This window comes from Phyllostomus discolor, chromosome 8 (genome assembly GCF_004126475.2).
Source record: "Phyllostomus discolor isolate MPI-MPIP mPhyDis1 chromosome 8, mPhyDis1.pri.v3, whole genome shotgun sequence".
NCBI classification, from domain to species: domain Eukaryota; kingdom Metazoa; phylum Chordata; class Mammalia; order Chiroptera; family Phyllostomidae; genus Phyllostomus; species Phyllostomus discolor.
Window position 1 is genome coordinate 20,057,035 of NC_040910.2, and position 286,881 is coordinate 20,343,915.

At 45.7% G+C, this 286,881-nt stretch overlaps 5 protein-coding genes and 1 long non-coding RNA gene across 7 annotated transcripts; 3 read left to right on the forward strand and 3 right to left on the reverse strand.

The window, feature by feature from the left end:
- The first annotated feature begins 36,973 nt into the window (after positions 1–36,973).
- Positions 36,974–176,600, forward strand: TMEM131L (transmembrane 131 like). The gene is made up of 35 exons (XM_028520060.1): positions 36,974–37,164; positions 37,869–37,939; positions 44,835–44,878; positions 104,696–104,764; positions 108,750–108,873; positions 110,166–110,282; positions 111,138–111,248; positions 129,276–129,353; positions 129,558–129,711; positions 130,974–131,032; positions 131,360–131,468; positions 133,283–133,376; positions 133,906–134,059; positions 134,595–134,765; positions 136,081–136,150; positions 137,115–137,232; positions 138,545–138,686; positions 139,964–140,073; positions 141,065–141,137; positions 143,842–143,969; positions 145,832–145,974; positions 147,707–147,893; positions 148,096–148,281; positions 148,846–148,995; positions 149,337–149,962; positions 155,932–156,080; positions 161,872–161,996; positions 164,773–164,939; positions 166,695–166,880; positions 168,056–168,134; positions 169,024–169,106; positions 172,446–172,566; positions 173,733–173,824; positions 175,335–175,474; positions 176,188–176,600. Exons 1-35 carry the CDS (start codon positions 37,041–37,043, stop codon positions 176,461–176,463), a joined length of 4,830 nt encoding a protein of 1,609 aa, XP_028375861.1. The 5' UTR covers positions 36,974–37,040; the 3' UTR covers positions 176,464–176,600.
- Positions 176,601–189,673: 13,073 nt separating this feature from the next.
- Positions 189,674–190,450, reverse strand: LOC114502907 (nascent polypeptide-associated complex subunit alpha-like). Its single transcript, XM_036031920.1, is given in 2 exon segments — positions 189,674–190,071; positions 190,073–190,450. Coding segments are annotated over 2 exon segments (648 nt in total). The 5' UTR covers positions 190,436–190,450; the 3' UTR covers positions 189,674–189,786.
- Positions 190,451–195,401: 4,951 nt separating this feature from the next.
- Positions 195,402–207,173, forward strand: TLR2 (toll like receptor 2). 2 transcript variants are annotated; one of them, XM_028520393.2, is made up of 2 exons: positions 195,402–195,614; positions 204,126–207,173. In XM_028520393.2, exon 2 carries the CDS (start codon positions 204,139–204,141, stop codon positions 206,497–206,499), a length of 2,361 nt encoding a protein of 786 aa, XP_028376194.2. In that variant the 5' UTR covers positions 195,402–195,614; positions 204,126–204,138; the 3' UTR covers positions 206,500–207,173. The 2 variants fall into 2 exon arrangements, with proteins under 2 accessions (XP_028376194.2, XP_035887814.1); XM_036031921.1 differs by lacking the exon at positions 195,402–195,614 and adding an exon at positions 201,248–201,896.
- A 2,861-nt stretch (positions 207,174–210,034) lies between these two features.
- RNF175 (ring finger protein 175) lies at positions 210,035–241,350 on the reverse strand. Its single transcript, XM_028522019.2, has 9 exons — positions 240,831–241,350; positions 238,953–238,990; positions 235,996–236,137; positions 225,478–225,632; positions 221,371–221,478; positions 217,866–217,986; positions 215,855–215,988; positions 212,698–212,799; positions 210,035–210,743 (listed from the first exon to the last, which is right to left on the reverse strand). The coding sequence occupies exons 1-9, from the start codon at positions 240,891–240,893 to the stop codon at positions 210,623–210,625; spliced, it is 984 nt and encodes a 327-aa protein (XP_028377820.1). The 5' UTR covers positions 240,894–241,350; the 3' UTR covers positions 210,035–210,622.
- LOC118501941 lies at positions 216,759–227,656 on the forward strand. Its single transcript, XR_004904594.1, has 3 exons — positions 216,759–216,993; positions 217,141–217,255; positions 225,895–227,656. It is a non-coding gene; the product is annotated as an uncharacterized LOC118501941 (long non-coding RNA).
- Positions 241,351–254,085: 12,735 nt separating the features above from the next.
- On the reverse strand, positions 254,086–262,279 carry SFRP2 (secreted frizzled related protein 2). The gene is made up of 3 exons (XM_028521688.2): positions 261,529–262,279; positions 259,126–259,206; positions 254,086–255,257 (listed from the first exon to the last, which is right to left on the reverse strand). The coding sequence occupies exons 1-3, from the start codon at positions 262,025–262,027 to the stop codon at positions 254,953–254,955; spliced, it is 885 nt and encodes a 294-aa protein (XP_028377489.1). The 5' UTR covers positions 262,028–262,279; the 3' UTR covers positions 254,086–254,952.
- Between the last annotated feature and the right edge of the window lie 24,602 nt (positions 262,280–286,881).

Consider the following 286,881-nt stretch of genomic DNA (forward strand, 5'->3'; position numbering starts at 1 on the left):
AACTTGAGTGAGATACTGCATATGTCTGAAATGACCCAAAAGGCATCCAACTGTTTGTTGGTGAATCCAGCCTTTGTTTTGCGGGCAGTAGCTCCCAGCCTGCTTAATCACTTCCTGGAGGTGCGGGAGCCGGCAGGCCCATCTTTGTTCTTGTGGCCAGTTTGGGTTGCCTCTAGGGCAACAGCTCTGCTCGCAGGAGACAGTACTTGATGTAAGAGATGAAGGGCAAGAAATAAAGATAACTCATCATAAGCCTTTCCGTCAGACAATTGTGGGAATTCCAAAATTTGTCAGAGCCACTTTGCCATTTATTAGAGAAGATGATTTCTTGTTTAGAGAGAAGGTATGTATGTTCAAAAAGGAAGCCATTTCTCACAATTCCTAAAAGATTCCATTTTCTAAATACTTAGGCATGTTTTAGATTGAGTCTGTTGTATGGAACTAGCCTGAGAATGGTCGAGATGGGACCAGCAAATGAGCTCCCGGAGGCTGCGGCACCTCCGAAGCCAGTCATGTTCTGGAAAACGTTTGACTAAACCGACTCCTTGCAAAGTAGGCACGTTGAGGCGGCCCCGTTGGTTAGACCGTAACCCTGATACACCACGGCTGCAGGTTCCATTCCCAGTCGGGCACATACACGGATCAACCGGTGCGTGTGTGAATAAGCGAAACAACCAATTCTCTCCTTGCCCCTCCCCCATCGCTCTCTCCACCACCCCCTCCCTCCCTCCCTCCCTCCCTCTCTAAAATCAATAATAAAAAAAAAGTGGGGACTGGGCCTTATTTAGAGTAGCACTGCCTTTTTGTGTGGTGTAAATGCTCCCAGCATGGCCGACTTCGGGTTATCGGTGTGGTGACGGAGCGGAGCGGGTAGAAGGTGCTCGGTGGCACACACCATTATGTGTTTTTCCCACCATACGGATGCTTTAGATGTAAATAGTCTCAAGAGCAAAGGTAAACGTAAGATGCAAAACAGAGAGTGGTAAGTTTACTGCCATTGTTTTTAATATAATATAGTTCCTCTTAGTTCATGTAATTTAAGCTGTATTGATGGCTGTGTTTAACAGCTGGCTTCACTCTGTTACTTCACAATTAGTTGTCTTGCCTACTCGAGCGCATCAATGATCTTAATCTCGTTTTAGAGTTTGCTCTTCCCTGAAATTAGAGATACCGATGATCAAGAAGTCCAGGGGCACTAGACCAGCCAAGCACTAGGTAATCCTTAGTCCTGGGTTGGTTTTGTTGTTGATCTGAATATTTAGTACAATTTGGGCAGACCTAGAATCAAATTACTGGCGACCCAGCCCTGGCTGCTGTGGCTCAGTGGGTTGAGCACCAGCCTGCAAACTGAAAAGTCATCCGTCCGACTCTGCGAGTCCAGGTCCGAGCACATGCCTGGGCTGCGGGCCAGGCCCCCAGTTGGGGGTGTGCAAGAGGCAACCAATTGAGGTTTCTCTGCCTGCTTCCCTCTCGTCCCCTCTAAAAAATAAAGAAAATCTTTTAAAAAACTACTAATGATCCAGGATCAAATGTGATTCAGTGAATAATATTATGATTGACTCCCTTGTATCTTTTCAATGAATTGTGAAGTTTAAAGAGCATTTGAGAGCAGAGATCCATCTTGTCAACCTTCACATGTAGTTATTTTTAAAATCTCCCAGTGCTATTTTTTAAGTGATTCTAGGAGAGATTGCACAGTCTCATCGCTAGTTTTACCATTGTTCCAGCCCAGATCAACTCACTGAAATGTCCCTTCTAAGGCTGGGCCAGCACCAAAGCAATTCCTAAGGATGAATTGGAATGACTTTTCCCTCTGCTGCTTGCCACCTCATTAGTCTAATGGGATTACAAGGTTCTTGGCCTGTCTCAGAAATAGATGCTATTATCCCCGCAACTTTATCAAACACGATTCTCTTTTAGGGATTAGACAAGGAAGTGAGTGTGTCTGGCAGCCAAGAACCCAGAAACACCATAATCTTGAGCAGACAAGTCTAAATTGTAAAGCTGATAATACTGTCTTTTGAAAATATGATTGGAGAGAAACGGAAAACAGTTTTCAGTGAAGATGGCATTATTTGGTAAGAGCAGTTGCAGATGGTGGGAAGGTATTTTAAAAGTATATGTCACCTCCCTTTCAGGATGTGCTTCTGATTATGTAGCAGGAGGAAAACTTACAGCTTTATGAAATGGCCAGTTGCTAGTGAGTTTATGTATATTAATTATACTTACCCCAGCTTGATTTTTTTTTAAGGAATTTATTTGTGAGAGATAGAGGTCAGGGAACACGGCTGTCTTTTGAGGCACGCATTGAATCTAAACGCTAATTTTTTTCCTGAACATTTTTCCTTTCCATTTATTGGAAAAGCTATAATGGAGCCCTGGCTGGCATAGCTCAATGGATTGAGTGCGGGCTGCGAACCAGGTATTACAGGTTCGATTCCTAGTCAGGGCATATGCCTGGATTGTAGGCCACGGCCCCCAGCAACCACACATTGATGTCTCTCTCTCTCTCTCTCTCTCTCCCTCTCTCTCTCTCTCTCTCTCTCTCTCCCCCCCCTCTCTTTCCCCTCTAAAAATAAATAAAATCTTAAAAAAAAAGAAAAGCTATAATGGGATGACTTTACATCTTAATTTCATAGCTAATTTCTATTTACCAAGATTATCAAGTTGCTAACTTAACAGCTAAATTCAAGGCCTGATTTTACAGCCCTTGAGCTAAGAATGTCTTTTTACTTTTTTTAATGTAAAAAGAGGCAGGAATATTGCAACATAGGCTTTAGGTGGCCCGCAAAGCCTAAAACATTACAGACCCTTTACAGAGAAAGTTTGTTAGACTCCAAAATATCAAAGCCTGACAGCTTGTGGGCCAGATGTGACCTGCAAGGTGTGTTTTTATTCCGCCTAAACTATTTTATTTTTAATTTAGTTGCAACATATCCACATGTAAAATGTCACATGCAAATTGGGATTTTCAGCTTCTGGTGGAAACTGGGTGATTTAATGAGCCGCAGTCCTCACTTTGCGTGCTGCAGGTTAGCTCGAGGTGCGTCGGCTGGCTCAGGGGTAGCGGGTTCGTTTCCTGGAGAAGTGCCAGCGGACAGCGTTCAGTCCAGTTCTGTTCCAAGTGGACAAACTGACTTGACAGCAAGCTTTGAGTTCAAGTTTTCATCGTCCAGAAAAAACCATCCTGGTGCGATTCATTTCATTGAGATTGTACTACACGTCTTAATTAACATAGGGACAACTGACAGCTTGATGCTGGAACGGCGTAGCCAAGAACAGGCGATGCCTTTCTATCTGCTCAAGCATACCTTGGGGTTTCCCAGGAGTTTTATAGTTTTCTTCACACAAACTTTTGCATTCCTTAAGCATTTTATCTTTTTTTTGTTGCCGTTGCAAATGGATTTTTCTCTTCCATTTTATTTTCTAACTGGTTATAATTTATCTTTTATAATTATTTTTGTTTAGAGTTTTATCATTTATTCTCTGAGAATTTTCAGGTAGTCTATCATCTTTAGATAGACATAGTTTTAATTCTTCTTTTCTAATTACTATGTTCATAATTGTTTCTCATTGAATTGCATTGGCTAAAATGCCACTTGTAAAATTGTATTAGAGATAGAGAACATCTTTGTCTTGTTCTGACCTCAGTGGGAATGCCTTTAGTATTACTGCATTAAGTGATATCCTGTCTTTTTATAATACAGGGTCCAGCAGAAATAATGCCATTGAGTGTGGTTGGTAGGGTATGTGAATGTCTCACACAAGATGGACAGCAATTTGAATATTTCACCTAAAATGTCATATGCTATGCCTGAGTGTGATATTGTTATGTTACAGAATGCTTATGATTTTGTAACAAAAGATTTGGTATAGAGCCCTGGCTGGCATAGCTCAGTGGATTGAGCACAGACTGTGAACCAAAGCATTGCAGGTTCGATTCCCAGTCAGAGCACATGCCTGGGTTGTGGGCCAGGTCCCCAGTAGGGGCCACATGAGAAGCAACCACACATTGATGTTTCTCTCTCTTTCTCCCTCCCTCCTCCTCTCTAAAAATAAATAAATAAAAATCTTTAAAAAAAGAATCAAGTTAATTTAAAAAAAAAGATTTGGTATAGATTACCTGTGCATAAAAAAGGGGTGTTATTTGTGTCAGACCCTTTATATAACTTACAATGTTGGTGAAGTATTCATCTAGTTCGATTTTCTCAAGTATTTGTATAAGGAATGGTTGAAATTTTCAAAGGCTTTTTTCAGCCATCTATGGACATAAGCATATGATCTTTCTCCTTAAATCTATTAATAAGATGAGTGTTATTAATGTATTTTCTCATAGTCAGCCACCCATACATTTCTGGCATAAAACCTCCTTATTCATGGTGAACTATTTTCTTAATGTGACATTAGAGTTTATTTGCTGACATTTTATTTATAATTTTCCCATCAGTATTCTAAGTGTTGCTGGCCTATAATTTTTTCTTTTCGTGCCATCTTTACAGACTTGGATATCAACCAATGTTATACTTCTTCTTTAAAAAGATATGAAAGTTTTCTTTGCTCTGAAACAATTTGTGTAAGGTTGGAACTATCTGCTCTCTAAATATACTCAAATAAAGTTTCAAACAATAACAAAACAAAGTAGATCATTTTGTGCATGTGGATCAGTCCTGTTGTGTTTTTAACAGTTTGAAAAGTTTGTTGAAAAAGATTGTTTTACTTGCTATGTACTATTTCTTTTTCTTTATAAGCGTAGTTTTTTTAAAGATTTTATTCATTTCTAGAGAGAAGGGAAGGAAGGGAGAAAGAGAGGGAGAGAACCTTCAATGTGCAAGAGACACATCTATCAGTTGCCTCTCGTACACCCCCAACTGGGGACCTGGCCTGCAACCCATGCATGTGCCCTGACTGGGAGTCAAACTGGTGACCTTTCAGTTCACAGGCCAGTGCTCAGTCCACTGAGCCACACGAGCCAGGGCACATTTCTTCATGAAGATGTACAAAGATGATGGACATTTGGTTTGTTTTTAGTTTCATGCTATTTCAGACAAAATTTTTAAAGAACATTTCCAAACACATTTGTTTGCACATTTGGGGGAGTTCTGAGGATGAATTCCTTGACACCACCCCCCAAAAAAGTCCCTATTTATGAAGAACTGACCCTCTAAAAAAATAAGAGAAGTATGACAGTTGAATTTTATAAAAAAGCAGATGAAGTATAGTAGCTTTGAGGTCTTTTTGAATTGCTTTTTCCATGGGTTTTTAGAAAGAACTGTAAGTAATTTTTTATTAAAAAGAGTTGTAAAAGATGAGCCAGAATCTATTTTCAAAAACAGATTTGAAAAAAATACTGCCTTTTAGCTGGAATTTATTAATGAAAAAAATTAAAATTAATGTTCAGTTCTTATTAGGTTAAAGACTGGCTTTGAAAAGTTAAAATCTAGCCCTGGCTGCTATGGCTCAGTGGATTGGTTGCTGGCCTGCAAACCAAAGGGTCACAGGCTTGATTCCCAGTCAGGGCACATGCCTGGGTTTCAGGCTAGGTCCCCAGTAGGGGATGTGTGAGAAGTAACCACATATTGATGTTTCTCTACCTCTCTCCCTTCCTTCAGCCCTTTTTCTAAAATAAATAAGTAAGATGTTTTTTTAAAAAAGAATAAGAACACTATCTTTTTAAAAAAAGATTTTATTTATTTTTTAGAGAAAGCGGAGGGAGGGAGAAAAAGAGGGGGACAAACATCAGTGTGTGGTTGCCTCTCATGTGGCCCCCACTGGGGACCTGGCCCTCAACCCAGACATGTTCCCTGACTGGGAATTGAACCTGTGACCCTTTGGTTCACAGCCCGTGCTCAATCCACTGAGCTACACCAGCCAGGGCTTATTTTTAAAAAGGGTAAAATCCAAATGCTTCCTGAGAAACTTCTCTAAAATATACCTTACCAGTGTGGAGACTGGATCTGTGGCAGAAAAGGTGGGTTATAGGTATGTTGCAAGCCCGAACTTGGAGGTGTAATATTTCTCATAACACTTTGAAAAGTAACAGAACTTTTTACACGTTTCAATTGAACAGATGTGTGACTTTTTTTCTGTCCAGCTGTGGTTGTTACCATGTTTCAGTAAACGTACTTTTTGCTTACATGTGTTTTCTGTGTTCCATGAGCTCGGGGACCCACACCTGACTGAATTGAACGTGCTTATTAGCAAGTTTCCATCTGAGCAGATTTGGTTTGATTCTCAGGGCAACTGGAACAAATAGTTTGCCTTTAGGTACCCTAATAAAGTCAATGTATGTCTACAGGAATTGAAATGGCCTGTTTATTGGTTATTTAACAGGTAAAAATATACTTGTAATAACAACAACAGTTCCCTTAATGGATCCTGAAAGATAACTCCCTTTCTGGGACGGTGTCAACACTTGATGTGGCGCAGCTTGAGGGGATAAAGTACCTGGATATCAAAATTGCTTTGCACGACCATAACTGAAAGTATCTAAGAAGCTGCTTAACTGTTCTTGTATGTGAATAGGACATTTAGAATCGGTGGCAGCCACGTTATATTGCAATGTTAACCGTGGTGTCACGAGACCATTTTAAGAGTAAGAGGTGAACATCAATACATTTCGAAAGGTCGGATGACTTTCTCCCTACCGGACAAAAGCTCCTTGTGAGGGGATGTTGATGTTTCATCTCTGTGGGCCCAGAGCACCTCACATAGTATTTGACACAAAAGAATTACAGCTTCATAATCTCTTGCCTCAAATAGACTCTGGGCATTGCTTATCAAGGCTTTTACTTAAAAGTTGTAGTTGGCCTTTTTCCAGAAAGGCTATAAGGCAGCCTTTACTTTCATCAGTTTTTCCTCTCGGTCTCTACCAGTGTTTCAAAGGTTGGCCACCCAGGCCCCTGTACTCAACTCCACTTTTCTCAATTTTCTGTTTAAAACAATTTCTTCGGTGTGTACATTTGAGCCCTTCAAGCATAACCTCAGCTCCCTGACCCCCTGCCACGGTGGTTTGCATTCCCACACTTCCTTCCCTTGAACCGGGTCTCCCTGTCGCCCGTGGTCCAGCTCCCTCCAGGGCCTTTGCTCCGTTGTTCTCCTCTTTCCCTTCCCCCAGTGTCTTCACTCTTCCTGTCTATTGCCGGATCTTAGCACATCCTTACAGCATTTCATCAAACTACGTTTACCAGAGGTAATAAAATAGCACTCCTTTTTGAAAAATATTCTGATGGCCTAGGGCTCAGCTAAGTTGTTCAAGTCATTCCTCAGAACATGCTATCCACATTCGTGCAACATACTTTGTCCTCCATTCGTTAAATCGTTTGAACTTTCATTGCATAATCTCGTATTTGCCGGGCAGTATGTTAGAAAGACAAATGAGTTCTATAGTCCTTGCCGGAAAGAATTTCAGTCAAGTCAGTGAGGCAGCCACACAATCCAGTGGTGACAGAGCTGTGAAGACAGCCCAGGGGAGGGTGTGACGGTGTGGTCACGCCGAAGGGCGGTCGGTGCCTCGTCAGCCCGCACGCGCACTTCATGGCGGTTCAATGCATAGGCGATACTGGGTGAATTCACCTCTGGGAATTAGTGTTTCTATTTTGGATTCCAATTTTTGATATTTGTTTAGTAAATCCATGCTAGGAAATACCATTATATTTTATAAGTAAACAATTATTTTAAATAGTAAAATATATATATATATACATACATGAATTATTACTATTCAAAATTTCTGTTATATGCTATCTTTTAATGAAGGGGAAAATAAGACTATATACATTTATAATTGTATACGCACACACAAAAAAACTGAAAAAAATGCATCAGAAACAGTGTGGGTACCGATGCAAGAGGGAGAGAATTTTCCGTTGTTCCTTCTGATAAATTTTATTTTTGAAAGAAGTTAAATTGTAACAAAACCGTAAAGGCCTCTGCACCATCTGGCCCTAACTGTTCCGATCCTATTTTCCATTTCTCTATAACGTGAAACAAATCAAGCTAGCCTTGTCTCTTGATTAGAGAATCATCAGTGCGCAAATTTGGCTCATCTGAGTCTTTCACCAGACATGTTCTTTAACTGAAATGATTTCTGCCAGGTCCGGCTCGAGCCCAGCCTCCCGCACGAGGCCCTCGGTGACAGAGCCAGCTCACCGTGACCTGCTGTGAGCGGATGCACCGCGCAACAGGGTATGTTAGGTCACCTGGCACTGGTCACCGCCTACTCTGTCAAATTACCCAAATGTTCGTGTTTGGATGTCTTGTTGTATCCACCAGATTTCCAGCGCATACCTCCTTGCATCTAACAGAAAGTACTTAATAGCTCTTGAATCAGTAATCCAGTCCATTTATGAAGGGGGAGAATGACTGCCTTGATTGCAACTCTTAAATGGAAGAGTAAACAGGAAGCCGCTGGAAGGTTTCCCTGCATCCCTGGACAATAGTGTGGAGCAGTGGGTTTGGAGTCAACGGAGCTTGAGTTCGAGTGCTGGCGCTCACCGTGAGTCTAGACAGGCTGCTCATATCCCCAATCCTTCATGCCCTCTTTCCTAAATGCTGGTGAAACAGCCTCATGAGAGCAGAGTTTGTCGGGAGAAGGCAGTGAAATAATGCAGACTCAGCGGTTAACGCGTGCCCTAGCTCAGAGTGTGTGCTCCACAGAAGGCGGTTCTACCGTTCGGAACTTGTAGCAGGTTCTTGCAGGAGAAAATGAAGGACTCCTCAGGGCAAACGCACTGACGGAGGTCACTGTCATGGGCGCTCTGCCTCCCAGGGCCGGGACTCAGCCCTCCCTCACTCTCACCTCGGGGTCCTTGCCGTTGCTACTGCTGGAGGCGCCTGCTTTTCCCTTGTGTCCCTCCTTCACCCCCACAGCCTCCCAGCAGCAGCAGCAGCAGCAGCATCTGTACTCGGGACTCTGTCTGCTCCTTCCAAGACAAGCGAAGGTGGGCTACAGGAATCCCAGCTTAGAAGTGGGGACACATTTTCTTCTAGGAAAATACTGTTACATAAGGTGGGTAGGGTCTTCAGTAGAACTGCTTACGTGTACTTGGGTTCTTTGGCCATATCTGGAAATCTGAACCACTACCTCCAAGATTGTTTCTCTGGGAAACTGCGTTCCAAGTGCCTAACCACTGACTTAGCAATGAACTATTGGAATGCAGCTTGTTTGGGGGCCCTGTAGGTCAGCCTTCATAACTCACGGTCAGTGAAAAAGGAAATGACACTTATTTTGTTATGACTGAAACCTACGACACACATTTCTGCAACTGTTCTGGAGGATGCCAGACTCTCTAGTTATTGGAAATAGCAGTCACATAAAGCCAGCAGATTGAACTGATATTCTGGGTCTAATTATATTTGAGCTAGTAACTCCAGTGACTTAGATGTGCTTGTTAGGTGTTTTTTAGACATTTTTAGAACCTGGTATTTCTAAGGCAGGGAGAAAGCCTTCCCTTCTGCAGCGCTCCCCCTGTGGTTATATAACTGCTGTGCCGAAGCAAAGCGCTCCCCCCTCTGCTCCTCGCAGGCTTCTCTGCCCATGTATGGTAACTGTTCCACGGCCGTTCTTGGTGCTGAAGTGAGCAAGTCGGACCCTTATTAGGATCCAAGCTTGAAAGTTCAACAGCTCAGGGGCTGAAGAGCCTCCTATTTGTAGAATCTGGTGGATACCATATGGATCAGCTAAACTGGGTTTGGGACAGTTATTCAGGGAGGAAGAGGGATGAATGTAAATGACCTGTATGAGGTTGGTGTCCTCACACACACAAAAAAACAACAAAACAAAAAATAGTTAATTGCCCTGTTTTAAATTCATCCCAAGGGATGACTGATAGGAGTCCCAAGAAAGTGTTATTAAATTCTCTTATGTTTCCATTTTGTGTAATTACCACAAAGAGCATCAGATCTGCCTTCTTTCCTTTCTCTCCTGTTTTTTATGTCTTTGTGTGTACGTGGACAAAAGCAATTTCCATTGTACTCTCTGCTATTTATTACATGTTTACGCTCAGTCCCTGAGTTACCCACCCTCTCTTTTAAAACAGTTTCCCTAAGACGGGGAAGAACAGAGCAGAACGAGGCAGACTGTTCATTCTCTCTCCACCCCCTTGATGAAGCCAGTTCTCAAGGAGAACAGGGCATCAGCACTTAATCTCAGTGAGGCTTACGAACACACATCACCCAGAGTGGTCGCCTTGTCCAAGGGGAGAGGTGTAGCTTTGTAAGAATAATGAAAGTTAAGCAAGCTGAAAGGTTATTTTCCTACCAAAAAAAAAAAAAATCTTGGGACACCAGAGATCTCTAGTCACTTATGAAACGGCTCCTTTACACCATTCACAAAGACGAATGACAAGGGCCACGCCCTGGGGGTAATCTCTGTGCACAGACAGGAATGGAAATGCATACTTACCCGTCAGTGAGTGCTGTGACAAAGTTGTTCAGGGGTGCCAGGCGTCCCGGTGAGCAACGGCCAGGGGTGGGTCTGAAGGCTGCATAGGGAAACAGCTGGTGAATCGGGGCTGAGCCTTAAAGGTAAGGGGCTCTGGAGCAGGGTGGATGAGTGCAAGACAGGCCAGTGATTCCATGAGGTGATCATCTGAGGGTCCCCCTGGGCTCCCGAGCTGTTAGCAAACAACTGAGGGGGGGAATGTTGGTGCCTTAATTCACTCTTGCGTTCGACAAATATTTATTGGGTGCGTATCCGGTGCAAAGGGTTACAGTGGTAATCAAGTTCTTATGAAGATTAAGGCTTAGTGTGGAAGAGATGGATCAAAATACTATATGTACATAGTGGCATTCGTACCGGGTGCCATGCCACAGAAGGCAGGGTGCTAAAGGAGAGTTTAACCAGGGGACCTTTGGGGTTGGAGTGGGGTGGTGTGCTGGTGTACAGGGGCAGGGGGAGAAGACAACATACAGAAGACTTCGCTCCAGCCTATGTGGCTTAGTTGGTTGGAGCATCGTCCGTAACTGAACGGTTGCCCTTTTGATTCCCAGTCAGGGCACACACACCTGGGTTGTAGGTTCAATCCCTGATCTGGGCATGTGCAATGCCCAGTCCAGACATGTACGGTCCCTGTTCTGTGTGTGTATGGGAGGCAACCCATTGAGGTTTTTTGCATTGATGTTCTTTCTCTATAAAGGCAATGGAAAAAAAATGCCCTTGGGTGAGGGAAGAAAAACTAAGTAAGACCTAAAGCTTAGTGGAGGCAGAGGGGATCATGGTGAAGATTTCTCATGGGAGAACACTTGGCTATGAATGATGAGGGGAGGGTCGGTGAGACAGAGCCCCAGGCCCAGGACAAGGAGTGGGTTGTAGGGGGACCAGAGAAGTAGATAGAGTACACTCAGGGTTCGTAGGAACTGCCACAGATCTGGGACGCTGTGGACAGTGAGGAGCCACTGGGTGGTGTAAGCAAAAGAATAACGTGATCAGATCTGTTTTAAAAAACCTGACCACTGTGTAGGGTAGTGACCGCAAAACTCTAAAAATCCTGTACGTCTCCCAAGAGAACATTTTGAACCTGCATGCCAATGTTTGTTATTCAATACTATTATATATTAATATTAACATTAAACAAAATATGGAAAAAATAACCATTTTGAAGGATGAGATAAATAGAAGTCCTGAGGTTTTCTTCCCACACCCATCGGCTTGTCCTGGGCGCTTGTGAGTGCAGGTTGCATTCGGGGGGCTACTGGTATGGGGTTTGGAGGGGCAGCAAGGTGGTGAGCGGGGAGTCGGCTATGTTTATGGCAACAATCCAGGTAAGACGTGGTGGGAGGCCTGGATTAGGGCAAGGAAAGGGAGAGGCAGACAGATTTTGAGGGTTTTCTAGGTTGAGTAGAGAAGGCTTGACCGATTGGTTGGGTGGGAGGGAGGTGGGGGCAGAGGCTGAGGGAGGAAGACAGTTCCGGTGTAATTTCTCAAACAATGGTGTCAACCTGCCCTTCAAATGCAGTTGAATAAAAACGTCTGCGATTTACATTTCGGAGGGAAAAAAAGAAAGAAAGAGCATACATGCGTGTGTGCATGTGTGTTTTATGTATATATAAATTATGCATCTTTTTCCCACTGATCCATTTTATGACAGCACACTTCCAGAACCTCTTGAGTGTGTTTCTCAGCGCACAGTACACTCAATGCAATGCTATTCACAGATCGCCACAAGAATGTAAAGAATGAAGGAGGCCTTCCCTCCTGGGAGCACATCCGTGCCTTTCTTCCCCCACAGGCCCGCATCCTGAACGCCGAGGGTTCCCACGAGACTTGCAACCAGGGGAGCAGGGGCAGCGGCAGCTCACACCAGGCTCACCCCCGAGCCCATCCCCCAGGCCCCTCTTCTCTGACTTCTCGGTGAGCCCAAGCAGCTCCATCTAGGCTCCCTCCTGCTGCTGCTTCTGTCTTAGCTTTTCCTTGTGTCACTGTCCTCAGCTCTGATAAAGGTACTCTCAAAATAAAATTAAATAAAAGATGGAGGCATCGTGGCTAATCTCACATGTAGATGGCAGGCAGCTCTCGCACGGCTCCGGAGAACGGGCAGGAAACCCCCTCGGGAAGGAAGCCCTTGGCGCAGCCCTTACCTGCAGACGATTGTCAGCAGCAGCTACTAGCAAAACCCACAACTACTTATGGTGATTATAGGATCCCAAAAGATAACAGATAGAGATCATCCTGTAAAATGTGAGTTCGTAGAGGAGTGTTCACTAATGCCTTTAACACCAAAAGAAGTGCTCCTGAAGTCGCACCTTGTGGAGAAAGGGAGTAAATCAGCAAACGAACTGTGGGCAGCTGCCACAGCCCAGCCCTCTGCTGTAGGGAAAAGTCTGCCCAAATGCCTTTGCGTTTGGAATGATATGTGGGTTGGAAGTGCAGTGACTCTCTTAGAGGCATAGTGAGTAAAAACAGGGTTTCTACAGCAAGGAGGTTCCTCGGAACATTAAAAGTGGAATTGCCATACGACCCAGCGATACCACTTCCAGGTGTATGTCTAAAGAAACCCGAAACACTAATTGGAAAAGATGTGTTCATTGCAGCATTATTTACAGTAGTCAAGATATGGAGGGAACCCATGTGCCCATTCATAGATGACTGGAAAAAAAGTTGTACAAAACTGACAGTTACAAAGTAGTCAGGGGGCTGTAAAGTACAGCGCAGGGAATATAGTCAATAATATTGTAATGATTATGTATGGGAATTGGAAATATCGGAGGAATACTTTGTATATTGTAGTCTAACCACGATGTTGGAAACCTGAAAATAATCCAAAATAATATTAAATATAAACAGTAATTTAAAAATTAAGAGAAACTAAATTTAAAAATCATAAAAATCTGGGGGGCATATATATGATGGAACATTACTGAGCCATAAAAAGAATTAAATCTGGCCCTGGCTGGCGTAGCTCAGTGGATTGAGCTCGGGCTGCAAACCAAAGTGTCGCAGGTTCGATCCCCAGTCAGGGCATATGCCTGGGTTGCAGGCCATGACCCCCAGCAACCGCACATTGATGTTTCTCTCTCTCTCTCTCTCTCTCTCTCTCTCTTTCTCTCTCCCTTCCCTCTCTAAAAATAAATAAATAAAATCTTAAAAAAAAAAAGAATTAAATCTCACCATTGGTGACAGTGTGGACGGGCATGGAGGGTATTATGCTAAGTGCAATAAGTCGGTCAGAGAAAGAGCCACCACACAGCTTCCCTGGCCACCATGCTGCGTATCTGAAACCAGCACAACACAGTGCTGCACAGAAATGGCGATCTAGAAATAAAATTAAAAAAATAGGGTTTTTTAGATGTTTGTAATTACTTTGCTTCACTTTCTTAGTTATAGAAGTTAGTAAGCAAGCCACGGAGAGGGGCCTGGTCGGTGGTCCTAAAGTAGAGAAGGGATATTATCTATAAACTCGGAATGGCCTTGCTAGTTTCCTCCGGAGAAGAGGGTCTGAATAACTCTTGAACTCATTTCAAACTTTATAGAGACTTGGTAACTGCTTTGGAGAGGGAGGGGTTTCCTTTCATCGGTTAGATATCTAAAAAGCATTTCTAACACTCACGTCCATTGTTTGGGAGGCACTGCTGCTGAGACCGTGGCCTGGCGTTGCGGCTGGGTCCTCTGCATCTTCCTCTCCAGGTGTGCCCTGTGCTCGCTGTCCGAAGAGTGGAAATCCCAGCTTCCCCTCCCTTCCCCTCTGTGCCCCCTCCCCCGCTCCCACCTGCCCCAACAGCCTGAGACTTAGAAAGGGAAGTCAGATCCTGGTTACAGGTCAACTGTGTGTGTAAAGGCAGAGAGATGCAGGGAGGATCATACAGTGGGCATAGTTGAAATGTCTCAGCCACAAACATGAATGGAAGATTTCCCTTCTATTCAAAAGAAATTCCTCCCTGCTGGGAGGAAGAGGAAATAGAGGGAAAGTTAGGGCCCTTGAGAGTTGAGGGGGCCTGACCACTGCTTCTTAGCTGTAGGGCTAAGGGAAAAGCAAGACCCCAGAAAGAAATGACTATGAAGTGTGCAGTTGGGCAAGGACCCCCCTGTCCCGAACATGGCCCTGAAGCGGGCAGAAAGTGCCAAACCTGAGCAGACACCTTTGCAGCAGGTGACTTCCATGAACAGAGGAGCAGACGCACATGTCCTTGGGACAGTGTGAGACCTCAGAGCTTTGGCGCGATCTTAGGACACCGGGAGGGGAGAGCCTCAGGGAGGGCTGCGGTCACACCTCCCGTCCTACAGGATGGGGGCTCGAAATGGAAAACACATTGACGTAGAAAATAAAATTCTGTTTCTTGCAAAAATGAGCTTGGGGGCTGAGATTTATAACCACTACAAAGGACAAACTCTTTTTTTGTGTCAAGTGCAGAAATGTACTTCCGTTCGGCATGTCCAGACAGTTGTGTACATTCCGGAACAGCGGGATATGCATGAGGGAGGGGTGGCCTGGCCAGCCCTCTACCAGCAGTGAGGAGACACAGAAAGGCTTCTCCGTGCCCAGTTGCAGTCACTTCCACAGCCAGCTGAGATGGGGTTTAAAAGCGTATACGGGGTTGGGATTTTTGACAGGTAACAAAGAGGCCTGATGAGATTTCAGGCTTCAGAGGCAGCTTAGGCAGCAAAACTCAATTTTATTTCTATTTTTCCCAAACCTTTCCTATGCAATTGCTCTTTGACTAGCCACAGAGCACCAAGAAGACTACTGTCCCCCAGGGGTCTGGTGGCAGCTACCAAAGGAAAGCAGGCAGAGGCAGACCTGACCTCCCTACCTGGTGTCCGCAGGGGTGCCAGGGGACAGCTGACCAGGATTGCAGATAGGAAGGGTACTCTTGCAACTCTTGAAAGTACAGAGTTGAGTTTGGTGATGGAAGCAGCCTGCCAACACCTTGGGGGAAACGGAACTGAAGATGTGAAGACAGAGCAAGTATCAGGAGCAGGAAGATGGGGACGAGCCCAGAGGAAGTGTCAGGGGAGAAATGAAACGGAAATGACAGGGAAGGGAGAGGAGAAAGCTCCGCCGCCACACGGGGATTTCTGATGGGAGAGGAAGTGAAAATGACAGAAATAGAAAGAGGAACTTGGGGACCAGCCGGCTTTATTTCCTAGGTGCTCCCCCACACCTCTCCCCCAGAGAAGCCACCTTGTTAGGGGACTAGATGCTGGAAAAGTCCCTTTGCACCTTAGGCCCCCGATTTTGTGGCTGGAGAAGGCGCCAGTTGTGTTACAGGCTACTGCCTGGGCTGGAATGCGATGAGGAGAGTGTTCCCAGGGTGGAATGTGGCCTGTTTGCATTTGGAAGAGGAATGAAGCTCCCATCCAACGCTGATGCTAATGCTTAAAAAAGAAGAAATTACAAACTGTCACTTTTTATGTGGTGTTCGTGGGGGAGGGAAAGAGGGTGGGAAAGCCGGGGGAAAGTACTATCTCCCAAGCTGTTACTTTATCAAGCGTTTAATCAATTCTTGCTCAGGGCTAATTGTCAGAAGACACTGTGCACTTCTACCCACAGCAGGCAGCTTGCAAACTGCAGGTGTGCTCCAGAAAGTCACTGTCGAGCTCCCAGTTGAGATGCAGAAGATATTTGCTACGAGCTAAGCCAAGTTTATGTCTTACCCTGTGTTTTGGGAACCAGACGTAGATGACACCATGTGAAAACGTCTAGAACAGAGCCAGCGTGGAGAACTGCCACGGGGCGAGGGCCTACACTTTAAAGGAAACATGTTTTAAATTGTGGTGAAATACACATACCATCAAGTTTACCGTTTTGACCATTTGTCACCGAAAGGTGACACAGATAGCATTAAGTGCATTCAGTTGTGTGGCCATCACTGCCTTCCATTTCCAGGACTTCAGACAGACTCCGTGTCCACCAAACCCCAGCTCCCGTCTGCCCCTCCCCGAGCCCCTGGCAACCACCCGCTCTCCTCTCTGTGTCCATGAGGGGACCATTCTGGGTACCTCACGTAAGTGTCCTTTTGTGACTGTCTTATTTAATTGAGTATAACGTTCATCTAGTAGCATGTGTGAGAATGTCCTTCCTTTTTAAAGCTGAATGGGTTCTATGCTTTTTAAGTGGGAGGCATGATCCAAAGAATCTCCTTTTTCTAAAAACGAAAATGTGTGTATATTCATGTCACTTTTTAAAAGCTGCCACAGAAGTGAGTACGTTTTTTTAGCATTTATTAAGTTGCAAAAGGAGGCTGGAACTGGACCTCTAGGTAGCGTTGTTCAAGGTCCTCTTAGTTTCTGGGAGGAGTTCTTTTTCATCACATAGACGAGAGACCAAATCCAGACCTTTCTCTCAGGGAGTGGAGTGGACAAGACTGACATTTAGCTCATCCTCAGTCCCTTTCATTCCTGCCTCCCTCCCCTTCTCCCTGCCCTGCCCCCCGGGGGACGGATTCCTGGGTAGAATACATGGGAGCAGAGTTCAGAGGAGGCTGCTTCTGCTGTCTCAAGTCAAACTCCTTATTCAGGAGTACCTTTCCTGGACCCAAATTTCAGATGCTTTAAATCTGAGTGTGGAGCTGGCTTCTGGTCTTTAGATAAAGTGACTTGAAGGAAACAACTTTTCTCCTCTCAGCTCTTACCATAATTTCACAAGTCTATGCCTTTTACCGAAATAAGATCTCTCTTTATCAGATGTAAAATTGCCACAAGGGTGGGCTGACCTTATTTCTCCAAAAGGAAAATGTCCTTTAAAAAAAAAATCCACTGCAGGGCGTCTGCTGTAATGGCGGACGGGAGGGCGAGATGGGTCTCACCTCACACATTGAAGTGACCAGCTGGCCCTGGAAATACTCTCCAAAACTCACTGGGCTCCGAGACTTCTGCTGTTGAACACACCACCGAGGCTGCCCCGGGAACTGTCAATCACCCATTGGCCCACCCAGTCACGCCCCGAGCAGAAGCCAAAGAAAACACGAGCCTTTACTTACAGCCAACACGCAGGTGATTCCCATGGAAATAACTCCAAAAAGGAAGTGGGAAGATGCTGTAGGTGTTAAGCTTTTTTAATTTCTTAAAGTTTTTTTTTTTTTTTGCTAAATTTTCTTTTGAGGGAATCCTTTCCTGTTTTTTACAAGTCATCATGAGTTGTTTTAATGAAACATTATTTTCTGGATGATTGAAACTAGTAAAGGCCTCCGTTTTCAAGCAAGGCAAGAAAAGCCAGTATTTCTTCCACTCCTCCAGCTCTCGGAAGGAAAGCATAGGGCATCCCGTAGTTTGACTTTGCAGATGAGTTGCCTGCGGATTGTCTCCAGAGTGAAGGGGGAAGGTCTGACTCCGGGAGTTAAGACAGGGAAGAGGACCTGGAAGGGGAAATTAGAATATAAATTCCTATGTTCAGGGACACGTTTGCCCAGCGTGAGAATGTCCCTCCTGACCGATTCCCCTGGCGTACCACTCCCCAGCCTTGATCAGAACTCTACGTAGAGGCCAGGTGACAATGGTCAGCCACTACATCCTGTCACTCGGTGTCTGGTTTCAAGTCCAAAGTCAATCTTTTAACAGTTTCCCTTTCCCCTTTTAAGAGCCCTTTGCTTCAAGAGTATACCGGAGTGTTAGAAAAATAGGCAAGTTCTTTTCAGTGCTGTGAAATAGGAATTTTCCTAAAAGTGACATTATTTAACAATTAGAAGCATGTTCTAGCATTATTTCATGGATTTGTGTATGTGTGTTTAAAATATAAATTACTACAAATTTGCCATTTTGGCCATTTTTAGGTGTCCAGTGGTGTTAAGTACATGTTATGTGTAAACTTTAAAGTCCTTGCCATTCTCAATACGGAGAGGCTCCTTCCTGCTTTTTGTATAAGCCACTATGGACAGTATTTAGAAACCTTTCATTTCTCTTCACTTTAAATTTTTAAAAGTGAGTGACTCTACCCCCTCTTTTTTAAAATAGAGATTCTAAAATGGAGTGGCTCAAAGACTGTGTCCTTTTTTCCACTGCTCCATTGCTCTTCCGTGACCTATGCCGTAAAGATCACTATTAGGTCCGACACTTTCCCTCCTGTAAGCTAAGTGATTTCAGTTTCTCTGTCTATTAATAGATGCCTTTGCCCACACTTCATAGTTGTTCTCACAGTGGTTCTTCTCTGAACCCTGTCCAAAGTTATTTATATCACGTTAGTTCTGAAATCTTGTAGTAGAGTGTCTGTAAACTCTAAGTGGTCACCAAGCGTGTGCAGCTCGTGCTCCTGGGTTGGAACCCCCTAGTGTGAGCAGGAGTTACTGCTGTGGTAGAGCTGTTGAGTTTTACCCTTTCTGTCCTGGGAACTTTCTCACTCTCCGCCCCTGTTCCTCTGCCACCTCAGGTCCAGTCATATGTTAACACCCCCAGACTAAGGAAAACACCCTTTAGTTCCTTTCTCTTGAAGCAGCAGGACAGTATGGCTTGAAAGTGGGGGTGTTGGACTTTATTTTCCAGAGCAGACTGATTTCCAATATCCTGAGACATGGTCATATCTCACGTCAGGTGGTTGGTTTGCTTCTTTTTCCAGCAAGTGTTGGTCAGACTATTAATGAAGGCTTAATGGAGGAAGAGGCACTGGGATGAGAACAAGGTCAGTGTCAAGGCCATTTTGGTGCCCACTGGTGCTTGTGCCCCATCCTGGCCTGGTCCTGTAAACGTGGGTTTTTACTGAGCAATTGTTGACTGGATAAATGGGTGAGAGGTGGGTAGGTTTTAGAGAGGTGACATTTTAGCTCCTAGTGAGCAGAGTACAAGGGGGCACTCCCCCCAAAAACCAGAATTATCTTCCGGAGGGCAGACCCCTTGTAGTGTATAGTCTTCCCCCACCAGGTGAGTGCTCTAAGAACCTACCTGTATCAGTGGACCAGCTGGCGTTGTTGTGAGAGGCTGTGTTTGGCTTTAGGGAATTTTTTTTGAAGACTCTTTCAGTGTGTTTGCCCATTTCATGATGGGTGATTTACGAGCATACCTGCCCACACCATGCTGAGTGTTCAGCAGTTTTTGACCAAAAAAAAAAAAAAAAAAAGGTTTGACTGTCATATTTACCCAATCTTGCCCTGAGCAACTTTTTTTTTGTTTCCCCAGGTGAAAAAAGCCCTCAAAGGGAAAGAGATGAAACAAAAAAATAGCAGAAGCACTAAAAGGCATCAGCATCAAAGAGTTCAAAAACTTCTGAGCAGTGGAAAAAGCATCTCTATAAGTGTATTGCTTCAAATGGAGAATACTTTAAAGGTGACTGAAGTTTAAACATGCAAGAATAAATACACAATGTCTTATACATAAATTCTGGTTTATTCTGGGGTTCCCCCTCATAATGCAAAAGTAGAAGCAAGAAGGTATGGTAAGTTAGAAGAGTAACTTTTGACCTAAGATGAGGGTATGGACCAAGCAGGGAAGATGCAGGCCTTTTTGGTTTTGAATGTGACTGTATTATCCAGGCTGTGACAACCTCAAATGATTAGCAGGTGGCTTGTAAGGATGGCATATCATCAGAATCCTAAACAAAAGTTAAGTAAAAGGAAAGAAAAAAAGAAAAATAATTTTCTTTGGTCTGCTCCTGCCTGCATTTCTGCATGCTTGTGACCCCAGTGGACATGACCCTAGTTGTTCAGTGTCTTCCTAATGCCCCCAGTCAGGCTGTACTCTGATTCACCCGCACCCAGAACAAGTCTGTCTTCCTTCGAAGTACACTTTGTCCTAAAAGTGTTCCTTTTAGCAAGGCACTTGACGTAAAGTTTCCAATTCCTCAGAACTGGAAAACCCTCAGATTACTTTGTCATATGCATATTTAAGCCACAGGCACAGACTACTTCCTAGTCAATACATGTTGCAACTTGGTTAAAATACTGTATTCTGAGTGTGAGTGACCACTAGGCGTCATTCTCCCAGGGAACATTTGTGTTTCAGGAGAGAGTCTCATTCATTTGAGTGAATCTGACTGATGCGCAGAGTTGGGACTCTTCTGGACTTCGGTCCATGTTCTCTCCCCGCCATCAGGCTGGAAACAGAGAAACAGCAACTTGGTTTCCCACTCGTGTTCCTGACACCATCTACAGGAAGCCACAGAAGATTCTGCAAGGGGAAAAGACATGCTAGAAATGTTCTAGAAAGTGTATCAGAGAAGTGATGTTTATTGTGGAGCTATGTGAGGACTCTAGGAAGTGAATGCTACTACTGCCCTTCCTGGTGCTCATTGCCATTTATGCTGAGCCCGGCGGGGACCCAGGTCGGCTCTGAGCTCGGGATTCCCGAGGAGCGCCACCTGGTTCTGAGACATGTGCCACGTGCTTAGGATGTACCAGGTGCTAGGGATACAAAAACCAGTAAATGGAAAAGGGATGATGACATCTACTTGAGGGTGACGCAGGTGAGGGGGTGACCAACTCTGCCTGGGGGGATATACACAGGAAGGTCGCCGACGCTGCCCGAGAGCGCGGGGCGAGGCTGCACTCACTGATGATGACTGCGGCTCACAGCGCTGGTCATCCGGCCGGGGTACCTAGAAAATCCACTGTGTATCAGCCTGCTTTTCCCACTCTAATGTTCCTTGAGGGCGGGGATTACCTGTGTCTGTTTTAGGGTAGCTTCCTATACTGCTTGGCATAGAGTGACCATTGCTATAATTATTTTTGAGAGAATAAATTTACCTTTTTTTTTGTCTTATAAGATGAGTAGCAATGCAAAGATAAGGGTGAGGGACTGCACATGAAGAGAGAACAGCAGGGCAGAAACACGGAACTGGGAAACTGAGTAGGACTTTCGAGGGATGTGGTTAGTTCATTCACGGAGTTTGGGGGGACTTGGGGCAAAGGATGGCAATAAAGGAGTGATGGAGGCGTGGCCAAAGATCAGAATGTGGAGGGCCTTGTGCGCGCCGCAGAGATTTTGGACTCAATTCCGTAGGCACTAGGAACACATTCAAAGTTTCAAAGGAGGGAACTAAGTCAGATTTGGAGGGATCACTGGCAGCAACACAGAGATCAACTGGGGTGAAGGGAGGTTAGAGGTAACCCTCGGTCCTTTTGTGAGCGGAGAATGCAGGGACAGACACTAAAGAGAAAATTCAGGGTCACTGTTATGAAGAGAGTAGGGTTGAAGATGACATCGAGGTTCTCGTTTGGTGTGAGCACTCTGCAGGGAACCAAGGCAGGAAATGCCAGAAGAGAACAGGGAAGGAGAGACGACTAATTCTATTTTGAGTATTTGGAGTCTGAGGAGCCTACGCATTCCCAGCGTGAGCCCGTGTGTGTGCAGTCAGTAATGTGGAGCCTGGGAGAGAAGCTGGGGCCAGAGGTATGGTGCGGGGTGTGGCGGCTGGAGTCACTTAATTGGATGAGAAACCCAGTTCACACGGAGAGAGAAGAGAAACAATGAGACCCAGGAGATGTGAAGGTTCCCTTCCCCCTTTTAGAAGTGTAACAACTTTCTCCCTTTTATAAAAATGTCTAAAAACCAACAACAGGCCTAAGTAAGTGGAAATGACACTCAATTTTTTCCCCCAAAAGTTCTTGAACTTCCAGCGCTGGAAGAGGTGAGCTGGCCCTTCCAGATTCAGAAGCGCTTCCCTGGGTTTTGACTGCTGTGCCCTCTGAGGTCATGCAAACGCTTTGTGCGGAGTCGGCTCGCCCAGGGGTTTACCAACAGCTCTTGAAGTGTCTGTACATGAAAGCCGGGTGCGGGAGCCAGCCCAACACAGCGCGAACAGCTTGAGTCAGAGCATCCAAACAATGGAGCTTTCAGAATCCTTTCATTGTGAACTGTCTTGAAACATCTGAAGACTTTGAGATGAGGAGAAGTCTGAACAGTTTCCAGGGGCGACCGGAGGAGGGGAACCCCAGGCGGGGAGAACAAGGTAGGGTCCAAAGGCCCAGGAGAGGCCCGGAACACGACAGCACTCATTCAGGTTGGGGTGTCGTTCTTGAGTGAATTCTTGACAAAGAAGATGAGTGAAAAGAATTAGAAGTTGAAGAATGTATAGAGAACAGATTGGTAGTTGGCCAGAGGTGGGGGGTGGGCAGGGGGTGACTTGGGTGATAGTGGGCCAAAGGCTACAACCCTCCAGTTATAAGATAAGTGCGTCCTGGGGCTGTAACATCCGGTACGGTGACTATAGTTAATGACACTGTATTGCACATTTGAAAGTTGCTAAGAGAGTAGCTCTTAAAAGTTCTCATCCCAAGAAAAGAATCTGTAACTACATGAGATGGTGGATGTTGACTAGACGTACCGTGGTGACATTTCACAGTACACACAAGCACTGAATTACGATGGTGTGCGACTGAAGTTCATATGTCATATGTCAATGACATCTCATTAAAACCAGAGAAGGATTGAGCAACAATCAAATAATTATTTAAAATAAAAAATATTTTATTCACAAGAAAAGTTAGAGAAGGAAGTTGAATATAAGCATTTTAGGAAAATAGTTTTTCAGGGAACACACTCGGCAGTGGTCCCATGAATAAGAGCATTTGATTAAAGTAAATCATTACAGGTAGCACCTTAAAGACACTAGCAGCAGTGTGTTGCCGGGGATGTGATTGGGGTGGACTTTCTGGGGCATATAAAACATGAACTAGCCTTTAGTGTTGGGCAGAGAGGAAAGGAAAGAGGTGGATTATTACCAGCAGGAGAATGATGTGAGCACGTAAGAACCAGCTTGTGTATAAACTGGAATGACAACTGGAATGACACAGTGGCTATTTTTGCAAGTTCATCATCTTTTTAAGACAAGGAAAAACAGATTTGTGCATGAGTTGGCAATTTCATTTTATGATCATCTCAGTCGATGGCAACTCCACGCTTCTGGTGGCTCAGGTCCAAAACATTGGAATCATTCTTGGCTCCTTTGTCTAATTTGTTTCACACCCCACATCTGATCTGTGTCAAGAAAGCATATCTTAGTCCCTCCACTGCTGACGCCTGCCCTAAGTTGCTGTGATTCCGGGCTAGATTACAACATTAGCCTCCGTTTGGTTCATCCTTTCCCTTGTGCAGTCTGCTCTCAACACTGCAGCCAAAGGTCTTTCCCGAAATGCACTCTGCTTAAAGCCCCTTGTGCCTCCCCATCTTTCTGTGAAGTACAAGCACCTTTCAAAGCTGGCCACTGCCCAGGAGACACGGTACAATCTGCCTCACATGCATTTCGCTCTTTGTCTCCGATCTCACCTTCCACACATCCCCTCTGGCACTGCTCCGGCCAGACCGGCCTGCCGTGGGCACACCCCTGCCTTGGGGCTCTGGCTGTACTCTGCCTGGAATGCTCTCCCCTGAGAAGACCTGCAAGGCGACTCCTGTTATCTCTCCAGTGAGGCCTACCTTCACTTCGCTATTTAAAATTGCATCCGTTCCCGTCTGCCACTTGCATGTCCCATCCCCTCCTCAAAGTTAGGCAGGGGAAACTTCTCCAGCCTGTCTGCCAGTGGTTCTTAAATATTTTCATCTCACAATGAAGTAGAGTAGACCTGCTTCCTTCCAGAGAGTTCCAATTTCCAGCCTGGGACTTAGGTCAATGAATCTGAGTGCTTGGGTCAGTGGCTTTTCCAGCAAAGTGCTGACCTGGGTATCTGTAGTCACAGAACAAGTAGAAACGAACACAGGAGAGCATTACTTAAGAGCGGTTTCGAATACATAGACTTAGGTCTGGATATTTAAGAAGAATCCACCATTATTGTTATAAAATTTAAATCCAATTTTAAAGCCATTATCCCTAGTTTGGCTTTTCAGGAAATGAAAACACCTATTATACTTAAACTTGAAGTCTTCTTACCTGTTATAATCCTATACCTTGCCTCCCCCAACCAGACACAATTATACCTTTTTAAAATTATATAAAGGCTAGAGTTCCTTTATTTTGATAACATGCTTTCTTCCTTCAAACATTATTTTTTTTCATCAAAGGTTTTAAATTAGCTAGATCAAGCAAATCAACTTACAAATGTATAGTAAAATCTTTCAGCGCAGACAAGAAAGGACCAATGAGGAAATGAGTCACAGGCCTGGAGGCCTCCGGGAGGTCTCCGGGGCTCCTCCCTTTGCGGTGGCAGGCCCGGAGCCCCAGAGGGTGTCAGTCGTGTCGCTGATGGACCGTGAGCTGGCCCTGGCAGCCAGCCCTCTGGAAGGCTCCTGGAATAAGGCCTTCATTATCCCAGATCGACTTGAAAATAACTGGAGTCATAATGCAATTTTATTTATTAGTTAGCCCTGGCTAATGCATCTGGGGAAAACCAGGCCACACCACCCCTTCGTTTTGCTAGCACTCTTCCATATATAATGAGATTTAATTAGAAAATATACAGAACCCTCTTCTATAAAACTTGAGTACTTGCTCTGGCAATTTACCTTCTGGCGTTCACCCACTTGTCACAGAGCAGTAACCCCCTGTTCCTGCGTGCGCATGTGGGGCTGTTTCTTCGGGTCTAATGAGGAAGTGTTGGATCAGAGAAGCATGGGCTGGGCTAATGTTCAAGAGCGAGGGGACAATAGAGACCTTGTCAGGTGTAATTATTGGAATGAAATGGTATCACCATGGTAACCAAGATGGGGCTCTTCAGGCACTTTGGGGCTGGGGACTTCCAAGGAGATTCAACCAACCCCCCTGTTTTTCTCCACAGTGTTCCCAGTGGCCAGTTGCTAGTGACACTCTTTTCTCCCCACTCTCACTCCCAGTCCTTAATAGTCACAAAAATAAACACCAGTTCGCTACTCTATACACTTGTTTCAAATGAGGAAAAAACTGATAGTGACTTGGGTCCTCAACACGCGATGGCACAGAACTGAAAATGCATGCCCATTGCTTGTATCGCCTTCTGTGCTGGGGGTCTATTTCTGGAGTAACTGCAGAGACCTTGCAACTGTTTTGATAGCATTTGAAATCCTAGACTTCTACCCCCATGAGACAATCATAGTCAGACTGCTTGTGTCTCTCACCAGTTGAATGAGACACACTTTATTATCTTAAAAGAGAGTTCCCTTCCATCGTACTCTATTTCCTGTTAACCGGCCTTCAACAAGAGATTGGAAGTGACATTCACAATGGAGGGGACTGGGGATCTTCAAGATAAGTCTATTGTCACCAAGGTATTGAGATTTTGTAGATGGTTCTATGTCTTCAGAACAAAACCCTTTCTAAGAATCAAAAATATTTAGCAAACGTATTCATGCATACACAAAACTAGAAGGGGAAGCATGGCATATTTCTTTTTTACAACCGAGGTCCCAGGCCTTGGATATTTGGAATGCAGCCTGTGCCCTCTTGGCAGGGAGCTGGAGTCAATTTACAGCGTGTGATATGATAACACATGTTCTGGATCCGAGGCAGGGGAATGTTTGGAGCCGTAATTCTGTCTGTCTCCCCATTAGCAGGAAGCCTTGCTAAACTCACAGCTGGAGAAGTGCCTAAAAACAACCAGGCGCTGTGTGTGTGTATGTGTGTGTGTGTGTGTGTGTTTGTGTGTGTGTGTTTAAAAAGGCAACCCAAAACCCAGCCCCAGGGAGAAATGCTAAATGAAGTACATGAAGGCCATCAAAAATGAACTGTCATCACACAGATCAACTGGTATCTAGTCAAGACGATGACCTTTCTGGGCTAGAAGTGCTGCTATCTGTCGGCATCTGGGGCTGCTGGTACAGGTGATGTTTAACGAGAGTGGAGAAAGAAAGCGATACTAGGCTCTTCGGCTGGGAGAAGAAAATCAAATGGAAAGTGATCATTTTAATAAGGCACGAGGTGGGGTGTACAAGACTCCCACAACGGGAGTTGAAACCTGATATCCCTGAGGCACCAGGGAGAAGCCGACTCTTGGCCCTGGTGAGCTGCGCAGTGAGGAAACATGTAAGTGCGTGTGAGTGCAAGCATGCAGCCAGCGTCGTTCTGTAGGCTTCATGAAGCCAAGTACTAAGCTTAGGCAAGAAAGATCAAATGCTGCTCTTTGAAAAGATGTAAATTATTTGCTCGCTGAGCTCAGCAGAAAGAACGATTTATGTAATGCAGCCCTACTTTTCTGTTTCTCTCGTCTTAAAGTCTGTGGTGCTCTGTAACCTTTCCCCCTCATCCTTCATAGATGGATACAGTGCTTGCACGTAGAATGAATGAATGAATGAATGGCCACGTGATTTAAAATATTCAGACTACTAAAATCACTGAGCCAATTGATTTGTTGTGGTTGTTTCGGTGTTTTTGGACTGTTTCACTGGTTCACAACATGATCATTTGATTATGGCTGGCTTGTAGATCACCAAAGGTCTACTGAAAAGAGCTGACCTGGTTAGGTGGTCCAGGTAAAATGATAGCTCCAAACAGGAAAGACATTATGGTTTTACCATCATTTGTTCCGAATCGGAATGATAAGAACTTATAAAACTGTTTCTTGATTTAGGGTCATAGTTAAAGAACACGCTGGCTAACTTTGCTTTCTAGAGCGAAGCTCTAGTGTCCAGGGCAAGTGTTTATAAAGCACCTCTCAACTGGCAGAGCGCTTCTACACACATCATTTTATCTAATCCTCCCGGCCTCTCACCTTTCTGTTTGAAGATACCATCTGGGCTCCTTCAGAGATGAGCTGAAGCTTTTGGTCTGAACAATTGAGCAACATTCTCCCGAAGTCTTGTCTTATTTCAACTTCCTCTGGCAACAAGAAAGACTGTCTTAGCCATTTCCTGCCCAGAGCCCTGCTCGGTTGGAGCCCCTGGCCTGCGCACCCGCTTCCTGCCTCATAGGTGTCTTTAGTTATCTGCGCACTTGAAAAGCACAGCCAGAAGTCCAGTCACCGATGCCTCCTCCCGTGCAGACAGCCACCTCCGCTCCCCTTCTGTCTGATGGCCCGCTCTGCGGTTGTCTAGTGAGGGCCCCATTAAAGTTAAACCGCTTGCGAGTTTTCCCCTTGGGATTGAAAATTTTAAGTCAACGTTTTTCTACTTGATAGAAAAATGCATGAAGTGCTATTTTAGAGAGTTTTCTATTTGATAGAAAAATTGTCAATGACTATGGCTTCCCAAGTGTTTTGGGTCTCAGTTCAACACACGTGTTCCGCGTTCATCCTGGCGCTCACACACCTGTCTCTTTCATGAACTCCATGGTCTACCCAAGGGCAACACTCTCCTCCACCCTTGGATTATCTTGATTTGCACTTCTAAGTGGGCTGATCTACCACCATGACATTTCAGGACTGAGACACTCTTTAACACACAGCCACAGTAGTTTCTAGGGGGTGTGGGATGGGTAGTTTCTTCAGATCTGTGGGGCTGATGCAGAAGAATTTACCTACCCGTGGTGGCTGGGGGGAGTGTGTCTTCATTGCTTCCAGCAAAGTTGCTGCTACTGCTCTTGTCTAGATGCGTCTTTCCTCACACACAGGTGGTTACCGGAGTCTCTAACCAATTTACCAAACTTCCACTCTCCAAGTCATTTACCCACAACTTCCAGTTTAATGTGCTCACAGTGGAAATGGGGCCCCAGGGAGGTGGCCTAGGCCACACAGCCGGCTAGGAGGCACCTAGGACTCCCGAGTATCACACAGTGCTCTTTCTCCCGCATCTTGCACCTCCCACTACTTGCTGGGAATCCAGACATCTCAGAAGAGCTCTGTTGGATGTTGGAGGCTTTCCTTACAGCTCCCTGGCTGCGGTAGCAGTGCCCTCTGCAGAAGGGTCACACACCCGCTGTCACTGTCTGTGATTCTGCCCCTTTGCACCATCCCCCCCCCCCCCCCCAACAGCACGGATCCTTGGGCCTCACAGCCCTGCTCCAGTTTGGGATGCTCCTGCTGTTATCTCCCTGCTGTTGTTGGCTGCTGCCTCGCCTCAGGTTGTGTTCCATGCCTTCTCTTTGCCTCCCGCGTGGTTTCTCTTCCTGAGCAATAGGACCGGCTGCCCTGTGTGGCTGCTGTGGCCAAGGGTCCAGGACCCTTGAAAGTTGCATGTAACTAATAGACTGCTGGTGGAGGCCCCCCTTGATCACGTGCCTGCTGCTTCCTTCCTGAGAGAGGTGTATAGCAGGCCAATGTTTTTTAGCGTGACAGAGTCAGATATCATGGTTTGTACTCTCTCTCTCTCTCTCTCTCTCTCTCTCACACACACACACACACACACACACACACACACACACACACAGCAGTCTGCGTTGCAGCAAAACACATCCCAGTAACCCACCCACAAGCACACCCTGTGGAGCCAGACTGCCCAGGGCTGAATTCTGGCTCCACCACTGAGTTCTGTGGCCTTGGAAAGTTACTTAGCCTCCATCTATAAAGTGTTTGCTCCTTTACGGCTCCTCCTAGAAGTGGCGGGGAGATGATAGGGGGAGAAAGAGATCAGATCTCCCCAGAGATGTGCCTTTCTCAATTGGTGGTCTGCTTTATTTTGCAGTTGGAGGAAAAGTACGGAAGCCCTACATGGCCCCAGGAGTCTGGAGTTTGAATGTGTCTAAATGGAAGAACGGAAATGGGGGCATTTTCACAAGGTGGGGACGTTAGTCTCACTTTGGCCTGGCATGACTCGACAGTGGAAGCACTGCGTGGGCCATCCCCTGTGTCGCGTCCCATCCCCTGTGTCTCGTCCCATCCCCTGTGCCGTGTGCCCACAGTGCCCCTACAAACTCAGTTACCTTCTTCGCCTCCTCATTTTGTTTTTCTTAATAGAGGAAACAACAACCATAACAAACACCATTATGAAGCATTTACTATGTGTCAGGCAGCATTTATAATTTGCCACAACTCATGAGGGAGACTACTATTACCTCCATTTACAGGTGAGAGACTTAGGCACAGAGAAGCTGAGTGACTTGCAGATTACTGATCAGACACGAGATTCTACCAACCTTGCACTTGGCCAGGGGGCCCCAGGCTGGCAGCCCAGGTCTCACCTGAGGAAAGAACATACTCCCCGTTATCACTTCTTCTCCATAACATCTGGCTCCCTGCTGCTGACCGGGCAGTTTTTTATTTGAACTTCAAGTGCCAAACTTAACACAGCTGTAATCTGAAAGCACGCCGGTTCAGGAAGCTGCAAAGTTGCTTTACTCAGTGGATTCTGAAGCAGTAAGAAATGAACAAAAAATGTTCAGGCTTCCTGCTTTCGAGCTATCAGGTCTGGACAGAAAATCATTCAACGTTAGACATGGCAAGGACCTTAGTGGTCATATCATTTTATGGTTTCATTTTATAGGCAAGAACAAAGGCCCAGGGAGGCGAAGTGCTTTGTTCAAGCTCATGAAACATATTTTCCAAAAACAGCATTTACCGTGTTTAGATGGGTAAGTTAGATACATGTCATCAAAATACTAGTATCAGGATCCTAATTATGGAAATTGACATATAGTATTAGTTTGGTGACTTAATTCATATCATAGAACACGGTTACCTCACTTAGATAAACCCATCTCTACCACGGGCCATTGTTTCTGGAACCAGGACACATTCCGGGACCAGGCACTGGTTATGCAGTAGTGACACCCTCTTAAAAACAACCAGCAATCTTGGTGTCACGATGGCGTTTATCCAAGTGTTTCCAGTTTCGGGGTGCTGTGCATGCATTTCTAATGGTCGCCGGCACAGCAGTGGCCAGCATCACTCTTCCAGGCATCTGAGGGTAAAGGCGGTATTGCCCTAGTGGTCAAAGCCTGGGTTTGAATTCCAGCTCTGAGCCTTACTGGCTTTTGACCTTGAGAATTTACAGCTTAGCTATCCGTGCCTCAACTTTTCCATCTGTAAAAGAGGGATACAAATAGTACCCATAGGTTTATTGCAAGGATTAAATGTCTGCTATATGCAGAGCACTTAGGACAGGGCTTAGCATGTCATAAGTGCTGGTAAGGGGGTTCTCTGTCACTGTTGGTGGAAGAGGAAGCTGAATTACAGTGGAATCACCTCAGACTATTTCATGGAGCTGAAAAAGTACTTAGGATTTCTGCTTCCCAGACTAAGGCCAGGCCTTGCTTTATAGCTTGAGTGGGACCTTAAAAAAACAGTTTTTCCAAGATCATTTACCAAGAAATTGACTTAATTTACAGAATTGCAATCCTTGCCAACCTTCTGAAGTCTACTTCTGTACCTTTTCCAAAAACAAGTAAGAAAGCAAGCCAGCGCGGAAGAGAAAAATAAATTCTACTCCGTAGTCTGCATTTTGCATTCCCAAGTAGGAAATTTTACTAAGTACAAACCAGTAAGTTAATGCAGTCACCACCTAAGAGGTTTGCACAGGTAGCTTCCCCAAGCAGACTATAAGCTAGGCTGTTCGATAGTCAGTACACGGGCAAGGCCTGCAGGTCCGAAAGTGTGGAAACTCAAAAGAAAAAATGAGACTTTACTAGATGTCACATTGACCTTAGTTTGTCACCTGGGAGCGTGTATGGGTAAGGTCTATTTTGCAGCTCCATATAATAGTAACTCATTTGTCATGACTATAGCTGGAGTTTTCATAGACGTTTTCCTAACCTTCCTGTGAGCATCCTAAAATAAGTAGAATTAAAACATGGAAAAGTGGAAGTTCCCAAGTGAATTCTTGCTTCTTCTTCTTCAGAGACGGTACAGGGCAGTGGAATTGCTGTCTAGCTTTAACTCAAGATTAATAATGGATCCCTCTCAATCTCAGTTTCTAACCTGTGAAGTAAGGATGACAAGACTAATCCTTCTGTGTTTTTACAGGAGCGGTGCATGGAAAGCAGGCGCCCAGTGACTGTTGGTTCCCCCTTCTCCTTACAACAACAGAAACAGCAGAAGGTGCCCCTCTGAGGGGACACAGTGCCCGGGTATGTGGTTTGGCCACTGGTCAGTGCGAGATCAATAGGAGGCCCTTCCTCCTCCAGGCATCCGCAAGCCGGGGCAGCTTAGTGAGGCAGCTGGACTGCTGTCTCTACGCCTTGGGAGCTCCATGCACAACCACCGGTGGCAGTTCTGTGTAAATGATAAGCAGGAGCTGGAGGTGACGCTCAGGACAAAGCTTTCCAGGTAGAGAAAACAGCAAGGCAGGCCCCGAGATGGGGGGCATGCCTGGTGGGCTTGGGGAATGTGAAGGACATTGGATTGAAGAACAGTTATCAAAGGGAAGGACTGCTAGAAGGTGTGTTTGGAGAGATTGGATTGTGTCCTAATTTTATGGAAATCCACTAAAGAGTTTTATACATAATCTGAATTCTATCTTTAAAAGGTCATTCTGCCATTATTCCAGCAGGATGTGAGGGGTGAGAGTGGAAGCAGGGAGACCAGGAAAAGATAGTTGTAGGAGGCTATGTCAGGGACGGGGCGCTTCCACGGGGCCGTGATGGAGAAGGGACCCGTCCGGGGAATGGTCTGGAGGTGAGCAGCACAGAACTTCTCAATAGATTTAAAGGGTGCAAAGAGAAGAGGGATTAAATGAGACTCTCTGGTTTTTGGCTTGAGCAGGTGGGTAGATGGTACTGCCACGGACTGGAAGTTAGGCATGTGCAGGTTTGGATAGGTGGAGTCAGGAGTTTTGGATAGCTGGGTTTGGGATTCTTATTAGATATTCAAGTGGAGGTGGAAAGTAGGCATTGGATCTAGGAGTGTGGGACTCCAGGTCAAGGCTACAGTTTTCACTTGGAACTCATCAGCTTATAGATATCATTACTGTTGGAAGCCACGGGTCTGGACGAGCTCATTCAGCGAGAAAGTGTAGAGCAGCCAGGACCAAGCCCTGCGATGCTCTTACTTTTCAAGGTTGGGCGTAGGAGGAAGAGGCTGCAAAGCAAATTGAGAAGATGGGGGAAAGCCCACAGATGGTACCCAGAGCTGTCCGTCACCTATGCCAGGAGCGCCACCACACAGCCTGAAGGTGATGGCCCTGGTGATAGCACCATCCTTTCAAGAATTAACTAATTTGCTAACTGACAAGCACTGTTTCTCTGCAGCTGCCTCTCTAGCATTTACTTTTGTTCCTTTTACCTATTTTTGCTAATTTTATATAACGTTGTGCATAATAGTTGTGGTTTGCACTTGTAAATAAGTCAAGTACTAGTTTGCCACTTTTCCCCTGTTATATGGCATCCTGTTAATGTCTTTGAGGCCGGCTATTGTTAAGCATGATTGTTTAATTTCATTGTTCTTTTGGTTGACTTTTTTCTTACTTTCCCTTGGGATTGTTTTTGGCTATATGGAACAGAAAACCTGACTGTGGTAAGGAGGGCTTGCTTTTGCTGACAAAACGAGATATCTCAAGTCAGATAATCTAGCGGTTCCCTAATTCTATCAGGAATCCAGACTCACTCTGCCATTTCAATCCACCACCCTCCATGCAGGGCCCTTTCCCTCAGACGTGCCTGGTGGCCGCAGGTCTCTGGGCGTCCGCCTGTATCCCAGCAGGAAGGAGGACACAGAGAAGACCCGTCCCAGCTGAATCTGTTCTTTTTCATTAGGAAAACAAGAGCTTTCTTTGAAGTCATGTTGGTTAAGGGCTGCTTATATCTCTTTGACCAGAACTAGGCCAAATAGCCATGCCAAGTTGCAAGGGAAAACGAGAAGGTGACTCTTCATTGTTTTATTCGTGTGTTGTTCATCCACTCATGTTTGGACAGTTAGCAGGACTCGAGGCATCCTGTGCATGTCACCTTCGAGCCTCCCTTTAAACAATTCTTGTCTTTAACTTTTTAAGAAGTTAGTTCTCAAAAACTGTTGAACAACTTAACTTTAATTGATACATGGTAACATTAACCCTTTGCAATGTACAGTTATTTGAATTTTGAAAAAAAAAAACAAAGTTGACTATTTTTAACTGTGAATACTGATGCTCCCCAAATTGCTTGATGTTTCCATAGTGGACAAGGACAATTATTTCTTAAAAAGATTTATTTATTTATTATTTTTTTAAACTTTCTTATTTATTTATTTTTAGACAGATGGGACAGGAGGGGGAAGAGATGGAGAGAAACATCACTGTGTGGTTGCCTCTCATGCGCCCCCTCCTGGGGACCTGGCCCACAACCCAGGCATGCGCCCTGACGGGCATGTGCCCTGCAGCACTCAATACACTGAGCTGCACCAGCCAGGGCAGAAAAGGACAATTGTTTCACACAATGGACTAGTTTGAGAAAGAAGAGAGTCCTTATCGAATGCACCTAATCGGGGCTTCCCGAGATGAGATGGAATGGAATAACGTTCTAAAAATAAGGGTCCCCTGAGTCAAGGGGGCAGTTTGCATCTCAAGAGTACCTGACCTTAACCATTAGGTTTCTATTGGGCTCGAAAACCATCTCCTCTGGGCAAGGATAAGGCTTGGATCCCAGCACGATGGTGGGGTGGTTTGACGAAAAACAAGGTTTTGTTGTCACGATTGGGGTGAGGCTCAAAAGGGAGGGATAGATAAGCCAGCAAACAGCTGTGACATGTACTTGTTCATTAATCATTTCCATTTCCAGCCTGTCTGAATGATAAATGACATGATAATAAATGACAACATGGAAATTCAAGTAATAATTATCAGCATAAAATTTACCATATTAATGCAAAGTCTGACATGGCCCCGCAATGTAAATATGTGATAATTTCATCACTAGCATTTACTGAGCACCTGCATCAGATGTTTACCATATATTATCTCATTTAATCAACCACTTGTGACCTGGTGTGTTGAATCTGCTCTGGGTTAGAGATAGGTGATGTGGGCTTGACACTTCACTGTCAATTTTATGCAGAATGTGTTAAGATGTAAGTCACTTTACAGACTTGCTTGGTTTTCATCTGTAAGAACAGATCTTGCTGGTGTGGCTCAATGGATTGAGTGCTGGCCTGTGAACCAAAGGGTGGCTGGTTCAATTCCCAGTCTGGGCACACATCTGGATTTCGGGCCAGGTCCCCCCCCAGTAGGTGAGAGGCAACCACACATTGATGTTTCTCTCTATCTTTTTCTTCCTCCCTCCCCCTCTCTCTAAAAATTAAATAAATAAACTCTTTAAAAGAAAAAAGAACAAGGGTAAAGTAAGTCACAAGCATGGTCAACATCTTTTATATTTCAAAATAAGTGTAGACGGTCAATTTTAGGTGTGTTTCTTTAAAACATTTAAACTTACATGGACCTACTTTAAAATTGATATACTCTTGTACTTCTTCCTTGCTTTACTCTTATGTATATAATTTAACTATAAAGGGCATTCATATTTACATTAATTTTTTTCAGTTACCATTATATCACATATACTTCTCCATAACTCTGCCACTATAACTTGGTGTTTCTCCTCTTTTCTGGGCTTTCCTTTCTTCTGTAAAGTGAGGCATCGGGGCCATTATTCAGTAGCCCACATTTTCCAGCTCTAGTATCTCAAGACAACAAAATATCGACTCTCTACAGGGGAACAATGGAAATATAGAACAAATGACATAGGAGTCTTCTCCGGAGAACAAGTTTACTTTAAAACAGGGATGCTGCTTAATGGGCCGTAACTTTCCTGTTGTTCATGAGTCAGCATGAATAATACCTCCAGAGAAGGCTCAGGAGGTCAGATTTATCTAAGAAGACAGCTGTGTAATCCTGTATCCCTCTCCAGCCCCTTGGCACTGCAGATACATGTTTCTGGCTTTTTGAACATCAGTCAAATAGCATTACCCACTTTGTAAAGTCCGCGAGACCACATCTTGAAAAATCAAGCTGGCTTTCTTAAAGCCTTTGGTAGAACAAAATAGAGCTGTATTGATACGTGATCCACAGCTATTTTTCTCTGTATTTAAGGCATTTCCATTGATTCTGTGATACTGGTTGGTGTGGGAAAGACTTGTACTAAAAAATTAAAGTTGTTTAAAACTTAGTAAAAAAAGTTTTGCGCCACGACTTTTTATACCTATTAGGCTATCACTCTTTTTTTTTGCTTGCTCTCCTCTCTAAATAGAATAGTCATAAGAGGACTTCAAAATACATAATGTAAATAAGGAGGCCAATGAGAGAACTTTCATTTAAAAACAAACTTTGAAGGTGCAGTTACTGCCTTATTGGGCTGTGCAAGTATTCTCATCATAAGGGGCCCCCCTAACACCATGGAGAACCTTCAGGGCCCAAGGGCAAATACAAACCTAGAGAAGTGACAGGAAGAGAAGAAAGGGCCTGGAGATCCTTGTTAAGAAAATAAACAGGCTGGCGGGGAATCTTGGAAAAAGGCAAGAAACAGAGAGAATACTCAAAGCGTGCAGGTTGGATAATGCAGTGACTTTTTTTTCACACCAAGGACTTACATTTCTGCTAATCTTCTTAAACATTAAGTTCTGGCCAAGCAATTAGGCAATTTAACCTTATTTAGAGTTTTGTTCAGACGCAGCATGAGACTGGGTGTGTAGTACTGTGTTATGTCCTGAGGAGAGAGAGGGTTCGTAATTGATTTAGTCCTCCGGCATCTGTCCTGCTATTCGACCACGGCTTTTCCATTGTCTAGACTGTAAGGCACCAGAGGCAATTAAGTAGAGGATCAATGTGAGCAGACAGGTGTGCCCCAGTCACTTCCCCTCTTTACACCGCTCATAGTCTCTGAGTTTCATACAAGCTGCTCTGGAAACAGCAAATTAATGAAAAACAAAACAAAAGTGAAGATTGCCAGCACTTTCCCCCTGGAAAGGTGATGCAAATCGATTCCTGAATAAACCCTTGCATGGTGGTATTAACTTTAAAGAGATCTCAGATCTGAGACGTAGTTTTCTGTTCTAAGCATCAAAAATGGGGCTAGGAAATAGATACCCAAGTATTGCTTCTATTATCCTGTTAATGTAAGAAACAATAAACTTACCACGTCCTCGACCCCCACCATGTTACAGAAGAGGCTGGCTGAATTTTGCAACAGGACTCCGAAGGGGAGAATTGGCAAGATCTTTGAAGCTAGAAATCCCCTAGGAAGAGGCTTCCCCACCTGTCACAACCTGGACCGTCTCCACCGAGGGCGCCGGGGACACCACCGCCACGCGGCGCTGAGGTCAGCCTCTCCGGTCTTGGGAGAGCTCTTTTTATTCTAAATTACAGACTTTGCAGCCACCGGATATCCTCGCTGCAGAACTGGCAGTAGCCATGTGGCTGCAGTCGCGTTTCCTGACAACCACTGCATTATTTCCACTAATATCCTGTCTCAGGCCTCTCGCTGGGCGACTCTTCACTCCCACCACCCACCGCCACTCCCCTGCGGATGGGTACCAACTCGACTGTGGCCCCTGTGCCCAAACAAAGCGGACCGCCATCCCCCTCCAAAAGTTGTTGAAATCACACTTGGCGACAGTGGCTTGGTTGTTCCTCTCGACAGCTCTAAGTCACAGCCGCATAAATTGCTTGCACCCGGTAGATTTCGGCAGACCGCAGCCCTGTGCTCCGTGCAGGGGTGGGGCGCCGGCAGCCGAGGCGTTCTCATTGTCCACGTTCCCCGCACCCCGCGGCGTTCCGTCCCCCCCCCAACCCCCCCGCCCGCCCCCCTATCTGTGGCACACACGCGCGCAGGGCGAGCGGCGCGCCCGGGGCTGGAGCTGCTGCAGCAGCTGCCGCGGCGGGGGCGGGGCGGGGGCAGCGGGGCGGGCCCCGGCGGGCGGCGGGGGCGGGCCCGGGGCGAGGCAGCCCGGGCGCCAGCGAGCGAGCGGCGAACGCGGCGAGCAGCAAGAGGAACAGGAGCAGCAGCATGGCGGGGCTCCGACGCCCGCAGCCCGGCTGCTACAGCCGCACCGCCGCGGCCGTGAACCTCCTGCTAGGCGTCTTCCAGGTCCTCCTGCCCTGCTGTCGCCCGGGAGGGGCGCAGGGACAAGGTCAGCCTCGCGCCGCTCTGCTAGCTTTCCCTCTTCACCCTGCCCCCCCCCCTCCCCTTTCTTTTAGGGAACTGCTGAAATCTATTACAGGGCAAGGGGAGGAAAGGGAAAGGGACAGGAGGAGGAAGGAAAGCGATTGCAATTCTTGGCTGATAACATTTTCTAACCGCAGCGTCCCCTCTCGCGCCCCCCGCCCCCATGCAAACAGAAAGCTGGGAAGTCGCGGGGCTCGGGGACCGCAGCACGGACCGCTAGCCGCGCGCGCCCCAGAGCCTTTGTGAGCGGCCCCCTGGCACCCCCGGCGCAGCCCCCGCTTTGTGTGGCGCGCGCTAGGGCTCCGCCGCGGCCCGGCTTCCTGCAGCTTTGTTCCCCGAGCCTGGCCGCCCAAGACCCATCCTGCAGATGCCCGCCCCAGATGCTGCGGGATGCGAGCGCAGAGTGGCCCACGGAGTGGTCTCTTCCAATCAGTCCTCCAGTACGAGACTCCCCGACCCTGCATGCTCTCGCCTCTCTGTCACAGGGGCTGCCGGCACACACCCCGTCCATTGTGTTCGTATCCTAGGCTGGCTTTTTGGGTGGCTTCGCTTCTAGAAGGAAAGGGGGACTTGTTTTGGTGAGGCGGGTGCATAGGGGACGATAGGGAAACAGGAAGCGTTTCTTTTCCGTGCATTAAAAACGCGGTGTATTTTTTGATGTTCGTGCAGCGATTGAGCCCTTGCCCAACGTGGTGGAGCTGTGGCAGGCTGAAGAAGGGGAACTCCTCTTGCCCACTCAGGTGAGGACGATAAGGTGACAGAGCAGGGGTGGGTGTGAGAACGTGAAGAGGCCGGGAGGCCACGAGGCCGCCGGCCCCCCAGTGGCACAGGCACTCGGGCCACTTTGCAAGGCAAATAAACGGTCGGGCCAAGCCCGAACACCTGGCAACGGTGGCCTCAGCCTCCTCCTGCGCCATGTGACAGGGCGTGAGTCACGCCTGCCCCAAGTTCAGAAGGTGGGACCTAGGCCACCTCAGCAGGGCCTTGGCCAGCGACTGCTGTGTGGAGAGGAAGGGCGGGCCCCTAGGCCAGCTGTGGTCTTGGGTGGGCGAGGGATACGTGCCCCGTTCTGTTAGTGAGCTGGCGCTGTGTCCTTGAGGACAGCAAGGATATTGATTTCAGAAGTGTTAGTGAGTGGTACTTGCCATTGGCGTTAAGTTGCTTTGGGTTGAAGATGTGACTTTAAAGAATTGTCATCTTGGATTTTTTCCAAGTGCCTTAAATTCGCGTTAGAATACACCCTCTAAGGAACTTCAATTTCCTGTTTGGGCTCCTGCCCCCAATATGATACAAAGATTACATTTGGAAAAACAATTACTAGCATTTTATTGGAATCTGTGGCATCATATAGGGTTTTCGGCTGCTAGAGACACAGTACTGCAAAGCTCTTGTGTTTAAGGGTTAACTTTTAGGAGAAATCCTCACTGACTGCAGTTGTACACATTTAAATATAATATTGTTGACTGTTTTTCAGTATTGACAGTCGTGAGCCCAAATGCATTTTTTCCCCTGGGGGAGAAGTGGTTTGAATTCTAAGGGAATATTCAGCTTGTGGGCCATAATTTTTAAGATGTTCATTACAGCCACATCGGTGGCAGCGCTTAATTCTATGCTGTCTCTTGTGGCTGTTTAGAAAAACAGGATGTCTAGCTGTAACTTCGCTGGAGAGGCTGTGCAGTTTTACATTTCAGTTTTCTCCTTCCTATGCGAAGCAGTTGGAGTGCTGGTTTTGAGATATTTGGAATATTCATTTTAACCAGGGCTAATGAATAACAGCTTCAAGGCGGAGAGGTGATTTTTTAGAGGAAAATTTTCCTGGACCTTCCCTCAGGCCAGCAGGCTGAATAAGACCAGTCCTTTGAGAAAAAGCCCCAGCAGGATGGGAAGCAAATAGTCTGCCCTTCTCTTAAAAGTTTAGTCCCAAGTGGAGTTGTTCCCTGATTATAAAGAACAGATGTGTATTGTTGAAGTTTTAGAACGTACAAAAAGATAAAATGAACAGAATAGACATTGTTCATAATCCTACTGAGAGAACCACACCTAACACTTGAAGTATTTACTGTTAAAAAATAAAGTTCTGTTTGTCTATGTTAGAGTTGTTCAGGAGCAGCCTTTGTGACTTTTCGGGCTGGAGAATTATGTGTTGGGGGCGCTGTCCTGGGCCCAGGATGATTTCAATCAGCCGGAGCGTCTCTGCCTCCACCCAGCAGATGCCAGTGGTGCTCACTTCTGTCTCTCTTTCTCTCAGCTGTGACAGCTACAGCTGGTCTCCAGACAGGGGCCAAAGGCCCCTGGGGAGCAGAGTCGCCCCAGTGGAGAAGCCCTGGTGCCTATCTCTACGTATGTGCATTTGTAGTCAATTGTAGCCTCTGTCTCCTACTGGTTAGGGTTAGAAGCCAACCCAAGCTGAAGGAAGGTAAACTACAGGCTCTGGTTTATTACAGCATTAGTGGAAGATGTATTCACTCTGCCCAGAGGTGGAGATGTCAGGCCTGTCATACGCTTTTATTATAGGGTCAGACATGATTTTATGAAATTCTTAACTTCTAGTTTTGTTTGTATATATAATATGGTTTGTTTGGGTAAAAATGTTAGACTTTAAAGCTGTTTTCTGGAATGTTCACTATAGAAGCATCTATAACTAAGCTATTTTAATCAACGCTGTAATGAAAGTGAAACTGATATTCAGAGTAATTTCCTAAACACTTTATCTCTACCTATATGAGTATCTTTTAGAGATGCTTACTCTGCCTATACCTGGGGTGGGGGTGAGGACAGGTGTAGCTTTATCTGTCTAAACTGCATACCATGTATATGCATATGCCTCTATCTAAACCACCTCTACACACATACAGTATAGGTATATATTGCATGTGTAAAAACTGCAGAGAGTTCTGAAGAAAGGTCTTTTTAGCGAATTCTTTTCAAAGCACTTTGAATATCTTTCAGAAAAGTTTTCCTCATGTGTGTGTCATGGAGTCTGTTGGAAAGAGAATATTTATGGGTATTATTTAAATTTGAGGGCTTTCTGCTTAGTTGACTTATAGGTTGTGTTCCTTTCATTTGGGAAGAATTAAAGGTGGCTTCAGAAACTAAGATTTTTCAATTAGAGTTGAAATAGGAGCACCAGAAGATGTGCCATTAAAAAATTGAATACTACCATTTGCCAACACTAATTATTTATTTTGGAAATGTTGACTGTTGATTGGACCTGCCCTGCCCCACCCCCCACCCCTGGGTCTCTCAGTGATCAAGCTTGAGTAACACATCATTAGTAAAACAAAATATAATGATTGAATGGCTTTAACCTGCCTGACCCTCTGCCCAGCTTCAGGATTTGACTTCCTGTCTCATCATCCCTTTTGACCTCCGACCTCAGTTTCTTCATCTGCAAAGTGAAGGTAATAATGGTGCTGATCTCAGAGAAATAAACACCTTGAACTTAGGAAGCACTTAATATACAAGGCCCACCCCTTTTTATTACAAAATCATAAGCATGTAATTCTGTAACATAACTATCACACTCAAGGATACCATATGACATTTTAGGTGAAGTGTTTTAAAATTGCTGTCCGTCTCGTGTGAGACATTCACGCACCCTAGCAACCACACTCTGGCAGGCGTTACTTCTGCTGGACCATCTCCGATACCTGTCACTGCAGCAGCAGCCAGCTGTCCCCCGGTGATTTGGTCACTGGAGAGCATGGGGCTGGAGAGCATCCTGCTTCGAAGGGGCTGAACCAGTCAGATAGCCCTGGATTATTATGTACCTTCCGATTGTGCAGATAAATAGTATTATTCTTATCTTTTTGTTATATGCTCTTTTATGTTGTTTAATAGCTTGGTGTAGGAACATAACTATCCATGGTGACAATGAGAAAGAAGAAAAAAACATGTGTTTTTTTACTTAGATTTACAGAATTTTTGCTTTCCTTTAACTTTGCTTCATGTGACCTCATTTCATCACACTGTGTCCAAAGTGATGATGGGTGTAGGAGCGAAACAACCGTTTTCATTAGCTTACTGTCCAGAAGTTATTGCGTGTGTGCAAGACCCCACCTTGTGCACCTTCTTACTTTGCCTTCAAGGTCAAAACCCTCCTGTGATTCCCTGCCATCCACTTGACCTGAGGGCCTTCCGTATTCTGACCTTGACTGCTGCTCTGGTCAGTGGTCAGTGTCTGGGACGCTGACTCTTGGCCGGGCAGGCCCGACACCCATCTGTTGAGTGAAAGAACTGACGCTGTTGCCTACAGGGATGGTGCTTCCTAACTTGGCAGTGGCACCCTCCTTTCCCCTCTTCGAGTTTCTTGAGTGTCTGAGTTTTTTGCTTCGTCTCCTGCCCTAACTTGGTTCCCCTAAAGAGGGTTTGGGCTTCTAAGCCTGGTGGCCCCTATGGCGGCCACAGTGTTCTGCAGGCAGTAGGCATGGAGTAATAGTCCGTGAGTTCTTCCTGGGGAGGGAGGAGAGGCAGTTGTCTGTGTTTCCAGGTCCCCTGTTCATAGGTCATTCAGTTCCGAAGATGGCAGGCCCGGGGCCTTCAGCATTGGTTTTCTATTATTGTTGAATAAATTACATTTTTGTTTCAGGGCTAGCAGCTGGAAGGGCCATGTAGAACTTGTTCTTTTAATCCCTTTAGTCTGTTCTGAGAGCGGAAGCCTCACTCGTGCTGCCCCAGGTTTGGCTGGGGACACACAAATGGGTGCCGTGGAGGAGCAGCTGGTGCCTGACGCAGCCGCCCAGGGCTGCGGGCTGGGAGGGCAGGCTCCCCGCCCTCCCGGTCTCACTGCTCCTCTACGAACACCTCGCAGAGGGGGCTGGCCCACTGAGCACCCCGGGATGCAGCGATGAATCGGGAGGTCTCGGCTTTAAAAATCCCACGTCTTGTTAAACTTACCCTAAACTTGACGCCCGAGCGTAGATGATGGAAATTGATAGAAAGTGAAACAGGAAATGGGCCACGGACTGTGAGAATTCTCTATGATCTCAGGTACCGGGTTATGTAATGGCATCTCGCTCCAGTCAGCAAATCATTAACAAGTGTTTGGAAATATTTTTGTCATAGAGATTTATTTTTGATTTAATCTACCTCCACTATCAACATAAAAACATAATAATTAACGTGGGTTGAACAATAACCGGAATTGTTTAAGCACTGTACGAGGATTATCTCCTGTTAACATGCTAACGACTATGAAATAAGAAGACCCGATTTTGCAGATGAGAAAACTGAGGCCCTGGCCCCAAGTCATCATATAACTAACTGCCCAAGGCTTTTAGAAAGTGGTCGTGGTGGGATTTGAACCCAGCAGGTATTGGATCCAGAGCCTATGCTTTTGGCCACCACACTATTGTAAGAATTTTCACACTGCCTGGCCAGAAAAATATATTGTGGGCATAAAATTTCTGGGCCTAAGGGAAATGATTTTCAGGTTCTGTTTTGATTTAGGAAAATTTGCCTAATGGAGTTTTCAAAAATGGTCATACCCACCAGTATTTAAAAAAATATCTTTATTAAAACATTTTTATTGAGGTATAACTAACATATAACATTATATTTTAGGTATAAAACAGAATGATTTGATATTTGTGTCTATTGCAAAATGATCACCATAATAAGTCTAGTTAACTTTTCTCATAGTACATAGTTACAAAAATGTTTGTTCTTTTGATAAGAAATTCGAAGATTCACTCTTAGCAACTTTCTAATATGCAGTACAGTATTTTTTAACTATAGTCACCATGCTGTACATGATATCCTCCTGATTTACTTCTTTTACAACTGAAGTTTGTACCTTTTGACTACTTCCACCCATTTAGCCTACCCCCACCCCTGCTGCTGGTGGAGGGGTCGGATTACAGGATTTGGTCCCTGCCTTTTCAGAGCTGGGCGGTGTTGGGGAGATAAAGCTGGTAATACCCTGAGATAACAATCAAGGGCTGAAATGCAGGCTCTGCAGGGAGAGTGGAGGGGCAGAGTGTACTGGGAAGGTCTGCATTAGCAGCCATGTGGGCACTGAGGGGAGAGTGGAGGGGTAGAGCGTATTGGGGAGATCTACATTAGCAGACATGTGACGGGGCGTAGCCTAGAGCCTTTTCACGGGGCTGAAGGTTCAGTGTTTTTATGCTGCTGTGTTAACCTGGGGCCCAGAGCCCCTGCTGGAGCCTGGTTGTGGAGATGGAGATGGGTGTGTCGAGGTGAATTGACATTGCTTGATTCCAGGTTAAAGAACTTGGAACATATCTGCCCAGCACTTGGAGAGCCATGGCAGGACCTTGAGCACAGAGTAACACAGGGACTCGGAACTCTGGGTCCATACCATGTGGGTGGTGAAGTGATTGGCAGTGGTGGCCTGGGCAGCTGACTGTGTGGGCTAGTTTGCTGACAGAAGGGATGGAGAAGAGAGGCCAGGTCCGAAGTGTATTTTGGGTGAGTGGGTGGGTCAGTATAGTTTGTGGTGAGGGGCAGAGAGCAGTGTAAGATGACCCTAAGGTTTGCCTGTGGGTCAAGGAGTGTCACGCTGTCTTTGACAGGAGAGGCCAGTTAGAACGGAAGCCACCTGGCAGGGACCCCTGATGTTGGTAAGCCTGATGCCGGTCCTAGTTGTTTCGGGAGAAAAGGCATACACATCCGGGGGGGGGGGGGGGGGGCGGATTCAGGGGTGGGGCTGGAGCTGCCAATAGTTCACGCTCCACCTGTGGTGGAGTGGCCACCATGTGCTGTGTTGACCAAAACCATGGGAGTCTTGGCTCCCGTGGAAAGATAGGCATTTACTATCTACGTGTGTGACTGAGTGAGAAGTTGGGGCTGGTGATGGGGATTGCACCCCATGGTTACACGTGTGGGTGAACAGTGGCGGGAATTTGCGCAGAGGAGGCCGGGCAGGGACGGGGAGGAAGAGGGCACTGAGGCAGCGTTACCTGGACAACGGGGTCTGGGAGAAGCTAGAGGAGCAGCAAGGGTCGGTGTGCCTGAAGAACAGTGAGGAGCTTCAAGAAAGGGTAGTCAAGGTCATGTCCGTCAGGCAGATTACAGTGTAGTATTCAACTGGATCTGCCCTTTTGTTTCTGTTTCCGGAGGCTTTTCTTTTTTACTTTCCCGGTGATGACACATGTGGTTGTATTTTTCAACGGGAAATCTGGGGGAAGATTTTGGAATCACTTTTGAGTGTGATTTTTATGCCATTCATAACATGTATCAGCCTTTTTACCTCGATGCCAAAATATATCAGGTGTTCATTTAGGGAATTCTGAGTGAAAGAGTACACTTTCTACACTTGGGAATTTGAATTATTATTAAACTTCATCTTGTGTGATTGACCTTAAACCACACTGGTTAAAAAATGCTCTTGGAGAGAAGTGATGTCAACTAATGTCAAGATCACGTTCAGGTTGGGGTTGTAAACAGACAGGACACTTACCATGAGTATCTAAGGGACACTTGGCAGCCTGGTAGTGTTGGCGGTACTGGTGTCACTCTTTCTCCATGAACACTCACTGGGTGCCGGCCGTGCATCAGGAACGATTTTAGATGCTCATTACGTGTTCGTCACTCCTGTGGGGTTTGAAGAACTCTTTGTTTTGGGGATTTTGTGTTCCTTTGAAACAACTGTTAAAGCGTGTTCTTTTTCAATAGGGTGATTCTGAAGAGGATATGGAGGAGCATTCTCAAGAACAGAGGTAAGGAAAGATATGGGAGCAAATACCTGCTAAATATCCCTGCCCACTTCGGATGCTGTCTGAAGTCTTGTATGAGTCTGTGTTTCGTATTTAATATTTTCTGTCATGTACCTTTCTCATTGGCATTTGGAATATCTGTGTTCTCTAATAATATGACTTTGTTTGGAAATAAGGTTGTACAGAAAGCTGTTAAAACACACACACACACCCACACCCACTCGCCAAGTTCATTTTTCCTGTGGCATGCTCACTCCCTCCACCTGGTTCACACACATCCATTGAGCATCAAGCACTGTCCCGGGTGCTGGACGTAAAACACAAAACAAGACCTGGGTTGCATGTAGTGGGGGAGTTGGGCATTACCGTAAACAAAACGAAAGAATGATGCTTTTAAAGAGAACTATCAAGAATTAGATTGCTGTGGTGGAGAATAATGAGGTAGATGGGGTGGTCAGGGGAGGCCCCTCTTAGAGAGGGGACATTGGAGCTGAGGTCTGGAGGGTGTGCAGGAGCAGCCACGCAGCAGGCAGGGGGAGCCTGCTGTGTGCAGAGTGGATGGCAGGTGCAAGGGCCCTGTGGTGGGAAGCCCTGGCGGCGGCCCAGGAACTCAGAGAAGGCCAGTGTGGTTTGTGTGATAGTGAGCTGTGATAGGACCTTCTCAGAAGTCACAGTAAGGAGCTTGAGTTTTATTTTTTTAATAAAATAAAATATAGTTTGTGGTATGAGTTGTTAAAGGACTTGAAGCAAGGGCTAGCAGATGGAAAGATGTAAACTACCATTTTAAAAGAATCCTCTTGTCCTGGGGCAGTCTCGGTCAGTTGTCAGACTGGAGTAGTTGGTCCTTAGGTAGTCGAAAACTCAGGGCTCCCTGGGCACAGGGATAACTCTCAGGGGATCGGGTTCTGGATCCTCAGCATCTACATCGTCTCGTAAGATTGATTCGTCTGTGGTTGCATGTTCTCCTTCTCCACTTTACCAAAGAAAAGAGGCAGACCTCTTACCCGGCCTGGATCCTGTGCTTCCTCTTGGGCAGTATCGGTTAGGAGCGGGTGATTCACGCTGGCTGGATGACAAATTCATTTCTAACTCTCTGCTGGTTTACAAATATTGACGTTCAACAAAATTAAAAGAGGACCCAATCAGACTGGCAGTTGCTAGGTCATCAAAAGCTATTTTTAACGATAGGTCTCTGTGATTTTTGGATAAAACACTAAGGGAGTTTAGAGTACATAGAGACCGTGCTATCACAGTGCTCCTTCCATTGTTTGTTTATGTAAACAGGCTTTTTCAGTGCTCATATTAAACAAGACAGACAAGGAAAATGGGCTGAAATTGGTGCTAACTGATGCATCTCATTCTTGCAGTAAGTAATATTCACATCAATTATTTGGGGTGAGGAGAGGAGACCGTTCCATCCATATTGGTAAAGGATGCATTTTTAATAAAATTTGACTTATCAAAAATAAAAAATAAATATTTTGTAACATAAATAATAAAATGGTAAAATATTTTGTAAAAAAATAAAAATTTGGTAAAATGCTGGTTTAATCAATTGCACGCTAATAAAAATCATAATTCAGGAAAAAAGATTTTAAAACATTTTAAATATTTTATATATTTATTTTTAGACGGAGGCGAAGGGAGGGAGAAAAGCGGGGAGAGAAACATCAGTGTGTGGTTGCCTCCTATGAGCCCCACACTGAGGACGTGACTGGCTACCCAGGCTTGTGTCCTGGCTGGGAATCAAACCGGCAACCCCTTTGGTTCACAGGCTGGCACTCAATGCACTGAACCACACCTGCCAGGACCAGAAGAAAAAATGCTAATGCTTCGATCTTATGGTCACAGAAAAAAATTTTAACCCCCCCAAATTTCAGTTTAAGCCCATAGGTTTGTTGCAAAAGTCTTTGACCACAAAGGTACAATAGGTTAAAATTCTTTGAGGGAATATCCAGCAATGTGGGAACGCCTATTTGCGTATTTGAAAAAAGTGAATGATGATGGATATTGTAGTGGTGGTATTTAGATGCCATTGAAGATATTTTAAAAAGTGATTGTTTTATTAAAAATGCCAATATTTACAATATCAATGTCCCAGCGACCATTTAAACTCAGCACGAAATTTAAAATGGGAGCTAACACCCGTACGTCGGGCAGCGTTCAGGGTTTGTCACAGTCCCGTTGGGGTAAACGGGAGCAAGGAAAGCCGAGGAGGGGTGAGGATTCTGTGTCGGGCTAGGCCGGCCACAGCGGGGATGGACGGGTGTGCCACGTCCTGAGATGAGTCTTGCGGGGTGGAGCTGATCCACCACTGACTCCGAGGCGGAGAGGGAGGAGAGGAGGAGTCACGGAGGGCTGCTGGCTTTTGGCTTGAGCGTTTGGGGAGAGGATGACTGGGATGGGAAAGGATTTGTGGGAGGGAGATCAGGAAGTGTGGCTGGTTGTCTCCCAGGCATCTCAGGCTTGACAGAACATGTCCCGGCGGAGCTGGCGGGAGGCAGGTGATGATGTGCGTGTGGAGCCAGCAGGGCCTGGGCTGCCTCTCCGGGGGTGGGTGTGCCGGTCCTGCGGCGAGCCCTGTGGCACATATTTTGGAGTTTGTTGGCCTTGTTTGCAAACGCAATTCTCTCCCTTCTCATTAATTAGAGCTTATTTCTTTTCTTTTCGCCAATTTTCTGTCCCACTTAAAAGTATTTGTAGACTTTATCCTCACTGGTCTCTTTTGACACAGTGTCAGATTCTCAGGGCAGAGGCGTGGGGTGAGGGGGAACTGTATCAGGGAATCTGCAGAGTGGCCTCCGCACTCGTTGTCAGTGGCTCATGGTAAGAGATGCATTTTGCATCGTGGTTACCTACTTACCTGTAGGCCTGTGTGTGGATGTCTGAATAAGTACATGCCTGCTGATATATTTATATCATAGTGCTTACCCTTACTAACTGTGATATGTTCTATTTTGTTTCATTTTTGGGGGTGGAAAAATATATAACATTTACCATGTTAATCATTTTTAGGTGTACAGTTCTGTGGCATTGAGTGCATTCGCACTGTTATGCGCCCATTATTACAACACCCTGTCCCTAGACATTTTCTGTTTTGTTAAAAAAAAAAATGCTGGTTGCTGCTACTGGGTTAATTTTAAAACTCCTTAATCGTGATTCATACTTTGATCAACTCTGATTTATACAGAATTTTAATCTTTCTGATATAAAACATTTTTAGTATGCTGCTATTATTTTATCCCTAGTTGCTTTCCTTTCAACTTAATTTCCAAGCCTCTTTGTTTTCTTTGGCTTTTTACTTGGTCGAGATTTGTCCGTCATGCGTCAAGACACAGGTTGGGTGCTGCTCCTGGAAAACCCTCTTTGTGTCCGTTTCCTGAAAATGTAGCGTCTGGAGTTCCGTCCAGGGAAGGATCTCTGTGAGTGTCCTGTCCCAGGCTGGGTAACTTCGGGAGTGCTTCCCAGGACTTGCTGTTTATTTACCTTCACCGTGCAGATGGGATTTTTTTTTTAAATGAAACGTTGAATACCCCCAAGGCTCATGTAATGTCTCGCTACTTTTAAAATAAACCTTTTGCGTTCGAGTAGATGTAGATTTACAGAAAACTGTGGAGATGGTTAAGAGAGTACCCCTCTACCCCACACACAGTTTACCCCGATGTTAATGTCTTAGTGACTGTGGTCCACCTGTCACGGCTCAGATACCGACCTTGACGCATGACTGTGGACCAAACCCCGCATTTCACTGGGTTTCCACGGTTTTTCCCCAATGTCCCTTTTCTGCCCCAGGAGCCTATCTTGGACGCCACCTTACTTTTTGTTATTATGTCCCCCGAGGATCCTCTGGGTTGTCACAGTTTGTCAGGCTTGTGCCATCCCGACAGTCTTGAGGAGGACTGGGCAGGTCTTTTGTAAAATGTCCCTCAGTCTGGGGCTGTGTCATGCTTTCCCTGGAGGTCAGTTGGGGTTCTAGGTTGGGGCAAGGAGGACCACGGGTGTACATTGCCATTCTCGTCACATATCCTATACCTACTGTCGGTGTGACATATCACCTTGCTGGTGACTTTGGTCACCTGGCCGATACTATTTGTCAGGTTTTCCTTCTGTCAAGTTACTGTTTCTCCACCTCTTTCCATGCTGCACTCTTTGGAGACAAGTTATTAAGTGGAATTAAGCTCTGCCCGCATAAACTGTTTAGATTCCGTTTGTGTGGGAGATTTGCCTATTCTCCTTCTCTTGTTTATTTATTTATTTGATCGTTTATTTATATTGCTATAGACTCGTGCATATTTATTTTATACTTTGGGTTACCCAATACTGGCTTTGCCCTGCTATTTTAATGTCATTTACCCTTAATCCTACATTTATGAAGTTATTAGCATGTCCTTACACAGTTTTCCAACACTTCATCTGTTGGAAAAATGTTCTGATGTTCATTTTAATTGCTACCCTATAATGCAACTCTTAATGATATTAAGATGGATTTGAAGTCGGTAGGGTGAACACTTATGAACTCTGCAAAACGAATGCATTGTCACTGAGAGAACCCACGCAGAGGAACAGCCACCCCCGGGGACTCGAGGAATAGATTTGACCGTAGAACAGAGACTCAGTATGTCCCAAGAAAAGCGTAGGTGGTAACGACGTCTGTCACTGGAGGGAATACGGGTGGCGAAGGAACTCTGTGTTTCACCCCCCAGGCTGGCCAAGACAGGGCCAGGAGCCGGCCGCCGTGCACCCTGGGGTGGAGGGTTCTAGACTGGCTAGCCTGCGAGCTCAGACACAAGTTTGGGAAAGCTTTCAAGGTAATTGGCCCCATTGAAGATTTTGTTTATAGTATCTTGATTTCATCTTCTGCTAATGCTGTGTAATTGTAGTTGGTCAAAAGCCAGAAGAGCAATATTTGAAAAACTGTCTTCCCCGTTTCCTCTCCATCCCCATTTTCCTCCTGGGTGTTCTCAGATATCAGCAGTGACTTACTGCTTTGCTGAGAAGGAAGGGCTGCTGCTGGGACCGGGCGACGGGAGCAGATGAAAGCTGACTTCAGCCCTTACTAGAACTGAGCCGTCTCTGGGAAGCTGGGCTGGCTCTCGGGTGCATCTCCAATGAGCCTTTTCGGGGTCTGTTTATTAGAATGTGCAAAGTGTAAGCACTGGCAATGGATGACTAATACATTATTTCAGCTTTTAAAAATGGCTATGGAAATACTAAATGATTAGGTACAGCGTCTGTGGAAAGTTTTTGTTTTTGTTTCTTTTCTGGTTTTTGATTTTTTTTTAAGCTGTGCCCTGGTCTGATTAGTAACAGCAGCAAAATGTGCCTTCCTAAAACCATTCATATCAGTTAAAGGCAGACCCTGAGAGTCAGAACATGAAGAAAATCCTGTTAACCTTTCAGCAACATACTGAAAGATGTAATTGCAGACAAAAGTGACTTAATCTTTAGGGAAACTTTCTTAGTCAGTGGAGGGGGTCTCAGAGTCCCCTCAGGGACTGGCACTGCTCTTGACTTCTCTTTGTTCCGCTTCAGAAGATAAAGCTGTGTTTTCAGCGTAACCCCAAGTTCTTGACCTGCTGATAGGATCCTCCACGTTGAACCTGAACGTGCCTCCCCAGGGTTCCACTGTGGACAGTTTTCTCTTCCCATCTGTCATTTCCCTAGGTGATCTCACCTACTCTCTTGGGATTTTGTATCCTCTGCAGGAGGAACTTGAACTAGGATTGTACCTTCTGCCCCTGCCCAGAGGTCTCGCCTGTTCCGGGTGCCCACAGAGGCCTTCCTTTAGCTTTCCCTGCTGCTAAATTAGTGTGCAGTGAGCTGAGCTGTTGGGCTCCTCCCCCTCCCCCTCTGAGCCCTCCCCCATCACAGCTCCTCCCCTCTCATCCTTCCCCTCTCAGCCCTTCCCCTGCTCCTCCTCTGGCTGAGCCCTCTTAGTGAATAGCAGCACCAAGCATTCATTTGCATGAGCCCAAAATCTGGATGCCCTCCCCCACTCCTTTCATACTCCCCATCCTCAGTGGACCATCGGGTATGGCTGGATCCTCTCCCCCTGACTCCATGTTATATAGTTCCCTCAGCCTGCTCTCCACATTCCTCTTTGAGTACTGTATACAATCTATACATCCTCTCCTGCCGGTCCTCCTACAAGCAGCCTTTTGTGGAGCTCCTTACCTGTGGTGGGGTGGAGGGCAGAGGCCTGAGTGTGGCACAGAAGACCTTTTGTGATGTGGGCCCTGCTCACCTCTTTCAGCCTGCCTTCTGCTTCTCACTTCCCTCCATTCACAGGGTCCTCTCTCCACCCACCCCCAATACACTCTTTTTCCCTGCCAACCCCCCCTCCCCCCCACCTGACCCCCTCCTGGGGCCTGCTCCACACCGCACCATGCACGCAGGGCTCCCTGCACAGGGCACTGAGCCTCTGTTTTGCAGTTGCCTTTGTCAGGATACCTAGGTTCCTGAGTCCCGATCACCTGATTCCCCAGCACCTAACCTAGTACCTGCCACCTAGGTAAAGAGCTGCTAATGGAAAGAATGCAAGCTTCTGTTTTTAAATTTAAGTCTTGTAAGTTGAGTCCTTGTCATGTTTCACATGGTCTTCATATCCAAGCTCACAAACCGTATTTGCCATTGAAACTGCAGTACTGATATTAGTATGAGGGTCTGTGGTTTTTCAATTGGGTTTTTGCAGTTGGTGTGCTTTGAAAGAGAATGGGTGGTTGCCCTCTCCACATGTGCCCCCCTCCTCCTTCTGCCAGTGCTGTGGGCCCCCAGGGGTTTGCCCAGTGAATGCATTCAGTCATGGGCTTCACGGCCGTAATGGGGAACGGGAACTTGCTTCAACTGTAACAGAGCTCATAATTTAGGAAAATGGAGACAACTGTACTCGAACAACAATAAAAGAAAGAATAAAAGCTTTGAAACAGGGTTCTTAGGATATATTAAAAATTGTTTTCAAACCACAAAAACCTTGTTGGGTTTTTTAGGTTGTTAAATTTTTAGTAAAGGTTTGTGTTTTCCCCTTTTAGATTTTATTTATTCATTTTTTAGAGAGAGGGAAGGGATGGAGAAACAGAGGGAGAGAAACATCAATCAGCTGTTGCTCGTGTGGACCCTGACTGGGGCCTGAACCCACAGCCCAGGCCTGTGCCCGGACCGGAATCAGACCAGCAACCCTTCGGTCTGTGGGACAATACCCCACCAACTGAGCCACCCGGTCAGGGCTTTAGCAAAGCTTTTGGTGTTTATGTAATCCTTCAGCCCTCCACTGGAGCTGATTAGAAAAAGAGCATAATAGGATCAGAATCCTAATTCTGATTTTTATTGAAACTTTTACAGAGTCTATAAGAAGATAAAGAAGATTTATCTTCTTATAGACTCTGGAGTGATTACGTTTATGCTGATTTGTGTCTTCCTGTTGAACAGGAGACTGGAACCACCTTTAGTAGTTCCAGGCGTGCTTTGGAGGGTTCATCTAGAACCCTGGCACACGAGCAGCAGCTGATTGATGTTTCTCTCCCTCTGTTTCTCAGTCCCTCCCCTCTCTCTAAAAATGAATGGGTGGCTATAAAAATAGGCAAAACACTTCATTCCTGTTGGCAGTCTAGAATCCAGACAGAGGGACTGAGGTCTGGAGAGGCGTGGTGTGCCCAGCGGCAGAACCTTGACGCTCGCTAGACCGGGACATGCCTTTGGGAGAAGGGGCCGATTAACTGGGCGCTGAAAGTGCGGCTGTCAGCGGGCTTCCTGCCCTCGGCTGCTCGGTGGCTTGACTGATTATTGCTCCTCATCACAGTCTGTGTGACAGTAAAGTGATCTGACTGGTCGCATTCGGTCAGATGCGCATCCTGAAGACAGAGCTTGGGCAGGTTCAACAGCCCGAGAGCCCTGCCCGTGGAAATGACAACATGGTTATTAAAAAGCACAGAAAAGGCTTGTGAGAAGCTTCTTTCCAACGGGTGCTGGTCCCGCCGTGAGCAAGAGAGGGTGGGTGGTTTGCGGTGGGGAACAACGCCGTCTTCAGGAAAACTTAGAGCTCTGTGGCCAGAGTCGAGCTGACATCCCGGCGCTCCTCTGATGCAGGGAGCACGGTGCTCTGGTTTGCTCTTGACTCGTCACGATGGGGTGATGGGAAATAAAAGTCCTTTTTGGATGGATCCCGGTACATGGGCAGCAACCCTGATTAGTTCCGTAAAGGGGTCTGGGCATGTGGTGACATCAGGTTTGTATTGCTCAGTAGTGGCAGGGCCTGGGGAGGTTTCAGGGTTCAGGGGAGAGATGTAATTCCCTGAGGCAGTATGCTGTCTAGGAACACCGGTATGAGGCTAGCGGGGCCTCCCGGGAGCTTGTTACTGTAGTTTTAAATGAATTGTCATCAGACTATTAGTGTGTTGTTACAGGGTTCCGCACATGAAATATGATTCAGGAGGGATGGTGAGGCCCCCCTGACCCCCCAGTAAATGTGAAAAGGAAGGCTGCCACTTCACAAGTACTTGCTGTGGTTGTCCAGACAGTGTCTCAGAGGTGTCGTGCTCAGCAGAGGTGTTTTTGCACCCTTTGTTTTAGGATTGCCTTTGTCACTAATTTATTTTATTTATTATTTTTCTTTTAAGATTTTATTTATTTATTTTTAGAGAGGGAAGGGAGGGAGATAGAGAGAGAAACATCAATGTGCAGTTGCTGGGGGTCATGGCCTGCAACCCAGGCATGTACCCTGGCTGGGAATCGAACCTGCGACACTTGGTTCGCAGCCCGAGCTCAATCCACTGAGCTACGCCAGCCAGGATGTCACTGATTTATAAATGATACGAGAAAAAGTCTCATTTGTTTATTGTATGACTTACCTATGTTTTCACCCCAAGTAGTAGGAATGTGGTATTGCAAAGTCTGTTATCAATATGAAAATTCTTTTTTTAAAGATTTTATTTATTTATCTTTAGTGAGAGGAGAAGGTGCAGGGTAAAGAGACATCAGTGTGAGAGAGAAACATTGATCAGTTGCCTCTTGTACGTGTCCCAGCTGAACCCAAAATCCAGCATGTGCCCTGACCAGGAATCAAACCTGCTACCTTTCATTTTGCAGGATGATGCTTAACCAACTGAGCCACAGCAGTTAGGGCAACATGAGCATTCTTTGGAATTAAAAAAAATTCAAAATTTATTGAGACATTTTCATCATTGAATTATTCCTCACTGGTTGTTCCTTTTTTCCCTCCTTTAAAAATCTTTTAGTAAAATTCATGTTTCCAGAAGATGGCCATGTTTACCTCATGGCATTGTTTTCTGTGCTAGACAGATACACACGCCAGTCTGAGCAACAGGGACTCTGTGCCACCCCTATTGTTTTTGTCCAGCTTGTTCAAATATTTCCTTTAGAAAACATGGCTCTGAAGGACATGTGACTGTTGGCCTAAAACTAAGCTTCCATAAACAGATGATGTCCCACCTGTGAATTTCCAGAGAAACCCACAGGTGCTTTTGGAGGTAGCTCCCAGCTTGTCAGGAAGAGCACAGACGTCGCACGTGGCCTCCCAGGTCGACCACTGTGCACGGGGCCGGGCAGTAATTGATGTGGAGGGCACACCTGGTCCAGTGTTGACTTGGGGGTTGGGCCACCTGGTGGATGTCAGTTCCTCTAGCTGCCACTAAGCGATTGCTGCCAGGCGGAGTCCACTGGGAATGACCACTGGACTGCATTCTAGCTAATAGTTATGGCAGGGGTGTGTGGTGCTTTGGTGCAGTCTGGCTTCTGGGATCCTGATTCATCTTTGTCTGTTACACTCGGGCTGTGCGAATCCGGTTAATCCATTACAGTTGGATTTCAGGACTTGATGTTGCATTGTACTTTATGGTTTACAAAGTACTTTTCCCATGCATTGTCCTCAGGTAGCCGGGTCTGCATTCCCCTTTTATAGATGTGGAAGCAAGTTCATAAGGGTAAAACAGTTTCAGATTGCAGAGCTGTGAGGTGGCAGGACGTCATCCGAGGTGTCTTCTCTCTGATACATTTGTCTACCTTGCATCTAAACTGGAGGAGGCTGGGGGACCGTTTTCCTAATCACAGGTGCTGATTGTTTGCTTTCTGTCACAGGAGACTCGGGCTAAGATTGATGTTGGAAGCAGGTGAACCCTTTAATGAGCCCTCGTATCACGTGGTTCCTAGCAGCCCCCTGAAGAACATGAGCAAGGCTCCTGTAGGAAAGACCCAGAGTTGGGTCTTCAGTAATCCTTTGTTGTGTGCTAGGTAGCTTTCTTTGGTTTTACACTATTTCTAAGTGTTGTTGCCCACTGATATGCAGTTGCATAGCTTTTGAGGGAATTTGGCCATTTTAAGTCTTTTTTTTTTAGAATTTCTTGAGGATCACATACTATTGTAATGTGTGGCGAGAGGCGGCCTTTAGTCCTGGGGCGGATGTGCGATCCTGTTCGCTTGATTTGCTTTGTGATTAGACAGTCAGCTCCAAGGAACAGAAAGCCCTGACTCAACCAGCTCAAACAATGAAGAATGCATTAGGTCACCCAACAAGAAGCCGGGAGGCCCGGGTGGTTCTGGGTTGGTTTACTCAGCAGGTGAGCGTCAGCAGCAGGCAGCCAGGTTCTTCCCACCTGTCCGCTCCACGGGCTCCCTGTGCAGCCCAGCTCCCTTCAGGGCACGGGGGGGGGGGGGGGGGGGGGGGGGGGGGGGGATGGAGGGCTCACAGCCCCGCAGCCTCCTGCTCAAACATGCAAAGGCAGGCTATGAGAACCTTTGTCACAGGTCAAGAAATGGGTCCATGCTCACCTTGAGCTACTTCCTGGCTTAGGGAGTGGTGGGACCCCTGGGATTCACTCTGTGGAAGAAGGGTTGACCCAGTTATTGGGCGGTGGTGCTCACTGAACACACCAGGACTGTGCCTACGTGGGAGAAGGGGTGGGCCGGAGCTGGGCGGTTGTGCTGAGTGAGGGGTGAGAAGTCTAGGGCAGTGTTTCTCCAAGCCCCAGAATCAGCAGAATCAGCTCCACCTGGGAACCTGCTAGGCCAGTTCTCAGGCCCCACCCAAGGGCCACTGAATCAGACGCTCTAGGGGAGGTGCCTGCGATCTGTTTTAACAAGCCCTCCAGGTGATCCTGATGCCTGCTCAGGTCCCAGGGTGAGGCAGCTAAGGCAGCTAAGGCAGCACGTTTCAGAATACACTTGGTCGAAGACTAAATAATGAGAGGCAGAAATGGCGTTGTGGGGAGAACAATGGAGTGGAACTGGGAGGTGGAGGTTGGTTTTCAGTACCGCTCGCCAGCCCCGGATTTTAGCAAACCTGGAATATGTAGGTGTTCTTTTCACGTTATCGTGTTTCAGCCAGCTGGTCCCATTTTTCTAAAGCGAGTTCTGGCACGGTTCTGGGGACGGGGGTGGGGTTCCAGGCCAAGCTTCAGTGGCCGCCCGCTGGCCCCCCCCCCCCCCCCCCCCCCCCCCCCCCCCGTGCCCTGGCATGCCTGGGGAACAGGTGGTGCAGGCCGATGCAGGTCGGCTTCCAGGGGGAGAACTGAGGCACTTTCTCGGGGATAATTCATTCATTATAAGGGAAGTGAGTCTGGTCGAAAACCTTGGCCCAGTAACAAAAAGTCTCAGTTACTGGATGGGAGTGGCTGCTCACAGTACAGGGTGGTGTGTGTACTGAGATCTGTCTCCTGGCCCAGCTCCCTCTGGGCACGTGGCTGTGTGTGTGTGTGTGTGTGTGTATGAGAGAGAGACACGCTGTAGGGGGGCTGTTTGGGCATGAGGAAGGATGTTACTTAAGTAAAACTGAAAGAAGTGTTCTAAAAATTTCTGTGAGAAACTAGGGTGGGCACTGCCCACACTGAAGGGAACTTCCACCTCCTGCCTGGCCCCCCACCTCCACCCCCACCCCCAGGAGCAGCAGCAGCGCTGCCCAGGGCAGGGCATGGGTGGGAGGGCAGGAATAAAACTGGGACAGGGGCCCAGGATAGCTGAGCCTGTCCTGTGACTCTCTGGGGAGGCAAGGCCTCCCCACCCAAACCACAGACTGGGGATTCCCTGCGGCTCTTTCTTGGTACAATGGGAACATTTGCCCATTGAGGGGGCAGGATGAAGGAGGGCAAGAGGCAGAAATGCGAGTTCAAGTGTGGGATAGTAGTTTCCTGGGGTTGCCGTAACAAAGCACCACAAACTGGGTGGCTTAACACAGAAGTTCATTCTGTCTCAGCTCTGCCGGCTGGAATCTGAAAGCGAAGTGTGGGTATGGCCATGCTCCCCCTGAATCCTGTGGGGGAGCCCTTCTCTGCCTCTTCCTGGCTTCTGCTTGTCACTCCAGTCTCCGCCTCTGTCATCACATCTCTGTGTGTCCCATGTCTGCACATGACCGTCTTCTCAGAAGGCCACCAGTCCTGTCAATGGACCACCCACACCCATGTGGTCTGATCTTAACTAATTATGTCTGCAATGACCCTATCTCCAAATAAGGCCACATTCTGAGATACTGGGGGTTAGGACTTCAACATGTCATTTTAAAGGGACACAACACAGACTACAACATACAGAGATTCATCTGTGAGCCCTTGTGAGGGTCCCCCCCCATGCCCTTTCCCTGCCTTCCCCCAACTCTGGGACCTGTAGGAAATAACTTTGGTGTTGGGCCTGTGCCCTGAGTGGCTGGCTGTGAATTTTCACTTAGAGCTGTGCTTGGCTGCTTCTTTAGATTGCCAGAGTTCAAGGGCAGCTACGAGCCCCACAGGTTTTCTTACCAACTCATTGAACCTGGCCTTTTGGTTGAATGGCTTTTGTCTCTGTGTTGTTTGTTTGCATGTCTGTAAGGGCATAGCCAAAGTTAGTTCTTCATTTTATTTATACAAAATTGTGAGCTCTGGGGACCATTGTTTTTTTTTCTGTTGTGATTTTTTTTTCTCGTGGGACATAAGTGGGAAGATGGAGGAATATATCGATGTATACCGAAGCCTTGCAAGTAGGCGAAGCCTTGGAATCAGACCACATCCCTTTGATTGGACTTCAGAGAAATCCAACCCCTGAGACGGGTGCCAGGCTCTGGTGCCATGTTGCGTCCACCTGAGGATCTCAGACTTGCTTCGTTCTCACTTGGAGCTCAGCCCACAGAGACCTGTGGGTTGACGCGCATGCTGAAGCAGATCCTGGGAGCCATTCATTGGTTTGGTGGGAGAATATTTTGGTGTTCCCTGGAAGTGCTCGAGTCGAGAGGAGTCTCTCTGTGCTTCCACACACAGCATTTGAACTGCAATTATCCGGGTGTGTAATAGTGCTAACCATAGGAATAGCTGCTGTGAATGTTAATACTTCACCCATAAGTCTACTTTCAGGTGGATAAATGTCACGTCCAAATTGCCTGTTACTTTGGCTTTCATGTAACTTAATTAGCAGATTCATGTTTTGGGAAAATCTGATCTGTGATCTTGAAATTGGTTACGGTTGGTGTAATTCATGGTAATTAGGCGCCTTCCCAGCGACTATTCTAGTCATTAGGGGGCGAAGGTAATTTGAGGTTGAAATGTGAGAGTGAGGTGGAGAGAACATTCACTCTCTGTTCCTTAATCTTTTAATCCATTTAACCTGGGCTGTAAATTCAGGCTTCGTTTTAATTTGGAAGGATGGTTAGGTAGTTGCGCAGGGGTTGCTTAATTCCCCTCATTCACCATAATGAAGGGAGGAAGGTTATCACGAGTCCACTAACCCTGTTAAAGTTATCGTGGGGTGCGATGAGGCTTCATTAAAGTTGTGTTGCTCCTCATTGGAAAATGAAATTCTAGATTGAAAAAATGAGCCTAAAACCAAATGAAACAAGCAGGACAAAAACAAAACCCATGCAGAGGTGTGTCGGGCGGATTGGCCTTGGGAATTCAGAAATGTGCTTGGTGATGGAATAAGGCTGGTGGACACACAGAAGTCCAGGCACCCGGCCAGCCCTTCGCTGAGTGGACGGCCTGTGTCATTTAAACACACACGATTGCCATTTTACTTGTGCTTTAGAATTGGGGCTAAAAGGGGACACTGGAGAAGGGGAGAGGTTCCCGGAGATGTGCCCACCTGTAACACTGTGGAATAAAAGGAGAGAAGGGGGAAAGAAAGTGGAGTGGGGAACTGGTAAAGAAAGGAAGAAGAGGAAAACACATTTCCTAGACAGTCTGGATTATAGGCTTTTTTTTTTTTTTTTGGTCTACATGCCCTTTTAGGGATTTTAATCCTTAGGGGATTAAAGCCCACAATCCCTAGGTAGATGACGATCGTGAGTGTTAACCATATGAAATCAAATCACCGGTCTTTTGTGTTACTGTTTTCTAAGTGATCCAGGTCAGTTTTCTGTTCAGGTGGTTAGTAAAAATCATTTTTATTCTTGTGTGTTTAGAGGCTGTTTTAAATATTTTGTACAGTGTGTGCATTTATTTCATAACATTATAGTAAAAGCCCGCCCTGCACACTCAGTACTGGGTGGGGCAAAAGTGGGTTTACAGTCAGGAGTACCGGAAACAGTTTATTTTTGTATTATCATTTATTCATTGCTGTATTATTTTTCCATATGAACAACTGTGAACCTACTTTTGCTCCACCTTGCATAGTTAAATCTCCAGGCTACTGTTTAGAAGTACTTTCGAGTGCTACTTTTTTTTTTGTAGAGTACTTTTTTTTTAAAAGGTTTCTTTTGGTTCTCCAAATAAAGACTTTTAGTATCCAAAAGTTATTTAGGCTATTCTGCTATGTTAGTTTTCTAAACTTGTATAGCTCTCAGAGTATTTTTCTGGTAATGTTTAGTTTGGGATATATTTGGCAGCGCTCAGCACATGTCATTTCTGCTATAAAATAGAAACCTGGTTACGAGGCTTTGGTATATACATCTTATTATACAAACTGAAGCCCTCACATTTTCATGGGAACTGAAGCCCTGAAAAGCTGAGTCTGTTCTGCCTTCAGGGTGGGGCCGGGCCAACTGGAGCATGTTGCTTTCTGGCCCCGCCCACAGGCTGGCCCCGCCCACAGGCTGCCCGGTGCCCTTGGCGCTCTGTGCCCCTCAGAGGGGCCTCTTGCGCAGACGTGTACAAAAGCACCATGCGGGCAAGCCCTGAACTTCACGCTGCTTGCTACAGTTTTTACTATGCTTCATATGTATTCCTTTTGTAGCCTAAAAAAATTGACTTAGAGATTAACTGAAAAATAATTTTAATTTTTAATTAATAATATTAATTTTTAAAACTCAAATGCTTTAGCCTACTGGCTTTTTTTTCTTGCACAGATGCTAGCCTAGCGCAGTTTTGAGGTTAAAGCACAGGGCTGTGTGTTCTCAGTGGAGCCACACAGCCTTGTGAAGCGGATCTGACCTGGCACACAGGGGTCGGGAAACCAAGGTTCTGAGTGTAGAGAACTAGCATTTATCAAACATTCAACATGACCGTGTTTTGTTTTTTTTTTAAATAAGTATTAGCTGATTCAATTCATAGAAACTCCCAAGAGAAAAGAGGCTCAGCCAGTCATTTACGTGACTGTTGAAACTCACGCTGTCGCATTTCAGTTCTTGTTCTAACCGAGCAGCGTTAGAGCCGGGGCTGGAGTCCAGGTATCAGGCCTGCAGACCCGAGTGCCTCACATTCACAGACATGGTGTCCATGGAAATGATTAGGAAATTCTCACTCGTTCTCATTTCTGTCTTTGGTATCCCTCTGTTCGAAGATGACTGGACCAAGAAAACAAGGCGGGATAGTGTTGTTTATCTGTGTATGCTGATATGTTGTTAATTCATGTAAGCTGGGGAAATGCAGTTTTGAGTTAGGTAAACTTTGACCTAAAGGTTATTGAAAAGAACAGTTTTTAAAAAAATGTTTGTTTTTACTTATTTTTAGAGAGAGGGGAAGGGAGAGGTAAAGAGAGGGAGAGAAACATCGAAGTGAGAGAGAAACACGGATCAGTCGTGTCTGTCCCGTGCCCTGACTGGGGCTTTGGCCTGCAGCCCGGCCATATGTCCTGACTGGGAATCAAACCAGTGAACTGTTGCTTTGCAGGGCGACTCCCAACCAACTGAGCCACACTGGTCAGGGCATTAAAGAAAAAAAAAACAGTTAAAAAAATACATATTTAGCTCAAGGGGTTTGATCAAAACACCCATGATGATGGTGACTTGCAATTAACATATTGGGTTGAGTGTAGTTTATTTTTATGATTAAATGCTTAGTATTAAAATATTTTCCTCTTGAGTTCACTCTGGATTAAAAATAGAGGGAGCTAGTTGAAATTTTGAGTTCTTGCTTACCCTTCTCCAAATCATTATATTTTCCAGATTAATGATGCTTCAGTTGGAGAGCTTTTCAGAGGCTATTTTGAATCTGTGTTACATTAATAAACAGGCACAAAACTTCGCTTAAATCACTGCCTGAGCCTCAAAATTGTGCATGTAATAATATCTCAACTGTACGAAATTGGACCTCGGAAAAACAAATATTGTGCTGTAATCAATGATTAAAAGACAGTATTCGGGTACCGGCAGACCGACATTGCATGGTTATGAGAAAGCCCAAAGCACGTTGGTTAAACTAGTAGCTTATAAACACAGGCCTGCTCTCAAGGAATGTATAGTTTGAAGAGAAGGAACACACGACTTTGGTGACCCCATGAAGTATTGTGTGTTTATGAGCATAGTTTTTAATTTAGTTCTTTTTTACTTATATTTTTTCTGGCTTCTTATAATGTTGGGTTAGGGCTAGGGGCGGGGTGGGAAGAACAGAGCAGAAAGTGGGATGAAGAGGAGGGGGTGGAGGGGTAGTGGTGGGAGGGAGAGGAGCAGGCAGAGTGGAGAGGAGATAGCAAGGAGGGGTAGGGGCAAGGAAGTTCATGAGCAAAAGGTCAGGGCTGTTTGCCTGGAACCTGAGGTGGATGGGAGCAGGCTGTGAATGAGGTGGTGAGACACAGGTGGGTGTGGGAATGATTATGTGAGGCAGGTTTTTTTTTTTTTTTCCAGTCTCAAGGTAGTAGCTCGGTGGTTCAGGGCTATGTGTGCCAACCCCTCGTCTGGGTTTGAATTTGACTTCCTACTTACTAGCCGGTGACTTTGGGCAAGTCTCCAAAACTTTCTGTGCTTGAGTTCCCCCTCTAAAATATGGGTATTATGTGTAGTACCACCCACCGAGTTTGTTGTAGGAATTAAATAAATACAGGTAAGGTGTTTAGAACACGTGTGTAAGTGCCCCAGCCCTACCTGCCGTGAGACTGAGAAGGTGGTTCTTTGTGTGGCTGCCAGTGACACCAAGGCACCCCGATCCAGTCTGGCCTGTGCCCTTTCTGGCTTGCAGCAGGGAATCCTTTTTCTTTCCTTTTTTTTTTTTTTTTTTTTGGAACTGTGCATCTGAGAAGCCAGAACTAGTGCAGGGAAGGCCCTGGGCTCAGGGTTTGAATCCTGTCTCTGTGGTTTACTGGCCATGTGATCTGGAGCCGCAGTACTCTCATCTGTAAAACTGGGACAGAGTCACACCTCTCTCCCCAGGCTGGGTGAGGATTAAAGCGGTTCATGTGAAAGAAATGCTTCAGAGCGGTGTATACAGTAGGCAGCACGTACCAAAACGTGTGGGTGCTTTAAAGACATTACTCCTTTAAGAGTTTCTTAAGGAAACAGTGGGATGAGTTTACAATGTCTATTTATATTGGGAAAAATAAGAAATACTATAAATGTTTATACAACACTACATCCATATAGGTAATATTGCAATAAAGTGTTTGAAAAAGAAAGATGTCCATGATACGAATTTTTTTATGGACAGGGGTTAACGAGGCTTACTGTGTTGATCACTCCACAATGTATACAAATACCGAGTCATGATGTTGTACACCTGGAACCAGTATGATATTCTAAGTCAATTATACCACCCTAAAATCATTTATCTTGAAGGACAGAATGAACGTTGACTGAGGTGGGGGGGTCCTGTGCCAGGTTCCCATATGTTGCTTTGTTTTGTCCGTAAAACAGCACCCAGGGCCGCTCTAGAAAACACAGATGACCTGTGTGACACTGTGAGAACGCACACGGTTGTGCCGTCTGAAGAAGACACTTAACAATGTGAAGTGTTTTCATTTGGTAGCAAAATATCCATTCCCTCCCTCCCTCCCTCCCTTCCTTCCTTCCTTCCTTCCTTCCTTCCTTCCTTCCTCTTTCTTTCTTGCTTATTATACCACAGGTGCATTAAAAAAATAAGACATTTGACTTAGGGAAATCGGGCAAGAACTCTTGATCATCCCTGCTGCAGTCTGAGTGCTGGGAGCCAGGCAGAGTCCCTTCTGCTAAGGTGCTTCTCACCCACTGGTCCGCCTTGCTTCTGGCTTCCGGCTGCCTCACGGGAAGAATGGGAGGTTGTCTTCTTGCAAATGAGGACTGATGATGAGGCTGTGGGAAAGGGAGAGTGAGAAGGGCTATTTCCTTCACTGTACTTGGGGATTGTTGAGCCATCAGAGGAGTTCTCATGGAGCGGACCCCAGAGGGCTGATTAGGGAGATGCTCTGAACCTGGCCCCAGGACGCGTGCTGTGGCCATGGGGGAGTCTGGCTCTGCCAGGTGATTCCCCTGTAGTGGCTCAGCCCTGGGGAGGTGTGAGGGATGCCTGGGGGAGGGGGAGTAGCTATTTACCAGAAGCTGTTTCAGCATGTTGACAAGGATGTGGCTGTGCCTGGGCCGGGAGAGTGGGTTGCAGCCCTGGCCAGAAGAGGAGTCTCGAGATGAATTCCTAGAGTGCCAGCACGGCCTTTGAATGCCCAGGCAGCCTCCGTCCCGGCTGGTGCAACCGAAAGTCGGAAAGGTGGTTGGTGGAAGAGAATCCCATTCAGACTCAGAGTATCAACACAGATTAGGCTGTGGACTTAATGGATAGGAATTCTTTAGAAAGGTGTCACATAGTCTTGCCTGGGCGTTACTCCAGAAGCCTGGCCTAAACAAAAGCTTCAGGAAACAAAACAAAACATTTTCAGTCACTGAGCGCTCTATTTAAACAGCATTTTCTGCCGCAGGCTGGCGGACAAAAGAGAAATGCAGGCTGCATTCTTACCCTGGTGGGGGGGAGGGCCGCCAAGGCAAATGGATGTTTATGCCCCCCCCCCCCCCCCCCCCCCGTCCTGTCCCTCAGCTGGGGTGGCATGGCCGTGCATGGCAGGGAAGACCAACCCCATTCTTCCCACCCCAGAAATGGATCTCAAGGCGTCTGAGTCACACTACCCTTCATACAGATGTGTGTGTGCTGTGACCACGACAATGTCATGGCGGTCCCCTCGATTTTGCCTGCAGATGAGTTAGACCTGGATGCTAATGAGGACAGTTGGGAAGGGAATGCAGTTTGAGGACTTCGGGGAAAGTTTTCCTTACCTCTAAAGGACACCAGCCAGGACATGATGCTAAGGCATTGGCAAGGTGGGAAGATTCCCCAGCTCAGGGCCTTGGACCTGTACCGGTCAGGGCCTGTTAGGAACCGGGCTGCACAGCGGGAGGTGAGCGTGAATGGGATGTGCTTGAATCACCCTGAAACCATCCTCCCCATCCCCCAGCCTGTGGAGAAATTATCTTCCACGAAAGTGGTCCCTGGAGCCAAAAAGCTTGGGGACCACTGCCCTGACTGGTTGAGCCGCTGCCTGCCCTGGAATGGTCTGCCCCAGGGCTCCAGGCCCTGCGAGTGGAGGCACGGAGATGCTCTCGCTGACCCCACTCTGAGCTAGGCCTCTCGCTGCTGCTGGAGGCTACGAACATCCGGTTACACCCCTGCGTTAGGCGCCTGTCCAACTGCCCCGGGGATAAACCCGCGGCTCTCTAACCTCGTTTCACACTTTTTGCTCCGTGGACTCATCTACCTGGAGAGTTAATTTGCTTAAATTGGGCCTTAGATTTTGTGTTCTTTATATTTTCCAAGGCATAGTTTTGAAGCGTGCACCTCAGGTACAGCGTGGCCCATGCCCGCTGGTACTTTGGTGCCGTAGTGCCCTGTCCTGCAAAGGGAAGTTGTCTGTGGGCCGAACTCGCAGGCTTGAAATTGGAAAGTGATGACGGACATGAGCGCCTGGCTCCTTCCCCACAGACTGCACTCTTTCCCCTCTGCACGCTCTCGCCTGTGTTCCCAGAGACACAACACGAAATACCGACGACATACTGAAATCCTTTTTTCTCCTGAAAATTTCAAAAAATAAGGACACCTTGAAGGAGCTCCACTGTGACCACCCAGGTTATACATCTCCTGGATTCGGCTTCTTTGGATATCCACGAGGCTTTCGAAAGCAGAGGCCAAGGTTGCAACCTTTGGAAGATTTTGGCTAACTGAAGAAGAATGTTGTGTTGCCGTCTCGGTCTCTGTATTTTGCCAGATTTAAGGCGCAGCCCCCTTTCTGTCTGCCTGCCATTCCCGGGGTTTCCGTGAGTTGCAGGAGGCGGGTGGGGGAAGACGGAGCGTGGAAAACCAGCATCTCGCTGATTCACAGACATTGCTGGGTGGGCCCTGGCCAGGGCCGGGGGTTCGGAGGCGCCCCGCACAGGCAGCAGCCCTGTCCCTGCAGGCCTTCCTTCGCATGCTCTTGCCCTCTGAGAGGATGAAGAGACGGGGAGGGGCCTTCCCGGCGCTGGGAACTTTTCCTAAAAGTCCACTTTGGGCTGCAAAGCCCGGAGGGAGCCGCCGAGCCAAGAAGGGCCGAGGCCAGCTTTGCCTGCTCTCCCACTCATTTCCGGTTCGCTGTTTAATTTGAAATCCTGGAACATGTGTTTTAGTGAATTGGTTCATAAAAATGTTTTTTGCAGGATTCTGGAATAGCGGCTGCACATTCTTTGGTACAGCCCTCACGGATCACTGCACTGGGCGAGTGTGAGAGGCAGTGAGTGTGTAGCGTAGTGTGTGTGTGTGTGGAGGTGGGTAGGAAGGTGGAGGGTGAATGCAGTTCTTTTTAAACGCTCCTCACACGCTGCTGTGTTTTCCCCCTTAGTATCTGTGCGGAGTGGAAACAGTGAGGAGTTGAGCTTAGGTGGCTCTCTGAGTTTTTAGGAGCTGCCCACTCAGCCCTTCTGGGCAAGGCTGTGCTTCCCAATTGCCCTCATCTTTTTCTGTTTCGGTCACTTTGGAAACTGGTTGCTGGAAGCTGGAAACGGAGAAGTTGCCATTTAGAAGTGTACGGGACATAATGCAGGACAGAGTCTGTTTCAAACGCTGCAGTTCTGTCGGCTTCCAGCGTTGGCCAACCTCTCTCGGAAAAACAACCTGCCAGCACTGAGAGGACCCCGACAGGGTGGCCCAGCGGGGCCGGTTCTGCATCTGCAGTGTGCGAGCGTGTGGTGTGCAAGCCCGGGTTGGTGACGTTGTCCCGTTCCCTGAATGCAGCCTTCCGTCGAGAACCGGGACTGCCCCTCCTTTTCCAAAACTGTCACCTGGCTTACTGTAGGCACAGCTCAGTTTTTCTTTTCTTTCCTCTCGTAGTGTGTGGGGGTGAGTCAGACCTGACCTCACTGTTTCATGGCCCCAGGACTGTGCTGTGCATCTTGTGAGCACAGGCCCTGGGCAGTCCCTTCACGACAATGAGTGATGCTCAGCGCTCAGGTGCTAGAGCTCAGAGTCGTCCTTGGGGTGTTTGGAAGTTGCCCCATGCTCACCTGCCGGTGGCTAGGCAAGGCCAGGGTACATCCTCCACTGGTGTATCAGTCTCGACAGGTATTGTCTGAGCCTGTACCAACAAAGAAATAAATCCTGGCACCTTGACTGATTATTCAGCGTCAGCTTGGACACTTCAGGTGATGGGGAGTTCACCACCTCTGAAACTGACCCTGTCGTGAGCCCCTGTCACTGTGAAGATGCTCTTGGAGTCGCATTTGCCATCTGGGGCCCTTCCACCAGTTGGTCCCAGCGGCCTTCTGAAGCCACATGGGACAAGTCTGCTCTCTGCCAGAGGACAGGCCGGCACAGATTTGGAGACACTTAGGAAATCCCAACTCCAGGTTGATTATACCTAATAAATTTTTAAAAACTTTTTCCAGGCTAAACTGTTCTTCACTTTTTTCCAATTCTAATGTTAACTTGGTTAGAACTCTTTTTTTTTTTAGCTTAAGTTTAGCCAAAACTGGATAAAATGATTTAGTTATCTGAATGGCACCATATGTGGTGATTTAATTTTTTTCTTTTCTTTCTCTCTCTTCTTTCTTTTCTTCCTTCCCCCTTTCTTCCTTCCCCTTCCTTCCTTCCTTCCTTCCTTCCTTCCTTCCCCTCCCTCCCTCCCTCTCTCTCTCTTTCTTTTCTTTTCTTTTCTTTTCTTTTCTTTTCTTTTCTTTTCTTTTCTTTTCTTTCTTTTTCCTCCCCCCTTTCTTCTCTGCTTATTTTAATGAAGACTAAGGTTTCATTAACAATTATATCAGCCACTTCCTGCTTGAACCATGTTGGTGTGATGGCTGAACAAAAACCAAAAAAAAAACCCTTATTCCACTCTTTTTCTCTTCTGCTTGTTGTCGTCGTCGTCTCCTTCTCTTTCTGCTGCTTTTTTTTTTTTTTTTAATCAGGACCCATTAGGTTCTTTTTCTCAATATACACTTAGGTGGTTAATTGCCTTCTTTTTTAAGAAAAAAAAACTTTAAGTATTTACATTTGGTCTTATTAAGGTTTCATCTTGCTGATTTGGACCTGCTTTAGCCTGTGGAGATCAAAGAAACGCACATATACGCACACGCACGCACACACACACACACACACACACACGAGCACTGCTTTCCTAATTGTGAAAATTGATTCCAGAATGGCCACATGACTTGGTCTCCGCTTTTTCCCAAGACCTCATTTATTAGGACAGACAGGAATTTCAAAGGTAGAAAAGGCTTATTATGAAGACATGTTTGGAGAAAGGAGCTATCGGTTGATGAGAAATTTGAAACAAATTCTGGGAGATTGAAAATGAATGAGATGGTTAAGTGATGGAGACAGAAAAGCTTACACCAGGAAAGATGAAGAGGGTCACTAAGCATACTTTGAAATTTCAGCATGACAAGGATGAAGGAAAGAGTCTCCAAGGTATTTGGGGGTGGGGTGGGGATGGTGGGCAGGGTTTGGTGGGGAATAGGCTGCTAATGAAGACATTACAATTGTGACCCTTACGATTTGACCACACTGGACGCCTCACTGAGGATGCGGGACTGAGAATGCCCACCCCACAAGGCTGGTGCAGGTATTCCATAATGTCTGTAAAGCCCCTACTGCGTTTTCGGGCACGTGGTAAGAACTCTCAGCGTGTGTTTGCAGGCATTACTGCTACTCTTACCGTCACTGCTACTAATGCGATGGTGAAGACCTATATCCGTTAGGATTTAGGATCACCGTCCAGAGACAGAAAACCTAGTGGCATCGGTAAGATGTAAGTGGAATGAACGGGACAGAAGTTTCCCTCTAGACTGCTTCCCTGGGGAGCAAGGGGCAGCCCCGGGCTGACGCGGCTGCTCTGGGATCATCGCCGTGCTGGCCCCTGGTCTAAGATGACTGCTCACCTGCTCACCCTTTCCGCTCACTTCCTTAAAGTGGGCCCTGAATGTCAGCGCACACCTCCTTTCTAGAACTTAGTCACATGGCTGCACCTCAGTCGCAAGGTTGGCTGGGAAAAGAAGTCTCTTCTGCAGCCATGTGCCGAGTTAAGAATCTCTTTGAAGGAGAAAGCGGAAAACAGCTGTTGGGGTAGGCAGCTAGCATCCTCTTTCTCACAGTCAGCCTGGACGTGTCAATCCATTCAGACCCTAACTTTCTGGAGTCTAGGATTTGTTTCACTCTTCAGGAATTAACACAAACGTCCATTATATATATATACTGATATTTTGGTTGACGTGGATTATTATGTGTTAAACGAGGTATTAAAACCACGGAAGCTTTTCATAGGGCTGAAATACGTGTAAGTGGCCACTGCTGGAAAGGTTCAGCTGAACATTACTTTTGAAGACACCATCAGATAAGGAGAAAACTGGAAGTGACGGAGACCATCTTGTGAGGCTGGTATTAGTCACACGTGATTTGGTAGGGAGACGGTTTGTACAGATTGCCGACGCTTTAGAGGGTGCTCACAGCAGTCGGTGTTCATGAGTTCTTGCTATTTGATCTCTCTGCCCTGGCGGTGCTGCAGTGCTCCATTGTCACTCCTGGGAAATCTGTATCTTTGATTTTTCACAGTATTCACTTCTGTTAGGAGCACAGTTGGGGGTGGGGAGGGCATGACTCTGTTCCTAGATATGAAATTTCTAGAAAGCCAGTTACTGCAAAGCCTCATCTTGCTGGATGACCCTCCCCGCCCCTCCCCCAATCTTCCTGACTATGTTTGTTTCTATTGACCCAAATACTTGAGATTTATTTTTAGCTGGAAAAATTCAGAGATGCCTAAAGATTAATGTTAAAGTCCATAAATTGTACACGAATACAAACAAAGGCATCATTTTAGTTTCTCACACTTTCAGAGTGCTTTCCCACGTAGGAAAATTCTCAAGAACCTCGATACTTAGCCAGTGTTCATGTGATGTGTTCCATTGCTATAACTTTCTTGTTTAATCCACTTTTTTCCTTATCCATTTCTAGAATGCAAAGGGGATCACTTCTCGGCCATTTGGCTAAGGTCAAGTGTAGAATGCAAAGGGATTTTCACATTTCAAGGATTCAGTTATTATTCTTCCATTTCCCTTCGGGGCATAACAGAGCTTTAAGCATAAACTAGGACAATATTAACCATGTTAAGCAAGATAGAAAGGGGTAAAGTTAAATGGCTCAAAAGGAAAGCTGTTTAAAATATAACAAAATGAGTAGACTTTATCTGAGTTACTGTTATTTTAAAATTTAAACATTATTTATACTCAGTTTTATTTACAGCAGCTACTAGGAGATAGCTTTGAAAAAATGCTAGGATATACTGTTAGATAAACTAAAATACTAACAGTTAAGAAAAATTTCGAGTATGTATTAAGTTAATGCTTATTTCAGTTTCATAGCCAAAGCCAAGACAAAGGGTCAGGGAACCTGGGTCCTACAGCTTTCTAGTGGTGTGACTGGGGGCAAGTCACGTGACTTCTGAGTTTATTTTACCACAAGCAAAATAAGGCTCGTGTCTGCCTTGCCAGCCTCATTGCGAGAATGTAGTAAGACGCTGGTTATGGAAGTGCTTTGAAAGTGATCAAGGGCCATGGAATGTAAGGGTGTGTTACAGTAGAGTCACAGCTGAGATTGGAAGCAAAACCTTTAATATGGAGAAAAAACAGAAAACTTGCATCCCTCAAGTCAAGGAAACCTATGACATATACATCATTACTCAGCTGGTGTTGGGGCTCTGTTTGGGGGGTGACGTTATCTACAACACAGGTGAGAGGACAGCATTAATGAGAAGACATTCAAGGGTTTTGGCACATTGCTCGGTGCACACCAGAAACTCAGTCATTATGCCTTTCAAGTTCTGAATTTAGGATACAGACGAACAGCTACGTAAGTTTCTAACTACAATGCCAGTCTTCCTAGCCTTTCTTCATTTGACTTACTGTGTAAAACAAAAACAAAACAAAACAAAACAAAAAATCCCCAGCCAGCCAACCAAACAAAAAATGTTCAAACACAGGTTTAAGATACATACCAAAATTTGCTATTTGGACATTCCAAGTTTTCTAATCATCCTGGCTCAAATCTTGGCTCTCTTTTTTGAAGTTATGAAAACACTCTAAGCATACAGTAAACAATATATGGGAGGGTATAAATCGAAAAGTATGTCCGCCTCCCTATTATTTACATATGTGCAGACACCCTGACATCACACCCAAATCCATTGCCCTGAGGCAATGCTGAATGTTGTCTGATTCCCAGCCCCCGTCATTTCCTTATTCTAACCATCGTTAAATGTGATTCATTTCCTCTCCTTATATCCATTCTTAATGTTCTCTTACATGCGTCCTCATTCAGGCTTCCCCAGGTCCCAGCCTGGACCGTGTGGTCCTTGAGGTGATGGTCTCCCTGTGTCCGAGCTGTTTCCCCCACATCCGTTCTCTGCGTGTGTCCTGTGCTTAGTCGCCAATCCCAGAATCTCCTCTGTGTGTTTGAAAGGCTCTTGTTGCAGCGGGGTACTGGGTTGTATACCCTGTCCCAGGGTCTAGTCTGAGTCACATCGTAGAACTGAGCTGGTTAAGGGAGCAGCCGCCACCCCAGCTCAGCTAGGGTCAGGAGGCCGCCTCTGAGGCCACCAGAGCCACCAGAATGCACACTGTAAGCCTTGTCTGCTTTGTCACACTCACTTCCCAACCCAAGTCTTGCTGGGAGACTTCAGAGAGGCAGAATTTCACTCTTATGTCTGTATCTGGACAACAAGAGCGGCTGAGTAATACAAGTTGGTAGGTTATGTTTTTGGTTTTTGTTGTGTATTCCCTCTTGGAAAGTCAGGATTCATAATACAGAGAACTCTCCAGATGTGGACAGTATGTTCAAAAGACTCTGGGGAATCACTAAATAACAGAGGTCTACAGCAAGGAGAAGAAATTCATCTCACTAAATTGTCGTTTTGACCATTGTCTTCTGAAGGAAGAGCAAGTGTGGCAGTCATGGAGGTGTGCTAAGCGGATAGCGTGGACAGCCAGCCAGCCATCCATCCACCCCAAAACATGTCCTTTGCAAGGCAGTCCACACCAGTGACTGAGGAAGACAAGGGTATAAAGCCCAGTCACTTCTGCCCAAGACTGGACAACCCTGATGGGCCAGAAGCACTCCCAGGCTCCGTGTGCTGCTGGCCAAGGCCTTGCAGACCTGTACTGCATCTTGACTTCTCTTCCTGCCCAGTCCTGCTTCTGCCCCCTCCCTTCCACAGGCGTTAATCCTGCACAAATATCCTGTAAACCAAACGCTGTCTCAGCGTCCACTTCTAAGAAGCCTCAGAAAACCACCTCTAAGACATTCCAGTTACAGTTACAGGGAAGGTTTTATTCCTCCCATCTTTGACCTTTCCTGGGTTTTAGTCTCAGATCTGCAAACAAAATGTGAAACGCTCAGGCCCGGTCCCTTTGCAGAAGTTTCCCTGGTCACTTCTCGGGTACAGGAAGTCCATTCTCTGAACAGATTCCATCACAAGATTTTTTTTTTTAATACAAAAACACTGCCGCTCCCAGCCTCACCCTATGGTGATGGATGAGAATATGGGCTGCCAGAGGCGAAACCGCTGCGTGGAGATTGCTTTGGGAATAGATCTGCCGCGGCGTTTACGGCGCCCTTGTTTTGCTCTCGCTGACTTTGGAATCCGATCTGTCGGGGAGGGATGGCGGAGCGCATGTTGAGGAAGGCTGCATTTTCATTTCGAAATGCAAGTCCGTCTGATGGTGTGAGCGAGGGATGAAAACACTCATCCTTAGGGGAAGGTTTTGATACCTGACTCTCCTTTGTCCAAGAATGTGTGTATGGAACAGCCCGGATGAGAATCAGACTTTGGATTAATTTTTTCTTGATCTTTGTACTGGGCTTCCTTTTCATCCCCACCTGCCTTTGAACTTGAGGTCTCTCCACGCCTGAGTCTTAGGGCAAGGACCTTTAGATCTAAGAGGAGGCACACACCCAGAAGTATACAGATGCCCATGATTTAAAAGAATCGATTTCAGATTCTTAGATCTTCAGTGTAGTTAGCCCTAAAATTGGCCTGCCTGACAAAATGCCTGGTGGCCCGGTGGCCTGCTGGTTCCCTTTCACACTTCCCCTTTCAGAATTACGGTTCTTTACAGAGAAGGCCCACCTCTCACTTACCCCTAACCATGGGGGTGCCAAGCAGAGGGGTAATTAAGATATTGATGTGGCTTCTGAGAAAATGACCTTACACACTGGGTAAAGGATTCTCTTGTGAATAATTTTCCCATTCTTTACTTTGAATAAAATTGAGAGAATACGGAATTGAGTGGTCAGCTGATAGATTATTGACTGTTATACCTATGGATGCATATTACTCTTCTTTGCTAGAAAACTTCATTTCCATTTTTTCCACCTATTTCTTGGAACACGTTTTCTTAGTGTTTACAGCTGTAAGAGCAAAACTTCATTCATAGATTTCATGTGAAGTCTTGTCTTACTTCAATAGTAACCTTCTACGGAGAATGAACTCATGGGAGGGGAAGTCCGGTGCATGCCGTTAAAATACACGTCGCCGGTACAATTTTGCTTACGGTGAATAAGTTATAATATCTCTTTCGGTCAGTTTTGTCTTTGCAACAATACCTGCATTTAACTCAGTTTAGGAGAAGCTTAACACTGATTTCTTTGGCTAAACACCTAAATCTCAGTACGCATGCGCACTTTTGCCGCAGAGGTGTGATGCATTTCTGTTTTGGAGTAGGTTTGGAGGCAAAGTGGAGTGGAAGGATGAGATCAAGGAGAAAGGGGAATGAGGTGCAATTTCCAACTCTTAAGGAGTTTATTCACTTTTTTTTAAAAATGGACGTTGGTATGTGGGAAATGGTGATGGAATTTAGACCAGAATAGCTACATTTAAAAGTGATGTAAGGGTTTTATTTAAAACGTAATGTTACAATATGCCAGAAATTATATTTTCTGCAACCATTTAAAATTACAATGTGAAAATTTGAATGTTAACTTAAAAATGTGTGGAGTACATCATCTTTTTTTCTCCCAAATCTTTTTTTGGGATTTTGCAAATAAAAATGTAAAGAACCCTAGGCAGGAAGGCCTGTATCAAGGATGATGAGGGCTGCAGGCACGTTTATTTATTTTTATTCGTTAAAGTACCTGGAGCGATGGTATGATTGGATGTTGTGAAGCCTCTCAGCAATGTTTTAACAACACAAGGGATAGTCGCCAACCTTTAATATGGCGTCAAAAAACACACACTCTTGCTTTCAAGATCATGTGACACTTCCAGGCCCACCTTCTTCTCTGAGCCTCGGTCAGTGTCGTTCCCCACGACTCTGAGCCCTCCGCCTTCCTCCCGCTCGAGAATCTCATCTTTTTTGCCATGTTATTTTGGTTATGCCAGCTGTCCGTGTTCTCAGTAGACGGGGTTTTCACGTGACAGTGTGTCACGGTCAGGTATGCCTTCATCTTTTTGCGAATTTTCACTTTTCGTCTGCTGGTTGCAGTTAGGAAGGCGCTTGGAGAGAAGGGGAGAGAAAGCACGCAGAAGGAGACGGAGTCCAGGTATTCTGTGGTCTCACTCGAGTGCGGTTGCCAGCGAGCCCTTTGAATTCACAGAGACTTTGCAGACTCTCATGGTAGCCCAAGTGGGGCGGCGGGGGGCGGGAGGGTGTTCATGCCTTTATTGTTGCCTTTCCCAGGGCACATTTTGTCCTTACTAGAGAGAACCGGGAGACTTGACTAGGAACGGCTTACTTCTGCTGGTTCCAGGTCCCTCCCGGGCAGGACAGGGTGCTTGCTGCTCTATCGTTGTGGAGCAGCCAGTTTGGAAGAGAGGATCATCTCACGAGTAACCTGAAGACTGAATTAGGACAGAAGGCATTCAGGTCGCTGTTCACATTTCATGGGCAGTTGGGGTATTAGGGAAACAGTATTCGACTTCTTGTTCTCTTATTCATTCTCTTGTTCTCTTATTCATTCCTATGTAACCAGGGTTACATAGGAATGCAGAAGCCGTCATAACAGACAAACAGGCACAAATCCATGTAGCACTGTCAAATTGGCCTTTATTCACACATGTCTTCTGCTACATACTGGCTTCTATTTCACCCTTTCCCATCAGGTTGTGTCTTTGTGGTGGCGGTTGAGAGAAAATTGACAAAAAATAATGTATTTGGTGCTTCAAAAGAGGGCGGTTCAAATGTCAAAGTACTAAGAGACACCTTTGTGCAAATGAATAGGGCCCTTCTGTATTTTAGCAAAAATTACCTTTCTGGGATCCCCTCTATGTCCTGTCATGCTAGTATTTGTCAACAATCAAGTTCAAAATTCTCAGCTCCTGACTCATTCTTTGTTCCCACAGAGACTTAGGGCATGGTTAGGATTATGACAAACTTTATTAAATGTGAAACACTTATTTTTATAAGTCAGTTTTATGTTTTAAGACGTCAAGTCTCAGATAACTTTCTCTTTTTTCTCTCGCTCACTATTATGGGTGTTAAGTGGATTCCTTTGAGCGGCTTTTTTTTTTCCAGGTACCAGTTTTTCCTTGGATGTGGCACAGCACAAGCTTGGGAAACTTAAGCCTGGGTTTGAGTCCTGGCTCAGCCCCTGGCCCTGGGCAACCTTGGCCAGATAAATCTGTGCACACTTCAGTTTCCTCCTCTGTAACGTGAGGCTAACGGTGCCCACCCCAGAGCGCCGTTGAAAAGGCTTAATGGCAGAGGGTGCTTAAGGCATGTGGTGGGGGTCCGGCACAGTAACCAGGGCTCCACCGCTGGACCAGAGGGCTAAGTTCACTATTTGTCGTGTTAATGCTCGCATCTCAGTTGCTTCGCACTTGGCATGTGTCTCAGCTGCGATGAGAATTGCTTCTTAAAAGATGACAAGCGAGTCAAGAATGTGCAGTGATGTAAGCAGGAGGTCATGTTTCCGTTTTCAAAATGGAACTGGTTTTGTTTATTTTAAAGCTTATAACCGTAATAGCTAATTTTTGAGGGCTTGCTTTTTGCTGGATGCTCTTTAAAGCCCTGGGCAAATGGAATCTCATTTAATCCTGCGAATAAAACTGTGCACTGGGTACTGCTAAGATGGGTCCCCTTCCTATCCCCATTTTATAAAGCTCGCCCAGTTGATAAGTGTAACCAATGCCTGTTGTGAAATGTTTTTTCCTAGAAAACACTATAAAATGCAAGGGAGAAAATTAAAGCCACTATAGGTACAGCGATAACTGCTGTATTTTTATTAATTAATTAATTTGTTGTTTGTGTCATCTGACCCTCCGACTTTGATGTCACCCACTGTGCTCCTGCCTGTCCCCTATTGTAAGAATGTTTCACGTCCAGGGTCCAACCCAAGATCACCTGCTGCGTTTCAGTTGTCACGTCTTGGTAGCCTTCCTTCGTTGGCTCAGCCGCAGTTTTTCTCTGTCCTCAGCGTTGACATTTTGAAAAGGTGGGGGTGGTTATTCTGTAGAATGTCCCTCGGCTTGGGTTTGTCTGGTGCTTCGTGAGAGGCAGGTTATGCACAGGGGGCAGGAATACCCCAGGAGTGACACAGTGCTCTTCCCACGGAGCCCGTCAGGTGGCATAACTGCTATTATTATTATTTTAAGTAGCAGCTTTATTGAGATAAAAGTCACACAAACCCACATAAATGCACCCTGTGAAAATGTATAATTTGTTGGTATTTAGCGTGCTAGCAGCTGTACACCCTTTGCCACCATCTAATTTTAGCACATTTTCGTCACCTCCAAAGGAAACCTCACACCCATGAGCAGTCCCCTCCCGGGCGCCTGGGTCAGCCCCTCGGCAACCACCGCTCCCCTTTCTCTCTCTGTCTCTCTGGATTTGCCTGCTCTGAATATGTTGTATAAACAGTCACACAACATGCAGTCTTTGTGACTGGTTTCCTTGTTTAGCACGATGTTTTAAGGTTTGCCCACGTGGTAGCAAACAACAGCACTTCATTTGTGTGCATCACCAAAAACGTGCCGGTGTGTGGCCCTTCCACGCTTTGTCTGCCCGTCCCTCGATTGATGTGCGTTTGGGTGTTTCCTGTTTTGGGCTACTTGCTGCTGTGAACACTGGTGTAGAGGTTTTTGTGTGGACCTCTGTTTTCAGTTCTCTTGGGCATATATCTAAGAGTGAAATTGCTGGTTCAGGAGGTAACTCTGTGTTGCACTGTGGGAAACTGCTGACGGCTATCTAAAGTGTCTGCACACTTTACATTCTCACCTCGCGATGGGCGAGGGCCCTAGGTCATCCGCATCATCACCAGCACTTACTAGCCAGCCCTTTGCTTGTACCCCTGCTTGTGGGTATGAAGTGGTACCTCATTGTGGTTTGCATTTGCCTTGCTCTAGTGCAGCGTTGAACCTCTTTCTATGTGCTTATTGGCCATTTGTACATAATCTTTGAAGAAGTGTGTATTCAATCTTTTGCCTAATTTTAAATTGAACTAATTGTATCTTTATTTTTGAGTTGTGTACTAGAAGGTTTTAATGCATTGCGCCAGGACTTCTTTCTATTAATAGCATAAAATATTTTTGCTATCTATTTTTAAATGGGATTTTTGACATATACTGTTTTATAACTTGATTATTCTTTTTTCTAGTTTAATTTAGATGTAATTGATATACATCGCTATATAAGTTTAAGGTGTACAGTATAGTAGTTGGAGTACATATGTTCTGAAATGATTACTGTAATAAGGTCAGTTAGCATTCATCCTCTCATATAGATATAATAAAAAATAAAGCAAAAGAAGAAAATAGTTTTTTTCTTGGGAGGAGAACTTTTAGGATCTCTCTCTTAAAAACTCTCCCGTACGTTACACAGCAGTGCTGGGAGCAGTCATCACACTGTATTTGACGTCGCTAGTACTTCTTTGTCTTGTCACTGGAAGGTCTCACCTTTTGATGACCTTGTGCTGGCTCTCCCTACCCCCCACCTGGGGTAACAGCAAGATCGCTTTTTCCGCTTTTTCCGTGAGTGTGGTTGGTTTCTTTGTGTTGTGTCCCACACGTAAGTGAGATTATACAGTGTTTGTCTTTCTCTGACTTACTTTACTTAGCATAAATGCCCACAAGGTCTATCCACGTTGTTGCAAGTGGCAGGATTTCCCCATTTTTAGTGGTTGAATCATACTCCATTGTGTATATGTATAACAACTCCTTTATCCATCGGTCTGTTGATGAACATTTAGGTTGTTTCCGTGTGTTGGCCGTTGCAAATAATTCTGCCATGAACATGGGGGTGCAGGTATCTTTTTGAGTTAGTGTAGCTTGATTTTTTTGGCTTTAATATAATTAATTATATACTTTCATTTTTTTATTTACTCATTGAATTTATTGGGTGACATTTGTTAATACAATGATAGGTTTCAGGTGTACAGTTCTATAATAATCCGTATCTTACAGTGTGTGTTCATTATCTCAAGTCATCTCCTTCCATCACTGTTTATCCCCCCGCACCCCCTTGCTCTCTGCCAATTGCCATTCTGTTTGTGTCTATGAGGGTTTTTTTGTCTTAATCTCCTGATCTTTTTCACCTAGTCCTTCCACCCCTCCCCTCTGACAGCTGTCAGTCTGTTCTCTGTCCTTGAGTCTGTTTCTATTTTGTTTGTTGGATTATTTTGTTCATTCGATTCCACGTAAGAGTGAAATCATATGGTATTTGTTTTTCTCTGCCTGGCTGATTTCACTTAGCATAATGCTCTCCAGGTTCATCCACGCTGTTGCAAAGGGTAAGATTTTCTTCACAGCCGAGAGTAGTATTCTGTTGTGAGTGCACCACCGCATTTTTATCTACTCATCTACTGGCGGGCAGGCACTTGCACTGCTTCCATAGCCCGGCGGCTATTGTAAATAATGCTGAAATGAACAGTAACTTGGTTTTTAACCTTGGTCCGAGGTCTGTCCAGGGAAAACAGTCCAGCCATTCTTAATTCGAGTATACCTCTTTTCTCGTGCATTCATTTACTAACGAAGTTGGCTGAAGTCTCTTCTTTGTTGCCCAACACTGGACTAGCTTCCGGAGCCTGGAGACTTCCTCCTGCACCTCCTCCAGGTGGATCTTTCCCTGGAGGGACATTCTTGAGCTGGGGAGCCTTTCCGACCCCACCCCCACCTGCACAGACTCAAACACAGTTTCCTTCTCACTTGCACGGGGCCCTTTCCAGGCCTGGGCGGGATTCTAGAAGTGTGTTCACGTGGTTATGTTTTCTATTATATCTCTGAAAGCAAGATTTATTATGTATGTCCCCCCCTTATCCACCCCCCTTCCCTCACAATAGGTTTCAGCCCCACGACAGCTGGATCTGCCCCGGCCCGGGACGTGCTAGGTGTTCAGTAAGAGTGGAATTGAATGGAACTCGTGAAGTGCACTGCTTTTTTTTAGCATTTAGGCAAGGAGCCTTTTTGTTCCTCTGAGGTTTCGTTCCTGGTAGGCTCATGAACAATGTGGCAGCAGTGAAAGAAAGGCTCTCGGAGGGTTTTTAGCGCGTAAGATAAATTTTGTGTGCAGCGAGTGTGTTTATGTGACCCTGTGTTCCCGCACCTTTTAACCAGAAGTCGAAAGCCCATTTAGGTGCAGTCCCGGTTTTCTGGGATAACCCAGTCAAGCTGCTCGGTGCCCAGAGAGCCTGTGGGCTGACTCACCGTGCGGCTCACGTCTTTTGGAGCCTCTGCACCGAGCAGGGGGTCTTCCGGAACCCTGTCTTCTCTGTCTTGAAAACTGGCCCAACTTGAGTGATGGGGTTTCAAGGTGACTGGTTTACTTCACCAGTTTTCCCTATTTCCTATGTTACTTTAATTGTATGTTTAATAATAGGGTGGGAAAAGAGTCCACTATGCTTTTGGCTGTACATGGAATGTTTCTGACTTGTTTTTAGCGAGAGCTGAGACCTGAGAATTCGGGGGGAACATGAGGGGCTTTAGTCTGACAGCCACGTTCTTGCTGAGAACCGAGGTTGGTCAGCAGGTGTCGCGTTCCCACGGGTCCCCTAGAGCGTGCTGTGCCCTGTTCCTGAAGGACTGAGCGCTTGAGCGTAAAAATGTCTGCTCATTTCCTGAGCACCTTGGGGTAGGGCTCTAGGATGCTGCTGAGTAGGTCAAAAGACAGTGTTTGGGTGTAACACAAAGCTGCGGCAGCCCGGGGTGAGGCCGGACCTCAAGAGCCAGCGCAAACAGAAAATAGAATCGTAAGAGGCTGAGCCCGCTGCCGAGTGAGGTCTGTGAAAGGAAGAAGCAGATGTCAGTAGCTGGGAAACTTGTTAATGGGCTATAGAAAAGCTTAAAAACATAGTGGAGAAATTCATTTTTGTCTCAGCAGTGGCTTTTCCTTGAGAGGAAAGGTCTGTAACCAATGCAAAGTGTGTGATGTTGCAGGGTGGGGAGACTGGCGGGACTCTGCTCCACCCCGTGGAAAGGGAAAATTGGGTGAGTTAATGAGAAAGTTACCACTGAGGAAAGTCGTGAATGACTGTTTCAAAAAAATAAAGACAGTCTTCGACACATGCTGGCACAGGTGTTATGTAAAAATCGATTAGCCTCCCTTGGTGCTCGGACACTATTTGCAACAGTCCCAGGGTGGATCAGTGCAAGCTCTCAGCTTTGCGCTGGAGCTGACGACTGCAAGGGATACACCGGGCTGTTTGCTGACGGGGCAGCTGCCCCGCAGGCCTGGCTGTGGCCACACAGACACCCAGAGACTTTAACTTGTGGTCTACTTGCGGCATTTTAAACTTCTGAACACCTTTCTTACATTTCCTGAGATCAGGGAGGGAAATTCTGCATGTCAAGGGCTCGTTAAATTGGCGATGTGACCAAGCGCCCTTAGGAAGAATGGGAAGCAGCCGTGAGCCAGGCAGGCGGCACGTGAGCTGGAGGGATGTGGCAGCTGTGTGGGGTACCTTGTGTTCTTGGCCTAGAGATTTGGGAGAAAAAAGTCCTCTGGGATTTCAACAGCAGCTGCCTGATGTCATGTGTAAATATTGTCTTTTGCAGTTGCTTGCTTGGGGCCAGGCTTTCAGTGAAAGTTGCTGAAGTGACAAAAGCTGTGATAGGAAATTATTTAGTGGCCTAGCACACGCAGTTTTGAAGCCGAAGACTGAGCACGGCAGGTCCTCGAATAACCTCATTTCATTCACTGTCCTTTCGTTGTAACGACACTGATGACTGGGTCGGCACTTCACTCTGTTTATATCGCTAGCCCGGGCGGAGCTGGTTTTGTTACACGTCATTGTGCTGGAAGTCACAGGAACCGTTGTGACCAGGGCTTCCACTTTTTTTTTTTTAAGATTTTATTTATTTATTTTTCAGAGAGGGGAATGGAGGGAGAAAGAGAGGGAGACAAACATCAGCGTGTGCCTGCCTCCCACGTGCCCACCAATGGAGGGCCAGGGCCCTTAACCCAGGGCATGTGACCTGACTGGGAATTGAACCAGCAGTCCTTTGATTCTCAGGCCGGCACTCAACCACTGAGCCACACCAGCCAGGGCTTAGGGTTCCCACTTTTTATTCTTGCTGCAGGGATGGTGAAGTTTTACTCTGACATCCGGTGATGTAAACACCTTAGAAGGAGAAAAACTGGAAGGAAAGTATGGAGAGATTTGAAATTGCTATGGAAGGAGTTTGAACATGTCTACCTGTCTGACTCTATTAGTCGACACATACAGAATATGGAGAATGAGCTACTCTATTTGTTAAAAATCCTCCCCAGAGGATATGTTTGTTGATTTTTTTTTTTTTTGAGAGAGAGGGAGAGAAACATTGATGTTAGAGAGAGACATTAATCAATCCTCCTTCCCCCCACCGTACGTGCCCTGAGGGGGAATCGAACCCACAACCTTTTGGTGTGTGGGATGGCACTCCAATCAACTTCGCCACCAGGCCAGGACAGAATGAGCAGTTTTAAACTTTAACACTTGGGTTTATCTAGGAAGGAAACAATGGGCATATGTAATTTTAAAGCAAATGCGTACATTTAGTACATATGTAATTTGGCCTATTTCCGTGGCAGGGACAAAGCAAACGTGGCCCCTGCAGGCCGGGGACGAGTCCCCGCTGTCCCCATCAGCTGGGAGGCAGAAAGTCACTGGGAGTCTGCAGGAAGGTGGCCGGGCGGCTCCGTCCACACTCAGTCTTTCGCACGGGGGTTTTTTGAAGAGCCTGCCCTACTGAGTGTAGGTTATGTGTAAGAAACAGGAATCAGTGTTGGGGACGAATAGGGAAGTGGGACCATCCTGGAGCACAGGGAGTTTACACATTTATTCACTTGAAAACAAAACCACCCGCGTAAAGCCCGGTGCCTAAATGCCAAGCAGTCATTTGCTCCCTGAAGACCTTGCCAGGAATTCGCCTGGGGGCCGGCCCTGAGGACCTCTGCCTTCTGGGACAGCCAGCCCTGCTTCCTCATTTGAGCGAACTTCGGGGTGGAAGGTTTCTGGAAGCTTTGGACGACCATGGCCCATGTTTCCTGATGCCATTTTTACTTAAGACTTTGGAAGGAAGATTTTCATATTGAAATAAACCTAACAGTAAAATGCTTAGTTTGCATCCATCTTAAAAATAGACAACTGGCCTTTAACTACTTTTCACACTTTAGGTAGGACATTGGGAAGGCCCTGGTTCCCTGAGAAGTGAATTCTCTCGTCAGAGGAGTTTTGGGGGGAAGTTGGAGAAGTCATGATGAGAGATCAGGAAAGGCCGGCCCCATGAGGCTCCTCTCCTTTCCCTAAATGACAGAGCAGGTTTAGAGGGGAGCCTCTCTCCCTGCGCGATGTGGGTGAGTGAGGTGCCAGGGTTTCACGACTGAGCTGGAGGAATCGTTTGGTGTAAACATTGGGAGCACCGCTTACAGCATTTTTGCTTTGGAGTTAGTTCCTGAGAAGCACTGTGGGACCTTTCGTGGGGGCGGGTAGTGGCTGCTTCTTTTTCAGTTGGGGTCTTTGGATCCAGTACGGAAAACAGTGTCCCGAGCCCTGGCCAGGTAGCTCACTTGGTTAGAGCATTGTCTTGATACACCAAGGCTGTGAGTTCGATCCCTGGTCAGGGCACATACAGGAATCAACCAGTGAATGCATAAATAAGTGGAACAATACATTGATGTCTGTATGTCTGTTTCTCTCCCACCCCCCTTCCCCCCCCTCTCAAATCAGTAAATAGATAAATTTTAAAAAGTGACAACAGTACCCTGAAGTCACAGAGCAGGTGTCCCAGGTGTGTGTGTGCTGAAGGAACCCGTGGCTGAAGAGTGACTTGACATTAATTCACCCTGGGAAGCCAGTCCTTCGTGGGTGTGGCTGTAGTCGTGGGTGTGGCTTTAGGGGGGAAGAGTCCGCAGTGGGAAGCAGCACTGCCCACAGGGTGGTGATGCACAGTCTTGAGCCACTGTCATCTGAGTAAACTGGGCTTTCTTTCGAGTCTAGAATGCGGATGATACCCGCTCTTCAAGGTGGTGGTCGTGAGGATGGAGATGATGAGTCCCGGCTGCATGTGTTAGGGACCAGTTCATGGTGGTGGCCGTGCTGAGCATAATGGTTCTAATACCCTCGGGAGGGAAGACAGTGGCTATTTCTGCAGGGAAAACCCTGGGCCCTGGCCTCCCAGGCAGGGCTCGCTCAGGCCACGTGCCCACCTGTGATGTTTAGTTCGGACTTGGGTAGTCTCCATTGTAACTGCCAGAGCCGTTGTGCGTTACTGAAGCGTTGTTAAATAGAGCTGGGCCCTAGTTTAGACACAATAAATTCCTGAAGACTGTTTTTTAAAAAATTTATTCATTTGAAACAATTTTTACTTATTGATTTGAGAGAGAGAGAGGAGAGAGATTTGTTATTCCTCTTATTCATGCATTCATTGGTTGATTCTGACTGGGGATGGAACCTGCAACCTGGGTGTGTTGGGATGATGCTCTAACCAGCAGGACAAAAGCTTTACTCATTTTAATTGGGATAAAATATGTGTGACATAAAATTCACCATTTTAATGAATTGTAAGTGTATAGGACAGCGGCATTGAGTACAGTCATGCTGTTGTGTGGCCACCGACACCGCGCCCATCCACAGAACTCTTCATCCGTGAAACTGCAACGGTGCTTTTTAAACAAGCACCCCCAACCCCCGACCCCCGGCGACCACCGTCCTGCTCTCTGTCCCTGTGAGTTTGACCGCCCTGGGCCCCCACAGAAGTGGAACCACGCAGTCGTGTGCGTTGGGGGCTGGCTCCTGACACGTAGCTTTGTATCTGCAAGGTTCACCCACATGACAGCACGTGTTCTTTTGTTTTGTTGTTGTTCTTTGTCTTCTGTTTCTCGGTCTTATTACAGAAGAAATGCATGTTCATTTAAGCCTTTCAACCATATAGAGAAGAATGAAAACGTCCCATAAATCTCCGACCCAGCATAATTCTTGCTCTTCCGGTGTGTGTGCCTCTCCTGGGGCTGGGGGCTTCTTAAATCGGACTGGCCTGGAGTAGACCCCCGTGTCCTGGGGCCGCCGGCCTTCTCTCTGAGCGCCAGGGAAGCCGAGAGCATCAGTTTTGAAGACGGTGAGAGCGAAGCGTGAGTGTGTGTGGGACTGTGGTGGAGGAGTGGGGGAGAATGTGGAGCAGCGAAGTGGGAACCCTCAACCGCCTTTTATGAAACGGGACATTCTCACCTTTGAAGCTCGAGCTTGTGGGTTTTGAGTTCCTGTTTTGTGCCCTTTAATTTCAACTTTCTAAGTTCATAAGTTTGTCATAAATAGGTGTCCTGGCTTTCATGATGTGCCCACACTGGGCGACCTCACAAGGATAGTCCCTCTCTTTCCAAGGTGGGTGGGCTGGGAGGGGAGCGTTGGGCTGAGCACCTGGGGGAGGGGGGGCCCAGGTGGAAGTGAAGGTATCTGTGGTCCCCGGGACTCAGACTCGGCACGGTGGGGAGAAGCTTCCAGGAAGCTGCCCCCTCCCCCAGTCACCCTGTTCCTTCTGCCAGAACATTCTGGGCTCTGTCTGCCCAATTCTTGAGTCTTTTGTCTGTCTCCACCCAGTGAGATGGAGTTCTTTCAGAGAAAGATCCTCATGTTATTTTGAAATGTTGCATCCCCAGCACTTAGCCGGGTGCTTTAGCTGTAAATATTCTTTTAAGAAATGTTTCCCTGAGGGATGGGAGAGCCCGCCCAGAAAGGAGCTGTTCCTGGGCCCCATTCTGGGCCATGCCCACGTGGACTCTGCCCCCAGTTCTCCTGTCCGTCTCTTCCCCTCTGTTCTTACCTGCCCTCCCCACCCTCCACCCCCACTTCCCCACCCTCCCACTCCACAGACCGCTTTCCACACTGGGTTTGCCCGAGGCCCTGCCTTGAAGTGCCTTCCGTGAGTTAGGGTGCAGGAAATCCCCCGCGGCCTCCGCCAGGGCTGCGCATCTCCTGGGCCTTCCCGGGGGCCCGCTCTGCTGACTGGGGGTTGGCCTGTGCGGGACTGCAGGGCTGAGTAGGTCTTCGCGGCTCCGTCTGTTCATTTGACTGTCATGTAATATTTCTATGGCACTGTGTTTTGTTTGGTCGAAAAAAACAAACAACAACAACAAACTCCAAAGCCTAAAGACCATGTGGCTGTAGGTTTACCTGGTTTTTTTTTTTTTTTTTTTGCTTTTAGCATTTCATGTCAAAGAAAGACCCAAAATAGAGTTTCCTGGGAATATCAATCCCAAATATTATGTCAGGCACTGGCAAACCATGTTTATTAAAACTGTCAGAATTATGTTGCTTTTGAACTAGAAGTGTTGGTGACATTGAGGAATTTCCCCTGTTGGTCTGCATTGCTGTCTGTTGAATGAAATTCCTTCTAGAAGACATGAAGTTGGGCAGTTTGCCTAAAGCTAGAGAAGGGGACAGTTGTCTCAGGAATGAAGTGAAGAGGGGAGAGAAACATAATAAACAAACAAACAACAAAAAAAAAACCCTAAAAATTTGAAGGGAAACAGCCCAGCCTTGTGTAGCAGGAAACCAAATCTGATGCAAGTCTGAAGGTAAGACATGAGGTAAAAAGAAGAGGAAGTCTTTGAGGAAGAGGAATTAAAGTTTTAGAGATGTGAAGGCTGAAATTTTCGGAGGTGGTTGGCCAACGGTTGTGCAGGGTGTGTGGAGGAGAGCCGTCACGGGGGGGGGGGGGGGGGGGGGGGGGGGGGGGCGGCCACTTCTGTACCTTAGCCCCGGTTTCCCAGTGGCTGAGAACGAACCTAACGTTATCATGGGACTGTGGGAAAAGGCCTGCAGCGAGCTAGTATTCCAAGAGAATGAAAACTTAAGCCCAGATCAGGGCCACGCCCTGACACGAAGCTTTCACCCTCCTCCCTGCAATCAGGCTTTATGGATTCTAGGGAATGTTTTCATTGTTTTCCAGGCCTCGCTCGGGGTGATACCCAGGGACCCACCCCCTCAGAAGAGGCCGTAGACAGTCAGTGGAGGGAGTCCCTTCTAGCCGAGGATCTGCCCTGCCCTTCGCTCAGGACACAGTTTTGTCCTTACATTCCTCCTTACAAAACTCCTGTCAGTTGCAGCCAGATTCGGTCATTCATAAAAGCACCAAGAGGGTGGAAGTCGTCATCCCATCCCTTCCCGTCCTGAGACTGTTTTACTAGCCCATCGCACCGTGGGTATGCCAGGCTGTCTTTCCGTCTCCCACCTGCCAAATCTGTTTGACTTTTGCTGTCTCTCCTGCAAAAAGATGGCGGGGAGTTTGGCCACTGGCTGCACTAGATGGTCCTTCTGAAAGCTTTGCACCCCGAGGATTCCTTTCTAGTGCTCATGGTACCTGGCAGGGGCCCAGGTGCACCTGCCTCGGTCTCACTCAGGTCCCAGCAACCAGGAGGAGGCTGTCCAAGTCTTCTCCCACAGTGCTTTGTGCATTTTTAAAAAGGCGCAAAAGAAAAAGGGTGGCTGATAACAAGCACCCATATAGAATTTTTAATGGCTGACCCTGTTTACAGGTAAAATGTGTTATATGGATGTTTTAAATTTGCTTTCTGTATGTCTTATTTTGGAGACAGCTTCTATAATAACAGAGTATGCTTGTTTGTTTGTTTTTTTGTCTGTTTCAAGGGACTTTTGTCTAATAAGTCGTGGACTGTTTGGTTAGGAGTCCTGAATCTGTTTCTCTGTTGGCTTCTAACTAGATCCCTGACCTTGGGCAAGTCATCCTCTGGGTTTCCTGGCCTGGAGGCAAGATTTAGACCCTGTGGTCTGTAAGGTCACATCTTACATCCAATTCCAATGTTATGGCTTGTTTTATCCCTCTAAATTATTTAGAGGGTTGGTAGCTATGTCGTAGATTCTGTGCAACCTTGTCGATGCTGTTTTTTATTTGGTGCTTTTGGCCAGGATGTAACCTTTCCACTTCAAAGTAGTTGCTGTGGGAAAACAGGATTGACTTTGCGTGTTATGTTTCTAGGAGCACACTGGGTGGTGTGGGGGGCGTCCCTGTGCACGAGACTTCATCGGACGGCCCCCCTTTTCCAAGACCGCCCTGTTCGGATGGTGCTGTGTGCTTCACGATGCTGAGTGTGCTCCAGGGCACCCTGTCCGCGCATTTGACAGGCGTCCGTTCACTGTGTGCATGCTCGTTTTTCCTGCCTTCGTGGACCACCTCGAATTCGTTTCCCTTCAGTTTCATCTTTTGGTTCCATCTTTTTATAGGCTCCTTTGATTTTTTTCGTCCTGTGTGTTTTTAGAGCGCTAGCGAGCCATACCATTATCAGAAGCAGCTGCTTTCTCCCCATGGTCTGTGCCGGGTTTCCTTGGCATGCCGAAAGACCTCGCCGGCTAGGCCCCGCACCAGCTGTCACTCGCCGAGTTCTCTGGTCTCTGAAATGGAGAGCAGGGTGGGTCGATGTGGTGAAATAGTGTAGCTTCAACTTACTTCTAGATTTTAGCATCAGATGACATAAAACAGGTTACAGCTTGCCTCTTCAAAGAGTGGGTTATCGAGTTATAAAAATGGAAATTTATTGATAGGGAGAACCTCAGTATATGAAAACAGAACAGGGTAAGGCTGCGTTTGAGCTCCTAGCAGTTGGTGTTGAAAGATTTGTGTGGGTCGAAAAACGTAAGTTTTATATTTACTGTATTCTTTTCCAGTGACTGGGGAAAACTGTGGTATGTTTTAAAATACTGGAAGAAGATGACTGGTTTTAAAACAGAGTGTACAGTCTGCTGGCAGAAATGCAAACGAACACATTCACCTGTGGAAACTTAGGGGAAAACCTCTAGGTTTAAAAGCAACAAAATAACTAAAAACAAGGTGAGGACAAGTGTCAGTTTGAAAGCAAGTCGAGGAGAAAAAGGATTACTTTAGAACTTACGGAGGAGATGACTTTCTCACTTCCATTTCCTCCTATGCCCTTCCTGCTTCCCTGAAAACCCTGGTCTTGTCTCTTGTAGGTTCCCTTCCCAGGCCTGTCTCATAATGCATTTTCATCAAAGTTGCTGTATCAAGCAGAGCAGTTCCAAGGTATACCTCAGCTGTAGAGTTTCCTAGACTAACAAATAGCACGGGGAGCAGGGGATTTGGTTGGGGAGCCAGCCCCTCCTTTGGAGAGGGTGGGAGAGGGACAGGGCAGACTTTGAAACTCAAGAGAAACATGCAGCCAGTGTGTGCTTACCTGATATGTTGTTGGTCACCCCGGGCCTTGCAGTGCTGCCCCCTTTCTGTACCCAGGGCCACTGGGTATTGGTCTGGGAGGGCTCCATCCTCTGGGTAAGGAGGTGAGGTCCTGTGAGATGAAAAAGGTCCTTCCATCGCCATCCAGAGGGCTCCCGAGTCCCCCCGTGGTCTCCTCTGTCCCAGGATCGTTGGTGATTGCCAGGATATCTTGAGATTAATTTGATCTCGATGTTTATGGGAAATGACACTTCGTCTGGCGTCTGTGAACATTTGACTTTCATCTCCAGACGATGGAAATGTTCTGTTCCACATAGACTTGGTTGTAATTGCAGTAGTAAAAGAAATGATTGATTATTCTGAATTTTCTATTTTAGGTAACTGCACACAGCGAGCTTCTAACGTGTGGCAGGCGAGGTGGGGTCCTTTTACAAAAGAAAGTAAAAAGTTTCCACTTAAAACAAATTAGCAAGCTTTTTTGGGTTTCTCTTCCATCTAAAAGTGAATATGTAAAGTGAGACGTCAGTGTGGACGCCTTATTTAGAAACAGATGGTGCTGCTTTGGAGGGGGTGGGTTGCAAAAGGTGAAAAAGAAAAACCCGAGAGAAGAGAAAGCTGAATCCTCGGGGTGGGGGTGGGGACCCTAACGCAAGCACAGATATGACACCGAGTTAAATCTAGAAGTAAAAGTAGTTTATTCACAGGGGAAAATACATTCAGAAATCAAGGGTCCACGTACCTCGTTTTGATCACACCTGTGCTGTATTCCCAGGCCTGACTCCCTGCGTTGGAAATGGCTTTGTTTGCTCTAAAGATCTCCCTTCACTCCCCACCCTGTCCAGGTGACGGTGGGAGATTTTCCATATTTGACATATGCCCGTGTTTTGAAGTCACACAGTGTATTGTATTAAGTAAGATCTGATTGCAAAAAGGGGCCCTGTGGGCTGTTACACAAGACGTCACCATATGTTCCTGTACAAGACTCCTGCATGCTTTAAAAAAAAAAGGACAGCTATCCTTTCAAATTTGAATAGCTTATAGTTCATATTGGTGTCAAATATTCTGTTTGCAGCATCTAAAATTCTTGCTGTCTCTACTGTTCTTTTTTCTTAGGTCTCTGCTGCTTGCTGGATGTTTTTATGCATTCACAGCATCTAATGCTGTGTTGGACTTCTGGTCCAGAAAATGCTGTGTCAAAAATGCTGGTTGCTTTTGGGCAGATCTTACTAGTGTGATGATTAGAATTTTCCAGTGAAGGTGGTGGTAGTATATTTTGTATTACTCCTATCTGTTTAGTTCAAGTGTCATTAACTTGGTGAATGACAAGATTTGGGGGCAAACAGCCAGTGTATTGGATAATAAAAATCAGGAGCCTAAAACAAACAAACAAACAAACAAACATACACTAGACAGGCTGCACTGCAAGCCAAATGGGAGGGGAAGAAGAAATTCAGAAGGTGCCATTAGACACCCTACTGGGATGTGGATTAGCAGTTGTCCCCACAGGAAGGGGCTATGGAGAGAAAAAGGGCAGAGGAAGCCAGGCAGGTGAGAGACTCGGGGAGTTAGAAACTTCTTGAAAGCGAGTGATGTATTAGTCTGTGTTACTGTTGGGGTCCTCTGTTTGGGGTAGGCTGGCATGCTGGACTCAGTTCTGGTGACCACTGGCCAGTGCAGTAGCACCAGAAACACATGGAATTACCATTAAGATCAGCCTCTGGAGTGTAGCAGAAGGTGAGCGATTCTTCCTGTGATGTGACTTAGTGCATGTTGGTTTAGGACCAAGGATGGCGGCAGATGCTGCTCTCAGGTCCTGGGGCCACAGCCGGCAGGATATTCCTGACTCAGTGGTTCCAGGGTAGCTCCCTGAGGTGCTCCACCTTCCCCAGGTGCCAGAGGCACCAGCACCCTTGGGGGCCAGTTTCCTGTTTTTTTTGGGAGTCCTTCCTGGGAGCCCAGCATGCAGCCTGCTTCTTTGACCCTTTCAACAATCACGTAAGTACCAAATTCCCTGTATAAACACCCCCTTTCTGCTTAAAATAGCTAGCTTGTTTCCTGCAACCTGGCTCTCCCTGAGTTGGGAGAATTTTGTAGGGAAATGAGCTGCATTAGAAACAGAGGCGTCACCAGAAGGGTCCCGGCATGAGTGGCAGATAGATGGACAAATGGGCCTGTGGCTCCCAAATGCGCACACTCCTCCTGCTTTCCAGCGGGTGCGGGGACAGTGGAATTCCCTAGGGGGGGCTGTTCCCCAAATCCAGACTGCCACGCTCTACGCCCAGAGAACTAGCTGAGTCCTGGGGTCCATATTTTCTTTCGAAAGCTGCCCCTAGTTACCTCTGAGAGATGCCAAATTGGGTACCAGTGGCCCAGATTTCTTGACCCCCTGAGCTGGTGCTCATGATTTTTCTTTTTTAAGGGAGCAAATGTTTAGGAGCTAACATTGTAAAGGTTCCCCTGAAGGGGGATTTACCTTTTCTTGAATTTGAAGGGATTCATTCTGAAGCTGCTGCCAGAATGTGTGGCAGTCTTTCTAGCGTGGGGCGTACAGGACTTCCCTCTCCTGTTATTACTAGAGGAAAGAAATATATTTCGAAAGTATCACTGAATACTCAACAAAAATGGAGTTGTTTGTAATGAGAGTTAAAAAGTTCACTAAATACTTTATTACAGTAGTTGGTTGAGTAAGTATGGCACTGGGCAACGTAATATCCCATTTCACTGTAGCAAGTACTGTTAGTGTTTTCTTATCTGTGTTTATAGTTAAAGGAAAACCACAGTGGAAGCTATTTAAAATAGGGAAGTGCCTCCTCCAGGAGAGGTCAAGGGACTCTTTGGAGAACAGGCGAATTCAGAGTGGTTCAGTAGCTGGAGGTCGCCAAGCTCTGGCGGCTAGGTGGCTTAAGGGTCAAGGCTCCCACATCCGTGAAGATTAACAAGGTGATGGTGGTACTGATAGCAGCGCATGGCTTGGTGAAAGCACTTGGTCTGCTCTTACTTGATTTCTTCATCCTCCCCTCCCCCGCTCACCCTCCTCAAAAAGAAACTAGTCTTGGTGTCTGCCCTTCCCTTTCTCTTCTCAGGCCGGCTTTTGAAGGTACAGGCTCGCAGAGGAAGAAGGAAGTCGCCTTGCTCTCGGGGCTCTTCGTGCCTGCTCGACTGAAGTTGATTAGCCCTTGAGGAGTCGAGTCCTTGAAGCAGCAGGGGTTCCATGTCAAATGAACCTCCTCGGAAGGGCAGCGCCGTTCTTCCTCCGCAGCTGCCAGGCTGCCCGAAATGAGGCAGATTGATCTTGCACTTGGATAATAGGCAGGAATTAACTGCAGCTTACAAAGTGCTGCATAATGGTGGGAAATGTGGCCGGCCCTAATCAAAGGCATCTGCAGATGGCATTTTCAGAGTGCAGAAGCGGCGTCTGTGTGCGCGGAAAGGAAATGAGCTGGGAGGGATCGGGGTGCACGTTTGAGAAGAGGCAGAGAGGGTGCCCCCTTCCCTTTCCTACACTGAGTCCTGGCAGCACGCTCGAGGTTGGAGGCTGGCACGTCGTCCTCACTGTATCTGCAGGGTTGCGCCGCCATCACCGTAATCGAATATGAGAACATGTCTGCCTCTCCTAAAACAAGCTGTTGGTTCTATGAAGAAGAGGTAGTTTGTACTTGTCTCCCACACCCCTCCCACCCTGTTTTTGGTGGGGATGCAGATTGTCTTTGGCCTTTTGCAGAATCATCTTATTTTCTCAGAAAGCTTTTGTTTTCACAATTAGTCATAAAATGTATTTTAATGTTCCTGCTTTCCTGGACCCAACCGCATGCATTATATTTGAGTAACTGGGTTCATCTAACTACTAGCTGGGACATTTTCAGCTTCAAGTGATAGAGTTCAACCATTCAGCTTGAGCGTTAAAAGGAATTTATTAGCTCTTAGGACCTGGAGGAAGGAAGGTGGTTGGCTTTAGGAATAGGTGAGTTCAGGGATTCTCTCTCCATCTCTCAGATCTCTTAGCCCCACGTGGACCACATTTGCCCCTTTCCAGTGGGGAGACTAGACGTGGGGTACACATCTGTTCCCCATTGGTGCTTGAACCAGGGATGCAGCTACAGAAGTGAGGCTGAGGGTCAGGTGCCAGGCCTCAGCTCAGCTCGCCTCTACTTTTGTGTAACTGGTGTTTATAAATACTGTAGGTTTTGGTCTTCGTTCTGGGATTGCGGATCCACTCATTCAAGCAGTGGGACCAGAACAGCCATCTCAGGCAGGTTGCAGTGACTGGTGTTGCTGATTCAGTCCAAGGATTTGAACCAGACCCAGGCCCGGATGCTGCCTAGCCAAGGCTTAGCAAACTGGGTCTCTTCTCAAGGTCCTAGCTCAGTCTGCTCCACGATGTTTCTGTGTCTGATTCAATGCCGTATTTCTCTCAACAGGTTCAGTATGCTCTCTTTTTTAATTCCTTAGTCGTCTCTGAATTTCATTAACAATTATAGCATTTGTGATTTAGTAAGTCACTCTAATTCATACCCTTGACACAACTAGACTTGACTTTTATTTTAGGGTGAATAAAAAATAGCTTACCTGACATTGGTTTATAAAACTGTCTGACCTTCCTTCTTTCTTCCTTAAATTTTGGAAAACTGGGGGAAAGGGAAATGGTGCCCACATCCCACTCATCCTAACATTGCCGTGTTGAATATTCTGCTAATTGCCTTCTCATCTTCCTCTGGATATCTTTTGGTTGTAATCATGTTGCACATGTTAGCTTTTTCCCCTACGTTGCTATTATTATCTTCGAAACAATTTTTATCAGCAAGCTGTTCTACTTTTGGAGTTGGTGTTCATTGGCACAGGGATTTGAATGGAGAAAACAGCATTTCAGCCAGCAGATCTTTGCTCTCCCCTCTCTCCTCTGCTGCCAGGTCCATACTGTGCTTTGTCTGGAGATGGAGAGGGCTGGACAGAGAGGCAAAGGTGTTGGAGACCTCCGGCTGGGCTGGGGCCGGCCTGGCAGTGGGGGCGTGGCAACCTGCCGGGCCGGACAAAGGCAGGGCGGGCCAGGGAAGAGGGGCCTCTCTCCTACCCCCGTGACCGCGAGGACGTTCTTTCTTCAGTGACATCTTCAGCAACAACACTTCAGTGCCTCATGAGTCTGAAAGAAAAATTACAATTTAAAAGGAAAACCCTTCATGCACTATTTGCATATGAGTGGCGTCTGTATAATTAGGAACAATTAAACTCCCTGGGCTGAATCCAGAGGGAGGCTCCTGCTACTTGGCTGCTGGGGGGCGGGGGTGGCGCCTGGAGCTGTCAGTGCCTTGAATGAGGTTGCAGGCGGTGGGAGAACTGAAACACACCTTTCAGCCTTGGTGTAGGCTGATTTGCTTCTGTAGATTCTGCGGAGCCCGTGGGACTCAACAGGAAACAGTTTTGCTTTTCTGCTCCCCTTGGAACCGACGCTGGCTCCCCTTGCCCAGGAAACACGCTGCTGGGCAATTTGCAAAGCTCTTTGCAAACAGATTTCCCTGAGTCCTCCCAGTGGACCCAGTGAAGTCAGGGTGTTGCTTTAATGTTAAGGCAGTGGGAGCTGAAATTCTGAGCACAAGAACATTAGATGATCTCTTGTACTAATCTCTCCAGCTCACTCGCCTTGGTGAGTAGGCCCTGGCACCTTAGCACGTGTTTCCACTGTTTTAACCCCCTTATTCCCCTTTCCCAACACTGACTAGGAACCAGGACACTGTCCTCCCCCAGTTTTTCTCTTCGGGTTTTGCAAGAGCTCTGCTGTGTGACATGGTGTCAAAGGATGAAGTAGATCAGGGAGGCACCTGGCTTCCGTTTTAGGGTGCATGCCCCAAAATGAGGGGAAGGAGATGATGTCTCCCAACAACTGAGGAAGTTTCAAGCAATCTTGAAGAGAAAAAAGTAGGGTACTTTTTATTCCTTGCCTTCACTGCAGCGTAAGTGTGTTGGGTTCGTATGGGCAAGGCCCCTCCTCTTCCCAGAAGGCCCGGTGGGGACATCGCCCGTGTGTTCCTTCTCGTGCCTCTTGTACGTCTGGTGTGGTCGCCTCAGTCGGGGTCCCCTGAAGTGTCTCACAGCGGCCCTGGGGTGTTCCCGCGTAGGGACTTGTCCCTGCATGTGGGAATGAAATGTCCTGAATTAGGAGGTCATTTCTGTGTGTCCAGTCTTAAAGGCAACAGTTCATGGGTGGCACTTCTTCACTGACACCTGCCTGTGACCGAAGCCACCAAAGCCACCACCACAGCCCATGACTGACTGTTCCCAGCGAAAGGCAGCAGGAACTGTCCTTTCTTTGCTTAGAATTTTCTTTGTTTCACCATCCGGTTTGGGTTATGTTCAGGTTACTTTTATTACTTGAGCCATTTAGCTTGTGATTTATTGGGAAGCTCTGGTTCTGAACCACATGAAAGGCCAGCTGCCGGGGCCTGCCTCCCCCAGGGCGAGCGGAGCGGGGGCCTGGAGCCGGATCCCGGGCCACTTGCCTTGTGTCCGTTCTGTGGAGCAGTGGCCACTGGCAGGTTCTGGTGTTTGAAAAGGGTGAGCAGCTGTTCCCATTAGAATTAAATCTCGAGGTAACAGAATTCCAAAACACAAGTGGTTTAAAACAAGTTAGCCCTTGTCCCCCAACATTATTTTGTATTGGTTTCAGGTGTACAGCATAGTGGTTAGGCCATCACATACTTTACAAAATGCACCCCCCGACCATCTTCCAGTACCCACAGGCAAGTTGTTCTCTTTTTTTAAGATTTTGTTCATTTTTAGACAGAGGGGAATGGAGGGAGAGAGGGAGTGAGATATCAGTGTGTGGCTGCCTCTCAAGTGCTCCCCACTGGGGACCTGGCCTGCAACCCAGGCATGTGCCCTGACTGGGAGTTGAACCTGCAACCCTTTGGTTTGCAGGCGGCACTCAGTCCACTGAGCTGCACCAGCCAGCACCCATGTGCAAGTTCTGATATGCAGCTTAAAGATCAAAATATATTAATTAATTAAAGAGTGACTTAAAAAATAGGGGATGTGTTAAATTATATCACCTCCAAAAAACAAAAACAAAACAAAAAAAACAAACAAAAATAAGACAACGTTTTCTCTCTCCTGTGAGAGTTTAGAGCTGGGCAGCCTCTGGCTGCAGGAAGTCTTCATGGGCCCGCTGGCTCCGGAGCACTACACCCCCTGGGGACGGGGACCTGGGGTGCGGGTGGGGGGCACCTGTGTTCATGGCAGCACGTGGGAGCCAAGGGCCAAAGGGCTTCTGGAAGCTGCCACATGGTACTTCAACTCATATCCCATTTGCTGGAACTTGGACCCATGGCCATACCCAGCTGCAAGGAAGCCTGGGAAATGGGCCAGCTAACAGTTACGGAAGGAGAGGGACACTAAGGGGAAGAGAACCACCTCAGTCATGGAGCCCTGGAAATGACCATGAAACCATGAGCATTGTTTCTCAAGGGAAAACTGCTTTCGACGTAACGCATTTTTAAGTTACCACCTCCCCTCTCCCCCCACCCCTAGGAAACCCCCCTAGCCCCTCTGACCTGTGCTAAGGAGTATGTGTTTTTCTGGGCACATTTTACACCGGTTTCTCCAGAGTCTGTATCCCTCAGGTTTCACGTGACAGAAACCAGCTTTCAGGCCCTCTGACAGTGAGTGGGGTTGTGTCACGGAGGCGAGCTCAGCCGCGGTAAGGTGCGTCCGTGGGCCAGCGTGTGGTGCCTGCCGGTGTGTTCGGTGGGCAGCGGGACAGTCCAGGCAAAAGGACTTCTACATACCTGTTTTTAAAAATTGCACTCAGAGGGTATGTGCTTTAAAGGGAGAAGATCTGGGCTTGTGGAATAGCGTTGCCCAGGTCTTCTGAGAAACAGGACCGTCCCGATACACACGCCAGCCAGGGTACCCCTCGCCGTGTTCTCCCCGGGAAGCGAAGCTGCGGGCCGAGGCGGTCCTGAGGCTGGCCCTTCAGGGACGGTTGCAGAACCTGGAATATTTTCATTAGGTTTTCCCAACCGTGTTGCCCATATTCTGTGCCGTTGCCCGACGATTGTTCTGATGCGTGTGCTCACATTGGGATTTTTACAGAATCACTCCGTTCACTGTGTTTGAATTAGACCCTTATTCTGTGATATGAAGATATTACAGGAGTATTTTTTTTAACGTGCCAAGAAACTTTCAGAAATCGCCTTCCGTACTTTGGCTTTTCTCCCACCAACCGTGGTGCAGTCTGTGTGCCTTCTTGTCTCTCCCCTCACCCGGGACTCCCCTCCATCTTCACTGGGAGGCAGGCCGCCCAGCCTCCCGGGTCCTGCTCCAGTGGCTCTGTCCGGACGCTCTTCCTGACCCGCTCCACCCCGCCTTGTGCCCATGCCCTGTGCTCTGAGACCTTGTGTTGCACATGAGACTGAGCTGTGGGAGCGAGGCTCTGCCCATCCCTCTTCGGATCTGGGTCAGACGGCCTTGGCGGTGATGCTCCCTTCCCGCAGGTGGTGTGAGGGATGAATGTCAGTGGGAGCGGGCACTGGTGCCTTTACGAGATGAGTAGGTTTAGCCACTGCTTTGCTTAGAGGGTTGGAGATGAGCTTTATGAACAGAGCTGGTTCATGTTCAGAGAACTGATATCTGAAGTCATGCAGACACTTTGGGAACTCAAAAGTTGGTTTTCTAAAAAAAAGCTACAGGATTGCCCGAGGAGGAAGAGTCCATCATCCCTCTCTCCCCATTCCCTTATCATCCGTGGGAATTTCTGCTTTGGGCTTCCTGCCAAACTCCAGCATCCGCCCAACCGCATCACTGCTGCGGACGCCTAATACCGAATTACCTTTTTGTGCTAACTTGTTGTCCTTGAGCTGAAAGGCAGCACCAATGTCTTTTGTATTTTGCAGGCTTAAAAATCCTATGTAATTATTTTTACATAGAGTAGAGTCTAGGGAAAGATGTTAAATCTTTAAGCCATAGATGAGGAGCCATCAGGAGAAAGGAGAAAGTCGGGACAGAACTGAGGAAACAGGCGCTTCATCACTGGCCTTTTCTTCGGTCCGTTTTTGCAAGGCCCCTTAGCCACTTACCTGCAGGAGTCCTTCATAGCACACGAACCACGACACGTTTAAATGTGTAAGTGTAATAATGTAATAATGTATTGTAAGATTCTCTAACTAAGATGCACATGCAGTGCCTTCTGAATGTAAGATTCTGCTCGGGAGCCTGCGAGGAGCGCGGAGCGAGGGTGGTGTGGTGCCAGTGCGTCACATTCCTGGACGGCCCTCTGCAGGCGTGCGGAGGGAAGGAAGGCACGGCGGGCAGGTCTCATCCGGGCTGCCCGGCTGGGCAGGTGGCCATCCGTCACCGAGACGGTATCACAGAGCTGTGCACTGGCGGGGGGACGGGGCAGGGGGTGAGCTCCAGCTTCGGTTCCATCTGGACACGCCTGTGGACCCACAGCAGGAGGGCGTCTAGGTCCCATGGAAACGTGAGTCAGGGGCTCAGCCGAGGAGTCCAGGCCACAGACACACAGGCTTGGGAAATGAGTCAGTCAAACCGCAGAAACCAGCTCTGGCTGATTGAAGCAGACAAGGAATTTATTGAAAAGCTGTTGGGCAGCTTACGGAATCTCTAGGAAGACTTAAGCACCAGGCTCAGAAAACAAACAAGCCAAAAGGAGACTTAGCAGCTAGAACCACAGCCGAGACACGTCGCAGGAGAAGGCCGCTGAGGACGCTGCTCCTCTGCCAGTCACTTCGCTGCCCAGCTGCTGTGGTCACCCCCAGAGCCATTCTCCACCTTCCTGCGTGGTGGCAGCAGCTCCTGGTGCCCACAGCTCCTGGTGCCCGCCCAGGCACGTGACTCTGGCCAAGTCTAAGTCAAATGCCAGTACCTAGCTACAGCAGGGCTAGTAAAACCAGTAAGTGGCCCTTTCACAACCTAGAAGGGGCGGCAGTGGGGAATCTGTGAATGTAGTAAGGAAGCTTAGCTGCTGGCCAGCCGAAAAAGTGACAGATGTCTGTATAGGAAGCATTACCCAATGGGTGATAAGTGACCCTAGAGGGTGGGAGTCGAGGAAGAATGAGGAGACAGAGAGAGACGCAGAGGGAGAGGAGATTGACAAGGAGATGAGAAGCAGCAGCCCTAGAGGGAAGGAGCAAGACTGGGCAGGATTTCCTGGAAACCAGGGAGGCACTTCAGGAGCGAGTAGCCAGTGGGGAGATTCAGGAGCTCGGTCCTTGAGTTCACCGTTGGTGCTCACTGCTGACCTCAGCTGGAGCATCTTGGTCGAGTGAGGGCGCAGGATGCCAGAGGGTGGCGGGCAGTGCTGTGATTCCCACTCTGCCGCCTGGTGGTGGGGGGGCTCTGGTGAGTTGTTCAAATACGCTAAGTGTCCATTTCCTTGTGCGTGGAAATGGCATGATGTTGCTATCCACACCTTAGGATTGCTTGGGATAATAAAGGGCTGGATGCAGCATCGGTATTCTGTCAGTGCTCAATGAATGTACTTGTTGTCCATGTTGCTTTTGCCAACAGTTTGGCTATGAAGGGAAGAAGAGGGCTTGCAGCAGGTGGGGACCCCGGGAGGGTTTTCTCAAGGGGGAGGGGCATGAGTCTCTTGGAGTTCAGGAGGAAGAAGGAGCAGGGAAGGAGATGGTGGGGATTTTGGAGAGGGCAGGGCAGGGTGGGGATGAGGCCCTGGACTCGGTCCAGGACCCACCCAGAAAGGGGCGGGAGGGATTAGTCTTCAAGAGAAGGGACACCTCCTCCATGGGTGGTGTGAATATGGAGGTCACCAGCAACTGAAGGGACAGACTTTCTTGGAGGACTGTTGTCCCTGCCTCGGGAAGGCTTGACCATGAACATGCCAAGGTGGCTTAAAACCCTAGATATCCTGTTGTTGGCAAGAGCGCCTCTGACAGATCACTGCTGGTATTGCTCCAAGGACTTTCCTTTTTTCTTTGACCTTCAAGTCGGAGGCTTTCTGAAAAGAAACTAGGAAAATCACATTCTACCAAATGCCTCCTCCCACCCCGGCCCTGGAAAGTCAATGGGGAAAAGTACTGGCGTCTGCCTCCATTGTTCAGTGGTTCTTGACAAGCGGTTCATCTACCAGGAAGAATGGCAGTTCTACCTGGAGTAGATGTGCCTGAGTATTTCATATTTTCCCTCTCAAGCTTTTGGGGAGAAGAATTTTTTTTTTAAATGAAAAGTGAATGCAGAAAACAACGTGTGGCACTACAATTAGGATGTGGAAGTTTATGACTCACCTCGTAGAACTCGTTTTGTAAATGAAGCAGCTCAGGCCCCCAGGCTGAGGACTCCCCGTAGGTCACACAGGGGCCTCAGGCAGAGTCGGTGCCGACCTTCCTGGGAACCCGCAGGCTTTGCTCTGGAGTGGGCGAGCTTCAGGAACAGCTGCCCCAGGCTGGGGCTGCTGGTATCTGTGCGGGAGTCAGTTTCAGGTTTCTTGCACAACAGAAAAGTACCAAATTCCTCCTCAGTCCCTGGGAATATCAGCAGGGCCCTAGGAATAGCTGCGTCCTGCTCAGGGTCCAAGGAGATGAACAGTGCAGGACCCCCTGCCTTACCCAGCGGTGGGGCCTGAGTGGGCAGGCAGTCTCCTGACTCCGAGAACAGCCCGGTTCGTTAGCACAGCGGGTCTTTCCTTGAAACCTTTAGACAATAGCTTAGTTATGTGTGGTCCAAATTGTTACCTGCTTGAGTGCAAAATGGCTGCCAAACCTTTTCTCTTGTGCATGCAACCTTATTACTCTCGTAGCCCTAAAAAAATCTTTTTTAGACACGTGCTGCTTTCTCCAGCTATTGAAAGAGTTTACATTTGAAAGGCAGCTAGCTGTGCATGGCGGGCCTTCTAGAGAGAGATGGAAGCCAGTCCGTTTAGGAAGACAGTTCCACCCAACCTGTAGGTGGTCAGTATTGTTTCTCAAATCCCTGTTGGAAGGCCAAGTGGTTTTTCACCTGCTCGGAGCAGCTTCTGCAGCCCCTCTTCTGACTCGCTGCAGCGGCGCCTGGAGGGGCAAGGTCCCGCACAGAGCCAGGGTGCACAGGACTTGTTTCATGGCACGCGAAGGCAAGCACCCGATGTCCCTACTGTGCGCCGTTCTAGGCCAGCGAAGCCTAGTTTGTTAGCTGCGCTGCTGCCTCGGGCCGCCCTCATCCCTGTTCTCTCCTTTCCTCGCCGCTCACACTCACCCCCTTGACTTTTGCTCTGCACCCTGCAGCCCAGAGCCAATGGCAGGCTGACTCCCCAGGCAGGCTGACTCTCCAGGGTGGTTTCCTCCTGGCTCGGGTGGTGCTCCAAGTGTGGCCTATGCGTCTTCCCTCTTGCCGTTAGCTGCACTGAACGTGCCCTCCGTTTGGTTTCCGTTTATGGTAGATGTGCACTGAGGACCATTCCCACTTTGAAGTCTACCCTGACTTCTTTTCCAGGTAGGGCTCTCCTTTTCTCTCTTGGAACGCTCGTGCTCTTTGAGTTTTGCTTGTCCAGTTTGGATGAGCCTTGTCCGGCTTCCTGGATTGTAACCTCAAGGGGAGAATCTTCCTGGAGCTGGCCCCCGGCCCCAGCGCAGCCAGGATGTACTTACTATGTTGCTGCCCAGAGCTATGAGGGTGGGTCCGGAGTCCCTGGGCTCGTTGTCCCATTTAATTCATTTCTTCATTTGTTTCCATTTGGGTGCTCATTTTGGAGAGGTGGAGCATGGTGTTGAAATGATGCGTCTTGGTCAAATAAACACTTGTGCATGGCCAGAATAGTTGGTTACCGTTAATTCATTTCCAGATCTCCGTTACTGTTACTGGATCGAATGTTTCTAAAGGGTGTGTCTGATATCAGCAAATAGATGTAATTTTCCTGGGAATAAGGAGTCTGGGCATCCCCCCACTTTTCTAAGGATCTCCGAGTCCCCTGGTCCAGCCCCGTCAGTTTGCCAAAAAGAGGAAACTGAAGTCTGTGTCACCTGTGAGCGCATAACACAGCTGGGACCTGACCCCAAGGGCTGCTCATTTCCACTGAAATTTCTTTGCTCTTGTACCAGCCACTTTTTGAACTGTGTTTGTTTTATGAGCAGGGGAGAAAAGGTGGCCAAAGTGAAAAAAAAAATGAAAGAAGAGAAAAATATTAAAGAAAAGGATGTTAGGTGATTTAAAGCCAAGATTATCCTTCACAGCGATGCTGGGCTTCCTTGTCCGCGTGTCCCACTGCCGAGGGGAGGCTCCGCTCTGGGCGGAAGGTGGGCGTCTGAAGAATAAGGGCTCAGGGACCGCGTGGGGTGGTGTCCGTGTAAACAAGAGCCCACTCGCCTCAGATCATTGCACTCCTAGTTCTCACCCCTATGCCTAGCTCCTGTTCGAGAAGCAAAATGGCCCCTCTTTTATTTTTCTCTTTTAATAAAGCACATTTTCTTGTAGTTATCTTGTGGATAGGAAAGGATGCATATTTGAAATGTGTCATAAATTTATAATCTAGTTTTACAAGCTTTACATGCTTTTATTTTATGCCAGATGAGGGGATCCCTAAGGCTGAAAGAGGTCCAGTGACCTCTGACATAAAAGAATCATCCATGTCATTAAGGGGTCCGAATGAGAAATGGTTCGTGCCCACTTTTGAGAGAAAGGGGAAAAGGGAGGAAGTTATCATTTATTGCGATTGCCCTTAAAGCTTAATTCATTTCTTTGACTCTGTCAATTTAGAAATGAAAACTTTGGCATCTTCTAAAATTGCCATTTCATAGCTAGCGTTGCCACTTGAAGATAATTGCTGATGTCTGCTGTTGACTAAAATTTGGCGGTTTGCGGCTTTTTTCCCCTTCCGTCTTTATCAAGTACTTGAGGGCACGTGTCTGTGTGTGAGTTACCTCCATCTGAAATGGTTTCACCTATGAGACGCAACTGTTAAATTTATAGAGTGATGTTAAGTCTCCCTGTCACTTGATGTAGTTTCTGAACTGAACAGTCAAAGCTGAAACTAACCAGTGAGAAAGATGGTTAGTTTTTTTAGGAAAAAAATTGACATAGTTTTATTTCTCCACTGGAGAAAGAGAGAGAGAGAGGGAGAGGGAGAGAGAGAGAGGGAGAGGGAGAGAGAGGGAGAGAGAGAGGGGGAGAGGGAGAGAGAGGGAGAGAGAGAGGGAGAGAGGGAGAGAGGGTTTTAAGTTAAGTTGGAGGCATTCTGGCTCTTTCTACCTTACTGCTTTGATTTGGACTTTAGATGTCTGATTTTCGTTGTGTATGTTAAACTTCCTGATTGTGGGATTTAAAAATCTGTTATGATATGAGACGGCCCAGGTTTATATTCCTTTGTTGTATTCACAGGTGATTACTCCTACCCCATTTGGGGCTTTCAAATCCAGAGTCAGCTGGGACTCCAAGCTCAACCGGCTTCTCCCTCTGTTCTCATTGCCTTTGTTATTAGATGAGAATTGTCCTCTTAGTGACGCGATCTAGCATGTATTGTATTTAATCGTTTGCCAGTCACGAAGCAAAGGCATTTTGGTCACATTTTAAAATTAGACTCGGGAGGACTGCAAGGTGTAGATACCATTGTCATCTCCACTTCACAGACAGGGGGGACTTGAGAGTAGATGAGCCCTCACCCAGCCGGGGGGTCTGCCTTGGGCAGACCTGAACGCCAGACTGCGTTCGTGTTTGTGACCCGGACAGAGCTGCACTGGACTTTTGACTCTGCCTCTTAGCAGCGGTGTGATCTTGGGTGAATGAATTTAATCCTACAAGCCTTCCTGATCCAGAGGTTGGCTGCGATATCTGAAGAAGAATGCACTTTTGGGACACAAGGCAGGAAGGAGACTGTCGTTAATCATTTTGCTTATTACTGACACAGCAGCTTGACTCTTTTAAGATAGTGTTTGGCCTGTGAAGCTGCCTGCTTTCTCTCTCCTCTGGCAGGTTGAGCCCTGGCCAGCTCGGTCGGTCTGGACTAGGGTAGCCGTGGTGCGTCTGCTGCTGGAGCCTCTTCATGTTCGCAACCTCCTGTGACTCTTGAAAACATTCTGGAGGCTCCTGGGTGTGTTTATGGCCCTTTTTTTTTTTTTGAAAGCAAGTCATGGAGTTAGTCCTGGCCTTTTGAGGTTTGAGGGGGGCCCGGTAAAGAGCAAACCTCTTCTCTGCGCAAGCTCAGCGTAAGGGGGAGGTTGGCGGGAGTTAGGCAGTTGGAGATTGGAGGTATCACCTTTAGAATTAATATGGCTGACGTAAGAGATAGATAGCATAAAGGAGGTACCGATGGAAGATAACAGAGAAAGGAAAAGGGAGTCTCAGGGGAGAGGATGGAGGAAGGGAAGCTTAGACAGAGGCAGGAAAACGGAGGGAGGAAGGAAACACTGCGGCCAGGATTCTCCCTGTGAGATGAGGACTCTGAAGGGCTCCTCTGGCTTCTGCACTGTTTGCCCCTTCAAGGAAAACGGGAAGGGACTTGCGGAAGGTCGCAAAGCTGCTGCTGGCAGCTCAGATGTCCACTCCTGGACCAGCCTCTGGGCCGTGCTCGGTGGAGGGCTCCTTGGTGGGCGGAGAGAATGGGAAGATTGTGTTTTGGCGAGCTTGCGTGAGTCTTTGGAAACAGTCATACGGGTTACATTTTGGAGCTTCTTCACAGTTAAATATTTTTGGATTACATGGCTACATATATACACATGCATCCGTATATACGCACATGACATATATACACATATACACGTACACAGTGTCCGGTGCAAATAATGCCTCTTTATTATTCCAAGATCATGAGCATGGAATTCTGTAACATAACAATATCACACTCAAAGCACACCATTCTAGGTGAAATGTTCAAATTAAAACTATAAATTATTACACCCATGTTATTACCCAACCAACCACACTCAAGCAGGCGTTACTTCTGCGGGACCCTGTATTTTGTATTTGATATATTATATCTATTTTGTATTTTATGTCTTTAAGTATGCCTATAGATTGTTATACCTTATATATTTTTTTATGTGATCTCTTTATACACTTTTTAGTAGGTTAATTTGTGGCTTTGGACTCTAAAGGAAAATGAAATCATAATAATGTTTAATAACTACTGAAAATGTTATCTGCCATGTGCGATTTTATGTGGTTGTTTCCCTAAAAAATACTGATCTGGTGCCAGATGCGGCCTCCAGGAGTAACCCCAGCTATGAGCCCTGTCCTCCCCTTGTTACAAGTCATGTAACCGATTGAGAGGCCAGAGCTCCCTTCTCTACACCGCACCCCCACCCCAAGCCCCCAACCCCACCCGCCTTAGTTGAATGTCACTTCTTGGATTTGGGCTTATGAAAATAGTCATGTCATCTGCATTCATCCAGAAATGCAGCCTATTAAAAATTAAATCCACCCCCATTTTTGTCTGAATGCTCACAGAACTTTGTGTTAGATATGAAGTTCTATTAACCATAATCTAAAAGTACTTTAGATTTTTTGCAACTACAGAATTATGTTAGCTTTCTTATAGCCCTGCTTTAGCATTTAAAGTCCGGTTCAGGCTCATCTGTGAGGGGTCTAATTGTATCTCACAAGAGCCGTTGGCCTAAGCGTGTCCCCTTAGCTTAGCATTCAGATTTCAAAACTACAACAAAAGTTAATCTCTCTTTTCTTTTCTTTTTTTAGCTTCTCAGACAAACTATTTAGTGGAAAGGGTTTACATTTCCAGCCGTCAGTCCTAGATTTTGGAATTCAGTAAGTATCTTTTCTTTATAATCTTTAATAAGTTATTTTATTTGCATTATTTGCTTCCAGGATATTTTATATGTGTATGATGTTAAATACTTTAAAACTATATTCAGAATAGCAAGGGAAATTAATGCTGGGAATTGTTAAAGGGAATACTTTTTGTGCAAAGGAGAGTATAAAGAATTGTTTTAGCTCTTTCTTTTGCTTTTTAACAAATGTACTTTATAATAACTTATAGTGATTGGAATTTAATAGGAAGTTAATACTAATTTCTTGTTTGTCTAAAACAAGTCCCATTATTTTATAATGGAAAAACTTTAAATATTGATAGTTTCTGAATTCTTTTAATTAGATTCATTTTCTGACTCATTTTCACTGCTCACAATGCTTCAGAATTCAAAATAACACTGTACAGAGACGTTAGTATTACGATTAAGACTTTGGAAACAAGTTAAGTGGGGAAGACAGCATGCAAGCTGTAATTACTTACAGTGCATCATGTTAAGAACCACGAGGTGAAGGAAATGTGATGAGTGGCAGTTGAGGGACTAATCTGGGAACTCAAAGAAATTAAGGAAGAGAAGGGTGAAGCCCTGCAGAAGGAGGGAACCTAAGGACTCTTGCTGGCTGTGACAAAGTTTGAAACTTAAAAGTGTTCAGCTGCCTGGATGCAGAATATTGCTGGGATGAGTAGGTAGAATTTCAAATGAGTAGAGTTTCAAGGCTGAAGGTGAGAGAGGGTTCAGGTGTAAAAGCTCTGCTTGCCTCAGCAGCCTGGAACATCACTTCTGTTTTACACAGAGCTGTTTTAAGTTACAAGAAAAGTTATGTGAATCGTGTTAGGAGAGCATTGGGGTGAAGTAATGGTTGTCTCCTGACTCAGCCTTTTCTATTCAACTGGGTCTTTCTTTGCATTTCCTTCCAATCATCGGAAGACCAGAGCTGTAGTGAGGCAGAAGGAAATTTCAACTTAAAGTACCTGGTTGAGCTTTCTAGGGAGATTCCATAAAAGGGAGAAGAGGTAAGAGCATGAAGGGAGATTGCTAACTTTATAAGGCTCCTGGTGCCTGCTTTTTTGCTTATGAATTTTTGTGGTTTTTACTCTTAAGTCAAGAAACTAAATTATAGGCACTCAATTTATAATAAAACCTCACTGATTTCAAAATCTGGGAGAGCTCTTTGCTTTTATGGAAAGTCTCTATTGTAAAAAGACATTTTAATGTAGGATCTGCTTTAAAGAGCATCCAAGTATATAGTTCGGTGGATACAATGAGAAGGAGAATAGTAAGTACAGTTAGGCTAGGATAACAGTTCCAGGTCGTGGGATGCTCATTGTGTATAAACATATTCACCCTTCAGGAAAGGAATATAAAAATCCCATCACCAGTGCCTGTGGCTGCATGTGTGTATTAGCTACGTATGTTAATTAGCTATGTATTGTCTATCACTTACTGGTCCTGGTGGGTGAAAAAAAATGTTCAAATTCTTTGATTTGAAAAGATTGTTAATTTTTAGACTTGAGTCACTTTTGGGTGATTTAGTTATATTTATGTAGTGCTTTTATAGTTTTCCAAGTACAATCTTGTCTCTTGTTTGAATCTTGTATCAGTCCTGGAAGGATAGGTATTGTCTGTGTGTGTGTGTGTGTGGGTGTGTGTGTGTGTTATTTTCCAATGCCTCTATTTGACCACGAACTAAAATGTGGTCATACGTTTACTGCAGAGGGGTAACGCAGTGTGCCCACGGTCATTTCACCAGAAGTGATAGAATAAAACTTCTGGTTTCTAAGCCGGCACACACCATGCTATTTTTCTTGCAAGGAAGATCTATGTGGGAATAAATTGTTTTCACTGAGGTTTTTAAAATCTCAGTCAGGACAAACTAGAGTCTAAATTCGAACACTTAAAAAATTAGCCATTTGACTGTACATCTGACAAATGGCATGACTTAGAGGCATTAGAGTAAGACTTTAGCCAGAGTTCTGATATCCTCCCTGCCCTCGTTCAGCTTTTGCTGTTGTTATTTTGACATTGACCTTGGGCAAGCCTCATCCCTTTTTGTGGCTTTGGTTGCCCTCTAGGATGCCTAATCAGGATCATGTTATTCAGTTGCCCCCCGCCTACGTCTCAGGGTTTATTTTAAGGGTTAATATTCTTGTGGTCCTGAGATATAAAGTGCTAATCACTCGTAAGAGATTTTAATCATTCTTTTGTAGTATTGAATTAATAGAGCATCTTCCAGTTGTCACTAGTGAAGGAAATGCTTATCCTCATAACACTTTTAAAAATAGAATTAAAAAATAGGATAAAAATAGCACAGGGGTAACCAGGTTTCAGCCAGCCGGTGTCCCCTGTCCGTTGTGGTGAGTTTCTTGTGGGAGCAGTCGCAGCACCGTGATCGTGCGGGCACGTTTTCTGATGCAGTCCTCCAGGAGACACCTGTGTCCTTCAAAACAAAAACCCTTCTCTTCCAATTATGTGAATGGGATATAAGGCTTTGAGGATCAGTCGTAATAACTTTGCTGGTGATTCTTACTATTTACTTAAACCCAGGGAAGTCCCTTGTGTATTTAATTTAATTAAGAGAAGAGGCAAATGTGAACCCCGTACTTTTGATGGAGGACTTCCCGAGGTGACCCTTTGTGCTTATGGTAGTATGAAGAAATTTTAGTTGTGTTATTTAAGAACACTGGGGATTCAAGGTTTTAATCACACCGATGCGTACTTGACTTGTGACTGGCTGTAAACGAGTTATTTTTTAAAATACACATTGGTTCTATGAAACCTTCAATTGAGACCCGTGATTGAAAGTAGGAGAAAAAGCTAGGAGAAAAATCCCAAGGAAATCCTTGATGGATAATACCGAATGCTGAAAATCCCATTGTGTATAAGCGGAACAAGTTTTGCTTCACTTTTGGAAAAGCACACATTTCTAATGTCAGAGAAATCAGAATAAAATCAGAGAAATACAGGCATAGTGTAGATGAGCTTTTTGCTGAATTTAGGATATAATTTTATTTGTGGGCCTTGCTAATGAAAACTGTATAGTTAGGTCTCTGCCCCTGAGGGCGTGAAAACTGGAGAAATGACTTCAGTGAAATTTGTGCAGGCTCTCTGTGTATGGCAGCCAACTGAAGCAGAGTGACGGTGGCCTTGGGCGGGAGGAACTAGGAGCCAGAGGGCAATGGCTGGAGGGAGCAATGGAGAGAGCAATGGAGAGAGCTCTGGGCAGGTGGGCTGGGCACACCAGCTCCCTTTCTCTAGCGGTTCCTTTGTCAGAGCCACCCTGGGGCTGGGAAAGTCCCCCTGAAGACCCTCCCCAGCCAGGGTGTTTGCTGTAGAGCAGTGATTCTTTCTCCAAGGCCCATGGAAACTTTTGGAATTAGGTATGAACTTTTGCGTGAGCCTGTTTGTGGAGGGAGGAGCCAGACCTTCATTCTTCATCGGGGTGTTCTGAAGGACTCATGATGTTTAAATGGGTAAGGACCACTGCTGGAAAGAGATGCAGGGTTTTCATTTTTCTCAGAAGAATGGTCTTTAGCAACCAGTTAAATTTTCCTTTTATAAGACTTGCTAGTTGACATCCATCCCACCCACCCAAAAGCCTCTTTAAATTTATTACTCAGGAAATAAACCCTAAGACAGTCGGGTTTTCCTACGAGCACAGTTTCATAAGTAAACATACTTTCATTTGATTTAGAGTCCCAAGTCAGACAAGTATTTTCAAGCGTGTGAAGGCCTAGATGGGTTGAATGCTTCTAACTCAAAAACCAGCAGGGGGCTACTGTGGGTTGGTTTAATAAGTCTTGTGAAAGAAAAGTTTTTTTTATTGCCGTGGATGAAATGCTTTATTCATAATAGGATTTGATCATTGTTGCTTTGAACGTTGTGATGAACATCAACAGCTTTTTGGGTTTCAAGTATATGTAGGGATGGTTGGATGGTTATATTGATAACCACACAATATATTATTCCCCCGATTCCCCTCCTAGGTTCCTGGGACACCCCGCAGCGAAGGTCCTCTACGCTTATAACCCTAGTAGGGAGAGCGAGGTCGTGGTGAACTCCGTGTTTACAGCTGCTAGACATTTTCACGTGCCTCCCGTTCACTGCAGGGTAAGTGTTGATGTCCTCTTGGAAACTATGCCGTGGCCAGCCGCCAGCTTTTCGTGCTTTCTTTGGCCTGAAGTTTTGACTTTCTGCTCCCTGTCTCCCCTTTTTCTGCTACCCACACTGTTTTCTTCTGTGTGTTTGCATTAGCATTTTTTTTTAAAAAGTTCTTCATGGTCATGGTTTCGGTGGTACTTGTTATCTCCCTGAGAAAAAAATGTTTAAGAGTCCAAACTAGATAGTAATGGATGCATATTTAGTATGACATTCTATCATTAAAGAAACTTAATGTTATTTGTTTTGAAATGACTACCCCTGTTGAAGAATCTAATAACTAATACACATTTACAGTTGTGATCGCTTCTCCTGGTGAACATACTAAGATAGGTAGGACTTCTTTCAAATGTAGAACTGAGAGGTAGGGAATAGCTCCTTAATAAGCTAGTTTGCACCATTACACAGAGATCAAGAACCTAGCTTCTAGTAGTTTTAATTTCAGTGGTCTTTAACTTTTAATGAAGATCCCAATTCCCAGTGGGTTTTTCTTACTTATTTTGCCTACTTATGTCTACCCAATGCACTTTGTATAAAAATACTGTGACTAAGGAAATGGCGTAAGAGGGAGCCCAGTATTTTGTTTACAATGGTCTCTCCAAATGAATGCTCTCCCTGACCTTTATTTAGTGCCAGTGTGCGTGTACATTGGTGGTTCTCTTTATTTAAATGGAGCTGGAACTGTGTTAGATAAAGGCGGGGACCATGTGGGGGTGGAAGAGGAGGGAAAAGGAAAGCTGTGAGGCATGTGACCCCAACCCGGAGTGGAAGGACTTGGCAACGATCTTCCCATAAGTGCAAGCTACAAGCTATGTTCTCTCTCTTTTTATTTTAAGATTTTATTTATGTATTTTTAGAGAGTGGGGAAGGGAAAGGGAGGGGGAGGGAGAGAGGGAGAGAAACGTTAATGGGTTGCTTCTTGCATGCCCCCAGCCAGACACCTGGCCTGCTCCCTAGGCATGTGTCTTGATCAGGAATCAAACCGGCAACTTTTTGTTTGCAGGATGACACCCAACCCACTGAGCCACACCAGTCAGGGCCCAAGCTATGTTCTTTGAAGTATTCTCTTAAATTGTGATTGTTGATTGGGTTGGGGGATTCTTAGGGATTCCTGCTACTCATAAATCAAGCATGTAGAATATGCAAACATCTGTTCACAGAAATTGTCAAAAAGAAAGTCTGTGAAAGGCAATTAATTCATCAAAGGGGCCATTCCAAAGGGTCATTCGGTTCCTGTCTTTCAGGTAATTCCAGCAATGGGGAAGACTTCCTTCAGAATTATTTTCTTACCTACTGAAGAAGGGAGCATCGAGAGTTCTTTATTTATTAATACCTCCTCATACGGAGTCCTTTCCTATCATGTAAGTGACTTCTTCCTTCTGTCGTGTAGTTTGGTTGACTTAACAAAGGGGTTTGGATAGTTTAAAAAGATATCTGGCTGTGTTACCACCCAGCTTGTGCCATTCATACTCTAAGGCTATTCGTGATGCCGAACTCCCTAGGCTGCCCCATCTTATGCCTCACATGGCACCAAGGGGGCCGTGCAGAGCTGGAACTCCCACCGGAGACCTTTGAAGGGTACCGGAGCCACATGGTGGAATCTACCACTCGGTTTTCTAGTATACAATTTAACACGCTTTCAAAGCTCACAGCCCCCACCTCACAAACAGTCCAGGGGGAGGGACCTATGGGGGGAAATTTCTAGAGGCTTGGCCTCCTCCCCAGCAGGGCTTAGGAATATTTCTCATCAGGGAACGTGGATTGCGTACTTGGGGGCCAGTTCTCAGGGAATTCACCACTCACATCAAGGCTCCAGGAAGGCAGAGTGAGGTTTTTTTTGTTGTTGTTGTTTCCCCAAATAGTAAGGAATCTTCATCTTGAGTTATACCTGTGACATCTTTGAGAAGACGTGGCAAGAAGTGATTTAAGTACTAAGATCTACTTGACCATTTTTGTGGTTAATTCTTACTGGATTCCATTAAACACATGGTCCCTTACCAGAAAAGGTGACTATCTGTGAAAAGATTTGCTGCAATGAGGAACATTTTGCTTAAATACAGCAACTTTTGTCGCTTTTTTTTAAGATAAAGTTAAATATAATAATGGGATAACTAGAGTCCCAGAATACAAATGTCCTTTGGAAAGGTATTTTGGCATCATGGCAAATGTGTTTCCAAACTAACAAAGGAATAACCTGCCCCCCCCCCCCCCCACAGGTATCTGGAATTGGTACTCGCAGAATCTCTACAGAAGGGTCTGCAAAGCAGCTCCCAAATGCTTACTTTCTGCTTCCCCAGGTCCAGAGCATTCAGCTTTCACAAACACAGGTAATGGTAACAGTGAATTTATTTAGAATGCTAGTCAACACCAAACTTTGTAGCCTTCTAAATTTATGTATCTTTTGCAGAGTACATACAGCCTTTTTACATAATCAGAATGAGGATTTTACTTTTTTTCTGCTTTTTAAAAAAAATCCTGATGTCTATTTAAATTGTGTATGTCTATAAAGTGTCAGTAGAATCCTTGTACTTCCTTCTTTCTTTGTTTTTAAAGAGGGAGAGAAACATCAATGTGTGAGAGAAACGTTAGTTAGTTGCCTCTTACATGCCCCCAACAGGGGACAGCACCTGGCCCGCAACCCAGGCATGTGCTCTGACTGGGAATCGAACAAGTGACCCTTTGGTTCGTAGGCTAGCATTCAATCCACTGAGCCACACTAGCCAGGGCCATACACTTCTTTTTAATGGCCATATAGTCCATGCTGTTGACATTTCGTAGTTTGCTTAATCCTATTTTTGGTAATTAGAAATGTTCCCAGTTTTTCATTATTTTTTGTTTTGTTTTGTTTTAAAGATTTTGTTTATTTATTTTTAGAGAGGGGGAAAGGGGGAGAGAAAGAGAGGGAAAAAACATCAACCTGCGAGAGAAATACTGATCAGCTGCCTCCTGCACACCCCCAACCAGGGACCAGGTCCACAACCCTGGCACGTGCTTTGGCTGGGAATTGAACCAGCACCATTTTGGTTCTCAGGCCGGCTCTCAATCCACTGACCTACACCAGCCAGGACATCGTTATTGTTACCATTAGGCCATATACATATTTTATCAGTTTCTTAGTTCCCTTTAAATTACCTATTTCCTTGGGGTACGTTTTGTAAAGAGAGACCTGCAGTTAGAGACCTTGAACCTCTACAGGGCCTGTTAAATCTCGCCAGGTTGGTTTTTGGGGAGATGAAGCCTCCAGGGTCACCAGGAATGACATCCCCCCCGGAGCGTCTGACTGTCCTCCCCTCTCCCTGCTTCCAGCCCTGCCTGTGTGGGGCTTCGTGGCAAGAAATATTTCTGATGTTTTGAAAGGTGTTATAATGACACTCTCACATTCTTTTAATAGCATTTCATTAATAGCACCTAGGTTCGGCCATTGTTTTCCCTTCGATTATCCGGTTTTCCTTGTAACCCTGAATACCTTTTGAAATTACAAAAACTCTTGAGGCAATATATTATGAACCTTACCCACTGTTTTTTAAAAAGTTAAAATACAGTTCACATACAGTGTTATATTTTAGTCCCAGGTGTACAGCATAGTGACTCAGTGTTGGTACACTTACAACATGATCATTGTGATCAGTCTCGTACCCGGCTGTCCGCATACAGAGTTGTTAGGGTGTTATGGACGGCCCTGCCTTTCTGTTCAGTGAAGAGGAAACATCATCTGTCAGCTGCAGCATTCCGTGGGTTTTCCTCCGTTCCGCAGCGCCCTTGCACCTCTGCGTTTCTGTCGTCGTGGAGCTTCCATTCCAGTGGGTGCGGCAAGCAAAACGGATTCACCTGTAATGTCATGTCTGGGAGCTTTGTGACCACGTTACAAAATAATTAACATTTTTAATGTCATCTTTATTTTTATAAAGTCGAACGGCCCCTCCTGCAAGGATTCTAAGGAAGAGTTCTTTGACTTAGTAAACTTAGATTTGGTTGAAGTCCAAAGACCAGTGGGGCTGTATTGAAATGTTTTAAGCAGGAGACTGATGCGATCTGACCTGCATTTCTGTAAGGGCCTGAGAGAGCTAGGGGAGGTTTAACTTGTATATGCTGATGGCATCGGGGTTTTTTTCCTATGAACATTTTTTGCCTTATCTCATGGCTGCCCTGTGGCACAGGGGGACAGCTGAGAATGTCCAGGTTTCCCTGGTGACTGAGATTGGAAGCCTTGAGAGCCAGGTGCTATGTTAACGGTAACACAGGTATTGAAGCAGAGGCGGGTGTTCAGATTGCTTTAGTTAGCAGGGTTAATTTAAGGAGGCATGGAATTAAGGGTCTCATAGTGAGACCTTGATTGAGGAGAACATGCGTGTTACTCACCCTTCCTGGCAGCTCCTATTGGCCGTTGATGCCTACTGCCCTCTTCCGTATCCACGCTGTCACCGTCTCCCTCCTGGACACTGTAGCAGCCCCTTAACTGGTCTGCCGGCATATGCTCTGACCCTTTCTGGTCCTTTTCCCAGAATGCAAGTTGGACCTCAGCAGTCACCCGCTTCACACCTTTCTGTGCCTTCCTCTAGGTCTTAGGACTTACAGCCAGTGCTCCCGGGAGGGGGCGGCTGCTGTGTCTCTCCACAGCCCCGGGGCACAGCACCCGCTCTCTGCGTCCCAGGCACACCAGCCCTCCTCTGCTTGCTTACACATGCCATTTCCCCCTCCACCCCCACTTTTCTTCACATTAACCCTTATTTCACTCCTTTATCCACGCCACTTCTCCCAGAAATCTTACCGTCTCTCCCCATTAAGTAATTGCGCACCCCATAGTGTGGTTACATAGCCACTCTTTCCTTGGCTCCGCGGAGTGTACACCCCACGAGAGAGAGCAGGGGCGGTCGACCGGACTTGGCTGTCCGCTGTATTCCTTGCCCAGCCTGGGGCCCGCACCGGGGGTGCCTGGTGGACAGTGGCTGAGTGCAGTGCTGGCCTCGGCAGGCCTGCAGCTGTCCCGTCGGGAGCGCTTTCCGTTGCCCTTGCCCTGTGGCCCTCCATGGTGGGGACTTGGCGTTCCTTGGCCTTTGTGTCAGCTAACACCAGACTCTCTCCGTCTGGTGCCTTTCTTCCTATTTGAGATTGTAATTTATTTTTTAACAGCCTTGTTTGAGAGATGATTCACGTACCACGAAATTCACCCGTTAACTACAATTCAGTGGTTTTGAGTAGTTCACAGAGTTGTGCAACCATTACCACTACCTACTTCTAGAACATTCTCATCCTCCTAGTCCCTGGTGACCACTCCTCTATCTTCAGTCATCAGTCTTTTGTCCCTTTTCAGTGCCAAATGATAGACCATGGTATGGACATACCACAGTCCACGTAGCCATTTATCAACTGGTGGACACTTCAGTGGCTGCCACTTTTTGGCACTCAAAGCTTTTATACTGAGAGGTCTAGGTGGGATTGGGTTTCAGTATAATTTATTGAGTATTTTTCATTGATCTGGCGTAAACATGGTTAAAAGGGTTAAAAAAAAAAGACCTGCGCCCAAAGATCCCTGAATGTGAATAGTCTGAAGGTGAAAGCTCCAAACACGCAGGCACCATCCGCCCCTCCCAGCTGTGCTGTGCGGAGCCGGGAAGGAAAACCAGCAGGAGTGTTTCACCCAGCTGTGAGCCTGTGTCAGGGCAGGACGTGGCAGGTGAGCTTGGCTTGGTGTGCTGCACTGAGGACACAGTTCAGGTGCCGTTTTCAAGGTGGCCACAAGCTCTCCGTTTCAAAGCCTGAAAGCAACGTGAATAGAGAGAATGACTCCCTGGAGACATCAGATACTTTGCCGCTGCAAACCCAACAAAAGTGCATCATGAGAAGGGAAGCGGAAAACAGCCAGAGAGCCGGTGCATACCTTTGTGCAGCGCTGCGACGTGTGTGATTAGACACCTGTGATGCGTTTCCCTGCACGGTCGCTGGGGTGGGGAGAGGGTGCACACCGGGGCGGTGAGGGGCTGGAGCCGTAGAGCAGCCTGGGACCTCAGCATTCAGACCCATGGGTACCTGCTCCCTGTGCCCTACCGCTCCACCTTACATCCCGTGGCTGGTGTGTAGCCACCCATCTCTGCTTCACCGTCCCTTTGCCTTTTTCATCCCCCGGCCTCCCTCTCTGCCGGCCAATGTCAGTCTGTCTTCTGTGTCTGTGAGTCTGTTTCAATTAAGTCAGAGAGTATAACTCTGTGAAAACACCCTGAAAAGGGCATTATTGGCTATTTTGTCTTTTATGAAAGTATTATTTAGGAAAAATGTTCAAACAAAGTAAGTCCTTTATATTGGATCTTATTTCTCTGAATAGGGAAAAACAGTGTTAACATCTGTGATGTCATATAAGCTGTGACTGGTTCTGTTCTCTTAAATGAGTCTTAAGGTTAAGACCCCAGTTTGTGTTTTGGAATGAAAAAAAAAATTGTACATCTTGGGGAATAAACGAGGGTGCGAGCAAAGAATTATCTTATTTTTGGTTTGTGGTATGGCTTTTTTCAGGCCTTTTGGTTTGCGTCTGTTGCCCGTTCATATCTGAGTTTTGCGTTTTTCTGGCTCTACTGAGTTGGATTAAATGGCTCACGTCCTTCTGCTGAAAACAAGTGTTTGTGTAATTCGTCTCCTATCCAAAGCCTCACTGGCCTGGCGTTTCACCACGATCGCCATCAGTGGAGGGGAGGGTGTGTACTTTGGTCTCTGCTGCACGTATGTCTGCTCCTGGGAAGAAAGTAGGGAAACCCGAAGAATTAAGATTGCCTTTTTCTTTGTAAACCTTTTCATTTGTTCCTTCTTTCATTGGTCTTGACCTTTAGGAAGCGAGAATTCCTAGCAGATGAGGCATCGCAGTGGGTCTGAGTGAGGAACTGAGGTCCCTGTGCTTCGGTGGCAGTCTTGAGATCAGCTGGCACCTGGGCTGTCTTCCCAGCCAGGCTTCCTCTCTTCCAGTCCCCAGGCCCCACTGCTGCTGGCCGTGGCTTCTTAAACAAACCTGTTCTTTGTTTCCCCGGTCGCTGTGCGAGCCGCGTCCCCTCTTGTCTCCAGGATAAAATCTAAGTGCCGTCGCTCGGTGGACAAGGGCCTCCTCCCCTCGTTGCTGGAACGTGGTACCCCTTCTTACAAACCAACTCACCTCCATAAGCTTTTACCCACTGCAACTCCAGTTGTCCTTCGAGACCCGGTTCTGACACCACCTCCTCCGAAACCCCTCCAGGTCCCCAGGCAAGTCTGTGCTGTAGTCCCCGTGGCACTTGGCTCAAGTCCCCGCCTCACAGGTACTGTCCCGAGTTGCCGGCCTCCCCTGCTCCTCCACGGGCTTTCCAGGACAGGGCCTGTTTCATTTCCATTTGTGCAGTCTCAGCATCGACTTTGTGCTTAGTGCACCGAGGGCCCCCGGGTTTTTAATAGACAGCTGAGTCAATGGGCATCTGAGTTGACATCCTCAAATAGCACTTCTGCCCCTGGTACCATCTCAGGTTTGCATCGTTTCACCTTTTTGCCACATCAACTGTTTGACCTTCAGCAGATTTACTACCAGGGCAGGTGGTAGCATTCTTATTTTAGACATTGTAGAATGGACTCCGAGTTTAAGTTACGTGGTGGAGGCTGAGGACGGAGCCAGGAAGGGCAGATCCAGCTCAGTGTGCTCTCACTTTTTACCCCAATATAGCAACTATTGTGACCATTTTCATTATTTTTGACTTAGTATTTCATGTTGCAGGAAAGATAAGTGCAAATACAACGTGTTTTCCTTTTTTTGCAGCATTTTCTAATGGCAAACGAGAGTAGAAACAGCTTAAAGGCTCAACAGTGGAAAGAAGGATTTGATCAATTTGAGAATGTCAACAGAGTGGACTATTAAGTAGTTCTTCCAAGTTATAATTATGAGGCTTACGTAGAAATCCCTGACAAGTCATTAGTAGGCTACAAGCTCGACCACATGATTGTAACTATAAAATGTAGGATGGGATATACTATGTAAATACAGTTGTATTAGGCTCACGAAAAAGCAAGAGATTCTATTTTTTCATGTTTTCTTCAGAACTGTCTTGGGTCCAAGCCACTGAGATTTGGGGGATTTTCAGTGATTTATTTTATATTCTGTCCTCAGAATATTTGAAATTGGCACTGTCTCAGACTCCGGTACGTAGGGTCACTACAACAATAAGCTGATCTCAGAGAGTTCAAAGAACTTGTTATTGGGATCATTGTAAAATAACACTGTAAGAAATGGAATTATAATGCAACATAATAAAGGTGTGCGTGTGGGTGTTCTAACAGGGTATTGACTTGCCTAAAAGAGTATGATTATAAGAAATGATAATGTATTTCTAAGAAAACAGGGGAAATCAGAGAACTGAAAACTTAGAAATATTCCCTAAGACCACAGTCGCATTCAGCAAAGGTAACTGGGAGAAATATTTTTTTTGTCATCTCCTTTCAGTATTTTTTTCTGAGTGTGTGTGTGTGTGTGTGTGAGAGAGAGAGTAGAGGTCCCCTCCCCCACCACGGGGTCATGGTACGGGATTGTGTAAAGGGGAGATTATTTCTGGGTATTCTGTGTGATACCTAAGACATTTCGGACCAGGAGTTCCTAACCTTTTAAGACTGGCACAACTTTTGCTTTTGGAACGGTGATGTCAGGCGCTGGGCCTGCCGGCTTGGGACAGGTGCTGGGCAAGGCTGGCCGCCCCGGGCCTGCATGGGGCCTGCATGGGGCCTGTGTGGGGCGTGCGTGGGGCGTGTGTGGGGCCTGCTGCCCGGGAGGGGCCCAGGTTGCCTCCTGGCTCCTCGCCTGCGGAGGTGCCGGTCTCCATCTGTGAAAGCTGGCAGTCTGGAAGGGAAGCTGTAAAGTCAGGGGAGGGAGGAGAACAAGGAATGCTTTTGTCCATCACAGTTTGACAGAGGAGGACCGGAAAGACTTGGAATTGTCACAAGCAAATAAGTGTCAAAAGTCTGGCGTAGGATTCGGAGGTGGAAAATAGAGAATAGGGAAGGGTTAAAGGCCTCTGTGGCTGCCGTGTTTTCCTGGCCGCCTCACACAATTCATTACATGAAACAAAACAGAATTTCTGGGTGGAACAGCTGAGAATTCCTACAAGTCTGTGTGCCATCCTAACACATTTAATCCCACTTCTTGGCATGATCTTTCTTACCTAAAGATGATAGGCTGTCAGACTCTGGAGAGTTATGACTGTATTCTAGGTAAATATATGCTATTATCTAATTTCCCCCTACTGCCTACCTGTGAATATAGTTTTTAAAAGCAAGGACATTGCCTGAACTCAAAAAACATGTCTTCTGTTCATCAGAGCCACAGGTGAGGATGAGGCAGTGGAAGGGGTGATTGGGAAGAGGGGGGCGGAGGGTTGGGGAGGAGAGGAGGGAAGAAGCGCGGTGAAGCTGGGAGAGAGACACCAAGAGGTGTGGGTGTGGGTGTTCCCTTCCCTCCTCTGTGTTTCCCGGGCCGGCCGTGGGAGGCTCCTGGCTGGTAGAGTACAGCTTCCTGGTCCCTCTTTAGATTCAGTGTTGGCTTTGCCTCTTCTTCTTGCCTCCTGGGAGAATTGACTCACTCCTTACTGAAAACTGAGCAGTCCCTGTCTTACTTAGCAAGAGTAATATGAAAGGCTTTTGTTTTTATGTATGTTTTCCTGCACTACGATTATAAGCTCCTTAAGAGCAGGAGTTGTGTTCTAATCAACATCTGTTTCCTTGTTACCTCGTACAGAGCCTGAGCACATCGCTGTGTGGTAAGTGCTTGATAATTGAATAAATGATCTTTAAAAAGGAAGAAGTTATCATCTTAGCTGTTTATGAGTTTGTAAGACATGAATCTTTTCTGATGTCTTTCAAAAATTTGTTAGATTTGAATTGAATGTTCTGGAAACTTTTATTAGAAGACTTGAAGCTGTCTAATAGTTAGCACCTATCTTACTGGCCAAATTCTGAACTAGGAGATCAGTGAGAATCAGAAGTTAGAGAGCTGAAATGCCGCCTTTATATTACTGGAGTACTTAGGGGAAGAGAGAACGTTTCTTGGTTTTATACTCCTGACCCGATGGGCGCACCCGCCTGTGCAGGTCTCTAAGCCTGTGACCCTCCTTCTCTGACAAGGCGATCATCTGATATCTGGGGCTCTGCACCCACCTTCCTGAGCCTGTCCCTTCCCCTAGGAGAACCAAACTCCCCCTCTTTCTTTGCTGATCCCGCTCCAACTGCTGGGGCACACTGTTGAGTTTGCCCCTAGAAAGCTCTGACATGGATTACATGAACTCATCAATAATCTGCTCCGAAGACACGCTGTCCCCAGATCGAAAGTTCATGTTCTCGTCCGTTTCCCATCCCAGATTCTTTTCAAGTATGCTATCCAATACAGCTTAATGGAGCTTCTGCAATGGGATTAAGTCATACTACAAATATTCCCACAAAAACCACCGGCCACATGAGGATGGCCCGTCAGAGATGCGCACAGTGCAGTGAGGGAGAAGGTGGATTCTGAAACCGGGCCACAGGCCATGTTGGTTCTCAGTGACTTTGGCCAAGTTACCCAACCTCCTTATTTCTTAGTTTACCTATAAAGTATGTCATAATAGCACTAACTCGTAGGATTGCTGTAGCTGTTGAATAAATTGATACATGTAAAGCACTTAGAACTAGTACCTGGCAAATAGCTAAAATGCATTCCTCATTTAACTTTTTAAAAAATTTGAATGTAAACCCTCTCCTATTACGAAACTCTTGGGGAATTTTAAAACTCAGAGATTCAGTCCTTTGGCAAGGCATGAAAGTTCAAGGCCATAGTCCCAATATCAAATTAGCTTGGCCTATGAGTTAACATTCAAAGAATTTGAAGTCCTCCCCATTCCCTTATTTTTTAATTTTAATTTAATTTAATTTAAATTTTTTTTGTCTTAGCCAGAGAGCTTCTCCATGCCTCTGTGTAGCAGCCACGGCTGGGGCTTGGTGCATGACTTCCTCGGAGGTTCAGGAATTACAATAGTTCAATACTAAGTCTCTCTTGAGCCTCACTTGAGTCTAGAATCTTAATAAGGCACACAAGAATATCAGATTATCAACCTGACATCCACCAACTTTGGAATACTACCCACGCATCACCTCCCTCAAGGTACTATGCAGGACAGACAGACAGCATCACCTTGGTTTTAGCTTCAATTCGTGCCAGTTATTCTGAGTCTGAGATCTCAGCATTTGAACTTGATGGGGAGAGACTGCTTGTTAAGAAGCTGATTTGGGACCTTTGGGGATTAGGGAGGAGCCATTTGTGCAGTCACCTCCCATCTCTAGAAGCAGCCCCTGAGCTGCCTTGGTCTTCTCTGAGCTAAGGCTTTGCAGTGGCAGCAGGCTGGTCACTAGGCATGGCTTTCCTTTCCTGTCGGCCTCGAGCCTTTGTTTCTGGGACCCCGTGCTGACTGGTGTGCGGAGTGCTGTTGACCTCTGTTTAGGGATGGAGTGTCTGCTGTGGCCATGGCCATGATGGTAAGATATGAGCACACTGGTTTCCTTTGCCTCTTACTGGGGACTCACCGAAGCTTCTGGAACCCACTACTTAAGGAAGGCTTTTCCTTTTTCACTCCACTTATTTCAAATGGAGCATTGCTCTGAGCAGATTCCTGGAGGGGAGCTGTGGTGGGTACATTGGAAGCTCAGGGCTTCGTGAGGATAGACCGTGGCCGGGTGACACTCTGTCTCCTCCAGGCTGTGAGCGTGCGCCTCCTTCCCTGCAGCTGGGGCCACGCCTCCAGGATGTGCTTGTGATCCCGGGCGCCCCTCTTCCTCTGACAGAGGCTCAGTTGAGGTTCTAGCTGTTTAACCAGCGTCTTTTGCTGGTTTCTTTCTTTTTTTCCTCTGACACTTGTAAGCTGCTACTATTTGCTGGAATTGGTGCATTCCTTTTTTTTTACCTTTTACTTTTTGGTCTAGAATTATATAGCTTATTCCACTAGATATTTCTCTAGATGTTCTCTTGTGAGTTCTCTCAAAGCAAGAGAGGTAAAATCAATCTGCTCTGAATCTGCTGAAAGCACCTACTGTGTAATAAGTCTTCTCTTCCCCGCATTGCATTCTCTTACTTAGGAGACCTCCCCATTAGACCAGCACCTGAGTCAGGCCTGGGGCCAGATGATCTAGCCCTGCCTGGTTCCCCTTTAATGGGTTTCCTCTGTGCTGTGCTCTCCCTTAGATGGAGTCCGATTCCGGGAACATCAAACGTGTTCCCTCAGGGCACAGGCAGTGACTGTATATTCATCTAAAATGCTCTGAACTCTCCGCTCTGATCTCTCCAGGCTCCCCTCGCAGCCCTTGCAGGTCTTACGTGACCCTTGGTCTCAGCCTTTGAAGGGGCAGGTCCCGAAGGCTCTTCCCGTGGGCCCTGTAGCCGGCTTTGGAAGTGTGTTTCTCCATGGTTCCTAGAATGGAATCCTGGTTCCTTCTGGGGGAGCAATTGCAGCCTGCTGAGATCTTGCCTGTCTTCCTTTTTTTTTTTTTTTTAAAGCTTCAACAAGCACAAAGATGTGTGTTCCTCATTTCAGTTGGATCCCAGGCTACGTCACCCCTCTTTTCATGTCTTTGGAGCTGCGCCTTCGAGGCCTCCTGTTCTGTCTCAGCTCTGTCTCCTTGTCCCCTGAGATGTCAGCTTTCCTCCAAAGGGCAGCCGTCTCTTCCCTGTGCGTCATCAGTCTGCCTTCCTTTTTTTTGGTTTTTGTTCCTCTTGTTCCAGTAGGGGACTGCAGTGTGTCTGTGTAACCTCCAGGCACCTCTGACTTCCGGAGCGGACCTGACGGTTCTAAGGACAGAGCTTCGTGGTTGCTCGTCTCCTCGGTGCGTGCAACCATTTTGTCAGATGACTTCTGCGGCCCAACCCAAGGTGACAGCGTTATCTCCTTAACAAGGATAACCTTCTGTCCTTTTATGTATAAAATCTGTCACCCTTCTATGGCTTTATCACCTCGGATCTTGAAAATCGAATGTGGTGGTTAGCATTTACATGGTTAGTGAACCTAATGTCGGCGAACTTGGGAGGAACTTCTGAGTCAGTGGACCAACTTCTCGGATTTCAGCTGCATCCTTCACGGTTGTGCCTCTTAGCCACGGAGACGGCGCAGGAAAGGGGACCCAGAGCCACCTGTCTGCACTGCCTGCCGGGAGGTGGACCCCATTGTTTCTTCGAGGCAGCATAGTATTCTGGAAGCTCTATTTTGGGAAGAGTCCTGACTGTGGAATATCTTTTTCTTTTCTCTTTCCTTTCTTATTTCTTCCTTTTCCTTTTGTTTTCTTGTGGTAAAATATACATCACACAAATTTACTATTTTAACCATCTCGTTCACGTTGCTGTGCAGCCATCACCGCCATCCATCTCTAGAACTTCTTCATCGTCTCAAACCGAAACTCTGTGCCCAGTAAACGCGTAATACCCTGTTCCCACCCCCTCTCAGCCCCTGGTAACCATTTCTCTCTCTTCTGTCTCCGTGACTTTGACAGTTCTAGGTCTCCTCATAGAAGTGGAGCCACCCAGTATTTGTCCTTTTGTGACTGGCTTATCTCACTTCCCCTGATGTTTTCAAAGGTCATGCATGTTGTAGCACATGTCAGAATTTTCTTCCCTTTTAAGACTGAGTAATAGTCCACTGTATGTACATACTGTGTGTTGTTTATTCACTCATCCATCGATGCATTTTGGGTTGTTTCCACCTTTTGACTGCTGTGCGTAATGCTATGAATATGAGTGTCCGAGTATCTGTTTGGCTCCTACCACTTTTGTGGTGTTGTATGTTTAATTTTTTGAGGAACCACCTCACTGATTTCTGCTGCAACACCCTTTCTTCATAGCCTCATCCTTGCCACACCATTTCTACTTAGGTAAAAGCTGTGCCTTTGCAGCTCAAGGTCAAGCTCCAGAAGCCTGAATCCGAACATCTGAACTTTTGCCGAGCCTGGGCCCAGGTTCAAGGGCTGAGCCAGGCCTTCAGGACCCACCTGCCATTTGCTTAAGGCCCAGCAGCATGCAGTTGTATAAAAATAGCTGCTAGCCTTTGGACAGAACCCCTGCACGCTGCATGACCCACCAAGGTGAAAATCCCACATGGCCCTCTTGCAAGTGCCAGCCCAGGTGGTAGTAGTTAAAAGCCAGCCTCCTGAGAGTACAAGCCAGGGCCACCAACTATAAACATTCAGGCCACTGCCACTTGGTCCTACCCAGAGTCATAGTACCTCAGTGCTACCTTGTTCTCCAAAGTGCTGTTTGTTTATCTTTCCGGGTTAGTGGCACATTCAGGGGCTGGGAAGTGATGTGCAATAAATAACACTTCTCTCTTTTTTTGGGTAATCAACCAATGGTGAAATAAGACAACAAGGATTTGAAGTGTTTTAGAAAAAAAAATCCCTTCTCTTAGACACTGAAGGTGTGGGGAAGAGTTTCCCTTCTAACAAATTTGATGTGAGAAAAATACTGCCCAGATGCATTTAAATGATTTGTTGTAGAATTTTACTAATTCAATGCATTCACTGTGAATGGACAAGTAAAAATAATAATGCCCCCTCATGAGAGCCTGGTGCGTGCCCCGTGATTGGCACGCACATCTCATTTAATGTTCTGCATGTGCCTGTGAGTTCATGGATTCGGTTTTATTGAAGACAAAGCTGAACCTTGGAAAGCGCAGGCATGTCCCCAACGTCGTACGGCTGGGCTTCATCTCGAGCCCATGTTGAGTGCAGGCACGCGGCCACGCTGCCTCTGCACAGAAGACATGAAGGAAGAATGCTGCACATGTACTTTAGCCTCTTTCCCTTGCAACAGAACAAAACAAAACAAACCCTCACTTCGGCCAATTCCTGTTTTGTTTTTTTTTTTTTTTCAGATATTTTAGGGAGTGGGTCTGGCAACATAGGTAAATTTTGTTTTGGCGGTTAAATATCAGAAGACCAGAAGGGAGAGGAGTAGTAGTAGCGCTGAAGGGGTGAAACGCAGTTGCTGTTTAACCTGAGGGTGAGCAACCAAACAGTGCCCCCTGTTAACTCCACCGAGCCTGTCTGTGAGGCAGGAAACACTAAACTGGAGTTTGGTTATAGAGCGTGAGCGTTGTGTGGAAGGGACCCATGAAAGCGTTCGTTTTATACAAAGTCGTTTGTGCTGTGTTGAATGCATTGTACCCAGCGTTGTGTGGGGGCCACCGGCTGGGGCGGGCACGTGGCTTCCGTGGATGCTGTGCTCCTGCTGGCGCACAGGTCGGCACAGAAGATTTACCTTTCTAAGGACCTCTGCGGTTGAGCCCTCCAACCGGTGACAGTGGAGAAAACTGAGGAAAGCAGAATCTAAGATTGGGACTTCTTTATGTAATTCTTTGGTATTTCACAGGTTTTAGTCCTTAAATGAGAGGATTCCGTATGTGGTCATTACCAGAATTCTTGTAAGCTGTCCATTCTGTCTGATCAGTGTGTTACAGGTTCTCGTACCCTTTTGTTAGGGTATGGTTTACTCTTGTTAATAAAAGTCATGTAAACTGTCATTTTTTTCCTGTTTAATGACACACAGTCCCCCCAAATCACTCTCCGTCCCTGGTCCCGTCCACAAAGACCAATTTTTTAGCAAATAAAGGAAGGTGATTTTTTCCCTCTCTCTCAGATCCAGTTACCTGAATTCATACCCCTTTCACCACAACCCCAGGAACTAAAAGCCCTAAAAAAGCGGAGTTTCTACATTGCTGTTTTCCTGTATTTTGTGCTATGTCTCGGAATGTGTTCTATGCGTTTCCATGTTGAAGACTTTTTAGGCTTTTAAGTACCTAGGAGGAATAGACTTGGTCTATTCTTATTTACTTGGAAAAAATACTGACTCGTCTTAAAAGACCTGCTGTTGTTTCCCTTTTTCCACTAACTAACTTGAGGACCCTCTGGTAAGTCACTTCTCCAACCAACACCCCGCCCCTGCCTTCTCAAAGGAAGTAATAGTACCCTGGACTTAATGAGAACTAAGGAATTATTTTTTCCTCTTAGCTATGAAATTTATGAACTCATTTTTTCACGTGGTGTGGGAGGCAGAGAAATAGGTTGTTTGTGTTTCTTCTATAATCTGCAGCGGCACTCTCCTGGGGAAGGAAATGCCCCACGGCCATTGCAAACAGGCTGGGGTCCTCTGGGGGGGAGGGATTTGTATTCCCAGCGTGTGTGGTTGCCCCAGCTGGCTCCTGTTTTGGTTATAGTTTTCTTTTTAACATCGAGATTACAATCAATAGATTTTTTTTTAAAAAGGAAGATGTGAACAGTTTAAATTTCTCTTTGAGAAAAATTAGCATGCTTCAAGGGCAGTTCGCCGGTGCTGGAACTCCCCCTTGTGGGATCCTGCAACATGTTCTGCAGCAAAGGAAACAACGTAGTGGGTTGTTTTTGTTTTGGTTGCAGCTAAAAGAAGAATCTTAAAATGGTACATTCCAAATCCATCCATCCATCCATCCATAATTTAGCAAGTATGACAAAGTATTAGGATTTCAATCACATCAGATGACTGTGCAAATAGGATTTTTTAATCGTATTCCAAATCATAATTTCGAACTCCTAACATTATTTCAACAGTTGGAAAAATATTTTAGGGACGAGAATTGCTTCACCAGGTTAAGATGAATGGTCAAATTGTTATAGGTTATAAAAACCCAACTTAATTATAAAGTATATGTTGAAAGTGTTTTGATATGGGTCTTTCTTTAAGCTTTCATTGAAAGTTTCAGGTCAGAAGCACATGCAAAATATTAGGTTTGGATAGACTTTAGTTTTTATAGCCAATGCTTATCAGTTTTAGTTTCTTTCCCTTTTCAAGCAAGCAGGTAGCTATGTGCCCACTTGTCTTTTCTCACCGGCTGTATAGGGAGTGCCAGCTTACTGGTAGGCATCGTGATAAACCTTCAGACAAGGTGCTTACAGTCTGCTGGGGAAGACAGACCTCGAACAGGGTATTGCATTATCATGAGGAGTGTTACGGAAGGTCAGGTGCAAGGTGCTGTGGGTGTGAGTAACGGCACTTTGCCCAGGTGCAGGTGCGGTGTCAGGAAACTGGCCCTGAGTGATGTCTGAGCTGGGACGTGAAGGATGAATGGGGTTTAGCTAGGTGGAGGGGAAGGCGAGTCAGAAATGTGGCTTCAAAGCAAAGGATCAGCACATTTTAGAGGTGGAAGGCCAAGCACAGCAGAAAGTCGACCTGTGAGGCAGGAGCATGAACCGGGAGGCAGAGACTAGGCAGGCATCTGAGTTTTGTAGCTACTGTGGAGGGTCTGGGACTCAGGCCAAGCAGGAAGTCTTTGAAGGGTTTTAAGCAGATAGTGGCTTGACCTGATTTGCATGTTTGTAAAGTCAACTTTTTTTTCCCCTTCACTTATTGAATTTATTGGGTTGACATTGGTTAATAAAATTATATAGGTTTTAGCTGTACAGTTCTATAATACGTCAGTGTGTATTGTGCGCTCACCACCCCAAGTCAAGTCTCCTTCCGTCACCGTTTATCACCCCCATACCCTCTTCTCTAAACTCACTCTTGATGCACTGTGCACAGTGGTGTGGAGAGGGCAGAGGTGGACACTGGGACGCCAGGAGAAGGTTGGTGTAGCAGCCTACCTGTCTCTGTCTCTCCCTCCCACTAGCATGATGGGTCCCTAAACTTTTTCTGTAAAGGCCCAGGGAGTAGCTATTTTTATAGGCTTCTGTTGCAAGTATTCAACTCCGCCACTGTAGCCTGAAAGCAGCCATAGAAAATACACGAGGAATGAGGATGGCCGTGTTCCAATGAGGCTCTGTTACCAAGAGCAGGCAGTGGGCTGGATGTGGCCCACAGGCATGGAGATAAGTGAATGGATTCAAGGGCTGCTGAGAAGGTACAATCAGTACGAGTTGGTTTGGGGTTTGTTTTAGGAGAGTAATTGAGAAGGTGAAGTTGGTTTTCAGATTTCTGGCTTACATAAGCACATGAATCGTGGTGCTAAGAGGAGGCAGCAGAGCAAGGTCACGACCTTGGCTTGTATAAAGGAGGGTTCAGGTGCACGCCCTGTCGTTGGTTGGATGTATGGGTGTGCAGAAAGGTCTGAGCTGGAGAAACAAACTTGAACTTGTCCTAGAGCCTCTCCACCCACCCCCACCCAATCACCCCTTCCCCCAGAGAGTAAAGAGGGCAAAAGACAAAATCCAGAATAATTGCAACGTCCAGTGGTCCCAGGAGGAAGAGCCAAGGACGAACGAGAAACGCCAGAAGGACAAACAGCTCATGGTGTTAGGTGGGGGCGAAGGGCTGGGCACAAGGAGAAGTTTCTGCTGGATTTCAACACGGGGGTCATTTGTAACTTTGATGAAAGCAGTTTCAGAGAAGTGCTGGGCTTTAAAAAAAATACATGTCTTTGGTAGCAGGATTTGTTCCCAGAAAGACAAATTCAAAAATATCTTTGATCTTGCAGGTTTTTGGTTCTGTTCACAAGTGGTGGTTTTCTGTTTTAAGTCTAGCAAATACTAGTAATTACTGTACCTTTTAAAACGAGCTGTTGGTGAATGTTTGGTCCCATTTACAAGCTTGGTTAAACTTCTGAAATATTTTTATTTTTTTTCTGTACTTTAATTGCCTGAATGACTATTGAAGTAGTTAAAAACGGGTTTTTGTATAATGTGCTTAGGTAATTCCTGTAAACCTAACAAATTAAACATAATTAGGGTGATTCTACTTCTCACTAAGTCTTCCTGGAGTAAATAGACACTTGCCCAAAATTACGCCAGCCCAGGATCTGAGGAATGCCTTCTTACCTTGCGGAGATTTTCTGGTGCTCTGACAGTGGCTGCCAAGTCTCGTGCCTTTTGGTCATAACCACGCCAGACACGTCAAACCCAGCGAAAGAGGGACTCTCACAGGCAGGCCCTTCGGGGTCACAGGCTGCGCCACCCACATGGCTTCTATGCGCACTCAGCACCTGCAGGCGCCACCCTCGGTCCCAGGTGGCTGTGCCCCTGCTGGGACTCTGCATTTCCTGCTTCGAGATAAGTCAGTATCATCTCCTGTGGCTCTTAAGATCTTCGAACTTGGTGAACTTCTGCATTCTTTTGTGTACTTTATTCTTTCCATTCATGGCTCTTGCACATGTTAAAAAATATGATATATAATAGTAATGCGATCATAGTAGGGGACTTTAACACCCTGTTGTCATCCAACGGCAGCTTTAAGGGACACATTAGACAAGATGGATTTAATTGATATTTTTAGAGCACTTCAACCCAAAGCAACAGAATATACATTCTTTTCAAGTGCACATGGGACCAGCATTATTTACAGTTGCCAAGATATTGAAGCATGCTAAGTGTGCGCCAAAACACGAGTGGATGAAGAAGATGTGGTGCACACGTACAATGGAATGTTACTTGGCCGTAACAAAGAGTGAAAGCTTACCATTTGCAGTAGCATGGATGGACCCACAGGGGATTCTGCTCAGTGAAATAAGTCAGGCAGACAAGACCAATACCATGTGATTTCACATATATGTAGGCTCTAAAGAAGAAAGGAAAATGAACAGAAAAACAGAACAGACTTACGGATACAAAGAAAAAACTGATGATCGCCAGATGGGAAGGGTAGGTGGGGGAGCTGGGTGGAAAGGCAAAGAGGCTGAGAAGTACAGATTGGTAATGACAAAATGGTCATGGGGATGTAAAGTACAGCACAGGGAACACTGTCAATAATGTTGTAATAACTGTGTGTGGTGCCAGGTGGGTCCTGGAAATATCGAGGGGATAACTTTGTAAAGTACATGATTGTCTAACCACTATGCTGTACACCTGACACTAATACAGAATAATACTGAATGTAAGCTGTAATTGAGAAATTAAAAAAAGTACTGCCAGTTGAACTTTGGACATCTCTTAGGTCTTATCATTGCTTTCAAGGTCACTCTATGAAGGAAGGCAGACGGAAGAACAGCTCACTGGCTTTTACTGAGTGCCCCTACTTTAAAATAGCAGCAGACTCCCGTGTTGAAACAAAGTGCTCAAGAAGTATGAGATGCCAAGCTGCAGCGTTCCTGTGTATATTTAGAACATATTCATCTGCTCATTGCCATAGTCGGAATTCTCCTATCGCCCAAGGGGAGAGCTTATGATTTCCATTAGAATGTAAACTTAGTGACAGGACAGATTTTTCTGTTTCATTCAGTGTTGTCTTTCCAGTAAGTAGAGTAATACCCAGCATTGAGCAGCTACTCAAATATTTGTTGAATGAGTAAATGTGGTTTCTGAATAAATGATAGATTGTCTGCTATTCATGCTAGATTGGTGCCTTTTGCTTGCTCTTAAGTCGTTTCCCCTCTTTTGTCTTCTTGCAGGCAGAAACCACTAATACTAGCCTCTTGCAGGTGCAACTGGAATGCAGTTTACATAATAAAGTGTGTCAGCGATTAAAGGTAAAAATGAAAAATTTAGTGCTTTCTTTCTGCCTTTCTTCCTGCCTCTTTGCTTAGTGTTCAAAAACAAAGCAGCACATCCTGTTCTCAGAAGTGCGCATGCCCCTACCTGAAGTGCTTTTTATCCCTAAAATTCGAGATCACACAGTTCAGATAATTTTTTGAGTTTTTCCTTTTTTTTTTTTCCCATCCCTCCCATCTCAGAGTTGTTATCTGGAATCAGATGATGTTTTACGGCTACAGATGAGCATAATTGTCACAATGGAAAACTCCTCGAAGGAATTTGAACAAAACACACAGGACTTGTTAGACCACCTTTCTATTATATATGTAGCTACAGATAAATCTGAGACCTCAGGTAAGGTGGGATATTTGAAAGTTTTTACGGTAATGAATTATGATTAACCTGCGTCATCATTCTGCGGCATTTACTTGTGGACTGTATCATTGCACTCCAACCCAGAAGAGCCTCCGCCTTCCGTATTAAGAGATTGTGACAGCAACTGGCTCTCAGCCTGCAGCTGCTAGTAAATTTGGGGGGTAAATGAAGAGGCAAATGCCAACTATTCTGAGTTTCCTCAGGAATAATTTTCCTTGGCATTCTGGAGATAGTAAACAAATTAATTGGGCACAAGAATCTAATAGAAATATTCACAGAGTATTTGAAGTCTTATATCATGTTCCAGTTTTACTGGCCTGCAGAAGCTCAGCTGATAGAAGCCTCCTTTCTTGTCCTTTTTTAAATAGTTGATGGGACACTGGTTGTCCTGGGGCCTGACACGTTAGAGTCATTTAAATTTCAGCGTTTGTTCTGTGAGTTTCACTTTTGAAAATGTGCGTCCTGCTTACCAGAAACAACCGAGTTCATCAGTTTAAGTCTCCAAGAACTTTTGTTGGAGACACATATTATGTGATCCATGACAGTTATGATGTAGGGTTTGCTGTTATCCATTGGTTGTCCAGCCCATTCCGGTACATGAGTGTGTGTACACACACACACACGTGTACATATTCAGAGAAAGGAATGGCACCAGAATATAGTTTTTTTATCGGCAGTCTTCATTGCTGACCAAACACCATCTACTTTCCGGCCGTCAGAGTTGACTTCAGTAATGGTCATTCAGCAGCAGGGCTTTCCTGTCCTCGGGTCCCTAGTTTTTGGTGATTCTCCAGGCAGCCAGGCGGACATCAATGTTGAGAAGACTCCTGCCCCGCTTCTGCGGGGCAGGGTTAGAAGGGAGGTCACGTCACGTTCTGAGACCCCAGGGCTGCATTCTTCCCAAGTGAGGTGGTTCAACTTAGGAAGCCAGGGGCTGTCTCATCCATGGGACAGGGGAGCCTCACCCGAAGCCGCCTGGTGGTTGGTTGCACTCAGCGCCGCTGTGTCGGGCGCCAACCTCAGGAGTTCTCTGCGGGTCCTTCTTTGTGAACCGGGGTTGGCAGGTCAGTCTTTTCGTAAGGATCCTTTGTCTTGTGACTTAAAAGAATACCTGGCAGAAAATAGTTCCCAGTTTCATCTGCGGTATTGAAAAACGAGCTATATTTTTTAGAGAAAATGTGTCATGTGTGAGAAAGAGGTGGCTTTTGTTTCAATCTCACCCCTCTGATTCTTTTGGACAGATGATTCGGCCGTAAATATGTATATATTACACTCGGGAAACAGCCTGATATGGATACAGGTAATGGTCAGCGCTTACATCAAGTACACGTTAAAACTTGCAAGCGTGCGTTGCATCGCAGAACATGAGGGTTTTTCAGGGGCAGACACAGAAATGCTTGTCTCTGTGCCCTTTTGCTTTCCCTTGAACCCGCTTTCCCCTGCTCGCACCCATCTGGGGTGTAGGTTGTCGGCACCCCCTTCACACTGTTGTAGCCCCATCTGCTGAGCCGTTGCTGTATGAATGAATGGCAGTCTGAGCTCCTTCCTCTTCGTAACAGAGTTGAATCAAATGAGACCAACGGTGGCCGAGCCGAGAGTGGTGATGTGGATTTTCTTGTTGTTATAGGATGTTCGTCATTTCTCACAGAGAGATGCCCTGTCTCTGCAGTTTGAACCGGTACTCCTGCCTTCTTCTACAACGAACTTCACAAAGATCGCCTCTTTTACTTGCAAAGGTACAGATTTTTAAAATGTTGGAGACTGTCTTTTTTTTTTTTTTTTTTTGTAATTGATGGCCATTCGTTCTGTGAAGTGACTTACAGCCCCAGGTGAGGCCGGGCTCTAAGGAGGGGGCTGGGCTGGGCTGGCTTCCAGGCTTCGCCGTTCTATGGAGAACGTGGTTGTTGGGGCCGCTTGTGTTCGGGATTTTGCGTGTACAGCCAAACGCAGGGGGTGACTTGAAAGACCAGAACGTAAATGTGTTTGGAGAGACCCTTTCTCGGAGAGAGAGGCTGTGCTGCCCCAGTCTTGATGCTTCATGTGGAGCCTGGTGCAGAGGCCTCCTGAGTGCCAGCCCCGTCCAGCCTTCGGGTTCTCACTTACCGCTGAGCTTCCTGTGAAGAAATGCAAATGCATCTTAAACATGAAAACATGTCACTTGTATCGAAAGAAAATTTAATTGAAAGCAACAAGGGAGATGTACTTTATTACTTAGATTGATAAAAATAAAAAAGATCGTTAATCTCTCCCGTGTTGGTCATGATTAGGAGAGAAAAGCATTCGTGTTTTTGACAAGAGTATAAATGGCTACAGGTGTTTTTGGAGGGAAAATGGGCACTCGATGAAAATTTAAAATGCCCCTGTGTGCTCTTCAATTCGTAATTCTACTTCTAGGAACTTACCTACAGATACACATGTATTCAAAGCTCTACCTACAGAAATGTGCATTGTGTGTGACAGCAGGACTAACTGGGACAGCCACTGGGAGGAGACTGGTTGAGCCGTAGGTCATCTGCGGGCTGTACCCCGCAGCTGTTAGAAAGCACACGCGGACTGTAACGCAGGCAGCGAGTGTGCATGTGGGTTTTTTAAGGGCATCCACGTACTTGCTTATGAAATAGGAAAACTGGAAAAACGCTCAAGAATCTGTTAGCAGCTGTTCCTCTAAGATCATTGGGGAGGCAGGAGTGAAAGGTAGATTTTATTTTTATACTTTTTTGTTCACGTTAGCATTATTTTTTTAAGATTTTTTTTTTATTTATTCATTTTTAGGGAGGGAAGGGAGGGAGAGAGAGAAAGAGAGAGAAACATCAATGTGCGGTTGCTGGGGGTCATGGCCTGCAACCCAGGAATGTAGCTGTCTGGGAATCGAACCTGGGACACTTTGGTTCCCAGCCTGTGCTCAATCCACTGAGCTACGCCAGCCAGAGCACTTTTTTTTTTTAATCACACATCTAACTTTAAGAAAAAAGAGTCGGGTGTTAGCATTAGAGTTAAGAACGCAATACGGGTGATTTAATAGTATGGCCTCGCTCAAGGACAGCTGGTTGTTTTGACAAAGCAGCGGTGTTGGGCAATGCATTCCCACCTTGACGGAGGAGCTCCTCCTTGTCATTGAGGTTGTATTTCTGCCTTGCTCCTGCCTCCACATGCTCCCCCTCCCCCACCCAGCTGAGCCCCATTCATCACTTCTGTCATCTCTGGCAGACCTGAGGGCGTTCCTCTTACTTACGGTGAATGCAGAGCTTTGTAAAATAAACGCCACAAGCATTGACCCTTTTTCCCCCCAAGGAAGAAGTGAGAGGTTGGTTTATGAAAAGGGGGTGGGGTGGCAGACACCCTGTTGTAGATCATTGGCAGCCAGCCAGGCAAGAAGAAATGTGTTCAAGAAAGGATTTTACCATTGATATCTGATGCATGATTTTAATGGAGACAGAAAAACTGAAATAATTAAAAAGTTATGAATAACACTCCTATCTTGTTCTTGTTTAGGCGTAGCGAAAGAAAAGATACTGATGCTTGACATTTACTTCTTTATCCCTCGAAACAGCTACGCCGTGTGACAGTGGAATGAAGGAGGTCGTGAGGAAAACAAAGAGTACTCCAACACTAAAAGCATGCCTCTCCTCTCCGGTGGTTCCAGGGTAGGCTAGTTCCACTTTCCCTGAAATCGTATGGGGTGTGTGTGTGTGTGTGTGTGTGTGTGTGTGTGTGCACGCGCGTGCGCGCTTAGAAATGATAGAAAAATATAACGAAGACTTGTCTGACCCTCTGGGCTTGCCTTGCATGTAGTAGCACTGCTGACCACCAGGCAAAGGGTTGTTTGTGGAATGGGAAAGGGGAAGCTGAATGAGTCAGTTCACGAAATAGGTTCCGGGCCAGGCAGCCAGGTGTGGGAGAAGCAAAACTCCCGGCCTATTTCTCAGTTACGTCTGGGTCCTGGTTCCACCTCTGTGAGCTAGCTGTCTGGGTTCTGGTCCTGTTGTTTCCGCTGTGGCCTTCGGTGCTATGCGTGTGGGAAGGAAGGTCGGAAAAGGTGATCGGTAAGGTTATTCCCAGTGCTAGCCTCAGTCTCTGACGTGTCACGGTGCTGCTCTTGCAATTGGAGTCTCGTTCGAGGGGCAGTGGTTGTCTTACACTCAGGGCTGATGCCTGCACGTGCTGTGTTCACAGGTATTTCAGAATGGACTCGTCTGCAGCCCAGTTCCACCTGGAGACCCACGAGAACACGTCGGGAGTGTGGACGGTGTGGTGCCTCAGCCACTTTGACCGCAGTTTGGTGTTAAACGATGTGTTAGTGTCCAAGGAGGCCAAGCGCCTTCTGAAGGTACAGTGGCACTTTTTCCCAGCTTTTAGCCTATTTTAAGCTTTGTGTATGGTCAGATATTTTGAAGTTAATATTTACTCACCAATTTTAAAGCAAGTAGTTTTAACGTTTTCAGAATTACTTTTAGGATCTCTCTGTCTTTTTTTAAACTATTATTCAAGGAAGTCAAAGGAACCAGGATTTATCCTTCAGAGATATTTGCTCTTACCATTATTAAGAAATTTTATAATGTATAATTTATACTAAAAGGGTTGATTTAGTAAAAATAAGCCTGGTTTATGATAAAAGAGTAGGTTTTTGCAAAGCACCACCTATGAAAATTACATGATTACTTTTGTGAAATTTACAAACAGTTACATATTAAATATTATTTGAAGCCTATCATTTATGTACAAATATTTCAATTTTTGACCTGGAAATAATTGAGTAAAATTATATTTCTCAAAATATAGAAGTTTAATATTATACCTTATAATGATTTTAATCATAGTTTATGTCAGGAAAGTAATTTCTCTTGCTTCTTCTTTTTTTTTAGATTCTGAATTTCACTGGCCCTTTATTTCTACCTCCAGGCTGTTGGAATATATTTTCTTTGAAACTTGTTGTTAAAGACATTCCCATAAATCTATTCACCAATGTATTTTTGACTACAAACACAGGTGCCATTTTTGCAATACCTCTACAGATTTACTCTGCACCGACCAAGGTATTGTTTACAAAACTATGTATGTGTCGTAATGTTTGTTGTAGTTACCGTTTCTCATTATTAACCTATAGTGCGTGGGTTTTATCTACTGAGTTAAACCCTTATGCCCTTTAAGGCTCTCTTTAAGGGTGTTACCAGGCCAGTCATAGAAGGTGCATTGTTTAGATGTAGAAATCTTTATTTGGAAAAAGTTACTATTCATCAAAAAGTAATTTCAGGTTCTTGAATGAAATAAGGCAACACAAGTAGATCAACTTCATTTCCATTTATCTCCAAAATGTGTGGAGCAAGGAATGAGTGCTTGCTGTAGAAAACACAGCTCTTAGTGCATACTTATAATGACGTCAAAAAAGAGATGGTTAAATGCTTTATGTAGACTTCTGGTAAGTGACTTGCAGTTGTCATAAACCTTGAAATTCTTTAGTGGGCCAAGTCTAAGAGTCTGAAAGGGTTCACAATTAAGAAAATGCTTTCTAAAATCTGGGTAAATGATATTTAATTTAGATCTTAAACATGTCTCATTTTTTTCTTAATGTTTCTTTCTTTTCATTTAGTTGCTGTTATTGCTTCTTTTTGATCCGAGCTATTCTGTATGACGCTGGGTTCTGATTTTTCACTATGAGACATTCATGCAACCATCTTTATGATTTTTCTCACTTATTAGCATTGGTGTTTCATAGATAGAAATGCTGCATGTTTTGCTATGAGCCTAAAGATAGGACTTCTGAAAACTAAACGAAATGTTAGGTTAATTTTTTTTGTGTGCCTATTTTGATCAGGAAAGGTTTCCTAGAAATTTTCTGTTTTTAATCAAGAGATGTTTACAAGGACAGGGACTGTGGGAAGGAGCAGGCAGGCGTCAGGAGTGTGTGGAAGTAGCAAGTGCGTACTTTCCTCGCCTGCAGGAAATAGGACATTAATGTGAGCATCCCCAAGTAGCTTAGGAGTTACCATAGGTCGGTCTGCTGTTTCTCAGAGGGTTAAAGTAGTTTTTGTAAAAAACCTACTAAGAATATCCTGACACTGATTTCACCTTTAATTCAGAATGCTGCTTGGTGTCCTAGGAGCCCAAAGGTTGTCACTGTGGATATTGATTATTGAACAGAATCCACTGTCACAAACCTCCCTGTGAGAGACCATTCAGAGCTCCCATTCAAGGATAAAGGAAGCCAAGATCACTTTCTAGTTGTTCAGCTTCTGTTTAAATGAAAGTTCACTGAGGCGGAGGCCAGCGTCTGCTTTGCATTTGAGTGCATTAGGATTTTTATGTTTAGTGCTGTGTTTTAAGTTATTCATATATTACTTTTCAATCTAGGAAGGGAGTCTGGGTTTTGAAGTGATAGCACATTGTGGCATGCATTATTTCATGGGAAAGTCAAACGCAGGTAAGTCTTTTGCCCTGAGGCTCTCTGTAGAGCTCTAGTTGGGGGTTGGGTGGGAAGTCGTGAGGAAAATTGGCATTTGTAGATGGGATAATTAGTCCTGTGAACATAATCTCATCACACTCTGCTCTGAAAGAGCATGCTCCTTAACAGAACGACATGAAATTGCTCAGAGTCCTCCAAAACCATGCTGAAGTCCTTGTGTAACTAATGCCCCTGCAAATCGCTTGTACTTCGGAAGGTTTTCCAGACACATTATTTGGCTGATCAACCTTGACACTAGGAGAAATTGGAAGGTTAAAAAAGGCTGACAAAAAGTTATTAAAAATAATTTGGGCTCGCCTTTGCAGACTTCAGTTACAGGAGCATCAGCATCTTGCAGGGGTGCACATTGCTGAGTGAGACCGAGGCCATAGTGTTGATATAGAGGCTGTTTCTTGTTTTGTTCCTGCCTTTCGGTTTATTCAAATGTTAAATTCAAGGGGAGTATTGTAGTCCAGAGGTTTCTTTGGGGAGGTCCCCCTCTTCTCCCCCGAGATGCTCTGTGGCACAGACGAGACCGAACAAAGGGGTAGAGAGCATTCTGCACAGTAGCCCGAAGGACTTCGATGATCACTGGCAGTTACATGGAAGCGGTTTAGCCTTTGAGATGTAAAGCTGTTAAAAACGTTCCGAGTGTAATTTTAACCTCTTACAGACTGTATCATGAGCCACGTGTCTTTTCTGTTACTACCTTTACATAATTCGATTTAGTTTTGCTTTCCACATGTTTGTTTGAGTTGACACATCGTTTGCCATTGAGGTGGGGGGGGGGTGGGGGCTTGGGGCAACGCAGCCAGAGGGGAGAGGGCACACGCTCCCCCTGCGGTCCTCGCAGGTGTAGAAGTTTCACAGTCGGCCTTGGCCGTGTTTACGATGAAACTGTGCTTTCTGTAAACGTGAATGTGAAATCTGATCTGCCTTTTAGAAAATCCTCACTGGGAAGGCAGCCTTCCTCTGGATCAGTCCACCTGGGATGTGGATTTCGAACTCGCAAATAAATTGTACGAAAGATGGAAGAGACTCAAAAATGGCGATGGCTGCAAGTAGGTCCCCACCTTTCTTCGCTCCTGGTATTCATTCAGCACTAAGGAGGCACAACTACACATGACTTTGTTGAAACTGCAGTACTGAGTTTTGAGTAATTGATGTTTCGCTCCAGCATTGTATTTAGGCAAATCTCAAACCTCAGAAAAGTTGAAAGGACAGTGCAGTGAACACTCAAATATTGCATTTGGATTCACCAGTTCTTCACACCTTTATTTGCTTTATTTCTCTCTCTCTGTATCTGTGTGTGTGTGCACTTCACCCTCAACACTTCAACCCTCAACGCTTTACTCGGAACTACTTTGTTTCCTAAGGTGAATATTCTGGCACATATAACCGCAATACCGTTATATACCCAGCAAACTCAACATTGATCCCATTATAATACCTAATTAATATTCAGTCCATACTCAGGCTTCGCTAGTTTACCCCAAAATATCCATTATAGCTGTCTTTTTCTTTTTCCTTTTCTTGAAATTTAAGATCTACTCAGGAGTTGTGCATTTCCATAATTTTCTTTGAGCAGTTCTCCACCTTTCTTCATCTTGCATAATGTTCACATTCTATAGAGTCCTAGCTGATTGTCTTATAGAATGTTCAGCACTTTGGATATTTTTTTTTTGCTTCCTTGAGTTTACATTCACGTTAGACATTGTAGGGAGGAGTACTCAATACGTGGTTGGTCTTGTGTCCTTCTCGTTGCATCACTGCAGGAGGGACATCAGTGTCATTTGTCCCGTATTGACATTGCTGAGTCATTTGACTCTCCATTGTATGTGTGGCAGCTCTTTCTCCATGGTGGATACATTTTTCCTTTTGCAATGAATAAAGATGAGTATGATAATTTGAGCTCACATAAATTTCCTGCCCCATAAGAATGTTTCACCCAGGATTTTAGCATCCATTGATAATCCTTGTCCTGATCAGTTTTTAGATGGCTACAAAATGGTGATGTTTCTACTTACTTTCTTTGTCTTTACATTTTTTTTTGAGCATCACTATGGCTTCTTTGGTTATTACCACCATTATCATTATTACTTTTGATGCTAATCTGACCCACATCTAGCTGATGGGAGCCCCTTCAGGCTAACTTGGGGGTCCCTTTGACATGTCCCCATCATTTCTTGAGCACTGTTTTGCTTTCTAGTAAATGTTCCACAGTCATCTTGTACCTTCTCTTCCCCGGATCCCGAATAAGCCATCTTTCCCAAGACCCCTTGGTCCTGTGAGTGGGGTGATACATTTAGCAATTCCCTCTTTGTGTGTGTGTCAAAATTGGTTTTCATAATGATTTCTTTATGAATTACACAGGAGGAATGTTCTAGGAATGACTCGGTTCGCCCACTTGAAGAAACCCAAGGAGCCGGAAACCTTTGTCTCCTTTCTGCCGCGTTTGGTTGCAGAGCCGGGCCTCATGTTAAACTTCAGCGCAACAGCTCTTAGGAACAGCGTGGTGAGGATCCCGTTGTCAGTGACAGTCCGTCGCTCTGGGTTTTAAGTTACCAGAGACTTCCCAGCTTTAAATATTGTTTCAGAACCCAAACTAACTTAAATTCAGTTCAAATGATACACATATTCCATGCTTAGTAGCGAGGTATCAGAATAACAAAATAAGTAATAATACTCTAGATGGACTGCAAGTGCACAGAACAAATGCATCTTATAAAGTTTGTGTCCAAAATCTTTTCAGTTAAAGTGTTTAGCTGCAAACAGAACACTGTGACTACCATTGGCTGGAACAGGAGTTAGTTTGTTTCATAACGAGAGAAGCATGCAGGAGAGAGGCTCAAAGCTGGTGAAATGGCTCCGTGACACCATCAGAAACCCAGGCTCTTCCTCCCTGTTCACGCTGCATCCTCAGTGTGCTGATTTCTGTCCTTGACACGGGTGGCAGTGAGAAAGGCAAAGGGAAGGAATGACACCAGCCGACTCCCATTTATGTCTCATAAGCCTCATTGCCAAAGACGTATCTCACTAGACTCAAGGGATTCTTTACACTTCGTCTGACACTCATTGGATTGCTTAGGGATGACATTCTAAGACTGCTTTACAATTTTTTTTTTATTTTGAAATAATTTTAATGTAGAAAAAAGTTTCAAGAATAATACCAAGAATGCCCAATTGCTCTTCACAAAGAATTGATCAATTTTTAATGTTTGCCATGCTTGCTTTCTCATTCCTTCTCTCAACGTGTGTGCACACACACTTGTATTTTTATGAGCCACTGAGTGTCAGGCATTATGACCCCTGACCTCTGGTTACTCCAGTGCAAATGTCCCCAAAATGGAAGCATCTTATAGACCAGAGTATACTTATCTAAATTAGAACAGGTAACATTAATTGTAATAGTGTTGTCTACTCTGCAGTCTATATGCAAATTTTTCCAGTTATCCCACTGACACATACTTGCACGGGCCCCCCCCCCCCCCCCACACACACACACATACACACACACCCTATACTTCCCCGCTTGGTGCAGGATCTGATTCAGGATCTTGCATTGCATGGTTGAGTCATTTTCATCCTTTCATCTTCCTCAGCCTTTGTCTTTCATGACCTAGACAGTTTCGAAGCATGCGGCCCATTTAGTTTCCAGAATGTCTCTAGATTTGATCTCTGTGATTGCTCCTCCTGCTTCGTTCAACTCAGGTGATGCAGTTTTTTGGAGGAAAACTGCAGGAGCCATGCCGTGTTCTTCCCAGGGTGTTGATTTTCCTTTCCCATGTCCAGGTGCAGTACTTTGTGGTGAAGAACCCTTCCTCCCTGCCGGTCTCCTTGCAGCTGCTTCCCCTCTCCTTGTATCCAAAACCTGAAGCTGCTGTGCATCTGCTCAACAAATGGTAAAGCACCAGTCGGTGAAGACTTTCTGGTGGGTGGTCTGGGGAACACCGTTCAGACTCGAACTGTTTAAAGCCCTTCCGTGTTTCACCCGCACCCTCTCTGTGGGTGGATACGGTATTTGCCCGTGTGCCTTGGGCACCCAGCTCCTTGGCACACATAACTTGTTGGAAACTATCAGTTCTGTTTGTCATGTGGCATTTTTGGGGTTACCATGTCATGTCCAGTTCCCAGCAGAATATTCTTTTCTTGACCAAGGAACCTTTACAATCAGGATTTTTCACAAATACTCTTAAAATTTAGAATCTGAATCACAATGCTTTCTAGGCACACATAAGAAATAACTGTAGTGTTTTAGTCTAGTGCTGTTCAACAAGCTAAGATGATGATACTATTAACCTGTGTCTGCTATATCTTGTTTTCGCATCATTACAGCTTTGCTTAGAGTGTTTCCTCGTTTGGGCTGGGTAGGATCTACCCTCATCCTCGGGTTGTTCGGCTTCAGCCCTGCGGACATTTTTGACCAAATGATTCTGTTATAGGGGGAGGGGCTGCTCCGTGCCTCGAAGGCTGTTTATCAGCATCTCGGACTTCTACGCAGTAGATGCCAGTAGAATCTCCTCAGCTGTGACAACCCAAAATTTTTGTAGACATTGCGAAGTGTCCACAGGACATTAAACTGGGAGGCAAAATTACCCTTGGTTGGGAGTCACTTCCTAGCAGGTTACGTAGGTATGATCCATTTGGAGAAAACGAATTGCTTCCAATTTTGAGCTGCTGTCGCCGTCTGCCTCTTTACATCCCCGTTCTGTGCCGCCAGAGTCCTTCACTGAGCACCTACAACGTGCCAGGGATGGTGCGGGGGCCGGGCCAGAGTTGTTGTGTGCAAACACCTGTGCTCACATACATAAAAATCTGTGTGTGCACACACATTTTGTTCTTGATTGGTGATTTGAATGCTATTTTAAGAAAATATTTTTTTTCTCTTTATAGGTTTGGCACTGACACGCAGATGGTTAATTTCACAACTGATGAATTCCAGCTCACCAAAGCTTGCCCTTACCAGGTAGGATGTCTTTACACAGAAAAAACAATGGCTCACAAACTAGACACATAGCATAGGGGCCTCGCTGATTTATGTTTCAAGGGTCTTTACGTAATATATGTGGCTCTGTTATTTTTATAGTCCAGGCATTTTATATATATATATATATATGTGTGTGTGTGTGTGTGTGTGTGTGTGTGTATGTGTATGTGTGTGTGTATATATAAATGGCAGGTTTTTCCAATTAACTAATGTGGTGGGAGCCCCTGGTTCATGCTCCCCTGCAAACCATTTGAATTTGATAGTTTAGATTCATGTAAGTGAAGAATCAGGGCTATGTAGAAAACCATAAAATTTGAGACCCTGGAATTCATACTTCTCTTAAGATTCCCTGGCCCTTGTCCAATTCTTTTTAGGGCCAACTAAGATATTAAAATCAAATACATTAAAAAAAAGATCTCTTACAGAACTGGCTTCATGTTTTTAGCAAGTCACCCAATTTCTGTGATAGTCACCTCATCTATGAAAGAGGGTCTCTCTGAAATTCTCAAGCCTCCGGGCCCCCTCGAGGTCGCGCATAAATCCCAAGGAGTTGGAATAAACATGTCATGTGGCGAGGATGTGGTTCGACCGGGGACTTGGCAGCCTCGTTCCTCAGTTTTCACCCCGTGGCTCTGTGGCTCTTTGTGCAGAGCCGAGTTTTTCCTGACAGGCACTCCGTGTGCGCCCATCCCTTCAAACGTGGAGCCTCTGTTACAAAGCAGTACACGCATACCCATCATACACATACAAACACACCTGTGTATATAGCTGTCTTTCTAATACACACCCATATTTAACTGCCTCGGGCGTTTTTTTCTTTCGCCTCGCTTACCCCTCCGAAGATAACTCTATTAGCTCTAGATTAACTTGAATTACACAAAGAGGGAGACCACAGATGACCTCCAAGTGAGTTAAAGTGAAGCCGGGCAACACGAGTTTTTGAGTGGCGTTTTACCAGAGACTCATCTCCAATAGAAAACGTGCAAACCGCAGACGGTCCTCTCTCTCTGCAAGCAGTCCCGGCCACGTGGACTTGCCCATGTTAATGTGCCCGCCCCGCTTTATCCCCAGCCGTCTGCCAGGGCTCGTCGAGGTACGTTAGTTCAAATCCTGAGAGAGCGCTCGTCCCACTAGTACTGAAGGATAGGTGATTTGAAATTCCAGAAACAATGCTACTTGCTTTTACCTAGAAATATTCTGTTCAGATTTGAACAAATGGTGTAACTCACTGGAGAAAGGTTTGTAAATCACGGAAGATTCCTGCACCGCCACCCCCGCTCCCCCGAAATGCACTTGTGGTAAAGGGAATTATTGCCTTTGCGGTTTTATTACAGTGACAAAAAGTGTGGTCAGCATCCATGCCTTGGACGCACTTCAAAATTCAACTTAAAATTCCAATTAGAGTACTTTGTCGTGTAAAGAAAGGGCCTGTGTTCTCATTGTGTTGGTTTGCTTTTGGAAATGTCGTCGCTGTGGTTCAGAGCGTGGGGAATTGCACATTCAAGGTTCTGAATCCAGGCTCTGCCATGTTCTTGCTGTGTGACCCTGGGCAAGTTATTGAAGCTCTCTAAGCCTGACCTTTCTCACTCATAACAGCGTTTAAAGAGCCAGCAAGGTTTATGGAATGCTCAGCCTTTTACGCAGCTGGTTGCATTTCAGCGCCTGGCATTTAAGTACCATTTACTAAATGGGGCTGTTATTATTATAGTTTCCATGCTAAAAATCAGCAGTTTTCTATTGGATGTTCACATCATGCGTATCAAGCAGGGTATTTCCCTTCCTGGGGTTTGTCATTCTAATGAAAATGAATCAAATACTATCCCTATTTCTTCTTTCAAGGTAGCATGGGAAACACTAGCAACAACAGAAAGATAAGACAAATTTAAAAATTAAAAAGATAAAAAAGAGAATCATTGCCATGCAGATTATGTAATTATAGCTCTAAAAAATCAATCCTTTGGAACTATAAAGGGCTCATGGACAGAACCAGGGGTGGGTGGGATCAGGGGAGGGAGGTGAGGATGGCTGGGGGGGGGATTTGAGGGGGGTAAATGCAGGCAACTGTACTTGAGCAACAATAAAACAATTTAAAAAATTTAAAAAATCAGTCGTTTTTAGTGAGAAGGAGCTAAACCCCTGCCTCATATGGAAAGAGAGAAAATGATAAAGAACAAAATCTTGAATATTAAATTTAGGCTATACAATTTATTTAGAGAGAATAAAGGAGGATATTAGTAAGTGAAGATCTTTTTCCTGAGTAGAGAGACTAAATATTGTATAATGAAGATGGTTTCTATTTAAACTTAAATATTAAAGAGAACTTGGGGTTGTGCAGTAGATGGGTGATTTGGCAGGATCCCTGTAGTGTCCAAGGAGAGGCTTTGGGTCTAAGCATCTTGGTGCGGAAGGCTTCTTGCCCAACTCCCAGCCCGGCCAGGAGGCACCTCCCCTTTCCAGCACCCAGGTCATTGTCTTGCAGCCTCCGCCTGTGCTGCTCAGCTGTGGCTTGGGAACTGTTCACTGGTGTGAACTCTAGGGATAAACAAGTTCAACAGGTTGGTTAGGGTGGTCACACCTGGAAATTAAAAAAAAAAACCAGTCATATTTGTACTCTAAATTGCACATAACGAAGACAAAAGCCTGCTTTACTGGAACTGTTGAATTGCACTTATTAAATTTGCAGGGTACGCGTGCTGAGGAATCCAGGTTTGGCAGCCTCCACTTCCATTTGCAGCCTTTGGAAATGAAAAGGGTCGGTGTCGTTTTCACGCCAGCGGACTACGGAAAAGTTACCTCACTCATACTAATCCGGTAGGTGTGGCCCAGTCCTGGAGTCTGTTTCTTTCTCGCTGACTCATCTGTCTAAATGTTTTCTCTCAAGAATCCTTGAGCTCTTTAGCCAAGAATTGACACTCACATCTTAGGCCTTCAGTGATGAGGCTGTGTTGCTTGGTAACAAGGGGCGGTGGCCAAGAAGAGAGGCAGCGAGAGGCTCCACAGTTAATGTCTGCATCAGTTTCCTCCCGTGTACAATAGGGTGTGTGTGCCCAACTATCGGAGAGCCGCAGTGCATTTCACTCAGCATCTCACCTGCGACTGTCACAGAGGGCAGAACCCACAGAAATACACCCAAACACACACACACACATACATTACTTCCCTGTGTTAGCTCAGGGGAAATAATTAAAACGCTGCTATATACATTTCAGTCCACAATGTTTGGATGTACACCACTGTCGTATCTGCCTGTCTGGCTCCTGGAATTCTCGGTAGCCCCAGAGGACAACGGGAGAAGTGCCTTGTTCAGCCCAGTGGCTCTTTTGGCTTCTTTTCCTTCTTTTTAAATGAGTGTTATATTGCTAACTGACTTAAGCAGCTAAATGTTTTTTATTCTTAATTTTCAAAAATCTTTAGATAGTCTTTGTTGATCAAAATTTGCAGTAAACACAGGTCTTTGTTGAAGCTTTCTGCATTGTTGAGAAGTCTAACACATTTAATATTTAATAAGTGACACTTTAGTTTTTGGGGTTTTTTTAGCTTTTTTAGTATTCGATTAGCTGGCAATGACTTTTCTATTCTGGACTTCCTTTAGTATATTGTATGAGTTTGTCCTGGGAATGGAAGCCGCTAAAAGGAAAATGGATGGAAAGTTCTATGAAGCATTTTAACTGAGACGCCTAATGTTCTGATGACGATGTATTTCATTTTAAACCCATTCTCTGTTGAAGAACTAAGGTTGTAGGAAATGTAGCTATGACCTTTACTTCATCCCTGTTTAAACTATCCCAGACTCAAAAAGAAAGCCTAAAGTTTTTATAGTAGTTAATTTATTTTGGGGGTGTCTTGTTTTGATTCATATTTTTCTCTAAACAATATCAATCACGTAACATTACTTAAAGGCTTTTAAGTGGCAAATAAAGGGTTTTCATCATTTGGTAAAGATGTGCACATATCTGTATTTTGCATAATTATAAATGAATTCTTTCTCTGCTTCTACAGCGTTTACATTAATGATGACTGGCTTTCATTCGGTCCGGTCTTCATCATTCAAACATTGTTTCCACTGAACTTTTGCGACCTAGAAATCCAGATTGTGCTTAATGAAAAGGCAAAAGCTAGTCTGAGTTACTGTTCGACTAATAAGAACTTGAGTAGATAGAAGTTATTTGTGGGATGATATTTTAAATCTTTTGGTTTAGTAAACAGTAGGATTTTACTTCTAGAATTATTCCTAAGGCGGAATTTCATATAGCCCAATTACCGTGAAAACTCCTTAATTCACTGTGCTGTAAACAATTTTTATCAATTCGTCTGCATTTGTTAAGTGTTTCTCTGCCCTGCCACCCCCTATATATTTCTTTAGTTTTTTCCTCCTGAAGGTCGGCTCACCACCCTGGTGGCTGGTTATTAAATACATGGGTTTACATTCTTGGGCCGGGATTGAAGAGCGGTCATAATTGTTCACTCCTTCTTGAACAGTCAGCTCTAACTCTTCTGGGCTTGGCCGCTTCCATGGCCTGGGAGATGGCCGGAGATGCCACACTATTTACATTGACGTTCTTTTCCAAAACATTAAAAATGTTTTTGGTAACTAGGAGGTTGTAAGTTCAAGCGCATGGTGTCTTGGAGACTGTGTTGTAATGCCTTTTTATTTGTATCTGCGTTCACTAAAGGAATAACTTGACCGTTATGGACATGATTGGCGTGGAGGGATTCGGAGCCCGCGAGTTGCTGAAAGTGGGTGGAAGACTTCCCGGTGCGGGAGGTTCGCTGCGGTTCAAGGTGCCCGAGTCCACGCTGATGGACTGCCGTCGACGTGAGTTCCTATGCGCATGCGCGGCACTCTGCGAGGGCTGGGGGGATGGGGGGGCGCCGCGTGGTGCTAGAGCCAGGAGCGAAAGTGCTCTATAGGAAGATTCTTCTACAGTTTTTATAGTAGATTCATTGTATCATTGCCAATGATTAAATCAGACGAACATCTGAGCCTAAATGGGTTGGAATCACTCAATTAGAGCAATAGCCAATGTAAATATATTTAATAGATATAGAGGGGGGGAAAGTAGTTGCTAAATTACTGGCATAGTGTCAGATATATAAGATAAAAAAGTATGAGCCTGTTAATTTGGCTATCAGTTACCTAATCTAGAAAATCACAAATGACAGAGAGAAGACTAAAGATATGCTCTCCAATGGAACTTTCTGCAATAATGGGAATGTTCTTTAATTTAAATTTAAGTAGCTATATGGGTTCACTGGCTACTGTACCAGACAATGAGATTTACACATTTAGTTAAGTGTTCCATTAGAAATTTCTAAATTATGCATGTATTTCAGTTCAGTGCTTTTAAACCGCTTAATTTCAGGGACTTTCTCAGGAACTAAAAAATTAAATGAGATGTAAAGTATTTCTGGTAAATTCTTGTTTTCCTATTATTTTTAATCTTAGGAACACACTGAAAGCATTTTAGTGTAACAATATGTTTTCTATGGAGCAAGCTGGTTGGTGAAATTATTGGACAATTTGTAGCAACTGTTTTAATGCCCGATTGGGTTGTTTTCTAGATTTTACTTATTTATTTTTAGAGACGCGGGAGAGGGAGGGAGAAAAAGAGGGAAACATGTGCTGAGAGAAACATTGATCAGTTGCCTCTCACACACCCCCAATTGGGGACTTGGCCCAAAACCCAGGTGTGTGTCCTGACTGGGAATCAAACCTGTGACCTTCCAATTTGCTGACTGGCGCTCAATCCTCTAAGCCATACCAGCCAGAGCTTTTTTTTTTTAATTTAGGAAACTATGCTGAATGAACACTGACTTTGAAAAATGTATTAGCCATTTTGCATTAAAAGTCTTTCACCATTTTTCTATTCATTCATTCACTCATTTATTGATTCCTTTAGAGATGACCTAGAATTAGAGTAATATAAAAACTATAGAACCAGATAAAATATTAATCCTAATATAACAAATAAAATATTATATTTTGGGTTATAAATTTACAGGAATATTTTTGAAAACGAGGTAACTCTTCCTTTTCAAACATAAAATGTGCTCTCATTTATTTGCAAGGATTCAATCACTTACTTCCTCTTGATGTAGTAGGGTCTTTGAACCATGTTTCCTGTAGCTGTGGTGACCTTGCACAGCAGCACACGTACACCCTCTTCGTTGGTCCCTGTCCGGCGTGAGTCAGGATCTATGGGGCTAAGGGTGCTCATGGCAAATCCAAATGATTTGGTTCCTGAGAAGACTATACTTTTAGCCTTAACCTTTAATAAGCAAGGAAACAAAGAAGAGATTTTCATTACTTTTGGTACCTAGGTAGATGGTTTAACTTAAGGAAACCTTAACTAGTCATTTTTATTGTATTCTGGTAGTATAACAAAGTCTATAACTGTTCCAGAAATGAGATAGATATCATGCTTTGAGCTCATATTGCATTTTCTTTTACATTTTAATAATGTGCATGTGGTTCGTTGATTCAATAAATTATTTTAAATCAATTTTACAGATTGTATATACTGAATTTCCCTTTTCATTCTCACTAGAACTGAAAGACAGCAAGCAAATTTTGTCTATTACCAAGAACTTTAAAGTGGAGAATATCGGACCACTTCCTGTCACGGTCACATCTCTGAAAATTAATGGGTACAGCTGCCAAGGCTATGGATTCGAGGTGCTAGACTGCCATCCGTTTTCCCTGCACCCAAACACGTCTCGAGACATCAGCATTGTGTAAGCACGGAGCTTTAACCTCATTGAAGTTCTGTGATGTTTTTAATGTCCGGTGGGGGTGGGGGGGTGGCTTGTTTTCATTGGCAAAACATCTTGTTTTTATATATGCATTTATCTCGTGCAAGTGAGAAGTTTTGGTATTATGATCACTATGCCTTGTGCCTAAAATGAAAGTTCACGAAGATGAATCTTGTGTTGCCAGGTTTACTCCAGACTTTACCTCTTCCTGGGTCATTCGTGAGCTGACGCTCGTCACTGCGGCCAACCTCGAGTTTCGCTTCACGCTCAACGTGACCCTCCCTCATCACCTGTTGCCTTTGTGTGCAGACGTCGTTCCAGGGCCCAGCTGGGAGGAGTCGTTCTGGAGGCTCACCGTCTTCTTTGTCAGGTAAGCTGCCACCGGCTCCGCTGTCCTCCGCTCACTGAGTGGAGAGCCGTCCGGTCGTTGCGTGCTCGTGGGGAATCAAAGCACATGGATTCAGGGGCATTTATGTCACTTTGAGAACCCTGACATATGAAGTAGAGGAAGCAGTGACTGGTAAGCTTTCAGACAACAGGAAGCAAATTGTAGGAGTTTCATAGGACCTAGAGGGCAGTTGTGTTCATTGGCAGTCATGGTGCAAGATGTAAATGTTGCTCTTGCTGGCTCAGTGGCAATTGAAATCGGAGATTAGAAGGCTAGAATGACCCTTTTAGAGTGATTCTATCCTGGAACCATCTTTAAAACTGAATGGAAATGTCAGACTTATAAATATGCACATTTTTAAAAAAATAGGTTTTTTAAAAAACCTTTAAGAAATGTCAAAAACATGATGTCATATGCCTTATGGAATTTTAATGCTGTATCTGTAGACAGTACCTACAGCCAGTCACTGATCTTCTGTAATAAATGCAGTGTTTGAATGCCCAGTAGAACTCATGCAATGATGAACCTCCCTGCTTTTTTGCTCAGTTTGTCCCTGCTGGGGGTGATTTTAATAGCCTTCCAACAAGCACAGTACATCCTCATGGAGTTCATGAAAACACGACAGAGGCAAAACGCCAGCTCCTCTTCGCAGCACAACAGCTGCCCGATGGATGCCATCAGCTCTCATCCGCACAAGTAAGAATTCTCATGTTGTGCGAGGGGTGGCGGGGTGTTTCTCCCCTTTGATGTCACTCGTTTCTGATTTCATTTTAAGGTAATATCAAATTTGATTCCAACTTCATTTCATTTGCTTATTTTCTTTGCTATGGTGTGACAGCTGTAACATTTCTTTTACTATAAGATGGACTTCCTGTAAGGACTTAGTTTGTTGAACTCACCGAGCTTTAGAGGAAGCAAGGTAGAACTCTAGACCCGCCATACCGAGTGCTGCCTCTTTCTCGGAGATTTCCAAACAGAGAGGTAGAGTTTTATTCAGTGTGGCTTTATGTTTACTGTCCTTTTTCTCTTCGATTCAGAAGCAATTGCAAGAACTTTCTCGATACCTATGGCCCCTCTGACAAAGGCAGAGGGAAAAGCTGCCTTCCGGTAAGCAGCCCCCCGAGCAGGATCCAGAATGCTGCCAAGAGGAGCCCCGCTACCTACGGCCATTCTCAGAAGAAGCATAAGTGCTCGGTCTATTACAGCAGACACAAGCCCAGCTCATCGATCGCCGGCAGTGCCACCATGGCCACCGAGGACAAGCAGACCTCGGCCCTGGCCAGCTCCTTGTCTGCTCCAAAAGAGGACGTGTGCACTGATACGATGGCCGAGAACTGGACAAACCTCAAATATCCAAGTGGCATCAATGTCAACCTGCAAAAGAATTTAACCTTTCCCAAAAACTTATTGAATAAAGAAGACAATGCACTGAAAAACACAATTGTAGCCCATACCACTTCTTCAGAATGTCATATGAAGGAGGGAATACAGACATCTATGTTTCCTAAGGAAACGGACATTAAAATTTCAGAAAACATAGCAGAGCTCAAGGAGCGAGAGCTGGGTCCTCTGAAGACCTCTAAGAAACTACCTGAAAATCATTTGCCAAGAAACTCACCTCAGTACCAGTCAGACTTGCCAGAAGTTTCCAGGAAAAATCATGGTAATCTTCACATCCTCCTTGATGACCTTTCCCTCCTGTTTGTCTCGTCTGGGTTAAATGGGATTTGTTCTCACCTGGGACTTGAGTTTTACTTGTGGATGCTGAACATTCCGTTCATGTGCAAAGTTCTAGTGAAGGTATACATGTTAAAATACAGTTTCTTAGGTGAAACGCTTAGGACAAGGTGCCGAGTTTTTAGAGTGTCATGACTAAGAAGCTCACTTTTCAGTACCTGTGTTTAGAGGGATGTGCATATTATACTTTATTGTCAGGACAATAGAGACACCTTTTCCTAATTAATTTTTATCTTGGCTTTTCGGACTATGTGTAAAAGTTAATCAGCCCATAACATGTTTCCGGGGGAACAGAACTTACCAACTTCCTGTGTTTAACAGCCACTGACCTCTTGCGGTCCTTGGCCCGGTTCCTCCCTCACTGTGTCCCTTGGTTAAAAGGACACTAATGTCCTCCTGTAGCAAATATAGTCAATGACAATGTGAGCAAAACGAGACTAGGGAGACTAACTACACATAAAATTGTCACCAAGCTTTAACTGACCCCTTTGGCCCCTGGCATAAAAGCCTGTGCTTATTTTTCTTGTCCATTCTGACCATTTTAATATACACATTTTTGTATTTGTTGAAAGTCAGATTTTTGACTCATTTTACTCTGGAAATATCAGTTACCTTTGATCTTACTCGATGCACCTATATGTAAATAATGTTGTATTTTTCACTCCTTGATACTGTGAAGAAGGTACAGAAGTATTATGGATTGGCTAATTCCAATGAGCTTTGTGCATGTAGTGAAACTCCCCAGCTGAATTTGAAATGTTCCACACTTGGACATCTGGAGTTTAAAAGAAAACTGGAGTCCTCTGAGTGAGACCTGGTTGGGGCGCTGGGTACGCCTTCTTCCATCCTGTTTGTACCGTTTCCCTGGCAACAACAGCGCTCATGGTTGAGGTGGACTCCTGGTTGGGGGTCAGCCTCCCGCCTCCTCTCCCGCTGGCACGTGAGCACGCCCTCTGGACCACGTGCTCCACCAGACCCTTCAGCGAAGTCACAGTGCGGCTTGTCGGACAACGTGTTGTGGTGGGGTGCGTGGGATGCCCGGGTTCCGTTTCTGTCCCAGATACTCGAGGGCCCAGACTACAAAACTCCCGTGAAAGGTGGAAGTACAGGGTGAGTCCAGCTGGGCTGTCCTCGAGTTTCTGTCTGTCGTTCAGGCCTGAGTATATCCGATGTGGGCTGGCTGTACGAAATCCTGGTTTGCAGGGTTGTGCTGCTTCTGTGTTGTGTGGTGCCCTTCAGGGATCTGGATGGATGAGCCTGTGAAATGCAGGGGCCGTGGCACTGTGGATACGGGGCAGGGAGGGACCTTCTGCTGCATCACAGCTCCCTGAGGTGGTGGAAGTGCACAGAAGTGGACCAGCAGTGTAGAGCGAGAGTGGGTCGGAGGGCTGGCATGTGTGCTTCAAGATCCCCCCGTCCCAAGCTTGGTGGTCAGTGCCGGGGCTTGAGCCTAGACGACTGTGTAATGTGATGACGCTGCAGCAGGTGTGAGTAAATTTAATATGAGTTTCCATCAACGTGCGGTTTGCTCATATCTTTCCAGATGGCACATCTGCCCGGAATCTTTCTGACTTGTGCAGATACCTGGTCTGTTCCTGTTGCTTTAAATGGAAACAGATTTCTCACTGCAAGAAGTTTTTTAAAACTGTTTTTTTTTTGTGCTGGATCAGCAGCATGTTCAGTGGTATCAGGGTGATGGTTCATCAGATCAGATATGAGTTGACGGAGGAGCTTTGGCCTCTCACCACGTTGGTACCCGCAGATTCAAGGTGCCGCTCCACCACGCCGCATTCCGCTCCACAGTTCGTGTGTGAGCAGGGGGTTCCTCCAGGGGAGATCCATGCGCCGACACGACTTTCTTCTGTTTCTGTTCACATCACTCTTCTAGGGACATGCCAGACAGGTTAAAAGTAAACAAATTGCTGCCATCAATTTAAAATGGAAACATTTTAATGAGTTGAAAACTTTAAAGGTAAGAAAGGACTGAGAAACCTAGGGGAAGAAATTTGCAGTTTGACAGTAGGATTTGGAGTTCCTTAGTAATGTTAAAGGTTTTGGGTTCTTTTGTCAATTTTTAAAGGAAAACATTGTAATAAACTGGCAGATGGTGAGGAGACATATAATCAGGAGGGAATCCATCCGCAAGGCACAAAGAATGCTTGGAAATGGGAAAACCATGCATTGAAGAACCTTCTGAGTTTTCACTTCCAACATTGAACATCAGGTGTTTTTTGTTTTTTTTTTTAAGTATTTTACTTTGTGAAAAGCATGCTGCTGTCTCCATATTTTTTTAAAATCTTTTTTACTTATTGATTTTAGTGGGGGGAGGAGAGAGATACAGACAGATGGACAGACATCGATATGTTGTTCCCCTTATTGGTGCAGGCGTTGGCTGATTCCTGTGCGCATGCTCAGGGGACGGAACCCACAGCCCTGGCGTACGGGGACACCTCTCTCACCAACCGAGCCCCCAGCCAGGACTGCTGTCCCCATATTAAGATCCTTTCTGGGATCTGGAAAAAACATCTTGAGTCTTGCCTGCCCAGTTTAGCCTGCCTCATGGTTGGGGACCCTGTTGGGAACTGACAGTCACTCACATGCAGCCGGTCAGTGTGTCTGCCACGTTCCAGCCCTTTCTCCCCAAGTGCACACCCGTTCTCGGAAACAAGTCTAGTGACACACTCGCTGCCTTTGGGAGAGGGGGAGGGCAGGGTGCGCCCTCCCTGGAGAGGGCCTGAAGTGCCTTTCTCCACTCACCAGAGCTCCCTCCCTCCCGCAGGCACCTTGAGGATTGTGGCTGCACCTAATGGGGCTTCTTTGTTTTCCCTGAGCACCTTACTGCGTGAAAACAGTGTTCCAAGGCGTATCTGAATGGCTCTGGCTACGAGTTTGTTCTTGGTGGTGGTGGTGGTGGTGGTGTTGAGAAACAGCATTTTCCAAAGAACAGAAAACGTGTGCTGTCTCCTCCTGCCCCTTTCTCTGGCCCCTTCCTGAGCGGCCCACAGTACGTCAGACAGTCAAGTCCCCGATAAAAATGAAGTCTGTGGACAGATTCTCAGGGGCTCTGTTTCCACACACTGGTGTTTTTTGGCCTCAACTTGTCAAACAGCTGGGAAACAGCTACATTTTTCAAACGTTGCTTCCATGTTCCAGCATCTTTTGACCACCTGAGAAGAGTAGGGCTTTCTGTGTGATGTAAATGATCTTTGAAATGTGTCTCTTTCCCAATGTTTATAACTTTTGTTTTTTAACGGTGCAATCAGAATAGCACAGATTTAGAATTAAGGAAAAACTGCTGCTGGCCTCAGCCCTGTGACTGAGGACTAGGTAGCAAAATTGTATTACTGCTTTCTGCTTGTAATAATGTCAAAGATAATAAACTTTTAAATTTAGTAATACCCCAAGCCTTGAAATTAACATGGAAGTTTTCGCTGAATTAGATGCCATCAAAATTCCTGAAATACCAGTCATGCACAAAATATAGCCTTATTTACTTACAGATACTAATAGCTTGAAATGCGAATCTAGCAGTTTACTCCAAATATACTTTATGGTTAGTAAAGCTTTAGGCAGTTATTTTGTTGAGTTTACTTGTTCCTTGTTCTATTTTTTTTTTTTTTATCTTTGTGGCTCAAACACTCTTACTGTGTGAGGTAAATGTAAGAAAGTTGTGTAATACCTAAAGTAAACATGCTGGATACGATTCCATGGGTTGGCTCCATTTTTTTTAAGCGAAATGTGCACTCGAGGTATTTCTGAATTCTTGCCTATTGTCATGTTAGAATCACTCAAAGAATGGATGAAGAGCTTGCTTTTAGAATTCATCTGATCGTCCCAATTCTTGGCCCCACAGAAGGTATTATTAATTTCCTGAGAGTCTCTGTTTTACCACGTTTGGGGGGTAGGTTAGTGCTGAATATCACATTTGGATCTTTGCTAAGAAAATCTGATGACTAATACTTTAGTGCTATTCTTGGCCCGAAGAAAATTTACGGAAATTCATTTCCTTGTGAATGAAGACTGGGGGAAAGTAATGGCACTTTTTTTTTTTTTTTTTGGCAGAGTATTTGTATTCTGCCTCATACTAATGACTTCCAGAATCCAAAATGATGTCTTTATGATTTTCTTTTCTCTTCTGGACCTTGCCTCCTTTCTCTTGGCTGGGCACATTGTTTTCCTCTGTGGGTGTCTGACACCCCGTTTGTGTCCTAGAGGAAGTCACACTCCCCCAGCGTTTTTATAGCCATGTAAACATTTATACAATATTTTTGTTAACAACATAAAGGATGCTTACCTTGTATTTGTTCTTTTAAAAATGTATGCATCTTGCTTTGAGCAAGTTTAACTGGTAGCTTCAGAGTTTCAGAATCAATCAAAAAAAAAAGGAATTTGGGAATCAGAGGGATTGACCATTCCTTTTGTTTTGAGGCCGAGACAGGGCCCTGACCCCAGCCCCGCAGTCGGGCGGACGGCAGTCCCCACTGGTGTCTGGTTGGGTGTTCGCCTCCCCGGAGCCTGCAGCCGGCTTCCCTGTGACTTGTTGGCACTGTGGCCCTCTGAATCTGTCTCAGGTGATAGAGTTATCAGAGGATCATAAAGAAAAAGGAGAAGGTATCAAAATACTGTGTTTCATGTTACAACACTGAGGCCAATTAGTGTAGAGTAGAAGTTGATGTGACTTTTTTTTAAAATAAACAATAGAAACAATAGAAGAAATGTACTGAAGGAAGTCGCTTGAAAGAAAAATGGAAAAATTATGTTTTCAGATGAGGTTTCTACCAACACCACCCCTGGGCCGTAGGATTCACCTGTCACTCTTTCCTCAGCTTCCGGCCGCCGCTCCCGGGGCAGGTGGGCATGCCCTGTAGCAGGGCCTGCCCTGGAAGAGTGCGTGTGTCCTTTGATGCTCGCTCATTGTATCTGCTCAGGTTGTATCTTTTTAACAGTCGGTGCAGGTAGGCAGGTAAGGTGGTATTTTCATTTTACAAATAAGGAAACTAAAGCTCTGACAGCTTCAGAGACTGACTTGATCATATAACTAATTAGTGGCTGAGTCGTGACCAGAGCTTAAGTCTTGACCCCTCTGTCGCCTTCCCCTAGCTTTTTATAAAATTGTGGTAAAATAGGCGTAACATAAAATTTACCATTTTAAATGATATAGCTCAGTGGCATTAAGAGCATTCACCTTGGCGTACAATCATCACCATGCCCCATTTCAGAACTTTAACACCCTCCCAAACAGACACTCTGTACCCATGGGACAACAGTTACCCATAGCGCCCTCCGCCCCAGCCCCTGGTAGCCAGCATTCTATTTTTTATCTCTGGGAATTGATGGCGCTACGTCCCACAAACAAGTACAAGCAGATAACATTGTCCTTTTGTGTCTGGCTCATCTCACTCGGGCGTGATGTCCGCAAGGTTCATCCGTGTAGTGGCATGTGTCGGAATTGCGTTCCTTTTTCCTCCCACCTCAACCATTTTTGAGTGCACAGTTCAGTAGTGTTAAGTATATCCACGTTGTCGCGCAAGGAATCATTTCTTGTTACGACTGAATGGTATTCCATTGTACATGGACTACATTTCGTTTATAAATTTATCTTGACTTTGGGGTTGTTTGTATCTTTTGATGTTTATGAATGTTGCCCCTGTGAATGATGCTGTGCCCCTCCCTTTTGCCCCCTGACCTCTCTTAGAGGCTGTTTGTAGAACTCTTAATACAAGGGCGTTTTCACCTGTAAACAAAATACATTCCTAGAGCATCGTGGATGTCAAAACCAATCCTTAAGTCTAAGTCTCATTAAATGAGACTGTGTGGTGGTGGAAAGAGACTTAACTCTGGGGAATATGAATGGAAATCATTAGCTGGAAATTGAATCGTTTTTATTTATTCAAGGGAATAACCAGCAAGTGCCTGTCAAGAATGAAGTAGACAATTGTGAAACTTTGAGAAAGCTTGACACAAAGTCTTCTTCAGAAAAGAAGATTCACAAAGCATCTAAAGAAGACACATGTTCTGAGAAGCAGGACATACCTTCTGTTGAGGTCTGTACTTTTTTTTTTTTTTGCCAATTAGAACAAAACCCATTCTGGGGGCTTAGAGTGCAAATATCTGTGTAATAACTCATCCTTTTAAAAAAAGGTAGTTAACATTGATCATTGGTGAGTTGGGTATATTCAGAAAGTTTATTTATCTTCTAATCATACAGGAGATAGAATTTTTAGAGATGTCAGACAGCGTTTACTCTCAAGAGAAGCTGTTCTTAAGCAAATGGGTCAACTCCTGGGTAAAGAGGATCGAGTAGAACAAGAGCACATGCCCCTTCTCTCCGCCTGTCACCCAATGTCATTTTTTAGGGCGTGATCTTACCTAAAGCACTAGCCAGAATCCGTAGGGGAGGGATGCCTTTTCCCAGGAAATGCCAGGTGACTGATACAGGGGTGGCTGGACTTGGATGGGAGAGAGTGTAGTAGCCGGAGGGAGTCATGGAACCAATGCTTTAATGAAAGGCGGGCCTGGAGCTTATAGTCTGGGAGTTGTCCCTGGAGGTTAGAATTGAAGGATGACCCTGAGTTCTGCGAGGTGTGTGCGGAGAGAAGACCCAGGGCGTGCATCTGAACCCTGGCCAGTGTCAAGGGTGCAGGTACAGCAGGTGGTGCAGGTAAAGCTCAGCCCAGCAGGGAAGATAGGGCATGCCTGCAGGAGCGGAAGCAGTCGTGGACTTGGGGACAGGAGGCATGGATGGGGTTAGGGATGGGAGGCCTGGCTGCTGCCCTGCAGTGAGGTAGAAACCAACGCTGAGATGTGCTGACTTCACAGCTCCGCAGTCTTATGTGCTGGGAGGAGCAGTTGAAACTAGTCATTCCAGGTCTCCATGGTTTGAGGGCCATAAGGAGGAGGTGGCCCAGAGGAAGAGTGCCACAGGGTGCTGTTGGTGGCACTCATTTGCCACCTGTGAGGGCACTATCCCCTCCCCCTCAACTCAGCTCTCAGCTCTAGGGCCAGGCTAGCTCTCTACACTGTGCTCTCGGTTATGGCAGTTTTCTTCATTTATTCAAGTTAGTTATCTTTCGTCCTTTCTGTCTCACTGTGGAGCTCAGACACTTCTTGCACTGGGTCCCATGCATTGCCTGTGTTTCTCCTTCCTCTTCTGGCCCACGAGCCTGCGTAGGGCAGACATCTGCACCGAATGAGTGGTGGCAGCCAGCTCGACAGTCAGGACGCAGCGAGGGCCATAAGGTGCCCGAGTCGGGCACCTGGGGGACTCAGGCTGTGCTCTGTGGGTCAAGGCTGTCCACGTGGTCAGCCAGTCAGCCAAGGTGGATTTCCTGGTGCAGTGTCAGGGCTGCTGCCTGTCACTTCTTTGCTGGCTCATGACTCACTCCCTGTTTTGTAGAACTGGCCTTTAGAACCCTGTGTGAGTATACTTTCCATTTCATTGCTGGTTTGGAGAAAACCATTCTCAATAAACACATTCCCAAGTGCATTGCTCAGTGTTTGTTTTTCTAGAACATTCTTGGGCTTAAGTTTGCCGCTTAGAAAGTTACATAAAAAATATATAGTACACAGGGAACATTTCTCTAGATTTATTGGCAGAGAAGGTTGAGCCCCAGATTTGGGACCACAGACTAAATTTTGACCCTAGGCTTGGCTGTTTATTTTCTTTGAAACAGATTTTTTTTTCCTTAGTAAAGGAATTCATGATTATCATAGAAACATAGAAACGGGAAGAAAAGATCTATCCAAAATGAACTACTTTTCACATTTTTCTGTATTCTGCTTTTTTTTTTGCAAATTTATAAAAATTCAGGATCCTTATTGTGTTTATGTAGCTTTGTCATAATGTTGTCATTCTAAAAATTCTCGCGTTAGAAGTGAACGGGGAGCTTTGTTTTCCGTGGTGACGTAGCATTCCACCATTGAACTGGGCCACAGTCCACACCCTTCCCCTGCAGTTGGACGTTGAAGTCGTTCACAGCTTTTTATTTTCATGAATCACACCACGATGAACTACTTTGTTCTAGAGTCTCCCCTATAGACCCGATACCTCCTTGTTGTAGCTTTCTAGAGTTAGCACGAAAGAGAATCAGCCCAGGCTCCTCCTGTGCGGACGGGTCGCTGTCCAGGGAGGTGGGGGCAATTTCCGTCCCCACGCCTGATGCAAGCAGACACTGAACGCTGGTTTCCCTCTGCTCTTGACAGCACCGTTTTTGTTTGTTCGTTTTTGTTTTTGGCAAAATCTTGGTTTCTCTGGTAGGTGAAGGATTGTGTTTTGGTTTTCATTTGAATGTGCTCTTCTTAATCAGGAAAAGTGAGCCTCTTCCTTCATTTCATTTTTTGTAGAATTCTGAAAACACAACTAAAAAACCCTCCAGTCCTACCGTGAAACTTTTTAAATAAATTGTTTATGCCCTAAGAAGTAAGCGTCCAGCCTGCTCAGAGACAGGCGCTGGTAGCCCACCTGCCCGACTGCCCGCCCCCACCCAGCCCTTGCCTGGTGTGTGCAGCGTGAACACATAGTGCAAACACAGTTGAGTTTTTAAAAACAAAAACGGGAAGACGAGATGTCAGCTGGCCTAAATTTGCCTTTCCTGAAAACATACTTTATGAAATATTTTGATGAACGCTTCCTTTTTTTTTTTTTGCTTTTTTCTGTTCTGTGAATTTGCATTTCCCGTTCTTTGCCCACTTTCCCATTGAATGGTAGTGTTTCTTCTTTTCTGTAAGAACGTGTAAAGCTACTAATTCTCTATCCAATTTGCGTTCCATGTTTTATTTGTTTCCCCTTTCCCTTTCATTTTTATTTGCTTTTACTTATATACATTGACTTTAAGAATACTTTGTGCAGTCAATATGTGATTTCTCTTTTTTGGTTTCTTCCTTTGCTTTTATTAAAACTTAAGAAATCTCACTTCCCTCCCTAGCGATCAGTTAAATTTTCACTTCCATCAGAGAGGTCAGAGAACTCTCTAGAACCAGTAACTGTAATGATCACAGCTCAGTCTTCTATAAACTGCTGACTGTGTGTCAGGTAGAGGAATGCTCACAGTAGCCTTCTGAGGAAGACTAGGGAAACCGAGGCGAAGAGCGGCCAAGTAGCGCTCCCCTGATCGCACAGCCAGGAAGCCCCCGCGAGACTTGGCCCCGGTGGTGAGGCCCCGGAGCTGGGGATCTGTCTCGCTGCCACGCTGCACAGCCGGGCAGTTTCCTGGTTCGTCCTGCCCCCTGCGTGACCCCTCTCTCCCAGGAAGCGGAGCCAGAGCCAGATTGTCTCTCTTCTTCCTCTCACTTCTTGACAAGTGTGTTACTTTGGGTCTCTGGTTTGCTTTCCCTAAACTGTTCCATTCGCTGCTTCCATTGTAGGTCTGTTCCTCCCTCCCTCTCTCTCTCTCTCTCTCTCTCACTCACACACACACACAGCGCGCCAAAGAAAAAGGCTGTTCATTTTTCATTCTTCTGTGTGTTTTCCTCTCATCCATCCTCTGTCCTGTCCCGTCCTGCGTTTGCTCACGGGCACTGCTTCCTGCCTGTGCGTGCAGAATGTGAGGCACTGTCCTCACGTTCACGCTTCTCGATGCTCAGAGAAGGTGACGGTGCTTCTGACCACCAAGCTCCTCTTCTCCGTGGTCCTAAAATTTGTATCCTCTTGTTTGCACATGGTGACAGGGCTAACCAGATCGGTTTGAAAAACAGCCACCAAGTGTAGGAGTGACTACTGTCTCTGACTGCACTTGGAGACTGACCCTTTATTTGTATATGACCCTGGAGGGACAGAAAGGCTGGCTCCAGTCCTTGTTTGAAAAGCCTTTCTTGGTCCTCAAGTGGACAGGGCAGGGGAGGGGAGGGGTGGGGGGGAGGGGAACCCCACCCACCCTCCAAAGTTAGAAATGCACAGGGAGCAATGCATGCCCAAATCCTATGTGACCAGATATCTTTAGTGTCTGTTTAGCATCAAATTTAAGCAATTAGCACAAGGTCCTATAGAATACAGCTCTGTATGTTTAACTTGTCATGTTTTAAAAATACCTTCAGAATCACAAAAAAGTTAGTACATATTTATTGGGGGAAAAATAAAGGAGTATAAAGAAAGCAAATCCCATAATCCCCCCACATACACAGTTACAATGTCATTTATTGGCAGAGTTTATTGTAGTAAGCATACTGCTTTGGTCGGGACACGAGGCTTTCGACACCCCAGACGTAACATGCAGGCCTCAGCAACCTTTCATTTTTCTTCCAAGTCCTGTGTGTGGTAGCCAGGTGTATGTTAGAACCTCCTGAGTTCCCACTCTGATTTCTGGACTAACGTCCTGAAAAAAAGAAGGTACAATGACCCCGTCGTTGCTCTTTGTGAAATGTGGATCCTGAGGGTCGGCAGGAAGAGCTAGGGGACTGGCCCCTGTGAGGTCCCTGGGAAGGCGGTCTCTCCTTCAGAGCCCTGGGGTCTCAATGCATGAGCTCTAGCCCCCTGCCCCTACCCACTCCCCCCCTACCTCCTTCAGTGCGTTTGCTTCATGGGGTAGCAGTGGTGGAAGGAAGAGAAAGAGTTCAGTATTAGAAGACAGTAAACACGTGAGTTACTTTAAAATTTTGAAGGACAAGGGAATCCCCCTTTCTCTGGGCCTATTAGTAGACTATGCCTAATATTTAAAAGAGGAAAGAACCCAAATGAAAAAATGTTATATGTTCAAAACCTATAATTTTTATATATATATAAAATATATAGTTGATCCTTGAACAATTCGGGTTTGACTGCATGGGTCCAGTTGTATATGGGTTTTTCTTTTCAATGAATAATGTAAATGTTATTTTCTCTTCCTTATGATTTTTCTTCATAACATTTTCTGTAGCTCATTTTTTTGTAAGAATGCATACAACACATGAAATAATATGTTAATCAACTGTTCATGTTGTTGGTAAGGCTTCCGGTCAATGGTAGGCTTTTCGTAGTTAAAAATTTTGGGGCGTTAAAAAGTTTTAACAACTATGTTTAGATTACCCATGAAATACGCATTGCCAGTCATTACCCCAAGCTATTTTAGTGCTGACAAATTTTGTAACAAAGATAACATGAACTTCCTCTTTGTAAGCCCAGGTAAACTAAATGTATTACACCGAATACTTTACAAGAAAGTTACATGTGGATTTTCAACTGCATGGGGGGAGTTGGCAACACTAACTCCTGCACTGTTCAAGGGTCAATTGCGTATGTAGCTCCTGCTAAATTAAGTCTTTTCAGAACCACATTTGAAAAACATCAAGCATCTTCTTGCCTTATTTACTCAAAAAGCTTAAACCAGTTGGGAGCGTTCTCCGGAGATTTGGCTGTTCTCCTAAAGTGCATCTATAAACACAAAAATATGCATACACAAGCTACTCCTAGGTTGGGCTTTTACACGATTTCCCTTCAGTGGAGATTCATGGGAACCGCACATTCCAAACTAACAGGTGAAGGCTGGAGATTTATTGCTGCCAAAGTGCACAGCACGCTGACCATGAATTGCTAACAGATGTTTTTCCTTTTTCACTCCTTAGGAGCTTTATAGGCAATGTTTTCTTTTTCTTTTTGCGTGGGTTGAGGGATGTAGAGAGAGAAGGAAAATAAAAACCAACTAGAGTTTGGGAAATGTATGTCTCGGTTTTTGCCAGTGTTTGAACATTTTGAAATTTATATAGAATCGGTCTTCAAAAGTTTATTTTAAAAAGTAATAGGCCCCCTTACTTTTCCAGATTAACCTGACCAAACTTTTTATGAAAAATCCTTTAAAAAATCATAGAGTTTTTAAAATGTATTAATATATTTAGTTGGTTTAAGTTTTTCCCCTCTCTCTTTAGCAAGAAGATCCTTATAGGAAGAAGAAGCTGCAGGAGAAAAAAGAAGGAAATTTACAAAATTTAAATTGGAATAAAAATCGAACGTGTAGAAAAAACAAGAAAAGGGGAGCTGCTCAGGTCTTGAGGTTTGTAATTTTTATAATTCCTTGAAGATTTTGATCTATTTTTTACTCTTTAATTTGCATTTAGCCATTATCTTTTAAGCTTATTTTTGTTGTGTTGGCTACAAATAATATGAGACTGTAGATGTTTGTATTTTGAGATAAATGTTGTTTTCCTCTCATTAAATTTATTGGGGTGACATTGGTTCACAAAACCACCCAGGCTTCAAGTGCACACTCAACAAAACACCACATGCGCACTGCATCTCCAGCCCGTCGCCCCAAGCAAAGTCTCTCCCCGTCTCGTCCCCACTGCCCCGAGCTGCCCTCTTCCACCGCCCCCACCCCCGTCCCTCTGGCTGTCACCACGCTGTTGTCTCTGTCTGTGTGTTTTACCTTCTTCCATCCATGTTGATTTTAAGGACAGCTATGTGTTTCTGAGATCAATGTTCTTAAACCTTATGTATTAATATTTTCTGGTTGTGTTTTCATTTATTTTGTTAAAAGTACCTTCGAGTGCACAGATTTTCCAGATTTTTACTTTATAAACTGCTAAAAGCTGTGGGAGGTTTTAGAGGAAAAGCCTAAGTCGGGCTCCGTGCCAGGACCCGACCATGAAAGGGGGTAGTCGCCACTCAGGGCCACTGCAGGTCTGTTCTGCTGAAGCTGCGGGAGGGAGGGGCCCAGACGTTTTGTGGTTGCTGAGAGCCCCTGAGCCAGAGAGGGTCAGAGCCAGCGAGGGAACCAGGCTGTAGGGGGCGCTCTCCTGCGGCAGCCCTGCTACCTCAGGACACTTAATCTCCCTGAGCCTTTCTTTTCCGATCAGTAAAATGAAGGAGCTGACAGTGTTTATCTGGGAATCCCATATTTCCGTGTTTCTGGAAATATTCTTTAAATCTAATTTTATGTACGTTTCTCAGCTTCAGGTACCGCCCCCCCTCCCCACCCTCCGTCCCCAACCAAGGTCAGTAGTACGTACACTCTGACCCCAGGGGTAGTCTCCGAAGGTCGATTTCTCACACTTAGTATGTGCCCTAGTCAAGAGCCTCCAGGAGGCATGCCCTGCCTCTTCCTCCCGGGGTTGTAGGGGAGCTTTTCATTTTCCAGGGTCCCCTTCCAGGGCCCAGTTTAGGAGACTTAGCTCCAGCTCCCTGACTACTGGAGACTACTGTCTGGGTTTAAACCCCAAGCCCTGGGCATTAAGCCTCTTCCCTCCCAAGTAACCCCTGCATCCTCACGCCCTGGCTGTTTCTCCTTCTGAGTCCTGGCATCTGGGGATTTCTCCCTTGTGAGCCCAGCCAGGTACTTAAATGTGCTGCCGTTCAGTTGCCCCCCAGCTGCTCTAGGTTTGCCTGGGGCCAGGGTTCCACCTGGCTGCATTTCCACTTGTCATTGGAAGGGAAGTGTGGGCAGACAGCCCGCATTGTGGCAAGGACTGCGATGGGAAGCGTGTGGTGCTGGTTACAGTGTCTGCCCTGGCCCCCAGGAGGCTGCATCTGCAGCTCGGACTCGGTGACTCAGCATCATGACATGCTCCCCGGCCAGTCTCAGATGCGCTCTGCGGAGAAGGGCTGGGCACCTCAGGGGTCTTCAGGCGCTGCTGCACCTCCGGCTCATGTGCAGCCATCAGCAAAATGCAAATATGAAAAAAAGCACTAAACTCTTTGTCGGCTTGTTGTTCATACTGAATACTAATTGTAGATGACTAATTATCCTCATATAGGCTGAAATTATCTAGGCTAAATTGATTGAAAGCTGCAATGCAATATCCTGTAGAAAGGAAAGGTATACCTTGTATTCTTTTATGTGTATTTTCATAAAATTTTTATTGACTAATATGGTCACTCTAAAGCTTTATATTTTTGTGACGTGAACCTGTAGTAAGATATGAAATTAGAGTCGAATTTCACTGATTACATGTTACATAGACTCGAGTGTGGATTTCTGACATGCTGAAGAAACAACTTAGAATACGGTTCTCAAGGAGCATGTAGCTAATCAGGATGTTTTGAGAATATGATGCTTAAGAAGTAGGTGGCGGCTGGCTTGTCTGTTTCCTTGGCTGCTGCTTCCGTCTATTTCCTCTTTACTGTGAGCGGCCAGAAAGCTCTGACACCGTGTGCCACGTCTCACATTTCGGATCTTCTTAACTGCCATCCCACAAACCCAACGTGAGGACTGGAAGTGGGCCGTGTGAAACGATCACCTAGGTACCCCGTAGCACTCTCCGCACACGTGGCCGTTGACAAGGTTGCGTGACAGTTCTTCCCTTCAGGAGTTCATGGTCGAGTAGGAGAGGGGTTACCAGTGGGCCGTAGACTCTGCGGGGGAGGAGCGCCATCCTTTGTAGACGCCGCATGTTTTCTAACAATGCCTGGCACATGGTTGTCCCTCAATAAATGTTTGCTGGATGAACGGTTAAGAAGAAAGCTGACCACATGCTCAGCACCCTCCCCCGGGCACCAAGGAAGGCAAGCCAAGAGTCTTGGATTCTGGCCCTGGACTTGGCCGTGTGCCAGCTGGCCCCCAAGTGACTCATGTAACCTGTGGCGTTTCAGTCTTCTTACTGTAAAATGTAAAAATAGACTGAAGGACCTCCAAATTAATTCTAGTTCCAACACAGCAAAATCGTTTTCTTCTGGATATCTTTCCCTTACTCACCATCCTCTCCCATCGGACCCAAGGGGACGAGGTCTCCAGGTGCTCCCTATTCATGTTTTCACCTGTGCTAAGTCTCCTGGAAAGCCGTGTGCACGGATGCACGATAACACCCGAATGGGACTTTCTGCCCCTCTTCCAGGCCTTCTGAACAGAGCGAACTGAAACTCAAGTGCGGTGAGTTTGAAAGGTCCGAGCTGAGCCGTGCCATCGACGTCAGAAGCTGGTGTCCCCAGGAGAGCTCCGGGGAAACGTGTAAGACGGGCCCCGGCGCGGGAAGGAGCTCCCCTGCGGCGCAGAGAGACACAGGTATGGGCCCTGCGGAGCTACCTACGGTGCCCCGGAGGGCGGGGTGGGGGGAGGGGGACTTCTGTGTCCTCGAGGGAGTATCCCCTGTGGGGGAAAGGGCATCTGATGAGATGATCACTTTCCAGGCAGCTTAGCTCACCGAGGCCCGAATGGAAACCTGTCAGGATGAGACTAGAAAGCTAAGATTCTCTTGAGCTCGCACAGGCCTCTAGTGTTGCCGCCTCCTCCCTCCCACCTGCCTGAAATCTGGCCATTCTCACCTGTCCTGGTGCAGCCCGTTGAAGGATAGAATGGTAGCCCTTCTCACAGACCTGAGCCAGGTGGTCCCTGCAGAGTCAGGCCACTCTGCCACCCAAGGAGTTGGGCACGTCCCTGGGAGCAGGTGGCAGAGGGCACCCAGTGCTAGGTCCCAGTTAGGCAGAGCTGGAGGCTCAAGGGCCCCTGAAGTTGCCAGGACAGGTGGGGTGGGGTGTGGGGTGGGGGGAGGTGTGATCCCGCCAGCCAGCCCCCACGTTCCCAGTCACATGCCCGGGGCAGTGCGCACAGGCTGCGGAATTAGTGGGTTTCTGTCTTTGTCTGTTGTTCATTCCCAGGCACGTGTGTGGCTTTTAGGTCTTATTGGAGCTTCTCCCCACCCACACATAAATAACACTTCAAAGCTCTTAGTGTGTATCTTAATTAAAGTGAGGGGGGAAATTACCTACAAATCTCAGTCCAATCAACTAGCCTTGGTTTTATTTTTTAATTTTTTATTTGATCAGTGAGAGAGAGAGAAGGTGGGTGGGAACATCAATTGGTTGTTCCTCTTATGTATGCATTCATTGGTTGATTCTTGGATGTGCCCTGACTGGGAATCAAACCTGCAACCTTGGCATGTGAGGATGACGCTCGAACTAGCTGAGCTCTCTGGCCAGGGCTAGCCTCAATTTTGTTGATAGAAGTGTTTGTTATTCCAAGAACCATTTTTAGGTCAAGGTTGTTGTTGGTAAGGACCAAATAAGCCCCCAACAACTTTCATTGCCTGTCCCATAGGCAGAGGAGACATAGCTCATCCCCGCTGTTTCCCAAAGTCCCATCGTTAGTTTCAGCTCACTCCTTTCTTCTCATTCAACGAGCAAAGTTAGCTGACCCCGAAGTCGAGCCTTGCTGTCTTCGGCATTCCACCTTTCTCTTAGCAGCACGATTTACAATAGCTAGATGCTGGAAGCAACCAAGATGCCCATCAGTAAATGAATGGATCAAAAAACTATGGTACATTTACACAATGGAATTCTATGCAGCAGAAAGAAAGAAGGAGCTCCTACCCTTTGCAAAAGCATGGATGCAACTGGAAAGTATTATGCTAAGCAAAATAAGCCAGGCAGTGAAAGACAAATACCATATGATCTCACCTTTAACAGGAACCTAAACAACAAAACAAAGAAACAAGCAAAATATAACCAAAGACACTGAAATAGAGGACAGGCTGACGGTGACCGGAGGGGAGAGGAGGGAATTTAAGAGGACAGTGGGAAGGGTTCACAGGAACAAACTTAAAGGACACATGGTCATAAACTAGGGGAAGGGTGGTAATGGGAGGGAAGTGGGGAGGGGTGGGAGGGGGGACTGGATTGGGAGTAAAAAGGAGAAAACTGTATTTAAACAATGATTAAAAAAAAGAATGAACAGTAAAAAAAAAAAAAGAAAAAAAGAAATGACATCGAGTTGAAACTTCAGTGACACCTGGGGTCAGCTCTCCTCTCTTCCCTCCCGCAGAGGGTTACTTCCAGAAGCCTGGGGAGAAGCGTGGGGAGAAGTCGGGCTCCGACTCCAGCTCAGACTGTGGCAGCTCCTCGGGCAGTGTGCGCGCCAGCCGGGGCAGCTGGGGCAGCTGGAGCAGCAGCAGCAGCTCCGACGGGGACAAGAAGCCCGCGGCGGGCCCTCAGCACTTCCTGCCGGCCGGTGAGTGCTCCCGGCAGGCCCGTGCGCCGGCCTCTGGGGCCTGCAGTGAGGCCAGGAAAGGAGGGCTTGTTCGAGAGCCCAGGGCACTAGCCATGTAGACCTAGACAAAGCCTCACATGTGATTTCAGTCCGTGCTTCCTGGCCTTTAAAAAACATTGTCGGGCTCCTACCTTCCCTAGGAGCCTTGTGAGTTATTGTCGTCCTCGGAACCTGCATGAAGTTGTAATACCACTGAGGTTCCTCCCTGTAATCTGTTTAGTGCTGTGTACTGAGCACAGAAAGATAAGATCTTCTCAAGAAACACCCAGTCCTGGCCTCGGGGGATCCATGCCGGGAGCTCAGGGGCGTGGGGGAAGGGAGGCTCTCTGCATTTTCTGGACAGCAGAGCTGGTTTTCTCGGCCCAAGGAGTCTTGGTCTCCACCGCTGGCCCCGAACACAGCTCCGTCCACTGCTGAAGACAGTTTGCCTCATGATGCTAACGCAAGCGTTTTTCAATTGCAGTCCTTAACATTAACACAAGATGGAAGTGTAGCTTCTGCCAGGGGGGAAAGGCTGACAGAAGGATGATAAAAATTTGAGGGCTATGTAATATTGGGAAAATGTCTTCAATATAATTAATGGTGTAAAAGATCAACAGGGCAAAGTATATATGAGATGTGACCTCAATTCTGCGCATATATGTACATATAACAGAGATTGTAAGCACTGTCATGTTGATAATGATATATAATTACCTGTTGATAATGATATATAATTATAGGTGTCTTGTCTTTTTCTTTTTTAAATGTTTGTTTATTTTTATAGATTTCCTACAATGAACATGCTGCTTTTATAAACTGGAGGGGTCTATTTATGTAGCGAAATTTCTTTTCTCAGAAAAATCACCCTTAATAAGTTCTGTAATATTCATGGTTTCAGCTTTTTCTCCATAATTACAACATTATTAAGCCAAAATATATAAATCTAAAGGTTAGGTTTTATTACGTTTTCAGTGAAAAGATAAATTATCAAAGACATTTTAAAAATCCCATCACTGAATGTGTGACTGTGAGTGTAAAGTGAAAAATAAGTCACTCATTGGGGTTAATGATATTAACCCCGTTTGCATTATAATACATCGTGCCATTGAATCATGTTTGTGAAAGCTTGTAATGATTTATATTTTTTTACTCAGGAGATCGCGTGCCACAGAATGACTTCCCGTCGGACACGCCCATTGCCCTGAACCTTTGCCATAACATCTGCAGCCCCACGTAAGTTTTCGACCTTGGCCTTCCCGGTATGTTTCATGTACTGCTGTTTGTGCCAGTGTGGTTCTTCCTTGCACTTGGTCCTGTCCTGCAGGTTGAAGTAGGAGAGCTTGGTAAGGACTTGAGGAAGTAGAATCCGATTTTACAAGTAATTCAGAAAAAAAGCAGGATCCTTCCAAGTGAGCATGGCTCATGTCTGGGTGCCTCTGGTATTGCCGGTCCCCTCTGGGATGTGACCATGTTAGGAAGCCCCCCCTCCTGAGAGCACAAGGAGGAAACTGTACTGACCGGAAGGATGGGCATCCTCTCCCTTTGGCTGGGACTTGAAGTAAAGCTGAGCATTGGCAACCTGGTGATACGCGATGTTTACAGCCCCTCCGAATGATGCTCACAGGAGCACCGGATGAAATAAACCAGCACCTCTCACTGAGTGGGAGAGGAGGGTGTGCGGGAGGAAGGGCTTCGGAATGAGGAAAGGAATCGGTTTTCTTAAGGCATCAGCCTGATGGCGCTAAACTTAAATTGGTGAGTTGGTGAAAAAAGCTCAGCTAGGTGCAAGGAAGGCTCTGTGAGAACTGTCTTTGTTCCGGGAAGAGAGCGAGCTAGGGGTCCAGGCTTGCTGCCAGTGGGTGGCAGGCGGAGAGGAAACTGTAGACAACCGTAGTGACCTGAGGTCAAGTGGTGTCGTTGTTGCTTATTAAAGGAAGGCTTTGCTGGATCTTGGGAATTTAATATTCCTCAGCCCTTTCCGGGCTGTGTACCATTATGTCTCCAGTGTGTATTTTTCTTGAGGGAAGAATCCCTGTAAAAATTCAGTCACACTTGGTTATACAAATTCTGCATTCCCTTGTACAGAAACAACGAGCAATCGTCATTTTCTCTCTCTCCCCAGGGGCGTGAGCAATCTCCCACAGTATGCAGAGCCTCCCTGTCCCAGTCTTCCTGCTGGGCCCGCAGGCGTTGAAGAAGAGAAAGGTGAGGCTCCCACATCTTGCTCCAGACACCAGCCAGGTGCTCTGTGTTATGGGCTGGGGGCGGGGGCGTGTGGGGAGGCTTGAGAAGCCACGCTGGTTGGGTGGGGCAGAGCCATTGCCCAGTGTCCTCTTCTCTAAGCCATGTCACTGGGCTTGTGTGCATTGGGAAGACACCTGCCTTCTGCACCGGCGTCATCAGGAGCCTCAGGCTGCCCCCTCTGCGCTGACCCAAGCTCCCTCCTTACAGCTGAGGCACAGGGCCCATGGCCCTGGTATGGTGCAGGGCTACCTCTGCATGTAGTTCCCCTTTCCCAGTGGTGAGGCCCAGCTGGAGGGCACACCAAGGGTGAGTTTCAAGCTTCTTAGCCTACGTCTGCTTTTCCTGCTCCCTCCTCCTCTTCCCCACTTCCCCATGCCCTACAAGTCCATTAACTGGCCTTGGCAGCCTCAGAGACCAGCCTTGCTCCAGCACCAGGCCAGAGACCGGGGGCCCAGCCCCTGTGGGCCCCCAGTACCTGGGAGAGGACGGCAGCCTGGGAGCTGGAAATGGGAGTGGGTCAGAAGGAAACCCCACTCCCACCTGGGGCCTCTCTGTGGGGGGCTAACTCCAGTCCCCCCTCATTTTCCTTCTCCTCTTCTTCGTTACCTCCCTTTGCCCTCGTCTCCTGTTTCCTTCTGCGGCCCCCCTCGCTACCTAGTGAGCGTCAGGAATCGCAGCAGGGCAAGCCCATGACCTCCACTCCCACACGCATGCTTGATCTTGCGTATCCATGTTATCCTGATTGAAAAGCTTTCTACACTAGGGGGCAGGAGCCTTACTCTGAAAGTTGAAGGCTTCTATGCTGTTCCTTGCATACATTTTGGACTTGCTGTCTAATTATCCACGTAAATAAATTAATTGTGAGCTGGATCTAATGACTAGTCCAGGAAAGTCAGTGTTTTCAGTTGTTAAAAAAGTAGTAACTTGCTCAGGCAAGGTCTGGGCGAGGTTTCGATGGGGACAACCTTTATCTTTCAGGCAATAGAGAAGAGAGAGGATGTAGTTAATGGGGGAAAACAAAAACTGTGTCCAAACAGACCTCACCGCGTGACTGTGTTGTCGGTGGGGAATTCCATGTCATCTGGTGCCTTAATCCACGGGTTTGTGTCTGTGCGTTTCAGGGGCCTTTTATCTTGTTCCTGTGAACAATCTGCGGTTACTTGTTGACCGCCTGTTGCAGTCCTTGGTTAGGGTGACATCACTAGAGCGATGACCCCGTTCACGATTGCTGTCCACAAAACTTTGGTCCCGCCCCCTGTGGACTGCCCCTCACCCGAGTCGGCGTGCTTTTGTTCTTGCCCAGCTTCAGTTCCCTGATCCACAGTCACAGGCATGTCCTTGCTTCCTGTCCCTTTGTTCGCCGGGTTCACCTTCCAGAACCTCAGCCACGGCTTTGCCCAGTGCTCCAGCCCCTCTGCCTGCTCGCGTGCCAGTGAGCCAGACCGGAGAACGGCGTCCCCACATGCCGACCGGCTGCTCTGCGAATTCGTGACCGCTGGCTGCATGTGGGCCCCGCTGCTGCACGTCCCCGGTCCCTTCACCTGCCACTCTTTTCCTGACCACACTTCCGGTGCCTTCTGCCTCATTCTCTTAGCTGATCTTGCTTCCTGTGTAACTGGGAAGGAGAGAAGCAGTCAAGTCCTTCAGGAGGCTGCCCCCATCATGAATGGTCAGTGTGACCCTCCTTTCCAGGGACGCTGTGGAGCACATTTTGCACCCCTCCTCCCTCATCAGTTTTTCTCGAATCGGCATACGGATGTGCTGCATGTGGTCCTGCCCTCTGTGGCATCTGTGACGCTGGAAACGCGGCCATGTCCAGTGCAGTGATGGACCCAGGGAGCAGTGTGGCCGGTCGGGGAGGTGTAGGTGATTCCAGTCCACCTTCTCAGATGATGGGCCCTTGGCAGGGGCCTCTACCTGAGTGGCTCAGAAGGTTCCAACAGAACCCAAGATTCATTCCCACATTCCACAGCCCCAAAGGGGTCTTCTGCCTGCCAGTCTGCTGCTTGCCAACCAACAGACCAATCAAACATGTGGGCCATGGTTAATAGCCTAAGAGTCAGTAAAAAGACAGAAGCCCAAGAGGAGAGTTGGCCCTGAGCTATGAGAACCACCGTGGGTCAGCCCCCCGAGCAGAGTGACCGTGTGTGATCTTGGTGCTGCCCAGTGGGTGCTGAGGTGGACAGTGGCGTGGCCCGGTGCACACTGTCAGGTCTCAGCCAACCCTGCCACCAGGGCGCCAGGCTCGGGGGAACCTCAGTGAATCAAGGGGCCCAGTGATCCAGCTTTGCTTCAGGTAGCAGAGAGGGGGACTGAGTTTCCCTGGGGGAACAGCAGCCATTCTTTGCCCGTGTGAAACTGAGCTAAGGCTGGGGCCCAGCCAGGCGCTCGAGCATCATTGTGTTTGCTCTGAGGCCCCTTGGTCCCAGGTGTCTCGGGGGTGACTCAGACAGGCCCAGATGCTCGTATACAGTGTGAGTTGCATCACAGAAGGAACCTTGAGCTCAGAGAACCCGTATCTTTTATAAAAGGCAGTAAGCACGCCTCCCTCTGCCCAGAGGGAGTCACTGCATGTTGCAAGCCTTTCGTGTCACCAACATCCTTAAACAGATAGTCCAGAAGAAAGCCATTCAGGGCCTCTGCTTGCAAGGAGCACAGAAATGTGAGAAGCCCGTGGAGGCGTATTTCCTGGCAGTCACGCACCCCATCCCCCACTGCTCACCTCTGACCCCGTCCTTGCTGGCCACACGGTGTCCTTGCCGTCCTGGACTCTCGAGGCACACTCCCGCTTGGGGGACATCACCGTCAGCACTGCTCCCTGTGCCTGGAGCACACCTCCCCCATGCTTCCTTGGCTCGCTTCTCACCTCCTTCCCGTCTTGGATGGCTTGGATATTCCCTCCATGAGGCCTTCGACAGCTCTGTTTTAAAGCCACCATGGCTGCATCACAGCACTGCGAGCCTCAGCCATACACTACCCTGTGGTCTTCTGTCCCTGTCCGCTGGAATGTGCACCTGTCAACTGCCGAGCTGGCGTCTGTAACAGGGCCTTGAGGAAAGTGGGGCCCTGTGTCATTGTCAAGTCATTGTAAGCGTCTCGTTATCTGGGTCAGGAGATAGCCGTACACTGTCTGAGATGAAGGTCAAAGCCGTGTGCTCTGTTTCTGCTTTATATTCTGAAAGAATATGTCAAAAGGAGTCAGGAAAGCAGACGTGGTCAGTGTGTGTGTGTGGGGGGGTGATGTGGGGGCGTTTTCCGGAGGGAAGAAGGGGGACTTAGAGGCCTTGCTCTCTTCCTTAGGTCTCTACCCACCTGGAGACCTGTGGCCCACGCCGCCCGTGTGCATGACCAGCGGCTTCAACTGCACTCTGGAGAGCACCGTGCCTGGCGTGATGCAGGGGCCAGCTCCAGTTCACAATAGGTACAGGCGTCTTGGCTGAGGGCTGCCGTGCTCAGCCTGAGGGCCCACAGTGGGGATTTGGATCCTGCCGGTTAGGGGGTCCTTGGGATCGAGGTCCAGGCTTCCCTCCCCAGCTGCCTTAGCCAGTAGTTACCGCCTGCCGTTTGGAGTTTCACTGTGATGTCTGAGAAAAAAACGAGTCAGGCGTGGAGAGAAACGTGAAAGGAAGTAAAAGTGATATATAGCATAGCTGGTGACCATGACATTCCTTTCCTTTTTTAGAGTAAAAAGACGATGCTATTAGATGCTGTTATGCTATTAGAGGCAAAACTGAAAAAGCTATCATTCCTAATCCCGCCCCCAACAGGGGCGAAGATTTCCATGATGCTAACCGTGAACACATTTAAATTGTTAGATTAAATGATCTGAGTGTTGAAAAACAGGCATAAAATGGCCATTCCTGAAATTTGCTTAAGACTGTTACTGTGTCGCTGGATGAGGAAAGCTTGAGAAAATGTTCCTGTCTGTGCGTGATCACAGAACCCACTTGAATTCTTGGAGGGAGGTGATCGGCTTCTTACAGTGGCATCTACTTCCTCGAGTCCACAGTGAGCATGCGCTCTGCAGCCTCGATCAGATCGTCGTGGATCAGAGCCGTTACGGTTGTGATCACGTCCCTAACACGAGTGCCGGCCTTGCTCCGAGTGCAAGGTGGACATTGTTATAGCAGAACATGCACGAGTCCTTCAGGTGTGAGCTGAGACACTTCAGGGCCTCTTCCGCAGCTCTAGTTAGCCACGGCCTCGGCTTCTGCCTCTGGTTAGACTTCGGCCTGGCTACAGGGGAAGTGTGCTCCTCATCCGAGCCATCCGCCCTGCCGTGGGGTGCCGTTGGTGACGGCCGTGAAATCAATCTTTGATTTTGTGAAGGCACTGTCTTTTTGCCATGTGAAATGCGCACCCACATCTTAGTACCAATTCCCATGTATAATGCGCCTCCTTATTTTTCCCTCAAAAATCTGGGCAAAAAAATGCGCATTATGCACAGCAATATATGGTGCCTCTTTTATTTTCCAAAATTGGAGACTTAGCGGTGATGAGGATGCCGGGCAATAAAGCTGCTTTCCTCTTTCTTTGCGCACTCTGTGGATGCCCTGTTTCTGAAACGGGACCTCTGGTTTTTTGCAGCAGTTTCATTGACTGGAACGCCACCTGCGAAGGCCAGTTCCCCGGTGTGTACTGCCCCTTGGAGCTGAGCAACTACAACGCCTTTCCAGAAGGTAAATGCTGCTCAAACGGCCCCAGTGCCACGCTTTAGTCCTCGGAGAGCCCCAGGTGGAGTGCGTGGCCTTCAGGAGATCGTGCCTTAAATGAAATTAGATACAGTCGACATAACCTTGTATTAGTTTCAGGTGTACAACATAATGATTCACTATTTGTGTATTTTGAGAAATGATCACCCGGCGGTAAGTCTAGTTAACATCCATCACCGCACATAGTTTACAGTTTTTGTTCTAGAGATAAGAACTTCAAGATTTAGTCCTAGCAGCTTCTAATATACAAGACAACGTTATTCACTTCAGTCACCACGGTGTACGTCGGATCCCCAGGACTTACTTATTTCATAACTGGGAGTTTGTGCTTTTTCACCCCTTTCACCCATTTATTCTACTCGCCAGCACCCCACCTCTGGCAGCCACCCATCTGCTACTGTATTTGTGGGCTTGTGTGTGTGGTTGCTGTTTATGTTGTTGCTACGAATGTGCCTTTAACCGTGCGTGACCTTTAAGAATGACCTTAGGGAGGGAGGCTGCCGAGTGCCTTTGCGTGGGTCTAGCTCTGCCTACCTGCCGTATATCATTTTACATGGCCTCAAAAAGCCCCTTAAACCTGGGTGTCTGGGGGCTTCTATCAATGAACCTAATCTGTTTCGTCCTTCAAAGGGGACTGAGTCGTTTGGATTTATGTGGATCATCCATAGGGAGGCTGGGGCTTTTGTTGTGGGCGGCCACCTGCTTGCCTCTCTCGGGGCCCCCCACTCCCCTGCCCCTGAGTGGTGCTGCAGAGGAAGGAAAGACGCTTGCAGGGGAAATTGTGGAAAATTGCTGATGCTTGGGTTCAAGCACCTGTCATAAAAAATAATAAGAGAGATGAGGTTTCCCTGATGGACTGGAAAGAGCTGTTATTGCACATTACAGGATGATCAGGATGTCTCATACTAGAGCTACCTTAGCAGAGACAGAGTGAGCGGTATTTTAGACGTTGCACTTGTGGATTTGGAAACGTGCATTGCTCCACGCTAACCACAGGGGGGTGCTGTGGTGACTTTCTTCCTATGCTTATGAGGCTTGGGTGTACTGTCCTCTTAGCTAAGCGCTTGGTTTGGTGTTGCTTTTATCAGTCCAAACCTCACATACGCAGGTGGCGGAGGTTGGCGTGACAGGTAATAAAGTAAAATGTTAAGGACTGGGCAGAGTCTCGACACTATTCAGATCTGTAGTTGCATTATGGTGTATTCGAAAGATACCCATCAAATGATCAAATGTAGAACACCAAGCCCCCAGAGGAAGACTTTCCTCACTGAGGACTTCCCAGGTGATGTGTCTCATAAACGGTTTTAAACTTGAGAGTGACAGTGAAGCTCCTGGTTCACACCAAGTAAGTATTTTATGTCTATCTTTAGTCTGCTAATATAATAGTAAGGCCAGGAAAGCTTTTTTTCGCTGAGAGAGAGAATTCAGTTTGTGCCATAAAAATCTTTACCTGTGTCCATGTCTCCTGCTGTTTCAGAAAACATGAATTACCCCAATGGCTTCCCCTGTCCTGCTGAAATTCAGACAGACTTCACTGATCACAACTCCCAGTCTACCTGGAACGCGCCCCCCAACGTGCCGACCGCCTGGGGACACGCCGGTCTCCTCGGCAATCAGGTCAGTGCTGGCCCGCCTGTGCTGGGCCCTGGGGCAGCTCCCGTTTCCTTCCGGTGGCTCTGAAACCCTGGCCTCGCTTAGCTATGGAGTTGGGTTCGGATCAGCTAAGGCCCACCCTGTGGAGGAGCCTACCATGTCATCGGACAGGGAGGGGCTTGCTGACCTGGACATTGTAGCCACTTCCCAACCACGCCGAGCAGGGATGGTCTGTAGGTGGAATTGAATTGGGGCCAGGAAGCCCCCCGTGACACAGCTGACCCCACCGACCTCTCCATCGGTGATGACAGATGAGGTGAAAGTTGCAGAAAGGCCATCACCCGGTGGCCGGGGACTGCTGGGCCCTGAGGGCTTCCTGCACACGCACCCTGAGCACCGTGCGTGCCGTGTGCAGCCTGAGCGCCGTTCCTTGCTTAAAACCCCGACACCTTCCCCCTCTCGGGTGCACTCAGAAGTTTTTTACAGCTTACACTTGAACTCTGGGTGCTTCCTTGGGTGGCAAATCAGTTGATCCAGTTAGATGAGGGTCCCTAACGCTCTGCCTGAGGAAAAGGGAGTTAAAGCAGCCCCGGTGGTTGAGAATAGATTGATAACATCCAGCAACTTGGATGGGTAGCCTTGTGGTATCCGCTTTATCCTTGACATTGCCTTCTAAGACATCTTTTTAAAAAAACAAACAAACTTATCTTCTCTCCCCCTCCTCGTTTGCACTTCAGCCCTACCTCACGAGCACCCGAAGCTTATCTCCGATGTCCGGGCTCTTCGGCTCCATCTGGGCCCCGCAGAGCGACGTGTATGAGAACTGCTGCCCCGTCAGCTCCCCCGCGGAGCACCCGGCTCACATGGAAAGCCCCGCGGTCATGTGCAAGGAGTACTACCCAGGGTTCGACCCGTTTCGTGCCTACATGAACCTAGACATATGGACTACCACGGCCAACAGGAATGCAAATTTCCCCCTGTCTAGGGACTCGAGTTACTGTGGGAACGTGTGAGAAGAATTTGATTTTTAAACAATGTGAATAAACAAGCTTGTGTTTTGATGACTAGCGTAAACTGGTTCTTGGGATAGATTATGGATATTGGTGAATATTTTGGCACTTTTATATGGAAATAAACTTTTTAAATGAAATCTGGGCACATTATCTTTGTTTTAACCCTTCGCAAATCAGTGGTAGAAACTAAGCATTCGTACGTCATCACTTTATAACTCAGGGAGTGTGGCAGACAAGCCAAATGTTTTAAATCAGAGCAAGGGAGCCTTCTAGGAAAGGAGGAAGTGACCCATCGGAGTCCCCCAGGGAGCTTGCACTAAGTGAAGGTGACATTCCCAGAGATTCGATTTCATTGGCTGGTGGCTCAAGCGATCCTAACCTTTCCTTCCCAGTTCTCCATTGCCTGTCGTGTGCGGCCGGGCGTTGAGAACGGCTGGCTGGGGAAGCCCCGCTGAACAGCTAGTCGCCTGCCAGGGCGGACAGGGTGCGGGGCGGAGGGCGGCTCTCTCTGGTCTGGTAGTCATGGCTGCTGGGGTGAAACGGGGAGCCCAGCCCTGTTCTGCCTGTCCAAGAGTGTTCCCTCCCTCAGGCCAGTCACTGGGGCGAGAGCAGCAGGGACGCTCTAGTGTTTGGTCTCCCTCTGCGTGAGCAGCCTTACTCCAAACACAAGTACTCAGGGGTTAGGTAGCTGAGGATTTTGTCAGACTGATTGTGTGTGTGTGTGTGTGTGTGTGTGAGTGACTCAGTGGTGGAATTCTCTGCTGGCGTGTATGAACTTTGAAAACATTTTGAGCTTTTAATAAAGTCTTATTTTTATACTTTGTTTTATCTTTATTGGGAGTTCAGGAGGAGAGATGTCGGGCAGAATGCTGGGTTTGCTTGCTTCGCATTTATTTCACTTTGCCATGCATGTGTGGGGCCTGGGACAGGGAGCGCCAGTGTCCTGCAAATCCATGACTGCCCTTCTGCAGGGAGCGCCACCAAGCAGACCGGGGCTGCTAGAAACTTCTGAGGTTACCAAGTTAGATTCCCAGTTTAGGCGAAGCATACCCACAGCCCCCCATACTGAGCAGTGTTAGAAATAATGTGGGTTCTAGGTATATACCCCAAAGATGTGAAAGCTGGGATTTGAATGAAGGTTCATGTCAGCCAAAAGGTGCAAACCAACCAAAGGTCCGTTGATGGGCGGATGGGCACAGAAAACATGGTAAATACATACAAGGGGGCATTATTCAGCCTCAGAAAAGACGGAGATTCTGATATGTGCCATAACGTGTTTGTACCATGAAAACACTCCTCTAAGTGAAATAAGCCAGTTGAACGCCAAATGCCATATGATTCTGCTGCTCTGAGGTACCCAGTATGACCAGCATCATAGAGCATGGTGGGGTGGTGGTTACTGGGGCTGGTGGGAGAGGGAGAAACGGAGAGTCATTCCTTAGTGGGTGTGGTTTTAGTCGGAGAAGATGTGAAAAACTTCCAGAGGTGGATGATGGCGATGGTTGCACAACAATGTGAATCTTTATGTCAGTAAATTGTACATATAATGGTTAAAATGGTAAGTTTTGTGTAATATATGTGCTACCACACAAAAAAGTAATTTATGTTGATGAAAAAAGCCTCAAAGTGTTTTCAGTGTCAAATTCCAAACTTCCCCACTGGAAGTGTACGAGACCTTAGATGTACATTCCGCTCTGTCCGATGGCTGGTCTAATTTATTTGCCTGCTTTCACTGATCCCTCCATTCCCCGCCAGGAAAATGTGAGAAACCAAAGTAAGTTCTTCCACTAAATACAAAGGAAAGTGTTTATTTGTTTAAAATATTTGCTGAGTACCTTCTAGAAGCGAGGACCTGTGCCAGGGGCCCAGAGAACAGGAAAGACCAGGTCCTGCTATTCTGGCACATTCCAGAAGGAGGGACAGGCAAGAAATAAGCAAAGGATTCAGAGAATATTTCGGATACTGCTGCGGGCTATGAGGACAGTTAAAGGGTGATGTGATAAACTAGGGGGAGGGGCAGCAGGCGGTCAGGGCGTCGGGGCAAGTCTGTCTGAGGAAGTCAGACGTGAACGTCCACAGAGGTCCAGCTGTGCCTAGGTCAGCAGGCTACGCTTTGCAGCAAAGGGAAGGGCAGGTGCAAAGGCCCTCAGGCAGGAGGCCTGGGTGGCTGGGGCCTGGGAGTAAGGGCAACGGGAGAATGAGGAGGCCATCGAGGTGGGGAGAGGCTGCCTCCACAAGGTCTTGTAGGCCACTGAAAAGAGGATGGGTTTTACTCAAAGTGCAGTGGGAAGCCATTGGGGTGCTTTAAGAGAGAAGGAAGTTGCCTGATTTGAGCTCCAAAGAAATCACAGGCAGCTAAACGGAGAACGGGTGCTGTGAGTATAGGAGCAACAGCACCGCCAGCTGAAGTCTGGCTGCAGTGGAGACGGTGGGGAGAACCGGTTTGTTACTGCAAACATGCGGGACGGTGAGGTGGGATGGAGGCAGCGTAGGAAGGTGGACACCCCTGGGCCTCAAGAGCTGGTCATGGCAAGGCTGTTGAGGACAGGAAGAACATCTGGGGAGGGTCTGGTTGGAGGCAGGCAGGGTCCAGGGTTCTGAGCTGGGCAGTGTGAAAGACCTGTCATATCCAAGCAGAGAGGTCACAGAGGCAGTTGCATCTACAGAGCTGAAGCCACATGAAGTTTAGGCCGGGGACATCCACTGGGGCATCTTCAGCCTATTGATGGTATTAAGGCAACAGGAGTGCATGGGGCCCCTTGGGGAGGAGAGGAATTTTGAGGACTGGGCCTGGAACCCCCACGTTTAAAAGTGAATGAGAAGAGGGGGCAGCAGAGGAAACTGAGAACCACTGATGAGGCAGGAGGAAGCCAAGAAGCGGAGTGGTCGGTGTGTAAGACACTGTGGGAGCAGTCTGACAAGGACAGAGTGTGGACACTGGCTCTGCCAAGTGACAGTCACTGGAGTCCATTCCAGCTGGAGTGAGCTGACGCACGTCTAGGAGGTGAGTGGCAAGGGTCACTGTTCTGTCCAGCACCAATGATGTCCGAGCACCTTCATTCCAATGTGTATAAGGGTGACGAACTTGACATGCATGTTCTGCCATAGATAGTACACAATACTGATACTGGAATGCCAGGCAACCTCTCAAAACCATTGTAAGAGTGACAGAGACAGTGAAACAGTAGGACACAGTTATATACAGTATGATCCCACCCTGAATATGGGGGCGGGGGTGAGGCATTATCTGGTAGGTGGGATTGAGAGTGATTTTCATTTTCCTTCTGTGTCTTTATTTTTGTATTGACTATTATAAACATGTGTTACTACCACCCCACCTTCCCCCAAAGACTTTTAATTAAATCTTAAGGAAAAGTATATTTTATTTAACAATGGGGAAAGGTAAATATGTTAAAAACAAATGCTAGGGTCCTAATAACGTTTTCATCATGCTATAAAAGGACATAATTTAAAGGCAAAGGCAAAGTGAAACTTTCACTAAGCATTCCCTAATAAAAATCCTATAAAATGAGGTATGTAGTAATTACTTGGGTCAGGATTAAACACACATAAGAATGCCTTTAAATACTCACATAACCAACATACAAAATGCAAGACAGTCTAATTACAATTAATCAAAATACTGGACAAGTGGTATAAAAGTCACCTTTAACACACAGCTCTGTTAAAATACATATACTGTAATATTTATGCAACTTAAACGAACATTTAAAAATAATTGTTTCGGTGTGACCCAGACATTTGAGCAATTTAGTACCCCTGGGGTCCAGATAAGATGTCAGTAAATCAGAATGTACTTGGTATTTATGGTGGAGAATGTAGGTAGTGTTTGTCAAATTCTTGCTTTAGAAGCTAACAAAGAAAACTTCAGCCAGTATTATTTCAGTACCATTTCGTTGGGCTGAGTATTTATTCATTCACAGTGGATGTAGGAATGATTTAAAATCCTGTAAGAATTGAGGGGACAGACCAAGCACGGTGACATTGGGACGGCACCACACCGGGGTGGAACATGACCATGTAGTTCAATTCTGTAAGAAAAGCGATTCCCACAACAAAAGGAGCAAGCAGGGCTGAGTTCACCCAGGCTCCTAAATCCATCATGTGTTCCAGATCCACTGTGCCCTGAAGAGAAACCAACCACTTGTGTGCTTTCCTTCTTTAATTAAAACAAAAAACAAAAAAACAAAAAAAAAACCTGTTAAATCCGAGTGGTATGTCCAAATCCAGAATTGATTTTGTAATAGTTGGGGTAGGTGTGGTTATGCTGCAGTAACAAACTGACCCCCCCAACAGGACCAGATGCCACTCCAGCTGTCCTACGATGTGACTCAGCAATCCAGGTGACTTTGCTCTTGTGACTTTGCCATCTCCACCCAAGGTCCCCTGCTGGCCACTACAGACAACGGTGCTTGGAGAGCTCAGCCCACCATTCCACGCTTCACACCAGCAGCGAGGTGTGTACATCACCCCTGCTCACAGCCTGTAGGCAGGAGTAGCTACGGGGTCCCACTCAAGGGGAAACGGAGGCTCCCAAGTGTCTGAGAAGACAGCAGGATACTGCTGCACACAACTAATGTTTAACCACACGTGCACGGTCTTGGAGAGTTTCTTTCTCCTCCGGTTGGAGAGATGTTGGTGCCAAACTCCCAGGGCAGCCAATAGGCCTTCAGCCTCCACCAGGGGAAAGGGCCCCAGCATGCCGGCAGAAGGCTGACCTGAAACCCCACCATTTGGGCTGTGCTCTGGGAGTTCCTCAAAGTCAAGGGCCAATTCTCTCTGGTACCCAGCCCTCCAGCTTCCTGGGGAACTAGATGAACACAGTAGCTACTGGGGTTTATGTCCCCACTGGGAGCCCACCTGGGCTCAGCAAATACGGTGTTCATCCCCTGTGTGGCCTTTATTTCAGAAAAATAAAATTTAAGATCGTAGGCACAAATCCATGTCTACTGAACAGCTATTCAAAAATCAGTTTGGTGGAGTAACTAGTGTGCCTATAGCGACACGGCTGTAAAGGGGTTGTTGCTGGATTGATTCTGAGGCAGAAGTTTGAAAAATAGGTAGTGGTTATCCCGGAGGTAAAACGCTGGCTTGCTGATGGGAAGTGAAAGTCTCATCAGGTTCTGTTGGGGGTTGAAGTAAAGGCCGACGCAGTTTTGAAACTCACGATTACACGCTGGCTGAGATGAGAAAGATGAGCAAAACGACTGGGGAATAGTCTTCTAGCTGAGCCAGCCTCCGGGGGCCGGGAAAGCTGGATGCTGGTGGCCCCACGAGCGTGGGAAAAATCAAGGCTCGGCCAGCACGGCGGCAGGAAGTGGGTTTGAAAGGCAGGTCGAGAAATGTGTCAGGGAAAGGGACAGTGAGGACGAGGCAGAATGAGCTTGGCCATGGCCCTGATGGTCAACGCCAGAGGCTTTTTCTGCTACCCAACCAGAAGTGTTGCTTAAAAAGGACCCTGGGTGATGCCGACAGCCAGCGCTGCCCTCTCTGCTCCCTCGCCCTGGGCCATCTCCCTCCTCCACCCCCGCATCTTCAATGTCTAATACGAGAATGACTTTTATATCTACGGAGGGCTCTTGCTCTGCTTTTTTAAGTGAAAATACCTTTATTCTGGTTCCATTTGTTGTAGAAAGTATAGATGACCACCCCTTCCCCCGCCCCCGAAAAAGAAAAGGAAATCATTATAATCCTACCACTCACAAGAAGCACTTACCATTTTCGTAAGTTTCCTTCCAGACTGTGTGAATTCACAAAAATGGGATACGCACACTCTTCTGGAATTGCTTTTCTCACTTAAAATTCTATGAAAAGCTAGACTTATTTCTCAGTGACTGTTAGACATTTTACTGGCATTTCACACGCAGTGTGCCAACACCCAGCTTATCAAATCTAACCCTCACTCAAACCCGTGCCTGTGTTTGTTCCTTTATCACCTAGTCATTCAGCCTCTTCAGAGCCCACCGTAGGGGCCTCCCTGTTCGGTAGTTAATAAATCAGCACGCTCACTCTTTTTCTAACCCTTCTCCCATTTAATTGGTCACTGAGTCACTTATTCCTTCAACAACTCTTTATTTTGTCTGCATGTAGCCTATGCCATCATTATTGGCTCATCTGGTAAAACTGAGCATCAACTATGGGCCAGACTTTAGGTTTTGCTCCGGGCTTGTGGAAGTAAACAGGATAGGCCTGGTCCCTTCTGCGTTAGTGTTCAGATTCTAGAAGAAGTAAACAAACAACGCATCAGTGCATTGATCGCTACAGAACAAATGACAACATTTCTCATGTCACAATGTCTGTGGGTCAGGAATCATGGCATGGCCCAGCATGGGTCTTCTGCCTCTGGGTTCTTACACATGGATTTCTTACACACAGCTGCAATCAAGGTTGGGCTGGGACTGAAGTCATCTCGAGGCTGGACGGGGGGCAGAATGGCTTCCAAGTTCATTCACGTGTTAGCAGCGTCCTGTTTCTTGTCGCTGCCCCCATTTCCTGGCCAACAGTATGGGCACTCACTTCCCCAGAGGAAGTGGAGAGAAAGAGAGGGAGGGAAAAAGAGACAGAGAGAAGGAGCCACAGTTTTTTAGAATATGGTCTCAGGAGTGACATTGTATCCCTGCCATATTCTATTTGTTAGAAGCAAGTCCCTAGGTCCTGCCCACACTCAGCAGGGGAGGCTCACACAAGGACATGAGTACCAGAAAGTGGGGATATTTGGGGGCCAGTTTAGAAGGGCACCTACTGCAGTCATCAATCAACAAGAGAGTTCCGGATTATATTTAGCTTTAGGAAGGAAATAAAATAGGGATAATGCAAGGAGCACCTGGGAGTATTGGGTGTGGTGCTCCTGAGTGACTAGCAGGGAAGACCTCAAGAGGAGGTGACAGGGGAGCAGAGACCCCAATGACGAGCAAGAGCCCCTCGGGAAACGTCCGGACAGAGGGAATGGAACATGCTGAGTGGGAGAGCGAGCTTTGCCTGTCTGAGGAGGAGAACGGAGTCCTATGACATGGAACACAGTGAACAAGAGGGGAGTTCAATATTACCTGTGTTTTGAAATAATGAGTAACTTCCCTAAGCTCACACAGCTTAGACGTGACCTAGTGCATACGAGCACTTGAACTTGAGTCTATGTGATGCTCTAACCCATGTTTTTTGCCACACCAGCACCTTGTAGTTCATTGCAGAATCCACTAGAAGGGAGTGATACTGGGTCCTCAGACACCCCAGTGGCCCAGGAGGGAGGAGTTGCCTTGACCAGGAGACATTCAGAGCTAAAGCCAGGATAGTTCTGGAAAACAGGGATTGTTGGCCATCGTGAACTGAAAACATGACCATTGGGCTCTTTGATGTGATATTAAATCCAGGCTGAGCCAATGGCCATGAGTCAGCCTGGCAAAGACTGGCTATTGAGATACCATCTTACAAGGCTGGAAAGTAGGAAGAATAGCCCTGCATAAGAATAGTGAGTGGTTTCGGTCTGCGGATTACCTTTCACCTCTACTGTCTGGCTTCATCTTTTAAACAGCCCCTTAAAAAGTAACATTCCCATGAAACTGAGGCCCAGAAACATTGAATGACACACTCAAGACCACCCCACCCAGGAAGGGGAGGGAGCCCACAATTTTCTGTGGCTTTTCTTCCTACTACTCTTGGTAAAAATGTCTTTGTACAGCTCTCCACCCTTTGAAAGTATGAAACCCTTTGAAAGGAGTAAATTTGTTATAGAAGGTCTAACCCTGGTGACAGGCAGATGGTTGATGGGAAATGCAGCTGGCAGAAGGAACGTGGTGAAGGGGCTGAGAAGGACAGGTTGGTAGCTGGAGAATAGTCCTGGGCGTGCGGAGCACAGCATAGGGAGTGTGGCCGACGGTACTGTGACAACTACGCGCTGTACCAGCTGGGCACTGGAAACACCAGAGTGGGAGGGCACTCTTTGCAGTGTATGGTTGTCTAACCAGGACGCTGTACACCTGAAACCAATACAAAATAACACTGAAGGTAGAACATAAAATAAATATTTTTAAAAAGAAGGATGAACGTGGGCTAGGGACTTAGATGTCTGGAGTTCAAATTCTGACTGTGTTTCCTACACGCTTCCGTGACCTCACTGAGCCTCAGGTTGCCCGTCTGCAAAATGGGGTCATAGTGTTTCCCATCGGGATGCTGAGAGACTTCTGCCTCACGGGTGATGTTGTTGGCATTGTCCCTCCTCCCCAGGAGACTGAGAGTCTATTGAGGGCGGGGACCAGGACGTGCATGCGGTTCACCCCAGCGACTAGCACCGTGCCTGACAAAAGGAACTGCTGATAAACACTTGTTGACCAAAAACATATGCCTAGCCCCTAGTAGGGGCTTGATAGTTATTGCTCTTTTCCCATCCTCCTTCGTCAGCCCCTTCCTTGCTCACGGGTTTTCTGGACAGATGGCATGGGGCAGTTTCTATACCACAGGGAGTTCAGGTCCTCCGCAGCCCGAACTTTCATTTCCTAATATCGCAGTTTCCTTGAGACGGCATGCAAGAGCGGAATTTTAATGTGGCCCCTCCCTGGATGGCCTGGGGCGAGACAAGTTTTCCTGGAGCAGTTTCTGGCAAGCAAACTGCCGAGGGTGAAGAACAGAACAGCTCTTCCTGTGTTTCTGTGAAAGCTGGGGAAAACTTTCTCAGCAGAGTTGTCCCTCATTCTTGGAAAAGACAGCCATGTCCCTTTTCCTTCCCCAAGCCAGTTCCACGCCTCTCTGGCCTCCGAGGGAGTAAGTTATTGTTGGGTCTGCACATTTGGCCTGGGGCCTTCCCTTGACAAAGAGGCAAAATGCTTCCACAGATAAAATTTTCATTAAGTGGGTCCCTTCCCACCTTTCTGGTCTATCCCCTCCCCTAGCCTGGACTCTATTCTCTGCTTCAGAGGGGGCCCCCTTCTTCCAAAGCATTTTCCTTCGCTGCCCCAACTGAGCCTGCCCGAGGCGATACCCTCTGCTCCAAGACTGCCCTTGTACCTCTGCCACCAACACTCTGGTTTTCTGAGACAAACTGGGCTCGTCTAGTTGGTAAGAAAGAAACAGTACTCACAGGAATGCAGAAAGCCCAATCGTATTCACATGCCTTGGTGTACAGCAGGTCCTCTGGTAATGTTGCTTTATTCAATGTCGTTTTATTAGGATGGCGACGAGGGAAAAAAAGTGGATTCCCAGCTGGGACCATTGTCTGTGTGGAGACTGTAGACAGTGCGTGTTCTCTCCACGTCTGCGTGGGTCCCCATAATAGTCAGCTCACAAAGCACTTGCTCCCGTGAGTCATGCTCTGTTGATTCCATGATGACGTGTTGACCCCATGTTGATCCCATGTTGATCCCATGATGGTGGGTGGACACAACTGGATTGTGCCGAGCCCTGGAAATGAGTCGTCTCAGCTTTGAGTCCACGGTACACGGGCCACTCTTGATGGCTGCCCTGTGTCAAGCCAGCAGCTGATTTGTGGTGGGGATTCAGTACGGCCCGTAGAACCAGCACAGTACATGTTTAAGAACCTATATTTTAGCATGTTTGCGAGAAATGAATGGAAAGCTACAGTGAGCCAGGGATGAACATGAAAGTGATAATAACAGCCTCCAGGTATCGAGCTCTTTCCGCGTGCCAGGCATTCTGTGAGGCACAGGACGTGCAAACTCCCGTAAATGGGAAGGAACATTGACTGCCATTTGAGAGTCTCCTTGTCCTCGACCCTTTTCTCAATCATCACCTTACTTCCTTCTTGGACTTAAAATAGCAAATGACATCATTTCAGGCAAGGTTGTTTTTTCTCAAGACTCTCATATGAGGCAATCGTATGTGAATTGTGCAATGCATTTTGGGCAACACTTGTGTTTAAAAACCTAGGAATAAAACGGGTACACCTACAGATACACATACATACTTTAAAAATTCCGTTTTTCTATTATTTGAGTGTTTAGCCGTGTTCTCATTGAATGACAAGTCTAGCAAGATTATGAAGCTTGGGAAACTGCCTATAAGGATCTGGTGAAATGCATGGCGTATCGGCTTTGAAATTAGACAGAGTGAGGTTCCAATGCCAACCATGTCACTTGGCAAGTTCTTGAAACTTTCTGAGCCTCTTTGGATTTAAAACTCAGATAAAACCTGACTCATACACTTGTTACAGAATTAAACAAACATACGTGAAAGAATGAACACAGACCTTGGCACAAGATAGTGTCTCAACAGAAAGAATCAACTTCCACCCCTTCTTTTCCCAATTTGGATTCCACCTGCTGAACGGGTGTTCAGTGGGTTCCTCCTTCAAGCTCCGTTCTGTGCCCCATTTTCTAGTTCTTTTCCCCCTGATATCTTGATTTACTCATTTATTCAAAGGTTTTTATTGAAGTCTACTGTGCCCAGGTTACTGGGTAGCACTGAGGATACAATGGTGAGCTACACCACACAATTCCTTCTTATGGCCTAGTCAGAGAGGCATGCGCAATCAAACAGGGCGGTCATGCAGTCACAAACTACGCTACATGCTGTGAAGGAAAAGAACACACACATAACTAAAGGGTAGGGGGAGTGAAAGTGAAGGTGAGTAGAGACTTGAAGGAGAAGTGAGAGTGTCGACAGCAGGGGACGATTGTGGTGGATGGAGGGGTGATGGGGGTGGTGAAAGAGTTATCGCCCGAGGTGGTGATGGTGGAGCTGATGGTGGTGCTGAAGTCGGGGGTGGTAGTGGTGACAATATTGGACGTGATGTTGATGGTGAAGGTGCTGGGGATGATGGAGGGGATGGTGGTAGAGAGCAGCATGGACAACGGAGGGAACAGAATGTGCCAAGACCTGTGGTGGGTGGAGACTCCGTGTCTGAGAACCTGAAAGCCTGATGTGGCTGGCACACGGATGGCGAGGGCGGGAAGAGGAGAGGCCGGAAGTTTGAATGGTCGCACACCACAGACACTGCAGGGACTTGCAGGCTGTGAAGTATTTGCATCCTAATCCTAAGGACAATTTTAAGCTTGGCGTGGGGTCAAATGATCTGATTTTCATTATGAAAAGATCATTCTAGATCTGCACTGTCCAATAATGGTAGCTGCTAGCTATAAATGGCTACTGAACCCGAGACATCGCTGGCTTTAGTGGGGGTGTGCTGTACAGGTGAAACACGCACTAGATTTCAAATACTTGATAAGAAAAAAGAGTGTACGATATATCATTTCAAACATATTGATTACATATTGAAATGATAATATTTTGGGTTCAGTCAAATGTGATAAAATCTACCATTTCTTGCTAACCTTTTTAAATGTAGCTACTAGGAAATTTAAAATGATGCAAGTAGCTCGCATTTGTGGTTTCCTTTGTTTTTCCATAGGACAGGGCTGTTCCAGATGCAGTGAGAAGAAGCTGCAGAGGAGGCAAAGTAGGTGAGACCCGTTAGAAGGTTGTTTCTGTAGACTGGGCAAGGGGTGAAGGTAGCTTGAACGAGGATGACGGTAGTAAGAATAAAACACTTCGGCGGATGTGAGGTTTCACCAGCAGGACTAAGTGCTGGGGCAGATGTGGGTGGTGGTACCACGTGCTGAAACAAAGAACACTAGAAGACATTTCCTGCACTGGCAGGAAACATCATGACCTAAGATTTGGACGTGTTGAGGGCCATGCTCTTGTGGCAGGAAAAGAAAACTCCAAAAGTTTCTTATGCTCTGTAACTGTAACACTTGCAAAATTTCACACAGGGCTGTAGAAGCTGACAAGTCATAACCAAAGCAATGGCCAGTTACTCAAGGTCATACACAGACTCCCGTGATAAGTTCCTGTGCTCTGTAGCTTCTGCAAATTCCTCCTGCGTTTTCCCTTTGTCTCCCATATAAGGTAGCTGGACCTAATGTCCGCATTCAGCTTCTGTAACCTTACTTCACCACGTAGGTAGGGAGCCCGGGACTATTTAAACCCCAAGAGAGTGAGGATCGGTGCTCAGAGGATTTGGATGTTAACCACCCCCTCTGGGTAATAAAGTTTGTGCTTCCTTATCTCCCCACATGTGGGTGGATTTTCCACAACACTCTGAGACACCCAAGTGGAAATGTGCCTTGGGTCGGAAGTTGCCAGCCTGGGTCTGGAGCTCGAAAGAGATGCCTGGGCAGGAGGCTTAAGTGTGAAAGACACTGATTGGCATACACGCAGTCATAAACAAGATTCCTTAAGGAAAAAGTAGAAAGTGAAAAGTGGCCTAGGACCTAGGGCAACAGGGTCGGGCAGGATAAACTTAAAAAGGAGAGTTGGGAAGGAAAACTAAGTGTGTGGGGAAGGGAGTAGGAGGTCAGCGGATGGCGACAGACATAGGAGGATACGAGGTCAGATGGCATGATGTGAGCCCAGAGCCTCAGAGCAACCGGTTTTCTACAAAAGGTTAGAAAAGCGACCGTCAGCGATTCTCACCCTGGATCGGGGGCGGGGTCCCTGGCTCTGGCGATGCCCTTTGTGGAACACCGTGGGACAAGAGGTTTCATCCCATCAAAGCAGCTGGGATTTAGCACCAATCAGCTCCTAGTAATCGCAGGGGGCTGGGACTGTTGCGTAGTGAACAATGTATATACACACTGTCAGTCTCTACCAGTGACTGAAAGCTCCAAGGAGCCCTAGCTGAAGGAAGCTGGGGACACGGGCAGGGCACTGGGAGCAGGGCAGGGCACCGGGAGCAGACCGGAAGACCAGCCGGGGCTGGCTGAGACTGGAGGAAGCGGTGCTCAGGGCAGGCAGCCGAAGAGGAAGAGCAGGGGTCCTCGTGGGGAGGAAGGGAGGAGTTGGAAATTTTCTTCTTAAGTAACTCCAGTTTCATTTTGTTGAGCTGGCTTTTTTTTTTTTAATGTTCTCAAAAATTTTTGTCTGCAGGATTTGCTTCGGCTTTATGATTTCATATCTAAACTACTAAATTTGCAAAGTTAAAAACATTGTCTTTCCTTGAGCTAAAGCTTTTAGGGTCTCCTAGCTATTTATAAATCTATCCAATTTAAACATCACTTTAAAGGGGAATTTGGCTTCTGTTTGATCCTATTTACAAACATAGCTAATGAAACTTTAAAATAATTTAAGATGCATTTACAAAAGTAATGTATTTGATATCCTCCTACAGTGTCTCAGTTTGATATAATGACACTTTCCTGAGTTATTATTTATTTATTTATTTATATATTTTTAAATTCTATTCATCCCACAAGAAGCCATAACTTTATTAATGATAGAAACAGTACAAATTTCAAACCAAGCTGCAGTAACTCTTCAAACATCAAAGAAAAAAAAGTCTTCCTTTTTAGATGGTTACATTGTTAATTCCACAATAGCATTTACAATATCATTACTGTTGTTCTTCAGGGCTCGGACTGCCTTTGCTCTCCACACATTTGCTTGTGACATGACCAATTCTATGTCCTTAACTTCCACACCTGTTTCATCAACCTCTTCCTCTTCACTTCCCTCTTGTACAGTTGGAGTCTGTGTGTTTTCTTGAATGTTTGATACAGCTTCACTTTGAACTTTGAATTTCTCAGCAGCTGCTAGCTGTGCCTGCTGAGATAAGTCCTCAATCTTGGCTTCCCCAAACACCTATGTGGGTGTCTGAAGCTGGGCTCTTGCAGACATCTGGTTTTGTGATGGCAAAGAGGATATTCTTAGATTTCTGGATAGTGACCCTAGTAACTCCCGTAACCTGTCGAAGACCCAGTTTGGACACAGCCTTCCGTGCCTTCGTTTCACTCCGACTCCGTTTTGCTTTCCTGACTGGTTCTTCACCAATTTCAGCCGCCGCCGCCAGCTGGGCTTGTTGCCTGGTTGCCTGCGTGGAATCTTGTTCCTCGAGCTCTGGTACTGATTCATCACTGTCAGATTGTGTTCCAGACCCTGTCTCAGCCTGGGGCTGTGGCAGCTCCTGCTCTGCAGCAGGGACGGTTTCTGCGGCTTCCTTGGGCATTTTGTGAAGGGAACGCGGAACCAAGAGGGTGGCAGAAAGAGCCGGAGTTCTTATATAACTTTTATAATTAATGCACATGTAAATATGATGAACTTTAAGCTGTCTTAAATGTCTCAATATGTAATGAATATTTCAATACATGTTTCTCCAAGCATAGAAAAATTTCAATTTAAAATCATATGCATAAAGTATACATTTTAAATCGGAATTACAAGCCTGAGCTTGACTCTAGGAGACCAAGTTCTTTAAGATGTGACAAGTCTTTAAAAACCAAGTATTTACAGATTCCTTAACACAAAATACCAATGTAAACACTAAATCCTAAGTCTTCCAGAGATTGTATCCAGAAACTTTTTGTCCATGCAACTGTCAAAAACCCAACACCTCCAGCCTTTAAAAGAAACTCACACACAGGAAACTATTACATCATCATACAACTTAGGGGAATTCCTTCTTAGCTGACCACTGATGTTGGCCAGGGAGGTGGCAATTTTCTTGTCTGTGACCCTGACTTGTTCACACTGAACCGTAGTTGCGCTTTACACCAGGGACTGAACCCAAAGAAGGCATTGGTCACATAGCTCATGTCCCTGGGCTTGAGTCATTGTGACCGCAGTTTTTCCATCCATGTAATAGTTGGCAACCCCTACCCACACTCCCATGCCACATGATTGGATTTAGCTGTTATTTGATTCTTAAGATATGTCAATATGCTTTCCCAGAAGCTCCAAAGAGTGCCGAACTTGATAAAATTCTGCCTTCTTTTTGTATTCCTTTTGCCTGACGAAGCCGCACAGTCCTTACAGACATTAAAATGATACCAGTTGCTCACCCATGGTTTTGCCTGACTACATGATTGGAAATCATGCACAGTTATTTCTTCATTCCCACGTTTAACTGCCGTCAGCTCTTGTGTGGCAAGGGCAGGAAGTCAGGCCGAGGAAGCACTGGTCAGAATCCTGTCTCTTACTTCCCTCTGTGTCTGCAATTGCCACATCAGATGTTTATGCTCTACTCCTTGGACCTAGCCGATACTCCGAAAAGATGTGTCAATTCACCCCTCAGCCAGCCTTCCTTGGCTGGTGCTGACTGCGTTTCAGGGAACAGAGATGCATCACTGCAAAAAGGGGAACAAAGCCCAGAGCCTCTTGAAATGCACATTCCACCACATTCAGCACATGTGTGTAAACTTGGAAGCTCCCTTTCTATTTTCTACTAGAATTCTACTGAGAATTCTACTAGGAAAATATTTGCCTTGTCCATAAGGTCCTAGGTATATTCAGACCTGTCGTACACTATCTTACAGAACACATCCTCCTCCTGGTTTGGCCCTTTGCTTCTGGGGCAGTCCAGCAAAGCACTTGAAGAAGAGTCTCTTTCTCTCTTTCTTCTCCCGCTTTCCCAAATTTTAGATTCCTGAAGTATTTACAAATTCTACAATTTTTTTTTTAAAAAATGAGCATTCCCTGGTCAGGTAGCAGAGTTGGTTGGAGCACATCCCCATATGCCAAGGTTGTGGGTTCGGTTCCTGGTCCAGGCACATACAGGAGTCAGCCAGTGAGTGCACCGATGGATGGAGTGGCAAGTTGATGTTTTCTTTCTCTCCCTCTCCCCGCCCCCATTCCTCTCTCTTAAAAAACCAATAAAATTAAAACAAAACAAAACAAAAAAAAACCAGACTTTATGGATTTCCCATCTGAATTAACTTAAGATTGACTGATACTTCAAATCCCCAAGAAGCCTGAAATCGACATAGAAGATCAGTAACTTGGGCTGACATATAAAGCAGTCCATTTTACTCTGAGAAGTTTTGGTTAATCTCTCTCTCTCTCTCTCTCTCTCTCTCTCTCTCTCTCAAGAATAAATATGAAGATCATTCTGCTAGGACACCTTACTTTCTTAAATCAGTACAGTATGATGAATTTAGAGTTTACTCCTCAAATGGACTCTGTGGAAGTTGGGTGGTGAGTTGCTCCGAAGTGCTGTGAGTGATATTAGGAAGGAGGCAAGCTGCAAATGAGTATGCCAGAAGGGATAAAACCGTCCGAATATGATATTAGAGGATTTTATGACACTAGGGTTCAAACTCAGGTAGTTTGGACTTCCTGAATTAAAAACTTAATTTCCTTGCCACCAAGAAATACCTTAGAGCTCTCTTGGTTGCAAGTGAGAGAAATCAGTGTGAACTTATTAAGTTAAAGGTGGAGGTTTCATACTGAGGCAGGATGGCCTGCTACAGAAATCGGTGTTTTCTCCTGCCTTTTCTCAGAGGGCTGGCAAGAGGCTAGCTCCTCTCTTTTGGAGGCCACAAGTATCTATCCTTGGCTTCTGCACAAAGGAGGATTTTTTAAAGATCAGTTTTATAGAGATAACTTCTACACAACAAAATGTATCAATCTAAAAAACATAATTGGATGCTGTTTGACAAAGACACACGGTCATGTAATTAACCGGCCCCCCGTCACGATCCAGAACATTTCCATCACCCCCAAAGTCACTCTCCTTTGAGGTCAGCAGCCCCTTCCACGACCCCACTCGGCTCCCTGGTGTCTCCACTTTCTGTCACGGTTTTGCTCTGTGTAGCACTTCACGTAAATGGATTCTGCCATGTTTATTTGTTTGTGTCTGACTTCTCTCACTTCGCATTATGCTTTGAGATCCCTCCATGATCATGCACATATTGGTAGTTCTGCCTCTCTATTGCTGAGTAGTATTTAATTGCATGGATATAAAGTGATCTATTCACTAGGTGATAGATATTCCGGTTGTTTCTAGCTCCGACTAAAGTACCTTCCTTCCTTCATGTGGGCTTATGTTTCCATGCCTTGCGGGCAAATATCTAGGAGTGGGATTGCTGGGTCATAGAGTAAGTGCATGTTTAATTTTATAAGAAACTTTCAAACTTTCCCAACATGGGTGAAGCATTTCGCATTCCCACCAGCAATGTAGGAGAGAGCCAGGCATTCTACGTCTTTGCCAGCGGTTGGTGGGTTGGTGCTGTCAGTCTTTAGTTTTAGCCATTCAGGTGAGCCATTCTAGAGTAGGGCCATCTCAGTGTGGGGGTTGTCCCAGTTTTGTTAAGATGTAATTGACACATATCATTGTATTAATTTAATACAATGTAATGATTTAATATATGTATATATTATGAAATAATACCCCAATGATTTAACATCACCTCACGTAGTTACAATATTTTTTTTTGTGATGAGAACTTTTAAGATCTACTCTCTTAGCAGCTTGCAAATACCCAACAGAGTGTTGTTAACTACATCACCATAGTTTCCATTCCCAGAATTGTTGAACTTCTAATTGGGAGTTTGTACCTTTTGCCTGCATACGAAGCAGTCAGTTTGACTCTGAGAGCATTTGGTTGATCTTTCAAGTTTCCAAAATGTTTGTAGGTGAAAAACACTGCTTTTCATATGAACGTGACTTAAACTGAAGGTGTTATTGTATCAGAACTATTTATTTCATGTGTTTAAAAATATATGTGGAAATGCCTTGAAAACATTGCAAACTGAACTGTCCCCAAGTAGAACACGAGAACATGCTTATAATTTTGCCGAGACTAGAATAACCTTCATGACCCTTGTGGGTAGATAAACGATTTCAACCTGACTTTGCCAGAATATTCTCATAGACTTTGGGATTACAAAAACAATAACAATAACACCAAAGTCAATCTATACAGTTCAACCAGAGAAAGAAGAGAGGTTTTTAGTTTCGGGGGGGGAAGCTGGAGGGAAGTTTTCTCAAGGACACATGCAGCAGAGAGGTGGAGATTTCCTCGTGAGGAAGAGAGGTGGAGAATTTGAACTAATAAGAAGAAAGTCTTTTCAGGCAGCTGAGAGCATGGAGGGTCAAGGACAGAGAGAAATATCCACACATTCAGGAAAGCTGTGTGGACAATCAGACTCCATCCTCTCAAGTTCACATTCATGCCTGTTGATTAAGTTTGCCTGATGTTTGAACCACTGATGAGAACTGGGCATGTGGAATAGGGAAAGAGAAAGAACCTGGATTTAGGCTAAAATTCTGGTTTCACATCTCGGTTCCCCGTGTGAAAGAGGCGCGAGAATGCTCCTTCAGCCTCCAGTCCCAATTTGGAAAGATCAAATGTAATTATGAAGATCAAATGTACTTGATTCATATTAAGGCTGTTGAATTTTTTTAAAGGTATTGGTTTATCTCCCTTATAAAACATTCCTCACTGCCTGAGACAAACTAGTTTCTGTGGCACTGAAGAAAGCCAGTCTGTGACTGTTTTTGCAATTACCTTGCGAAATAGGGATGGGGTGGAGCAAGGGAAGGAGTGGAAGGGCTCAGGTTCAAAATCTCAGCTGTCTGTGGCTCCGCCCATCTCTTTACCGGGAGACCAGGGATGGGATGCGGGCGCTCGAGACAGTGCAGCTCCAGGGACCGCCGCAGGGCGAGGGGTGGGACAAAACAAAAAACAAAAAATCCAAATACCAAACCTGGGACTGTCCTTACCTGCTCCCCAGGCAAAACCTCGCTGTATTGATCTGGAGAGCATAGACTTGCGAGTGCACGTGGACCCTGGAGACCATACTAAGTGTTGAAAAGGCAGGGAAGAATGCGAAATAGTATTCACAAGCCTGAATTCCGGCTTCCAAGGATGGAAAAGAATGGAGACGTGGAGTATCAAGAGGGTGTGTTTCAGGGTAATGTGAGGCTTGGATGCCTGAAGCTTCAAGAAAATGCGGGTTGAGCAATCAGCCTTCTCTTGGGTTGCGAAATCTGCCCCAGTGCTTTGGAAAACCCCACCAGGGGGCTTCTAGCATCTTGGTTCTTTTTCCTGCTCCGCGACCCCCAGCCAGCCCCCAGCGCCGCCCGCAGGTCCCGGCCGGCACCAGCTCAAGGTCGGGGCAGGACCCGAGCACACCGACCCGGCCCTCCTCCTGCTGGTCAGGACCGCGGTCACGGTCTCGGTCACTGTCACCTGACGGAGCCTGCCGGGAAGGGCGGGCGCGGCGGCCGGGCGCAGCCTCCAGGCGCTGGTGCCGAGGTGGGCACGCCTCCCGTGCTGGGCGGGCCCGGCGGCTCCTGGGCCCCCGGGAGCAGGGGACGCCCCACTGCGCGCAATTTCCCCTCACTTTCCTCCTGCGGCCGGCGGGGCCGGTCGCGAGGCACCCGGTGGCGACTCCGTGTCCCCCTGGTACGTCGGGCGTTCTGGTGGGCGCGGGGCAGGGGCGGAGGGGAGACGTGGCTCCCTGATGGGCGCGGGGGAGCGGGTCCCCAGCTTCTCACTCGGCTGCACCTGGGACCCGGGCCAGGCGGCTCAGGTCCGGGCCCGAGAAGTCGGGGGTGCACCGGCCCCCGAGGACCTCACCTTCCCTCGGCCCCACTCTGCACGGCTCCGCGGAGTGAACACGCCAAGTCCGCGCGGAGGTCAGCCCTCCGGAGGGGCAGGGGACACTCGCAAAGGGACGGGGCACGGCAGAGGCTTGGGCGAGCGCCCTTCGGTGACTTGGAGCCACCCGGGAGGTTCCTCTGGCTCCAGGCTGCGGGCAGCCGCGTCCCCCGGGGCCGAGGTGGGCGGTGACCCCGGCCCCGGGCTGGGACTTCCCGGTTCCCCAAAGGCCGCGCTTCTGTGTGCCCTCGCCTCGGCCTCGGCACCGTTTCCTCTGAGCGGGTCGGGGAGGGGAACCACGGAAAAGCTTTCGAGGTTGCACCTGTGCATCCTGCTGGAGGTGTGTCTGCGCGTGCTGGTTACCGCCCGGACCAAGCTGGTCAAGGTTGGGTTTTGGTCACAGGGGCTTAGAAATAGGGACAGTTCAGCATCCTCATTCCCTGACCCGAGCCTGGCCTGTGCTTGGGGATGGTCCTGAAGCTCGCCCTCTCGCGCCCGTCTTCAGTTCCTTCAATCCTTAGAGTATCTGAGTGGTGTCAGACAGGGTGGTATCTAATCAGTTCTGTTTAGAACATAACATAGAGCATTCAGCAGAGACGACTTTTTAAAGTCAGAATGCTTTGACGTTCTCCTTTTAATTTCTTCAACTTCTGCGAATGAGAACTTGTGTTTGGAACTTAGGTGCAAGCCAGGATAGTGTTTTTCCCCGTGGGGGTTAAGGGCGGGGGGGGGGGGGTGGGACGTGGGGAGAGAAGGAGAGAGAGAGAAAATTTAAATCTGAGACGGTACAAATCTTGCAGAAGATCTTATCTGCACTTTACTAATTCAGATCTGGACCAGAAAGCATCTGGTAGGTAGGGTGCCTGACTTGAAATTAGACACCAAAAAAAAAAAAAAAAAGGGAAATGGCAAACATGGTGACTATTTGAAAATGACTTATTCACTAATATTTTAAGTTTCTTCCTGTTTTAAGCACAGAACATTTGCATCTTTTACACCTGTTATAATGTCAGAACTTGACGGCATGTTTTGGAGGTTTCTAAGCTATCAATCTTTTGCATTTATTTATTTATTTTTAAAGATTTTATTTATTTATTTTTGGAGAGGGGGAGGGAGGGAGAAAGAGAGGGAGAGAAGTATCAATGTGTGGTTGCCTCTCACATGGCCCCCACTGGGGACCTGGTCCGCAAACCAGGTATGTACCCTGACTGGGAATCGAACTAGCGACCCTTTGGTTCACAGCCCGCACTCAATCCACTGAGCTACACCAGCCAGGGCTCTTTTGCATTTTTAAAAAGAATTTGGCTTGGCTGGTTAAATATCTTGTTTCGATTAACCTGAATGAGCATGATTTATTATATATTGCATCTTGGGTGTGATTTCCTCATAGGGATCTTTTAGTAAATATAAGTCGTGTTTACTTTTTCCAAATAGTAGGCTTGTTTGTAAAAAAAATATTTTCCCCACGATATCACTTACAATTTCCATTACTTTTTCCTCATACTGAAAAGCCACATCTGAGTTTCTGAGTGCATAATTGGTAGGTACAAAATAGACAGGGGGGTGTGAAGACTAGTATAGGAAATGGAGAAGACAAAGAACTTATATGTATGACCCATGGACATGAACTAAGGGGGGCATTGCTGGAGGGAAGTGGGGTACTGGGTGAGGGGGTCAAGGGGGAAATTTTGGGGCAACTATAATAGCATAATCAATAAGATATACTTAAAAAAAGATAAAGATGAAGTCAAGAGTACATTGTCAAAAAAATTCAAGTTTTCTTCTTGCAGCCTGTTCTTACCAAGTTCTTTTTCATATTGCTAAAAAATATATGTTTGGGGGTACTTCTTTCAATGATAGTCTCAGCATAAAAATCCTCTTTTAATTTTTAAATGTCCAAAAATATCTCTCTTGCCTTTGCTCTTGAATGATCATTTAAATGTGTATAGATGTCTAGGCCAGCAATTTTCAACTGGTGTGCCACAAGAATTTTTAAAACATGCAGTCAGTACCTGACTATTTAGTCAGAGACATTGACCGCTTTCCTTAGATTGCCAAATAAAAAAAATGACAACAGCCAACACAACAATAGCTGTCTGATGTGAATGAAGCAAAATTATACCTATTTTTTGGTGAGATCGGCAAAATATGTGTGTGTGTGTGTGTGTGTGTGTGTGTGTGTGTGTGTATTTGATGTGCTGCAGAATGCTAGTAATTAGTTTACGTGTGCCATGAAATGAAAAGGTTGAAAATTGCTGGTATAAGATGGACAAGTATGTTTTCTCAGCCCTTTGAAGATATTTTATCGTTTTGGGGCTAGGTGAGAAATTTCTTCTTTTTTCCTTCCTTCCTTCCTTCCTTCCTTCCTGCCTTCCTGCCTTCCTGCCTTCCTTCCTTCCATACACATTTGTAATCTGACATTTTTCTTCAATTCTGAAATAGTTTTAGTTGTTGTATCTTTTAATATTTGGATCTGCACTAGCATATATGGCCAGCATGGGGTTCTGGTTTCCTACAGGAGAGTTCTAGTAGGCTGGCTTCCAGCCAGGTTGAGACTCTGGGTCAGAGGGCAGAGATTTTTTTGGTCCCTGTTCCCATAAGGTGCAGCCTTTTCTCTGTGCATGGCTTTATGGAGAGTTCACTTTCAGTGCTGTGCTCTCACTGGGCCATGAGCTTCTTCTCCCCTCCTGCTTCACCCAGACATCATGGCCCTAACCCTAATGTATCTGGTTGTGGTTTCCCCGTGGGCCACAGGGTTTCACTTCCTGCCTATCCTGGATCAACAAATGTTTGCAGCATAACTCACCTCTAATGCCAGGCTGTTTTCTCAGACTTCCGTCCTCTCCTCGGTCTTGGATGAATAATTCCTCACTACCCAGTCTGCTTCCTGAGTTCTTCAAGCTGATGGTTATCATACTTTGTCCACACGCTCATCCCTCGTTTGGACATAACTCCACACAGTCTGACCTGAGTCATCACCTTCCCCTTCCCCCGTGTCTTCCACAGAGATTTCTCTGTCCCAGGGCTGTAACGTATTGAGGAAGTAACTCTGATCTTAAGTGGCACATTGTTTACTGTAGTTTTAGCATCATCAATAATTATTGTTGAAAACTCACCGTGGTATCAGTACCATATAGTATTTGTATGAAATAGCCCAAAATCTATGTTCTTATAAATTTTCTACTAGTGAAAATAGTAGTAGAAAATAGATATATTCAACCTTCAATCTTAGCCAAAAACTAGTATATATTTCTTGAGCTCTGTGCTATGTATTACAAAGTGGAACACATCAAATAATTCTGGTTGCCTGGTACAGTTATACTAAGTATATTTTTTTCAGTAACTGATTAACCAGAATGACAATAGAATAAATATAGTATCAAACAGCAATGACCATCTTATCTTAATTCTGTTGATTTTAGAGGTAGGTACAATACTAGGTCAATAGTCTTTATGGGTTAGTTTCCATTGTCTCCTGTTTCTACTCTCCTCATATGTATTATCCTTTTTTCCTTTATCACCTGGTTGCTTTTTTATTTGCACTGAACATTGTATCTGGGAAATTGTAGACAGGCGTTTGAGGCCTAGGGTGATGCTCCCTTCTCCTGGAGGAACGTTCCCTTTGCTCCGGCAGGTACCCATGAGCACTAATGTTCCAGAAGTCAGGTTACTCCATTTTCGGAGATTAAGACTGTCTGAGCCGTCCAGATAAGTCAAAGCTGTGCTGCAATCTCCATGAGGATTTGTCTTCCCTAGTTCAGCCTTGCTTGTCTCAACGGGACTGTCCCAGGCCTTAATCTTTAACTTCCTGTCCTTCACAGCTGTCCAAAGTGCTGCAGCTGATCAGAGTATGCTTATTGTCCTGAAGGTGTTCAAAGGCAAGATTGAAAGTTTTGGGAGAGAATTGGAAACTATAAAAAAATAACAAAGTGGAAGCAAAAGAGAACCAAATACAAATCATAAAGATGAAAGTTGCAATAACGAAATAAGTTAAAAGCAGTGGATGATGGGTTTGACAGTAGGTGAACACGGCTGAAGAAGGAATAATTAATGAGGAAGCATCTCAGAAGAAAATACCTAGGCTGAAACTTGAAAAACACTAAACTATGGAAAGAACAGAAGAGAAAGTGACCTGGAGGATACAGCTAAACCAAGGAGTAGATGAAAATTTAGTACCTTAAACAGGTATATTAGAAATAAAGAATGGCTGAGAGTTAATGAGAAAATATATACCTCAAGAAACTAGAATCAGAAGAGTGAAATCTAGAAAAAGCAGAAGGAAGGAAACAGTAATATAAAAATAGAAATGAATGAAATAGAAAAATAGAGGATCTATAAAATGAGAAGTTGGTTTCTTTTAGAATGCCAGTAAAATGGTAAATATCTTGCAAGATAATTCAAAAAAGCAGGCACAGATAACTCATGCAAGGACTAATATAGGGCTATTTACTATAGGTCCTGGAGACATTAAAATGGTGAAGATATTTTAGGTAATCGTACTGATAACTTAAAAAAAAACTCCAAACGATAAATTTCTTGAAAAACACAATTTACCAAAACTGAAAGAAGAAGAAGAACATTTGAATAATTGCTTAGCTGTTCAATAGGTCAATTTAATTGACCTATTGAAAACAAGATAAATGAACAAACTATAATGACAAAAACTGCAGGCTTGGAATGTGGCATTAATGAATTCAGCCCAAGGAAAGAAAACTGACAGGGCACATTAGCTTCTGAATGGGGGTGCAGATATTTTAAACAAAATATGAGTAAATAAAATCCAACAACATACAAAAACAATATATCCAGACAAATTGGGGTTTATTCTAAAAATGCAAAATTGTCTTAACACTAAAATTGACTCATGTAATCACCAGTGTTTACTAACAGGGTAAAGGAGGAAATTCTTGTTATTATCTCAATAGATGCAGGAAGAAAAAGAGATTTGATAAATTCAACACTTAGTAATCAAGAAAATTAAATAAAAGTATAAAGATTGGGCCTGGCTGGTGTGGCTCAGTGGATTAAGCACCAATCTGCAAACCAAAGGTTCGATGGTTCGATTCCCATTCGGGGCACATGCTTGGATTGTGGGCCAGGTCAGGTCAGGTCCCCAGCTGGGGGCATGCGAGAGGCAGCCACACGTTAATATCTTTCTCTCCCCCATTCCCCTCTTTCTACAATAAATCAACAACATCTATTTTTTTCTAAACAACTTGCCTTTTTTTAACAGAAAAGATTTAATTTATTTTTAGAGAGGGAAGGGAGGGAGAAAGAGAGAGAGAGAGAAACATCAATGTGTGGTTGCTGGGGGCCGTGGCCTGCAACCCAGGCATGTGCCCTGACTGGGAATCCAACCTGCGACACTTTGGTTCGAAGCCCGCGCTCAATCCACTTAGCTACGCCAGCCAGGGCTTAATAAACAACATCTTTTTAAAAAACTATAAGGATTGTAAAAAAGAACTAGGATCATTATATCTGGGTGATGTGATTGTCTATCTAGAAATTTAAAAAAATCTACAAACTGTGGAATTACTAAGTTAGTTCATCAAGGTGGCTCAATGCAAAGTAAATATATAAAATTTAACTAAACTTATACATATGGATGTATATGTCACATTTCAATACATAATACCTTTTTCAAAACTCACAAGTATCAAATGCTTGGGAATGTATCTCACAAAATATGTCCCAGGCCTCTATGCAGAAACCCATAAAATGTTACCATGATAAATTAAAGAAATCTTAAATAAGTGGAAGGATATGCCATGTTCAAGGATTGGGAGATTTAAGATTGTAATGATGTCAACAATTCCCAAATTGGTCTACAGATTCATGGCATTGTCAATTAAAATAAGAAGGTTTTGCTTTTGAAACGGATACGCTGACTATGTGGTTTAGAAGGATATGCAAAGGACCCAGACTAACCAAGACTCACCTGAAGAAGATAAGGAGGAAGGACTTACTCTCTTGGATATTAAGATATATTTAATGTAGTGTGTTACCGGTACAAGGACAGACAAAGATCAGAACAGAACGCACTGAAACAGACCCCCCCACCCCCAGAACATGTGGCCGTTGGCAAAGGTAATATTATTGATTGTTTTCCCAGAATGATCTTTTAAAAAATGGCGCTGGCTCAATTGGAAAAGAAGAGTAATCCTGTCTGCTTCCTCAAATATGAATTCCAGGTAGACTGTAGGCCTTAAAGTGAAAGGCAAAACAGTAAAGATTTTAGGAAATAATAATGAGTATCTTTGTGATAATGTAAGAAAGAATTTTTAAACACATCACAAAAATCACTATTAAAAAACAATAGAAAATGTAAGTACATGCGTTTATTAGAAGATTCCACTAAGAAAGTGAAAAGGCAACTCACAGAGTGGAAGAAGGTATTTTTAACACACCTATCTTCCATTTCCAGAGCACATAAAGAGCCCCTATAACTTAATAACTGTAATAGTAACAGTCCTGTGCCATGTAACATTTCAGTCAGACCACACGGTGGACCAACAATGGACCACACACACAATGGTGGTCCCATAAAGTTATAATGGAGCTGAAAAATTCCTATCACCGAGTGACGTGGCAGCCGTTGTAATGTCACAGTGCAACACATTACTCCCGTGTTTGCGGTGATGCCGGTGTAAACAGACCTACTGCGCTGCCAGCCACACAGAAGTACAGCACACACAGTTATGGGTAGTGCATAATTTAGTGATGACAGTGATGATAACAAACGACTATGTTCCTGGTTTAGGCGTTGATATTTACTATACTATGCTTTTTATCGTTATTTTAGAGTGCACTCTTTCTATTGATATTTGAAAAGGTTGCTGTGAAACAGTATGCTGTGTTATCCCAGCAGCAGCCTCATACATTTCGTGTTTACCCCCTCTCTGGATTACATCATTTTCTCTTATGCATGATGTCATCTCGTGTTGTTTTGTGCAGCAACATGCTGTACAGACTTGCACCCTGGGAGCAGCAGGCCACACCATGCAGCCTGGGTGTGTAGTGAGCTCGTGTATTTTTTTAAAAAAGATTTTATTTACTTATTTTTTTAGACATAGGAGAAGGGAGGGAGAAAGAGAAGGGAGAGAAACATCAATGTGTGGTTGCCTCTTGCATGCCCCCCACTAGGGATGTGGCCTGCAACCCAGGCATGTGCCCTGGCTGGGAATTGAACTGGTGACCCTTCGGTTCACAGGCTGGTGCTCAATCCACTGAGTCACACCAGCTAGGGCCCAAATATGTATTAATGTTAGTCATCTTTTAATTTTCTGTGCCTGTAAGTTACATAGCCTAGACCTTTATAATCTTTCAGATTCTATGGGAACCTAGGAAGGTGGGAAATTGATTTTAACCTTGAAAAGTTTTGTTCTTGGAGTTAAATTTTTTAAAAAATCAGTGCAGTGAATTCAGTGATCAGACACAGACAGAGGGGCGCAGACACGTGGAATGAGAAAGCTGAACAGAGCTCGAGGAGGACTGGGCAGAGAGAAAGTGTCGGCTTCACCGGTGGAAAGTGTGCCGACAGCTTTCTTTCCCCTACGTTGGTCTGAACCGCCCATCCGGAGGCAAGCACTACTTTCTGTCTTGATTCTCTGCAGGAAGGGAAAGGTCTCGTGGTCTGACTGTCCCTTAGCACAGCACACCACTTTGTTCTGACTAGTGTTCCCAGCGTCCTTCCTGCCTGCTAGGAGAAGCTGCCAGACAGCATTGACAAAGAATGGGTCCTTTTTTTCTTTTGGTCAACCAGCATGCATTCCTGGAACTGCGTTCTGTGAATAGTTGTCCAATAGGAGCTGTGGTTTGGTTCTGAGGTCTCTAACTCACTGGGGACCGCAGGCAGGGAAGAGGCACGCTTAAATATAAGAAGGCTTGAAGTGCAGGAGCAGGTGATTATAAACTGGTATGGTAAAGTTTAGCCCCTTTTCTTAGGCTGCTTGCTTGTTCATCCTTCCATTCATTCATTTACTCATTCTTTCCACCCGTGTTGATTGAGCCCTGCTCTGTACTCCCAGACGGTATCGCGCTTTTAAGTCATTGCACAGTGGCAGTGTATGTCTGTGAGTGCTGCTGAATGTGTCAGGGAATTCATTCATTTATCCTTACATTAATTAATTAATTAATGTTACATTAATGTTACATTAATTAATTAAATAGCTGGTTGCCTCTCGGCTATTTCCCGGTAGCTCTGGTGTGCAGGTGTGTGTGCGCGTGCACATGACACTTGACAAAACGTTTCTCGAGGACTGGAATCGCAATATGCCGTCAAACATAACCACTCACTTGAGCCTCTTTTATTTGTAGGTTGAATCACAGGATGATGTCACGTGTTTTGTGGACAGTGTGGCTCTTGGGGGCCGTAATCAGCCTGTCCAAGGAAGGGGCTACTGGTCAGGCTTCTTCTCTGACTTGTGACCCCACTGGTGCCTGTGACGGCCGCTCCAGATTTTTAAGGTCCATCCCCACAGGGCTCACGGCCACTGTGAAAAGCCTTGACCTGTCCGACAACATGATCACCTATGTCAGCAACGGTGACCTGCGGATGTGTGTGAACCTCAAGGCTCTGAGGCTGGGGTCCAACAACATTAACACCATAGAGGAAGATTCCTTTTGGTCCCTGGGGAGTCTTGAACACTTGGACTTATCCTGCAATCGCTTATCTACTTTATCGTCCTCCTGGTTCAAGCCCCTCGCTGCCCTGAAATTTTTAAACTTACTGGGAAATCCTTATAAAACACTTGGGAAAACATCTCTTTTTTCTCATCTCACCAATTTGCGAACCTTGAGGGTAGGAAATAGTGCCAACTTCACTGAAATTCAGGAAAAGGATTTTGTGGGGCTCACTTTTCTTGAGGAACTTGAGATCGACGCTTCCAGTCTCCAGAGGTATGGGCCCCAGAGTCTGAAGTCCATTCAGAACGTCAGCCATCTGGTCCTTCACATGAAGCAGCCTGTTTTCCTGCTGGAGATTTTCGTGGACCTTTTAAGTTCCTTGGAACATTTGGAACTGATAGATACTCGCTTGAACACTTTCCATTTTTCAAAAGTATCCATCGATGAAACTAAGACATTTATTAAAAAGTTTACATTCAGAAATGTGGAAATCACTGACCCTGGTTTTCAAGAACTTGTGAAACTGTTATATTATGTTTCTGGAATGTTAGATGTGGAGTTTGATAACTGTATCTATAGAGGAGTTGGTGATTTTGATATATCCGTTCTGGACCCAGTTAAAGGTCTAAGTAACGTAGAGACATTAATAATACGAAGGTTGCACATTCCAGATTTTTACTTATTTTATGATCTGAGTAATATATATGCATTTATAGGAAAAGTGAAAAGAATCACAATAGAAAATAGCAAGGTTTTTCTGGTTCCTTGTTCACTTTCACAACATTTAAAATCATTAGAATATTTGGATCTTAATGAGAATTTACTGGTTGAAGACTTACTGAGAAACTCAGCCTGTGAGAATGCCTGGCCCTCCCTGCAAACCTTAATTTTAAGGCAAAACCATCTGACATCATTGGAGAAAACTGGAGAAATTTTGCTTAATCTGAAAAATCTGACTAACCTTGACATCAGTAAGAATAATTTCCATCCTATACCTCACACTTGTCAGTGGCCAGAGAAGATGAAATATTTGAACTTATCTAGCACAAAAATCCACAGTTTAACTGACTGCATTCCTCAGACCCTGGAAATTTTAGATATTAGCAATAACAACCTCAATTCATTTTCTTTGACAATGCCACAACTCAAAGAACTTTATATTTCTGGAAACAAGTTGAAGACTCTTCCAGATGCCTCCTTCTTACCCATGTTACTAGTCATGAGAATCAGCAGAAATACGATAAATACTTTCTCCAAGGAACAACTGGATTCTTTTCAAAACCTGAAGACTTTGGAAGCTGGCGGCAACAATTTCATTTGCACCTGTGAATTCTTGTCGTTCACTCGGGAGCGGCGGGCACTGGCCCAGCTCCTCACTGACTGGCCCGAGAATTACCTGTGTGATTCTCCATCCCACGTGCGGGGCCAGCGGGTTCAGGACACCCGTCTCTCGGTGACTGAGTGCCACAGGGTGGCTGTGGTGTCTGCCGTGTGCTGTGTCCTTTTCCTGTTGATCCTGCTCATGGGGGCCTTGTGCCACCATCTCCATGGACTGTGGTACATGAAGATGATGTGGGCCTGGCTCCAGGCCAAGAGGAAGCCCAAGAGAGCCCCGCAGAGGGACGTCTGTTATGACGCCTTTGTGTCCTACAGTGAGCGGGACTCCCACTGGGTGGAGAACCTCATGGTCCAGCAGCTGGAGCACTTCAACCCTCCCTTTCAGTTGTGCCTTCATAAGCGGGACTTTATTCCCGGCAAATGGATTATCGACAATATCATCGACTCCATCGAAAAGAGCCACAAGACCATCTTTGTGCTTTCCGAAAACTTCGTGAAGAGTGAGTGGTGCAAGTACGAGCTGGACTTCTCCCACTTCCGTCTCTTCGATGAGAACAACGATGCCGCCATCCTCATTCTGCTGGAGCCCATCGAGAAGAAGGCCATCCCGCAGCGTTTCTGTAAGCTGCGGAAGATCATGAACACCAAGACCTACCTGGAGTGGCCTGCGGATGAGGCTCAGCAGGAAGGGTTTTGGTGCAATTTGAGAGCGGCTATCAAGTCCTAGGTTCCTGCGTGAAAGGCCAGTCCTGGTCTGGGGGCGGTCTTTCTGTCACTAATTATCACTAAGTCCATTCTGACACAAGTATGTGGAAGCCACATGAGGACTTGCTTACTAAAGATACTAAAACTGTTCAATTTTTATCTAGAGTGCTATTTTATACCAAGTGCTACCAGACTGAAAAAAAAAAAGGTTTTGTTTGTTCTTTATCGTGGAGACAATCATGATCTAAGGCCATTTTTGATATCTGAATTATCTTTTAGCAAATGGTTTCGTTCTTTAGGAAATGTACAAATGAACAGACTTCAAGTGGACGTGCAGTTGTCTCGCCGCCAGCAGACTCACCCGTGTCTGGGGAGGGCATCTGCCGTCCCACCTGGCTGTCTCCTCTGTGCTGCTACTCTTGTGACCAAATGGGCAAAAACTGGGGTCACTCAGCCCCAGTATTGCTGTTCCTAGAAAAAAGTGTTGTGTGTCCCCATTGAACTTTACGGGATACAAAATGCCTAAAAAAGAGTGTGTTTTCACGTAAACTAAGCCTATCTGGGTGTTTGATAGGTTTCTCTAGCTGTAATGGCTTGAATGCGGATAACCAACATGAGACACAGTAAATTATGTTTTTCAATGAAAATCAAACTAATAAGTAAATAAAATACTCAGTTCAGAAGAATTTGAAAGAAGCCTTTCATGTTCCTGACTCCTTTTCCTCCATCCCTGAACGATGTGTCTAGTTACTCTGGCGCTCACTCCCTGCCTTCTAGTCTGCCGCCCCTGCATCTGGTGCTTTCTTCTTTGAAAAGCCTTGACCGTGATTCTAAAAAGGCCTTCCTCTCTTTTTTTGCTCCTGAAAAATAGTCCCCATGAGCTAAATAAATTTTTAAACAAGTATAAACCTAGAGATTCCTCACAAAGATATTTGATACACAATAATTTAAAAGATAGACAATACTTCCATCTTAATTTTTCTAACCTAGATTTAATAATACATTCAATTTAATGCAATTGATGCTATTTATGGACTTGGTGCAATTTTCTTAAGCTGGGAACCATGTGTGAAAGGAAGTGAACTTCCTCTGACCTTCCTCAGTTTCAGCCGGAACTGGGTTTGTGTGGTTAATTGGGCTCCAGAGTCAAGAAAGTCCTGGGTTAGTAGGCAAGTTACTTAACCTGGCCCAAAATGTTTTCCTGTCCTGAAAACAGGGATAATGATATTGAAACCATGGGGTATGGTGCAGATATTAACATACAGTAACGTAACCACACCACTGAGCACATGCCCCTTGGTTGCTGTTCCCTTTGGAGGAGTGAGGAGGGCAAGCCTATGGGAACGGGAACCACAGGGTGACAGGGACCCTGTGGTAGCTGTTACTGTTTTCCAGGAAGCAATTCATCTCTTTATGTATTATTGTTTGTAAATGGATATTTTTTCTGTAGTGGGTACTGGCAGGGGTATAAGGGATCCTGTTGTTTGCAGAAAAATATCCCAAGTGCATAAGAGGCTTTAGTCTTCGGGACGCTCACATAATGTTTCTGCCCGCTCATACGAGCTCCTGGGAGAGTGTTAGGGAGGAGACGGTAGCCAGCCTAAGAAAAAAAAATTGGCAAAGTTCAGGGGAGGGAAACTGGAGGGGATGCCACAGAAGCCGAGCATGAAAATGGACTTTTTGCTTTAGTTCTCTATTTTCTACATTAAACCCAATGCTAATTATCATGAGAACTAGACACATGTAGCATGGACTTGATCTGTTAGATTGAACTGCAGTAATTTACACAGCAATAGAAATAATTTCGTAGTTAATTGATAGATTCAAAGTAATAGTTTTAAAATGATCTTTATGTTTCTCACTGAAAATGTTAAACATGTTCACTGTAGAAATTTTGTAAAAGAGATAAGATTATGTAAAAGAAAGTAAGAATCAGCTCTTATCTTTTTACCTTTGAATAACCACTGATAACTATATAGTATGTAGGTCTCCAATATTTTATATATATATATATTACTTCAAAAAACTGGGATTCAAATATTTTAAATATTTAAACTGCATAAAAATAGCATCTTTATTTTTCCTGAGATTGTTTAGCTATTATTATCTAACATCTTTCTGAATTCTGAGGGTTATTCAGAATTTCAGCAAATGTATACTGGCTTACTTGCCTGGGGTTCCAAAGGTTCTGAGAGCACCCTGGCCAGGTAACTCTGTTGGTTAGAGCATCACCCCATACACACCAAGGTTGCAGGTTCAATCCCTGGACAGGGCACATACAAGAATCACCCAGTGAGTGTGCATGGATGGGTGAATGATGGGTCAATGTTTCTCTCTTTCTCTCTGAAATCAATAAATTAAAAAAAATTTAAAGAAAAAAGTCTGATAGCTACGCTCTTAGAAATAAGACAAAAACAAAATAAACAGGCTCTGTAGTAAAAGCCACCCTCATGCAGCTGTCCACTTGTGGTAAGTGGCAAACACATCTGAGATCAATTTAAGAGCTCCTTCTTTTCCAGAAGAAAAACTAATTCTTAGTGTTAATCCAGCTGTGAGCTCTTTTATTTGTCAATAGACCATAAAATCAAGAATCTTGTTTTATCTCCTTAACCCTTGCACATGCCTGGTGTGTAATAATTATTGAATTGTTGAAATGTTTGCTGAGTAGAGCCTGGCTGGTGTGGCTCAGTGGATTGAGTGTTGGCCTGCGAACACAAGGGTCACTGGTTCAATTCCCAGTCAGGGCACGTGCCTGGGTTGTGGGCCAGGTTCCCAGTAGGTGTCATATGAGAGGGAAGTACACATTGATGTTTCTATCCTTCTCTTTCTTTCTCCTTTCTCCTCTCTCTAAAAATAAATCCACCTTAAAAAATGTTTGCTGAGTAGAGAAATAAATCGGAGTTAAGTCTCCATGTAATCTGGATGGTGAACCAATCATGACGCTGAAGGACTGAGCAGCTTCACGAAGGAAAAGTACCAACAGGGAGAAATCTTAGTGTGAGTTTTCCTCATTAAAACTATAATGGAACTTTGAATAGCATTACACTGACAGTGCGTGAGTTTTCTTCTTCTACTTCATATGAATGTAATACCTTTAAATATGGCAGAGTAGATGCCTGGTGTTGGCTGTTTAACAAATGGCCAGTACTTTCAACCAAGTTGATTTGGGGGATTCTGCCACATCATTCGTGGGTTAATTCTTTCTGAGTGGTTCTTTCCTATTCTGTTAAGTTTGGTCCCTCCTGCAAAAGGATTATTTTTAGTATTCAGCAAGTATTGACTGAGTGCCTACTACATACCAGGTGCTGCTCCAAGTGCTGGAGATACACTAGGAGGAGAAAACAGATACAGTTCTCTGCCTCCATGGAGGGAAAGACAAACAATGAATAATAAACAAATCTATGATATGGTTGCAGGTATTGGTAAGCGCTAGGAAGAAAATGAAAGCAGAGGACAGCCACAGAGTGACCCCGTGTGAGTGTGTGTGTGTGCAGAGTGGCACACAAGGAGAGAGTGAGTCTGTCCACTTCAGGGCAGCCCCTGGACGGGTCAGGAAACCGGGCATCACTCCGGCGCCTTGAGTGGGCTGTGGCACCTAGTGCTACGGGCGGGGTTAGTCCTGTCTCTGTGGGAGGGCTTTGCGGTGCCAAAGTGGCTCCGTGGTCACAAGCACAAAGTGTAGAAAAGGCCAGATTCTTAAACCGCAGATGACTTAACACCTCTGCTGACTTTTCTGAAGATGTTGAACTGACCAGAAGGTATTCGTTATGGCTAAATGTTCTCTGTGAGAAGCACTTTGCAAACCTGTGAAATGCCTTACAGATGACATCGACATCACCCAACTTAGAGGCAAGGTGTCCATGGAGGTTTGTAGTAAATGTGTCGCATGCATGGATTAGAAAACACTTGTAATGGGAAAGACGCGAAGCACGCTTCTCTTGTTTATTCTGTTAATTCAGTTCTTTCCCTCCTTTCCACATAGACAAACTGCCTTATGTAGACCGCCAAATTGTATTCAATTCTCTGAACTCTTGGAATCATCTTTAAATTAAAAAGAAAAAGAATGTTGATAGTTAATGTAGGATCAAGGACTTCTCAAAACATTTCAATGTGTAACGCATTGCCTCTGGGGTAAGTCTGCTACATTATTCCAGCCCCAGTGAATAGTGAATGCCTTGCACGATTCCTATCACCATGGGTTGCCAGGCCACCAGGTAACGCAGCCAGTCCAGCATTTGTCCGTACAATATGTGTGTGCGCTCCCAGCTAAATCTCAGTTAAGGAGGTTGTCCTATACATACATGGCCAAGTGGCAGAAACACTTGTAAATATTGTTTGAAAATATAACAAGCAGTGTCATGGGCAGGCATTTCCTTCCTTGTTAATTCTCTGTGTTCATTTAAAAGCCCCTTACATGATTTTTATGGCATTTGGCTCTCATAGTTATTTATATTGCATCTAATTTTTAAAAATAAAACTTGATACTAAAATCCGAAACTACAGCACAGGAATAAAAGGCAAGGGTCATATACTAAAAGAAAGAGGAAGAGGGGAGTGACTACGTTGGAAAGCCAAGGATAAGGGAGCTGTTATAACTGAGCAAAACAGCTCTGGGCTTTCCTGCAGTCAGCTCACCAGAGGAAACTCACGGGATATTCAAAAGAAAAGCCTGCGTTCACAGGTAAGACGTACCGTTTCCTGGTGTCTTTGCTAAACTGTGGAAGGGGGCTTAATACACAGCATCTCTGAGAGGAACGTTGCAGGCGTAAGGGCCGTTTTTCCCATGCAGCTGTTTCTTCTGAGCCTCAGAAGGAGCCCATGTAATATCCAAAAGCTTACTCTCTCAAGACTATATAAAGAAACCAATGGTTCTTTGCTCTCTAAATGATCATTAAAGGTGACATTTATGATCACATTATGACCAGTTTTATAATGAAGATTTATGAACTTTAGTTTTATATGTGATTCACCAAAAACGGTCTGGGCTCTGTCTCCTCCTAAGAGAATGGAAATTCAAGGGGAGCAGAGGACCAGGAGGGAGGAAGGGGCACCGCACACCCTTGGCCTTGGTCGTGCTGAGTTGTGGGGACTCCCCGGGTGGAGCTCGTGGCTGCAGACTGTGTTCCCTAGATACGGCCTGGCTCTGAGGCCCAAAGACCCATCACCGTGCCTCCTCTGCTCCCTAACTTGAAAGTCTGTCTTTGATTTGCAGACCTCAGAGGTGGGGGAAGGGGCATGTAAAGACTGTGCACGGAGGGTTGGTGAGGAGCGGGAACGAGGGAAGTATTTCCTTTAGCACTGCACGATGTAGGTGACTGATACTGGGAAAGTATAGAAAGACTGTCTCTTTGGAGAAGAGAGGGTACTTGGTGCTTCTGTGTAAAGGGGGATATATTTTAGTCCCATTTATCACCCCCCACCCCAGAAGAGACACAGACACACACACACACACACACACACACACACACACACTGTGGTCTAGAGCCAGTGGGGCTGAGGACTAACTCTTTGTAGTCAGCTCGGAGTGGGGTCATTACCTCCCTGTGCCTTAGCGAGATTTGGGTTTATTCAGATAGGGATCCTGGGGTCTGTAAAAGTCCTAGATGCTGCCGTAAGCTGGCCAAGCCTGCACGGTCCTTGTTTCCTCCCAATATTATTATCACTAGGCTTTAGCCTAAGAAGAGATGAGGGCATGGCAAGGAATTTAAAAAGCCTAAATCTAGGGGGAAAGCCCTACTTGTTAATGGAAATAATAAAATTTGGTACACCTTAAAAATACCTTTCTATACTTTAGTGCACATTTGGGGCTTTTAAAATTTAAATTCCAGGCTATCTGTCTGCCCAGTCACCCAACCCATCACCCACCTGTTACTTATCATTCATCCATCTGTTTATGTATGTATGTATGTATCTATTCTGTATATTTACCTATCTTTTGCAATGTCCCATCACATTTCCACGAAAGCCCACACAGTGGCACATGTGGAAAATAAAGAGCAGAATGTCTCTTTTTGGTACGTGAGCACCTAACCAGAAGAGTACTAGGCACAGGGGAGAAAAGAGAGAAGCCAGTGGGTCGTCTCGATGAACTGGGCGATTAGGAAAACAAGCAAGTTTCCTGCTGTGACTACAGTGAGGCCAGTGAAAGTTTATACTGAAGAATGCTTCCCCGGAAACATTTCAGATAATATTTTATAACTTTTTTTTTAAAAAAGGATACGGGTTACTGATCATCCTCTTCAAGTCAACCTTCTCTTTGCAGTAAGGGCAAGTCTGCTTTTTACCCACAATACACCAGCCTCGGATGCAGAATTCGTGAAAGCTTCGGCATCTTGTTAGGGAAGCTTCTGGAAATGAAAGGCAAGGTTGGCTCCATGAGGACACCGCGGATATGGTCCCATCTGTAGGGTGGAGTAGTGCAGGGCGAGAGGAGGGCTGTCAGTCACAACCTGACTGTGGGCATCACTTTTTTAGGCAGATTCCGGAGGACAGTGGACCCCCCGACCCCTGCCGAGGACCGTGAGCTTGGAGTCAGAGCTGCAGTAGCTCTATGACCCTGAAGAGTCTACCAAGCTTCTTGGCCTCACTCGTTCTTGCCTCACCTGATCCTTGAGAGAATTAAATTAGATGAAGGATGTGAAAGTGCTTTTTTACAGTAATATTGAATGTAAATGCATCATTTTATTTCCCTACCGTGCTCACTGTGCATTGCTCATGCATCTCCCACAGCATTTCACTCCTCTGCTTCTGCACACCACTCACCATCTACCATGTAACCAGACTCATCTTAGGCACTTAGATGAATTTACATTATTTGTGGTCAGGAACTTACAAATATTTCCATTAGCTTCTTATGTTTTTTTCTCAGCTTTTTAAATTACTGATAAGGAGCCAGTTGTTTTTAATAGACTATAAACCTAGGCATTTGCAAATTCACCTGTATACATCTCCTTATCTAGAAAGTCTGACCCTTCGCCTCCAAGGTTGAGAGTAACCTCTGTGCTTCCCAGATCACAGGGACTTACTCTCACTACAACACGTACCACACCGTATCATGACTTTCTGCCCTCTGTGTGTCTCTCCTGGGCCACATGTCTCATTTCTCTCTGTCCTCAGCACCTTAGGCAGTGCCTAAGTGCCTGTGCATTGAGTAAATATTTGGATGAATTACTCAAAGCCAGTTACTTTTGCAAATATATTTTCCCAGGCTTCACAGCATTGTAGACTTGGGAAAAATGATTATAATAGATCAATCCTATTCATTTATTAGTTTCTACAGTCATTGGTCCCAACGTGGCTTTGTGGACCAAGACCTCCCGATTTTCTGACTGGCCTGTCTGATACGCATGTGAGAGGCAGTGATGCAGAAGGCCCCTCGCTCCCCAGCAAAGGGAGGACTGTGGAGGTGTAGACAAGTCAAGGCCACGTGAGCAGTTCCTCAATGACAGAGAAGTGTGCGACAGAGAGCTTCCACTATTTTATGTTCTTAGTATAGGGGTTACTTTTGCAATATGCTTAGGTCAACATAAAGTATGGTATTGTAACAAAGGTTTTGAACCAAAACTCACTTGGCCTTTCATTCAAAAGGTCTGGAGCCAGCATTGAAACATCCACCTCCTCTTTAACACTCTCCTTCATCTGCAGAATCTCCATGCTGGTTCGCTACAGAGCTGTACTCAGCTCTCTGCCTCTGCCTTGTTAATATGACTCATGCTAAAATTGGCCATTAGCAGTACTCCCTGCGAAGCAAGTTTAAAGATAACTACATTTTGGATTCCATAGGCACGCATGTACAATGGTCCCTAAGGGCTTTTAAAGGTGGAGAGAGGAAATATTTCCACTCACAAAAGGCAACAGGGGCTATGTTCCAACACTTGAAAAGTAAATCATATTTAAAACTAGGGCCAGGCTTGGAAAATTTCGACTAAGAATGATGGTTTTTTGGGAAGGGTATCACATTGAAAAACCACCATAGATTTCCATATGGGATATCGTTGTTTCTTACCCTAACATGTAAAGGCTAAAATGTTGGAGTAAAGGTTCCTGTTACATTTCCAATGCATTGGGTCCAGTTTCTTACTCTTGGGGTTGAGTAAGTACAGCCTGTCCGGATTAAACGGAAGTGAATCATGAGCACTGCACACCCCAGGGTGTTCCTGACTGAGATAGGTGGCTTCGAGGCAAGAGACAGGTGGTTTGAGCACCTTATAATGCCAGAGCTTTGCCCGGAGTGTATAGTAACATTGTAAAATGGAATTACACTATAAAATAAAGTAGCGTGTATGTAGGAAAGAACTGTTGGCCAGGCCAGACCCAGCTTTGGTATCCAGAGTGACATGCTGCCCCGCTCAGGGTTTCGACCCCAGCGTCGTTTTACTGAGGTTCCCCTCCGTGGTTGCTGAGGTCCCCAGAGAGTGCTGGTTCCCAGGCCCTGCCTGCCTGGTCCCTAACACCCGAAGATCCTTCCATCAGCAGGTGGCTATTTGGGGCGGACAGCAGAGCCAATTGGTGCAAGGACTAGGCGCTCACATTTTGGTCCCTCCTTTTGTAACGTGGGGTGCCCCGCTGCCTGTGGCATTATCCTGTATGCCTGCCCCCATCACCCTTGATGACACAAGCAGGTTCCCAGGGTTATCTGAAGGCAAAACACATTTTGTTGTTCTTGGTCCCGGGAGACTCGGACCCGGAGCTCCACCTGGACAGTCCCGAGCTGCTCCCAGCCTCTGAAATGTTACTCTTTTCTCACCCCCAAGCCCCTGCTCTCTCTCTGGTCCTTCTTGGCTGTCTGTTCACTTGTGGTGTCGCCAGCTTTCCCAGCCAGCATCCTGTACAGATGCTGCAGCCTTCCTGTCCCTGTGGCATTAAGATTCCTTTTTTTTTAAATGGATTTTTTAAAAGATTTTATTCATCCATTTTGAGGGAGGGAAGGGGGGAGAGAGAGGGGGAGAGAGAGAGAGAGAGACATCAATGTGCGGTTGCTGGGGGTTATGGCCTGCAACCCAGGAATGTACCCTGGCTGGGAATTGAACCTGGGACACTTTAGTTCCCAGCCTGCGCTCAATCCACTGAGCTACGCCAGCCAGAGCCAAGATTCCTTTTTCACAAAGGAAACTGCTGCAGGAGGAGGTTTACCCTAAATTAGCAGTTCATATTCAGCAGGGATGATCAGGACGTCTCAGAAAGAAAGACAGGCAGCAGCAGAAAGGCCTGGGACCCAAGCCAGGCAGAGGAGAGGGGAGAGGAAGAGGAGCGGCAGGAGGGAAGGTGATGAGACAGTCTCTCCTAACTTGCCGTGTCCGTACTCCACACAGGTTACTTGAAATCTGCCTCCCGATATTGCTTCCTAAAGACCGAATGGTTTCCCATGAAAAGGATACATGTGATTGCAGGAAAGCTGGTAGGTGTCTTCAATGAGCCCTTCCTCACCGAGCTCCACGATGGTCTTCTGCCCACAGACGGCACAGATGCTGTCGGCCAAGCTCCGCGTGGGCATCCCACTGACGCTGTAGAACTGTGGGGGGAAATGCACAGAGCCACACTGAGGAGGAGAGCACGGGCCCTTCTCTGAGCACGGGGAAGACACTGCCAGGCCTCGGGTCCTTACTGCTTCTTTGTTGCTTTAGAACTGGAAACTTTTTCCCATAGGAACGATGCAGCAGTGGGGGTGAGGTTTCCAGGCAAAAACCCACAGAACCCCAAATGGACCCCAAATGCATTGCTAAATGTAACCTCAAATCTAATCTTCTGGCCAAGCAATCCTTCAAGAGGAACAGTTTTTATCCAGGGATTTATAGCTCAGAACTGCCCAGGAAGCTTTCCGGGCTTACCGAGCCAGAGACTGGCCCTGCTTTTTAATCTCCTGGAGATTCTGATTCACGGCTCTGGAGTAAACGCAGGCATCTACGTGTTTTAATTCCCAGGTGATCTGAGTGCACACACACACACACACACACGTGTGCTGTCAATTCAAGTCGTCGGTGGCTGTGCTAAAGTCTGCGGGCAGTGCGTTTATACACAGGGTCTGGCACAAATAACACCCCTTGTTTATTACAGAATCTTTTATTACAAAATCATCATAAGCATGCAACTCTGTAACGTACCAATATCACACTGAAGCACACCATACGGCATTTTAAGTGAGATGTTCAAATTAAAACTAGAAATTACTGTACCCACATTATTGCCTTACTTCTGCCAGACCCTCTACTTAGTAGTGAAAGTGAAGGTGACAGAGGTAAATCTCTTCTTCCTGGCCCACCAGAGAGGGGATGGGTAACCCTTTCTTCCTCTCTTGTCCACAAATAAGCACAAGAGGCCCTGGGCATTTTTTGAGGAGTGTGGTTTCTGATTTTTGTTGGAGGACCTGGAAATGAAAATGCTCCCTGCTTTGTTGACCTTCCACCTTCTAAGAAAGGCCACTAGCTGGCCCAGAGATGACACGTGGCCAAGGAATGCCAACAGGTGTCTTGCTCCAGCCTTTCACCACAGAAGTTGGATTCCAGGCTCTAGGAAAAGGGTAAGACAGAGCCAGTGGGGATGGGGAAGGGCAGGTGGGGTGGGATGAAATCAAGGGAATACCTGCTCATTCCTGCCCCCTAGAGGGGGAGAGAGAGAAGAGCAGTCCGGGAGTTCACTCTTGCACTCACAGGGTTCTCCACTTCAGATGGGACTGTGAGCCAAGACACGGACAGAGCTCAGAGCTGCAGGATTCCCGAAACCGCCAGTCATCCCTGGAGGCTCTGGTTTGCGTTGAAGAGATGTGCGTGCGTCAGACACAGGTAACGCCCCTAGTGTCTGTCTGACTCTGAACTCCACCAAACCAGAAAGTATGCGCATTCTGAGTTGTGTTTTTAAAAGAGTTAAACAAGCTATTAGGGATTTGTTTTTAAATTCCAGAGAACAGTATATGGTCAGAATATATTTAGCACACTTTTTATATCTTCTACTTCTTCAAATGCTACATAACAATAACTGATCTTTATGCTGAGTAGTAATACCCTGAGGCACTGGTTGATTTTACAGTGTTTTAGGTGCATCAAATGACTTTATTTCCGTTCGGCAGAGAAAAAGTGTGCTGTTATTGTTGAAGTTTTGCTAATTCTCTAAATGTTGGCGATTGGAGCATGCTAGATATGGTTACTTCCAAATAATTAGTCTCTTTTATTTTAAACAATGCCTTATTTCCTAACCACTTTATATCAATAAGAAATGTATTTTCTAATTAATTAGCAAAGACATTTTTTGTGTGTGTGAGGAAAATCCAAGGAGCAACTGGGCTGAGAGAACCAAAGATTTATCAGTTTCTGAAAATGGGTGTGAATATGGTGGAAGATGAGACCATTTCGCCACATACAATGAAGGCTGACAATGAATAAAAGCAACACTTACCCCTATAGTAGAAGCCATGTATTCCGAGCAGATCTCGGCAAAATCTCTCCCCATGATGCCATAGTAGAGGCCATAGAACAGAGACACAATGCCGAAGTCCATGGAGTCTCTAGCCTTGACTCTGTTGGGGACAAAAGGGCGAGGAAGTAAGAATGGGGCATTTGGGGGACAGGGGCCGATGACATCGAACTCTCTGGGGACGGGGCCCCGGGCAGCAGCGCTTTTGGAATCTCTCTAGACCCCAGGCATCCCAATGGGCAGGTAGCACTCCAAGCCTCTTTAAAAGAGCAAGGTTACCAGCCCTAAATATAGATTATAATCATCTAGAGAGATTTAGAACTGTACAGCTATGTGAGCCCACCTTCCAGGGTCCAGTTTGAGTGGCCCGGCATGGGGTCTGCACGGCAGAGCTTATTAGGAGCTACTTAGGTGACTCTGTAACACAGCTGGGGTTGAGAGTCCCTGCCTCAGACCTCCGATTTTATGGGATGGTTTCAAACACTTTATCTCACCCCAAAATATTTGTGGTAGATATAAGAATCAACCTCCAATTTTGAGGCCTTTTGCTCCGATGCCATAGTCATCATGTATGAGTCAAAAAATTTTTTTTGCAAGTTGGATTATAGTTTGAATATAATAGAATTCTTTAGTATAGTCCCCTCTTTTTTCTCTTTTTTTTAAAAAACAGTTGACACTATTACAGATGCCCATCCAAAGATCTCTTTAAAAAGTGAATAATTAGCTTCTAATTTACTTTCTAAATCTTAGTCATTGCACGTTTGGCTTGTTCTATCTGTCAATATTCTCAAATACTAGCAGTGGGCCTGGGTGTGTCTGACAGAATTGGGAAGGGAGGGGAGGGAGGAGAGGAGTTGGGTTGTCTGTTTCTGGAACCTCCTTCTAGGGATTTTGGGGCTCTGTTAACGTGTGGAGGAAATATAAAGGCAGAGATTTTTGTAGATTTAGAGGGTACCAATCTTCTGTTGATGTGAGTTGGGAATTCCAACACAGATGGCAGCTGCATCCTTTCAAGGTTCCTGGGTATGTCTGAGAAATAGGGTAGTGGGGCGGAATGAGGGTTATCTTCCCTCCAGATCCAGGGGAGCAGATATTGATAAAAAATGCAGTTAACAAAGTTCGACAGAAGGAACTGTTTACGCAATGATGATCAACAACACTTAGTGGGGAAAAAATAATTCCTTCCCAATCTGAAGGGTTAAATTCTTTGTGTGCTTAATTGTAAGAAAAGATCTTAAAATCTTATGAGATAATAGTGTTGGGACATCTGTAGTTTCAAGCAAGTTAATAAAAGCCCTTACAAATATTATTTTGCATTCACTAAAAGAAAGTAATATAGACAGTATGATAAAAAAGAGAAATCAGTGTATTTCTATGTCTTAAAAGAGCAATAATCACTCGTTTACTTTCTATTTCTTTCCTGCTAGAAAACAGTAGGAGCTCCTGGTCTAAAAGTTTCACAAAATACTTAAAAAGCTGGACTGTGCTCCTGCCGTAGGAAGAGTCCTTGCCACCAGGGCTGGTTCTCTCTGCCACGGCCTTCCTCATTTTATGAATTAACGTTGCTGATCTCAGCCTTTCTATTTCCCTTACTGTCCCAGAGTAACTTCATTATGAGAGGTATTCCGGGGAGCTCTGTTTGAGCTGCTTTCCACAGCTGTGTGGCACATCTGAAATTCCCTTTCCAGGACACAGGCGGATGACCCAGCCTCAGCTCTGCCGGGGAGGACCTTGCCCACAGCACATCTCGGCCATCAGCTTCCTAGTGGAAGCTCTATTTCTCTCCAGACGTTCTTGCTCTGTTATCTCTTCACCTCTCACAGTTTCTAAGCACTCAGTTCCCTCCTTTCCCACTGTCCCCAGCAAAAGGGATTTCATGAGTACTGGAAACAAAATTCTAGAGCAGTGCTGTCCGGTGAAAATGTAGTTTGGACATCCATAGAACATTGAAAATTTTCCAGTAGCTACAGTAAAAATGTCAAAAGAAACAGATGAAATTATTTCACCAGTACAATGAAAATGCTATCATTTCAACATGTAGTGAATACAAAAATTATTCTTCATACTGTCTTTGAAATCCAGTGTGTATTTTACACTGCAGTACATCTTATTTCACATTTTAAGAGCTCAATAGTCACATGCACTAGTAGCTACTGTGTTGGATTCGTTCTAGAAGTTTTAAGGAAGAAGATAATATAGAAGGAAATGATGCTTCAGATTTTTGTGGGAGGGAAAATGTAGGCCTATTTTTAATGGAGATCTTTTAAATTTGCAGGTCAAGTGTAGTTTCTCTTTAAATCATGTGTGTGTGTGTGTGTGTGTGTGTGTGTGTTTTGTGGGCACTCGAGCAGGTTTTTGTCACTCCCATCATTCTACTGTTAGTAATACATTTCAGCAACAGCACAGTTTTGCATCATGTATGAAGTCAATATCAGTGTAATAGTGCTGTATTTAAGTATGATGATGAAGTTTAACATAAACACCTTTTTCCTATTTTAAAAGACATTTTTTCCTGTAGCTACGAAATTCACTTAGCGCTCTGTCCTCCTCTGGGAATGTCACATCCACCACGTTTTTTTTCTTAGATGCTATTGAAATGCTTTAGCTTTAATGGCAAGGTTGCAGTAAATGACAGTGTTTCTTTGTGCCCTGAACAAATATATTTTTAAAAAATGTCTGAGTAAATATAGAGGACCAAGGAGAAAAACTAAGTAACAATGCCTACCAAACTTGCACTGGGGAAAAGGAGTGTATGCGTACAGAAAATGCACTAGCTTTGACATACTTAGAATAAGAGCATCAGAAAATGAAAAATACTTATTTTATCATAAAGGTATTGCAAGCATTTGTATCTTCTTAATAATTTCATGTGGATCATTATGCTATATAACTTCCTTTGGAATATTCTTCTTTTAGGTGGAGTGAAGAGGGGTGTTAAAAAAGCAAATAAATAAGAAGCATCTTATCGCAGTACCCTTAAATGTGGGATGCTGCTAAACTACCCTGAAATTATTCTTTTGCTTAAGTATCATTTTACTAACCTACATTAATCACTTTTTGAACAAAAGGAAAGAAATTGATTGAATTTATTAAAGTCTTTGATATTTAATTAGGAAAAAAGGAAAACACTTGTATTAGTTCTTTGAAATTAGTTTGTATTTTCAGATTTACCAACTTAGCTTTTTGAGAAGATGATAAACAAATGACAAAGTAATCGATGGTAATGGACCTTTACTTTGGAACTCATTGTAACTAAATTAAAAATGCTGTATGTTTTTCATGTGGATATAGTCTGAAATGAAAAATTTCCCTGAAAATCTAAAAAATATATTGGGAAATGTATTTTTCAAAAATGTTGCCATAGATTCATTGTTGCATGAAAGCTCATTTTTTTTAAAACCGTGGCTTCCAGATACAGAGAACTTGGCCAGGGGGATGTTACAAGCAAGTGCCTTGAGACATTAAGGTCTTCATTGGAAATACTTACTTGAAAAGTAAATGGAGCCCACTCATTGTGAATATGATAGCCAAATAACCCACAACACCAAAGGCATAGCTGAGTTTGTAGATCAGAAGAAACCATTTGTAGACCAAACTGTGGAGTGAAAAATGCAGAGAAACACAGCATGGCATATTATGAAGTATCTTTTCTTTTTAAGACATTGTCCTAAGTCAGCTTTTAGGTTCTACAATTCTATTTATTATGTAAGATATAGAATATAAGTGTATTATGTCAGCTAAACTCAACGGCAACCTAAAGTTTCAATATCAACAAGCAACATGTAAATGGTACTGTCGTGTGCACATGTTTCTGTGTATAAACATCCATGAATTCTCTGTAGCTGATCTGTGTTCCTCACGTAAAAACGGCCTTCAGGATGGTTACTCTACCTGGGACGCTGCCTCCCCCCACCACCCCGTTTCTCCTTTGGCTCCAGGGTTAGCTTAGAAGAGTGGTTTCGGCCAGAGTACCTCGGAGGTGAGCAAAACCAGGAGTTTCTCATCCTCCTACTCCTGCAGCATCCCTGCCCCAGAGCAGAGAACCTCAGCCTTCCTCCCCTCCCCTCCATCAAAGGGCTCCTCCTGTAGCCCTGGGACGAGCTTGCCTCATTCAGCCTTGTTTTCTGCTCTGTGGACACACTGACCATGACCACCCTTAAGGCCTTCCCTTCTTCCCACAGGGCCTCAGTGGGCAAGTGAGGGGACAGGATGGAGGGGAGAGTGGAGAAAATGTAGAAGGAACCCCCGTGCCCTGTTACTTCCCCTTATCCCCGGCAGTGAAAGCCCCTGGAAAAGGCCATGCAAAGGGCCACGTGGCTTCTTCATGCCTGGGAAGGCAGAGGAAGAGGGCGGAGTCCAGCTCAGCTCCTGGTGGGCCACAGAACAGGCGCCCTTCTCCAACAGAGAATGGGAGAGGTGGTGGAAGGAGAAGCAGCCAGTTGGGGGGTTAGCATAGGGGCGCTGAGATAATAGGGGGTGGTTGGACCATTGCTCTCAAGGGCAGACAGTGGCAGGAGACCCTGTTTGCCCCTCAGCCCTTTCCCTGTCCTCCTGAAGCCCCTCCCCTGCCTTCCACACCGAACTTCCCTTAGTTAGAGTCTCACTGCAGAGACCTGACCCACCCTCTGACCCCAAGCCCTGGAGCCCTGTCCCTGGCTCTCTCACCTTCCCGGGCTTCCTCCCTGGTGGCACCATTGCACCAAATGCTCAAGTTCTAGGCTATTTCTGATGGAATGTTTTGACATCATTTTAAAAGATGCCCACCGCAGTGAGTTCCATTCAGAAGGGAGTCTCCAAAACATGACAGTTTAAATGGGGCTAGCCGGAGAAGCGAGTTGTCATTTACATCATTTCCATGGTGCAGTGCTCTCCCTGCTTCAAGCATCTCACATACAAGGGCTGTCAGGTGGGTGGGGTGGGGGGAGGGCACCTCTGCCTCCAGGTGTCATCCTCCCAGGGGAGGCCTCAGCCCTGAGTTACATGGAGCCAGAGCTCCCATGAGGTGGCTCAAATCGCTGTGAGGCTGTGTTATCTCTACAGGGGCCAGGGTGGGCCTTTGGCTTGGCACTTTTGATCGGGCGTGGCCAACTGCTTGAATCTTTGCTCAGTGCAGCCAGATGGAGGTGGAAGTTTGTGCTGCTGAAAGGGGCGAGGATGGGACAAGTGGCCAGCTCCGAGAGGACCTCCCTCTCCACCCCACAGCACCGGCGGCACCAGCTTGGGGTTCCTTGAACTCCACATGCACTCCGAGCACTCTCTCTCCACTTGAAGGGCCCTCTCCCCGTGCTGCCAGCGCTAGAGGTCTTCCTGACCAGTAGCCTTTTTAACTGTAGGGTTTCTCCATGCAAAGTGGTTTGTTGATGTAACTAGGCCACAGCATGCTTTCTCCTTGGCTTGATTCTGGCTTTGCCACTTCCTGCATGCACCCTGGCCGACCGACTCAGCATTTCTTCCTGTGATTGCTCATTTCTAATGGGCAGATGATAACCCCAGCTCCTAAAGCAGTTCTGAAGGCTGTCTGAGATAGTGTATTGTTGTTCAAAAGACTTGGCACATTAAATTCTCAGTATGTCATCTTATTTTTATGGATGTGTTAGATTTTCCAAATGTCACCTCCAAATCTTCCTTCTTATGGGGGGTGCAGGTTCCTAGAGCCCAGAACCCCCTTGCTAACCCGATTACAGGTAAGCCAGAAAAGATATTGTGGTCACGCTTCAGAGCAGTGTCCACAAGGGAAAGGCTGGCCTCGGGTGGAAAGGATGTGATGAGGCCCAGCTCTCTGTGGCTGTGAGTGGCCTATTTCTGAGCCTGAACATTGTTCTATGGACAACCGGACAGTGGTAGAGAGGAAATGCACTTCTCCTTAACTGCTACTGTCCCTTAGCCGGGGCTTGGTGTGCCCTGGGGGAGGAACAGCTGGCGTTTACACTACGCTGGTGCCAGAGACCACTCCTCTTGGGAGTGCCTTCTGCACCATGCTCGTCTGATGGACCAGCTTTCTTAGCTTGTAATGAAATCCTCCACTTCCAAATGAAAAATTGCTGAGATGTGACTTACTTATAATATGGTAATTAAGCAAAGATCCATAAAGATCATTAGGGACACTCCCTTTTATCAATATGAGCTTCTTTATCCTTGCTGCTTTTCTGGAAGAAAAGGGGTCCTAATTAGCCTCATCCATGGCTTCTCTTCAAATGGCAGCTGGCTCTGCTTCAAATGGGAGCGGAGCGTCTTGGCTGTCAGACGATATCACAGGGCTCAGAGATGTACAGGCAGGAAGAAGCTGAGGTGGGTGTACTGTGGGCATGAGAAGCAAGGGAGTGGGGCCCCAGCCATCTGAGATGTGTGAGTCAGGGGTGTAAGGAGGCAGCATTTGGGGTATTTCCTGTAGTGAAGTTCGTCGGCCCTGCATGAGCGGATACGCACAGAAGGACTGTGTTCAGCTAGGGTAGTTCATTACACAGAGGAAAAGTGAACTGTTTCCACTGAAATGCAACATAGATTCTATCCAGGGGATGAAAAGAAGTACATTTCAATTCATCCAAAACTGAGATCACTTCACAAGTCTTGCATAACTCACACATTGTGTGAGAAGGAGGAAGCCTGCCAGCTGTCTCTGTGCTGCTGGGAAACGGGGCCCCACGAAGGCCACGACCTCAAACCGGCCAGTGTGGAAGGTCCCCTAGCACCCCCGAAAGCGCTTCCCCAAGTGGGATGAAGCCACAGTGCTCATAAGCCTGAATTCATTTATTTGAATTTCAGTCTTTATCACTACACTTATCAATCTGATTTCTTTCATTGTGTATTTTTCCTTCTCTATATTAAAAGGACAAGTTGGCTCATTGCTGCCATTTTTTTAGAGAAAAACGAACATCTGAATGGCTAAATAATCATAAAATAATTCACAGTTGTTTATGATTTATTCTCCAATGCAGATCAAAATTTGACATTTTCTTATTACCATTAGACACTTTACATCTTTTTTTTAAATCCCATTTCAGTGTTATCTGGATTTGGATTCAGACCTTATCGAAACAACAAGGACAGTGAGGGCAATTGTGGGCACATTATAAGCACTTTGGAAAGATTTGTGAATGATATAATGGAATCATATAAATATTAAGAGGCTGACATGGTCATTAAACTGATCAATGGAGTATTAAAGCCTCATTTATTATGAGAGTAATAAGCTGTCAGTTTCTTATGATTTATCATATATATACCTATCACGCATAGTTGTTAGAAACACAGACTTCTAACTCTTGCCCTGCTATAAAATGTGTGTGACAACTTCTAGTGGACTCAAACAAAATGCTGCGTTAAAAATAAACATGCAAATAGTGCTCTAGAAACTTAATAGTTTCACTTCTGTTTCTCCTGGCCTTCAGTGGCTAATATCTAAAGTAGTGCAGTTTACAGGCATGCCTGAGTCACCATTCAATAATGATTGTGAGCTAACCACAGCTTAGCAAATCTCCAAATAGTTTTGTTGCCGAAGGCATCCTCCTCCTCCACCCAGGAAAATGGAAATTAGCTCTTGTTTTTAGTGTTTACAGGAAGGGGATGGCGGAGTGGAGTCGAATGGGGTACCTACCGCGGTGTTCTCCCGGAGAGGGGCTTTCGGGTAGCTCTGAAGAGGATGTAACTGGTAATGACTGAGAACATCCCCCACATGGACAGAAACCGCCACCAGTAAAGTTTTATCGTGAAATACAGAGGGACAACCCACATCTGCAAGAGGGTCACCAGCTGTTAGAGAAATGAACAGAAAGTCTCTTTCAATGACTGAGGGCCCAGAATGGGCATGTGCGTTATTAAACGACTTGCAGCCACTCTGGGGGAATCGCCTCGCCCATCCCGCCGGTAACACTCAGCTGGCTCATCACCCAACCGCGAACTGTTCTGAACGTGCACAGTTCTGGAGCGGATGGGCCCAATTATCTGAAAATTCGAATGGGAAATAATCCAAACTCTCCAGCTTCTGACACCTGATTTCTTTTGGATATTTCAGATGAAAGCAACTTGAGACATCAACGGCTGTGATTTTGGACAAACGAGCCTCCTTTGGGTTGTCAAATGGGAGAAAACTGCCTGCCCTGCCTGCCTGCGCTGAGGTGGGGATGACGGCTGGGAACGAGCTCTGCAAGCAGTCCGCTGTGGAGCTCAGGGGCTGCTGTTACTGTGCTGCATGTGCGCAAATGCAGTGATCTCAGGGGAGGAAGTGGTGTCAGGGCAGCTTCTGGGACCACTTCCGTCTGTGGTGTCCGTGCGCCTGCAGGATTAAGCCCTGAATCCCAACTCTGGGGTTACCTCAGGCCTGACTGCTAGATTCACTTCTTGGCTTTCCTCTTTGGTTTGTGGTACCTTCTCCTGGCAAACCTAAGATGTGGATCAGACCATTTCCTGTTCCCTGGGTGTACTCCTATGTGGCCTGGACCAATGACCTGAGTCCAAGCAGCCTTTGGATGGCTCTGTAAGCTGGCTGGTCTCAGCCCCGAGTGGCAGAGAGGAGGCTGCACTGATGGGCTGTGGGTGCATGACTTGTTACAGCACCACAGTGACTGACACTTCTGCTCCTTAGGTCGGGCCTAATACCAGCTATTCGCCGCTCTCATGAAAAGCGAATAGGTTTAACAATAGCAGTAATTGTTGGGCTTTCATGTGTCATCACATCTAGGCTGACCACCTATTACTTGCTCAGCACCAGTGTGAGAGGGGAATGGCAAGGAGGTTTTGTCTCAGGTGCAGACTTTGGTGGTTCCCTCTGGCAATACTCTGTTGAAGAGGATTCTAATAGACCTGGTCTTGAGTTTGTGGTAGAGTAGCATGATCGATTAATTATGTCTGCCAGTGATGTAGAAATAGTTGTTGGGCTATGTTTGTCATTTAAATATAAAAAAGACTGGTGTCATTTATTTGTTTTCTTTCTTCTCTTCATATTTGTTATAAAAGAAGGTGGCTTTAAAAAAAGAATCTGTGGATGTTCTTTTGGGTCTTTTAATAAGATCTTGGTTATAATAGTCTAAAGGTCATTAACCAAAATTATTTGATGGGACTTCAAGATGTAAATGAAGAAGGCAAAGTCACAGCCATTCTTCCATCCGTGTCAAATAAGAAGACATTTCCCAGACTTCTCATTCTCTTTTTATTGCTTTATTGCTTTGTATTGCTTTATCGTGACATATCACCTGGATCTGAAACCTTAGATTGCTCTAAATCTTTCAGAGAACAGTGCACAGTTGTTACTATACTTATGTGCTTGAACAAAACCACGCACGGAGCAAATCTGAATTAACTATCTAAAGATATACCGTATTATAACCTGCTTTTTGATTTTGAATTCCAAGCAGTACTTTCAGGGTACGTATTCTTTATTCTTGCCTGAATTAGTCAGGTAATTGCTTTAATTTTCCACCCTACTTTGTGGTATGGTCAAAGCTAATGAATGGGATTGCACTTTACTTATGAAATTGAGACATACGGGTATAGATATAAATAGATACAGATAATCAAATAGGAACAACAGGTTTTCCTTAAGGAAGCAGAATCGTTTTCATGAGGCCCAGAGAGCACACTCGAGCAAACCAAGACAAGATTCGCTCCCTCTGGCATTTAGCACTGGCATTTGGACCATCCACTGTGGATGCTAAAAGTGTGCAGCTCCTTAAAAATCTCATCAGCATTGTGGTCATTCATTTCCTTTTTGCTTATAATGGTGACAGTTAGCTAGGATATATCATAGGTTTTGAAATTTTTTTTAGTTCATTACTTCTGATATCAAAGAAGGAAATGGACATGAACACCTGTCATTTGCATTTCTCATCTTTTTGTTTTAAGAATTTGATTCATCTTTTGATTTCCCCCAGAAACATGCTGAAGTTTTTTTTTAAATAAAAAATTAAGAATCAGTTCATTTTAATTCATTGCAACTACCATGCTCCTATATTTTATACTTCAGGTTACAAGTCAAACTTTACAAGAATAATTCACTTCTTCAAATCAGTAGAGTCACAATCTATGATAGTTTGAAGTGACGATTGGACTACATATTTATAAAGCTAGTTCTTTCCCTGTGGATTTATAAATACAACCTATTTCTAAAAGATCCCAAATTTCTCTTACTTGATGCCTGGATTTAGTTAATGGAGAATAGCAATGTTCAAATGTATAGATATGCTACTTTTAAAAAATAGGCCTTAGAGAACAGAAATAAAAGGAAAGCAAAAAAAATCATTATACTGTATTCTGTATGCAAATATTTAATTTCTTAATTATCTTTAAGGCATCAACCCAGCACTGCATTTTCTCAACATCCAAGGGGAAAGGTCATAAATTTGCATTATGAATTCAACGATTTTATGGAGAAGTAGTTTTGAAATGAGGGCCACATTTCATAGCAATATAAAAGATTATCAGTTGGGGGGAGGCAGTGGGCTGGGCTGGGAGTATAAGGTAGAAAACAGTACTTGAACAGCAATTAAAATAAAGAAAAAGATCCTTTATCAATTTCCAGAGCAGTTAAAACTCCCCATTTTTAAAAGTGACTGCCACATATGAAATGTGGGAATGCTGTGCATCATAAATAAACACATGAAATATGTGAAGCTGAGGTGCATGCAGGCAACAGAGGAAGCCTGGCAGCTGGGACACATTAATAATGCCAGAGGGGTCGCCATCTGGGCATGCGCGTATAAAGCACATCTGCATGACGGCCAGGGCAGCCCTGCATCTGGATCCCATCACCCACATCCTCCCCGCCCTACATCATGGCAGGAGGAATGTCCTGGCGAATCAGATGCTGCCCATTGGTACCATGTTTTTTCTTTGACATGCACACAAAGAATCTGAAAAGAATTGCAAGTTAAGACAAAACAAAGACATGTTTTCATTTGTCTATTTGTATAGGATGATGGATGGGTCACAGAATAAGGAGAGAACAAAGAGGGAAAGACAGGGAGGAAGGTAAGGTCTGTGTATATGTGATGCTCATTTCCTTTGCACCCCAAATCCCAAACTACTGTGTTTGCAACCATTTGTACACGTGTCTGCATGTATTTGTGTGGGCGGGGTGGAGGGAGAACAAGGGCATGCTAGAGGTAAGCAGAAAATCATTATGTACATAAATGACTCCAAGAAATATTGTGCTATCAGTACAAAGGCAATGAAGGAAAGTGTGGACATAAATCAAAGAAGTAAAATGATGGAATCCTGGCATACGAAGGATTCTTAGGAATTCACTTGGTCCAGATTGCTATCTTCAAATCAACTGAGACTGTTGATTTTACTATTTAACTTGTTAAGATTCTGCAATGTTATGTAATTATGTATTTGTGTCTTGCCTCATTTTAAAAAGATTTAACAGGCCTAATACTTATTGGTATAGTAATACTATGTTCTAGTGTTTCATAGCTATTCATAGGCAGGAAGTTTGATTTAAATGGAGCAATGTTTCACTTTGTGGCAAATGATCAGCCAGTGTATTGAGGCACGTTAACAGTGTGTCTGAAACCCGGATTCTGTGTATGCAGTCGTCAGCCCTTCTGATGATGTGAGGGGAAGGAGAAGGATTCTTTTTTGGTACCCTCCCCCCTACTCCCTGCAGATATGAAAGGTAGGATACATAAAAGAAAGTGGAGAGGGTCGTGTTGAATGGAATTTTACTTTTAATTAAATGCCATTAAAAGCATTTGGAAATAATTTAACTTTGAGGACCTGCCTATGTCTACACCATCTCAACACCATCAGCTGGAAAGAGAAAAATTCAAATACCCAGATGCACCATCTATATTATGCTCAAAGTATGAGTATTTGGAAGCACCCAGGTGTTTAGCTGTATCCCAAACCAAATTAGAACTTTCCATTTTCTATCTACTTTCTCTCTGCTCTTTTTGGAGCAGTCAATATTATATTTTTAAATTTTATTTTCTAAATAACCTGTTTCTTTTGCTTTATGTACTTACACTCAGCTGCTCTGGTATACACGGCCTCTGCAGACCACAGAACACAATCTGTCTAGGGAAATTAAACGATTGTTTCAGAATATAAACATGTTTGTTAAGAGCTGTATCTGAAAATGTTGTCAGCTCTTTGGACTAGTCCCTCACCTTCGATGTACATGGTCCAACTTATGCATGCAATAATGGGAAAATAATACTTTGTATGTAAGAAAAATACCTTCAGGGTATAGGTAAACGTGTAAATAATAATTAGTATACAAAGCTGTTCACACATATTATTGTGTGCAGTTCCTACTTTTTAAAAAACTTCCTCCCTTTGCTTTCTGTAAACTTCCACTGCCAATGTCTCCCACGATTTACACGATGTTTTCATCCCAGTGTACATATACAGCAGTATCAGAATCGTCAACCTGTACCCTCGTGGGAAACAACTTGATCCACCCGCGTACAGTGCTCATGTGCAGTTCCCAGTGCCTCCACCTTGCACAGACTCGTCTCATTTCCAAAGGCACCTGGAGCAACACCTTGACCTCCAGTGCCCTTCGGTGAGGTTGTTTCATGCATGTGTAATGCAGTTAGATTCTCTCACCACCATCTGTATTTCTCCCTGGGACCCCCAATCTCCCAAATGGCTTTTAAAAGTTTGCCTACCTTAAGGCCTACTTCTTGTGCTGTGTAGTTCATTGGGACTTGACAAATGCATCACATCTGGTATCCAAAATTACAATACTTATACAGACCAATTTTACTGCCCTAAAATGACTGTTTCATTTGCTCATCCTCTTTCCTTCCCTGAACCACTGGCAAGCATTCCAAACAAAACAGAACAAAACCAACCACCATTTTACTGTCTCTAGTTTTGCATTTTTCAGAATGTTTTATAATTGGGCTCATATAGTATGTGGCCTTTTCATATTGGCTTGTTTTATCAAAGTTCCTCCATGTCTTCTCATGGCTCCACAGCTCATACCTTTTTATTGCCTGCTAATACTGCATTGTATGGAGGCATCACAGTTTACTTATTCATTCACATTTTAAAGGACATGTCTTGGTTGCTTCCAGTTTGGGGTGCTATTACTTGGGTGCAGCCCTGACAGGCATGGCTCAGTGGGTTAGGCATCGTCCCACAGAGTGAAAGGTGGCTGGTTAGATTCCCGGTCGGGGCACTTGGCTGGGTTGCGGTCCAGTCCCTCACTGGGGTGCATATGAGAGGCAAGATGTTTCTCTCCCTCTCTTGTTCCTTCCCTTCCCCTCTCTCTAAAAATAAATATAATCTTTAAAAAATATTTGGATGCAGTTTTTTTTGTGTGTAGATGCAGGCTTTCAATTCAATTGGGTAAATCCCTAGTAGCGTGATTGCTGGATCATAGGGAAAGACTATGTTTAGCTTTGTGGGAGACGGGTCAACTGCCTCCAAATGGCTCTACCACTCTTCATTTGCATCAAGAGTACCTGCTGCTCTGCAGCCTCATCAGCATTTGGTATTGTCAGTGTTTTTGATTTCAGCCATTCTAATAGGCATGCACTGTATCTCATTGCTTTACTTTGCAACTTCCTAATGATATATGATGATGATATTTTTTTCATATATGCTATCTTTTCAGATTTTTTGCCATTTAACTGAGTTGTTTACTTATTATGATTGTGTTTTAAGTATATTTTAGATAACAGTTCTTTGTTAGATATATATTTTACAATTACTTTCTCCTAGTCTATAGCTCGCCTTTTCATTATTGTAACAGTACCTTTCACAGCACTGATTTAAATTTCAATAAAACCCAACTTATCAATATTATATTTTCTTTCTTGTATCGTGGTTTTCCTGCTGAATCTAAAAACTTATCACCAAACCCAAGTTCACCTACATATTTTTCCTATGTTATCTTCTAGAAGTTTTATAGTTTTGTATTTTACATGTAGGTCCATGGTACATTTTGAGTTAATTTTTGTGAAACGTGTGGATTCTATGTCTAGGCTCACTTTTTTTTTTTTTGCATATGGATGTCCAATAGTTTCAGCACCATTTATTGCAAAGATTATCCTTTCTCCATTGAATTGCCTTTGCTCCTTCATCATGGGTCAGTTGACTCTACTTGTGTGGGTCTATTTATGGGTTCTTTCTTCTGTTTCATTGATTTATGCATCTTTTCTTTCACTGATATCATATTGTATTGATTACTATAGCTTGACAGTAAGCATTGAATTTGGATAATGTGAATCCCCCAATATTGTTCTTTAGTGTTCAGTTTGTAGTCTGGGTCTTCTGCCTTTCCACATTAACTGCAGAATCAGTTTGTTGATAGCCACAGAATAACTTGCTGAGATCTTGAATGGGATTGTAGTTGGGAAAAATCTATTTTGTCTATATTGAACCTTCCAATTCACGAACAGATTATCTTTCTATTTATTTGAGATCTTTTCAGTTTTTTATATAGATCTTGTACATATTTTGTCAGATTTATTCCTTAGTACTTCCTTTTTCGGGTACTATGGTAAATAGTATTATGTTTTATTTTCAAATTTCAATTGTTCATTGCTAGTATATAAGAGAGCAATTGACTATTGTATGTTGACCTTGTGTTCACAACCTTGCTGTAGTTACTTCTCCAGGATTTTTGTTGTTGTTGAATTTTCAGTATAGGCAATCATGTCGTCCATGAACAAAGATGGTTTTATTTCTTCCTTCCCAATCTGTGTATCTTTTATTTCCCTTTCCCTCCTTTTTCTGGTCTTACTGTACTAGCCAGGAAGTCCAGTACAAGGTTGAACTGGAGTGGTGAGAGCAAATATTCTTGTCTTCTACCTTATCTTGGCAGGAAAGTATCCAGTTAATGTTAGCTGTAGGTGCTTTAAAAATAAATATTCCTTATCAAGTTGAAGAAGTTTCCCTCTATGTCTATTCTGCAGCGAGTTTTCATATGAATGGGAGTTGGACCCTGTCAAATGCCTTTTCTACATCTATTAATATGATCATATCGTTTTTCTTCTTTAGCCTCTTGGTGTGATTGACCACATAAACTGGTTTCTGTGTGCTGGACCAATCTTACACACCTAGAATACAACCTACTTGGTGTAGAATTCTTTGTATACGTTGTTTAAGTCAGTTTGCTGATTTTTTGAGAGTTGCACATGTATGTTCATGAGAGATACTGGGCTGTAGGTTCTCTTTCCTGTGATGTCTTCCTCTGGCCTCCGTGTCGGTGGGTGTTAGCATAACGCTGGCCTCAGAGAACGACTTCTGACGTGTTCCCTCTGCTTCTCCTTTCTGAAGGAGATAGTGGAGAGCTGGTGTCATTTCTTCCTTAAATGTAGACTTCACGGTGAAACCCTCTGGGCTTGGTGCTTTCTTCTTTGGAAGGTTATCAATCATTGACTCAAGTTTTAAAAATGGGTTTAGGCCTGTTAAGATCATCTCTCCTGTGTGAGTTTTGGTATAGTTTGCAGCCTACACTTTGCCTATCTTATCTAAGTTATCCAGATTTGTGGGCATAAAATTGTTTACAACATTCCTTTATTTTCTTTTTGTGGCCACAGGATCAGTAATGATGACGCCCTTTTCTAATATTAGTAATCTGTGTTCTCAATCTTATTTCTTGGCTAGCTTGCTAGAGGTTTATTAAATGTCTTGATTTTGACAAAGAACTGCCTTTTGGTTTCATGGAGCTTCTTACTGATGTCACTTTTAATTTTTATTGATTTCTGCTCTAATTTTTATTATTTATTTTCTTTTGATGTGTAGCTTAACTTTTTCTTCTTCCTCTAGTTTCCTGAGACAGATGTTTAGTTTCCTGATTTTAGATCTTTTTTCTTTTCTAATATACGCATTCTACGCTAAAAATTTCCCCCCTAAGCACTGCTTTTGCCACATTCCACAAATTTTGATATGTTTTATTTTCTTTTGCATTTAGTTAAAATAGTTAAAATTATGTTTTAGTTTCTTTTGAGTCTTCTTTGACTCATGTGTTATTTAGTATTGTGTTATTTAATGTCCAAATACTTTGGGATTTTTTTTCGGCTTTCAGGTATCGATTTCCAGTTTAATTTTGAGGTCTGACAGTGTACACTTGACTCTTCCACAGCACGGGGGTTGGGGCACCATCCCGCACCCCCCACCTGAAAATCTGCATGGAACTTCAGTCGGCCCTCCCTCTGCAGAAGTGCGTTCCCAGCCTCAGCTGCAGATACTGTTTTCGGTCCACAGTTATTTGAATCCACAGCTACGAAACTCGGGGACATGGAGGACTGACTATATTTATTGAAAAAGATCTGCACGTGAGTGGACCAGTGCAGTACGAACCTGTTTACTCAAGGGCCAACTGTACTTGACTCGATTTCTACTCTTTCAAATTCGTTTTGGCCTATAATGTGGTCTATATTGGTGAATGTTTCACGTGGGCTTGAGAAGCCTGTGTACTCAGCTGCTGTGGGGTGAATGACTCTGTAAAAGTCAGCTGAAATCAGTTGATTGATGGTGCCGTTCAGGCCGACTATATCCTTACAGTTTTCTGCCTGCTGGATGTATCAGCTACTGAAAGAGGATGTTGACATTTCCAAATATAATGGCGGGTTTGTCCATTTCTCCTCACAGTTCATCCGTTTGCCTCATACAGTTTGATGTTCTCTTGGTAGGGACATGCACATTAAGCATTGCTATGTCTTTTTGAATAACTGATCCCTTTGGCGTTATGGAATGACGATTCCATATGCCTGACAATTACCCTTGTTCTGAAGTCTGCTTTGTCTGAAATTAATACAGCTTCATCCAGCTTTATTTTGATTAGTGTTAGCATGACGTATCTTCCTCCAAAGCTTTACTTTTAACACAGCAGTGTTTTTATATTACCAATAAGTTTCTCCTGAAATGCTATGTTCGGTTTTCTATTTTGCAGATAAGGAAACTATGGTTAAAATATATTTAAGGATCTTGTTTAAATATGAGAGTATAATCAGTGAGGTTTAATTCTAGTCTCTCTCATTTAAAAAGTTTCAATGCAGAGGATGTTTATTTTCATTTACAAGGTAATAGTGATGCGACAGCAAGGTGATGCATTTGCTTAAAAGATGAACAAAATGACATCCCTTCCTCCTTCTAAGTAAAATGTATGAAATCACCTACACTTCATTATTATGCAGAGTTCAAAAGAACTCCCCTAGACCCTGTGCTACACAGAAAATGAGTTTTATGATGGGTCAAAGGAAAATGAAACACTGTCTAAGCTAGCACCTCACGTGTCATGGCAAGTCTTCTTACAGACGACCAGCCCGGGCCCCAGACCCACGCAGAGTGCTGAGTGAGGACCTCCTTCCTGGGCAGTGTTTCTACACGGAGGCCACACTCAAGTCTAAACCACTGATTGTCAAAATGCGGTCCCAGGACCATCTGGGAACTTGGTAGACATGCAAATGACTGATTGGACACCTGTTGAATCAGAAACTCTGGGGATGGGACCTGTGAGTCTGACTTAAGAAGCCCTATAGGTGTTGTTGATACATCCAAAGACCTGAGAACCACTGCTCTGAACAGTGAAGATGCAAGGTCTCAGGCCCAACAATGCCCAGTGAATGCCCCTGAGGCCAGGAGGGGGCAACGTTCTAGTGGACACGCTTGGGTGGGATTGGTCTGTGAAAATGCCCCACATGGAAAGTGGGTGAGCTCAGGGCAGTGTTTGCATTGGCACTCTTCCGTGGCTGTGCACACCGCCAGGGCCGCCATAGTGCATTGCCAACGAAACAAGGTTAGATGGCTTCAACCTTTTGTTTCTGGCATCCCTAATTCTCCTTTCCTGGGCCATAGGCAGAAGTTGTTGATGCATGAAAGGAAAACTGGTTTACTTAAACCAGGACTTCTCAACCTGGGCACCGTGGACGTTTTTGCCGCGAGGAGCGGTCCTGTGCACGCTGAGCGGCATCCCTGGCCTCCAGATGCCAGTAACAACTGCTGTCCCTCCTCTCCTCCCACGAAGGAGGATAGAAAACTGTTCCCAGATGTTGCCAAATGTCTCCTGGGGCCAAAACTGCACCCAGTGGAGAATCACTGACCTCATAAAACCATTTTCTTCAAAGTGGTAACAAAAAAAAAAAAAGAAAGAAAGAAAGAAAAGGGGGGATGCGGCAGCAAGAGGAGCCGGCTTGCAGCAGGCCCCAGAGCGACTTACGTTGTAGGACCGGCCGTGCCTCTGCCTCCACTGCACCAGCACGATCTGGGCGACGATCAGCGTGGAGAAGAAGATCAAGATCATCTCCACATGCATGGACTCGTGGCCCCGGTGCATCTTGTACATCCTCTCCTGCTGCAGGCTGGAACCAGCAAAGGGGGTCATCTGCAAAAGCCCTCAACCTTTGCACATTTAGCAAAAAAAGCATAGGCTGGGCTCGTAGGAAGCAATTGGGGATTTCAGAGGTTTCCAAGGGTTTTTAAGTTTTGACTGAGAAGCTTTCCTGGGTTCCTCCTTTTCCCCCAGGCTTGGGGAGAAGGCAGTGGAAAGGGGGAGGCTGAGGTTATCAGCCAAACCAATTCCTCTCAGCCCTCAGCTTTTCCATGTGGTTTTGACCTCAGTCTTGTCCTTTCAAGTAAAGTTATGGGGCAAAAATAAATAAATAAATAAATAAATCACTGATGGGTCCTGGAAAAGCCTGAGTTCCAGTCCTTGATTGGCCAGTTTATTACCATGTGACCTTCTGAAAGTCACTGATGATCTCTGAGCCTCAGTTTCCTCATTTGCAAATTTAAAATAATGGTACCTCTGTACCTGTGTGAAGCACATGGGCTATTTTATTTGTTCCTAATAGTAATAATCATAGTAATAAGACTGAATCATACAAAATCATTTTTGAAATTCAAAAATTTTAAAATACTGGTAATTTCAAGTAATTTCTAATATTCTCCAGTAAAGGGGTATCCTGCTGATGGTGCCTATGGAGAGAACATTACCCATGGGGCTACAGGAAACTCCTCAGTGAGTTGTAGAAATTGTCTTCATTATAAGGGCGAAGAAGAGGCTTGAGTATTATCTTAGACAGACACACACACTCAGATGATGGCTGAATGTTCAAGTTTTTAGTTGGACTCTTAGTTTTGCACAAACCACGAAGATGGTGTCATGTTGCTCATCTTCCTATAGGAGCAGTGGCTTTGAAGAAAGCCACTTGACCTTGGCTGTAAGTTAAAATCAATGGGGAGCTTTTAAAATCACAGTGCTCAAGCTGTACCCTTCATCTATGAAATGAATTAAGTGATCAGTTCAGTGCTCTTATCAATGAAAAACACCACTGCTGGGTGTTATGGGCTGAACTATGTTCCCCCACCCCAACCCCAACCCCAAGTTCATATGTTGAAGCCCTATTCCTCAATGCCTCAACAGGAGACTGTATTTGGAGACAGAGCCCTTAAAGAGGTAATTAAGATAAAATGAGGGCCCATGGGTGAGCCCTAATCTAATCTGACTGGAGCCCTCATAAGAAGAGAAGATGAGGATGGGAACTCACACAGAGGGAGGACCACGTGAAGACCTCCTGAGGGGGCAGCCGTCTGTAAGCCAAGGAGAGAGGCCTCAGAAGAAACCAAAAACCACTGACACCTTGACCTTGGACTTCTAGCCTCTAGAACTATGAGGAAGTGAATTCCTGTTGTTTAAGCCCCTCAGGCTGTGGCATTTTGTTATGATAACCCTGGGAAAAGGACACGGATTTCCAGGTGGGGATCTGGGCATTAGTCATTTTTTAGTGAGTTTACCATATAATTTTAAGATGCAGCCAAGACTGAGAACCAGTAACTTAGAGGAAGAAAGAGCAGTCCAGCGTCAAGATTAGGGGAGGAAGGGGAAACTGTGAACATTGCCAATCAATAACTTTATAAATATTGGTTAGCATTATCTTTCATTCCCAACGAGGCACCATCAGCCATACAATCTCTTCAACCTTCCACTTATGGCTGGTTACAGCTGGTTACAGTTGCACTGAACTAGGTTACCATTTAGGAAACACTGCAGGGTAATATTCTGTGCCACGAATTAGTACCTTTTACAGGCACTTGTTGAATGTGTGAATTGGGTTTTCTCCCTTCACTACTAGCATTTCTACAGAGCTACTGCTAAAATAAGAGCAGTGTCTCAGAAAAGGGCCCCATCCAAATCCCAGGGGCGCCCCCTGCTGGAGAATGTGCAGAAATGAACCCTGAAAGCCTAGTAAATATTCCTGCTTCCCTTCAGCTTCTTTGGAATGGAATCTTAGAAAGTTAGTGCTAGAAGGTACCAAAGATGTACTGAACCCTTTATGGATGCTGCAATCCATAAGCATCCTGAGGAAAATTACGTGGTTATTAGTTTCTGTGTTGGAAGCTGAGCTTAGGAGACAAAAAAGATTTCTAGAAGCTCATTAAAATATACTCATTTCTCTGAAGAGATGGAAAGTGAAGAAAAGTAAAAGGGTAGAAGAATTTAGTTATCAGTTTTACAGCCCCAAATGCAAAATAACTATTTAATATTCTATGTAATGAATATAGTTTCAATTTACACCATATAGATAGGATAGTAAATCTCTTATAAGCTAAAATAGCACTTGCATTAGATATAAAACAAAATATGCTTTCTGACATTATTCTATTTTGTGTATATATCATAAAAATGCATCTCAAATCGTTAACCTATGTGGAAGTACTACAGAAAGTACACAATAGGTATACAAATGTAATAAGTATTTCCTATTTTGATTAGGAATACATTCATGATTGATTACCATAAAGCAAAAAAGGAGGGACGTTTCATGTTTATTTCATTTTATATGTTGCCCACAGAGGGCCATGACCCCATGATAGGTACCAGAACACAGAGGAAACAGCATGTAAAGAAAACCAGATGTATCTTGTGCCTAAAATAAATACTAAGTTGACACCGCCTTGCTTTGAAGGACATAGAAACCCAACTTTGGGGGTTTGCACAGAGCACCCTGTGGTTCTGGTCTGTACTACCTTCGTGCATGCATTGCTGTGCTAACTCACCTTCTCCGTCCCGGGAAACTGACAGCTAAAATGATGGCTTTATTTAATTTCGCAAGTGGTTAAATGGAAATCTAATTTTTAGTATAACGGCAATAAAAACATATACTAATCACTTACTTCCATTCATCATCCACAGAAAACTTTGTGTGGGAGATCTGCAAAACACAAAGAGAGCCAGGATGACTTAGGATGAGGGCCCGAATGAAATGTTTGCTTGTGGAATTCAAACGCACACACTAGTGCGCGCACCCCCAAACAAAGCAGTAACTGGGCCACTGTTAAGAAACATTTGAGAACCAGAAAGGCACCAATAGGCAGGGAAGGGGATACCTGGCTGAGCCCTTGCAGACTGGGCTGGAGAGAACAGAGACCGTGCCCCGGAAGGGCTTCTGGATGACCTCCAGGGTACCAGGTGCTGCCTCCCCTTGTCACCCCGAGTGTACTACATTTGGCCATTTGAAAGCTAAAATCCAATCACTGTGCAGTCACCCAGGAGTCTGGTTAAAATGCAAATTTTAATTCAGTAGGCCTGGGGTGGGGACCATTTCTCATTGGCTCCCAGGGGACACATTGACTGTGGTCCCTGCATCACACAGCTTTGCTACAGCCGGTTAAGGGGAAAGCTTCGAGTCCTGCCCAGGGCTGAGTTCGAAGAGGGACTGTGCCTCCTGAGGGCAGAGGCCAAGGCATCGATGATATCAACCTCATGAGAGAGCAAACGTCAGCTGCAGAAGTGACTCTACCAGTCTCCTGCCCTTCCTGGTGGGCAGCTTTCCATCTGTAACCTCCTTTGGATGGTCTGGGTTTGCGACCAGCAAGAAAGCCAAGGAGTTTCTGAATAGCTTCCAAATGCACAGTGTGGCCCACGAGGCCCACTGCATTGCAACCTAGCTCTCCCTTATCTTTCACAACAAACTTTCCCGAACCCTGGGTTTCTGCCAGAGTCTTAGTATCACCCACTCCTGCCTCTCTCCCCAGTGATGACTTCCCAACTTTTTTTTTTTTTACCTCCAAGCAATTTGGTCTGCTGTCCCCTCCATCTAGAATTCTCATTCCTGCTCATCACCAGGTGGCCAGATATTTTCATCCATCCTCCAAGGCCCAGCTCAAGTGCCACGCCCCTCATCAGCCTCGCCCATCCCCCCCCCGCCCCCCCCCCCCCCCCCGCGGGAACATCCCGTTTTAGGGACAGCAATCTCTTCCCACCCTCTGAGTTATTTTTGTCCTGTTTTACTTCCCTCCGGGGCTGTGAGCTCCCAGAGGATAGCCCACTTCCAATTGCATCCTCTCCAGCCCCACCTGCAGCACAGCTCCTGGCACCTGGTCAAGGCCTTGGGATTGTCCAGTAAAGGCAAAACAACGACTGGGTTTGATATCACCACCAGCTAGCCCAGCGGTTCTCCGAGCTCAAGCATCAGCACCTCCTGGGAACTAGACTTGCAGAGGATCAGGCCCTATCCTCCGGGTGAGATACTAGGACGCAGAGCCCAGCCTCCTGCGTTTCAAGCAGCCCCTGCACTGCTTCTGGTGCACGCTCCAGTCTGAGAACCACAGAGTCAAGCCTGACGTGGACCCATCATCCCTCCAGCTGTCCTCCAATACCCTTGGCCTTCACCGGGGCCCTGAGGGCTTCTGCCCCGGGAGAGAAGAGGCAAGAGAGGCACAGGTAGCAGGGAATAGATGGGGATGAGCGGGTTAAGGGCTGGGTAGTGAGAGAGGGAGAGGAGGAGGAAGGAAGAAAGGTGGGGAAGGGGCGGAGGAAGAAGAGAGGGGGAGGAAGGCAGAGACAAGGAGGTGAGTTCGGCTTCCCCGGGGCGGGGCGGGGTCAGGCGAAGCCATCAGCACCTTCCAGTGGGTCGCTGCCCCTCCACTCAGGGCCGATTACACGGCATGGGGGTGGGGGCTTGGTGACCATTCATTGTGGCCGTTCAGTCCCTGCGTGAGCCTGGGGACCCTGACTAGGTGCCGCCTCGGCCTGTGCCCGGCGCCAGGTACCTGCTCCTGCTTCAGGGGCTCCTCCAGCCCCGCCTCCGCCTTGGGCGCCGACCCCGCGGCCATGCCTCGGCCCGCAGCACCCGCTCGGAGGGTCTCCTGGAGTCCGCAGACGGACGCTCCTGGGACCACGGTGGGAGCTGAACCAGCAGCGGCCGGCCGAACTGGCGGCTCCGCCCCGGGCTGTGCGGTACTGGCTCCGGCAGCCTCCTGGCGCGCCCGCCCCTGCGCCCTCCACTCACGCTCTGGCCTCCTCCAGAGGAGGGGAGCTGAAGGTCATCACCACCAGCACGACCAATGAGCCCCTTTTGAGTCAAGGGCCTCTCTGTAGTGAATCAGTCGTCAGCCCTCATGGCTCACGAAACGTCCTGGGCGCTGGAGCCAGCCGTGCTGTGACCAGGTGACAGGGCCGGAGGACTGAGGGACAGCTCAGAGGTCAGGAGGTAGAGATGTGGGGAGTTCCGGAGGGAAAAGGAGATGGGAAAAGGAGATGAGAAAGGGAGAGAGAGAGAGAGAGAGAGAGAGAGAGAGAGAGAGAGAGAGATCGTTTTCTTTTCAGCTCTCTGCCCAGAAGCATTTATCAGAAGACAAGTTCAGGCGGTTGTCCAGATGCAGGGAGGCTGAACCTCTGCGCGTCCTCGGTCGTGTTCCTTTCCCGGGCCGCTTCCCTTAGCGGTCCGCAGGGATAATCATGTGGAGCATCTCCCTAAAGACAAACCGGGCCCTCCAAAGAGGACTAAGGGAGAGTCTCCTCTGTGGGGGGAGGATGCAGAGCCTCCTGGCCCCGGCTGCTGTGTCACTTTCACTTAACCCCGGACACCACCCGCAACTTGCCCTTGGCCTCAAGCTGGAGTCTGGACTTGTGGCTGGGAACACATTGGAACCCTTGCGTAAGCCTTTAGGAATACTTGGGTCTTAATTTAGGGCCACGGACAAAGAGGGGGCACACAATTAGTCTGACTTAATAAAATATGGCTAACTTCATTCCAGTTTGTGACGGCTCATTTTACACGGAGCTATCTGTGGGCATTGACCGACAGATGGACACTTCCCTGCCCTTTGGAACTTCCAGTCTAGCAGGGCGTGGTGACAAATGTCAGCGCAGTTCATCGTGCTAAGCGCTTGCTACTCCAAGTGCCTTACCTGCGCGACCTCATTCCGCCCTCACAACAACCCCGCAGGGCAGATGGTGGGAGTTATCACCCGAGTTTGCACAGGAGAACACCGAGCACAGAGAGGGGCAGAAGTCTGCCCCAGTTTCGAAGCTGGTAGGTGGTGCCGTGGGAATCCGGGCCCAGACAAGACGGACTCCATAGCCTGGGCTCTTGACCATTGGGAAACCAGTGAAGGCCAGCTCAGGGAGGTCTACGCAAATACTTTTCAACAGTCTGGACTGTGGCCTAAAGGGAATTGGAAGTTGTGACAGAGTGGTAAGCAAGAAATGGTATTACTAGACTTGCCTTTTGGCTTCAAGGGTGGGGAGGGCTGCTCAGCTATGACCCAAGACAGGGAGACCAATTAGAAAGCTATTGCAGACATTCCAGCGAAAGATGGCAGAGCCCTCGGTGGGTGGTGTGTGTCAGTGTGTGCAGGGATGGGGCGAGGGGACGTGGAGGGAGATGGATGGAGCCCAGGGATGCAGGTGATAGAGTCTGCAAGACTTACCTGACCCTCAGGGGTGGCGCCTGGGCATGTGGCCTAAGCAACCTGGTGTTGGGAGCACGGCGTGCCATCCCCGAGAGAGGAAACACTGAAAGAGCAGCCGATCCAGGGAAACAAAGACCATGAGTCCACTGGGTCAGGCTGCCTCCCTACCTGGCCTCTGGCCTGTCTCCATGGGGCGCTCTAGCCCAGGGTGACCTGGGGTTCTTCTGTATTCTCTAGTCACAAGAATGCCTTCTATATGTTAAATTACTTACCGCAGAGTGGCTCCCTGCACACTTCCTATCCCTTCCCTGGTTGCCTGTCACTCATTAGTTTTTCCCTTTCTTACTGACCTTCTGAGGGCCAGTGAACTGCCTTGGGCCGATGGTGCCACCTAATGGTTGGATCTTGCCGAAGTCCTCCTTATTGCTTTACAAATAATGTTTTTCAGGAATTCTTGTTTTCCAATTTACTCCTTCCCTCTTTTCTCCTGTCTTTGTAATATTTACAAATAAAAATGTGTATTTGCTCCTTAGGACTACAGCTAAAGTGGGTGATTAAGAACGCCTTCCACCAGGTGCAGCGCGGGTCCCGTGGCGCAGGGCGGAGGAGGGAGAGAGTCTGGACAGCAGGTGGGGCCGTCCTGGGTCAGAGGGACAGCAGTAACAGGTGCAGTGCAAAGTGGTGGTGGGGGGCGGGGACTGTCAAATCCAGACCATCCAGCTGATGTCCGTATCCAAGAGCTGGTCTGATCTCAGAGATCAGTAGGAGAGAGGCACCCAAAGTTGTGCACACTGGTGATTCTGGAGGTCAGGGACAGACTGATGAGTGGGTCATCATCCCTAAAAGGAGAGCAACACCGAAGCCAGGTCCTACTGTGCTGGTGAAATGGCTGCGTAGACGTAATTAGGCTAACTCCCTTTGAGACATCCTCCAACCCCCTGTCCCCAGTCCTTTCTGGGGGTGAGGCTGACTTTTGAGGTGCTGGCTCTAGCCTCTTAGAATTGACAGAGCTCGGGCCAGCTGGTCTGATTTCCAACTGCCGGTGCCCTTGACCGGTTCTCCCGGGCCCCTCACGTCCCCAGATAGACCTTTCCATCTTCCTTGAATTAAACCCGCCTTTGGTTAGGTACTAGTTCTCCAGACAAATGAAAGCTACTCAACCTTATTATTTATCTTGTTCTTTAATTATTAGTATTGTATGTTATTGAACTCTACTCTTTTTGTTTCGGCTCAAGTGTGCAGTGTTTAGCTCTCTTACGGTTCTTCGGAGTTTTGTGAGCTGGCCCATGGCCCTAGTGACTGTTTGTAACCTCGCCTGTTTGGGAAAGCGCATTCTGCCTTTCGAACCACAGCCTTCCGTGTGCACGTTGTGAACACAGTCCGCGTGTGAGCTGGGAACTTCCTGTTAATGTCTCCTGGCCCAGGGCAGCCCCGCGACCAGATGACATGTGGTTTAAGGTTCAGGTAACAACCGGTTCATTGAAATGTGTTAGGTGGAGCTCAGCTTTCAGGGTCTCCGGTTTCTGGTGAACCTGGAGCAGAGGGGGCGCAGGGTCCCAGCCGTCAGACGGCAGCCTGGACGGGGCTCCCTGCTCCCTGTGGAGCCGGGGCACATTCCCGCTTCTCTTGGTTTCAGGACTCAGCCTCTTCCGAGGGCCAGCTTTTCAGCTCTGTTGAACAATCCATCTCGAAAAAGAAGAACTGCTTTTAAAAACTAACTCTGCTTTCAAGGCTGGAAGTTCAGCTAGGGTCATTCCCATTTATGGAGCGCAGAGGCCCTCTTGGCAGGAGGGAAAACTGCACTGAAGTCCTCCAAGGGGTGCCTTCCCCTCCCCTCCCCTCCCCTCGTCTCCTTGTTTTCCTTCTCTCGTGCCTCCTCTTAGAAGGCTCATCTTCCCTCTGCTGGACAGCCTGTCCCAGGCAAGCCAGTCTGTACTGTGCTACCTAGAAAAGAAGTTAATATTTATTAAATACCTACAGTGCCAACCACCAGGCTAAGCACTTCATGTGTCTGCTGTCATTTAATTCTCAAAATGACCCGAGTGACAAGCATCGCTGTCCACCATTTTAAGAGGAAGGCATTTAAGTCAGAAGGGGTTAACCGGTTCAGTCGAAGAAAGCACAGCAGCTGTACTGCCCCCCAAGCTCTGGGGTGTGTGGCAGGCCCACTGCTTCATGGGGGCACCCCCAGGACCCCCCCCCCGTCCTGCTGTAGAAGTTGTGTTTGTCATTTCCAGCTAAGACCAAGGCCTTGCCACCGTAATTGCTACACTTCAGGTTCCTTGAGAGGATCACTGTTCTACCTCTGTTCCACAAAAGTCACAATCTCATGCACACACAAAAATACTAATGTTTCTATTTCTCTTGACTTTAGATATTTGTTCTACTTGGGGGCTTGAAACAAGATCAGTTACAGAGGCAACAACAAAAGGACTTGGCTTCTTTTTGCCAGATTTCAAAGCCTTCTAGTGTATGCTTCTGGCCTTACTTACTGCGCCCCCTGTCGTGGTAATAGCAAAAACTTGTTATTGTGCCTACTACTGCCAGGCACTGTACGTAGACTCAATCCTCAAAGCTACCAGAGGCATTAGATGTGCTATTATTATCTTCATTTATAGCTAAGGACAAACAAGGACCCTGGGCCCTCCCCTCTGCCTTGGACACCCTCTGTTCCCTCTGCCTCTGACACCCTCTGCTTTCCTCACTTTAATCTGCAGAAGTCCCTGTTCTCTCATGAGGCTTCCCAGATCCCCCGTGGGCATCCATGTCGCTCAAACCTTTGCTCCCGCAGGCTTTGGCATTCACCGCTAGTCCAGACAGCCTTCTGTTCGAGGTGCTGGTACACACGTCTGTCTCAGCCACCACTGCAGGTGCCTGGAGAGCAGGGACCCTATTCTAGCCAGTGCCTCTAGCACAGCTCCTGGCCTGGAGCCACACCTAACTGGTGGTGGCCATGTTTCCAGGTCACCTCGCTTCTGCCCCAGGCCTCTCCCAGCCTCAGGAGGGAGGGTGAGGACAGCTGGCTTCCATAACTTGTTCCATTGCCTGCAGAGGTTCCTCCAGGAAGGAGAGGGGGCTCTTGTCTCTGTGGCCACAGACTTTTGCATCCTACCCATGACAGGACCGTTGAGAACTCTGCGCACCCATAAGGACTTAAGAAGTCTAAATTGTGCCCTTAACATTTTCCATGCAGTTTGGAATGTGCGCACACTACTTCTTGTTTCACAGCTCAGCGTCGTTTGCTAAGACAGGGACGTGTTTTTGTTGTCGCTTGGAGATGCTGAGATGCAGCTGGGAGCAGAAAGCAGCGGAAAGGGCGAGGCCTGAGTCTGGTCCATGCTACCTGTTCTCTTAACCCTTGTATTGAGTGACTGTCAGTTTGGGTGTTTAGCCACAGGATTTTAAAAGTATGTGGCTCACGCGAGTGCTAGAGATATAGTTGCTTTTCGAATTTACTCCATAAATGCAGCAATCCTAGTGCATCGTGTGAATAGTCAGAATAGTGCCCACATGGAAATAAAACACATATTTGCATTATTTTAGCTAATCAGACAAATGGAATATCATCATTTTGGGTTGTTTGTTACTGATTAAGAAATCAATAACCTTTTCTTAAGAAATGATTTTAATTATTCTGAGTTACTAAATGGTTACAAACAAAAATTTTGTGCTGGGTATGTCAAATTATGATTTAAAGAAACTCTAATATCTTGGCATAAAATTACTTATGTGTGTTTAATTTTTATAGTAAACATGGTTTGCTGTGTCTCCAAAGAAGGGAAGTTTTAGGAGCCATCTGGATAAGATGTAGGTAATTTCAGGAATAGTTAGACACTAGTTTAAGATTTCCCTGAAGATCTTATGAATGCCTGCCAAAGCGGCCATAGTTTTGGGGGCAACTGTCAGTGAAGAACTCAAAGGAAGTTTTGTCCTGTTATAAATGTGGAGAAGGGCTTGTGCAGTGTCAGCAACACTCGTATTGGATTCCACCTCTGCTACTGACTCCCTAGAGGTTTTTGAGGGTGTCTCTATTTTTTAACCCTTAGTTGCTATTGTGTCCATATTCTAAATATATATATTTAAGGCATTATTAATAGTGAAATGAGAATGAAAAATCTCTTGGTCGTATGTCATCTGGGTGAGGAATCACCAAAGAAAATGGTCAGAGCTGGTAACCTGAGCATGAAAAACTTATTGGGCTTGGGGTGGGTTAATTATCTTTGTTTTCTAAATGGCCCGGGAAACGGAAAGGACACCAGCCAGCAGCTACCAGTGTAAGAGCTATTCATAAACGAAAGACAAGGCTGCAGGAAAGTGAGGTTAGACTCGTTTTAATGCATGCTGATTTTGAGGCAGAGACATCCACAGTTAGGGACTAACCCACACTCAGGAGAGAAATTGGGGACAGAGGTAGAGGTTAGGTGTTTGACAGTGGTGAACTCTAGGAGTGAGGGACCTTGTCCCGAAAGTCTGTACTGTGAGAAAAGAAGGAGGCCCAGCATTTGGTGGATAGTCCAGATAATGGGAGTTCGAATCCAGCACAGCTGGATACAGATCTCAACTAACACACACTCACTCCCTCACTATGTGACCTTGAGCCTCGGAACATCTGACTTTTTTTTTCAATAACAGACTTGAGATACAATTCACACACTATACAATTCACCCTTTTAAAGTGCATAATTCAGTGGCTCTTAGTGTGTTCACAGAACCATGCAACCATCACCACTGTTTAATTTCATAACATTCTCATCACTCCTGAAAAAAACTCTGGTTCATTAGTACCCACTCCCCCTTCCCCGCTTCCTCCACGCCCTAGCAACCGCTAACCTACTTTCTGTCCATGTAGATTTTCTGGCCGTCTCACATAAATGAAATCATATGATATGTGGCCTTTGTGTCTGGCTTCTTTCAGTTAGCATAATGTTTCTAAAGCTCATCCATGTTGTAGTGTTTTTCAGTACTTCATTTCTTTTTATGGCCAAATAAAATTTCATGATATGGTTATACCGTATTTTGTCTCTCTACTCATCAGTTGATGGACTTTTGGGTTGTTTCCACTCTTTGGCTATTATGAATAATGCTGCTATGGAAATACATATGCAAGTGTTTTGTGGACATAATTATTAATTCTCTTAAGTATATATCTGGGAGAACATTGATTGGTCATATGATAACTGTATGTCTAAGATTTTGAGGAACTGCCAAACTGTTTCAGAAAGCTGCACCCGTTTGCGATGCCTCCAGCAGTGCATGGGGGTCCTGATGTTCCCGTGCCCTCGCCAAACAGTTAGCATCATCGGACTCTTTGGTTCTAGCCCTTCTAGTGTGTGCGAAGTGGTACCTCATTGTGATTTTGGTTTGTGTTTTCCTACCGACTAGTAATGTCAAACATCTTCGCATGTGACTATTGGCTATTTGTGTATTTCTTTGGAGAAATGTCTAGATTCTTTGCCCATTTTTTAACCAGGTCATTGGTCTTTAGTGTTGGGTTTTAAGAGTTTCTTAAATACATTCTGGATAGCAGTTCTTTGTTAAATACATGATTCACAAATATTCTCTCCCATTCTGTGGGTTGTCTTTTAAGTTTTGTGATGTTATGCTTTGAAGCACCAAAGGTTTTACATTTGTATACAAGGTCTGTGAGGAAGAAGTCCAGTCATTGTTAATATAATGAGAACTGTTTGTGTGACATTGATGTGACCTGGCAGCCAGGGAGAGTGGACTGGAATGTGCATAAATGAACAATGATGACTTCACTGTACTAGTCAGTGGGGGCAGTAGATACCATTGAGTGAGCATGTGTACTGTGTGGCTGTTGCATTCAAAATGACTGAGTAGAGCAACAAATTTGCATCAAATTTTGCATTAAGCTTGAACATTCCTCTGTGAAACTATTCAGATGATTCAGAGGCTTTAAGGGATGATGCAATGAGTGCAGTGCAAATAGTGCAAATAAAAGTGTGGCACAAATGCTTCAAAGATGATTGAGAATCTGTTGAAAGTGATCCACATTCTAGAAGGCCTGCAACAAGCAGAACACCTGAGAATGTTGAATGTGTGTGGGCTGCAATCAGCAAAGATCTGTGTGAGGTCCCAAGGTACCTACTCTAGAGAGTGATGTATGATTGTCCTATGTACAATGTTTCTTGAATCTTCTTCAAAAAATACCTCTATTTTGCACAATACATGGCTGGATACTTTCTGGACAGACTTTTTTTTTTTTTTTTTTTTTTTTTCCCCTCTTTTTTCTTTTTCTTACGTACAGTGCTTTTGGTGTCCTATCTGAGAAATCCTCACCTAATCTCAGGTTGTGCAGATTTACTCCTATGTTTTCTTTTTTAAAAAGATATAATCGTTATTATATATTTTCTATTACTGTTTAGTTGCCTTACACCTTGTCCCCCCAGCAATCACTACATGGTTGTTCATATCCATGAGTCCTTTTTCCTTTTTGCTCAATCCTTCCACCCCCTAATCTCCCCCCACCCACCACTAGCTGTCATTTGCTCTCCATCTATGAGTCTGTCTCTGTCTCACCTGTTAGTTCAGTTTGTTCATTAGAATGCACATATGAGTGAAATCATATGGTATTTGTCTTTCTCTGTCTGACTTATTTCACTTAGCATAATGTTCTCCAGCTCCATCCACACTGTTGCAAAGGGTAAAATTTTCTTCTTCTTTACAGCCAAGTAGAATTCCATCATGTAAATGTCCCATAGTTGTTTTATCCACTCACCTATTGATGGACACTTGGGCTGCTTCCATATCTTGGTGATTATAAATAACACTCCAGTGAACGAACATAGAGGTGCTTATGTTGTTTTGAATTAATGTTTTGGGGTTCCGTTAGATATATTCCCAGAAGCATTTTATAGTTTTAGGTCTTACATGTAGATCCGTGGCCCACTTTGAGTTACTTTTTGTGTCTGGTGTGAGGTACACGTCCAACTCCAGTCTTTGGCATGCAGTTGTCCCAGCAGCATCTGTTGCAAAGACTATTCTTCCCCTATTGACTAGTCCCTCTTACCCTTTTTCTTTGTCTCTCTTTCTCTGCCCTGGTTCTCTTGTCAAAAATCTATTGATCGTAAACATAATGGTTTCTTTCTTGACTCTCACTGTATTCCTTTGATCTGTCCTTATGCCAGTGCCACATTGTCTTGATTACTGCAGCTTTTGTATTTAGTTGTGATACTGAGAAGTGTGAGTCTTTCCATTTTGTTCTTCTTTTTCAAGATTGTCTTATCTATTCCTGGTCCCTTGCATGTTCATGAGAATTTTAGAATCAGCTCATTAATTTCTGCAAAAAGGGCAGCTGCAATATTGGTAGGGATTGTGTTGAATCTGTAGGCCAATTTGGGGAAGTATTGCTTTGTTAACAATACAAAGTCTTCTCACTCACGAACATGGGATGTCTCTTCATTTATTTAGTTCTTTAATTTCTTTCAATGATTGTTTCATAGTTTTCAGTGTGTAAATCTTGTACTTTTGTTAAATTTATCCCATACCTACGTTTCATATTCTTTTAATTCTATGGTACATGGAATTCTTCTAACTTCATTTTTGGATTGTTCAATGCTTGAGTATAATACATTTTTATGTGTTGGTCTTGTATCCTATAGCTTTGCTGAACTTATTCATTAGTTCTAATAGTTTTTTAGTGGATTCCTTAGTATTTTCTATATACAAGATCATGTCATCTGCAAATAGAGGTAGTTATTTTACTTCTTCCTTTCTGATCTGAAGGAAGGTCAGATCCTTCCTTCCTTCCTTCCTTCCTTCCTTCCTTCCTTCCTTCCTTCCTTCCTCTCCCTCCTTCTCTCTCTTTGCCCCTTCTCCCTTCCTCCTCCCCCTCACATACTTTCTCTTTTCTTCTTTTCTTCCCTCCCTCCTGCCTTCCTTTCTTCCTTGCCTTAACATGCTGGCTAAAATTTCCAGTAATATGTTAAATAAGGGGAGAGAGTGAATATTATTATTTTGTTCCTGATCTTAAAGGGAAGGCATTCAGTTTTTCACTATTAAGTATGATGTTAACCGTGGGGTTTCTGTAGATGGCTTTATCAGGTTGAGGAATTTCCCTTTTATTCCTAGTTCACTGAGTGTTTTTATGCTGAAAGGGTGTTGGGCTTTGTCAAGTGCTTTTCTACATTTATTGATATGATCATGTGGGTTTTGTTCTTTATTCTATTAATATAGTGTATTACATTGATTGTTTTTCGTATGTTAAACCAAGCTAGCATTCCTGGGATGAGTCCCTCTTGGTCACGGTGTGTAATCCTTGTAATATATGTGCTGCTGGTTTATTGAGGCTTTTTGCATCTATATCCACAAGGAATTTTGGCCTGTAGTCTTTTCTCAGGATTTCTTTATCTGGTTGGGCTAACAGGGTAATACTAGCCTCATAATATGAGTGGCGAAGTGTTACCTCCCTCTTCTATTTTTTTTGGTGAGTTCATAAAGGGCTGATATTAGTTTTTCTTTCAATGTGTGTTAGCATTCACCAGAGAAGCCACGTGGGCCTGAGCTTTTCTGTCCGGGAAAATTTTTTGTTAATAATCCAACCCCTTTACCTTTTATAGGTCTATCTAGATTTTCTATTTGCACTTTTGCTATTTTGTGTCTTTCTAAGAATTGGTCCGTTTTGTTTAGGTTATCAAATTTATTAGCATAAAATTGTTCATAGTATGGCCTTATAACCATTTTTACTGCTTCAAGGTTGGTCATAATATCCTTCTTTTATTCCTGGTTTTAGTAATTTGGGTCTGCTCTCTTTTTATTTTGGTTGGTCTAGCTACAGTCATGTCAGTTTTCTTTTTAAACAATTGACTTTTAAGTTTATTCATTTTCTCTGCTGTCTTTCTATTCTCAATGTTACCTATTTGCTGCTGTAATCTGTATAGTTGCCTTTCTTCCGCTTGCTTTGGGCCTAGTTTGCTCTTCTTTACTTGTTCTTTAAGGTGGAAGTTCAGGTTGCTGCTTTGAGATTTTCCTTTTTTTAAGGTAGGCATTTACAGCTCTTTCCCCTGGAAATTACTTTAGCTGCATCCTGTACTTTTTGGTATATTGAGTTTTTGGTTTCATTCACTTAAATTTTAAACACATTTAGGACTGTGTTGTTTAATTTGCACATATTTGTGAATTTCCCAAATTTCCTCCTGTTATTTATTTCTAAGTTCATTCCATTGTGGTTGGAGAACATCCTTTGCACGAGTTTGGTCCTTTTTAATGTGTTGAGGCTTGTTACATGGCCCAACGTGTGGTCTGTCCTGGAGAAAGTTCTGTGCGCACTTGTGTGGTGAGCGCAAAGATCTTGGGGCTGATCAAGATGGCCCTTTTCCAGCATATTGGGTGGTATCTGGACAAGGTTGCATGGGAGGGGGAAGCCCCTCACAGTGGGGGAACTTCCAGAGGTAGATGCTACCAAGCAAAAGGGGAAGTGGGTAGGGGAGCTCCCAGAGAAGAGGGGAATGGTGGGGAGGGGCTTATGTATCTAGTTGATGTCACTCAGCGGCCAGGCATGGGGCTGTGAGTCCGAGACCGCTGAAGGGCAGCGGCCATTTGGGGCCTCTTATAACCACAGGGCTGATCTCGTCTATGGCCAGCAGGTATTGGGTGCCGTTTTGCAGGGTATGGAAAGCAGACAGGCTCTAAATAGCTAAACATATGCTTATTTTGTATATATTGGAAGCAATCGGATCTGGAAGAATTTGAATCTGGCTTTGAGCTAACACTGCTAGTCTGTTGTAAAGAAGTAAACGACATAAGGGCCCATATACCGGGGCCAGTTTTGGACCATTTATACAACAGTTTGAGAAAAATGTGCATTGTTTGGTGGAATGTTCTGTAAATAGATGTTTGGTAGGTCTGGTTGGCTCAGAGTTGTTCAGGTCTTTGGTTCCCTTGTTGGTCTTCTGCCTATTTGTTCAACCCACTACTGAAAGTGGGGTACTGAAGCCTGTGGTAGAACGGCCCCGTTCTCCACTTCGCCCCCTCTCTGCACACTCCTCCCACCTTCCCCTGCCTAGATAATTCCCTGTCATAAGAAGTAGTTCAGCATTCATGCTGGTGGTCTGGCTCTGCTGGGCAGGGGGTAATTTTACTAGTTCAGGTGGCTTTTAGTTTTTTTCTTTTCTAGCTTCACTTCCCAGGCCAGGAGCCGGGCCAGGATGTGAGAAGGACCATGCTATGCTTAGAATGTCTCCCCTTTCCATTTCGGCAAGATTGTCAGAAGTCCAAAACACTGAAGAGGTTATTATGGTCTCCCTACACCATCCTCCTATTTTCATTCTGAAAACCAAGAAAACAGTAAATTATTTATGTTAGGTCTAGGTCAGTGTACAATGACCTGGTTTTCCCCTAAGATGACTATTTTGATGCTTAAAAAATACATCAGATGCTTCCCCCTCTTTTTTTCTGGGTTTTTGGAACTCCTGCTTATGGAGAACCTAAACACAGGCTTTGGCCCATTGTAGAGTTGAGCACGGCGAGGAAGTCTCCTTCGTCTCACATGACCCGAGGCCCAAGCAGTCCATGCCTGGCTCCCGCTCTGTCTTCCCACACCCGGGGCGACAGCGTCAAGGCTGCACCTACATCCTGTCCCCCTGGGCGTCTGTCCACGTCTTCCACCCACGTCTAAGTGCATTGCTTCATTTCTTACTGCCGAGTTTTGAGAATTCTTTATATATTCTAGATACAAGTCCCCTGTCCAATATGTGCTTCGTAAATATTTTCTTTAATCTGTAACTTGTCCTTTCATTCTCCTAACATGGTCTTTGTTTTCAAGGGTTATTGAGGTATAATTACCACATAAAATAGTAAGGCATTTAAAGTGGACATTGATCTGTGTGTCTGTTTCTTCACCAGTTTCTCCACACTGTCCTGATTGCTGTAATTAAATAGTAAGCCTTAACATTGAGAAAAATGATTTCTCCCCCTTTTCTTTTCCCAAAATTATTCTGGTTGTTCTAAGGCTTTTCTTTTTCAATATAAATCTTAGAATAGGGTTATCCACACTGACAAAAACAGCTTGCTGAGATTTTGGTAGGAATTGTATTAAACCTATAGATCCATTCGAGGAAACCTGAACATCTTCACTATGAGGCGTCATCTGTCTTTCTCTTAATGTTGGCTTTTCACCGCCCCTCCCGGCCTCCACCTTCCCACGGACACTCTTCTAATCATGGCTTTTCGTCTGAGGGTCAGAGTGTCCTGGGGGGCGGGGAACTAACATTTTTGCCGTGGTGATTCCTTTTCATTATGAAAGTCTCTGGGAGTGAAAAGGACCACGGAGAGGCCACGGACCTTCGGGTGAGAGTAGGGTTGCCACATGGCTGCAACTGAATTGCTGAGGGGGGACAAGGGAAGGAAGGTCCTTTTTGGAGTCTGCCCCCTTGCAGGGTCCCCAGGGTGTAAATCTGAGATGGGAGGCACAAGGTGCGAGTCTGGTGGCATCCGGGGGGAGACACTTTCTGAGTCACTTAAGGAACAGACACTTGGATATGTAGGGGGGCTGGACCTGAGGGAAAAGGTGACAGCTCTTAAAAGAAGGTGACAGTTCCCTTCCCAACCCCTTCTACTACAGAGACATAAGACACGCAGGTAAAACAGGATGTGAAGTTTATATACAAGAATATAACGTTTATCTGAAATATTTACAATGTTGGTTAAAGCAATATTTTTACAACTTTTTAAGGTTAACTACTATGTATATTACAGGTAAGCTACAATGGTTTAATTTGCAAAAATAAGAAAAAATGTTTTAAACAAAGCTTAAAGGACTCAGGTCAATTACAAAACTTGTCTGTTGTGCCCTTTATTCAATGAATTCATGCTATGATGGTTAATGTGCTTCTTATAAATGGAAGTCCTCTACTTGGAAATGCAATACACGCTACAGTTGTGAAGTCCCAATGAGGGTGTAAAATGACACGTAACTGTTTGAACACTTAGGCGAGGCGTCTCAGGCTGGAGCTGAGAGATGTTGAGATAACAGCCAGCTTTATCTCAACTGGGGCTGTGACCCACAGCAGTTTGGGCCACAGACAAAAATGAAGCTATTTGGACATTTACGGCATCCTCAGCAGAAAAGTGAAAGTCAGGTGACCAGACCAAAGAGGGGAAAAAAAAAATCAGACCCAAGTCACAGTTGTCCCTATTCCAAACTAACTTTAAAGTGAGCTATTTTAAAACTTCATAAAAATATGCATGATTTTTATTAGTTTGAATATTTCTACAAGACTTGGCTGGGTTTCTCCTTAATGTGAAGACAGGTACCCATTCCTGAGGCCTCCTGGGGCCTAATAACTCAGGAAATGCTGGGGGTGCAAATGTGCAAAAGGCAGGGGGCGCTGCTCCAGGCTGGGGCCGGAGCTGCAGGGACTGTGCTTGGGACAGAGAGCCGAGGCCTGGGCCTCGCGCGGAAGTGGCCGGCCGCGCCCTGGGGCCGGCCTGTCGGAGCCGCCGGAGCAGAGCGCCACAGCTAGCACTGCAGCTTGCGGATGCTGCGGGAGATGCGCTTGAACTCTCTCTGCCCCTTCTGCCACCGCTTCACCGAGGTGATCACCAGCTCGCCGCCCAGTTTCTGTCCCATGACCAGGTAGGGCGCGTTGATGTCGTTCATCTCCTCGCAGGTGCACTGCAAGCTGTCTTTGAGCCACAGCACCGACTTCTTCAGGTCCCGTTCGGACACCCCGTTCAGCTTGTAAATGGTCTTGCTCTTGGTCTCCAGGATGATTTTCGTGTCTCTGTTGATGTAGGTTATCTCCTTCACTTTTATTTTCAGTGCTACCGAGAAGGGATGGAATCGCTCCAGTTATAATGAGGGAATGCAGTCGAGACTGGGAGCTCTCCTCACCCCACGCTACTGCTATGGGCGTGACCTGGCTTGGCAGGGGAGCAGAAGGAGAGCTCCCTAGAGCTGAGGGGCTGGTGGGGGGGCTGCGTGGAGGGGGTTGGGAACTGGGGGCAGCAGGTGGCTCCATTTCTAAAGCCTCAAAGGGTTTGCCAGGCACTTTGTTTCAAATCAGCCATCCTTTCAAAACTCCCTTTGTGGGACTCCATTAACGTTCGTCCCAGCCCTGGTGTTTGTGTGCGGGTCGCATGTGGTTTGTGCTCTGCTCTCCTCAACAAATGACTTCCCCTATTGGAAACGTCAGCATGAAAAGAAATGCCTGATTCTTAGGTGAAACATGATCCTTCTGTGGCTGTAAACTTTAAACTCAATTAATTACGTTGGATAGGTTTTTGGACAAACCTGCAAGGAAATTATATCACACAATCATTGTTTTCTAAAGAACAGACTATAGGGAAGGAGAATTGATCTTACAGCTGCATTTGATTTGGTAAAGTAACTAGGAGAAAAATATCCAAGACTCTTTTTAAGAGCACATGTTTCGCTGTAAAAGTGTTTTTCTGAAGACCTCATCCTCATATGCTATCCTTTGCCCGTCCAAGGCCAGGGCGTTTACAGTTCATATATGCACCGTTTCCAAAATGGATATTAGACTCATTAGAATGCTAAGACCAAAAGTAAGTGGTTTACATAAAAGACACATTTTAGAGCCATAAACATTATGCTTTGGGAAAGAAAACCCTGCAAACGTACATGCTGGAATTACATTTCAAGGATCCACGAAGGCAGAGAAAGCACAGGATTTGAAGGTTGGAAGAAATCATCCAGTTAAACATCTCTCGTTGGCACAGGAAGAATCTGAAACCCAGACAACTGGAGTGACTTACACAAGATCACCCAGTTAGATAGGGTCCCCACTGAGGGGGATCCTCGGAACACCGGGTCCTAAACCCCCTAGAGCACCAGTGTTGTCTCATAGGACAATTCCAATTTTGTGTCCTGGCTGGAGCGTTAACGCACCCCGCTGTCATGCGTCCCAAGACCCTTGGCGCTGTAGGTGACTGTCCTGTACGGATACCCACCAGTCTAGCTTCCCGACTCTGATGGGGTTTAGTTCATTGCTTAAATTAGCAACAGAGGAAGCGTTCTGAGCGTATGTGAGCATAACTGCTTTGGTGGTTTCTTTCTCTCTCAGAAAGAGAATTGGACGAAGGACGGCTTTTCTAGTCGACTGGGAAATGACCAAAGCTCAACTGGGTACGTCAAAGATGCTGTGACTTAGCCAGCCATTATTTTGTCCAATACCACATCTGAACCATGGTTCTGGCTTCTCAGGGTTTATGAGACTTAAATCATGGACTTGAAGGTGTAAGGTGTGGGGATGGGGGCCATACATAGTGAGCCAAGTGACTGATTATGTGTTGCCTGGGAGCCTCATCTACAGTACAGAGAGAGCATGTGTGATTTCAGCAGGTCAAACTAAACATTCTTGAGCTCCAAACATTAAAAAAATCATCACCTTTAACCAGGGGGAAGCTTTATTACTCACACTTCTCTAGCTTTAAAATGACCAGCTTTGCTAACCATCACCATAAGAAAACAGCAGGCACTTCCTGCCTGGGTGTTCAGCTGGGACCAGATACAGGGAACGAAAGCCCCAGAACAACTCTTGCCCTGGAAGATGCGAACAGGGATGCAGGACGTGGTAGTCGGAGGTGCTGACACCATCCGATCCAACGACAGATTGTGCTGAATACACAAGCAGGTGGCGTGGGCATTCCTTTCTTCAGTGCTTTCCCCACTGAAATGAGGAGGCGTTCTACACTCGCCCTGTGCTTCAGGTGTGCAATGGCGAAGGGGTGTGACGTTAAATATACCAGATTTCTACCCTCGTTCCTTCTACCCTTCCGTTACTCCCCCAAAGTACAGAGGCAGTATGGAATACCGCTTGTAAACCTGCAATCCAGGTTCATTAGCCCTTTTGGGACAAAAATGAATGTGGGGAGATAGAAAACAAAGCTTGTGAGGGTCTACGTGTGTGCAATTTTAAATGTAATGATTCCCATGTTGTTTTGAAAGGCGTTCTTCCCCAAGGAGGGAACACTAGCACACACACATACCCCGCCCCCCGTTTTGGGGCCCAGGCTTGACAGAGCATCCTTAGGGAGGTCTTCTGTAGGGGAAGCGGCAAAGCAGTTCATACATGTGAGTGCGTGTGTGTGCGTGTGCGCATGTCTCTCATGTCAACTGTTTGGAGCCCCATAATACAACCAACTTTTTCATGGAAGCCAGGAGATCTGGATGAAATCTAGTGCAATGGATGCAAGCTGTCAGAAGATGATATTTTACGTACACTCTAGTATACAGTTTATTAAAATGGTATTTTCCTCTCTTGCCCTTCATCCTGTCTGGTAGCACGGAAGCTAGGCACTGAGTTTCGGGAAGGCCCTGGGATTGCTGTTGCCAACACGCCTGGCCCCGAGAGTCGTTGTGTATATTTTATGCAGGCATACAAAATGCTATCATCCCATTGGTGGCTCTTGCTGAGGGGCAGGATGGGTTGGAACAGAGTTGCCTTTCCCCCTCCCTTCCTTGGCATTGTGAGGCTTTTCCTAAAGCTGTGGCTCTGGTTGTTCTGGCACCAGCTAAGGGCAAACTCGGGGCCCTCCCTGGAAGAGACCCGTGGGTGTAAGGAGCACTGTTAGGATTATTCTCCGAGTTCAGGGACCTGACCGGACCTGAGACTTCCAGGAGGGCGTTCCTCAGCAGCGGGGGCCGCAGTGATTCCTCTCAGTCTCAAGGACATTGTTGAGGACACAGCAACAGGAATACAGATCTGTTAGAGCCCTGTTGTTGGATGGAGTGGGGGTCACAGCTGTGTACCGCTAAGGTCACCCTTCTGCCCGAATGGAAGTTTCTAAGAGGTACCAACCACTTAAACACATCAGAAGGTCTCTGCTTTTGGAATGGGATGAAAGCCAGAAAGCTCGGGAGTCTGGACAAAGTTCTTGGCCAGTCCCAACTTTGAATTTGGCATTGACCCTGTGTCTAGCTGGGCCTGAGGACAGCAGATAAGGTGCTGATAGAGTCCTGTATGGACAGTCTCCAACCCGTTTTCCCCTAATAATATCCTCTTAAGGGCAGTGACTTACACTCTATGGAACTTGGGTAACGTATCACACATTATTTATTGTCCCCAAGCACCACGTCATCATGGATCTTTCGTGCAGCTTGCCAAAGTAAATTCCTAAGCTTTATTTCTTCTTTTGAAATTTAAGGAATCCCTCCTCCAGTTATTAAGCAGTATCTTGGATATAGTCACTAATGGTTATGAATAAAGGAAGAATATTTCAGTTTGGCACTGGACTCCGTTTCTATTTGTGGACAACTTAATGCCTTCCGTGTGTTCGCTGGGGCTAAGATTCACATGTTTCCGTCCCCGGTGCGCATGTCCAGTGTCCGAAAGGGAACACGGCCCAGGATCAGGCTCGTTGGTGAGAAGAAGCCAAAGTAAAACGGAAACATGCCATTGAAAATTAGTAAGTTAAGTAATTCTCAGTATTTGATTACCGCTTAAATGAATCTCACCTAAAAAAAGACACAAGTCAACAGAAGACAGTTACCCAGGGAGGAGACCAGGAGAGAGCAGGTTAGATGACTGTAGGAAAGGTGAGCGAAGGGGGGTGGTATCTCACCCAGGCTTTACCTAGTAACATCTCCATGATCTGTGCCCTTCAGTGTTGCTGGCAAGTAAAACTTTTTGAGTGTGAAATCTTTTGTTGGTTGTGGTGTATTACTTACCAAAATCATTTTTACAAAGAGTCTCCATTATGTCGTTGTCATCCTCGTTTTTATTTTTGCAGGCTTCACAGACCTTAGGGGCTAGAAAAGTGAAAAATGGGTCAGTTTGCCTAAAAGAGAACAGCAGGTGGCGTTTTTGTAAACAACTCCGAGGGGCGCACCCAGGCAAGAGCAGCAATTGTCCTGGGAGAGCTCAGCCTCTGCCTCCTTTGTAAAAGGAGGTTGGGTCGTCCCCAGGTCTTCCATGCCTCCCATGTTTCGATGGACAAAAAGGCCCATATGGAGTGTTTAATAAATGACGAATTCCAAAGACAAGGGGCACTTGGGGCATTGTGTGCAGGTGTAGCTATAGTTAACCGGGACAGGTTTCAGCTGTCTAGCCCTTCTCCCCCACCCCTGGGACAAACTCAGCCTCTGACAAAGTTGTTCCCAAAGCTTCTCTGAGGAGAAAACACCAGAAGACTCTTGAGAGAGTTTGGAAAGCGTAACCACAAAAAAAAATGGCCAAAAGACTGTCCTTCTCTGCTTCAGGACACCAGTGCACTGGGTCTCCTCCGGGCTCCTGAGCAGAACTCTGTGTCTCTGGAGAGTTGTTTCAAGATGTTGTGAAGTCTGCACAGGGAAAGGTGGCGAGTGGTGTTAAGGGCCACCAATGGGCTCCTTCCTACCTTGGAAACACCTGTAAGCACAACAGCCTTCCCTAACTGGCCCTGCATCACCTTGTACTTTCTGTCAAGTTTGTGCTTAAGCAGCATTTATTTAATCTTTATCTTTGGTCTTCCTAAAGGTTCTTCATGCTCTTTGTTTGCTTCAGATTCTCAAAAACAAACACACAAAACAAAAAACAAAAACAAAAAAAAGAGAGCCAACCAACCAAACAAAAAAACTCAAAGCTTTTCCTGAAGCTTAGCAAAGTTGAAGCCAACTGTCTCTGGAGTCTGACCCAATCTTCTGATGAGTCTAATGTCTTAGGAAAAGAAAAAAAGAGAGCATATTCCCTTTCTCCCATTTAAACATGTTCTGTCTTTAAAATTTAGGTGAAATTTAATTTTCACAGAAAAAAAAGCTATGAGACTCATGATAGAAGAGTTATTTGTGAAACTAGAAAAATGGCAGAGCATATTTTGAAGACCATAAACTTTAATTTTGAAGGGAGAGAGTGGCATTTGGGAGAAAGGTAGTGTATAATGTTAGTGCTGATAGTGGAGAGAAATAAAAACAAAAGCAACACATATAAAACTGCCTTTAACTCCCCTCACTCAAACAAAATGAAACATTTCCAATTAGGAGCTCTAGGAATGTATATAAAATGTTACTAACCTGTATTGGTTGGTCTGTGGTGTATGTTGGACAAATGTTTAAAATATGCCAAACATTTGCAATAAATTAGAAATCTAACCAATAAGATGATTGCATACTCATGGTGCCTGCCAGGAAAGATTGCTAAGCAACTCTGCGCTTTCTTTAACTAATGATGGCTGTAGGAAAACAATTAGGAGATTGAAAGGGAGATGCTGCTGGAGCCCTGAAAGGGATTAGGAAGCCTCCTTTCCGTCCCAGGGGGGACCTGAACCAGCTCAGGCACATTGTGTATGTTTTGTTTTCAGGAAGAATATCGAGAGCCCATGAGGTTTTCATTGCTTTGATGGTTTTTGCACAGGAACTCCCCCTCTGTTTTCTAAAAACTTGGGAAACTCTTTTTTTTTGTATGGTTTTCTCCAGTTAATTAAAACCACTCCTAAGATAAAAGCCGACTGGTGATAGAAAGTGATTGCTGGAGATTCCCTTTGCCTCTTCCGTAGACACCTGAGCAGTTACAACCCACACTCAATTTTCAACACCTCTGAGTTATTTCCCAAACCCGAATTGGCAAAGAACAGCAAGCACCTTAAAAGATACTCTGTTGATCTGTTGTGTGGGTTTCGGCTATGCTGTCTGTACCCAGTGTCCCTGTGCCTAAGAGCCTGCCCAGCGGTGAGAAGGTGCTGTGTGAGGCTGAGCAAGACGCCTCTGACCAGATAGATGCTCACCAACTCCTCCACACAGGACCACTTCCAACCCTCTCACAACTTAGTCCCCCGTGGTAGCAAAAATAGTTGTGTATCTATTTGGGAAAGTTACCTATCGGTTATTCGTTTTCTTTCTTTTTAACTGCCCCTAGGAAAGGTATAACCGGTATGACTCGGAAAGGGAATGAGAGGCTCGGGGTGTGTGTGTATGTGGGAGGTATTTGAGATACCTCTCAAATCTGTCACGATGACACATCAGAGCAAGGAGAGCGCTCGCCCCGCCAGGAATGGCACCTCAGGTGGGGACGCATCGGGATGTGGGGCGGGGGCCTAGGGATCCCGCCTGGAAAGTCTTAGCGGAGCTCGGAGGGGGGAAATAAAGGGGAAGGCTTACCTTCTTCAGTGGTGGGCAGGAGGTGGTCGCTGGTAGCGAGGGGTATGCAGAGGTCGTTGTCCTGGGGGAAACGGTCGCACTCGAGCATGTCGGGCCAGGGGAAGCCGAAGGCGGACATGACCGGAGCGCAGCGGTCCTTCACCTGTACACAGAGCGAGTGGCACGGCTGGATGATTTCGTCCAGATCATCGAGGCATACCGGGGCGAAGAGCGAGCACAGAAACTTCTTGGTGTCCGGGTGGCACTGCTTCATGACCAGCGGGATCCAGGCGCCCGCCTGCTCCAGCACCTCCTTCATGGTCTCGTGGCCCAGCAGGTTGGGCAGCCGCATGTTCTGGTACTCAATGCCGTGGCACAGCTGCAGGTTGGCGGGGATGGGCTTGCAATTGCTGCGCTTGTAGGAGAAGTCGGGCTGGCCGAAGAACAGCCCGCGCGCGGAGCCCAAGCAGCAGTGCGAGGCCAGGACCAGCAGCAGCAGCGAGCCGGGGCCCTTCGGCATGGTGGGCGCGCGACCCCCGGGGGGCAGAAGGAACGGAGCTGGGGAAGCGCCAGGCGGCCGAGGCCGGAGCTCGTCCCGGGCCGGCTCGCTCGCTCGGTGCGGCTGGGGGGCCTGAAAAGTGGGCGGCGGGGCAGCAAGAGCGCCAAGAGGCCGGGCGCGGGCAGGACTGCGCGGGCAAGGAGTTCTGTGCTCGGCTTTTTGCAGCAAGCCCTCGCGCAGCTCTGGGGGGCTCCGACCCGGGGGAGCAGTGTGAGCGGCTGCTGGGGCCCAGCCAGCGTTTTCTTGGCCTTTTTAATGCAAATCTGGAGGTGGGTGGGGGGAGCAAGGGAGGAGCCTGTGGAGAGTAATCTGAGGAGGGTTGGTCACTACTCACTTGGTCTGGTTTTCCTTTGAGAATGCCCCTCATGCGCTCCCTGGAAGGAAATTCTGGCTGCCCCCCCACAACCCCTTTCAGAGGCTGCCGAGCGCGCGCTCTAGAATTGCTCTAAACAACAAACAAATAGACCAGCCCAGCAGCTGCGCACTAACAGTGATCGTGCGGGGCGGGGGCTGCGAGAGATCGGGGGAGCCGGGGACGTGATGGGCTGCCTCGCCCACACGTCTCGGCAGGAACGCACTCTGTCCCCAGAGAGGCCCGGGCCAGGGTTGGGTTGACCCTATCCTGCAGTTGCTGCCTGGCCCCGGGCTGCACTATGGAACTGCATCGCTGGGCACCGGCTGGCAGCCAGCCCCTGCTTTGTGCTTTCGGCTTGCACCTGGGGCCTGCCTGCTCCAGGCCGCCTCGAACTTGGTTTAATCTCGAATTCCCAGACACAGTCACCAACCTGGACTATACTGGACGGTGTACTTCCCTCCCCTTGCTCTTTTAAAAATCAGAATTATCAATAAAATCGTAGGAGCAAAACTTTGACATGGAAAAGAAAACGTTAGGGTTGCTATTTTGTTGAGGTGAGTCTAGGTTTTGCTGTTGTGGAACCGCCTCTGCAGTTTTCTCCGAATCACAGCTCAGAGGCTTGACGGGCCCTAGCACACACAGGCCTCGCAGCGGGGCGCTCCGGGGAGCTGGAGGTTGGGCCCCATGGCACGGGAGGACTAGTGTTCGGCAAAAGGGACTGGCAGAAAAGGAGCCAGGTGGGCAGGCCGGGAAGGAAAGAGGAGCAGAGCAAGGAGCTCTGCCTAGGGATCCAGGAGTGCTGGTCGTGGCCTTTACAAAGTTGGTTCGGTCATGCTGCCTGTCTCAACGGGCACCGTGCTGGAGCCTCGTCTGCCGAGGAGAGTTAAGTCGGCCGGCCTCTCCCTTCGTGGAACTGGGGCTCCAGTGCAAACGGTAAGTTCACGGCTGTAAACTGGGACTGGGATGTCAGCAGAGGGAAGGTGTGTGGTGGGGGGCTCCTTTACGCTAGGCGCCCCAACTCTTCCCCATGGGTAGGTCGTCTCAAAACCTCCCAAGCATGGTGGCAGTGCAGATCCAAAGAGATAGTCCCAAAAAGCGAGCCGCCAAAATTCTTTCTTATGTAAGGTGGGTGCATTGTTACTCCCCAGCCACTCAGAGCCTTTAACAGGCTGTGTCCGCAGCTTCCCCTTTTCCCTCCTTCAGGAAAGATGTTTTGACTTTGGCAACACCCCGCTCCACGACCCCCGTCCCAGTCGCCGGGTTCTCTTTGTGGTTTCACTGCTTAGGAGAGGGGGTTAATGCATGGGTGGCGAAATCCCATTCTGTTATCTACTGGAGAAAGTCGCCATCTGGAGGGAGAGAGCATCGTCTGGACAACAAGAATCTTGAGTTCCTGAAAAGTTGAGCTTCCATGTTTTTCTCCTTTGACACGGGTACTCTGCCCGGGAAAAGCCGGGGCTGGGAGTTGGGGCGCGGGCAGCAAATGGCCGCTCTTCCTCAGAACTGGTCGTGGGCCTTTTCGTTTCTAACTAAAACCCCAAGAGACCGAAAAGCCCCGCTCCCCAAGACACACTGTTTTGAAAATAAACCCTAAATAAAACGAAAACATTCCGAATCAAACAGTTAATCAGAGCCTGAAGTGGGAGAGATGCTGGGACGTGGGCCCAGGGTGGGATGAGGGCCCTCCCGCCTCCACCGCCCCAGCCCCAGCTCCGGCTCCTTCTCCTGGGGTCGCCTTGGTCCCTCACACACCCTAGGGCGGGGCTCTAGAAGCCATGAGCTGGTTGACCTTGCTGGAGGCGGGGCGCCACCGCACACCGCGTAGCGGCGCGGGCTCGCGCGGCCGGAGGCATTGTTTGGGGAGCGCGCGCACCCCCGCTGGCCGCCAGGGGAAGCGGGGAGACGCATTGGAGTCTCCATCGCCCCCGCGCTTACTGTCCGACTCTGACCTGCCTTGTTCCAGGGGGTCCCTTACCCTCCTCGCACCCGCGCCACCCAGCGTCGACTTCACCTTGCATAGGCAGTGTCATCTTCCCCAATCTGCTTCGCGTCCCACTTCCTTTCCTTCCATGCTCTTTAGTGCCGCGGCCAGCGCATGCCCACGTGACAGGCGCGCCTAAGGGACAAACTGATTGAGCGGGACCGGAGAATAATCTACGGAAGCTGCGACGCGAGCGCGGACCTTGTGAAAAGCTCAGGAAAGCGGATGCTTGGTGACTGCTGCCGCGCGCCTCCCCAGCCGGGGTCGCTGTGCAACCGCACAGAGACGCGCGCACGTGGTGTAGCCGCGCTGGGGCGCCTTCCTTCCCGCTGACTCTGCTGCGCTCCGGGTTAGCCCTCAGGCCTACTGGTCTTCGAAGATCCTTGCCACTTACAGAAAACTGCCGAAAGCTTTCGCTGTTATAAAGAGAGTCAATGCTCACCATCTCTACTCCCGTTCACTTAGTACTTGACCATTTTAGGAACGGAAATTACTCACCCAAACCCAGGGTAGGTGGTGGTGCGTGCCCACTCCTCCGGGCAGCCTACTTAAAGGGGGCGGTTTGCCCTTGGGTCCCTGATGATGGGATTGGAATTCATCCTCCCACCCCAGCCTCACCACACACCAGCATCCCATCCTAACGCTGCAGACCTGTAGAGGAGTCTTGACAAGAGCGGATTTATGCTTTAGTGTTTCCGGATGTTCAGGCACAGAAGAATCTCGAGGCACAAAGAAAGTTCCCGCTCATCCCGACAGAACAATTCGGCTGTGGTAGGTGCCAAGACTTTCTGGGATGGCAGGATCGTGACTCCCATTGTCAGAGATTCTGCTCCGCGAGAGGGGTCTCCGACCCCTGCGTCTGTTCTGCATCCGCGGAGAGCTGGGGAAATGCAGTCTCCTGCTCCCACTCGCGAATAATAAAGTTAAGGCATATGGACTCTTTCTGAGAGGGAGTGCAAGCAAGAAGGGGGAGAACAAGTGTAAAATGCCGGTTTCTTATCTCAAAATCCAGCTCTGGCTTCCGAGGGGCAGCTTCGAATTGGAAACAAGTTTCTTAGCCCCCAAATAACTGCACCTGTGAGCTGCCCTCCCTTTTGGCTGGAGAGCTTGTGTTTCCCGGTGTTAGGCAGTACAAAGGTCTCAAGGTCTGGTGCTTCCCTTACTAAGTGCTATTCTTGCTGTATGTAAAAATGTAGCACAGTCTTTTGTGGATGAGCTCGACCGGCATTCAAGTGGATACGTTTAGCCAGCTGCAGGGAAGAAATCAACATGTAATTAACTAAATAGTGTATATAAGCAACGGCTAAGTGTCCCTTCGGGGAGACGGCTTTAGATTGGAATCCCTTGTGTCCTTTAATTGCTGCAAGTGAATAAAACTACTTATGGACAACCACTTCTGGAATAGAACACCCCAAGCAGCAAACCCCTTGAGTGGGCTAACACCTGCTCCTTATTAAAAGGCAGTGCCCCCTCGGAGGTTTTAAGCAACTCCTGAGTGGGAAAGGATGCAGTTAGCTAGGGCAGGCCCAAGCCGCCTGGGGAGCCTGGTGATCAGCAACCTCCCTCAGCCCACGTCAAATGACTGTGAGCCCCTGTCTCCTGAAATCCTCACTGCTGCCAGGCAGATGGGTGTGACTATTATTTTGCAAATTCCTAACTAGTAGCGAGGAAACTGAGGCACGGAGGGGTTAAGTAACTGGATCCCTGTCACTGTGAGCGGTCCAGCTGCTGGTGTTACACGATAGGGCTTTAGGCACGCATCTTGACCTACTGGGTGTTTTGCTTGGCTTTTATCCACAGGCAGGCTAGCCAGGTGGGTAATGTCACCTTCACCTCGTGGGAGGGTGGTCTGGGGCCATTCCTGTTCCTCTGGGGCTGTAGAGCCCGCCAGCCCGAGCATATTTCTGTGCGATTCGCTGCAGCCATCTGGTGGCGCCATTTTCCAAAGTGATGGTCCCGCTAGGGTTGCAAGTCGGTTTTTTTTTTGTTTTGTTTTTTTTTTTTTTTACCGGTTGAGGCTCTGTGATGCCACATTTTATGTGTTGGGCGTGACGCAGGCCGCCTTTCCCGGGGGAGTGACCTCATTCTTTCGGCTGTGGCCCTCTCTGCATCCGCGCCCGCAGCGACGATGCCGATCGCTCTGGATGGGAAGCTTCCCGGGCAAACGCAAGCGGGGTGGGGACCTGCAACTCTCCAGACGTGTGCTCTGGGGTCCCTCCGGCCCTCGGACCCGAAGGGGTCCGACGCTGATGTCTGATACTGAAGTCCCGGCCTGCAACTGGAGAGCCTTGGCGTTGCATTTTAAAAAGAGTTTTGTCTAATGGTGAGCAGTTTACCAACTGCTAACCTGAGCTGTACCGCGGACCTTCTTTAAGAGTTCCGGGACATTGGGTCCCCGATCGAAGTTGGAAAAGCAAACGAAAGGTCCGGGGAGCTCTGGCCCTGGGGGAGGGGGGGCAGGAACCTCGATGGAGGCCTGGCCCTGTGCCCCCTGTCCCAGTCCCCGCTGAGGCCGACGCGGGGCTCAGCGCCGCGTTTTCATCAGGATGAAGAGCTGGCGGAGGAAATTCGCGGGAGGGGTGGCGGAGAGCGAGACTGCGGTCGGCATTCTGCCGGACGCCGGGCTCAGGGCCCGGGACAATGGCTCCCTGGGGGCGAAGCAGGAGCCATCATCCCTGGGCACCTGGCGGGCAGAGAAGAAACTGCGAGGGGCTGTCAGAGCTCCCTAGTCGGTGGGTCCTAAGCCCGTCTGAAGCCCCAGAGCGTTTTGTACCAAGTACAGATCTTGCTCAATGAGAAAGGCCTGAAGGCAGTGAATGAATGGATGGATACTTTTGGAGCTCAGGAGAATGACTTAAAAAATTTCACCTACAATGATAACGCACTGCAACGTATCATCATCATTACTTCTATTCTTCCCCAGCTGCACGAGTGTTTTAGTCAACAGCTGACTTGGGAAGGACTGAGAAAGCCGTTTTCTATACTGCGCGCTCCTCTCAGGAGCGCAGAGGGGCTCATCATGAGGCTGTTTGTGGTTGGTGCCTTGGGGGAGACCCAGTTCCGTTTCTTTTATTGTTCCCTGGAAGATATCTATTGGCCCTAGACATTTTGGGAGAGAGAATGGGGTTAGGGCATGGCATTGCACGACTTGCATCCCTGGCTCCTTCTGCTTCCAAAAGAAAAACAAAAACAAACAAACAAAAAAACCTAACCAAACAAACAACACCTGGGCCCCTGGGGTGGGGGGGGTGTTCAGTGGTATGGACTTCAGGGCAGGAAACTCCGGGTCTGCTGAGTGTACAAACCCTCTCCAGCCAACTTTCGGTTATGGCAGAGGGCTTCGAATTTGCTGGACCAGTAGTTGTTCCTTGGTCTCCGGGGTTCAAATTTTGAAATTCATGTCACCTGTGTACACCTCGTCTATTCTGCACTCTGTTAAAGTAATGTTTATGGAGCACCTCTTGCAGGCAAGGAGCTCTGCAGGAGACCTTTTTCTGGCTTCGCTGCCCTTTTCTTCCCAGTTTCCTGTCTCTTGGTTCCAGTAGTTTACTGCTCACTGGTGTGTTGCAACTGCTGATGAGACTCTTGAAATGAAGCATCTCCTAATTGCTCACATTAGGAAAGCCTGAATGGAAACAGCAAAATCCCAAGGGCATTCATAGAGGGCGGTCCAGAAGCCACAGCGTGTCTCTGGGAAGAAAGGCCGGCTCCATTGTCTGATCTGAACAGCAGGGGTCATTGGCTAAGCTGGTGTCTCACTCTGGTGGGAATTTATGGCCCCCAGATAAGAGCACCAAGTCAATGCAATAAAGCCTGCTGGCTCTGAAGCAACAGATGGAACCCGGGTTTCTGCACACATGTACGACCTTTTCAGAGACAAGTCCCCGGATAAAAAGCCCTTTATCATTCTTACTGAACTGTCTTTAGGGACACTGTGCCGTACTCCGTGTCTGTCTGTCCGGGTCTTTCTCTATAATGGTGGAGTTTTGTGCTGCCCAAACTAAGAAATTTGTCATGTTCGTTAGAGTAGTTCCTCCTTTTGTGACATACTCAGCTTCAGTGAGTCATGAGTATTCAGAGAAACAAATAAGTCTGTAAATGAGAAAAAAAGCATTTGTTTTTGGTTGATTTGGGGCTAACAGTGTAACGTATAATTTCAAACTGTAGCTCCCAGTGTACTCAGACTCAGCACTGTGATTGAATTTATTAGCACTAAATATTAGCAAAATTTCATTAGTAAGCCTAATATTTCTTAACAGTTTGTACATCTCCAGTGGTACAATGGGGAGCGAATTATTCCATAGAAATAACATTTCCACATGTTTAATTGGACTTCTGGTCATGTCCAGTCTGGGAACTGTCTAGTGATCGTCTTGGATATGTCATCCAGCGCTCTGCTGTTTTTCCTTCGTTTCCTTGAAATCTTAGTTAATTGAAGAAATTCATAAGAACTTCTGCCCTGGAAGAAAAAAGGAAGAAAAGAATGCTTTATGAGTACAGCTCATTTATTATTGTTTGTACTGGTTCAGAAACCCTCTCCCATGTCCAAGTTTGTCCGGATTCGAGGTTCAAAACGAGCAAGATTATCTGAGGGTTCAGCAAGTTGACCCCTTTTACTTGTTGTGCTAGTTACACACCCATTCAGAGGAGTTAGGTTTGGCGGGGTGGGGTGGGGGGTGGGAGGAAAGCAGAGGTGATCTTGCTTGTACCTGGCTTCAGCATCAAAGTTCTTTCACTTTGGACGTGTGTGTGTGTGTGTGTGTGTGTGTGTAAAAGTGTATTATTCCCTGGGATTTTCTCATGGCACCTGAAAGACTTGGGCGGGTAATCACTGGGATGATTTCCGTGGAATGCTATCATGTCACCCCAGGCAGGAAAAAAATTCTGCCTGTTCTTTTCTTGAACCACAGATGATGTAATTAGCAGCCTTATTTATGCCTTAAAGAATAATTCCTCCAGTTCCTTGGGGTTTAATTCCATCCATCCAGTCAAGAGATTGTTGGGCCTCGCCCTGGTTGGCGTGGCTTGGTGCATTGGGTGTCATCTGGCAAAGCAAGAGGTCACCGTGTCGGTTAGGCCTGGCCCTGGTTGGGGCGCATGAGAGAGACAGCCCATCCATGTGTCTCTCTCACACTGATGTTTCTCTCCCTCTCTTTCTCCCACCCTTCCCCTCTCTCTAAGTAAATAAATAAATCTTAAAAAAACCCATAAGATTACTGGGCCTCTATATGTACTATGGGGGTAATCCAAGGTCCCCGTGTTCAAGGTGTTTATGGTTTAGTATTTGTAGGTAGAAGTAGAATTTCCAGTTCTCTGCATGTAGCGGAAAGGTGAAGATGTTTTCCCCTGACACTTGGGTGCAGGGCTAAGAAAGCTATGGAAAACCTCATGAAACAAAAATGTGTTGCTGGAGAAAGGAATAACAAGGCCAAGGTGAAGGATCTGTGTGCAGGCCATGTCTGAGCACTTTGGTTATCTGAGCACAGTTATTGAATTGTGATAGAATATGGTCTTTTACATCCATAAGCCTTATTAGAAATCACACAATCAGAAAAACCTTACGTAAAAGACCTTGAGAGATCTGACCATTGCCCTCCAGAACACCCACTTAAATTAACAAAGGGAGGTTACATTCTGTCAGTTTATAAATTTACTTTTAGAGAAGAATATTCAATGTTTTAATAACCCTAAAATGTAATAGGCACATGGGAAATTCTCATTAACCACCAGCTAAATGATTTGTCTTACACAGTTGCATTTCTCAAATCAATAGCAGATAATTAGGTAAAAGACTAAAGGAAGTAAACTGAAAATTAAATCACGTTAATATGAAACTTTCATTTTCACTTACAAATTGCTTCCCCCCAAATGCTTCTTTGTTGTCTATAAAAGTAATACATGTAAAAAATTTTGGCAATACAAATTATAAAAAGGAAAGTAAAAATCTCTCTAATTTCACTGCCTAGATCTTCAAAAAAAGAAGGGAAAATAGTTATATTCTTCTAACTTATGAGAAAATTACTATTCACAAAGCTTTACAAAATTGCAGTCAAATGATGCATATACATTTGTAACAACTTTTCATAAGTTAACAGATGGACATCTATGTCATAAATAAATTACCTTTGAATATAGTATGTGAACTATATTCAATTTCATGAGTGGATTCCCCTGTACCGACGTTTCCTCTCCAGTTTCTTACCAGCTCATAGGCGGCATGGCCTATCCAGCAGCTGGATTGTGTACATCACGAGTGAGGTGGGTCTAGCTAAGCACCCCCTTGTCCAGATTTCTCCCAGGACAGGAGTTTGATTGGAATGTCTCTGTCCCTTGGATAGACTGGCCACAACTCGGGAATGGTGTTTGTTGTATTTCCCGATACCATATTTCCCATATCAATTTGGTTGAAAGGAGAAATTTTAGATGTTTAATGGGAAAACAGGCCAACTGAGCTTTTCTGTGACCCTCAAAAATGGCATAGCTAGCACCTGAGAAGGGTTGGCTGAGCCATTTTTCCCATTCATATATTTCAGGTGTCCCTCGGTGCAGAGAAGCATGTACTTTGGGAAACAACTTTCTGGTTCTTGGAGAGCATACTTGGAAGGGTTAATTCTGCCAACCACGAGGGTGATTGACAGGGGAGGTGGGGGAAAGCTGAGTCATAGTTGAGGGTTATTGCTCTCTGAGTTGATGTTGTTTGGGAGAGAGTGTGTTCACACGCAGGTGGGTGTGGTTTTGGTAGGGAACCGTGGCAGAATACATCCGACACACTCGCGTGAGTGACGCTCCTTTTTACATAGTCTGTGCCCACAAGACGTCTAATAAGCATCTTCACGCTGGCGTGAGATAACTGGAAACTGGTTAACACGTGCCTGTCTCTGCAGGGTGGGGCAAAAGTAGGTTACGGTTGTTTTATAGAAAAGTTATATAATAATTAACAAATAATAACAGAAGACTTAATTCTGTGTATCTCGTACTCACAACTATAAACCTTCTTTTGCCCACCTCTGTATTCTACTTCCAGGACTAGTTTAGCTAAAATAGATTTTAGGTTTGTAAGATGCGATGGGGTGTCCTTTATGTACAAGGATGGTCTTATTGAATATTGATCATTAGGTTGTGTGCCATCACTTTTGTAGAAGTAAAAACCATGCATATTGATTTATGCAAATTATCTTTCCAGTTCTTGTACACATTAGTATTCATTATCAGGATAGTAGGGGTTAAAACGATGTTTGTCCACTGACAGAGCAATTAGTTTACTCAGAAATTGCACATACGCAAATCATGGATACAGTACTGCGCCAGTCAGGATGGGTTAGGTTATACTGCTGTAACAATCATCACTAAAGGATCGAAGTTTGTCTCTCACTAATGCAAAGTTTGCTGTGGGTGCAGGGTGGGGCGGTGGGGTCGGGTGGGGAGGAGACTTCCAGTGGGGTTATTTTCCCAGCCTAGCATTCCCGGCTGTTTTATTTTATGGCACTTCCGTATTAAGAGGTGCTCCCATAATCGCTTAACAGGGGAAGAGAAGGCTGGTGAACTCATCACTAGAAGTTAAATACTGCCATTGGGAAGGGATGATGTCACTTTCTATCACATTCCATTGGCCAAGATCAGTCAGAAGCCCACCCCTCTCTTTAGAGGGTGGGATGTGCAGTCCTGCCCTGTGGAGAAGAACTGGATGTGAGGGGCATCGCGGTACCACCTACCATATCTAGGTACACATTTCCTATCTAATTCCAGGATTTGTATTTAGCTTAAGCTACTATTGCTGGTTGAAAATTGTCAAGTGATGAGTAAACCCTGGTAGGATTTACAGGTGGATATGCTGTAAAGTTGGGGGCAGCGAAAAAATTGACAACTGGAAAATATTACTGAACCTTTGTGGCTATGCTTTGATTGGTATCAGAGCAGAATCTATATGACAACAAGCTACATTATGATCTGCTTCCATTGCACTTGTAACTAGCATTGTCAACTAACATGAAGAAAGGAAAACAGACCACTGTCGGGAGGGCTAGAGAGATACAAAGCTGCTCCCTGGGACTGAGAGGCCAGCTGATGGGTCCCACGAAAGTTCTACATTTCTAGTGGGAAGTTTCAATGAGCTTCCATAGGTGTTCTCCACAGGAGCACCTACAGGTGCTACAGGAAATAAGAGCGTCACTAAAAGAACATACCAAAGGAAATATGCTTTTAAAATGTGATTGCATTATCTAGTGAGAGAGAATGCTTACAAGAATGCAACCTGAAAGAGCAGAACTCTTTTTAAGAAAGAAAACAACTTTCTGAATTAATTATTTATAGCAAAATCCTTGAGCAAACTGAAATGTGTTGGGACTATAGCTAGGAATACATATTTATCATATATTTTGTATAACATGCATTACTGGTCTTCATGGATTAGATTTTCTTTCTTTTCTTTTCTTTGACATTTTGAGGTGATCCAGCTATGTAAGTCTGTTCAGCGCAATGTAAATTGCCAGGAAATCAGATAAAGACAGTAGATGGAGGGAAAGAAGATAAGGGAACCCTCTAAGCTTTTTGGACTCTCTTCTTTTCCGTGGGGCAGGGGGTGCCAAAAAGAGGAAGAACGTGCCAAGACTCCTCCGGGGTGGGGGTCAGAATCTTTTTGTCACAGAAAGAGAAATGAGGGTTACAGATGTTTTTGTTTTCTTAGATCTTTTCCTTCAGCATAGTTGCAACCCAAGAAAGCAAATCCAGTGGTTTAGCTTGAGATGTGTGTTTGTTCCTGGGAAAGATTGGCTTCCGCTAGGCTTGTGCCTAGGGCAGGCTGACGGTAAACACTCAGACTGGGTTCCAGCCTGACTTCACTACTTTCTAGCTGTGAGATCCCGGACAAGTTACCCAACCCTCCACGCCTCAGTGTCTTCATCAGTCAAATGGGATTCTCACACTCCTAGCGGGCACTGAAGGAGGATGGCACCTAGAAGTATGGAGTAAATACTTTATGTAACTACTATTTATTATTTTTTTCCACCAAGTAGTCGTTAGTGCGTCATGTCAGCCAACCCTATTCACAGAGGCTTCCTCTGGGAGCTTATCACGTGTGTGTAATGAGGTGTGAAGTGACTGGCCCAGGTCAAAAATAAAGCCCCCAAATCCCTGGGAGACTTGGAATGCCGCCACTCAGCTGTGAAGATCTGGGCTGGGACTGAACTCCACACCATCATCCCAGGAAAGGGAAAACAAATCTGACTTACACTTTGTGCACATTAAAATGAAAATCAGGCTCACTAAATTGGAAAGAGATCTAATTATTCCAAAAATGTTGTTGCTGTTGTTGGAATTTGAATTTTAAGTAAAAAATTGTATTACAAAATAGATGACAAGTAGTTGAAATATTAACTGAGGGAAACAGTCTTGGCACTCCAAGAAAAACCCTTGTAATGAATCTTCACTGGTAATCTCCTCGGGGTAACCATTGCTAATTGGAAACATGCTCTGTCAACCCATCCAGATTCTAAGTCTGGTGATGGCTGGAGTCTATGTGTTTTCGTACGGCTACAGCCCTGAGACTAAGCGGTATGTTTGCATACAGCAAGTGTATAATTGATGTAGTTTGTTATTACTCTGCAGTGAGAGCTGAATATAAAATCGTACACTGCAGGCAAACACAGAACAGAAGGATTTCCTGGAAGGGAGCCATTGTCTCTTCCAGTCACACGCCATTGTTGAGAGACGGTCCAAGTGCAAAGCATGAATTTGGTCCTGACAGGGTGAGCCACAGCATCTGGAGTCTGGCCCTCCACCCTGGGCCTTGACCCTCTCCATCAAAAACAGTGGGCAGATAGTACTTGTAGAAAAACGATTCAAACAACATAAGAGCACAACCTTGTAAAGTCTACTAGGGCAGCGTGACTCGTGTTTTGCAGAGAAGTTCATACTGGGTGTCGCCTTCAGCATAAACACATTTAAATCTTTGTGTACATGACATAATTCTCTACTCTCCATCCCTAGCCCCACCCCGCCATGCTGACCAACAGGGTCCTACAATCGGTTTCCTGCCTGCTTTCTCAGAAGGCTAACGTGCTGAGAAGCGTTACTTTATTATGTGATTAACACTTTGCGTAACTTTCTAATAATTGTGGTAAAGCATATATATATATATAACACATACATTTTACTATTTTTACCATTTTGAAGCATACGGTTCAGTGACATTAAATACATGTATTCACTTTTTAATCAAAGTGCTCTTCACATTTTGGAGAGTGCACTTTTCATTAGCATTTTTACTCAAGGGGGGGCAGAAAAACAGGGACACTTTTATTATTCAGTGGGTTTTCTCAGCAGCAGCTTTGTAAAATGATTTGGTGACGTAGGAAATAGAATTTACTCATCAAAGTGAAAAGATACTATTAGCAATAGCCATTGTTCTTGCTCGTCTGTTTTCTCCACAGAATTGGTTGGACTGGCTAACAGCTCAATGCAGACCACAGTTCCTTAAGCCGAGTCAACTCTTTACAACCAGCAAGAGTAGAGGCAGATTTGCTGACTCTCAAGCTTGGTAGAAAATTCTAGAATCCTGCTTTTTTATAGTAACTGCAGCTGTTCAAAGATCATCTCACCTCTTTGTGACCATGACAAGAGACAAGGGAACATCACCACCTTTGTTCTCATCTGGTAAGACAACTCCCAGACCTTTTTCTCCCGTTTGGTAAGATTTTATTGGTACTTCAAGTTCCATTTCAAATACTCATCTTCAAAAAGTGGGGGGAAATGATGGCAGCAATAAGAGACCACGTGTTTGAGAAATTAAGGAGCCAAGTGAAGGGAGGGCCAGAGGCAGTCAAGGGAAAGTATTTAAAGGTGCGTTCGTTTTAATTTCTAGATAGGAGACCACATTGTATATTTGATAATTGAAGTGATAATTCTCTTCCATAGAGAAATTGAAGTTTATAGAGAAAAGTGATAGAATCTAAGCATTGGAAAAGGTGTGTGAGACCCGCTGGTCTATTCCCACGCCCAGTGTGATGTCTCCAACGTGGATTCCTCCCATTTCTACTTGAACACACACAGGGGTAGGGAGCTGCCACCGGAGCCCTGTGTCAAGGTCATCTCAGCACCTTCACTGTCTGCGGCGCTCATCAGGCGCCCTTCGTTATAGGGGAGGGTGCTGTCCTGCTCTGCTTCGCCTGACATAACAAAATCCCACAAACTGGGTGGCTGAAGCAATGGGAATTTATTTCCTCCCGGTTCTGGAGGCTGGAAGTCCAAGATCAAGGTGGTGGCAGCGTTAGTTTCCTGAGTTCTCACCCGTTGGCTTGCAGGTGGCTGCCCTTTCACTGCCTTTTCCCATGGTTGTTCCTCTGAGCACCAGCACTCCTAGTTTCTCCTCCTTTTTTTATAAAACCAGTCATGCTGGATTAGGGCCCCGCCCTAACATTTTCATTTATTTAATTGCCTCTTTAAAGACCATATGTGACTAGGAGCTCTTGAAGAACAGAAAGAAATCCTGCCTTCTCCACCTTGGGCTGCCAGAGTCCAGCATGGTACTTAGCACATAGCAAGCGCCCGTTATGCCAGTGACCCCAGTGAAATGACCTGAAATGCATCTCTTCATTCCTTGGGCTGTCACATTGGAAACCAAAGCAGGACTGGATGGAAATTGTTGCAGGATCAAGAGAGGACAGCCTCATGGGAGTGTCTGGGCACATTAGGTAGGTCTTAAGTGTGTGACTATCTTTTGAGATTTCATACTTACCAGTAATGAGTGTTCATGGTCATTGAATGGCATTCATATTGGAAACAGGTGGCAATGGTAATGTAACGATTTCTCCTTTCAGAACAGCAAGGGGCAGATCATCGCAGATATTTGATAAAGCCAAGTTTAAACGGTTCAATGAATTGCTCTTTCTATTCTTTGTAGGCAAATATTGCCATTGTTTATTTATGACTCGGGGCGGGTTATTATATTCTAGGTGACATATTCAAGGAGGCATGCTCTTCCATTATTATCTCCTTGCCCTTCTCATTTAATGATATTTACAAACTCTTGGATGTAATGGGCCCTTGTTTAGCAGCAGAAGGTTCATTCTGCTCGACTAATGATGTATCGCTCAGCTTCACCCGTCACTGATCGCTCAGTCGGTGGAGCGTGCATCCGGCTTCCCTGTTTCTCCTTATGTCCTCTTCCTTCTAATTCGCAAACACCCGTATGTGGGGGGCACTTCTATTTCCTCCATTTGTTTCTTTTTTGTTCTGATGTTTCTCTCTACTTTTTCATGTCGCTATTAATTTTGAATTAATAAAATTAATTGTTAAAAATACATCTACCTCCATAAAAGAAATATTCCAATGCATATATTATTTTCATGTTCACTACCGATTTTTTCTTTGTACCTAGTTAGGTGAACACAGAGGATAAAGGCTATTCTCCTTGGCCTTCAAACACCACATACCCAACACTAGGAAGGCAATTCTTCAGGACTGAACATAGGCATGAATAAATTGACACACTTCGATATTGTTTACAGCCATCGGAATAGTTTAACTTAGTTCTCAAGCTAAAGGCGCCCATAGGCCATTTGTCGATGGGTACAGCCCTACACAAATTAGCAGGTGCAACTTTTTCTAATGTTGAAAAAGCTTGATGTTGGGGGTTATCCAAAAAATGACATTAATTTCCATAAATGGTGTATGAGATTAAAAAAATGAGACGAATCTCACCTTGGATGTGAAAATAAAATAGTTACAAAAAATACTGGCAAGCTGGTAAATCTACAACAGTGAAATCTTGTTGTCAAAGGGATAAGAAATCCTCAGCAGAAACTTAGAAAAGTATGCAAGTCTTCTTACTTTAGGAGATGAACAATTAATGATGGCCTTTTATTCAACAGAACTAAATAGGGTTAAAATAATTTAAAATTGTTTCTCTGTCGGAACCTTATTGGACTGTCAGACTTCCAGAAAGTACTTGGAACAATACCTTGCTAATTTTTTCCAGACTTGTACATTTCTGACTTTTTACACCTTTACCCACTTTGAGCGTACAAAAAATATGTGTACAAATGTGTATATTTTTGTTAGTGAGAACTGATAACATGATCGTTTCCTATGAGAAGGGCAGTTATCAAAGTTTTGTGAGATTGGGACCAGGTTGCATTTCGCTCTTAGCAGAGATGAGGACATGTGGTTGGTGGGGGGATGGGGTACCACAGAAAGACAGAATAGATGCTTCTTCCTATAATCCCCTTGTTAAGTCCTGTTTTCTTATGGAACTGAATGCAAACATTCAGTCTTTGTGCTCTCGGGAGAGGCTGTGATTACCAGGCTCCTGGGAGAAGTTTTCTGGGTGGGCCAGGGCCTTGCTGTGATGGCTAAGTAACAGCAGCAACAATGGCCGCCGAAACACCTGCAACAACACTGCCATCCCGTGAGGCTTGTAAGGAACTTGTGTCGCCTGCCCCCCTCCCCCGCAGCGAGGCGATGAATAGATTCCCCCACTCTGTCCCATAAGGTGATGATTTGGGGACATTTTCAAAGGGAACAGGCTGCCAAGATCAGGTCTCCCAGTGCATGACCTCACTCCTGAGAAATCCCAGCAAGTTATTAAGCAATTTTATTTTTTTTACAAGGAAAATTTCAATTTTCCATTCCTGGATCGTTTTACACATGGTACTTGGCGACATCGTTTTTCACTCAGGCTCCGGGATGCTGCCCCTGCACTTCTGACAGGCTGCACTGAGCAACAGCCTGGAGCGTGATGCACACAGACATGCAGCGAATTTGGCTTCAGGGTCCACAGAACATATCAATGACACTAGCTTTCCAAGGGAAGCAAATATTCCCATTAATGTAATATCCGAAAATATTTGTGTATACTCTTCTAATGTCCGTGAGATTAGCATTGGAGGCTGGGAAGGTGACTCGGGTGGTCACAGTACATAGAACATTTATGTTCTTCTTTGACGACCAGCTGACCTCTGGGCCCCTGGGAGCCGTTTCCAATGGAATGGAGAGCAGAGAGAATCATAATTATGTCTCAGCCCCGGTTCATCACCCAAAAGGGACCTGTATTTCTACATGTGCCCTTATAAATCTTTTAGCTAAATCAGGGCTCAAATGTAAAACCCAGTTCCCTAGGGAACTCTATAATATAAACCAAAGTCTGGTTTGGGCTGATTTTTTTTGTTCTAACTTCGTGAAATGAATTTACTCAAGATGGTTATAGATTCAGCACTAAGTTATTTATTTTACATGACACTAACAACAAAAACAATGCAAAAAACAAATGAACAAAGAGGCGGAAACATCTCTTCAATACCTTATAACAGATAGATCAAATTCTGTATAAATGTATATTTGTGAAAATGTAGTGTATCACCTGATAGAATATTCAGAAGAAGTATAATTATTTGGGGGCAATGCAACCATCATTATTTTGCTTGGTTTTCCTTTTTAACCAAATAATGTTTTTACCTTCTTGTGGTATATACCCCAAAGGGAATAAAGGGAATCTAAACCTGACAAATTCGTTTTTCTTTTCTGGTTGTCCTTGTATCCCAGGACACCCATAAAACCTACTGGTTCAGTTGGGTTCAGTGCAGATTAAATCCTGAGTAAGTGGTGTTCTGGAGTTAACCTCCGAAGGAGCTCTACCCTGATGTCCCCAGTTTTCCTTGATGTCTTACCCCCAAAGGGAGAGATTCTGTCTGATCAGCATTGCAGGAGCCAGGCCCTGTTTAAAATCTGAGTTGGCCGATGTTACATGTCAAAGTCCAGACAGAGTGATGCATCCCTCACGAACAAGGAGAGGGGATGGTCACTGGTTATAATCTTGTTAGTTCCAGTTATACAGCTGTTTTAGCTACAGATCTTTTCTATATCGAACATTTAATTTCTAATTTCATCCTCTGAGTTTGAATGGCAGAATAAGTTGTTGGAAGCTGTTAGCAAAAACTGTGCTGTCTGGAAATGATCCACGGGATCTCTGGGCCCCTACAAAGATGTAATAGAAAACCTAGGGGCTTCTCAATGCCATGTGAACTTCTGGGGTAAAGAGTAGCTTGCATTTTCTGGGGGGAAAGGTGACTCTGTATTTATGTAATCATTTCAATTATGATTCTGCTTATTAGCTATAAATCTGAGAAGTCATAATGTTCATAGAAACCTTTCCAAAAGACACATATGTTACACAGAAAATAGGGTCACATGTTTGCAGAACTCAAGGCTTATTGGGAGGGGTACCTCTCTCTCACAAGTCAGAGTCTGTGTAAGAAACACAGGCTGCTGAAACATACCTCCTTGGCTCCTGGATTCTTTCTGTCTGCATCAAACACCACTTGTCCCTCAAGCAGGCCGAGGCTCTTTAAGCCTTCATGGAGGGATGCCCCCTATACCTGGCATCGTAAGCAATAACGGTCTGTGTTCTATTTACCTAGTAAGGGCCTCAGCAAGCAAGTTTGCCATGTTAGTGATATGGCAAACTAAAAATGCTTTTGCATTTTAGTGCACAAATTATGTTAGAATGATTTTTTTGGTTTGAGTGTTTTTATTGATTCCCTTTGAATTTCTAGCTTTCAATTTGGTTGTGTTGAAAACTAGTTTTCTGTTTTTGGTATGTGCTAGGGGCCAGGCTCCAAAGGCTCCCCAGGATGCTGTACATGAAAAAAGATGGAAGTCATATGAATAAAGAGTTAGCCCATGAAACATTTTGACCTCAGGAGAAATCAATAAGTGCATGTTAAAATGATATTTTTTCCCCTAGGAAATGATCCACGATTTCAAAAAAGAATGTTAATGAGGCTCTGATGCTAGGGTCTGTTGTTGCTCTGCTGTCGGAGTGCGTGTCCTCAGAGAGAGCTAAAGCGAAGGCCCTGAGGGAAGGATCAAGGTTGGAAGCAGCAGGGAAAGTTTTCGGAAGGATTAGCACCTGAGCAAGCACTTGGAGGAGGGGTGCAACTCAAATGGAGGGAGGGCGGGAAGGAAAGGCAGGCCCATACATACTGCGTGGTTAAAGGTGGTACCTTTTCATTCCACCATGTTTTGGAGATTTATCCCTCCTGGCCCATGAGCTCCATCTCAGACATTTAAAGGTTTTTATAGTATTTCATTGGATCGATATAGAGTTTACTTACCCATTCTCCTACTGATGGATGCTTAGATTGCTTCCAAATTTTCTGTTGTCACAAAGCTACTGTGAACATCTTTGCTGCTGTCTTCTTGTGCACACTTGAGAGACTTTTCCCAGCGTGCACACTGGGGAATAAGGTTTCTGAGTCACGGGATACGCACTGGATAGTTCAGTTTGCTACCGAAACGTCTGTGCTGATTGAAATTCTCAGGAGTGATGTGGAAGACTCTTCTATTTTCCCACATTCTTACCCTTGGTATTAATAGGCATACATTTTTTACCAATTTGATTGATATAAATATCACATTAATTTTTTTTCAGTTCCCTGATTATGTGTGGTGACGTTCAAATTGTGTTGTTTTTTGGGCATATTTATGGGCCATTTGGATTTCTTCTTGAGCAAATTGCCAGTATTTCCCTATTTTCTGTTTTTTATTTTTTCTATTTCCTTATTGAATTATAGGCATTCATTACCTATCATAAATGTCATGTATTTAAAAAGTCAATGAAATAAATTGCAAATATTTTCACTTCCTCTGGGTCTTGTTTTTTAAACTTTTATTATGGTCTCATTTCATTCAGAAGTATAATTTTAATTTAGGCAAAATTATGAATCTTTTTGTTTATGGTTTATATTTTTTATAACTTGTTTAATAAACCCTTTCTTAATACATTTCATAAGGGGAATATCCTAAATTTTTTTCCAAGCTATTTTGCTTTTCATATTTAAGCATTTTATTGGCCTGGAGTTGATTTTTATGTATGCTCTGAGATAGGATTGTAATTTTTTTTCCAAAAGATAGCCAACTCTCCAAGTCCGTAAATTATTATTTTTCTATTTTCTTTCTATGTGTTTATCACATGCCAGGCAGATGTCTGCAGACTTCGGTGGGCCAGAGCTGCGGACGTCCTCAGTGGGCAAGCCTGTGCGTGTATCGCTGTAGTCCCGGCCACTCCAGAGCAGCTTAACGGTGGTGAGTACAGATCTGAGTTTGAATCCCACTCTTTCGCGTATAAACAAAGCAGGGTAAAAAGAATATTAAGAAAAAGAATCAATTTTTAGAAGTGGATATTGAAATGAATTTCATTGAACAGAAATTTGGGGTAGAAGTATAAGCTGTTCCATTTCAAATGGCCGGAGGGGCTGGATTACAAGGCGCTCTACTGGATTCTGGAGAGAGGAGAACAAAAGGGAGAGGATCCTTAATAACACGAACCCCAAGACCCTGGACTAAATAAATTCAAAAGAACAGCATTCAGTGAGGAGCAAGGTTTGTGAAAACCGTTTATTCCTGGGAGAAGAGCTGCCTCCAGGTGGGAACAGGACCTTGACTCACTCAGCCCCATCCCCACGTGACCTTCCCCTTGCCTTCCTCCCTTAAAGGGGCTGAAATGCCGAACACTCACTTTTCCTAGGCACTTTCTGCTGTGGGCGGGGGAACCACGTGGCTGAGCTCTGGCCAGGGATGCAAGTGTACTGCATTTCTTCCCATGCAAAAAGACAAAGCTGCCCGGGGGGGATACGACCTTCAGCCCCCTCACCTTCTTCCTTCCTGGAACTCGGACGTGGGGTCTGGAAGCGCTGCAGCCACCTGTGGTCCTAAGGACGGGGACGTGTGGCCCACTGAGCTGCTCCTGTCAGCCCCCTGGGCGTTTTTACCTGTGGACTTCATGTGGCCAGAGGTAAAATAAAGCCACTGTCTGTGCCAATTCTTGAAGTGGAAGGTTTTATTTTTTAAATTCATTTATAGCTGAACACATGCCTACCTGACACAGCTTCAATACCTCATTCATTCCTTCATTTAGTATTGGTTCTCACTGAAAACTTACAGCACTGGGTGTGTCTAGGGAAGTTAGGGAAGATTGAACAGAGGAAGGGAAGGAAGAAAATGGCACATGTTTCTTGTGTGTCTAGAGTTTAATTTATAATAGGAGCAAGCAATAGGATATGACCACCGATTACAAGGCAGTTTATAATAACTGCCCCAGGTACTAACATTTGGCCCCAAGTTTTCATCAGCTGATGTACAAGCACCTGAAATTCCTTGTGGCATCTCAGACACTACATGGACATCTTTAGGCATCAAATATTGGGTCCTCAGGGTACATGTCATGTGCTGCTAAAGTCACATCAGGGCTATTTTGCAGTATGAAATGTCCAATGGTGTGTTTTCTACTACAGGACAATCCATAGGAAGTTTGTTTGGAGCTGTAACACATTTCATTCAAGAGACACAAGCATTCCAATCCCCCTGTTATAGCCACAGGATAGTGTCTCTTTTATGGCAGTGTCTGAAAGATACAAGCAGCCTGTGGCCATGTGGTGTCCCTGTCCTGTGCAGGCAGGCAGACCGGGCACAGGAGACTGAGGCAGAGAAAAGCACTCTCACAGCCAAGGGTCAGGGCCAGCGTATAAACTCCCAGGATCTGGTTGTTTTTCATCCTGGTATTCTTCATCATGACTAATTTCTTTTTTGCACATGTCAGAGGCTCAAAAATGTTTGGTTTTTCTGATTGTATGTAGTTTTTCTTCACTCTGACCAGACATGAGCTGAGGCTGCAGAAGAAGCAATGGAAAGTGTCAGGGTGCAGGGTTAGGGTTAGGGGAAACTTGCCCGCTCATTAGCCTGGTATTGAACTGTCTTCCCTTGGAATGCCCTCCAAAGGAGATTTCCATTTGATCCTCTGTTCTACTTCTCAGACGGAGATCGTTCAGCTACGGGAATAGGGTTCCTTGTGTCTTTAGGGTTTGACCTCCATCTCATAGAAACACACTGTAGGATGATGTGGCTTTAGCCTTTGTTTTTTTCCTACATTTTTTGTTTTTTGAACATTATCCTTCTTGATTAAAAATGCCATACTTAGAAGATCAAGAGTGTGTGATAAAGATTTTTACTCCATGTAAAGTCATTTAAAGTGTTTTTGTTTATTTCAGGGATAGTTTAGTCCATCTGTGCTAACCTCAGTGCAGCTTTCCTTGATATAAACAGAAAAGCTTTAAAAAATCCAATGAATCCCAAGTGTTGGTTAACATTAGCATTGGCTCACTCTGAAGTTCATATTGAACTCAGAGCACAAGTTTATCTTTTGAGGTTGCTTTGACTTTGGGGAGAATAGATTTTGGAACTTTCCATGGAGAATACTGCTTGGTTGACTTGTTTTTCTTTTCCATGATGTTAGAAGGGAAATCTGTCTGACCAGAAGGCTCACTTCTTACTGAAAGAGGTGGTCCATCTGCGGTATCGCTGGCTATAGAGAAAGAACCTCAAGGTCAGGTGATCTAGCACCAGCCTTAGGCTGGGAAGACAGTGCTTCTCCTGTTTTATAGGTGACGTACTGGTGGCCCCAAGAGGACCGAGCGGCTTAGCCAAATCACTAGGGCGTGATGCTGATGGTAGTGTGGAGATGCTGATGGTGGTGTGGTGTTGCATAGGGTTATGAGAGCAGGTCCTGGGATTCCTGATTTCCAGTCAAGTCTGCAGATCTGTGTTGCAGAGCTGGCCTGTGGCAGCTGGCGGGGGCTCCTTAGGCTGATCTGTAGGAACTTGAGACTAAGGACCAGGCTGGACAGTACGGGAGACGAAGCTGGCTTGCTACTCGCTTCTCTGTTCATTGTTCACTACCTCTGTCTTTCCAAAACTCTTTATTAAAATCTTAAAGAAAAATGTCCATTTTTTCCCTCCAAGACTTGAGTCAATTCTCTCCTGTGGCTTCTTTGTTGACTTTGTTCTGTAGTAACCTTTTTCATTGCTATATTTTTGCTCTCTCCTTCTCTGCCTTTTATTCCCTGAAGTTCACAAAAACATCCAAGTCCTTCCTACATTAAGAAAAAAAACTCTATTTTTCATCTCTCACTATCCTTTTATTCTTTCACAGCCTCACTTCTTGAAAAAGTTGACTACATTTTCTTTTGCATTTAAAAACTGAAATATATTTGACATATAACATTGTATAAGTTAAGGTGTACGGCATAATACACTTATGCTATATTGATATGTTCATGTATTGCCACGTGATTGCCTTTGTGGCATTAGCTTCTACACTTAATTTTTTCATGTCTTCACCACTAATTCACATTGAGCCCACTACAGTCCTTGCCTTGGCCATTTCAAGGAACTATTTCCATCAAAAGTCACCTTGATGTCCCAGTTATCAAGCTGAGTAGATTCTGTTTCAATTCTTCCTGTTTGATTTCTCTATGGCACTTAACAATTTATCACTCAATTTTTGGGGGGGTGCTTCTTGGAGTTAAATGATATAATCTTCAAGGTAAAATGTGGCTTCTTTTTCTACATTAACCTTTATTTATTAACACAAGTATTCACTGACCATGTTACTAAGCCCAATCTGTAAAACAACTAATGAATAGACTTCATTATTTTTAGAGAAGTTTTGGGCTTACAGAAAAACTGTGCGAAAGTGCAGGGAGTTCCCATGTATCTCTCTTTCCCCTCCCACAGTTTTTACCTCTTGCTGCAGTGTAGAGCAATTGTTCCAGCTGGTGAGCCAACGCTGATGCAAAAATTGCTAACTGAAGCCCGTAGTTTACATTAGGGTTCTCTTGGGTTGTGTCATTATGTGGATTTTGATAAATGTATAATGTCACATATCTACTCCTACAGCATCATACGGAATAGTTCCACTGCCCTAAAAATCTCCTGGGTTCCACCTATTGATTTTTCCTTTCCTCCCTCCAAGATTCTGATGACCACAAATCTTTCTACTATCTCTGTAGTTTTGCATATACTTGGAATCATGCTGCGTGTAGCATTTACAGATTAGTTTCTTTAACTTAGCAATATGCATTTAAGATTCCTCCGTGTCTTCCTGTAGCTTGCTAGCTCATGTATTGTTATCACTGAGTAATATGCCATTGTATGGACGTGCCACGGTTTGTTCATCCGTGCGCCCATTGAAGGGCATTGTGGCAGCTTCCACGTCTTGGCAGTTATGAATGAAGCTGCTGCCGACATCTGCGTGCAGGTTTGTGGGGAGACACACATTTTTAACTCCTTTGGGTAATCACCACTTAATTTTGAAAGTCGATTGTTCCTTGATGGTCATGGCCCCCCTTCCCCTCTGGCTCCCCTCCTACTCTTTGATTATCTCTTCATGTTTCCCTGTGCTGATGACGCCTCTTCTTTTGGAAGAAAGAAGCTTGGAATGGTGGTCTTTCCCAGGGTCTGGGTTGGGCACTTTTATATTTTCAGTATTTCACACCTTCCTTCTGGGTGGTCTCTTCTAGGGCTTCCATGGTCGCCTCCCCAGGGTGCTCCAGACCTGTGTTTCCATTGCAGACCTTGCCCTGGAACCGCAGGCCCATGCATGGCCTTGCTCCTTGGACGTCCCCTGTAGGGAGACGTGGGCAGTGCCTGGCAGAGGAAGAACATCTGATTCCAGGGACCATTTCTCACTTGGAACTGAAAACATTGCCATTTTCCTGGCACACACATATGATTGGGGAGGCCTTCCTACTCTATTCCTCTATGGCAGGAGTTCTCAGCCTCAGTACCACTGACATTTTGGACCAGATGGTCCTTTGTGGTTGGGGGCTGTCTGTGCTCTGCAGGGTGTTCAGCAGCAGCTGTGGCCTCTACTCACTAGAGGCTGGAGTACCTCCCCATTCCTCTCAGGCTGTGACCATCAGAAACATCTTCAGACATTGCCAGATGTCCTGAGGCGGTGGGGTGGGGAAATGGCCTGCTTCCTATGCTTTCCAGTTGAGAACTGCCCCTGCTTCCTATACTTTCCACTACGGTGTCGTCTTCACATTTCTGCTTCTTCGTGAATTATGCTTTCTCAGGATGAACAGCAGACAAGGCTTCAAGTTATCCTTTAAGCCTTGGCTCGCCTGTCTTACAAAGTCTTTTCTCATATCCTTCTCCCTTCTTCCTTTATAGAATTACCTCTCCCTTTGTGCCTCGCTGTCTTTTTACGATGGTCCCTATTGCCTATTTACACGTGTGCCTCTCCGCATGGTGAGCTGATTAAGGATTGGCCTCATGCTCCAGTCTTTGGATTCCCAGCACCTTCACAGGGTGAGGTAATTAAGGCCCAGTTCATATTGTTCAATGAATGAACCACAGTTGCCCCTGCTGGTCAGAATCCTCCATGATAAAATCTCATAACACCATGTGCAGCTCCTTCAGAGCACTAATTGCAGTTACTGTTTTTCATGTTTCTTACGTGGGATTATTGTCTTTCTCTTTCCCTGGACAGACCACACGAGGCTCTGTGAAAGCAGAAGCTATAGCTGGTGGGGGCGTCACTGAGCCACACAGTGCTTGGCACTTAGTCGGTGTTCAGAACACATTTGTAGAATGAATCAATGATTTCAGGAAAGAGTGGCTATGGGCAGTTTGATCTGGGCTCATTTA

Coding starts and splice junctions, on each gene's coding strand:
- TLR2 (XM_028520393.2), top strand. CDS start 204,139: ATGATGTCACGTGTTTTGTGGACAGTGTGGCTCTTGGGGGCCGTAATC.
- SFRP2 (XM_028521688.2), bottom strand. CDS start 262,027: ATGCCGAAGGGCCCCGGCTCGCTGCTGCTGCTGGTCCTGGCCTCGCAC. Junction 259,207..261,528: donor CCTGCCCACCACTGAAGAAG/GTAAGCCTTCCC, acceptor TCACTTTTCTAG/CCCCTAAGGTCTGTGAAGCC. Junction 255,258..259,125: donor TCTTTGTAAAAATGATTTTG/GTAAGTAATACA, acceptor CCTTCTCGGTAG/CACTGAAAATAAAAGTGAAG.
- TMEM131L (XM_028520060.1), top strand. CDS start 37,041: ATGGCGGGGCTCCGACGCCCGCAGCCCGGCTGCTACAGCCGCACCGCC. Junction 134,060..134,594: donor AGGCCAAGCGCCTTCTGAAG/GTACAGTGGCAC, acceptor CTTTTTTTTTAG/ATTCTGAATTTCACTGGCCC. Junction 169,107..172,445: donor AGGCGTTGAAGAAGAGAAAG/GTGAGGCTCCCA, acceptor TCTCTTCCTTAG/GTCTCTACCCACCTGGAGAC.
- RNF175 (XM_028522019.2), bottom strand. CDS start 240,893: ATGGCCGCGGGGTCGGCGCCCAAGGCGGAGGCGGGGCTGGAGGAGCCC. Junction 217,987..221,370: donor GGGCTCCATTTACTTTTCAA/GTAAGTATTTCC, acceptor TGTCCCCAACAG/AGTCAAGGCTAGAGACTCCA. Junction 212,800..215,854: donor CAGCTTTCCTGCAATCACAT/GTATCCTTTTCA, acceptor AAGATGCCGAAG/CTTTCACGAATTCTGCATCC.